At 42.3% G+C, this 243793-nt stretch overlaps 1 protein-coding gene across 2 annotated transcripts; it reads right to left on the bottom strand.

Moving 5' to 3' along the window:
* Positions 1 to 326: 326 nt before the first annotated feature.
* Positions 327 to 238359, bottom strand: SAMD12 (sterile alpha motif domain containing 12). 2 transcript variants are annotated; one of them, XM_073330273.2, is made up of 5 exons: positions 238203 to 238359; positions 220001 to 220179; positions 166350 to 166479; positions 101944 to 102084; positions 327 to 1218 (listed from the first exon to the last, which is right to left on the bottom strand). In XM_073330273.2, the coding sequence occupies exons 1-5, from the start codon at positions 238213 to 238215 to the stop codon at positions 1196 to 1198; spliced, it is 486 nt and encodes a 161-aa protein (XP_073186374.1). In that variant the 5' UTR covers positions 238216 to 238359; the 3' UTR covers positions 327 to 1195. The 2 variants fall into 2 exon arrangements, with proteins under 2 accessions (XP_073186374.1, XP_073186375.1); XM_073330274.2 differs by having other exon boundaries at positions 166380 to 166479.
* Between the last annotated feature and the right edge of the window lie 5434 nt (positions 238360 to 243793).

The raw sequence follows: 243793 nt of genomic DNA, 5'->3' as shown, positions 1-243793 counted from the left end.
AGCCTGCTACAAAATGCCCAAAGGGTTATTAGAACAATTTACCTTAACCCCAGTTCAGAGTAAAAAAAAAAAAAAAAGTGTTTTGGGTAGAAAGAGGAGGAAATGTTAATGGAGGTATCTGTCCTCTATGAGGAGTCGTACAGAGTGGGAGCATCTAGTCCACCTCTCACTCTTTATTATCTTCAAGAGGTTTTGTTCGGACTCTGCAAGTTGTGATTCCCTCCCCCGCACCAAACAGTGATTAGCAGAAGTACCAGAATTTCTCCAGTCTCTCTTGTGTTTAATGTAGACCGAAGCCATAGGCACAATGCATCTCAGAGAAGGGATCTTTTCCTTTACAATTTAATGGGAACTTTACATTAGCACAACAGAAATGTGGACTGCTTGGTTTATTGGTGGGGGCGGGGGACAGCAGACAATATCCGATAGTCCATTCAACATCCCCTATTCCTGGCTACCTCCATGAGAACTGTTCAATAAGTCTCAATAAAATATGTCTAGTGCATACTTGCCATGAGCAAATCTATCTATGCAATCTCCCATGAATCTGTGAATATAAGCAAGTACGGGTTCTATTTTAGATACAGTCTCAGTGTAGGTACTGAAACATATTTTAGTATTGAAATAAAGAAAATACCTTTCCTGACATGTATAGAATGTGCTAACTCTTCTGTGTGGAGATCACATATAGTTAAACAGAATACCATTAGACTGCATAACTAACATATACAAGACATTTACATTCCTATCGGGGGTGTAATATTGTGAACATTTTTATGGAGGTTGGAGGACTGCTGTAAGTTTTTCCTAAAACATCATCATGCCATCTGCATACATAATAAAATAATCCAGTAGTTGCCATGCTAAAACAGGACTTCCAGTGAAGGGCACAGATAGTCCCCTAAAGGGAACTCACAGTTATGCACAGTGATGAAAACTGGAAACAGTTTTCCAGCTAATGGTCTGTCAATGACCACTTTGAACAAATTAGCACTGTATTTTATGCACCACATTTTAATTCCACAGCAAACCAGGACTTTCCGGAATGCATCATCTTGACTGAATGGTTGTATTTCAGTTAATCTTTCAATTCTCCATGGTCACCTTCTGGCAGTGTCATTTGTTACGCTTTTCACGAAGTAAAGTTCACTTTCATATCACCTGGCAGGACAGAAGCTTTAGAGGCTGGTAGTGTTTATGGAGAAGCCTCTGTTGGGGCTGTAAAAAAACAAAAACAAACAAACAAACAGTAAATATAAGCTCACCTCACAAAAGGCAATTATAACATATTTTAAGAGAAATAACAAGTCAGCAATGTGCTATGCAAATGTACTCTTATTGTAAAGACAAACTACTCCTTATAGTTCAGCTTGTCAGCCTGGTACTCCAATAAGCTGTCCCCATCACCCACATGCTTATTGCTCAATCAGTTCCCTGGAAAAAGGTCAAGTTAGGACCAACAACAAAGGGAGTGCACTCTTGTACATGATTTAATCAGTTTTACACGGATCTAGCACCATGATATAAACCAGCATGAAAAGTTTCGGCGATCCAAGTCCTGCAAAGCAGGGCCTTCTGCTTGTAACATCACTGGTCAGGACTGCCTGCTTTACTGATCCCATTATATTCAAATCACTGGAAAGATTCCTTCAAATCCAAACACAGGGCCTGGATTCTCCTGTCCCATAGACACTGGCCAAGGGGAGCCAAAGCTGTCAGACACCAGCTGGGAGATATAGAAGTAGCTTTGCTTCATGCTCGTCCCACTCCCTTATGCTCTTTAGACCCTTCCCCCTGTGGTGCCCATGGGGCTTAATGGGTCATGGGCGGGGCAGACGAAAGGTGGAGTGCAGCTCCCCCTCCTCTGCTGAGGACAGGAGTGCTCCCCATGATCTCCCCTCTCCTTTGCTTCAGGGATGTTGATAATCAACTTGTCAATAATCAATAACCAGTTAATCAGCAGTCAGTAACTGACAGGAATTGTAATTGCGTTTATATATTTAATGAATGGCAGGCTCTCAAATTCAGATTTGGTTAATAGTAACAGAACTCAAATAAGTCAGCATTGATTGGATTTATTAATCCAATAGTTAGCAAAGACAGCACATGCGCAATGACACACACAAATACCAACGGCTATGGAAGACCTTTCCTGTAGTTTGACAGTCTGTGTCCAGCCTGCCGATGTTCTGATATTAACCCCAAAGTGGTGTTCCATTTATTTATTCTGTTCTGATATGCACATATGTATCGATATAGAAATGGATCTGAAAGCCTGTGAACAGGGTGTGCTGCGGTGCTATGAACATCCTAGCAAGACTCCAATCCTTGATACTGTTTAGTCCTACTTCTGGCAGGCAGATCATGATTCCACCCTGCCAGACCAATCAATAGCTGCCTATTGGGTTCCTTGTTCATAGTCAATAATCAATTATCCATAATTTGTCAGGAATCAAAAACCAAAAATCAATAACAATTTTAATTGTGATTATAGGTTCAATGAGTAATGTTCCCTTGAGCTGAGATTTATTTAATAATGACAGACTTTAGATAAATCCAATCAAAGATGATTTATTAATTAAATAGTTAGTAAGACAGCCCATACAAAGAGAGAGATATAATTACCCACCGCTGTGAATGACCTTACCTCAAGGCTAATAAACTTGTTATGACAAAAGATAGAAACTTCTTTAAAAAAAAAATTATTTTTAGGTTTAACAATTAGCAGAATAACTAGCCAAGCAAAATACAATATTTGTCTGTAGTACACTCATAGCTATGTTAGAATTTAATAGTTTATACAACTTAAGAAAAGGCTGTGATCTTATTAATATTATTTTACATTAATATTGAAGTTTCTGCCTTATAGTTTTTTCTTCCTTCGGACAAAAAGTTTTGATTCATAGAAAAAAAAACGTTGTAGTTAAATTATTCACTGAGACAGAAATACATGGAGATATATTTATAACTGACATTTGCAAAAAAATTGAATTGATGTTACAATAGTATAATAATGGCTATGACCCCAAAATAGTGTGCACCACAAAAAATGTTTTAAGTTTTATATTATTTTCCTTTAGTTATGTTAAAAATGCATTGGTTATTAGCTAAAATTCTTGCTAAAATAAAGTGCTTGGTGGTGGGGGAAGGAGAAGCAGTGAAGTTTTTCACAGACATTGTGAGTGCCTGTGTTTTAGGAATTAGCATTACACACGTAGAACTGTATAATGCAGTGGTGGACAACCTGTGGCCCGTCAGGGTAATCCACTGGTGGGCCACGAAGACAGTTTGTTTACATGGACTGTCTGCAGGCACTGCCGCCCATAGCTCCCAGTGGCTGCGGTTTGCCGTTCCCGGCCACTGGGAGCTGCGGATGGTTGATGTAAACAAACTGTCTTGTGGCCCGCCAGTAGATTACCCTGACAGGCCACGTGCGGCCCACGGGTTGCCCATGACTGGTATAATGTAACCTTAGCAACTCCTATAGTGGACTATAAAACAATCCATGACACATAGTTAGCATACGAACCAGTCACCTCCCATTCCTGATCAGCCCACACCCACTACAACAGCAGAGAATACCTGTGACCATCCCTGATTCTTTAAGATATCCCAGGGGTTGGAAGGAAATGATAAACTTATGAGTAACAGGCTAGTTACCTTTCTTTCCACCAGATGCATAATTAAGTACACAATCATCTACAAAGATGTTGCAATGCCCTGAGGTGAAACCCAGACCAATTAGTGTTTTAACTGAGAAATTACAATAATATATTCCCACCCTTGATATACATATTAGTCCTTTAACATTAAGCCTAAAAGTTCTTGTAAGAGCGAAAGGTATTCATGTCATACAAATGTGTAATAGCATGAGAAAAGCCAAGGAAACTCTCAATCAGTTGCTGCACGATGGAGATGTAAAAACAAAGAGGAGTCCTTGTGGCACCTTAGACACTAACAAATTTATTTGGGCATAAGCTTTCATGGGCTAGAACCCACTTCATCAGATGCATGGAGTGGAAAATACAGGAGCAGGTATAAATACATGAAAAGATGTGAGTTGCCTTACCAAGTGTGAGGTCAGTCTAACGAGACAATTCAGTTGACAGCAGGATACCAAGGGAGGAAAAATAACTTTTGAAGTGGAAATGAGAGTGGCCCATTTCAGACAGTTGACAAGAAGGTGTGAGTAACACTAGGGGGAAATCAGTATTGGGGAAATTAGGTTTAGGTTTTGTAATGACCCAACCGCTCCCAGTCTTTATTCAGGCCTAATCTGATGGTGTCCAGTTTGCAAATTAATTCTAGTTCTGCAGTTTCACGTTGGAGTCTGTTTTTGAAGTTTGTTTCACACAAAGCTGGACAAAAGTGAGCTTTAAGGCTCTGATTGTGACAGGTGATCCTGGGTGGCATTGTATTGTTTTGTCACTTAAGATGTATGGTTAAGCAGCAAAATGGCCAAAAACAAATGTTGTGTATGCTATTTTTTTCTATGCTTTATACAGATACTTGTATAATAATAAGGATCTGCATACAAAGTGACACAACAGCTGTTTAAAGTAATTATTGTTTACAGTTTTAAGCTGTGTGCATATTAAAGAAGGCTGTTACTATGAAAGAAGGTGGGGCATCCGTTGACACCTAATGGGCCGAGAAAGATGTTTAGGCTTTCCAGGGAGCAATGGTAAACAGCAGCTACTAAAGTTAGACATTGTAAAGTCAGCAGATCCTGATAAATTCCATCCAAGAAGTTTGAAAGAGCTGGGTGAGGATATTGCTGGATCATTAATGCTGATTTTCAATAAGTCTTGGAACGCTGGGGAAGTTCCAGAAGACTGGAAAAAAGCTAATATTGTGCCAATATTTAAAGAGGGTAAATAGGATGACACGGATAATAATAGGCCTGTCAATCTGACACCTATCCCAGGCAAGATAGTGGAACTGCTGATGTGAGACTCAATTAATAAAGAATTAAAGGAGGATAATATATTTAATGCCAGTCAACAAGAGCTTATGAAAAACAGATCCTGTCAAACTAACTTATCTTTTTTGATGAGATTACAGGTTTGGTTACTAAAGGTACTAATGTTGATATAATATATTTAGACTTCTATAAGGCATTTGACTTAGTACTACATGACATTTGGTTAAAAAACTAGAAAGATATAAAAAATTAACATGGCACACATAAATGGACCAAAAGCTGGTTAACTGATAGGTCTCAAAATGTACTATAAATGGGGAATCATCATCAAATTGGTGCGTTTCTAAGGGGGTGCTGCATGGATTCTTTTTTGGTCCTATGCTATTTACAAGTTTTATTGATGATCTAGAAGAAAACATAAAATCACTGATAAAGTTTGCAGATGACGCAAAAATTGGGGGAGTGGTATATAATGAAGAGGACAGATCACTGATGCAGAGCAATCTGGATCACTTAGTAAGCTGGGTGCAAGCAAGCAATATGTGTTTTAATACAACTACATGTAAAGGTATACACCTAGGATAAAAGAATATAGGCCATACTTACATGATGGGGGATACTACCCTGGGAAGGAGTGACTCTGAACTAGATTTGGGGATCATGGTGGCTAATCAAGCAAACATAGCCCTTGTGGCCACAACGTCGCACTGAGAGCTAAGGTGCTTCTTGGATGCATAAACAGTGGAGTCTTGAGTAGAAGTAGAGGGGTTATTTTACCTCTGTATTTGGCAGTGGTGCAACCGCTGCTAGACAATGGGTCCACTATTTAATAGTGGGCTTTTCAATCTAACAGAGGAAAGCATAACACAGTCCAATGGCTGGAAATTGAAGCTAGACAAATTCAGATTGGAAATAAGACATACCTTTTTTAAGGGTGACAGTAATTAACCTTTGGAACAACTTACCAAGGTAGTGGTGGATTCTCCATCACTGACAATTTTAAAAGCAAGATTGGATGTTTTTCTAAAAGATTTGCTCTAGGATTTATTTTGGGGAAGTTCTCTCGTCTATGTTATATAGGGGATCAGGCTCGATGATCACAATGGTCCCTTGTGGCCTTGGAATCTATGAATCAGATGATGCTTTGCAGTTAAGATAAAGACGTCTAACAAAGAATGTTATTTCAGTGTGCAGTATTAACCTATCTTACTTATCCTATTTTGAAAGCTGTTTTTAAGATATATTTTTACAATGTATTAACCACAAAATGTATAAATGATGGAACTTTAAAAAAGGGAATAAACAATGCCTAACCACCAGGTATTGAGACAGTTGGAAAGTTGCAATGGGACAGAGAACCTCACAAATAACTTAAAGTAATGAGAAATATGTACCAGAATGAGGAATAGGGTGACCAGATAGGAACTGTGAAAAAACGGGACGGGGTGGGGAGTAAAGGCGCCTATATAAAAAAAAAAAAATCCCAAAAAATGGGACTGTCCCTTTAAAAACAGGACATCTGGTCACCCTAATGAGGAAATGGATAAGGATCAGAATGATATACAATAAGGATGGTGTAGCAGGGCCCCCTTTGCTCCTGTCTCTGCTGTGTTCATAAACTATTCAGAGATCCTGGGGCTCAGCAAACACTGGTGCAGTTTATTTACAGTGTGCGCTCCCCCCACCTTCTCACCACATACAGCTTGGGTTTTCAGCTGTAAGGACTTCTCAGCTTCTGCACCTAGGAGGGCAGAACTACTGCTCTCCTTCCACACTCTGGCTCCCCACTTCCTTTCTTCCTCTGGGCCTGTATGTAGCTCCAAGCTAATTAGTCTGGGAGCTGTTTCCCATTTGCCAATCAGGTGCAGGTTTCTCTAGGCAGCTCCAACTTACCTCCCTTAATTGGAGCTGGCGTGACAAAGGGCTGGCTCAGGAGTTCCTGCCTAGCACCCTGTCACAGGTGGTGACAGATATGGCAATCTCATGCCATTTCCTTGGGAGACCTTACTAAATAAAGTTTAAATATCTTTGGGGTTCATTGAATTAAAAAAGTAGTTTGCGTATTATTGTGGGTCGGGACTGCACGTAACTTCTGGTGGGGGGGGGAGATGTGAGACCTAGGGAGTATTTAGCAGAAGATGAATGCAAATTCTGTGCCTCCAGTTACACAAAATCCCAGCCGTTGAAGCTATGTCCTGAGGAGTGATCCATTGTCTGCTAATCACCTGTAACATGAATGAGGCCAAGATCAAAGGTCTGAGATGTAGAAAAGGAAAGACTGAACTACTCATGATGGTTCCAGTTCTGAAGCTGAGACAGTTATGACCAGTGTAATGGCATGGCACCCACCTCTCATGAGTGCCCCCTTCTGGCTGGGTGTATCTGCAGTCTTTAAAACCAGTCCTGGCCCTGGTATTGGACCATATTCCCCGGGCTTCCTTCCTGGAGGCAATGGTTTTGTCCTCTTAGTCTGGTCTGGCCTCAGCTCTCCAGCTGGCCTCCTGACAGTTCAGTTCCTTCTGGGGGTTTACTTCTGTCCAATTGTAGGCCCTCCCCCATTACTCCAGGTCCCAGCCCACAGACCCTAAGAATAGCTGCCATGCGCTGCTGTGTCCATTAGCAAAACTGCCTTCATTTCCCTGGACCACTTCCCTGCAGCTCCAGCCTTCACTGACGCCTCACCCTTAGCTCAAGACGGTTCTAAGCTCAGGCCCAGCAGTCAGCCAGCACCTCTTCCTTGCACCCCTGGTCCCTATTAGCACTAAGCTGTTCACTGTCCTGCAGTTCTCTTTGGCCAGCTAGGAGTACCATCTGCATTTCCCTAGCTCAAGCAAGGAACTGCCTGTCTCTGAGCTCTGCAGCTCCTTTTTTATAGGGCCCTCCTGAGCCCTGATTTGCTGCTCTCTGAAGCCTGTCTGATTGGCTGCTTCCCCTGCAGCCTCTCTAGCCTGCTTGGAGGACCGCGTCACTGCTTCTTTCCTGGGACAAGTGTAGCAGGACCCTGAGGCCTCCAGCAAGGGGCCTCTGGAAATAGTCCACCTTGTCATACCATGGGTAAAAATCAGTTGTGGTTTTTCAAGGACTGGCATGTACCAGAGCCAGAAGTTGGAGTGGCCTATGGCAAAGTTTTTAGCATGTGTGTAGGTTCTTTTATTGTTTTTTAATGTCTTCTCTGTAATGCTTTCCACTTAAGAATAAATGTGCTTCTTATACAGAGCTATGTGGTAACTTATAACTGTGGGCCATTATGTTCTTCATAGCCTTCAAAGAAAAAGCAAAGTACAGATGCCGGCCTGTTTAGGCAGACTGCCTTGATGGGAATATTGCCCACTGTAGGCAGGGAACTGAGCCGCCTGGAAAAATCCCAGGCAGGAGGGAGAGAGGTCTCTATCACAGAGAGGTGACATTTAAGGAACCAGGAATTTGCAAATACTTGGAGGATAAAGGGATGGACACTGACAGCCAGCATGGATTTACTAAGAACAAATCATGCCAAACCAGTCTGATTTCCTTCTTTGACAAGATAACTGGTTTGGTGGATAGGGGATTGTGGTGAATATAATACACCTGGAGTTTAGCAAGGCTTCTGATGCAGTCCCGCATGACATTCCAATAAGTAAACTGGAGAAATACGAGCTCGGCAGAGCTACCATTAAGTGGATACGTAATTGGTTAAACAACTGCAAACAAAGAGTTATTATTAATGGAATGATGCTCAATTGGAAAGAGGTCTCAAATAGGGGTTCCACAGGGATCTTTTCTGGGTCTGGTGTTCCTTAACATCTTTATTAATGATCTAGATGTAGAAATAGAGAACATACTGACCATATTTGCAGGTGACACAAAGCTAGAGAGGGTTGCCAACACTTTGGAGGATAGAGCTAAAATTCAAAGGGATTTTGATAAATTGGAGAACTGGGCTATAGACAAGAAAAAGAAAGTGCTACACTTAAGGAAGAAAAACCAAATGTACAAATACAGAATGGGGGATAACCGGCTTGGCAGAAGAACTGATGTAGAGGATAACAGTCTCAACATGTGTCAACAATGCGATGCTGTTGGGGAAAAAAAAAGCAAATCCAATTTTAGGTTGCATTAACAGAAGCATAGCATGCAAGTCACGGGAGGGGATAATACTGCTCTACTGTGTCCAATTTTGGTCACCAATATATAGAAAGGATGTACAGAAACTGGAAAGGATCCAAAGGCAAGCAATAAAGATGATTAAAGGGATGGAATGCTAGCCATATGAGCAAAGGAGGAAGGAACTGGGTATGTTTAGTTTGGAAAAAGAGGAGATTAAGGGTGGGTCATGATAGCGGTCTTCAAATACTTGAAAGGCTGCCATTAAAGAGATGGAGAAAAAGTTATTCTCTCTTGCCACAGAGGGCAGGACAAGAGGCAATGGGTTTAAATTACAGCATAGCAGATTTAGATTAAGCTTCAGGAAAAACTTCCTAACTGTAAGAACAGAAGGAAAATGGAACAAAGTGCTTAGGGAAGTTGTGGAAGCTCCTTCACTGGAGGTTTTCAAAAAGAGGCTGAATAGCCATCTGTCTTGGATGATTTAGACATAACAAATCTTGCATCTTGGCAAAGGTTTAGACTAGACGACCCTTGCAGTCCCTTCTAACCCTATGGTCTTATGATTGATTCTAAGAGAAGTAGTATCATTAATTGCTGCAAGCCATTGCAATAGGATTAGAAGAGTTGTAGCAGGAACGGAGATGGTTCCAAGCTGCAATGATTTGTCCTAAATTAGATTAAGGAGAAAGCTATGCCAGATTCTGTTTTCATTATATAATAAAATCAGGGTATTACCACTCTGAGCTTGGTGCAAAGAAACTACTCCAGGTAACAGTTATTAGTGAACAAAACCTCTACATCTTGTCTCCTCTAGGTAAACATGGATGTTGCCACATATCCTTCTTACCCAACAGTCTACTGATTGGCAGAATCAACACTGGCAGAGATCAAAGGTTGTACCCAACTGCTCACTACTGGGCTGTAGCCAGCACAGACAGAACTGAGAGCAAAAATGCTGTGGTGCATTCTGCCATATCCCAGCAATCCCTTCCTTCTTCCGAATAGCAGAGCCCTGAACACTATGCCTTTCCAGGAAGCTAAAAAACACATAGAAAGTAAAGCCCTGGGGCTGCACAAAGACAACCATCTGCCTCACTGCAAGTGTAACAGTCTAGCAGCCTTTATTAAAATGATGTTAAGCAGTGACACATTAATCAGTGGGCTGAGTAGAACAATTGCAACCATGCGACACAGCAAACAAGCAACATCCAGTAGCTGAGAGAGAAAATGGATACGCAGGCAAGTTTTGATAACGTTGCCATTTTTATTTTGATTCCTACTGGTCACATGTCTTGCTCTGGCTCACTGGATTTTCCCCTGATCACTGGGACACGCGGTCTCATACATTCCAGAAGATTTGGTCTTTTTATACCATTTGCCAAATTCAGTATCGTGGCAAACAACTGAGGATAAAAAGGACAAATAATTTTTAAATACACTTGTTTGCCAGCTGGGAGGCAATATTTTAGTCTTGGTCCAAGACAACAGAAAGGGTTAATCCATCACCAGGACGTATAGTGGTCTCACATGCAGTATTGCCAAACCTGAACGTTCAAAATTCATGAGTCAAGTCCCCCAAAATCATGATACTAAGCTAGAAATCATGACATTAAAAAAATAATTTGTAGTTCTTTTTGCTCTCTGGTTTTATAGTCTTTAGGGTACATGCAGGTCATATGTTCAAGTTTTTCTCTACAACCAAGAAACTAAAACGTACCGTTTAAAATATGAAAGTTGACATTCTCACTGTCACAGAACACCAGAGCTGGGGCTTTAAGAAAAATCGTCATATCTTGTGAGAACTGACAATACTATAAATGTCCAGGGCTGTTTTGTTTTGTTTTGTTTGGGGGGAGGGGGATGTATGTCAGCTTTGGAGCATTTGCTCCTCTTGGAGAGTCCACTTTAAGACACCAGGGAATAATTTTAATGTCTGATGATACATTAATTAGAAATTTGTTAGGAAACAAACTTTCTTGTCTAAGATCCCATGGTAGAGAATGGCTGCACGCATTATCCATAGAATCAACAGAATAAGAGCTTAAGTTTTGTCCCATTTTATCTCATAGTTGGTCAAATATGCAGTCAAAGTCTTGTATGTGTCCATCACAATCACAGAAGTGCAACCACAACATGATAATGCTTTGCAGACACTGAAAGAGGCTCTGCAGTTTGCATGGTATGAGCATATTCTGATTTCAGAGACAATTAAATTTTATCCACTGATGCTTCCCCTGAAGATTTGGGAATGGGTCATCTCATCCATAGGTCCTTGTATGTGAAGACAGAGTAAGCAAACCTCTGAGCCCATGCACAATCTAATTATCCAGTACACAGATAAGCTCCTTCCACTCACATAGGAAATTTGTGATTAATCCAACCATAGCAAATATATACTAGGTAAAATTTTGAAACCTGGATGCTTAAAGTTAAGTTCCAAAATCCATTTTAGGCTGCTAAATGAGAGTGGAAGCAAAAGTTGCTCACCACTTCTGAAAAATCAAATCACTTTAAATTAAAACCCAATTATGGATCTAGGAACCCAACTTGAGGCATCCAGGTTTGAAAATATTGGCCATTGCTTTCAGACAGATGATGAATATCCAACAATTAAGACTCCTCATCTTTTCAGCTACTTTCTGACTAACTCACAACTAGCTTCTTGTTTGTGGCGCTGGACTATGTAACTCGTACCATGTAATTTTGAGATTAAGCATTTCTGGGAGAATGAATGTCATGGCAGATGCTCTCAGTAGGTAGCCTTTTGTAAAGCCAACTACTAGTCAGAGGTTAGTACAGCTGCTGTATGAAACACAGTTGGCTCACGCAGAAGGGATTGAAAATGTAGTAACCCAAAATGGATTCTAGTCAGCTATTCAATGTCCTCAAGTAATTAACACAGCCAGAGCCTGCTGATGAGTGACTCAAAATCCCAGCATCCCAGAGAAACTTTCAGTAATTTTACAAAGTAAATCAGATGAAGACACACCTGGATCCTTTGTACATATGTTTTATTCAGCAATTTTGTCTCCATTCCCTTTCCCCAAAAGCCAGGATTAGCCATGGACAAGTCTCTAAAGGGTCCAAGTTCAGATTCAATCCAAACATTACTCCACACAAAATTAATCTGGAAATTTGACAAGAACAGCCTCTCTCATAAGACTTCTGGCACTGTCATTCCTTCTCCTGACTGTAACTTGGAAATAGCCAAATCTTAAAGGTTTGGTTTAAAAATGGGCAAAGATTTAGGAGGAGATACTTATCTAGAATGACAGGTTTCAGAGGAACAGCCGTGTTAGTCTGTATTCGCAAAAAGAAAAGGAGGACTTGTGGCACCTTAGAGACTAACCAATTTATTTGAGCATGAGCTTTCGTGAGCTACAGCTCACTTCATCAGATGAAGTGAGCTGTAGCTCACGAAAGCTCATGCTCAAATAAATTGGTTAGTCTCTAAGGTGCCACAAGTCCTCCTTTTCTTTTATCTAGAATGGTTTGCCCTGTCCTATTGAGGATGCTTAATACCATCAGCTAAAGTTACAAAAGCACCAAGACTGACACAGTATTGTGTTCAACAGAAAATAATATGTACTGGGGGATTTCTCTGAACTGACAGACATGTAAAACAAGTTAACATAAAACTGTGCATGTGACCACTTCTTTCGCATTTATAGTTTCCTTCAAATAATTCATCTGGAGTAATACAAACTTGTCCAGGAATCTGAATGCTGAACTGGCTGCTGTCCATCAATCTCACCACACAGCGTACCAGACAATGGGGAACGGAAAGGTTTAATTGGATTTGAGGATCATGAGCCTGGTTGGTTCAGATGATGTTGTCTGAAACTGAAAGTGCCTGTGAGATTGCAGCATTTACACCTTATCTTGCGTTTACTCAGTGTTTGCGTGTAAAAGTCTGCCTTGATCTCACAAGACCTTGTGGGGAGCTCAGTGGAAAGCGAAAGGTCCTTACCCTCTGTGCTCAGGGTATATCTGTATCGCAGTCATGGGTTGTGATTGCAGCTTGAGTAGATACACTTGCGGGAGCTTTGATCTCGCTAGCTTGGGTCCCAGAGCAGTGAAGCTGTTGCAGTGAATGCTTCAGCATGAGCTGTACAAACCCACCCGGACTCCTGAGTTATTACTTGACTTGCAGGGCTAGGCAGTGCGAAAACACTCGCTGCCGCAGCTTCACTGCTCCAGGACCTGAGCTATCTAGATTAAAGCCAGGTGGAGCATGTCGGCTCCAGCTGCAATCATATGCCATGATTGCAGTATAGATAAACCCGGCAGAATTGGATTTTTATTGTTTTATAATTCTGAGACGGTTACAGGGATGGCTGGCCCAGGTGCTTCCCATTTGGCTAATTAAGAGGGTGGGGTAGCACGTGGGGGGCTATAAAGGATCACTTCATCACAAACTCATAAGGGATGTGTGCAATCCTTAAATGGGCTATGGGTTTTCTTTCCCCTGCTGGGCCAGACAAAGACGTTCCCACCTCTGAGAGTTGCGGGAGCCAGAGCAGGGGACCACTGACATCAGCTGCAGCTGGGGGGGCTCAGCACGTCTGCGAATCAGACTCCAGGGTCTCAAGTCAGGCACCCAGAAAATGAGACACACACAATTTCCCAAGTATGAAAAGTTTGGTTTAAGTGACTTGCCCAGCATCACCTAGCAACTCTGTGACGGAGGCAGGGATAGAACCAGAGGTGCTGGAACAATTTTTATAGTGAGGGTGCTGACAGCCATTGAACCAACCTGTAAACCCTATATATGATGGAGACCCCTTCCAGCCAGGACGTGTCGCAGCACCCCCAGTTCCAGACCCTATGGATAGAATCCAATTCTCCAAGGCAGCATTCTACAGCCTTAACCATGAGACTGTCCTTTCTCTTCCTGCAGTCCCCTGTTTCATTTACAAGAAATGAGGCAGAGGTCCTACTGACAACAGCTTCCTTTGCTACACAACCCTGCTCCACACCCAGAGCAGGTCCAGCCTATTCACTGAATGAGGCAAGAGTGCTGTGGGGGGGTGGACAATAGTTTGTGATCATGTACTTGATGACAGTATCAGAATGAATATGCAGAAGGGGGGTGGATTAAGGTTGCACGGGCAGCGGTGGTGAATGCTTCTGGAAGAACTGCCAGTTAAATGTGGGAAAGGCTGATTGACATTTTTACAACAAGCATGATTTCAGAATGTCCTTAAACCCTTATGGCTCAGAGCATCTTCGTTAACAATGGCCGACCAAGGAAGTCATTCATGAGAACATAGCAGGTGTTAAAAAGCAAAAGGAATATCTGGGGGAATTCTGATGGTGCTTGGAAGGCTCTAGAGATTCTCTTATTTTTAATTGTTCTTATTCTTTAGGAATAATTGCTGGTTCCACCACTGAAGCACACAGGTATGAGCCCTGACCAGCTGGGAACTCTACTTGACTTCTGGCACTTATTACTTTAATCTGCATATTTCTTATTATGTTAGTCTGTAAGGCTGCAAAGGTGTTAAGCCCTTGTATTTTGGTTTGTTTCCTGTTTTAATGAATGTCTTGTTGCACATGTTCCTGTAAATACAGTAGTGTATAGCTGTAATAATAACTATTTGAGACCATAATGGCTAGTCTGTACACAGCAGGAGGGATTGCGGTGATTAGCTGCAGTTGTCCAAACCAAATGCTACTCCGACCTGCTAACCTCCATAGAACTGGAGCACCACTGAAGGGCAGGATAGGACCAAATGGTACCTGGTGGCAGAAAAATAATTTAACATTCAGGCTAGAAATAGGCTTGTAAGAGCTAAACAGATGGTCATCTGAACACTCATCCAGAATTCTGACCATACAAATAGGCCCTTAGGGGAAAATGATGTCCCAGGAAGAAGAATCTTATCAATCAGTAGGATTTTTACCCTCTGAAAGGATCTGCATGGTACTGGAAGTTTGAGTATGTGACTATTGTGAACAGTTTTCCATCAATGTTTCAGAGTAACAGCCGTGTTAGTCTGTATTCGCAAAAAAAAAAAAAAAAGGAGTACTTGTGGCACCTTAGAGACTAACCAATTTGGTTGAGCATAAGCTTTCGTGAGCTACAGCTCACTTCATCGGATGCATACTGTGGAAAGTATACAAGATCTTTTTATATACACAAAGCATGAAAAAATGGGTGTTTACCACTACAAAAGGTTTTCTGTCCCCCACCCCACTCTCCTGCTTGTAATAGCTTATCTAAAGTGATCACTCTCCTTACAATGTGTATGATAATCAAGGTGGGCCATTTCCAGCACAAATCCAGGGTTTAACAAGAACATCTGAGGAAGGGGGGGGGGTAGGAAAAAACAAGGGGAAATAGGTTACCTTGCATAATGACTTAGCCACTCCCAGTCTCTATTCAAGCCTAAGTTAATTGTATCCAATTTGCAAATGAATTCCAATTCAACAGTCTCTCGCTGGAGTCTGGTTTTGAAGTTTTTTTGTTGTAATATAGCAACTTTCATGTCTGTAATCGCGTGACCAGAGAGATTGAAGTGTTCTCCGACTGGTTTATGAATGTTATAATTCTTGACATCTGATTTGTGTCCATTTATTCTTTTACGTAGAGACTGTCCAGTTTGACCAATGTACATGGCAGAGGGGCATTGCTGGCACATGATGGCATATATCACATTGGTGGATGTGCCGGTGAACGAGCCTCTGACAGTGTGGCTGATGTTATTAGGCCCTGTCCCCTGAATAGATAAGCTACTACCAGCAGGAGAGTTGGGTGGGGGGAGAGAAAACCTTTTGTAGTGGTAAACATCCATTTTTTCATGCTTTGTGTGTATAAAAAGATCTTGTATACTTTCCACAGTATGCATCCGATGAAGTGAGCTGTAGCTCACGAAAGCTCATGCTCAAATAAATTGATTAGTCTCTAAGGTGCCACAAGTACTCCTTTTCTTAATATAATAATACACAAATTGTAAACAGTGCTTGTAATCAGTAGATTTCAAAGCACTTCACAAAAGGAGGTCAGTATCATTATCCTCATTGTATAGATGGAGAAACTGAGATACAAAGAGGTGAAATGACTTGCCTAATGTCCCTTCAACAAGCCAGTGGCTGAGTCATGCATAGAACCTACATCCCCTAAGTCCCATTCCAGTGCTTTATCCACTAGGCAACACTGCCTCCCAATCAGGGAACAGCAATAATACTACGTCACCTAAGTGTCCAGGCAGAAGTAGCTAACCGAGCTCAAATTTTGAACATGTACCACCTGCAGCAATCTGCCCTGAACAAGATACAGGTGAGGTTTTTTTAATACAGAAATTATTCACTAACTGAATTCAAAAGCTGAAATAATCAGGCAATTCCTACACACAAAATAAGTAGTGAAACCTGTCAAATAAATTATTCACTCAGCACTATTGGTAGAACTGTGCATTTGGATCACTTATTGTGTCCAGGCTGCTTAATGTTTTGACTGGCTATGGATTTGGTATTTTGTTTTTAATTTATACTTGCAGTATACAAACAAATCAACACCACAGCCAATCAATTGACATAGGCATATAAAATGCAAGTCAGTAATCAAAAATAACATATTTTGTTTGCTTTTAGAGACTGTTCACAGTTTACTCAATGATACACAAAAAGGTTGGAGGTAAATTTCAGTGTTCCACCTCAAGGCAAGCCAGGCCAGTTTATCTGAATGGATCCATATACACACTTCAGCTGTTTTCAAAAATCTGCGGAGAAACTACAATGCCTTTTGTTTTTATTTCAGAGCCAGGGAAGCATTAGACCCATTAAATCATTGTTCCAAGAAAAGTATCAGGAGAAAGGACAAGATTTTGAAACGTTTTAAGTGAGTAAGGAACGTAAGTCCCACTGAAAGTCAATGGGACTTAGGTGCTTTTGAAAATTTTATCTGGTGAGATTTAAGAATCTTTTCTAACATTTATCCCATACAAATGAGGACAGATTATTCAAAAGATAAATCTGTGGCTGCAGCAAATTGAAATAACCTCTCCAGACACTTCTAAATCACACCTACAAAAGATTTGAAGTATCTGGCAGCTCCACATTCCCTATGTCCTGTGTTTCCATCTAACATTTTGTCTATGCAACATAATTAGCATTCATTTTAGGTAGAATAAAACAGAACCAGACAGGTCTTTTGTTAATTAATAGTCATTCAATGAATATTCACACTACACCCATCGTGACCATATTTTCCCAAAGGGCCTCCGCCCCCTCCTCCACCCACACCGTGTCGCCCCCCCACCCCACCCGGGCCGCGGGGCCACCTGAGGCTCCCTTATCCTCACTGTCCACAGGGACGGCCTGAGCCTCCCCGCCCCCACTGCCTGCCTGCGCAGCTGGCCCCAGGGCTCGTTGCCACCTGCTTGTGCGCAGGGCTGGCTCAGCCCAAGCCGCTCTTCTGAGCCCTCCCTCCCACATGGGGCTGGCATTGCCGCTCACCCTCCCTCCCGGCACGTTCCTCTGCACCCCGCTAGGGGCCTTCAGTTTGCTCTTGCCAACTGATGATCAGTTGGCAAGAGCAAACTGGACAAATGCCCAGTTTTGCCAAAAAAAGTCAGGACGGCTGAGACAGGGCTTAAAAAGGGGACTGTCCCAGCCAAAATGGGATGTATGGTCACCCGGATTCTGAATTTAGGTCTCATTCCCCACCTGACTTTTAACATTACTTCCCAAATGACAATGCATTTGTCAGTGAGCTAGTCACTGCCCATGTTCCTCCTCATGGCCTGGGGTCTCACATCAGGCAGCTGCCTCAGTTTCCCATCTTGGACTATTCAAATAAAACTTCACCCAGGCTTTTTGTGATCAAGAATACCCCTCCTTGGGGACTGGGTTTATTAATATAAACAAACTTCAAATAAAACTCAAAGTTCCAAAATAAAGCCTATCCAAATGTGCACACAAAGCAAAGGGTTTTCTTCATCCTCCCAGGCCTTCGTGCCTGGGGCCGTTCCTGCTTTGGCAGGCCACTCCCAGGCCCTCTCTGGCTGAACATTCAGTTCTAACTCCCAGGGCTGTCTGATAGCACCAGCTCACCCCAAACAGTCTCTGATTTCTGAGCACCACCCACTCCTTCCCATTGTAGCTTCCTGCAGATCTTCATATGGGAAATCATATGATCGCTCCTGGTTCTTTAGTAATCAGGGTTGGCTGGGTCTAGGCTTAGGGGCAAGCCACCCAGTTACAGTCCAATAGAAAGGGGTATAGATTAGACTTTCATTAATAGACTCCCTATATCCATTGACTGATACTTTAATGGACTGAATTCAGGCTCTTTGAGGGAGTTGAGATCAGTCATTATGCTGATAAAATGTCTAAATTGAAAATTATCTATATAAGTGAGAACAGTAAATGTAAGTAGTACTGGTCCTATCAGAAAACCAAAGAGCTTAATTGTAATATAAGACTTTAAGGGACATAACACTCAGCTAATCCCACAGTTAAAGAAGGTTATCTCTAAGACCATCCAGCACATGGGGCTTGTGGGCGAGAGGGAGACTTCCTTGAGTGAACTTCCAAAACTTAAAGTACTAGGTGCTAAATATCAAAGTAGGAATTGCATTGTCCTTCCTTAGCCTTCTTATCTCATTTTAGTGATCACAGAGAGAATGCTCTCGATGTAATATGGTATAAGCTATTACAGTATATGCCTCTCATTCCACTTCCAACGTCCTTCACTTAATGGATCATTTCTGATTAACTGGGCCCAAGATTGTATTGAAATACTAAACAGAAGGGGCAATAATTGGCAGCCCTGAGGAGTTCCTCTGAAGAGTGGAACAGCTCCAGACACTAAGAAGTTACTTTAACTTTTGTCCTTGTCTCCGTAACCAGAGTGGTACCCAGTATTGGACGTTAACCCCAAAATCTCAACTGGATCAGTGTTCCTAAAAGTTACCCCATTTGATGCAGTTGAAGGCCTCTTCACTGAGCAAGCTCATCATTCATAGTTCCGACTCACATCTAGCCCTTCCAGTGAGATGGAACAGCATTTTAAAATTCACTGTCGTACAGCAGCCATGAACAAAATCCGATTTCAGCTTTGGTTTCCTAGCTAGCACTTTGAGTATAAATTTAAAAATAATTCTTTAGGATGAAATCAGTTGGGTGTTGTTGAAACTTCTTCCCTTCAGATTTCTGCCAACTGTGTGGACTCTGTCTGGGAAGAGATCATTAGTAAAAGCTTCTTGGTACATTTTGACCATACAGGCATTATTTTGGATTAAAAACTTCTAAAGAATTCTAGCAGGAAGTGATCAAACCACAGACCTTTCCATCCCTCTAGTAAAAAGATAGCAATGCTGGTGTCATTATTTAAAAGCAGCACTCCCATGGCTTATGGGACATTGATCTGCTGTTGAGCGAGGTAGTCTTAACATAGAATACTATGATCTTATGGAATCCCACATTTGTGGCTATATTGATTTATACAGTTAATTGTGATAGTTTGAGACTATTTCACTGATATCTGACTTAGGAGTATGTGCACACTATGACTTTCCTAATGCAAGGCTAGCAATGATCCAGCTTTGTCGCCATGCTCGAACACTTGTTTGCTTCATATACGAGAGCAGGACTAACCTCTGTCATGGAGTTAAGATTTAAGATGTATTTTATATCCTAACCTCAGAATCAGATCAAAAAGGTTTCCTTCCTAAGAGGCCTGCTGTGCTCTTTGTGGTGGTGTGAAATGTGTGTGCCTGGACGAACATTCATGGCCTGATTTTCAAAAAGTGCTGAGCATCCACTGCTCCTGCTAAACAGAATGGGATGTTCTCAGTACCTTTGAAAATAAGGTCAGTCCATACTTCGACAGCACACGGAACATTGCTACGTTCCGCTATGTTATAACGGTGTTGCTCCTGGGAAAGCTGGGTTTTGAAGTTAGTTTAGAGGAATGAGAAAAGAGAGTCAGTAATGTATGTAAACTGAGCGGTGCACAACAGCTCTATTTAAATAACAATAAGGATGGCAGGCACACTGATAACAGCCACAGCATTGGGACAAATTCTGAATTTTCTGGCTTTTCTACTTTAGAACCCAACCATGCAAACCCTTATTCACATGAGTTGTCCCTATCATGGTAGGCCCTGTACAAACACAGAACACAGTCTCTGCTCAAAGAGTTTACAATCTAAGGGCCTGTCTACACCTAAAATGCTGCAGCTATGCTGCTTAAGTGAAGAGGCTACCAACACTGATGGGAGGGCTTCATAGAATCATAGAATACCAGGGTTGGAAGGGACCTCTGGAGGTCATCTAGTCCAACCGCCTGCTCAAAGCAGGATCAATCCCCAATTTTTGCCCCAGATCCCAAATAGTCCCCTCAGGGATTGAACTCACAACCCTGGGTTTAGCAGACCAATGCTCAAACAACTGAGCTATCCACCAGCAACCACACAACAAGAACACTAACCCAGGAACCTATCCTTGCAACAAAGCCCGTTGCCAACTCTCTCCACAAATCTATTCAGGGGACACCATCATAGGGCCTAATCACATCAGTCACACTATCAGAGGCTCGTTCACCTCCACATCTATCAATGTGACATATGCCATCATGCGCCAACAATGCCCCTCTGCCATGTATATTGGCCAAACTGGACAGTCTCTATGTAAAAGAATAAATGGACACAAATCAGACGTCAAGAATTATAACATTCAAAAACCAGTCAGAGAACACTTCAATCTCTTTGGTGACTCGATTACAGACCTAAAAGTGGCAATTCTTCAACAAAAACACTTCAAAAACAGACTCCAAGGAGAGACTACTGAATTGGAATTCATTTGCAAATTGGATACAATTAACTTAGGCTTGAATAAAGACTGGGAGTGGATGTGTCATTACACAAAGTAAAACTATTTCCCCATGTTTATTTCCCCACCCCCCCACTGTTCCTCACATGTTCTTGTCAACTGCTGGAAATGGCCCACTTTGATTAATCCTACAAAAGATTCTCCCTCCCCCCCGCTCTCCTGCTGGTAATAACTCACCTTACCTGATCAGTCTTGTTACAGTCTGTATGGTAACACCCATTGTTTCATGTTCTCTGTGTGTACATACAATCTCCCAACTGTATTTTCCACTGAATGCATCCAATGAAGTGAGCTGTAGCTCACGAAAGCTTATGCTCAAATAAATTTGTTAGTCTCTAAGGTGCCACAAGTACTCCTTTTCTTTTTGCGGATACAGACTAACACGGCGGCTACTCTGAAACCTGGGGTTTAACTGTGTCGCACAGAGGTGTGGACTTTTTATACCCTTTAGCAACATAGTTATACTGACCTAATTTCCTAATGTTGACCAGGCCTAAATAAGAGTTTATAATCTGAGCAAGAAAAACCCCATTGGCAGTATGGATTATTGATGTATATTAAGTTTTTGTATTAACTTATTTTTTTTTCATGGCAGATAGAAAAACAAGTGTTATCTAGCTACTCTAAAATGATGGCGGGGGGAAACAAATTTTGTTTTTAACTAAGAGATTGGAACAGCTCTGCAGTGTCCCTGGTAAAACAAAAAACAAGTCATTTAAATCATATCCCTATTAAGAACTGACAAGACTGAAATGGCTTCCATAGTACCATGCTAGTATCTTACGCAAATATATAATTTAGTGGTTTTTATATAACAAGGCTATTTTGTGTTCATATAACAAGGGAGTAGACAAATGGGACATATGCCATTTGTAATGAAATTCTGGGGGAAATAATGCACTGTAATTGTAGTTATTTTAAAATTAAGATACTCTATATACACAATGTCAGCTAAGAGAAAACAATTCAACCTCATTAACAATAGAGTTTTTGAGCTTAAGGAAAAGAGAATGTAATTAAAGCCTATATGTGCACTATCCCTTTAAAGCTATTTTGGATTAATGATGACAATATTGCATTTACACAGCACCATTCTTCCAAATGGGTCCCAAAGAATAGAAACCAACTGCACAATTGTATAGAAATATAGGAATTGCTTTGCCCACCACTGAATTGCAGCCATCTCTGGCATGACATGCATTTCTTGTAAGAATACTAGGCAATCATAGAAATGTCTGGCTGTAAGGGACCTCCAGAGGTCATCTCTCTGCATTGAGGCAGGACCAAATCAGTGGTATCATATAGCTGTTTAACATAAGAGAAGACTACAGTATCCAATCAAAATAAAAAGGGGGAATTTTGGGTAGATAGTTAACAAGTTTGAATTTGTACAGGACACTAGGCTAATTCTAGGATAAAAAGTGCCATGGGATTTTTTATAACCACAGGTAGCCAGGAGTATTTTTTTTCCCCATCTGATAGTACCCTTCAGGAGCACCTCATCCATAACATCATACTGAGGCATCAATTGGCACAAACTGAGAAATAAATGACCAATGACAATCAACAGCACTTCTCCTTGCAACACTTCCATTTTTTGTAGAGATTCCTAACTAAAAATTGACCCAGTTAGTGTCTGAACACACACAAAGAACACATCTGTTTGAATAAGGGGGTACCATTTTTACATAGTCACTTAAGGTAAAAACACAATTTAAAAATGTTTTATATGATTCAGATTCCAACACTAGATGGGACCACTGTGATCACCTGGTCTGACCTCCTGTATAACACAGGCCATAGCATTCCCCAAAATAATTCCTTTTGAACTAGTGCATATCTTTAAAGAAAGACACAAAAACAAAAACCAACCTTGATTTTAAAATTGCCAGTGTTGGAGAATTCATCACCACCTTTGGTAAACTGTTCCAATGATTAAGTACCCTCAGCATTAAAAATGTACTCCTTATTTCCAGTCTGAATTTGTCTAGCTTCAACTTCCAGCCATTGGATCATGTTATACCTTTCTCTACTAGACTGAAGAGCCCATTATCAAATATTTGTCCCTTATGTTGGTTCTTATAAACTAATCAAATCACCCTTTAACCTTCTCTTTGTTAAGCTAAAATAGATTGAGCTCCTTGAGTCTAATCACTATAAGGTATGTTCTCTGATCCTTTATTCATGCTCATGGCTCTTCTCTGAGACCAGTTTATTAACATCCTTCTTCAACTGTGGACACCAGAACTGGATACAGTATTCCAGTAGTGGTCACATCAGTGCTCAGTACATAGGTAGGAGCCTCTCTACTTGAAATTCCCCTGTTTATGTACCCAAGGATTCCATTAGCCCTTTTGGCCACAACATTGCACTGGGAACTCATGTTCAGCTGCTTATCCTCCATAACACTCAACTCTTTTTTAGCATCACTGCTTTCCAGAATAGTCTCCTTTTCTATAAATATGACCGCAGTGTGGGTGGGGCAACGCCAAGCTGTTTGGGGAGGCACAGCCTCCCCTAGCCTATGATACCCACCGCCCATGCTTCCCTATAATACATTTTGTTAATCAGTCTATAAATTGACCCTTTTCATAACAAATGTCATTTACTAAAATCAATTGATATAACCTAGCAGGATTAGATTTGCATTATTTTAGTTAAGGGAGGTTTATTTATAATGACTTAGGCCTTGTCTGCATTGGCAATTTGTCCTGATTCCAGCCATCCCTGGCTAGCCACAAGTGTTAGGGAACCAAAATACAAACCTCTTGTGTAGACATCTTCTGCACCAGTGAAACTAACCCAGGTTTTGAGCAGCTTGAACCAGTGTAGATACAGTAATGGCTGGCAATCACTGGTTGGAATTAGGGCAAATGCCCAGTGCAGACAAGGTCTTAATTTAAAATTTTTATCAATATAAATAATTTCCTCTCACCTCCACATATCTTGCTGACTGAACAAACCAGACACCTTCTTCTGTGTACTGCCAAGCTACCAGTGACTCCATCAGAGGACATTTTTATATATTCCTCCATTCCATCTCTGATGTTTGATTATGCATAATAGGCGTACCCCAGAAGGTTTTTATTTTAATGTTTCAAATTCACAAACAGTTTTATCACTTCACATTTCAACTAACATTCATGGGAAGTTTGCTGGTAGCTTTTTGGGATGAGGGTAAAATTGACATAAACTGATGCAAACTGACTGAAATCAAATCTTCCTAAGTCTTTATTAATTTAAAATGTGTGCTGTCAACTTGAAATCTAGTCCAGTCACAACAAATGAGTTAAAAAAAGTGGCTTCAGGTATTTCATCTGCCCCTGAATCTTCCGGCTGATTTTTGTGGGTTTTCAGTTACATTTTCCTATTTAAAAAAATATTTCTCTCCCCCTTTCTTCCATGGGAAAGACTCATACAACTGAAAGGGGAAACTGACTAATTGCCTGATTTTCAGAGGTACTGAGCACTCAGCTTCCTTTAACTTCACTGGGAACTACAAGCACTTAGCACTGACAAAAAAAATTTGGCTGTAAATGACTATATGGGGGAAAGTTCATTATACTCAAACTTTGGACATAAAAACCTGACAATAGAAAGAAAAATCTCTTTTTCTCATTCTTTCTGTTACAATATCTTAAGGTGTTACCTGTAAAAACAGCAGTTACAAAAATCAGACAGATGTAAAATTTTGTGTGTGTGTTAATGTTAATGGTGGCTCTTTAAGAAATAAAGTCCTATTTTGTTCTCCTTAAGCATGTAGAAATCCTACTGACAGCATCAAGAGTTCTGTATTCCAGAGGAGAGGATGAGGCAGCCTGTATTTATTCCAACTTCTCTCTAAAACAACAACATTTTAATGTAAGTCCCCCCATATTTAACTCTTAATAAATCAGTTTTCAATGCAAAATTTACTATTCCTTTGAATGAGAAGGGTGAACACACAAGCTGTATTATAGGACCATGACTCTCAAATATTACTGAAGAATCTCTGCCAAAATACTGCTAAATAATTCCTTTTTGTTAAGATCAAATTTATGGCTAATAGAGTAGAAGCTTGCTAATTCACACTAATGACTGCGAGATCCATTGCAAATTATTGAATTTTGCAAATAAGTAAATGGGAAACACAATGAAAAAAGCAAGGGTAATGTATCACAAAATGCACTTTGCTCATTTATCTTGACAACTGTGGTTTCAATTATTTATAATACTTCATCATGTACTAGTAAATGTACTGTAGTCTCTTTTGTAAAAATAGACATTAGTAAGATTAGAGTAATACGACGTCTGCTATTACCTCTTTGCTCAGAATTGGCTACAAATCACTACAGAGACCAAGATTTTCAAAAGTGGGAGCCTAAAGTTTGACTCCTTTGTCTATAATTGGGTATGTAAATAAGTAGGCTGATTTTCAAAACTTCTGAGCACCCAGCAGCTCCCATTAACTTCAAACACCTAGATGAAAACCTCAGTGGGAACATCAGGCCACTTATTTAGGTACCTAAATATGGTCTTGGGTAGCCTAATTTAAGGGCCCCATTTTGAAAGTCTTGGCCAACTTGCATCAGCAAGATTCGATTTACTTCAAAGGGCCAAATCTTGAAGTCAGTGGGAATTTTGCCTGCATAGACCTACAGTTATGAATCAAATATGTAAAGATTTAAAACAAACACACCTCCTTTTAAAAAACAAAAACTTTATTTCTCCTTACTGTATTGCAGGTACATCTACAGAAGCAGAAGAGGGAAGCAAGCCTTCACTTCTCTAAGCGTAGTTAAACATAGTTCTGCTTTTCATACTTGAATCACAAGTGCAATTTATGTGAGCAAAACTCACTGTACTATGGGAGAGGGGGAAAAGAGAAAGACAAAGCAAATTTGAATTTAGTCATTCCGGTAACAGAGTCATTTCCAGGCTAAGGGTGTTGGCCCAAGTTGCATCACACACAACCTACGCTGGATGAACACCATGTACTCAGCAAATGAGACAGTTGGGCATCCCAGGAGGATTAGTGTAACAGACTTGCCAGTGCATGCAGTTCTATCTGTTTTATCAAGTATATCACAATTCTGAAAGAAAAAACCCCCCAACATTTCCCCGCTTAATATATTAGCACTCATAGAGGTGCCAGATTGACAGCCTGGTAGCATAACATTTTAATATGATCTGCAGAACAGCTTCAGCACAGACAGCAGCTGTACAAGCTTCCCTCTCAAACTGAGCTGAAACTTGAAAGGCAATGTGAGGGAACCACTTCCAACAGTGATTGTTCAGCTCCGTCTCTATGATTATTCAATTCTTGACTGCTGCCTACACTGCTAAGAATGCTAGATATGGTGGTGTTTTGCGATATGGAAACTTGTTGAATCGGATCTGGAATGAGACCATCATTTCATTTCAGATAGCCTTCTGAACAGTCCATCTGTGACCTTAAGTCACTACCAGGGCTGGTTTTTGCGGGGGCTAGGATTGCTGGCAGCTGTGCCTGTGCAAGGCATGTTGTAACTGGTCCTTGTGCTGGGAGAAAGGAGCTGGAAGGCTCATTGTCACCTCTGCCCTCCATTGCACAGCCATACAGGGTCACTCACAATCTGGTCTTCACTCTCTTATGTTTTCACTTTAACACTGGTGACCAAAAGGGATAAAAATCCCTTCCGGACTCTACTATAAAAAAGCTCTTTGAAATTGTGTCCAAGAAATCAAAGTGATTCTCCCTTCAATATAATGTTTAGAAAAGCAAGAACTGAATCTTCTCAAGCACACTCCTGGAGCCATTCCACCTACCCTGCAGGGTGAATTGCATTGAGCAACCCTGAGTTTCTGTAGAAGAGATACTCCCTTCCTGCAGGGTAGCTGGAATTTTTAGGCTCCAGGAAACTATAGAAGAGTGTCATACTTAACAGACAACTCAGTTTTCCAGCAGAGTGTCATTCAACCACAATTTATGGGGAAAGAAAAGATTTCCTGTAATCTGACAGTACTCACCCATCGTGGGAATTCAATTCCTGTATGCTGACTCATTTTTTGCTGTGTTCCTGTTTCACAGAATCATAGGACTGGAAGTGGCCTTGAGAGGTCATCTAGTCCAGTCCCCTGCACTCGTGGCAGGACCAAGTATTGTCTTGACCATCCCCAACAGGTGTTTATCTAACCCGCTCTTAGAAATCTCCTGTGATGGAGATTCCACAACCTCCCTGGGCAATTTATTCCAGTGCTTAACTACCCTCATGTCCAACCTAAACCGCCCATGCTGCAATTTAAGCCCATTGCTTATTGTCCTACCTCAGAGGTTAACAAGAACAATTTTTCTCCCTCCTCCTTGTAACAACCTTTTATGTACTTCAAAACTGTTATCGTGTCCTGTCTCAGTCTTCCCCACTCCAAACTAAACAAACCCAATTTTTTCAATCTTCTGTCAAAGGTCATGTTTTCCGGACCTTTAATCATCTTTGTTGATCTTCTCTGGACTTTCTCCAATTTGTCCACATCTTTCCTGAAACGTGGTGCCCAGAACTGAGGTGTGGAGTAGAGCGGAAGAATGACTTCTTGAGTCTTGCTTACACCACTCCTGCTAACACTTCCCAGAATGAGGTTTCCTCACAGTTTTTCCTCCTCTTTCCAAAATAGCATCAACTTTCCTCCACTTATTTGTGACAGGATGTACTCAAAGATGGGTCTGAATTTGGGGTATATAAACACTGAGGACTTCCTCCCGGTAATTTCTCCTCCCACTTACTTATGCCCTCATTTGGATTTTATAACATGTAACCAGAAAGTCCCCTTTGAGATGTAACAACTCATTTGCACGGCAGCCCTCTGGCAGAGACGCAGTCAGATCATTACAGCATGGATAAACAGGGCTTCGGGTAATGAAGGAGGGGAGCTGGAGGAAAAGCATTGAACAGTTTGGGTTGCCAGTCATGGGCGGCGGGTATAGGAGGCCAGAGGAAGCTAAGCCTTCCTGGTGCAGCCCCTGGCACCCTATGCCTGGGCCATGGGGGTCACACCTGCTCCGTCCCTGCCTGGTGAGTCCCTCCTCTTCTCCACTCCACCCCCTCTCTGGAAGTCCCCGCTGGCCACCGTCTCCCTCCTCGCTTCCCCTCACTCGCAAGACCCCTCCCACCCACTGCGTGCCACGTCCCTCCTCTCCTCCATCCACTCCCCTGCAATACCCTCCCTGTCCACTGCTGCCACATCCCTCCTCACATGCCCACCCCCACAGGTGAGGGGGGTGGAGGAGAGGAGGGATGTGGAGAGGGCAAGCAGTGGGAGCCTTGCAGGGGAGGAGAGGAGGGATGTGGCGAGGGGACTGAGTGGGGAGGGGGGAGTCTGGGGCAGAGCAGGGGTGGGGCCTAGGGCGGAGTGTGGGCAGAAAGGATGGGACAGGGAGCTAGCCTCCTCGGGGGAAGCTTCACCTGCCGCCCATGTTCCCAACACTGGAGTACAGACAAGAGAATGTTGACAACTAGTTGGCTTTAAAGAGTTTCTATTAGGTGGAGTTCAGCTTCATTCAAGTGTTGCTCACACTTGACACACACCTTTAGCAACTTTAAAAGCCATTAAAGGGTTAACTCCCAATGTGTCTGTGTTTCAATAGCTACAATTCAACAGTTAATTTTTAGATGCCTTGGGTTTCAATGGGACCCTGTTTTTACACCCTGATGAAGCTCAGGGTCGAGGAGGGAGTTGGATTGCAGTTGGATTCTTGGAGCAGGAAGATGGTTCGGACTGGAGGATTTGCTTTACACCACAGGCTCCTCCTGCATACTGGGAGCTGCCCTGATAAAAACACTACAACATGCTAAAGAAATAAGCTGCAGCTCTGAAACACTGCTATTGTAAGCTGGTGGTTTGGAATCATAGAATATCATAGAATATCAGGGTTGGAAGGGACCCCAGAAGGTCATCTAGTCCAACCCCCTGCTCGAAGCAGGACCAATTCCCAGTTAAATCATCCCAGCCAGGGATTTGTCAAGCCTGACCTTAAAAACCTCTAAGGAAGGAGATTCTACCACCTCCCTAGGTAACGCATTCCAGTGTTTCACCACCCTCTTAGTGAAAAAGTTTTTCCTAATATCCAATCTAAACCTCCCCCACTGCAACTTGAGACCATTACTCCTCGTTCTGTCATCTGCTACCATTGAGAACAGTCTAGAGCCATCCTCTTTGGAACCCCCTTTCAGGTAGTTGAAAGCAGCTATCAAATCCCCCCTCATTCTTCTCTTCTGCAGGCTAAACAATCCCAGCTCCCTCAGCCTCTCCTCATAAGTCATGTGTTCCAGACCCCTAATCATTTTTGTTGCCCTTCGCTGGACTCTCTCCAATTTTTCCACATCCTTCTTGTAGTGTGGGGCCCAAAACTGGACACAGTACTCCAGATGAGGCCTCACCAATGTCGAATAGAGGGGAACGATCACGTCCCTCGATCTGCTCGCTATGCCCCTACTTATACATCCCAAAATGCCATTGGCCTTCTTGGCAACAAGGGCACACTGCTGACTCATATCCAGCTTCTCGTCCACTGTCACCCCTAGGTCCTTTTCCGCAGAACTGCTGCCTAGCCATTTGGTCCCTAGTCTGTAGCTGTGCATTGGGTTCTTCCGTCCTAAGTGCAGCACCCTGCACTTATCCTTATTGAACTTCATCAGATTTCTTTTGGCCCAATCCTCCAATTTGTCTAGGTCCTTCTGTATCCTATCCCTACCCTCCAGCGTATCTACCACTCCTCCCAGTTTAGTATCATCCGCAAATTTGCTGAGAGTGCAATCCACACCATCCTCCAGATCATTTATGAAGATATTGAACAAAACCGGCCCCAGGACCGACCCTTGGGGCACTCCACTTGATACCGGCTGCCAACTAGACATGGAGCCATTGATCACTACCCGTTGAGCCCGACAATCTAGCCAGCTTTCTACCCACCTTATAGTGCATTCATCCAGCCCATACTTCCTTAACTTGCTGACAAGAATACTGTGGGAGACCGTGTCAAAAGCTTTGCTAAAGTCAAGAAACAATACATCCACTGCTTTCCCTTCATCCACAGAACCAGTAATCTCATCATAAAAGGCGATTAGATTAGTCAGGCATGACCTTCCCTTGGTGAATCCATGCTGGCTGTTCCTGATCACTTTCCTCTCATGCAAGTGCTTCAGGATTGATTCTTTGAGGACCTGCTCCATGATTTTTCCAGGGACTGAGGTGAGGCTGACTGGCCTGTAGTTCCCAGGATCCTCCTTCTTCCCTTTTTTAGAGATTGGCACTATTATTGGGACTATTATTGCAGAATACTGCGGTACGTTTTTTAGGATTATTCGCACCACAAGCAGTTTCTGTTTCCTTGTTCCTTGCAGTGGCCCAAACCCTCCCTTTAAGAAAGAAGTGAAAGTAGACTCCCATTTAAAACCTAAAATACACCTACTACATTGACATTTTTGAGGGGATATTCTTCCACACCCCACAGAACAGGTCTTATTACGGTTAACATGAGATCACAGTACAGTGTCTGTGCAACCCAGGAGATCAAAACAAAACTGCTGTCAACTAGCATTCGCTAAACTGGGATTGCACTGAAGGGTTTGTGCACACAGAAAATTATTAAACACTCTTCAACTATAAAGAGTAATGAACTGAAAGTCGTAGCTCTTCTTAAGGTCAGCAAAAGTAAATCCTAAACTGGTGCAGTTTTCTAGTTAAATTACAAAGCACTCATCCTAAAATTAACTTCCTCTGGGCAATCTTAAAATAGTAGATTGCTGGATCTGAGTTGACGGGTGTTCTCTGTTAGTTGCTCCTGATGAAATATAAAAGTGGCTTACTGCATCTATAATTATATAAAAACTTTGTCCAGTACTTTTCTCTGCTGACTGGAGGAGTCAAGTTTAGATGTATCATATAAAATACAGTGATGAATATGAAAAAGGCATAAATTAATGTATACAGTACCAAACTTTCTGAAACGAGTCTGCTACCCAGATTTACAGTTCACACAATGCAGGTGTGTGTGTATATGTTAATATACATATATATTTATAGGAACCACCAAGGCACATAACTTTAAGTGATCCTGTTTTTGTAACTCTCGTGCTCTCCTTCCTCCCCTTTCCCGCTGTTTGTCACGATCACTCAAAAAATCAAAAGTCAGGCCCTGAAAAAATAATTAGGTTGACTTAAAATCATGATTATAAAAAATAATAAACTTGAGGGGTTTAATTTGCCTTCTGGTTCTTGAGCCTTTAAGAATCATGGTTTCACGTTGTTTTCTACCACAATGAGGGCTAGAAAGTTCCTGAGATTCTCATGTAATCACCTGACTTCAAAAGCTGGAGCCTGTACAAAATACCAAATATTATAAGAGTCATGATAAAACCATAAGAGCTGGCAATACTGTTTTAAGGGTTTGAGAGCTGATACCACGGCTTTGGTTGCAGATTGTGTTGCTATACTTTTAAGCAAGGTGCATATATAACTAGGGCCCCACCAAATTCATGGTCCATTTTGGTCAATTTCATGGTCATAGAATTTAAAAAATAATAAATTTCATGATTTCAGATATTTAAATATGAAATTTCATGGTGTTGTAATTGCAGGGGTCTTGACCCAAAATGGAGTTGGGGGGGGGGTTGCAAGGTTATTGTAGGGGGGGTTGCAGTACTGCTATCCTTACTTCTGCGCTGCTGCTGATGGCAGCGCTGCCTTCAGAGCTGGGCGGCTGGAGAGCAGTGGCTACTGGCCAGGAACCCAGCTCTGAAGGCAGAGCCGCCGCCAGCAGCAGCGCACAGGTAAGGATGGCATGGTGTGGTATTGCCATCCTGGCTTCTGCGCTGCTGCCTGCAGAGCTGGACCCTCAGTCAGCAGCCGCCGCTCTCTGGCCGCCTAGCTCTGAAGGCAGCAAAAAAAGTAAGGGTGGCAATACCGTGACCCCCTTACAATAACCTTGCAACCCTCCTGCAACTCCCTTTTGGGTGAGAACCCCCAGTTTGGGAAATGCTGGTCTCCCCCATGAAATGTGTATAGTATAGAGCAAAAGGCCAGGTTTCACGGGGGGAGACCAGATTTCACAGTCCGTGATGCGTTTTCATGGCGGTGAATTTGGTAGGGCCGTATATAGAACATTTAAAACCGGGAAACCACTTTTTAGAAGACAAAAAAGAACCAAACGTGGCTATTTTAGTAAACCTCTCCAGTATAGCATGGATATTTTGTAAACTTTTCTAAATGCATTGCAGAAGTTAGAATTTACCTGTGAATTTACATGCTTCAACCAAAATTCGAGGCAAGTAAAAAGATATTCCAGTAAATGATTTATCTAATTGCATCTACTGAGGCATGATTTTGAAATGGAAACCATTGACTTCAACGGGAGAAGAGCTAAATCAACAGTAAACATTTCTGAAATACCACCCTCGGAGTAACACCTGAGCTATATCCTGTGTTCTCCAGACCATTTAAGTTCCCTGAATTTTTCACGTTTTCCTAAGTTTCTGTGGTGTATATATATATGCCCTTCCTTCAGTATTGGATGGCTAAGTTTCTTAGACTAACACACTTGACTTGAATCATCTATGAGATGCAATCGTATACACACACACACACACGTGTGTGTGCGTATATGCATTATACAAGTCCATGAGGGAATGAGACAGCCCTTGCTGATGGGTGCAGCCTGCAAATATGTGGCCTACATCTTCTAACTTGCTACACTAGCAATGGGAGGAGTCACAAAAGCCTCATTTACAGTCATTAGCACACATCTGACATGACTAAGGTTTACCCAAAGATAGCATGAAAGGTAAAAACTGAGGGGCTGGATGGGTGGATCTGGCTCAAGATAGGCACTGGCTGTGTTTGAAACTTTTTCTTGCCACCTAATATATCACCTCAAAGTGATATTGATGTTCCTTAGGGGAAACATGCAAATGAAGCACTTTGAACTGAGATGGTTGCTCGGCGGATTAAACATCTTCAGATAGGAGTAGATGTCTTTCACCTTAAGGAGCAGATTCTTCAAGGTGACTTGTCTCCTGAGGAAAAGTAGTAGGGACACGACTGTTGGTAGTTAACCTGTCCAAAGTGCAGCAATTGTGAGAATAAAGAGTGCACAAAATGCTACTGCTGTTTCTCTCTGTTAATGAGATAGAAATTTGCCATGAATAAAAATAATAATGGAACATATTCGTCAGTAAATTACAAACAATCCAGGATCATTTTGCTAATCCTATTATTTTGCAAGGTATTCCAGTATACCAAAAATTCCAGTACTTTCCTAAGACCAGTGAACATCCTCTTAACGTTACCCGGTATTGCCGATTTTGGTGTAGAACCACACAACTATGAGAGACAGGGTTATCACATTCTGGTGTAGATTCTTTTTGTTGAAACTTTCAAAAGTGACATCTTATACAAAGCAAATGATGAAAAATTAAAATACAAATAAAACAATAAGAAATAAGGCATGTATAAGTTTGAGAGAGACAAGGTAGGTGAGGTGATATCTTTTATTGGGCCAACTTCTCTTGATGGAAGGGACAAGTTTCCTAGCTTCACAGAACTCCATTAGGTTTGAGAGTAACCAGAGTGTCAGAAGAAGAACTCTGTGAAGTTCGAAAACTTCCACCATCAGAAGTTGGTCCAATAAAAGAGATTATGTCACCTAACTTGTCTCACTCATATTCTGGGACCAACACAAATATACATTGTAGAGTTGTTGTAAGATTCACATTTTTAAATCTCATTTGGGGAAGGAGTCACATTTTAGTTTATAACCTTAACAAGGATTAAATTGCTAACCACAAATCTGAAAAGAGGAAATTTAAAATTAAAATGGAAGCATTGTCCAAATCATTTATCCAATGTTAGAAAAGAGAAAAACATCCTAATATGTGTTTCCCAAAGTTTGTCCTGGTAGACAAATTCAATTAAGGGAAGAAAACAGTGAAATTGTTGCAAATATCAAAAGTCTGATTATTAAAAATTCTTTGTTAAATCCATTTCCCAAGGACACAAAGTCACTCTTTTTCCAGGCAATAGGCTACTTTTAGATGCCTATACGACAAGCTGCATCTTAGTGGAAATAAAAGACTGCAATGTGCACTTCAACATGTACCTAAACCTAAATTTGTACATTCATTTTTCTGCAGTCTGTGTCTGGGTTTGCCCTGAAAAGTGAGGAAATACATGGATGTACCATATATATTTTTCATTTTCATTTTGAAAAGAACTCAGTCTAAGATCTTCAGAAGTGGTAGCCTAAAGTTAGGCTCCTAAATCTATATTATGGCACCTACATAAGTGGACCACTCACCCACTTCCATCAAGGTCGATGGGAAGAGTAGGGTTTGCAGCACTTTTGAAACTTAGGCTACTTATTCAAGTGCCAAAATTTGAATTTAGGAGCCTTATTCTAGGCTCCTATTTTTGCAAATCTTGGCCCCCAACCTCTATTGAATGGAAAGGTCTAGCCATCTTGTAATGAATTGGTGGGATTTATACCTCACAACGGGCTCCCCCAGTCTTACTGAACATGGTGCATGCTCTGCCCACTTTGAAGTGGGAAACAAACTTTAGTTCTAGCAAGTCTTATTATTAGTTGTTTCAATGTCGTTGTTTCTTTCAGCAATGACAATTAATTTAAGATTTCTACTCTTGTACTTGTTCTCTGTGGCCTCAATTTCCTATGTAAAGCAATGTTACCCTTTACTGCTAAAGCAGAAACATACTTAATGCTGTCTAATTTAACTCTTAAAGTGGGAACATATGGTTGGAGAGTTTCCTTCAAATTTTTCCATTTTGTCCTTCAATTTCACTATCTATAGTGCACAGGCAATTAGCATCAAGTCTTTGCTCCATAGATTTGATAGTGTTTAATATTGTTTTCAAAGAGACCTCAGATATGAACAATACTCTATAAGTCCCCAGAACTGCAGGCACATAGTAGATGAGTTCACAGGAAATGCTTTTCCCTTCTGTGTTTAACTTGACGTTAAAACTTGCTTTAGTTTGCTCTGCTGGTCTGGCCTAGCCTAATGGTCTGAAAAGAAGGTTAGGATACTAGTCTGGGTCATGGAAGATGCTGCTTCAATTCCCATCTCTACCACAGACTTCCTGGGCCTAACCCCTTCCTGGGTGCTGGGGTGGGGCCAGAAATGAGGGGTTTGGGGTGTAGGAGGGTGCTCCAGGCTGGGACCAAGGGGTTTGGAGGGTGGGAGGGGGATCAGGGCTGGGGCAGGGGGTTGGGGCATGGGAGGGAGCCAGCCATGGCCTGGAGTTTAGAGCAGCCAGGGGCAGCTTGGGCTGGTGCTCAGGCTTTCAGGAAGGCTAGCGTGCCGATCCCATCCCTTCCACCCAAGGCCCCGCCCCGCCGAGTCATCCCGGCCAGTCTGAGCCGCCCTGGCCAGCCTGACTCACACCGGCCTCCCCGGCTGGCCTGACCCCATCCGGACAACCCCTGAGCCACCCCAGGCCACAATGGCAGGCCCAACCCCAGCCAGCCGCCCCAAGCCACTCCATCTAGCCTGAGCACCAGCCCAAACTGCCCCTGACTGCTCTAAACTTTAAAGCTCTTGCTTTAAGAGCAAGTTAGACAAACACCTGTCAGGGATGGTGTATAATACTTAGTCCTGCCTTGAGTGCAGGGGACAGGACAAGATGACCTCTTGGGGTCCCTTCCAGTCCTAGGATTCTACGATTGGCCTAAATCCTGATTGAAAGTGCAACATATGGCATAACTTTATGAACCCTACACTTTTAATATTCAGGAGAGAACATTTTCCCATTTATAAATGGCTCTTTGAAAATCTTCTGGTTTGCTAATTTGCTTGTTTTCATCTTCTGGATATCCAATTTGTTGTCTTGAATGTGAACGCTCAGAAATGCACCCTTTTACTAATGGTACAGAGCAGCAACACAAACTATTCTTCAGATATTCTTCATAATATTCTAATCATAAACTCGACTTGTATCTCTGAATATTGTCTTTCTTTATAGGAAGGGAAATTCAAAACATCAAAATCATTAAGCACTTGGTGGTTCCAGAATAAAAGGAAGTTCTACTGAGAATTTAACTTTTTAAAAATTAACCTATTGCTCACTTGATACTAGAGTGTATGGTGAAGATCAAAGTTCTTTTCTGTAACAAGTTCCTGAATATAGCAGAGCAGCTGCTATAGTCAGCACTGCAGGAAAAGCAGCAATTTAATAAAGAATAAAGTGATAATTATCTGGTATCCTGATTCATTTTAAGATATGGGATCTTCAATGAATTGAATGAACACACAGACGCTCACGCTCTTTAACTGATAACTGAAACTCTTTCCTGGGCTAACTAAATATTCAGATGACTGAATTTTCATTAAAAAAAGAAAAAAAATCAAGTTATGATATAATCCCCCAAGGAAAATAACCTTCACTTTTAAGCAGCCATATAGCTCAGCGGTTTGAGCATTGGCCTGCTAAACCCAGGGTTGTGAGTTCAATCCTTGAGGGGGCCATTTATGGATCTGGGGCAAAAAAAAAAAAAAAAAAATTGGGAATTGTGCCTGTTTTGAGCAGGGGATTGGACTAGATGATCTCCTAAGGTCCCTTCCAGCTCTGAGATTCTATGATTTTTATATTCTCCTCTCCTATCTTCTCAAGAAGCCTACATTATATATTTGATCCATGCTTGTGCCAGAACTCTCTTCCAAAATGGGTAACATTAACATTTTTCTTTAAGAAAAGAAAAAATAGAGAGACATTTGTGCGGGATCACACGCTAAAACATTTTCTGAAATACTGTAAAACAAACCTACCTTAAAATGGGTATTTTCGTCAACAAATGGTATTACTCATATTTCAAAGTCTTCATTTTAATTTCAAAGCATTAAACACTCATGAAATGATGTGCTCCAGCTGTGTTTGCTGACTGCTTTTACCAGGTAAGGTGCCTAGAGCTGCATTTTGGTATCAGTTACACCAGCCCGTCTGAAACAGCTGTGGACCAACTCAGGTGTAACAGAGTAGAATGTGGTCTTTGGTGTCCTTGTTACTCCAAGTTTCAGAGTCTAAATAACTCGGATACTTCTCTGAGCTCTAACCTCTCAACAGCAGAGATGTTATCTGAATACCATTTAACAGTGGACTAGCTTGTCCCTTTCCTTGTAAAAAGTTGCTGTGGGGAGGGGGGGAAATCCTCACCGAGATTTCCTCATAGAGATTATCTCACACTATGTCACTGGGGTGGGATTAGGTTCCCATTATGAACCGCGTGGGGAACAAACCAGATAGACATTGCGTGATATGGAAGTCCATTGCTATCTGCACTGAAGCCCTGTGTCCCTACTCTGGCTCTAACTCCTGGATTCCCTACAAAGGAAGTGGGGAATCTGCAGTAGTAGTAATATGGCTATGTTTCCTGGTCTGGGTATGTGTGTTAATCCACTCTGCTCCTGTCTCTTCTGATCATCTTGTGTCTTGTCTACTATCACTTCCTCCTTCCCAACCTTGACTGCTGCCATCTTACCCCTTCCACTCCATTCAAAGTGCTGCAAAGTCATCCTCCGGTTCCACTACTTTGACTATTCTCCCCATCACCTTGAAATCCCTCCACAGGCCCCTCCTTCTCAACCTCATGAAACTCAGAGATTTCATCTCACTTTCCACGTCCTGCAGAATCATGCCCTTCCCTACCAATGTCCCCTCTTATCTTATTGTGGTCAACTCCATCAACAATACCAGCCTCAACAGTCTCACATGCTGCCACAGGGCTGGCTGGGGATCCCTTCTAGCCACCCACCACACTGCTGAGAAGGGAATCTGAACCTCTCTGTCTCTGGATCCCCAAGGTATTTTCATGCCCCTGGAGCGTGAACAGAGTCCAGTTACTGCCCCAATCTCAGGGTCTGTGAGTATGCTCTCAGGATGTAGGCCTTCTGTCTGGCAACCCCTTCTGAGAGCTATCTAACCCCTCTGAGCACAGCAATGACCCTTCAGATATCTCCATACTTAAACACACCCTGCCCCAGAACTCTACTGGGAAGGTGTGAAGCTTCTGGTTTACCTCTCTCAGGGCAGGTAGTAACTGTGAAGCAGTTAACATACGGAGAGAGACACTTTTCACAGAGTCTAAACACATTTATGCTCCTTTATACTTAACCATACAGACAAAGCAATAAGCAGTACATGCACAGCCCTGCATCCGTTTCCTCACTTTCTAGCTCACTCTTCTCTTGGGAGTTCTTAGGGACTATCAGTGTCCAGATAGGGAGTCTCCTGTCTCATGAGGCATTATATGCTGGATCAATTCTCCCTCATGGACTGGAGAAAATGGCCTCTGAGCAGCATAGCTTCTGTCCTTTTAAAACTCTTTAGCCCCTTCTGTCATGTGACATCTTGCCAGCTTTTCCGCATGCGTACAAACCCCTGCCAGGTGACTTTGTTGCCAAGGTTTTCTCTCCTCTGACAAACCAGTTCCTCTGGGTAGGGGCTAGTCTGTTGTCTAGAGTGACTAAGTATTCAATCGTTGGAATTCTAAAGTCAACTAGCCTTTATTGTCAGTCCTGTATCTCTATGTGGCGGGATGTCAATCCAAATAGAGGCAAAAGTGGGGGTACCACAGGTGCCCAAACTGTGGCCCTGCCCCGTGCCACCCCTTCCCCCCAAACTTCCAGGCCACCCCTTTCTCCAAGCCCCCGGCCCCTGTCTCCCCTTCTACTTGAGTCCCCACCCTCTCCCTGCCTTTTCTCCCAAGGCTCTGATCCCGCACCACCTCTTCCTCCCAAGATCCTGCCCTGTTTGCTCCTCTCTACCCCCTGCTCACCCTTTACAGCTGATAAAAAGTGGGAGGGCCATGGCCCCCTGGCGCCCCCTGTTCCAGCACCCCGATACAGAAAGCAAAAGACTACACCTTCAAAATGGAGTTGGCAGCTTGGTAAAGATACCTAAAGTTCATAATCTCACATGCAATTCATAGTTTTTACAGACAGATTCCCAAATCGTCACCCAAGCATCTCCATGCTTTATCCCAATCTGCTCTAAATACAGGAGGCAAAAACAAAAAGAATTCTGTGCCAAAATCTGGAAAGCCACCATATTATCCACCTTCAAATGCTTTCTTAAAATCAGCTCTGCCAGAGTGCCGACAGAAATCTGCCATCTGACAACGGCTAGGTAGCTGGTGAGCTGTGATTTCGATTGCTGCTACCGAATGGCTTACTGTACATAAGAATTATGTACACAGCTCATCTGTATTAAAACACCCCCTATCACTTGTTTGTCTCCTTCACCTGTCAGACTGTAAACTCTTTGGAACAGGGACTGTCCTTTAGCTTATGTTTGTATAGTGCCTAGCACAATGGGGCCTGACATGGTCAAGACCTGGTCATGGGAGAGCTGGGACTGCTGCTGATTGAACTGGGAAGGGAAAGGAGTGGGTTGGCAGTCTGCAGATGTGTGGCACTTGCACATTGTCAAGGGAATTGGAGGGACCAGAGGAAAAGGAGGGGGAAAACGAATAGGTTCAGAGGAGGCTAGGAAGGACATGATGGAGAAAGGAAAGCAGCAGAAAAAAATCCAATCACCTTCCAGCACTGTCCAAATCTCCCAGAAGGCTCCGCCTGGAACTTGGAAGCTCAAAAAATGTGGTGACCTAGAATCCTATTTTCGACGTCTCCGACTCAAGGAATATTTTCAACACACCTCTGAACAACATATTAACCCACAGAGACCTTCCTACCAAGGCTACAAAAAGAAGGATTCCGGGTGGACTCCTCCTGAAGGTCGAAACAACAGATTGGACTTCTACATAGAATCATAGAATATCAGGGTTGGAAGGGACCCCTGAAGGTCATCTAGTCCAACCCCCTGCTCGAAGCAGGACCAATTCCCAGTTAAATCATCCCAGCCAGGGCTTTGTCAAGCCTGACCTTAAAAACCTCTAAGGACGGAGATTCCACCACCTCCCTAGGTAACGCATTCCAGTGTTTCACCACCCTCTTAGTGAAAAAGTTTTTCCTAATATCCAATCTAAACCTCCCCCACTGCAACTTGAGACCATTACTCCTCGTTCTGTCATCTGCTACCACTGAGAACAGTCTAGAGCCATCCTCTTTGGAACCCCCTTTCAGGTAGTTGAAAGCAGCTATCAAATCCCCCCTCATTCTTCTCTTCTGCAGGCTAAACAATCCCAGCTCCCTCAGCCTCTCCTCATAAGTCATGTGTTCTAGACCCCTAATCATTTTTGTTGCCCTTTGCTGGACTCTCTCCAATTTATCCACATCCTTCTTGTAGTGTGGGGCCCAAAACTGGACACAGTACTCCAGATGAGGCCTCACCAATGTCGAATAGAGGGGAATGATCACGTCCCTCGATCTGCTCGCTATGCCCCTACTTATACATCCCAAAATGCCATTGGCCTTCTTGGCAACAAGGGCACACTGCTGACTCATATCCAGCTTCTCGTCCACTGTCACCCCTAGGTCCTTTTCCGCAGAACAGCTGCCAAGCCATTCGGTCCATAGAGTGCTTCCGTCGACGTGCACGGGCTAAAATTGTGGAAAAGCAGCATCACTTGCCCCATAACCTCAGCCGTGCAGAACACAATGCCATCCACAGCCTCAGAAACAACTCTGACATCATAATCAAAAAGGCTGACAAAGGAGGTGCTGTCGTCATCATGAATAGGTCAGAATATGAACAAGAGGCTGCTAGGCAGCTCTACAACACCACTTTCTACAAGCCATTACCCTCTGATCCCACTGAGGGTTACCAAAAGAAACTACACCATCTGCTCAAGAAACTCCCTGAAAAAGCACAAGAACAAATCCGCACAGACACACCCCTAGAACCCCGACCAGGGGTACTCTATCTGCTACCCAAGATCCATAAACCTGGAAATCCTGGACACCCCATCATCTCAGGCATTGGCACCCTGACAGCAGGACTGTCTGGCTATGTAAACTCCCTCCTCAGGCCCTATGCTACCAGCACTCCCAGCTATCTTCGAGACACCACTGACTTTCTAAGGAAACTACAATCCATCGGTGATCTTCCTGAAAACACCATCCTGGCCACTATGGATGCAGAAGCCCTCTACACCAACATTCCACACAAAGATGGACTACAAGCCGTCAGGAACACTATCCCCAATAATGTCACGGCAAACCTGGTGGCTGAACTTTGTGACTTTGTCCTCACCCATAACTATTTCACATTTGGGGACACTGTATACCTTCAAATCAGTGGCACTGCTATGGGTACCTGCATAGCCCCACAGTATGCCAATGTTTTTATGGCTGACTTAGAACAATGCTTCCTCAGCTCTCATCCCCTAATGCCTCTACTCTACTTGCGCTACATTGATGACATCTTCATCATCTGGACCCATGGAAAAGAAGCCCTTGAGGAATTCCACCAGGATTTCAACAATTTCCATCCCACCATCAACCTCAGCCTGGACCAGTCCACACAAGAGATCCACTTTCTGGATACTACGGTGCTAATAAGAGATGGTCACATAAACACCACCCTATACCGGAAACCTACTGAGCACTATACTTACCTACATGCCTCCAGCTTTCATCCACACCACACCACACAATCCATTATCTACAGCCAAGCTCTACGATACAATCGCATTTGTTCAGACAGAGACAAACACCTACAAGATCTCTATCAAGCGTTCTTACAACTACAATACCCACCTGATGAAGTGAGGAAACAGACTGACAGAGCCAGCAGAGTACCCAGAAGTTACCTACTACAGGACAGGCCCAACAAAGAAAATTACAGAACGCCACTAGCCATCACCTTCAGCCCCCAACTAAAACCTCTCCAACGCATCATCAAAGATCTACAACCTATCCTGAAGGACAACCCATCACTCTCACAGATCTTGGGAGACAGGCCAGCCCTTGCTTACAGACAGACCCACAACCTGAAGCAAATACTCACCAGCAACCACACATCACACAACAAAAACACTAACCCAGGAACATATCCTTGCAACAAAGCCCGTTGCCAAATGTGTCCACATATCTATTCAGGGGACACCATCATAGGACCTGATCACATCAGCCACACTATCAGAGGCTCGTTCACCTGCACATCTACCAATGTGATACATGCCATCGTGTGCCAGCAATGCCCCTCTGCCATGTACATTGGCCAAACTGGACAGTCTCTACGTAAAAGAATAAATGGAAACAAATCAAACGTCAAGGATTAGAACATTCAAAAACCAGTCGGAGAACACTTCAATCTCTTCGGTCACTCGATTACAGACCTAAAAGTGGCAATTCTTCAACAAAAAAACTTCAAAAACAGACTCCAAGGAGAGACTGCTGAATTGGAATTAATTTGCAAACTGGATACGATTAACTTAGGCTTGAATAAAGACTGGGCGTGGATGTGTCATTGCACAAAGTAAAACTATTTCCCCATGTTTATTCCCCCCCCCCCACTGTTCCTCAGACATTCTTGTCAACTGTTGGAAATGGCCCACTTTGATTATCACTACAAAAAATCCCCCCCGCCCCCCCACTCTCCTGCTGGTAATAGCTCAACTTACCTGATCACTCTCCTTACAGTGTGCATGGTAACACCCATTCTTTCATGTTCTCTGTGTATATAAAATCTCCCCACTGTATTTTCCACTGAATGCATCCGATGAAGTGAGCTGTAGCTCACGAAAGCTTATGCTCAAATAAATTGGTTAGTCTCTAAGGTGCCACAAGTACTCCTTTTCTTTTTGCGAATACAGACTAACACGGCTGCCACTCTGAAACCTGTCAAAAAATACTAAAAGTGATGCTTGCTATATTTTGTTATTTGGCTATGGAAGAAAAAGTGGAAAAGGCAAAGTTGCTGGTGGGGGAGACTTTTCTGGATAGTCTCTCTCTCTGTTTCAAGTGTCAGAGGGGTAGCCGTGTTAGTCTGGATCTGTAAAAGCGGCAGAGTCCTGTGGCACCTTATTAGTCTATAAGGTGCCACAGGACTCTTTGCCGCTCTCTCTATGTGGAGTTTCAACCATATTTTGATGGCAGTGTTTTGTAAGTTCCTGAATAATGGACTCTCTGCAGTATAGCCTGAAAGACCATTATGTGCATAATGGTGCAAATGTAACCAATCTTCCTTATGCAGGCAGCAGGGATCAAATCAATGAATCACATGCTAGCAAAAGAAGAAGATACTTGTACCCCCATGTGTACCCCAGGCTGTCTGTATGATATTGAGACACACTCTTTGGGTAGGACAAAAAAACCACTAAAAAAGCCTTGCTAATATTTTAAAGTCATACATTCAAATTAAATAGTTTAATACCTAATGCTGGTCTCCATCCTTCTTGCACACTGACAGTTTCTTATTCATACTCCCTAACCTCTGCCATGGAGCCTTCTGAAACACAGTTATTTACCACTTGAAGTAAAACGGTAAGTCTATTTCTTGGTAGCAGGAATAGATTTTTATTCTCCAAGATGATCAACCTCTAGAGGGGGACATATCACATTTAGCCAGTTACATAAACTGCACTGATGTAATATTTTCTTCTCAAGACATTCTCTATAAAAAATGGAGCTTCTTTGTTGCAAATCTGTTTGTCACAGATTCTTGTAATAGTAAAAAGGCATCTTTAAAAGCTCAAGATCCTACCTACCATTTTGTCATCCATTTTCTCTTAAGTAACTGCAGACACACACCATTTAGCACACAGGTCTAAATTTACTTCTGCAGGCGAGAGAGACTTGAAAGGATTCCTTAAGATATACATTTAAAATGTCCTTCCTTCACAGACAGCTATTGCTCCACCACACATCTATTTATTCATATAATTGGCCTCCAAGTTTTTCAGTGAGTTCTGCACAAAGCAAAATGGAGTGTTACAGCTAGCAAATCATCAACACCACAATACTGGAGCCGATTTCCCCCACCCTTCTTGGTCTGCCAGATTTGGTGACCTTCACTTTATGTCTCAAGGCTCCTCTCTGTTTTCCCAAGCTTTTTCTGAAGTGATGAGGGGGAGTTAGTGGACACAAGTTTGTGGTGAGAAATCCGAGTTTGAAGGAGGATGGCATTTTGAAAGGGCTTTTTAGTTTTGGACCTTGCTTTCAACTTGTATGCTGTATGTAACTTCTTTGTATTAATTTTCTGCACCTGTGTCCAGAGTTTTGGCCGAGTGAATTTTAAATAAATTAAATATTGCACACTTTCCTCTTTGTGATTTTATTATGCAAAAAATACTTCTCTCTTCACTTTGAAACCACACACAAACCATAGCTCCAAAGTCAGCTCGATTTATAAAACGCTGATCGAACTGGACCTTTCAAGGACTCAATACTAGTGTAAAGCACAGGACTGAAAACAGGAAGAACTAAATTTGATCTCTTGGGTCCTGAAAGGTGAGTAAGAGAAACCAAACTTTTCACATGCTTTGTTTGAACATGTAAATATTTTTGTACTTTTTAGATCTACACTTATATTCTGTTCTGTCTCCAGAGCTTTACAGGTCACTTGGAAGGCCTGCTTGTTTCTAATTGCTGCAATTATTTCAACCTTATCTGTGACATACAATCTATGTTTCAACATCTGAAAGAGATGACGATCATTTGGGGGAGAAACGGGGCAGGGGGGAAGGAGAGGGGGAGGGCCATATCCCCAGGGCTTCCTCCCTGAAGACACTATATTCCTGTGGCCCTCCCCAGGCTCAGCCCCTTACTCAGTCCCCCAAGCCAGCCAGGAGCCTCTTGCTCCCTGGGTCCCTGCCAGCAGACTGTCTTTGTTCCTGTTGCTCTTCCAGCCAGACATGCAGTCCTTTCTTCTTCAGCGCCAAGCAGCAACTAACTGTCTCTGTAGCTCCTTTGTATAGGGCCCCCCGGCCCTGATTGGCTGCATTTCCTGCACTCTAGACTGCTTGGAGGACCTCTCCACTGCTCCTTTCCTGGGATGGGTGTGGCAGGACCCTGAGGCCTCCAGCAAGGGGGCCTCTGGCCCTAGTCCACCCCATCACAGGCAGCATGAGAATAAGAGGGACTGCTGGCATTTATGTGAATGTTCAGATTGTTCTCAGTGGCCTTCCCTGAAAGCCAGCCGAGTTCTCAGCAGGATGCATTGAAAAAGGCATCAAACACAGAATCTTCATTCCCTCCATACAGTAGCTGCCACTGGTGTGCATCTGGGTCACAGCAACTACTGCAGGGTATGGAAGAAGTAGCAGATGCTTCCCCCTCGTGAGGGATTTCGGCGTTGTACATCCATGCTCTGCCCAGACCAACAGGCTACACCCTCACATTCGCTCTCCTTCTCTCCTTGTGCAGCCCCATGCAGAGACCCAGAGTTCATCTCAGCAGAATGGGTGTAGGATCATGTGCTCTCTGCTGACTCCCCATTTCCACTGTCAGCTCAAAACCCTATAGAAAATCCAGTTTTGATTGCATTTGGGGCCTGACCTGAACACTTAGGATTTGGTCCAACTCCTTAATGAGTATCAATTCCACAGTCTCCTGAAGATTTTTTCTGCATGTCATTAGTTCCAGGTATCTTTCCCTTTCACTAGCAAATTGAGCAGTCAATGTTTTTGGATATGTTTTTCTTCTTTTTCATTGTCACCAGTAAATACCATAACTTCTTATTTTCTTTAATGAGTGCCCCATCACCGTCTTATTATGCAAGACTAACTCAGTGTGTCCAACTCAACCAGGAAGCACCAAACACAGAAGACAAGCAGTTTAATGATGAAATCCAACAGATCAGATAGAAAAATAATTCAAAGGGACCATTAGTAATTATCATCTTGTAGAGAGAAAACAAACCTAACACACATTAGAAAGTGTACTTATTTGATCTGCTCACATTTAGCATCAATTAAAGAGATACTGCCAAGTAGGCAGGCCTCAAATTTTAATTATCTTGAAATTTGCATACTGTTTTAGTAAATTCCTTGTTTAAGCCTGTGTAATATTCCTCTTAATTATCTATAAGCCTAGGTCTAACTAATTATATTTTTAAAAAAAAAACCTTATTTCATGTAGGTCCTACCCAAAAGAGGAGAGGACACCTTATGCTCTCTGACTGTGGACCCACGTATTAAATTGCTCCCATGTTTAGAGCCATGGTGTTGCCTAACAACCTCTACCATGGAAAGTCAATAAATGTTGAGATTGTCCATTAGATTTGTAAATTTTGACACAAGATGAGGTTGTTAGGCAGGAAAATGGATCTGTTCAATCTGTGCCTGGTTGCGCATGTTTGTGATTGTAGAGCACAAGCCATGCACAGCTTTGTGTGGATGGGATTAAAGTAAATGGGGGGACTAAATTATTTTAATTTAATGCTAAAGTGATTATTACTATAAAAAAAAGCAAACAAGTACTTGACAGTCAGGCTGATAACTGGTAATAGAACATTCATCTTCATAGATGAAAACCAAGATCCCTTAAACCTTGTACAATACACACAACACAAGACGGTGGTTTTAAGCCATCTGGACACTCCCTGATCCAGGGATAAGCCAGTTCTAGGTAAATTAGAGATCTAATTTATATTTGGCCCTAAGGGGCTGTTCCAGCCACTGTGGATCACTGGGGTATACAATCACCAGGCCACGCTCCCCCTCCCCCCTTTTCTTTTTCTTTAGATGCCCCCTGCACAAGAGGGGACCTCCAGGTCAGTGCTGGCACATAAGTCATTACAGAGACTCTGTAGCACTGAAGGATTCAACTAGGCATGGGGAATTCAGAGCTATCTGGATCTGCTGGCATTACTGATGCTTGACTGGAATGAGGGAGCCAAAAATCTAGAGCAGAGTATATAAAATCTGAGGCCTAACAACCCAATCCCTTTAAAATCTAACCACGTAAATGGAGCACCACCAAGGCCATGGGAAATCCAACATGGATTTACAAAATTTCTACATCTTGCTGATTCCTTTTGCAAACGATATTGGTTCAGCATTTCCACTCCATCCACAGACTTAAAACACTCGTCCAGGCACACAACTCATGTCTCATTTACTGCAACATCCCCTTCGCTGGCCTTTGAGAAATCCCACCTTGCCCCTCTCATATCTCTTCAAAATGCTACTGCAAAGATCATTTTCCTACCTCAACACTCTGACTTTGTTATTCCTCTCTTTGCATCCCTCCACCGGCTCCCGTTCTCAATTAAACATAAGCTATTTGTCTTCCCTTTCAAGGCACTCTCCACCCTACTCATCATCTCTCATTCACTATCAAATGCCAGTTCCTGCCTCTGCTCTGCCAATGATGCCAGCCTTCACCAGACACTTGCTAAATTTTCAAACACCTTTGTACTTTCTTCTTTGCCCTTTATCCTTGGGAGAAGCTCCCCATAATCATCTCCAAATTGTCCTCCCTCAAATCCCTCCTTAAAACTCTCCTTTGCTGTTATTAGAATTAAGCACGTTTTTTCAGAAAAATAGTTTATTTGCTGAAAAATGCAGCTTGGGGTTGACCAAAACGACTCATGAATTTGGGTCAAAACTTGACAAGGGCTAGGTAGCCAGCATGCTGAGACCACTGCCTATCATGCTGACCATTAATGTCTCATGTACTCCTGTTTGTTGTATTCACTTGTTGCCTCTTCTCTTACACTTAGATTGTATACTGTCTGGGGCAGGGAGTGTCTTTTTGTTCTGTGTTTGTACAGAACCTAGCACAGTGGGATCCTGGTTTATGACTAGGCCTCTGAGGCATGGTAATACAGATAAATAATAAATACTAATAGCATACAGAAAATGCAGATTTTAGCTCAAAACAGAAAAATGAGTTTACTCTCCATCAGTAAGAAATGGGGAAACTAGTGTAACACACAGAAAAGGGATCAGGTACATTGTAGACAGATTGCACAAACATATTTCCACAAAATTAATATGCAAAAATAATAATATTTTGCTTCATTTGGAACCACAGATGAATTAAGTTGTATGCTGCTATATCTTAGCTACTTTGTACTTGCTGATGAGACAGGGGTGCTGGAACAATTTTTATAGTGGGGGTACTAATGATGGAAACCATGGGTGCCATGTATTTGGTGTTTGTTATTACTATTTCAAGCCAGAGGGTGTGGCAGCAGCCCAGCCTCCCAGTTCCAGCACCACTGTGATGAGAGAGTCTATAGATTTCAAATACTTTAATGGCAATGATGGATGGACAACACATTCCTTTGGGATCTACTCAATGTATTCTGCCCTCACTCGATGCAGTGCAGTGCCAATGTTTTTTTTCTTGGGTGCTAAATTTAGGAACCTAAAAATCTATATTTAGGCAGTTGAGTAAGGGGCCTGATCTTCAGAGGTGCTGATGCCCTCTTGCTCCCATTTAGACTATGTGTGCACAGTGTTGGGAAACCAAGTCACAGCACCACTATGTTGGGACTCCTCCGAGACCCTCGGTTCCTCAAGAATTCAGTCCGACTCCAGTCTTGTCATTCAGGTTCCTTTATTTGCCACACACCAAATTCTATGCTGAGGTGATCAGACTGAAGTGTAAGGGATGGGAGTAAGGCATACCACTCATCCAAAATTACATAGAAATTTTCTTCCTCTATATGCATTTACACATCACATTCCAGTAACACGTTTTGGGATTGACTCGATTACTTTGTAGGAGCCAATCCCTGGACAGCATGCTCTGCATGCATGACTTACTCTTTACCTTATCATACATTCCAGCCTTATTTTATCCATTGCTACTTTGTCCATTGTAAATGGTTCTCTGAGTGTCCCCCCGCCCCGCCTTATCATAGCTAGTACAGACATTCTGTTTCCAGCCTGTTGAGCCATTTACCTCCCGAATCCTGTTTTCCAAGAAATGAGGCCTCACCCATGTCTAATTACTCATGTTAAGACAGACCTACACACAGCAGCCGAGAGTGCGCTTCCCAGTGCGGGAAGGCAGACGTGTGCTAGCACACTAAAAATAGCAGGGTAGCTATGGTGGCAGGGGCGGCGGCTTGGACTAGCCATTTGAATACATACCCAGAGGGTTGGGCAGGCTAGTACTCAGGCAGCTAGCCTGAGCCACAACCCTGGTTGCTGCAACCATCTTGCTATTTTTAGCACACTAGTTCAAGAAGAGTTAGCATGCGTCTGTCTGCCTTCCCAGGTGCCATGTGGACATACCCTTAGACATAGTATGTTGACAATCAGAGTTGTAGGGACTCCGTACCCCTGAAAATGAGGTCACTCACTTATATGTCTAAATATGGATTTAGGTTCCTAGTTTCAAAAATATATTTCTGAAAAACATTGGCCAGAGTCTCTCCAAAGACTAAACTGGTGAATAAACTGGCCAACCATCTCCGTTTACTCCATGCACCCAGATTATTTAAAAACTGTTCAAGAATGAGGAAGCATGCAATTATTGGGGTAGAATATGAAGGTCTGAAGAGGTGCAGTTTCGAAACTAACAGCTTGATTTATAGAGGCGCTGAGCACCAGAAACGCTCACTGAAGTCAAAGAGAGTTTACTCTCCAAGTGAAGTCCTAAGGACTTAATCCTTCTCTGATACACAGGCATGCAGTCTTGTAAATAAAATCAGCCTGTCTCTTGGAATGTGCACACAAGAGCTGTAGCTATTTTTACAAGATATGCAGCGATGTACAGCCTGGTTATTTAAGATCAAAATTTGAACCTAAATTAGAAGCACTGATAGTAAATCCAGCAATAATGTGTGATATTTACATAATTTACCACAAGTAAGGCACCTTCATACTGCGACCTTGTTAGTATTCTCTCATCTAAACGCAAATAAGAGCCCATTTTAACTAAATAAACATAATTATTTTCACATTATTTCGGTGACGAACTTGAGGACACATCCCACCACTCCTGATCTCTTTTGTAGTTCTAAAGGAACACAGAATTGTTCTCTCGTCTTATGTCACAGGCCTCTTCAAATGTCAAGCCCTGCCACCCACAAACTCAGACTGTTCTTCTACCTGCAAAAACTTAACACTCAACTAGTCCAAATCACTTTCCAGTTCACAAGGCTATCGGTTACTAGGTAACAACCCCACATATTCCTTGGTGCACTTGCTGAATTTGAGGCTCTGTGCGAAAAGTAACAATGGCAAAGAGAAAAGGCACTCTCGAATGGCGACTAGTTCTTACCAAACCTTTTCACAAGAGAGCACTGAATTGTGGTACAGACACAAATCAGTGTCAGTACATCACAGTACATTTAAACCTAGTTTTCCAGAGGGGCCCCAACCCAGCTTCCACTTAAGCACACTGTTACACTGAAGCACCCACCTGGGCATGCAGATTCTAGATTCTAATAGCTGCAGCACAGAAAACAAAATTTCTCCACAAAGTCCAGGCAACCCGAGCATAAGAGATTGACATTGGAAACTGGCCACTCGGGTGTTTTTTGTATGCAACGTTACATAGGCCCAAGTACATGACAGGATCTGAAAAAACATCAGGCCCTAGAAATAAGTTTTAAATTTTAGACCACAAAATGGAAAGTGAGCGAGCGAGTGCGTAGGTTGGCGGGGGGAGGGGATTCACATTTCCAGAATCAAGATGCTTAAACTTGAATGATGGATGTCTCCATGCAGAACATCCACAATATTTCTGCCTTTATAGCAGAAGATCAAAGACTGCAGTCCACCAGTGGTCATGTGCTTCATGGAAGGCTGGGAAGGGACTTTAACTGCCTTAAAATGTGCAAATGCATGCTTGGATTCTTGTACCGTGATCTGTAGCATATACTGACTTCACAGGAGAATTTAAGGTGAGCAGAAATGTGAAGTTTCAGAGTAGCAGCCGTGTTAGTCTGTATCCGCAAAAAGAAAAGGAGGACTTGTGGCAGCTTAGAGACTAACACATTTGAGCATAAGCTTTCTTGAGCTACTGCTCATTTCGATGAAGTGAGCTGTAGCTCACGAAAGCTCATGCTCAAATAAATGTGTTAGTCTCTAAGGTGCCACAAGTCCTCCTTTTCTTTTTGCAGAAATGTGAAGGAATCTATGATCCTCTTCCGCAAGCTAGTGGAGAATGAAGGAAAGGCACGCATGTCAGAAGAAGGGTTGAACTGGAAATCCAGTTGCCCCGAATCTTGGGGAAGGTAATGGATGTATCATCCTATTAGCAAAGTGAGACCTGGAATGATGGGGTTCCTTTGATTAGTGCCTCACAATAATTTCTTAGTCACTGAAAGCCAAATCCTCGTCTGATTAAAGTCTATGGGGGATTTGCCGTTGGGTTCAACAGGAGCAAGATTTAGATACGGTCACCATATGTCCCGTTTTGGCCGGGACAGTCACCTTTTTTTTTTTTTTTTGGCAAAAGTGGGCATTTCTCCCGTTTGATCTTGTCAGCTTGATCAGTTGGCAGGAGCAAATAAGACTAATGCCTACTTTTGTCAAAAAGTGGGATGTGGATGAATGTGCAGGGGGTGAGTGGCGAAGCCAGCCCCGCACGCAGGGGGAGAAGGCAGGGCTTGGTCGGGGGACAGGCAGGCCTCAAGTGAGCAGCAACGCCAGCCCTAGCCTCATGCAGGGGGCAGGCAGGGCTTAGGCGAGCAACAGTGCCAGCCCCATGTGGGGAAGCGGGCTTGGGCAAGTGGCTCAGGCCATCCCCATCGGGGGGGGGAGGGTTTGGCTAGTCCCCCGCAGTGGGTAGGGCTCAGGCTAGCCTCAGATGGTGACCAGTTTTGCCTTTGGGAAATATGGTCACCCTCTTTAGATCTGACGTTTCCACTATCATCAACCCCACCAGAGAGAGAAGGAAGATTTCTGTGTTGCTAACATTCCCCATTGTGCTGGCAGTGATTTAGAATCATAGAATATCAGAGTTGGAAGGGACCTCAGGAGGTCATCTAGTCCAACCCCCTGCTCAAAGCAGGACCAATCCCCAACTAAATCATCCCAGCCAGGGCTTTGTCAAGCCTGAGCTTAAAAAATCCTAAGGAAGGAGATTCCACCACCTCCCTAGGTAACGCATTCCAGTGTTTCACCACCCTTCTAGTGAAAAAGTTTTTCCTAATATCCAACCTAAATCTCCCCGACTGCAACTTGAGACCATTACTCTTTGTTCTGTCATCTTCTACCACAGAGAACAGTCTAGAGACATCCTCTTTGGAACCCCCTTTCAGGTAGTTGAAAGCAGCTATCAAATCCCCCCTCATTCTTCTCTTCTGCAGGCTAAACATCCCCAGTTCCCTCAGCCTCTCCTCATAACTCATGTGTTCCAGTACCCTAATCATTTTTGTTGCCCTCCGCTAGACTCTTTCCAATTTTTCCACATCCTTCTTGTAGTGTGGGGCCCAAAACTGGACACAGTACTCCAGATGAGGCCTCACCAATGTCGAATAGAGGGGAACGATCACGTCCCTCAATCTGCTGGCAATGCCCCTACTTATACATCCCAAAATGCCATTGGCCTTCTTGGCAACAAGGGCACACTGTTGACTTATATCCAGCTTCTCGTCCACTGTAACCCCTAGGTTCTTTTCTGCAGAACTGCTGCCGAGCCATTCGGTCCCTAGTCTGTAGTGGTACACAGGATTCTTCCGTGCTAAGTGCAGGACTCTGCACTTGTCCTTGTTGAACCTCATCAGATTTCTTTTGGCCCAATCCTCCAGTTTGTGTAGGTCCCTCTGTATTCTATCCCTACTCTTCAGCGTATCTACCTCTCTTCCCAGTTTAGTGTCATCTGCAAACTTGCTGAAGGTGCAATCCACACCATCCTCCAGATCATTTATGAAGATATTGAACAAAACCGGCCCCAGAACCGACCCTTGGGGCACTCCACTTGATACCGGCTGCCAACTAGACATGGAACCATTGATCACTACCCGTTGAGCCCAACAATCTAGCCAGCTTTCTATCCACCTTATAGTCCATTCATCCAGCCCATATTTCTTTAACTTACTGGCAAGAATACTGTGGGAGACAGTGTCAAAAGCTTTGCTAAAGTCAAGGAACAACACATCCACTGCTTTCCCTGCATCCACAGAACCAGTTATCTCGTCATAGAAGGCAATTAGATTAGTCAGGCATGACTTGCCCTTGGTGAATCCATGCTGACTGTTCCTGATCACTTTCCTCTCATCTAAGTGCTTCAGAATTGATTCCTTGAGGACCTGCTCCATGATTTTTCCAGGGACTGAGGTGAGACTGACTGGCCTGTAGTTCCCAGGATCCTCCTTCTTCCCTTTTTTAAAGATGGGCACTACATTAGCCTTTTTCCAGTCATCTGGGACTTCCCCCAATCGCCATGAGTTTTCAAAGATAATGGCCAATGGCTTCGCAATCACATCCGCCAACTCCTTTAGCACTCTCGGATGCAACGCATCCTGCCCCATGGACTTGTGCACGTCCAGCTTTTCTAAATAGTCCCGAACCACTTCTTTCTCCAAAGAGGGCTGGTCACCTCCTCTCCATGCTGTGCTGCCCAGTGCAGTTGTCTGGGAGCTGACCTTGTTCGTGAAGACAGAGGCAAAAAAAGCATTGAGTACATTAGCTTTTTCCACATCCTCTGTCACTAGGTTTCCTCCCTCATTCAGTAAGGGGCCCACACTTTCCTTGACTTTCTTCTTGTTGCTAACATACCTGAAGAAACCCTTGTTACTTTTAACATCTCTTGCTAGCTGCAACTCCAGGTGTGATTTGGCCTTCCTGATTTCACTCCTGCATGCCCGAGCAATACTTTTATACTCATCCCTGGTCATTTGTCCAATCTTCCACTTCTTGTAAGCTTCTTTTTTGTATTTAAGATCAGCAAGGATTTCACTGTGAAGCCAAGCTGGTCGCCTGCCATATTTACTCTTCTTTCTACACACCGGGATGGTTTGTCCTTGTAACCTCAATAAGGATTCTTTAAAATACAGCCAGCTCTCCTGGACTCCTTTCCCCCTCATGTTATTCTCCCAGGGGATCTTGCCCATCAGTTCCCTGAGGGAGTCGAAGTCTGCTTTTCTATAGTCCAGGGTCCGTATTCTGCTGCTTTCCTTTCTTCCTTGTGTCAGGATCCTGAACTCGACCATCTCATGGTCACTGCCTCCCAGGTTCCCATCCACTTTAGCTTCCCCTACTAATTCTTCCCGGTTTGTGAGCAGCAGGTCAAGAAGAGCTCTGCCCCTAGTTGGTTCCTCCAGCACTTGCACCAGGAAATTGTCCCCTACATTTTCCAAAAACTTCCTGGATGGTCTGTGCACTGCTGTACTGCTCTCCCAGCAGATATCAGGGTGATTGAAGTCTCCCATGAGAACCAGGGCCTGCGATCTAGTAACTTCTGTGAGTTGCCGGAAGAAAGCCTCGTTCACCTCATCCCCCTGGTCCGGTGGTCTATAGTAGACTCCCACCACGACATCACCCTTGTTGCTCACACTTCTAAACTTAATCCAGAGACTCTCAGGTTTTTCTGCAGTTTCATACTTGAGCTCTGAGCAGTCATACTGCTCCCTTACATACAGTGCAATTCCCCCACCTTTTCTGCCCTGCCTGTCCTTCCTGAACAGCTTATATCCATCCATGACAGTACTCCAGTCATGTGAGTTATCCCACCAAGTCTCTGTTATTCCAATCACATCAAAATTCCTTGACTGTGCCAGTACTTCCAGTTCTCCCTGCTTGTTTCCCAGGCTTCGTGCATTTGTGTATAGGCACTTGAAATAACTTGCTGATCGCCCCTCTTTCTCAGTATGAGGCAGGAGCCCTCCCCTCTCATGTGCTCCTGCTCGTGCTTCCTCCCGATATCCCACTTCCCCACTTACCTCAGGGCTTTGGTCTCCTTCCCCCGATGAACCTAGTTTAAAGCCCTCCTCACTAGGTTAGCCAGCCTGCTTGCAAAGATGGTCTTCCCTCTCTTCGTGAGGTGGAACCCGTCTCTGCCTAGCACTCCTCATTCTTTGAACACCATCCCATGGTCAAAGAATCCAAAGCCTTCTCTCCGACACCACCTGCGTAGCCATTTGTTGACTTCCACGATTTGACGGTCTCTACCCAGGGCTTTTCCTTCCACGGGGAGGATGGACGAGAAGACCACTTGCGCCTCAAACTCCTTTATCCTTCTTCCCAGAGCCACTTAGTCTGCCGTGCTCCGCTCAAGGTCATTCTTGGCAGTATCATTGGTGCCCACATGGAGAAGCAGGAAGGGGTAGCAACCCGAGGGCTTGATGAGTCTCGGCAGACTCTCCGTCACATCGCGAATCTTAGCTCCTGGCAAGCAGCAGACTTCTCAAGGACACAGAATTAGATAGATAGCTTTTCCACAATAAGAACATATAGGTTCTGTGATCCTGTCTCTGTGATACTTGAAATATCACCACCAGTATATTTGCTCTATATCCCAGCTTGACTCATGATGCATACATCTTCAAGATGTCCTCCATCAGCGAACTGATTAAGATTTGGCCAGGAAACTCCAGGTGGTTAACTGGTAAGAATATATCTCAAAAAGAATTCCTTTAATTATGTGCATTTGACATCTTTATATATATTTTATGAGATAATAAATACATTTTCACTAGGTATCCATTGATGCCATATGGCAGCTCACACAAAGCTGAACAAATTAGGTATAATGAGGCTCATTAAAAAAGGCAAGATCTATAACTAAAAGGACTTTTGGACTTGAAAGATGGGGTTCAGATGTCTGCATAATAGAGGAGATGCCCTCCAACTCCTTCCTTTGAAAACTCTGGCAGAAGTCCAGAGTATCAAAGATGCTAGTGGCCTTGAGAAGACAAAAAGAGTTATCTGTGTGACTGATCAACTCAAGCAACCGATAAAAGACTGAGCAGAAGAGGACATGGAATCAAGGAGTTAGTGGAACGTGCTCTTATGATCTTAAACTACTTTACCAAAGTATTACCTTTCTGCAATTACATAACTTTTATACCTTGCAGCCCTTCCATTAGAGATTTCAGAGTACCTTAATAACATAAACAAAACGCTTGTCTTCACTGCAAAGTTGACTCAAATGCTAACTCAAGTATTACCCTTTACCTTGACTTCTGTCCACACACAAAACCCCTTACCTCAAGCGTGGTAATGCTTTTAACTAGAGTTGGCTGGTGTCAGAAAGGTAAAGGCTAAAGAGTGAGTGAGCACAACTTGTCACCTGCTAACATGACCCCTTTGCAGGTTAGATACAGGCCAGCACCATTTGCCGGTTGCAAGTCCTCCAATGTCTTCCCACAACTGCCTCATGTGCCCAGAAAGGTTAGGCAAGTTCTCCCACAATGCACTATGAAACAGTGAGTGGAGCTCAGCATAATGCAATGCTAAGAATCATGGGATATGCCCTCAGAAGTCTTTGTGCCACACAAGTGAGTACGGTGCTAATGTTGACACAATAACTTTAGTATTATTTTGCAGTGTGGCTGCTCTCCCTTGAGGTAGGCTAACTCAAAAGGAGTAACTTGAGCATACATAGCTCAAGTAATAGGCCCGGACTCCATGAGTGTGCTGGGGGGGAAAAAATAGTGGGTGCTCAGTACCCACCAGCCACCCACTGATCAGCTGTTCGACAGCAGGTGCTGGGGGAAGGAGGTGGGAAGAGGCAGGGCGAAGGGTGTGATCTTGGGGGAAGAGATGAAGTAGGGCGGGGACTTGGGGCGGAGCAGGGTGGAGCACCCACACAGAAAAATGAAAGTTCGTGCCTTTGACTCAAGTTAATTCTTCAGTGAAGACATACCCAAAGCCTCAAAACACCCTGTGAGGCAGGTAGGTAGATATCACTAACAGTGCGACAACTAAATAACATGATCATTTGTCAAAACTCGGCTCAAAAAGATTAAATGATTTACTTAAGAAATCTGTGCAGAGACGACAGTGCTGGTTCAGTTTTGCTATGCTGAAGTGTGTTCTTTTTGGAAGGTTTGCCCTCAGTTGACACCTATCATGCCATGTGTATTTTCTGGTTGGATATACTGTTGTATTATTGGTCAGGTGCAACATGAATTTCTCTGGCTTCACTAATTGTAGACCCACTTCAGGGTCATTTAGCTGAGCAGCCAGTCTATTTAACAGGATGCACCACGCCATCATTAAAGAAAATGCTTGCAACACATTATACAGAAGATCCTAAAAAAACAAGGCACAAAAAGCCAATTAAATTATATTGGTTCTATTTCTTTTCCACGCTATCCTACCTTTCCTATGGGAGTAAGATAAACTAATACTGTATGATACTCTGTGTTGAACTTATTATTTATGCACAATAAAGGGTTTCTTCACTCTTTTCCATAAAGCACACTTCCTGACTACTGCAGAGAATGTAGATAGATCCATGGGAAAACAGGAAGGGCCCTGCTGTCCACCCTGTGAAGTGAGCAGTCAGGCATGGCACACCAGAAATAATGCCTATTAAGTCCAAATCCTGCAAGGTGCAGAGCACGGCATGCACAATTAGGTGCTTCATATGGAATTAATGTGTCAAAATGATCAGGATATTCAAGAAAAAAAGGCAAAGTTTATACTTGTTTAGGGCTCATTCAGTAACAGGTTAGAGGGAGCTTTGCGGGAATTCCTGTTAAAGTTCTGCCACCCAACTGAAGAAACTTTTCAGGTGATTTCACTGTCTCACCTCTATTTTATGTCCTCTTGGGAAACTGCTAGGCCACCCCAGAGAGGACTTAACCCAGGACTGATAAGCATACTTCTGAAGAGCACATCCTTTGGAATGCATGAGACCTCATAAGAATGGCAGGTACTTTTCATAATTTCCCCTAAGATATCATCTCTGGTCTTCAAACCCCACCACCCCTGCCCTTCCAAGCACACATCCTAAATATACTGCTCAAACTATCCAACTGAAAGTACTGTTCAGGAAAAAATTGTAAACATCTCCAGCAAACTGCATGTTCATATAATTTGTTTACTCTCCTGGCTTGTGGTTATAAGAAAGTGTATTATGTTCCTCACACTTCTTGCCTATGGCACATTTCTTTGTGGGAGCCCTTAAGTAAAATGTAGGCAGCATCTCACTGTCTGATTTTCTTTTATGATAGAGATTGCAGGAAATTACCCCCTCTCCCCAAAACCATATTGGGTTAAGGGTACTCTTCAGAGTCTGGATGATCACTGAAATTCATCCCTGTTTAAATGGTGTATATCCCATGTACTGCCCTTCTGCAAAGGGTGAATTTCTTCCTATGAGAGAAAAAATGTTAAATATTTATAAACATCTAACTTTTTAATTATTATTCTTCCATTGATTTGCAGACGATAACAGATGTCTTTGCTGAATCTATGTTCTGACATTGTTGGAACCTCTGATTAATAATCCAGTGATGTTAGCTTTAAAACTTCTGCAACAATATAAATAATTGTGTTCTGTTAGTCTAAGCCCTGCCTAGAACTGGGTGGCACACTGGTATATTCCCATCACTGGACAAAAATTCAAATTAGAATTTCTCATCAATACGGACAATTGACATTCTTAAGAAATAAATCCAAGGGACACAATGAAACACAAATCTGTAGTTTTTTTCATTCCCCTTGTTGTTAATCACATCTGAGTTGTTCAAATTTTAATATGTTATTGAGAGCAAATAAAGTTAACAAGAACAGAGCAATTCACATTTTCCCCTTTTTTTTTTGATGGAGAAAATGTCCTCGTCAGCTTTCCTTTGGACTATTTATTCTCTGCACGCCAGCCATGAATCTGAGTGATTTGTTTTGCCCACTCTCTACAGGTATGTATGTGCGCATTTCTGAGGCAGTTAGCTGATAGCCCCAATATTTATTTTAAAAAAAAAAAGGTCTGGAGAATCTCACTACTTCTGCTTTACTTCATCTCTCCTACATGTAGCTAAGTGAGGTAACAACAACCGGGATCCCATTCCAACCATATATGTGGGATTTGCTTCATGAAGGACCAATGCACTATTTTACACCTTCACACCAGCTGTTCCATTCCTTTGGGAAGCCAAATTTTCTCCTCCAAATCCATTTCCCCTTTCTTTTCGGTACACAGGTACCAATATATGTCCTCGAAGCATGTCTTTTTCTAAGGGCTTATCTACACTTACCGGGGGATCGACAAGCAGTGATCGATGCATCAGCGGTCAATTTAGCGGGTCTTCTCCTGTACTCCACCAGATTGAGAAGCGTATGGGGAGTCGATGGGAGAGTGTCTCCCATCGACATTGCGTAGCGTGGACCCCGCATTAGGTACATCTAAATTACGTCGATTTGAGTTATGCTATTCATGTAACTGAAATTGCGTAGCTTAGATTGAATTTTCCCTGTAGTGTAAACAAGGCCCCATGCTCAGAAACTCTCAGTTCAGCAAAAATGAAAAAAAGCGGATGTCAAGTTTTCTGCAGCAGCAAGAGGAGTTTTAGAGAGAAATTCCTGACCTAGCCCCTCAAGAAACTTTTTTTTAAATTATTTTCACTCTTACCCAGCACAAATTTATCAATAAAGGACTCAGCATTAAGCACAAATTACTCAATAAGCTATTACCGAATACCTTCTACTCTATTTCATGATACATACCCAAACCTTTCCTATAGCAGATGCCATTTTGAATCTGAGAAGTAAGAAAGACAAAATAGAATACAGAGTTTATGCTGAAGGTGACACACAGAATACACACTGTAATCCATGAATACGAGTGCAAATCTAAAAGATTTGATTAAAGCCCTTAACGTTGCAAAAAATATATATCTAAGATGCAAACGGTCTCATGGATTATCTAAAGACTTGTCGACACATAGAAGTTAATCTGCAATTAGGTAGAATGTGAATTTAAAGCGGATACACTATTCCTGATTTACTCCATGAGTGGATGCTCTTATTCTGGAATAAGAGCATCTTATTCTGAATTAACTTAATCTGCTTTGGAAGTGGATTCAGACTTCTGGAATAAGAGCGCCCGCACACAGAGAGAATACCTTGTCACAGGTCAGGGCACTTTACCTATGTTTCCTCTCAGTGGTCTGGCAAGGGCACCCACCCTCAGGCTTCTGGCTCTCCAGCCAGTGCCTTTCTGGGAGGATACTCACATCTCTCCCCCTTCTGACTGGGGTATTTCCAGGTAGCACAGCTCCCTGCCTTCACGTTGAAGCACACACAGCTTGCCCAAGGGCACCTGCTTGCTTTCTCTTCAGAGATGGTTAACAGGCGTAATTGCTATAGTTACAAGGCACCACACAGCACTTCCTATACAAGCCTACTTTATTCTTAAGATAAAAAGCATTATAGAGAAAACATATTGAAAACAATAAAAGAATCATAGAATCATAGAATATCAGGGTTGGAAGGGACCTCAGAAGGTCATCTAGTCCAACCCCCTGCTCAAAGCAGGACCAATCCCCAATTTTTGCCCCGATCCCAAATGGCCCCCTCAAGGATTGAACTCACAATCCTGGGTTTAGCAGGCCAATGCTCAAACCACTGAGCTATCCCTCCCCCCGAACCTACACACATGCTAATAAGTGTACTAGACATTACCCCAACTCTAACATGGGCTCTGGTAGGAGCAGTCTTTGAACACCCCACCACAGGGTTTCCTTTGTAGTCATAAGTTCATCCAGACTTAGCTCAGAATTAGCACTTTCATAACATGTGTAGCCTGCCCTTTATACAGTTCAGGGGTCTTGGATCTGGAGTTTCCAGGAGCAGGTAATTAATAGACATTGGCTTTCCTCCCCTGGGTGTAGTTTCAAAAGAGCGGATTTGAAGTAGGTCATCCCCTCACCCACCAGACATTTTCTAGAAAAGCCACTTTACATGCATTGTCCCAAAAAGTCCTCTGAAGTTCCTAACATTTATATTAGTCACGTCCCTAGTAAAGTTACATACAATCCTACAATCACACATAAACAATTGCATTTTCAGTACCATGGACCTCTTAGGCACCAAACCCAATTCAATAAGGTTTAACTTAATTCAATAAAGTTTATCTCTATTCAATAAGGTGTGTCTAGGACAGCGGTTCTCAAACTGTAGGTTGGGACCCCAAAGTGGGTAACAACCCCATTTTAATGGGGTTGCCAGGGCTGTTGTTAAACTTGCTGGGCCCCGGGCCTGAAGCCAAAGTCCAAGCCCCACCACCAGGACTGAAGCCCTCAAGCTTCGGTGTCTCCCAGGGTGGGGAAGAGGGTGGGGGAGGCGCCTCAGGCTTTGGTACGCCTTCCTGGGGTCTTGTAGTAATTTTTGTTGTCAAAAGGGGGTCGCGGTGCAATGAAGTTTGAGAAACCCTGGTCTAGGATATCGGAGGATATTCTCAGTCTGTCACATAGCTATTCTGGAATAACTCCCTGGGTAGAGAAGCACTAAGTTGCATTTACGAACCTGAGTCAGAGAAACATACTCTAGGATAGAACACGATGAGCCTAATATATTCAAAGTCATTTCTAGGATCACTATGTGGCAACTGGTTGGGAAGCAGTAAATGATGTTCCAGAAAATTGCCTTGCTAGATCTAAGTCTCTCTCTTTAAAAAAATACAAAAAAATTCTCACCACAGGCAACACTATAAAAATATATATTGAAAAGGTTTTGAATTTTATTTTACAAATATTAGAAGCACATAAGGTTACAGTGTATCTATAAAAATCTGCCTGTACCATTTGGTGAAAATATCAGGTTAGTCCCACGGTGCTTGTCAGCTACATATAGCTCTTGGTAGGAGGGAATTTGGCACGAAGATGACATAGGTGCAGGAGTTTGAAGGCTAAAGATTTACACGTATTCTATTCTGAAAATAAGTGTCACTGCAGGTTTCCATGTTTATTTTATCTCAGGTACTCCTGATTGTATGTGTTCAGTTTATAAGTAAAACGATGGGTTTTTCTAACTGCCATCCTTGAAAACGAAAGCTGGGATCTGAGAGGCAAGCTGGTTTTTTTCATTCCTATACCTAATTTGTTCCTAATTTGTATTTGCTTGCACAGGTGTAACTGATACGTATTTAATTCTGCTAACATTATTAATGGGAGTGAAAGGATTGACTTCTTCAGCAGTGTTCATAGTGAAGAGTAATTACCTCCCTACGTTATCAGGTGATGTCTCTGTCACTGTCCTCCTTTAGGGTTCACAGATATGTGATAATGCAGCACATTATGTAACTTGTTGCCCACTCATTAAATGAACATGAGTTAAACCAAAGTGTCTGTTAACTCTTTGTAACTAAGGGTGTAGTACAAGCCACTAGAATACCCATTAGCCATTTTCGAGTCAGCCTAGATTGATAAAACTTTGAACTGCTTCTTTTCCTGCAGACTCAAGGCTGAAGCAGTCAGAGCCAATGGCTATTATAATGAGATGAAATTTTTAGAAAGCCACCCTAAACTATAATTAGTTCATAATTAGCAAGGAACAAAAACAAAAAAAAATAGCATTCATTCACTTAAAACGATTTTTAATGTTATAATGACTGGTACATAATTATAGCAGAGCAGGGCTATTAAAAAAGAAAAAACCTGACTTCAAAAGAAGAGGGTTCATTTGGTGTTTATTTGCTCCAAGGTTCTAATTACTTTGGAAACCGCCAACCCTCCTTATAGGATTACTAACAAAAAACACCACTGCAGCTTTGAGGAATGCTGAGCAAATCAGTTTTTAGCACCATTAAAAAAGTCTTCTATAAATACCAGATGCATATGCGCGCACACACATTACTATCCTTCCTGAGAACTCACGAGATAACTAGTGGCATGGCATGTCAGAAAAACGAAATGGATCTCTCGTTGTTATAGCGCAATACAATATGGCAATGCTGGTGACCAAAAGCAATTATTTTAGATTGGACTATATCATAGTTTAAGTTTTATATTGTTCTATTTCACAAATACAGTAGCATTGATTCATTCCCCCAGCCCTGCAACCTTTATACTTCAGATTTACAGACTTTGTTAATCACTCCATGACTGTCACTTCAGCAATTTCATTTAGTAAAATTAACCAGAAATATTGAGTCAGATTTATGTGGATTTCATGTGGCAAACGACAAAGCCCTGGCAACTGCTGGAGCCTGGATGAGATTTGTGATGATATCTGTTTTGGAGCTAGCTAATAAATCACATCTACTCCACGTCTTCACCTAACGGATAGACTGAAAAAGAAACACCTAACAGGCCTTTTTAGTGCTCTTGAAAAGAGCACCCATCTGGGGTCCTGAGAGGTACTGACTTCAAAGGAGGATGTGGTTATTCAATACTTCTTTGAATTTTGCCCACAGAGATGCTCAGAGAACATCTCAACAATGCAGAGCAATTAAGCTATTACCAAGTCCAATCTGAAAAATATTAATGAAAGGAATTTTCCTCAGAGAGGAAGGATGGTCTTATGGCTAAGGCACTGGATTGAGGATTCAACTCATGGATCTGTCACAGACTTCCTATGTCACTTCATTCCTCAGCTGATAACATGGAGATACAGTAGAACCTCAGAGTTACGAACACCTCCAGAATGGAGGTTGTTTGTAACTCTGAACAAAACATTATGGCTGTTCTTTCAAAAGTTTACAACTGAATATTGACTTCATACAGCTTTGAAACTTTACTATGAAGAAAAAAATGCTGCTTTCCCTTTCTTTTATTTTTTAGTAGTTCATATTTAACACATTACTGTATTTGCTTTCTTTCTCTCTCTTTTTTTTGGTCTCTGCTGCGTCTTGATTGTGTATTTCCGGTTCCAAATGAGGTGTGTGGTTGACTAGTCAGTTTATAACTCTGATGTTCGTAACTCTGAGGTTCTACAGTCATACTTCCTTCCTTTCACCTGTTTGTCTTTAGACTATTAGCTCTTTGGCATGGCAATTACCTTTTACTATGTGCATGTATTTCCCCTGTGCTCAGATGAGCCATTAAGTGCTGCAGTAATACATATTAATGATTAATAAAGCTGGTCACCATCTTCAGAATGTCTCCCACTTCCTTCCTCCAAATTTATTTCCCCCCCCAAACTAATAGTTAATAAACTTATCAAAATTGCCGGAGAGTTAAGCATTTTCCAGGTACAATCTGAACAGTATCACGAAGATTAAATTGTATTTTTAAGGTAGAAATGCTCTCTAAAGTGGTAGACCTATCAATAAAAACCTTTCCATATACTTAGACATTAAAATGCTATACTGTAAGTTTAATTATGAGATCAACCTAAAATGTTGTCTGTTTAGTTAAGATATTGAAAAACTAAAATGCTTACAGGGCACTTACAGTAGGCATTGCCATTGAATCTGTTGTTGGTAACATACTTTAACATGTTGATGTTATTATAGATCATGTGCGCAGATGCCACAGAGATGGGCACACAAAAAGATAAATTACATAACACAGGAATCTTCTTGCTTAAAATAAAAATTTACCATTATGGAAGACTTACATATTTTTCTCTCCTAGCAGACTGCCAATTTATTTATTTCTTCCTCAGCGGGTAGCTGTCTTCAGATATGCCAGAAAAAATTATTTATTATTCCTAAAATTTGTAAGCAGTTCAATATAGTTTTAGTTAATCAGGAGTTGGCAAAGTATAATCCAGTGTCCAAACACGGAGTTCCATAATACAGCCTGTACTGCCAGGACTTAGCATGTAGTGTTCCATCTTGATCTGAGTAGACCCATAGACTCTGTATAGGAGGGTGTATCTCATATTAAAGATGAGGCACTTAAGCACGATGTATTTTATGCAATTAAACATAGCCCTCTGGCTCTTGGAAAATGGCCAGCACAACTCTTGTTTGGATGCCCCATAGTACAGCTATTACAGTAGAAAAACTGTACTGCATTTTCATTCATAACCATCCATGGAAGTCAATCCTGCAAGCATTTACTACTAGGTGTAGTGCTTACTATGGCGACAGAGCCTATGCCTTTAATGGAGCCACTCACCACAGTAAGTACTGCACACATTAATTAGTGTTTGCAGGATGGGGCCCTATGTCTGTGATCATTTACTAGTGTATTTAGAGCAGGGGAGGGGGAATTGCTACATTCAGTCTTGTAACAGTTTCTGTTGTGAAAAGCCCAACAGCTCTGTGATTCCTTAAGTTGCTATTTTTGAAAATACGTAGAGACAGAACATTTTAATAAAACGTCACTATCAGGCTATGCTCACAAAATGCACAGCATATACTTACAAGTTCTTTACTAGACTAATTCTGTTTTTAAAAGCAGCTTAGCAGAGATATCTGCTCAGATTTCTATTTTCATTCAATTGTGTGAAATTCTTCAATAGAAAAGAAATATCACTTCGGAGGTAAAAACAACCACATTGTTTCATTAGCCTGAAATATCTCAGGTGGGGACAGCAATCAAGAGAGATAGCTTTTAGAAACAAGCCAGCAGAGAAAATTAAGTTACATAGGGAAAGTTCAGGAGGACACTGTGACAAATAATTTACTTTTTCAACATAGGAAAGGGGAGATTGTTATAAGGTAAATATTAGGGGGATGGGCACAAGCAGCTGGAGAAACTCTTACTATTTGTCACCCTTGTCTTGTGCACTTATATACCATATTAGCAGTGCTAATTCCAACCTTTCACAAGCAGTTGCTGTATCACCTAGGGGAAAAAAAAACAGGAAGTAGAAAATGAGGAACATGGAATTGACTTACTTATTGTTTCCCAATAGAATAGTTTCCCTTGAGGACAAAAGAGCAAATTCCCATTATGGTCTAAATATATTATTTTCCCTGAACGCAAGTCAGGCAAGATTCCACACACATGCAGATGTCTCAGAACATTTTGCCTCCGACTAACTTGTGATGGGATCTTACTCGTGATGGGAAAGATTTAGGACTATTCCCTTCCTCCACCTTACCAGAGGGTCCAATTAAGTACCCATAGAAGTCCATGGGAGTCCAAATATTGACTTCAATGGGTGCCTGATTGAGCTGCTAGAACATTCAGTTATTTCTAGAAAAGCTCCCAAAGCTCTTTTAAATCAAGAGAGGTTCACTTTGGTATTAAACCACCACCAGGACAAAAATAGAATCCTAACTCCTTTCCTTCCTGAAACCGAAACGATTAAGGCTATGTCTCCATTAGGGACACTCTACCGGCATAGCCATCCTGGCATAATTCCATAGGGTAGACACAGCCTACACCAAAGGAAGGGGTTTCTCTGTTGATGTAGGAACGCCACCTCCTTGAACAAAGTGAGCTCTGTTGATGGAAACATTCTTCTCTTGACATAGCTTTGTCTACACTGGGGGTTAGGTTGGCATAACTATGCTGGGTAGTGGGATGGCTTTTTTTCACACCCCTGACATACAGAGCTGAGTTGACCTAACTGTTAATTGTAAGCCAAGCCTCAGACTTCTCTGGATGGGGACATCTGAACAGTAAAGACTCATAGTGATAATTATTATATAATAAAGCATTTTGGTATTATTATTATTATTAATACAATGGTATTAATCGTTCTGTTGCATTTCATAGCCACCAATGTTGGTGCTAACATTTAACGAACAGGAGATAATTAGAAACCAAAAGACTGCAGTACAACTAAGAGTATAACAGAATTTCATCAGGTTTTTCAGATGGGGATGTGCATTCAGCGTATGTGGCTGAGTTTTAATTTTTAAAACTTATGTACATCAGAAGTTATTTTGGGAAGAATTCAACTTCAGCTGTGAGGTGTGAGCTGACATTTGGAGGTATCATCAGAGAGATTACAATGAAATGTTAAAGAGAAAAGCCATTCCCTCTAGGCTGACTGAACCAGGGATGTCACTTCCTCAGTCCTGTGTGGGAGAGTCTCCAAGTTCCACCAAAAGCCTTCAGCTGTACAAGAGTACGCTTCAATTCTCCCCCCACCTCCAGCATGCTAAAAATAGGGGTGACATCATAAACTCATTCTACCTAATATTATAAACCCAAGTGCATTCCAGTGTCAGTAAACGAAATGTAAAATTAATTGTGCTGCAAAAGAGTAAAAGCTTTGTGAAAGAATTTACTATATTAGAACGCAGTGAGAGCACTATATGCCCTCAAGCTTCACTGAAAACATTACTACTTACATGTCATGAATGCTGGTTTTAGAAGGCAGACTTTTGCAATAGGACATTCATAATTTATTAGCAGGCAAACACAAAAATCAGCAGGCCAAATGCTGAGTCACACTGAAGTTAATTGATCATGATTAAGATAAACAGGATTTGACCTCCGATTTGTAGAACTGATTGAAAGGGAGGGTGCAATCAGAACTTTGACAAAGCAAATAAATACCTACAACAGGGGGACAGAAAGCACTAAATACAAATGTCACAGTCTCAGCATTGCCAATTATGAAGGCAAAGAGACAAACTTTAACATGCAATAAGAGAGATCATAGTAATTTTGTAAAAAATAGAATTCAATATATCAGCTTTCTACGTGTCTTTGAATAATAGCTGCATATTGTACTGACCAAAACAAGATTTTAGTACTGTTGGTAATACACAGCCAGTGCAAATATGGAAGAGTGATCGGATGTCTATATTCGACCTTACACATCAGTTACGATATTGTCAGCTACAGTAAGTCCTGATTACAGAATCAATACGACCGGTGAATATGCTAGAGTGAGAAAGCAGAATCAGATAGATTTTGCAGGGGATTTTTAGGAAAAAAAAGTCATCTTGTAACTTGAAAATTGAGCAGACTAGATAAAGGAATCATTATGAAAGGATACTATGGACCCCTACCTTTTCAGAATTAACTTTCTCTGCATATAAAATGCAACTTAAAATGATCAATAAAAGAAAGAGATGAGGAACGAACAACTGCGATATTTGGAAGTTTAGGACAAGAACCGGAGGACAGACAAATTACATGGGCGGAAGGGCACAGGTGTTCTGGGGTTCACAGGCAAATTAAACAAAAATGTTAATGTCCATTGAAAATAATGACAAAAAGTGCAAGCTACATCTCAAAGAAGTGACAGTGAGATGCAGCTGTTTTGGAAGAAGGCGTAAAGCTGAGTAGTGCTCTGAAGCACCTTTTACAATTACCTACGCTGTCCACACTCCCAAATTCTGTTCTTGCACAGATCTTGACCATGATTTTGTTGGAGCTGATTTTTAGCCAGTCTCAACATCATATACACAGTTGTAAAGGCACTATCACCTATGAAAATGTGACTCTTTCCTCTCTCTGTGCCTTAGTTTCCTAATCTGTAAAACAGGACTAATACCCACCCTCACAGGGGTGCTGTGAGGCTTAATTCATTAATGTTTTTTAAAGTGCTTTGAGATCACTGGCTGGAAGGTGTTATAGAAGTGAGATGTTTTATTATCAGCAGCATTTAAGATACTACTCTATGCTGGAAGGATTTACAGTGAGTACAGACATATCTTTAACCATAGCAGTGGCTGTGATGTTGCACCCCATAATGCTTTATAGCAATATGCTTATGAATGTAAATATGACATAATTGGAATATGTTTTATGCTAGATATGCCATGTAACACATCTTTACAAAAGGTTATGTTTTACTGAATGTATTCATCCTATTCATATGCATATATCATTTTTATATCTGAAGTTATGAGCGTTGGCTCTATGCTTGTATTTAAATGTTCGCTGTAGAAAGCACCTAAGGCCAGATTCAGTTAACATAGCGTGAAGGTGTTATTCAAATAATTGGGAGTACTTGTCTAACAATGGACCTTGATAGACGCCAATCCACATCTGCGCTTTCCTGGGAACGTTCAGGCTAACATGTGGGCAATGGTGTTGGCTGTAAAGAACTGAGTCATGCATAGACATGTGACTTGCCCATGTGACTCCAAAACTCCATCTTGTAGCTGTGATTCTACACAGAGGGAGAGAGGGGTTTCCACCCACAAGAGAGAGAGAGAGCCTATATAAGCCCCTGGAAACCCCCCCATTTGGTCTTCAGCTGGCTCTACCGAAAGAGATGCCTGAAAGAAACTGGAACAAAGGACAGTAACTACAGGGGTGTGAGTGATTGCTGGACCCAGACTAGGATGAAGTCTAGTCTGTAAAAGAAGCTTATTGGAACATCTCTGAGGGTGAGATTTACCTGCATTTAGTTTCTTACTGTATTAGCCTTAGACTGGGGTGTGTTATTTTATTTTGCTTGGTAACTTACTTTATTCTGTCCGTCATTACTTGGAACTACTTAAATCCTACTTTTTATATTTAATAAAATCACTTTTACTTATTAATTAACCCAGAGCAAATATTAATTCCTGGGGGAGCAAACAGCTGTGCATATCTCTCTATCAGTGTTACAGAGAGTGAACAATTTATGAGTTTACCCTTTATAAGCTTTATATAAAGTAAAACAGATTTATTTGGGGTTTGGATCCCCTTGGGAACTGGGTATCTGGGTGTTGGAGACAGGAGTATTTCTTAAGCTGTTTTCAGTTAAACCTGCAGCTCTTGGGGGATGTGGTTCAGACCTGGGTCTGTGTTTGTAGCAGGCTAGTGTGTCTGGCACAACCAGGCAAGGTACTGAAGTCCCAAGCTGCTGAGGAAAACGGGCTCAGAGGTAGGCCCAGCACAACAGGTGGCAGTCCCAAGGGGGTTTCTGTGACCCAACTGGTCACAGTGGTATCATGGCACAGTAATACAGGCATAAGTTTTCAGTACATCCATTGGCACACAATGTAAGGTACTGATCCTATAAACATGTAAGCACATGAATAACTTTACTTCAATAAGGAGCTCCATTTACTTCAATGGGACTGTTCACATTAATAAAATTAGGTAAGTGTTAATATTTGAAGAATTTGGCACTCACACTAATTCAGAATTGTATTGTAATATATAACTCGAAGAGGCCATGTGGAATTTGGTTTAGGATGCTAACTAAATCTCAAATTTACAGATGAACATGTATTCTTGTCAGAGATGAAGAATGCATGTTACTGTAAAATGAAAATGTATTAAAAAAACAGTATTATATTATATTGGACCAACTTCTGGGTAAGCTTGAAAGCTTGTCTCTTCCACCAACAGAAGTTGGTCCAAAAAAAGATATTACCTCACCTACCATGACTCTGTAATATCCTGGGACCAACATAGCTACAACAACACTACATAAAATCATATTTGTTTTTCTGGTCATCTTCTGCTGCGTATCTGGCTAACAAAATGACACACATGAATTCTCTAGACTTAATCCTGTATGTACAACAAAGTTTAAAACTCGATTAAAAGGCCCCCAAGGACTCTTATACAAGACTACACCAATAGAATGTCAGAGTGAAATCTTATGATTATGCTCTTTAAAAGAATGATCCTTCATATGTGTCAGGCCAAGACTATAGATGTTACTGAATGTCCATAAAATCCTACAGGAAAGATTTAAAATAGAAAGGCAGCCTTTAAATGCAAAAATTTAATCACTATCAGACACTTGCAGTGTATTTCTCTTCAAAAATGATTATTGATAATTGTTTATTTTTCATATATTCTTCATTACACTGTCTAGCAGGTTTTTCTTGCTTGCCAATTAAAAAGAAGGGGAGAGAGTCTATTGTATGCAGTCCTTTCTTAGCTACCTTGAAAACCAAAGTTTCTTTGCCTACCAATTTTGACCTTTTGTGTTTGGGAGACATTGATTGTTTTCTGCCTGTGTTTCTAATGGAGCTTGAAATGAACATGGCTTTTTGTTTACCTCCTAATTTGTGCACCACCATCATCAGTATTGTCAGCAGAGCACTGGGAATAGGGTTTGTTTACTGTCTCTGTAAAACCAGCAGACAAAGCTTAAGAGCATAAAATATAGTTGTTGGGTTTTTTACCCAGGTCCTAGAAAGGATATATATAAATGACTTGGGCAATTTTTCGTCATTTTTAAAAACTGACCACGAAGAACTTGCTCTAGCACAGGGATAGGTTGAATTCCTTTGGCTAATATATCCCAGGAAGCAGAAAGGGTGGTTATGTCAACCCAAAGTGCCTGAAGCTTCCACTAAGAGCCAGCACTGTCCCAAAGGCAAGTATTGTTGGCTAGAGAGAGAAACACTGAACCAATTCATCCTCCAGATAGTTCTCTGGTAAGGTTCTTATGGATCCCTGATTGCAACTTAAAGACAGTTTCCAACATCAGAATACCTGGTTAGCAGTGGTACAAACACCACCCCACCTCCTGTTCCAGAGGTGAATCATATCCTAAGTATCAAAAAACCAACCTTTACTTCAGTACCTTTTAGAACTAACATCATACCAAAATACCATAAACATATGCTACTTTCTCCTCACAATGACCCAAGAAATTGGGAATAAGGTACATCCTTTTGGCAGAAGCCAATACATTTGAATTCTTATTCCCATTATAATGTGCTCCAATAACTGGGTCACTACCATGCACTATGCTTTATTAAGTATTATAATAAAGCCATTAAAAGGTCAGCATTTGCCAAATGCTATCACACAGTTAACAAGGTATCACTAGTGTTAAGACTAGGGGAGGGAAAAAAAACCCCACAATGGATTTCCCAGATAGCTGTATATTATTTAGCAAATGTTGACTTTTTAGTGCCAACCACTGCAAAGACCTCAAAATACCAATCCCTTGGGTGAGACAGTCATTACATAAATTCCAAACAACATTTTTTTATATTTTAGATTGCCCATTGCTTAAGCACAGAAACTTGGTTAGATGTAGAGTTTTAGACCAAAGGATGGTTACGGTGAGTGGTATGAAGCAATGTCCAAATGACAACAGAATCCTGGTACTTGTCTTTCACTGATAGGGGTTAGCATCCACAAAATGCCAAATGTACTGAACACACTTCAACTCAGAAGAGGCAAGTGAGACTGTTCTCCAACACAGAGTATTTTTTCCTAGGAAACTCTCTTTGTTCAGGGCAAGAGCAAGACTATTAGAGACTGGCTCTGCCATCACTGGTCCACTGCTGGGAAATGGAGCCTCATTCCTGATAATTCGTTTTGTGTGCATTCCACGTTAAAAAATGTACATTAAAACACATTTTTCAAAAGAAGCCTCCTCCTTATTCCCAGACTTAAAATACTAGGGCCAGAACAAACATTCAGGTCCAATCAATCATCTCAATCACAAGAGAGTCACTCACTCCTCCAGTCCTTAAGAATAATGCAGCCCCTTCCTCCTGATGTAATATAGCCATATTTATCTTTTCCTCAGTATCCCAGATGTTCCACAATTTCCTCCCGCTTACAAAGAGGGTTGATGGATGTATAAAATTTCTGCCGGAAATGTACAAATTTCTTTATTATTAGTTGAGGGGTCAGAAACAGTGAGATCCCGGTCTGTTTTAATACCAGTGATTATGTCACATTAACTGCTCTATCAAATGTGTTACTTTTTAATTAACAATATCATATATTCCATGTAGGTTTCCCCCTCGTGTTCACTCCTCAGCTCACAGTCTTCTTGTGTTCTGCTAGCACCTGTCATCTTTTATGTTTTCCCTCTGAAATTTTTGTTTTCCTGTAAAGGTCATTAAGCTCCAAGTTTATTTCCTTTTTTTCTTCTGTCACCATACCAAAATCAACCTGCCTCTGAGCACAGCCTCATAAGCATTCCAGAGACTAAACAACGCTGTTTCCTTCTTGAACTTTGTGAGCTCTTGTTTTGTTCTACCTAGAATACATATTATGTGTGCACTTTTTATCCCATTGGTTGTCTAGGGACTCAGTTTATTACCAAGAACTAGGAAGGAAGAAAGTTGGTCTTTTATTTGCTTCAGTTAATTAAGTGCTTATGAAACATGTCAGAAAATCTGCGGATTTAAGTTCACTGTTCAGCTGGACAAGAAAAAGATAGGCTACAGGAATAAAGCCTCACAACTGCACCAATGTGACCACTCCACCAATGTGATCCTAGTCTAGAAATGAGATGGTGGTTCAGTCTTTGGGCCATTCTGTCCTTAGCTATGGCTTTGCAATGTGGATACTTGCCTACTCATGAGAGAACTAGTGAGAACGCTAATTAGTTTCAAATGCGTCACCAAACAACTTTTGGTCACTCCTGGCCTGGGCTACATTTGAGCTAGTTATCTAGATCAGTGGTTTTCAACGTGTGGACTGTGGACCCCTGGGCGTCCGCAGACTATATCTAAGATTTCCAAAGGGGTCTGTACCTCTATGCAAAATTTTTTAGGGATCCCCAAGTTTGAAAAAAGGTTGAAAGTTGCTGATCTAGACTATATATACCATTAACAGCCTCCTAAGGAATCCAGTCCCTCTTTAAAAAGTTTAAATAGGAGATACTTAGACTCCAGAGGATTAGTTCCACTAGATTTACGGGTGCAGGAGGACAGATTTGGGGTATAAACTACTTAACGGTGTTTCAGAGTGGAGGTTCTCCTAAAGAGAATGGGAAGAAATTCTCTCTTCTTCTTCCCCCCAGTTGTACAGTGGGCACTATAAAAACTCTATGGGTATAACTACACTGCAGTAAAATGCCCACGGCTGACCTGTGTCAACTGATTCACACTCACAGGGCTTGGGTTGTGGGGCTATAAAATTGCAGTGTAGACGTTTAGGCTTGAGCTGGAGCTCATGCTCTGGGACACTATCAGGAGAGGGTCCTAGAGCCCAGGATCCAGCCCAAATCTAGACCTCTACACTATTTTATAGCCCACAACCTGAGCCCTATGAGCCCGAGTCTGCTGATATGGCCCAGTCATGGGTGTTTTATTGCCATGTAGGCAAACTCTGCATTTGCCATCTATTTGCAAATGTATCATGGTACCACCAATTCTAAGGATTTTGTGATTAAAACAAGAGCCAGGAGTGGTGGACATGGAGCATTGTTGCATTAAATAAACATTTGGTTAAATGGATTAATGTGAATTCTAATGCCGGTCACTGCCAAATGCACAATACTGGTCCAGATGGACCAATGATTTGGTTGGGAATAACCAATCCTATGTGCATCCTTGCAATCTCCCATGTGTTCACAAACATTGCAACACCATGTGTATGTGTGTAAGCAGCTCTAGGGCTTATATGCATATCCTAGTTTAGATGAGCTAGTATGTAGTGTGTCGGTTGTTGGCCTTCACCAAATTGGTTTGCAACAGTAAGTGAATATTTACCAGGGCACAGAATCAAAGGATCCTAAGGGCACAGTCTTAAAATAATGAGAATGGTTAGGGTTTACACTCTTACCCATTTCTATTACAATAATTGTCTCATAAATAGATTCATGCATTTGTCTGTTTTCATTTCATATTTTGTGAAAGACTGAGGCACTGGAATTTTAATGCTATATAATTATATATTCTGTAATTTAAAGCAGCATGGTGTACTGGTTGGGAATAGCACATTTCACACTTCATTACTTCTACTGAAACTCAACCAATGTTAAGCTCTGATTTTTCCTCTCTTCAGTATTCAGTTATTTAAGTGTTTTTCTTGAAGAGCTCTTTCCTGCTTATGCAGTAGTTTCACTGGCCCCAGTGGTGCTAGGAGTCTGGTTCTTTGGTACAGTAAACCACTCACATAAGAGTGTGAACAGTTAGCACTGGGAAATGTACATAAACCCTGAGCCCCATTTCTGACTGTGTGAGGAATAGTCACTGGTGCAAGAACCTGAGCTTGGCTCTCGCACATTCTAGGTGAGTGCCTTTACCACTAACTATAGAGTTATTCTCTCTCTCTCTCTCTGATCCAATGACTATTACTGTCATTATGAATGTCTATGAATCGCCACTATCACAAAACTACCATCATAACTGAGCACGAAGACTGAAAAGAGTGGGGAAACTTGCACTGCTGTTACAGACAAATAAAGTCCAGTCTCCAGGACTGACAGTCTAGTAGAGTGGTTCTCAACCTATTTATCATCGTGGGCCGCATATGCAGCTCTCTATGTTAGGTGAGCTGCATTCACACAATATATATACTACCTGTATGGCCCTGAGGATGTCACATGGGCCGCAACAGTGTGCTGATTGGGATGCAAGTGGCTCGCAGGTTGGAAACCACTGATCTAGCAACTTTCGCAAGCATTAATGCCACTTTTTAAAAAAAGCAATGTGCAACAATGGGCACTAATGCCACCAATAGCCAGGCTAAGAGGGGATCTCAACCCATTTAGTTCCCCTCTGAAGCAGCTCCTGCTTTTATGAGATGCCATAGGATGCATTATACTGACAACAAATAGACATATGGTTTATATATGTGGTATATATATATATTGAATAGGTTCACAAAGTTTTTAATATTTTATCTCAAAGATATAAATCTTAATACAGTAAATTCTGAAAAGCCATGTAATACATTAACAAGATTTCAATACTGTAGCAATTTCTATCAAAAGAACTTCCACCTCACTGCACTTACAAATACTAAGGAACATTAAACCTCTTAGCACCGCTCTGAGCTAGGGGTCATCTGTCCTTGCTTTACAGATAGGGCGAATGAGGCAAAGAAAGGTTAAGATATTCGTCCAGTGTCCCACACAAAGTCAGTGGCAGTGCCAGGAATAGAACCCAGATGTCCTGAATCACAGTTTTCGGCTTTAGCCACAAGCACATCTTCCCGAAAGGTACTTCATTGAAAAGCACACATTTTTCTTTCATTCAATCTGTTGTTGTTGTTGTTTTTAAAAAAAGGTCTTTAATTATAGCTCCAATTACATTGGATTTATTTTTCCATGGTTGTTTTTTTCCTGTCTGAGACTCCAACCTTTTTCCTCCCTCCAAAACACTGAATCTCTTTAAAAATCTGTTTTGTTTTTGTTAACAAAACAGGAAAGGAGAACTCCTTTGGAATGCGGCTGTCTCTCAGTTCAGGAAGTAAAGCAGATATTCAAGTGAAGCATCTTATCCCAGGGCAGGTGTGAGTGAAGGGCATAGCATAGAAGTAGTTAGCCGAAGACGGGCATTTTCATGAGAGCAAGAGTGGTGAAAGCAGCTGGCAGGTGAGTGAGAGAGAAAGGGCAGCATTATGCCACATGTTGGAAGGAAGGAATAACAGGGAAGCAGGTAAAAGAGGAACCAATATGCTCTGCCAGGGCAGTAAAACTGCTGCTTTGGTAGGGCACCCAGTGTTGCCAACTTTAATGATATTATTATGAGTAACATGATATTTAGTGTTTTTCTTAAAACAACAGCCGCTGGAATCTGTGATGATGTCATAATCTCTACTTTCATTAAAACAAAAACAAACAAACAAGTTTTTAGCTCTCATGGTTGGGGAGAAAAGCTTAAAACCAAGCCTCAAGCACATCCAAGAGGCTCAAAAAACCACAAGACAAATAAAAAATAATAAAATTTGGGTTTCTTTTTAAATCTTAAAATTTTAAGACAGATTCATAATTTTGGGAGGTCTGACTCATGATTTTTGAACAATTGAATGCCTTGCATGGGGACAGGAAAGTGAAGCAGCACAAAAGAAAAATCTCCCTTCTTAACACCTCACTCACCATAAACCACACATTTTTTTCATTTTATATAAGGGAATGCCTGAGAAAAATAAAGCAAGCACATACAAGTAATAGTCCTGTCTATATCAGCAATAACATCTCTCAGCTGACAGTGTCACCATGTCAGAATTTACTGGACATGAGTCCCATTGCATATGGTAATTATTATGTAGAAAGTCACACAAAGTTACAGCCAGTTCCAATCACTGATTTGATTATTGGCTTCACTCCTGATGAATCTGTAGTGCTTAATCTGTATCACACAGGGAAAGAAAGGTCAGAACTGTTTCCTCCATTCCCCAAGAAAATCGTTTCACTAATTTTCTTTTCATGTAAAGGAAAACTTTCTGTGATGAAGCAGAGAAACTGCCTGCCAGCACAGCAGGGGTTAAAGAGAGCCTTCGGGCCAGACAGCCCCGCCCTGTTATATCTGCAGCCAATGCCTGGCCTGCAGGGGGAGAAAAGGAGACAACCGGGCTGAGTTGTGGGCTGACTGGTGGGTGAGCTGCCTCCCTACCTGAGGGGAAGGGTCACTAGCCTGCCAGCCTAGGCAGCCACCAGGGAGGAAGGACTGTCTCTCCAGACAAGGGAGACTGCGGAGGAGCCCTAGGAGCCTCTGGCAACTGAAATAACTGGGTGACTGAAGCCCAGAGACACAGTGGGGATTGGCCTCACCAAACTTATGGCTGGAGCCCGGCGCTGCAGCAGGGTGCCGCCCAAGACCTACGAGGGGCCTTACTGGAGGCCCAGCCACTCCAGCGAATTGGACTATAAGGGTCATGCCCTAAACTGAAGGGACAGCAGTAGGAAGTAGCTCAGGCCAGTGGGTTTAGACTCCCTGCTGGGAGGGTCCCCTGTTCAGGGGTCGACTCATACAAGAGCCTGGGATGGGAATCAGTGGAGAGGGAGGGCCCAAGTCTCCCTACCCCACTGCCTCAAAAACTGAGGCACCTCAACCAGGGAAACAAGGGCCCAGAGGATCAGGCTGCCAACCACTACTAGCCCTCCAGCCCTTCAAGCACCTGGTTACACTTTCCTTTAGAATGCAGTGTTTTTCCTCTCTCAGACCAAAGAGTATGTCTTCATGCATGAAGTAAGACAGGTAGGTGTAAGTGTCGGGGGCGGGGGGAGGAAGTCTTGCACTCTATGCAAGTCACTTTGATGTGACTGGGGTTAGACCTGGGGAGCCCGGTCTACTCTGGGAGAAGTGAGAAGCTGATCTTCATCCTGCTCCCTGAATCCAATTTAAGAGGAGTCAGACATCCCACGAGCACTTATGCTCAATGGCAGGTCCCTCTTTAAGATCGGACACATGACATCTCTTAGACCCCTCAAACCTGTTCCATGGACCAAACTGGGTCCCCCGCTTCTCTTGCTTGGGGATTGAGCTCCCCAGGTGGAATGGCTTTTTTCCTCCTCTCAGCTCTAAAAGCATGTCTACACAAGGACACTCAGGAAAGTTAAGATGAGTTAACTACAGTTGTGAAGTAAACGCACATTAGTTGAAGAGCATTAAACCTCTGGGGACGCTCTCATTCAGAAGTAAAAAGTGGCATTCATTCAGTTTAGCTTACTCTTTTGGAGGATATGTGATATAATCATTGGGTGTAACGGCAGCCCCGTAGATAGCGTATAGTCAGGGTGAAACAAGGGAAAGGCTTACAACAGCCCTTTTCTGTCATGCATATTCCAGGGATGAGTCACCAAGAATTGGGCTCTTCTGTGCTGACATGACAGTGTGATAATGTACAACGCAAACCATGTCACAACGCTGGCAACTTGAACACAGACGCTCATTGTTCGGGTTCAGTTTGGCACAGCTGTACCAGATCAGCTCAGACCCTGTCAGTGCCACCAGCACACTCACTTCTTATCAATACGCAGGAGGGAACAACTTTAGTACACTGCTGAGAACCCACTCTCCTCTGGTGATTTTAACCATCTTGTTGTTCATTTGGTGCTTTTGGCTATAGTGGAGTAAGGCCAGCCGGGGTTTTGGAAACGTAGCAGGTCTCTGGGGATAACTACCAGAGGTTTACTTAGAATCCAATTAGTCTTCTAATAAATATCACTCATCATTCTTTTTAGTACCTGCCATCATGTTATAACTAAATATATGGTAAATGTGGGCCAAATACCACCTCTGCCCCCACTCAGGCAGAGGAGCAAGGGTTAAAGGGAGAATCCCTTCCACCACAGCAGTTCGTAACAGTTAGGGCAGCCCTGAGCCTACTACAGCTCCTGCTGTTCTTGTGCCTGTGGAGAGCAATGGAATCCCAGTGAAGAGAGTGTATGTGAGAGCCCCCTGCAGAGAAGCATTTCACAGTGCATATAAGGGGATCCAAACTCTTTTGCAGGCTTCAGAATTCTTCTTCCCGATGCAGTGGAATGGCACCTATAATCTGCTGTATGCATGATCTTCCACAGCTGCTGAGAGATAGGCCAGGTTTGTCCATATTACAATAAAGCATTTCATTCTTTAGAAAAACCACCAGATTAATAAACCCGGTCCATCAAACAATAAATAATTTGTGTGCACAAACAGATTCAATTCGCAACAGCCTGACGGCGCATGCTACCACCGCGGTGAGATGCCTACTATGAATGCAATGCATTCTCCAACTATAAGGAAGCAGAAAGATACAGCTGCGGAAGAGTGATGTGAAATTAAAGAGGGAATGAAATGTATGATCTTATTTAATCACACCTGGTGCTTCAATTTTTCAATAACAGCACCCTGCTAGACTGTGTCAAATTGGTTTTACAAAGTAAAAATTATGGATGGAAAATGAATTAACTACTTCACCACCATCACTGATATGCTATATGAGTCAGAGTTCGATACAGAAACGACAGCTCAGACTTGTTTTCCTCAGAGGGTATGTACTGGACATCAATACATGATTAAGAGGTTACCAGTGAATTACAATACTAAAGGTACCAACTGTACAGCATCGGATCTCAGAAGTGACATACATTCTGCAGCAAAAGTTGAGTGGGTGTGTAATCTATTTTTATACAAAAGACATCTTCCTGGTCAGAATCCACTTCAGGGATCGAAGTGTGGCCCTGGGATCAGCTTTGTTCACTTGCCTCTGCAGGCGGGTGGCACATATGTGCAGAGAGACAGGAAGAGCAAGCAGGATATCTGGAGACAGTGCAATATGTAGGACATCTCAGAAAAGCAATGAGAACTCTGATCCATAAGGATCAGTCATTTTGCACAGTGTAGATTTATGATAAGGAGAAAATTCATCCTAGAAATCATGTGCTTTTTTTTTATTGAGGTCATATTTTGCATTTAGGTGTTTGGGTTTATATTAAATGTCAAATATAATTTGATTCTGCAGGCATCACAATTTGTGATTACCCATGTCTCATTGGCTAGTCAGACACTGTATCTCAAAGAGTGTACACCATGTACTAATAAATCACTTTTTGTAATAGACAGCAAGGTTCTTTATCTAAAGTAAAAAATGGTAATTGTGGTCAAATGTTCCATTCTTCGGAGAAAGAAAAAAAAAAGACCTTCTACATGATTCCATTCAGCAGCAGAATATAAAAAAGCCGAAGTACAATTAGCTTAACATAACCACCTTTACATTAAATTCACAGAGAAGCAAATCAAACATGAAAAATAACTAAAGAGTGCCCATTTTGGTCACCTTGCTGAATTGTGTACACTACTGCATTGTGATATTAATAAGACTGTCAAGGGTCCTGCACAGATGCAGGATTTATTTTAGGAGTGGTTCGTTTTAAGACATGAGACATTTCTTAATGCATGTGTTACACATTAAAAACAATTTACATTCATTCCAAAGTTATTGATTCCAGAGGAGCGAAGCTCTTGGGCTTTAATCAAGTAACTGAAAAAATTAAATGTTAAATATTATAGCAAAAACCCCAAAATAATTTTCAGAACATCCCAGCATCATCATCATTAGTCATGAAACTCCTATTCCAAGACATGGAGCAACCACTGATTCCTTATAAACAAGGTTTCAGAGTGGTAGCCACGTTAGTCTGTATCAGCAAAAACAATGAGGAGTCCGAAAGGTGCCACAAGGACTCCTTGTTGTTTTTGCTTATGAAAAAGGAAACACTACAGGAGAACACCACGGCTTACAGATAGTAACACTACAGTCTTTTAGGCTGTTAAAAACGCAACAGTCTACATTATGTCTTGTTTAAATAGATCAGGTGGCAGAAATATCAGAAGAAAACATGAGTGGAACCTTGCCAACAAAAAACAACAAAAAAGCAAAAACCAAAAAACTACCCACCAGGAAAATCCAGGAAAAACCAGCCTTACATGCTCAGAAGTACCATGAGATTACTTTGAAACAAATATTTTATTCATTTTACAAAGCTTCTATTTCATGCTTTTGCAATCTTAAAGTAGTCTTTAAAAAGTTTATTCCCACTAACCTTTTATCAGCTGCAGCATGTACATCGCTCGCTACACTGCTACTGCTATGAATTCAACCTTACTTCTTGGCACTAAATTTGACATTATTTCTGCTTCAGCCATATCTCCAGTCAAAAGGTTGAGGCTCTGCTCAAGCTCTGCTTTTGAAGCTTACCAGATCAGTTTTCAATTGCGACAGTATATTCGTGTGTGTGTGTGTGTCTTTTCTTCAACTTAAGAACCCAAAACATCTCATCATTTTTATGCCAGGTAAATGTGGGCCATTTATAATAAACAGAACGGTTCTAGAAAGGAACTAGAGACAATACAACTGGGCACAACAAGAGGTTTGTTTTGTTTTTCGGCAAATCTTTCAAGCATCAGGAAGTTGTGATATGACTACAGAAAAAACTTCACTGAGCATAAGGCAATAGATATTTAAGATCCAGTCTGCTCTTTAGGAAATAGAAGAGAAAGGGACCTGCTTCTCTTGGCCCTATCTACAGGGAGGATATTTCCCACGGTTGCTAACATCAGTTCCATCAGTCTCAGCAAAGTTGGAAATCCTAGTGTAGACAGCCTTATGGCAGAGGACACTGTTTTAAGCGTCATACTACTTAACCCTGCTAAGGCGGGGGTCTAGCAAACACTGTGCTTAAAATGCTGGCAGAAGGTGTACACTCCAGGGCTACCTATACGTCCCTAGTGGAGAGAGGGCTTCGGTATTTCCGCAGGGGCATTGTCTCCCAGCCATATGTTTGAGCGAAGATGCCTGGCGAACTCCTCCAGATATGCTCAAGGAGATTGACATCCTGTCAAGGGTCTGGGTTAAATAGTCTGGATTTGGTGACAATTGTTTGCAGTTCCTGTCTCTGCTGATTCATCTTTCCAATTTAGGACGCTGCAATGTGGAACTTCTATCAGCCTATGAAGACTGAATCTGGCTCATTTCACAGCCAGCCAACAGCAGTCAATCATGTCAAGGAGATGCTTTCAAACAGCCTGATGAACTCCCTCTTAACACCTATGAAGAACTTGAGCCCAGGTTTCTCACATGGCACAACAGAACACTAATGTTAAGCCCTCAATTCAGTAAAACAATACTCCTTCTCCTCCTCTAGCTCCTAACTGATAGGAGAGAAATAAAAAGGGGGTGGGGAGCTAGTTGCTAGCCTGACATAGGCACTGGGAACCCAGATAACAAGCAGGACGTTCAACAGCTACCAAGGAACTTATTTCTTGGCTGAGCAGTAGTTGGTTTTGGTATTGAAGGTGATTGTGGGGTGGGGAAATGAGCAGGGTGAAAACACCTTTCCACTGTTCCATGGTCAGTGAATGAGGGACTCCCACAATTCACCCAAAAAGGTATTTGCAATCCAAACAGACAGTAGAACAACATTGAAAAAAAACCTCACCGGATAGTAAACATCACCTTTTTTGAGGCCCGTTAGGCTTGTCTGTGGTCTACTGAGCTGCTTTTTTCCTTTAACGTCCTGCCAATATCAAACTTAAAATATTAGTCATTTTATCTACTCAGTGACACAAATGGAATTCTAGAACTTGGGAGTCAGGTGTTATATTGGATTCTGACTGGGGCCTGCTGCCATTTGGGAATTGCACCATTGACTTCCTGTACCGTTGGGCACCAGTGGTGAAGAAGTTAGCCCACTTCACCCACTACCATTAAGGAAGTCAAGCGTGTTGCTTCAAAAACTGGTAAAAATTTAAAGGCACCAAAATGGCAATTAAAGCTGAGGGTACAATTACTGAAACCCACATATTATCCCTTTGGAAAACTTGCCTTGTTCATGGCACATCAGTTTCAGCAGCCAATTTGATGCTATCGTGCCAGCACAGTTTATATAAGCTAATAAGCACTTATTATTGATGGCTTCAGCAGAAGCGGTTTAATTTTTATATTTACTGTTTACAATTTTATCCAATTAGAGAGAGAGAGAGAGAGAGAGAAATGGAGAGATTGGGTTTACTATGGAGTACAATGACTGGATGATGCAGTCCTGGCAAAAACTGATCTGACCCCTTAACAATCCTGGGGAGACTGACATATCATCAAATTGTTAGAGACTTACAAAACTTCGTCTCTAGTTAGGGAGGAGCTTGTCACCTTTTCACTTGGAATTCTCATTCAGTCTTCTTATTTTTAAAGAGAAAGCCATCTCCACCTACCGTGTTATGTGCCACCATTATATTGTCAAAATGAGCACCACCCACATCGCTGTCCCAGTCCAATGTTTTACCAATAGTTGAGAGATGTGCATTTATTTGTGTCATTATATTATCAACATATTCCTGTTGACATAAAAACTAGCAGATGAAATTAAAAGGTGGATCATTTATGGTTAGGCATCAAATCTTTTTCACAGGGCCTGCCAATAAAGTTATCAATTACGGAGAGTGCAAACAACCTAGAAAAAGATAGACCTTGACACACACAGCAGGGTGGTGACACAGAGAGAAAGAGCAATGGAAATAAAAACAGAAGATCTCAGAGCGCAAGAGGTCCGTTTATCAAAAACTAAGAAATCACGACATTGGCACTCTTACACTACCCACCACTTGCTGCAATATGCAGTGATAAAAACCTCCCTGCGAAAAAGAACCCCTCATAGGTAACACCCTGAGAGCTAGCACCTTAATTATTTTACCTTCACAAAGATCATAGGATTCAGTGATGCTAAAAATGTAAGACTTTTTTTTTTCTCCAGAGCACATTATAACACAAAAGTTAAAGTTAAAAAATACATATGTGAGGTGAGACTTCCTAAAAATGGCCATTGCAGGAGATTTTTTTTTTTTTAAACAACACCGTCTGGATGGACTGGATTAATGAAACTCACACCAATGTAGAGGGACAGATTAACGCCCACAATCTCTTGCTCTTAAAATACTAAGCCTCATCAGTTAACAATCTCTTCCTTTTTCAGTAGCTAAGCTTGTCAAATCCTTGACAACCAAATAGTTGCAGGAGCATGTATGTCACTTCTGAAAATGATCAGATAACAGAATTTTCTACTGAGCATGCTCAGTCCTGCATTTTAAATATTTGTACTTTGATATTTAAAACAAGAGCCTCCTGGATCAACCAGGCAGTAGAAAGTATAGTGCAACTCTCATTCTGTGTGTTGCTCCTGGGGCCAGAAACTTGTAGCAAGGAAGGATGAGGGTATGTAATAAAAAGGAGACAGGAAAGTCTACAGTAGGCTCTGCTGTTCCTAAAGATAGAGATGGAACCAGCTCTAAGGGAAGGAGGAAGCCACCCGCCCACAGAAAAGGAAACCCCAAAATAAAATCTTTTGGCAGATGATAAAGCCTCAGATAAAACTAACAGACTACAGGGGAGGAAACGGGACCTAAAGAACTACACTGGGGAACACTTTTTCTCTTTTGATAATTAGTTTGTTCTATTATTTTCACTCATTTCTTGATGAGCTCTACCAGCTTCTACAATTCATTGAAGCTATACAACTTCTTTCAGAGACACCTTTTTTGTCTTAGTCTATACCAACCATTTGAAAGGAAAATCATTGTACTGAACTGCCTAACTATTAGTGAGTCCAGTAACCAACCAGCATTCAGAACAATCCTGTAGGCCTTACAACACCATAGGCCTCACTTACAACAGAGTAAAATCAGGAGTAACTCCACTAAAGTCAATGAAATTACAATCAATGTGAAATTGGTATCCTCACTACTCTCAGACTGAAGGGAGCAAACTCTCAGGACTGGGACCTTTATAGCTACAGTTAAAATAAAGCAGTTGTATTTAAGAAACATCCACCTAAACACGGTAAATGCTATAACCATATACAGAGATAATGTGCATAAAATGAGTACCTCTTTGTTTGAGACCAAAAGAGCACCTAGTATACAAGTGGGTGTGATTGGCGGGTGACCGTAAAAAAAAAAAAAGAATTTATAACATAGCTGCATTTTCCCTTTGATATAGTTTCCAGATGAGTGGTGTTTGGCACACAGGAACACTTCAACGCAGAAGCAGCTTGAAGAGGGGAATTCAACAGATGCAACTAGAACTTGTAGCAAAATACAGTATGTAATTTTTCTAGGGAATTGTTAAGCCAAATTTTGCATGTTCACAAGTGCATACATATACAAATGGAAGAAACAATATAGTAAGGGAAATACATATAAGGAATAGGGAAGGGGAAGACAACATATTTTGGTCTTGATTTGGCCACTAATCTCAGAGGACACAAATAATTATGCACTCAGTTATTTTCATATGCAAAATCAGAAGACAGTATATGCTGAGACCCAGTGAAAATCAGGCTCTGTCTGTTTAAATCAACTGTTCTAAAGAATATAAATAGTCAGAAATGTAAATGCCTGCTGCAGGACGACTGTACTTTTCTACTTATAAAAGTGCTGGATTAAAGGACAGAATGAGTATGTTTTTATACTTGTGGTTTTAGAGAAGTTACTAAGGTTCCTGGGTTTTATCCAAAGCCCACTGAAGTCAATAGGAGTTTTTCCATTGACTTAATGGAGCATTACTCTTGATTTACCCAAGTATATGTGCAAACAAAATCAGGCCGAAAATCTTCCAAGGCAGATTGACAGGAGTACACAGATCCCTTAAGTGGCTGCATGGGTGAGCTGACAAGCTTCTTGAGCAGAGTAACTGCCATTGCTGTTTGCCCCCCGTGCTCGGAATTGCCATAGAACTCAGCCATGAGTAGAGTGGATCTGTGCTTGGCTCAGCTGGAGTCTTACCTAGAGCCTCTCTCCAGAGGCAATGCAAAAGGAGCATTTCTAAGAAGCAGACAGGGACTCTAGCTATGGTGCTCTGAATTTTCTTAATCAGCACTGGCTGCAAGAACCCCATCTCCATTATGTCCGCTCCAAACATAGGTGCTGGGACTAGAGCTGAAAGGGTGCTGCCACATCCCTTGGTTTGAAGTGGTTTCCATCAGATACAGGGTTGACAGTTTGGTTCAATGGCTCTCAGCACCCCCACTATACACATTGTTCCAGCACCCGTGGCTCCAAACCCTCAGTAATTTGTCCCTCATTTGGACGCTACTCACTCGACCTCTCACAGAGAGAAAGAGAAAATACTGGAGAATGAAATGAATGTAAGAGATTGCAATTCTGCGCATATATTTTACACTGAAAACACCATGTGGTCAGTGAAAGTCAGGTAATTAGAGTCATATTTAACAAAGGTGCAATATAATGGATGGCAGAACAGGAAGCGTGTTGCTAAAATAGATTATCTAAAGAGACATGAAGTAATTGAGCTAGAGAAAGACACATTTAGGCAAGTCCTTGTGCCAACTGGTGTGTCAGTGGAGTTTTTAAGGCAGGACTACGGCATCCTTTCTCTGCCTTATCTTTTTCCTCTGGAAAATAAATGTGGTTAGTTTAAAATATTCTTTAAAATTAGGTAAAAGGGGGTTTGCTTTCCCTTTCAGGGAGAGGTTGGAAAGACAGAATGTTGAAACACTTTAGAGACAAGAGGAGTAAAAGACAATAGTTCCAATCACCCTCCATTTGTACCACATGCAGGCATACGTTAGAAAGGTTTCTCAAGCCCAGGGAGAGAAAGACTATAAAATTCAGTTACTTCTGAAGGATGTTTTAGAGGGGAGAGAAAAAGGTCTCCTATCAGGAGACCTCATTCAATCCTTCCTACACAAAGAAATAAGTAATAGCAAGGACCTTCATTTTTTGCTATGCAAATTCCCTCCCAGGGAAGGTGTCTTGAGTTCTTCCCAAGAGTCTAGGGGACTAAAAAGGAAGAAGGAAGCTCTACATTATTAATGAAAACTCATCCTGTCACAACAGAATGAGCACAAAACTATGTTTGCTGTCAATGTACTCTTATTGATATAAAGCTGGGTAACAAGTCTCAGTAATGAATGCAAAGAGTATTGAAAAGAATCTGGTTTCAAGGCTAATGTATTGGAGTTGCTTCAAATCTACCTCAGGTTGCCAGCAGCTGTAAGATGATCTGATCTGATCTGATCGCTCTTTGGTGGCCTAGATGAAATGTTTAGGAAGGTCTCCATCCAGCTCTTAGTGGACCAGTCTCCACAACCCTAACACATGAACATTTGCATTTTTATTGGTAAAGAAGGACTGAGAATTGAATGAATACAGTGGAGTACCTAATATTTCTAGAGGTGATCATTCCAAAAGGGGACTGGAAGGCAGCACAGCCACAACGCACATTACATCCTTTCTGTGAACAAATGACTTCTGATAGCCCGAGAGACTAAACAGGTACTTTTCACCAACGCTAAATTCCCTTTTATAAAGTACTTGTGTAATTTGAAATACAACAGTTTGTTCCTGAACATATCTAAATATTATATAACATGAAGCCATAGTTGAACACCAAACAAAAATATAATAATCAGGAATGAACATGATGACACATTTACGTGCGTGAATCACGGCGCTGTGATATCTATCTATTATCGTTCACTGGCATTAGTGCTTAGATCCCAGTGTAACAGGCTCTTTATTAATAGCATACTTTAGTTAGACAGAAGAATTTAGACATAATTACAGAATAATGTCTAACTGTTTAGAGGTCTCTGTATAATCCTAAACCATCTAACCTGAAACTCTACAATCATCCCTTACCCTGGAGGTAATTTAAATATATTAATTTATAGTGAAACAATTTAAATTAAAAGCAATTCAAATGGTGACTGGAAAAATTCCATGTTATTGTTCTTAAGGGGGATCCAATCTGGTTAAAATGATTAATTTTACTTGGACATACCATAAAACACTAGGCTGCTTTATAATTATGTCAAATTAAGGGATTACAAAACCCCCAACTCTTTTTTGTGTACGACACCCTAGATCTGCATACTGCTAAGCAATAAAAAAATAATTTCATAACTCTGCTGACTTTCAGTGTATAAGTGAGCAAATGAAAGCTGCTCTATCATATGATGCATAAAAACTAAACACCATTAGGAATAAACTTTTATTTGACTACAGCAACATTAATTTTTAAAATTACATTATGGAAAGACTTCTACTGAACGTGAAGGAAAAAAGGAAAGAAGCTTTTAAATAAAAATGGTTCTTTTTAGAGAATTTTGTACAGTATCTTTACAAAGGCCAACCCTCCCTTCCCCCCCAACAAAACAAAACCCAAGGGATTTCTGTATCTGTTAAGCAATTGTAATACTTTATTGCACAGGCTTTACAATAGGAACAAAACATCTTTATACCCGATAGCAGCATTCACAGATGATTTGAAGAAATGATATTCAAAAAGATTTTTAAAGTATGTTAAGTAAATTAAGTGAACGTTGTATTTGTTAAAGATGCCAGACTAGCAACGATGGAAATTGAATTCCTCTGCTGACAGTACATGCTTATCACAGGAAGTGACAGTACAAGCCACTCAAAGTCAACCTGCAAGCTTTGCCATAGTTCTAATCTGGAGGGACCACCTCTCGGGCAGAGAGGGTAATTAATTCTCCCTGCCACCAAGGCCAAAACTTTGAAACTTTGGGTCTACATTTAGGCACCAAACTCCATAATGAGGCACCTGGATAAGTGACGTGATTTTCAGAAGTGCTGAGTGCTCCCAGCTCTTACTGAAGTCACTAGGAGTTGGGATTGCTCGGCATCTCTGAAAAATCAACCATACATGCCTGGCCTTAAACACACAAATCTGAAAGTTTTGGTGTTAGCATTTTGTGCTCCCCTGAGGCTGCCAGCAAGGGTGCCAGTTAGTGTTTAGGGTTGGTTTTTTTTTGTTTTTTTTTTAAATTATGTGACCATTTGTTTATTTGAAACTAGAGTGAGCCTTCCAACTCATTTCACACAGGCTACTAATAGTTATGACTGTTAATCACTACTGCTATGATAAGGATTTGAACCAGAATCCCAGAAGTTTCAGATAGAAGTAGAAAAACTCTCTATATATTTCCTAAGGATAAGGAGAATTTCATGACAAGGAATTATGGATTTTATTAGCTTCTCCCCACGCTTTTTTTAAATTGAGCAGAGCAGCCCAACCCAAATTGACTCCATCTCTGATTTAAAAAAATCCAATCAGAGCATGACATATCATGTCCCTACCCTTATCCCACAATATAGGCATAAGATTTATTTAAATTCCCTGTGAATAAATGCTGTACCACTTACCAAAAGCCCATGCACCATGCAGTTCTTTTTACTCAGGTAAAAAATATGTTATTGCTCTGGCACTGATCACCACAACTGACAAGAAGGGGAAAAAGGCAGAACAATTGTACCAGGGGCCCTGAGCTCACACATCTGTGCGAATAAAATGAAATGAAAGGGAGTGGGGCTCCATCGAACATGATGGACTGGGCCCCCACATTTCTGTGGAGGGGTCTGATGATCACAAATAGGCATAGTTAAGACTGCCATACGCTCCACTTTCTGATCAATCATAAAGGAAGGGTGGTTTGAAGCTGTCTCATGCTTGGTCTCAGCATAAAAGTGAATCTTTTTGGAAAGTTTGAGCAAGTAATTTCTTCCCTTTCAAAGTTACACATGGATGAAAGAAGAAATATATATTTTTCTGCCATAAAAAGTTTAAACTTACTCAGAGTGCCACAGCTAAATACAAGATCTTTAAACAAGATGTATTTAGTTATGACATTCTGAGCAAGTTTCCCAGACCTGAAGAAGAATTCTGTGTAAGCTTGAAAACTTCTCTCTCTCACTAACAGAAGTTGGTCCAATAAAAAAATCTCACTCACCTTGTGTCTCTAATCTCCTGGGACCAGCATGGCTGCAACAACACTGCATATAAAAAGTTTAAGACCGTTTTGGGAAGGTACAACTCAGGAGGGCCAAACTTTCCAGATGGCTAGTCCACAGGTAGGACTAATCTCCTGGGCAATTTGGAAAACAAAATAAAAAGATGATGAAAATCTGTTTTGTACATGCACGCTACTAAGTTTCCACTACATTTCGAACTTCCACCACTGATGGAATCCTATAAAAAATGTGAATACAGAACATGAATAACGTTAATTGTACACATATGGTTTTCACCACAGTTGCATAGTCTGACTCTACACATATTTTAAATATTAAAAGACTCAATGGCATAACTATGGGAAGCACAATAAATTAATTCAACAATTTAACAGAGATTGGACAGATCTGTTGCATTGCAAAGTACATGCTTCTCCCAGCTAGAAATCTGAAAGTTGGATGCTCTAAGTCATCCATAGTTGAATGGTTCAGTTGGAAAACTTTACATTTTATCCCCACTGGTGCACGTTGTGTATATAATATGCACATGCGTGCGCACACATAAGCAATGAAATGATCTGGGAAAACTGATTCTCAGTGAAATCAGGTCATAAGTGGCCTGAAGTTTCAGAGGCTTTGCAAGAGTGATCAATGCCTCTGGCTCCCTGCCCTAGCTCATCTAAGAGTGCTTCATATGGTCTCAACCAGTGAGTGGAGAGGGTGTAATGTGGACTGCAGTTTTGTACTCTGATGTAGGATTATTAAGTGACATCACAGACAAAGGAGATGGCCGTACAGGATGAGTTGTTAGGCTCCTGCTTTGATACAGGAAAAGGCCAATTGATAGGGACATGTAGTGGAAGGGACATATAGGGATACAGATATATGGTGAAAAACACCTACATGAAGAGGAGGGTAAAAGTCCTGGTACTAATATACAGGCAGGCTTAGGGCTTGTCTACACAGCACATTAGCCCACACTAGAGGGGTGAAAATTTCCAGTGACTGCTAGTGTGTCACATGCTAACTGGGCCTGTTTGGACCCTGTTGGCGTACACTAAAAGTTCCCTAGTGGGTGTTAATGCAGTCCTGCTTCAAATCAGCCTTATGGTAACATGCATTACAAAACTTTAAGTGCGTGCCATCAGGGTCTGCATGAGCCAAATGGTGCCCAACATACTAGTGCGCAATAGACTTTATACTCCCTGTGGTATGGACTAATGCACCATGTAGACAAGCCCTAATATCCTGAGCACTACCTCAAAATAAAAACCACTATGGAATACACTTCTGATCCTGTGGCACGGGACGTAGCCATTCCATTCCTCAGGGTCCATTCTACGAGATCTCTCAGAGATTGCCGACAAGAAAGAGGCATAGGGAAAAGGAAATCTCTAGGGAATTAGGTTTGTGTCAGCTTTTCTGAAACATCAAGGTTTTTTGTTTTGGATAGATGCCATGCATGCAGCATACACAGGAAACATTTGCATAGTTATTTTGCTATAAGGAACAGAAAGAAGGCCCTTCCTGATTGTGGTAGAAACTGTTTGTTTCGGGTGGTGGAAAAGAATACGGTCAGGACAGGATAATGATAACAAAAGAGGGAGACACACAGTAACTGAGTAAAAAGGGATTGTCATGCAATTCAAATAATGCAATGCCAGGGACAACGAAACACAGACATGAAAACAAGATTCCAAAAGTGTTATGTGCTTTCTTTTTACGGGTCACAGTCCAGAAAGGCTAGTAAATTCCCAACTCAAAGTTGTGACAATAGCAACATCCGCTGTACCCTAAGAGGAAGAAAAACAAGTATCTCAGGTGAAAGGAATCCAGGATTCCCCAGGTGCTAAAATCTAGTGCCCAGACTCCTGCTGGGGAAGAAAATAATAGACTGGCCTTTTGGAGAAATAATATGAGAGACCTTTCAAGTGTAACACTGGGGATCTTTAATCCCTAGTCTCAGTGACTTGCCTTCTGGTCATGGAAGACAGCATAATGCTCCCACCTCTGGCAGTACAAGTTGATCAAGGCAGTCAAGGAACTAATTGTCCTACACCTACATTGTCTACATGGCACAGAGAAAGAAAGAAATATTTGAATGAACTGCCACATATACAGTCTTCCTCTTTTCATCAAGGTGTTCTTTCTCATCTATCTCCCCTTAGTCTCAGACTCCTTTTGTAGGATTTTTCCCCCACCCCAGAGTCCCTTTCCAAGTAAGCACTGGGGATGCAATGGGGTGGGCTAAATCAGTTAACTTTTCTCCATTGTCCTCTAACCTTCTGATGGCAAGACATGGCCTGCTTCCGTTACACTTTGAATCTTCCATGAGAGTGATACCCTAGGGTGAGCAGCTCCAAGCATGCTGTGCACGCTGAGGCATCACAAGCAGGGAAGCCTTCATGTATGTAATTCAGAAAGGGACAACAGTGAGTCTAGTACCAATGCCTCCTGCTCCTGGAGAAAGAGGATAAAGACTGTGGAACTTCCCACAGTAGGGTGATGCAAGTAAATTGGGGAGTAAGAGGGAGAAGAGTCCTGAATTCATGTAAGTGCCTAAACTGTGCTGGAGGTTCAGAGGAAGAGGAGGAGAAAGGAAAGGAAGTTGAGTGGGGTTTCATCAAAGAGGAGACTGGTAATTACGGATCAGTGTTCAGAGTCTCCACATCCTAGGAGGCTTTCCCCACCAGCAAGGAAGGTAGCAAAGAGTAGGGGAAAGCAGTAAAAGAGCTCCTCAAATATTTTGGCATTCAAACGAAAACAAACTGCTGAACTTTCTGAGGTTTCATCATTGCTCCCTTTACCCTGCTATCCAAAGGCTCACAATGTTGCAAAGCTCTTAAAACAGGGATTTTTGTCTAATACAGAAGGAAAAATTCTGATAGGGTTTCTTAAAAGTTATTTGGTGAAGATAAACCCATCTGTGATGGGTTGGGTCACAGAGATCCCCTTGGGACTGCCACCTGATGTACTGGAACTACCTCTGAGCCCGTTTTCCCTGGCAGCTTGGGACTTCAGTGCCCTGTCTTGCTGAGCCAGACATGCTAGCCTGCTACAAACACAGACCCAGGGCTGAACCACATCCCCCAGAAGCTGCAGGCTTAACTGAAAACAGCTTAAGAAGTGCTCCAGTCTCCAACCCCCAGATACCCAGTTCCCAATGGGGTCCAAACCCCAAATAAATTCATTTTACTCTGTACAAAGCTTACAAAGGGTAAACTCATAAATTGTCCACCCTCTCTAACACTAATAGAGATATGCACAGCTGTTTGCTCCCCCAGGTATTAATTACTTGCTCTGGGTTCATTAATAAGTAAAAAGTGATTTTATTAAATATAAAAAGTAGGATTTAAATGGTTCCAAGTAATAAGAGACAGAACAAAGTAAGTTACCAAGCGAAATAAAATAAAACATGCAAGTCTAAGCCTAATACAGTAGGAAACTAAATGCAGGTAAATCTCACCCTCAGAGATGTTCCAATAAACTTCTTTGACAGACTAGACTCCTTCCTAGTCTGGGTCCAGCAATCACTCACACCTCCATAGTTACTGTCCTTTGTTCCAGTTTCTTTCAGGCATCTCTTTGAGGTGGAGAGGCTATCTTTTGAGCCAGATGAAGACAAAATGGAGGGGTGTGCAGAGCCTTATATAATCTTTCTCTTGTGCAACATCAGAGCCACAAGATGGGGTCTCTAGCCACCTGGGAAAGTCACATGTCTATGAATGATTCAGTTTTTTGGAGGCTGACGCCATTCACATACCACACAACAGAACCACTAACCCAGGAACTTATCCTTGCAACAAAGCCCGTTGCCAATTGTGCCCACATATCTATTCAGGGGACACCATCACAGGGCCTAATAACATCAGCCACACTATCAGAGGCTCGTTCACCTGCACATCCACCAATGTGATCTATGCCATCATGTGCCAGCAATGCCCCTCTGCCATGTACATTGGTCAAACTGGACAGTCTCTACGTAAAAGAATAAATGGACACAAATCAGATGTCAAGAATTATAACATTCATAAACCAGTCGGAGAACACTTCAATCTCTCTGGTCACGCAATCACAGACATGAAGGTCGCTATCTTAAAACAAAAAAACTTCAAATCCAGACTCCAGCGAGAAACTGCTGAATTGGAATTCATTTGCAAATTGGATACTATTAATTTAGGCTTAAATAGAGACTGGGAGTGGCTAAGTCATTATGCAAGGTAGCCTGTTTCCTCTTGCTTTTTCCTACCCCCCCCCCCCCCAGATGTTCTGGTTTAACTTGGATTTAAACCTGGAGAATGGTCAGTTTAGATGAGCTATTACCAGCAGGAGAGTGAGTTTGTGTGTGTATGGGGGTGGGGGGGATGTGAGAAAACCTTGATCTATGCAGGAAATAGCCCGACTTGATTATGTAAAGAGTTGTCACTTTGGATGGGCTAGCACCAGCAGGAGAGTGAATTTGTGTGGGGGGGTGGAGGGTGAGAAAACCTGGATTTGTGCTGGAAATGGCCCACCTGTTGATCACTTTAGATAAGCTATTACCAGCAGGACAGTGGGGTGGGAGGAGGTATTGTTTCATGATTTCTGTGTGTATATAAAGTCTGCTGCAGTTTCCACGGTAAACATCTGATGAAGTGAGCTGTAGCTCACGAAAGCTCATGCTCAAATAAATTGGTTAGTCTCTAAGGTGCCACAAGTACTCCTTTTCTTTTTGCGAATACAGACTAACACGGCTGTTCCTCTGAAACATGTTAGTTTGAATGTTCCCAGGAAAGCTCAGATGTGGATTGACGTCTCACAAAGTCTGCTGTTAGTTAAGCACTCCCAATTACTTGAATTATCCCTTCACACTATGTTGACCAAATCTGCCTTATGTGCTATCGACAGCAAACACTTTAAATACAAGCATAGAGCCAACGCTCATACCTTCAGATATAAAAATGATACATGCATACAAATAGGATGAATATATTCAGTCAATCATAACCTTTGCAAAGATATGTTACATGGCATATCTAGCATAAAACCTATTCCAGTTACATCAGATTTACACTCATAAGCATATTTCTATAAAGCATTGTGGGGTGCAACGTCACACCATCATTGGGCAGCAGTTTTCCTACATCCCTCAAAAAGATAAGATGGACCTTTAGGGTCACTTAAATTAATCTAAGGCAGACACATTACTAGGATACCTCAGTAGATTTGGAACTGGACTACTCCTTAGCAAGGGCGGGGGATAATGTTTATTTGTAGCTGTGAGTAATTTACCATGGTTAACAATGTGCACATACCCTCTTCAGAAGCTGAGCACCAGCACAGGATGAGGCATTCACTGGTGGTATAATGCCAACAAGCATCAACAGTAGCAATCCCTTATAATGAGGCATATGGCCTTAATCTAATGTATTTTGTTACCAGGGGAAATCTTCCTACAGAATTAGCATCAATTTCTGTGATCAGCTGGTTAACTTCAAGTAGCACTTAGCCCAGTTTGAAACTCTCAGAGCAACTTATAAATGGGCATAATGTCACCTTAAAAATATGCAGAGTGCAGGTATGACACAGAACCTAAATCCAAGCACCATTAGCAGATCCCTGTCTAAAAACATTTTGTTCAAAATCACAGTATTCCACATAGGTCTGATATGCCAATGCTAATGGGACATCTTCTCTCTATGCTAGCTAGGAGCTGGACTAGCATTGAAAATCCAAAATTAGCTTCACACCATCACTGTGTAGTTATGTAAGACATGGTTTTTTGGCTCTTATGAATCAGGATTAGGAAGAAACAATACAATAATGATGATTCCAGCCTCTCCCCATGAGACATCTGCAGATATTTTGCCAAATGAGTTCCGTGACCTTGCTGGGTTTCTTGCAGAAAAGCTCGGTCAGGTGAGGAAGCCCTTCTAGCTCAGTGGAGGCCGGGATAATATTTCTGCTGATAATTGGCCCAATCAGGCAGCCCATACTCACAAGAATAGTCCCACTGAAATTCAAGATACAGCCTTTGTCATAGATATAAAGGGAAGGGTAACCACCTTTCTGTATAAAGTGCTATAAAATCCCTCCTGGCCAGATGCAAAATCCTTTTACCTGTAAAGGGTTAAGAAGCTTTGGTAACCTGGCTGGCACCTGACCCAAAATGTCCAATGAAGGGACAAGATACTTTCAAATCTGGAGGAGGGGGAAAAAGGCTTTTGTCTGTCTGTGTGATACCTTTGCCGGGAACAGATCAAGGATGCAAGCCCTCCAACTCCTGTAAAGTTAGTAAGTAATCTAGCTAGAAAATGCATTAGGTTTCCTTTGTTTTGGCTTGTGAAATTCGCTGTGCTAGAGGAAATGTGTATTCCTGTTTTTGTGTCTTTTTGTAATTTAAGATTTTGCCTAGAGGGATTCTCTATGTTTTAAATCTGACTGCCTGTAAGATTATCTTACATTCTGATCTTACAGAGTTGTTCTCTTGTCTTTGTTTGTTCTTCTAATAAAGTTCTGTTTTTTAAAAATCTGATTGGGTTTTTTTGGGTGTTAAAAATCCAAGGCTGGTCTGTGCTCATCTTGTTTTTTCTCAAGCCTCCCCAGGAAAGGGGGTGTAAGGGCTTGGAGAGATATTTTGGGGAAATAGGAACTCCAAGTGGTCCTTTCCCTGTTCTTTGTCTAAATCTCTTGGTGGTGGCAGCATACCGTTCAAGGACAAGGCGAAGTTTGTGCCTTGGGAAAGTTTTTAAACTAAGCTGGTAAAAATAAGTTTAGGGGGTCTTTCATGCAGGTCCCCACATCTGTACCCTAGAGTTCAGAGTGGGGAAGGAACCCTGATAGCATTCAATTACACAATCACATAATACTGCTGCTGTCAGATCTCCAGCACAGCCTGGACAGTGTGCATTGAATGACGGAGTGTGAAATGGGTTTGTAAGTAAGTTACTACAACAGAAGTGTGGAGGAAGGCCGTACACAGTGCAATTGCTATCTGTCAAGCAAAATTTACATATGAACTTTCTGTATGGAAGGTAGATGAAAAACACTTATTAAAATAAATGACATTATATATAAATATTATGTAATGCATCTTTTTAATCTTCGCTGTTCTTTGACTGGATCCTAACCTCAATCAGGATCTGATCGAAAGTCCACTGAAGTAAATGGGAGCGTTTCCACTGATTTCACTGAACTGTTTTGGATTAGGATCAGACTACTTAGAGGCCAGCCTATGCACTGAATAACTTCAGGCAGGGGTTTGTTGACTATATGTCCTGCTTCCTTCCTTTAAGTAGCATCAAAATTGTGCAATGAGGGAAACCTTTTTCTCTCATACCAATTACCTAGAATAACTTCAAACTTTAGAGGCCACCACAGGGTAATCATGGTCACCTTCTGACCTAAGGTATGGAGGTGAAATCCCTAAAAGGCAGAAGATGTCTGAGCATAGATGCAATACTCATCAGGATGAAGGTGTGCCCTGAATTCCCGAACAGCTACAAACAAGAATCTCTGGTAGACGAGTACTAAGAGGACATTACTTTAATAGGGCTTGTGGTTATGAAGGTATCTACTGCTGTTGCTAAGCTATTGCAGGATAAATTTAGACACAGCCTGAGAAAACTGGGCAGCTGGGGGAGGGAGAGTGAACCAATTTCGCTGAATATCCAACAGACACATGGCTTTCTATGGAAAATGTGTACTAAAAAATCACATCACGATTCTTAATCTGACCACTTCCAAACACGTTCCTTTCACAAAACAAATGGGGGGAACCTCTTCATAATGATTATTCTTATCCACCTGTAAGACTCTCTTCTAGGTTGAGAATAAGGGGGCATCCAGAGGGATACTTTGTCTACCTAAGCTCCCAAGGCAGAGACCAGATTACTCAGATGTCTGTCCAGGACAAGAGACTTGCACTATCTATCTATCAGCAGCAGATTCATGATATTCTATCTGTGTTTATATGTGATTTTACCAAAGGCCACATGTGTTTCCGCAACAACATGGGCAACAGGCTAAAACCTTGGAGGATGCCACATGAAATCACTTGAAATGTCAATCATTACTGATTGATCCTTGATGACTGATACCACCAGTTGACCTGTCAAGCTCCCAGTGGAACTACTAGAGAGTAGTCTCAGACAAGACTGCAACACCCATTAGTCACTATGGGTATGGCTATACTCTGAGCTGGGAGCGCGATTCCCAGCTTGAGGAGACAAACCCACGCGAACTCTCATCCAGTTAGCATGCTGAAAATGAGGGTAGCCATGGCAGTGTGAGCAACGGGATGGGCTAGTCTGGGGTCTTGGATGGGCATGTACTTGGGGAAGCTAGCCTGCCCCTGCCCCTGATACTGCCACGGCTACGCTCTTTCAGTGCATGAGCTGGATGAGAGCTAGCACAAGTATGTCTCCTCAAGCTGGGAATTGCACCCCCAAGTTGAAGTGTAGCTATACCCAAAAGCTATGCCCCTTGGCCAATCAAGAGTTACTGAGAGGTCAGCAGGATTATAATAACTAACTGAGTCAAAACTGAAAGCCAGTGGATCATTAATGGTCCTTACAAGCATAGTCTCATCTTCCATCAATGGGCCTAAACATGTGGGGGAAACTTCCAGCGTGTTTGGTATTGAGTTAAAACTGGAACTTAAAATCCAACCACCTCTCAAATCACATTCCCTCTAATGGGACAGGTTGAGATGGGGTGGAAATTGGCAAGCAATGGTGTGAAGAGATGACTTTTTGAGGAAGAGATGGACCACTAAACATTTGAGGACCTTGGGCACCATCTCCTTAGGGTATGTCTACACTACGAAATTAGATCGAATTTATAGAAGTTGGTTTTGTAGAAAGCGTATTTATACAGTCGATTGTGTGTCCCCACACAAATGCTCTAAGTGCATGTAGTCAGCGGAGTGTGTCCACAGTACCAAGGCAACCATCGACTTCCGGAGCGGTGCACTGTGGGTAGCTATCCCACACTTCCCGCAGTCTCCGCCGACCATTTGAATTCTGGGTAGAAATCCCAATGCCTGATGGGGCTAAAACACTGTCGCAGGTGGCTCTGGGTACATATCGTCAGGCCCCCCTTCCCTCCCTCCTTCCACGAAAGCAAGGGCAGACAATCATTTTGCGCCTTTTTTCTTGAGAGTTACCTGTGCAGACACCATACCACGGCAAGCATGGAGCCCGCTCAGCTAACCGTCACCGTATGTCTCCTGGGTGCTGGCAGACGCGGTACTGCATTGCTACACAGCAGCAGTTTATTGCCTTTTGGTAGCAGACAGAGCAGTATAACTGGTAGCTGTCATCGACGTAGTCCTGGGTGCTCTTTTAACCGACCTCGATGAGGTCAGGGGCACCTCGGCAAACATGGGAATGACTCAGCCAGGTCATTTCCCTTTTAAGTTTTGTCTCATGGTGATTCAGTCCTACCAGCAGTGCACTGTCTTTTAAATTGCAGCCAGCAGAAGATGATGGCCAGCAGTCATACTGCACCGTCTTCTGCTGAGCACCCAGGAGATGACGATGGCTAGCGGTCGTACTGCAGTCTGCTGCCAGCAAGATGTATAAAGATAGATGAAGTGGCTCAAAACAAGAAATAGACCAGATTTGTTTTGTATTCATTTTCTCCTCCCTCCCTCTGTGAAATCAACGGCCTGCTAAACCCAGTTTTGAGTTCTATCCTTGAGGTTTTGAGTTCTATCCTTGAGGGGGCCATTCTGTTTCTCGCAAAGCCACCCCCTTTGTTGATTTTAATTCCCTGTAAGCCAACCCTGTAAGCCATGTCGTCAGTTGCCCCTCCCTCCGTCAGAGCAACGGCAGACAATCGTTCTGTGCCTTTTTTCTGTGCAGACGCCATACCACGGAGCCCGCTCAGATCACTTTGGCAATTAGGAGCACATTAAACACCACATGCATTATCCAGCAGTATATGCAGCACCAGAACCTGGCAAAGCAATACCGGGCGAGTAGACGGCGTCAGCGCGGTGGCGAGAGTGATGAGGACATGGACACAGACTTCTCTCAAAGCACGGGCCCTGGCAATGTGGGCATCATGGTGCTAATGGGGCAGGTTCATGAGGTGGAACGCAGATTCTGGGCTCGGGAAACAAGCACAGACTGGTGGGACTGCATAGTGTTGCAGGTCTGGGATGATTCCCAGTGGCTGCGAAACTTTCGCATGCGTAAGGGCACTTTCATGGAACTTTGTGACTTGCTTTCCCCTGGCCTGAGGCGCAAAAATACCAAGATGAGAGCAGCCCTCACATTTGAGAAGCGAGTGGCAATAGCCCTGTGGAAGCTTGCAACGCCAAACAGCTACTGGTCAGTTCGGTCCATGCTGGAGCTCCTTTGCGATTCTGGGACTCCATCATGATCACCTCTGCTGAGGAGCTCTGCATGGTCACCTCTGCTGAGGAGTTCTGCATGGTCACCTGCAGCCTGTCACACTGGTCAAACAGGAAATTGAAATTCAAAAGTTCGCGGGCCTTTTCCTATCTATCTGGCCAGTGCATCTGAGTTGAGAGTGCTGTCCAGAGCGGTCACAATGGAGCACTCTGGGATAGCTCACGGAGGCCAATACCATCTAATTGTGTCCACAGTACCCCAAATTTGACCCGGCAAGGCCGATTTCAGCGCTAATCCCCTTGTCGGGGGTGGAGTAAGGAAACTGATTTTAAGAACCCTTTAAGTAAAAAAAAAAAGGGCTTCGTCGTGTGGATGGGTGCAGGGTTAAATCAATTTAACGCTGCTAAATTTGACCTCAACTCCTAGTGTAGACCAAGGCTTAGTAAGGCATTTTGAAGACCAGTTTATTGTTCATATCACAGCTACACACACTAGCTTTAAGCAGCTCGGACAAAGTAAGGTGATATTTGCAGGTGGTAGAGTGACAGGGTAGTCTGTTCCTTAAGGTCAGTATTGCGTACTGCACAGTTCTCCCTGTCATACAGCATGGCCCTTTAAGAGGTGAGGAAATATGGAGACAGAGGAAAGGGGTCCTGGAAAGAAGCAACATTTAGAAGGAATCCTTTTGCTATGTCTTTAAGGGTCTAGGACCTGGAGCCTTACAGAGAAGATGGGGCAAGGCTCTCCTCTCACCCAGGCAATAAAGAATGAGCTGGAAGAAGGGATCAACATAAATTCTGCCTCCTTCCTTCGTAGCAGGGCAGATGCCTGTAGAAAGGCTCCTGCAGGGCCATGAATTAACAAGAGGAGGACAGCACAGGGGAAGTTCTGCCTGCTGAACTCTCCCAGGCTGAGGGTGGAAGGATTGATCAGTAAATGGGCCAGCAGGAGGAGAAGCTGCCTGAGGCTCTACAGCTGGCCTAAAGCACACCAGCTCCAAGGGGGAGAGCTAGGAGGCTCCTGTCTTAAGGAGAGGAATTGCCCAAAGTACAGACCTCTGGAACAGGAGAGGAAACTAACCAGGACACTTACATGGACCCAGGGTGAGCAGCGAAACAAGTGAGTTACCCTCTGTAGAATAAGTGAATAAACAAGATATTGCAGAGAGGGGTTGAACTAATCTGGTGCGGGTAATTGTTTGGGGTGCCAAGTGCAACACACCAGCAGTGCCACAACACGTCCGTGGGGGTGCTGGAGAGGCATGCATATGACAGGAAGAACCTTAGAACTATGGACCATCAGCATTAGAAACCACATCAAAACCTGCCAGAGGAACAGTTCATTTGGAGCCAGAGGCTCTTCCTGTTGAAGGGCAGTTACTGGACTAACCAATGAGTTTCTTCCCAGTACAGTGTAAACAGTTTAGTCAGCTACATAATGCTGCATACGGAATACATAGTGCTCCTCAGTGCACACAGTATATTTTAACATATTTCTTTTCATATACATTGACACAAAATGGGCATTAAACCAAAACATCATGGAAATTATCTGGCTGGATTATCAAACCTCATTATACAAGGATGGATAACTACAGAGCTATATTAAAAGATGCCAAACCATTGCTTTACATTGTGAGTACAATGTCTTCTCTGTTCCATATTATTACAGCAGCTACAAATGCCTCAATAGAACTAATAATGCAAGCTATTATGAAATGTTTTAGCCTTATTTGGAAAAGATGTACAGGCTTTTGTTGTTGTTAAATGACCCCCCCACCCCAGATACACATACACACACACAAGATCATCAGACTAAATCTGATTCTGCTTTGACTTCCACTGGTATAAATTAGGAACGATTCTAGTAAAATCAGTGGAGTTACCCCAATGGGAAAGTAGAATCAAGATCTTTACATTTTTCAGATGCCTCTCAGGTAATTCTCATTGACAGCTCTTAACCATAAGAGATTACTGAGATTACTCTTTTATCCAATGGTGAGAGTAAACAATTAATGTAAATGTTCAATGTCTGCAAAGACAGTTTTATATTATTGCTCTTTTTATACAGTCAAGTTATTTTTGTCTTAGTAAGTAGGCATTTAAGTGAGAATGCCATCAAGCTGTAGATCAAACTACTCTCTTCATGCCAACAGTCAGCTTAACATACCTTTTTTATTTATGCATTGTTTTCCCTTTTGTTCACCACTAGGAAAGTATTTGGAGTGGATAAGATCTTCATGCATCATATCTTACAGGGGAAAGTCAAATCACCTTTTATGTCTTTGTTTGACCTTTACCTTCACTTTTTATAGGCCCACACTGAAATTATTTCCTACCTTGTGTAAGTAATTGTAGATTTCGGACTTCTTCTCTCACTTTCAGCTGAAGCACCTGCTGCAAAATGTGCTGTCGTAGGCTCTCCTGGGCAATCCCCATTCGTTCAAGCTTCTTGTCAGTAAGCCTCAGCAATGCACGGCCTGGATCCAAAAGTAAAAAGGAGAAAGTAACCCAAGGATTTCCATTGATGTAATAACCTCATTCTAGCAAATAAACCTCATTCTGCTGCATTAAAATCCTCAGCTGTAAAACAATCTGATTCATAATATAAAAAGAAAAGAGGTACTTGTGGCACCTTAGAGACTAACCAATTTATTAGAGCATAAACTTTCGTGAGCTACAGCTCACTTCATCAGATGCATATCGTGGAAACTGCAGCAGACTTTATATATACACAGAGAATATGAAACAATACCTCCTCCCACCCCACTGTCCTGCTGGTAATAGCTTATCTGAAGTGATCATCAGGTGGGCCATTTCCAGCACAAATCCAGGTTTTCTCACCCTCCACCCCCCCACACAAATTCACTCTCCTGCTGGTGATAGCCCATCCAAAGTGACAACTCTTTACACAATGTGCATGACAATCAAGTTGGGCTATTTCCTGCACAAATCCAGGTTTTCTCACATCCCCCCCACCCCCATACACACACAAACTCACTCTCCTGCTGGTAATAGCTCATCCAAACTGACCACTCTTCAAGTTTAAATCCAAGTTAAACCAGAAGATCGGGGGGGGGGGGGGGAGGAAAAAATAGAGGAAACAGGCTACCTTGCATAATGACTTAGCCACTCCCAGTCTCTATTTAAGCCTAAATTAATAGTATCCAATTTGCAAATGAATTCCAATTCAGCAGTTTCTCGCTGGAGTCTGGATTTGAAGTTTTTTTGTTTTGAGATAGCGACCTTCATGTCTGTGATTGCGTGACCAGAGAGATTGAAGTGTTCTCTGATTGGTTTATGAATGTTATAATTCTTGACATCTGATTTGTGTCCATTTATTCTTTTACGTAGAGACTGTCCAGTTTGACCAATGTACATGGCAGAGGGGCATTGCTGGCACATGATGGCATATATCACATTGGTGGATGTGCAGGTGAACGAGCCTCTGATAGTGTGGCTGATGTTATTAGGCCCTGTGATGGTGTCCCCTGAATAGATATGTGGGCACAATTGGCAACGGGCTTTGTTGCAAGGATAAGTTCCTGGGTTAGTGGTTCTGTTGTGTGGTATGTGGTTGTTGGTGAGTATTTGCTTCAGGTTGCGGGGCTGTCTGTAGGCAAGGACTGGCCTGTCTCCCAAGATTTGTGAGAGTGTTGGGTCATCCTTTAGGATAGGTTGTAGATCCTTAATAATGCGTTGGAGGGGTTTTAGTTGGGGGCTGAAGGTGACGGCTAGTGGCGTTCTGTTATTTTCTTTGTTAGGCCTGTCCTGTAGTAGGTAACTTCTGGGAACTCTTCTGGCTCTATCAATCTGTTTCTTTACTTCTGCAGGTGGGTATTGTAGTTGTAAGAAAGCTTGACAGAGATCTTGTAGGTGTTTGTCTCTGTCTGAGGGGTTGGAGCAAATGCGGTTGTATCGCAGAGCTTGGCTGTAGACGATGGATCGTGTGGTGTGGTCAGGGTGAAAGCTGGAGGCATGCAGGTAGGAATAGCGGTCAGTAGGTTTCCGGTATAGGGTGGTGTTTATGTGACCATTGTTTATTAGCACTGTAGTGTCCAGGAAGTGGATCTCTTGTGTGGACTGGACCAGGCTGAGGTTGGTGGTGGGATGGAAATTGTTGAAATCCTGGTGGAATTCCTCAAGGGCTTCTTTTCCATGGGTCCAGATGATGAAGATGTCATCAATATAGCGCAAGTAGAGTAGGGGCTTTAGGGGACGAGAGCTGAGGAAGCGTTGTTCTAAATCAGCCATAAAAATGTTGGCATACTGTGGGGCCATGCGGGTACCCATAGCGGTGCCGCTGATCGGAAGGTATACATTGTCCCCAAATGTGAAGTAGTTATGGGTAAGGACAAAGTCACAAAGTTCAGCCACCAGGTTAGCCGTGACATTATCGGGGATAGTGTTCTTGACGGCTTGTAGTCCATCTTTGTGTGGAATGTTGGTGTAGAGGGCTTCTACATCCATAGTGGCCAGGATGGTGTTATTATTACCTGGATTTGTGCTGGAAATGGCCCACCTGATGATCACTTTAGATAAGCTATTACCAGCAGGACAGTGGGGTGGGAGGAGGTATTGTTTCATATTCTCTGTGTATATATAAAGTCTGCTGCAGTTTCCACGATATGCATCTGATGAAGTGAGCTGTAGCTCACGAAAGCTTATGCTCTAATAAATTGGTTAGTCTCTAAGGTGCCACAAGTACTCCTTTTCTTTTTGCGAATACAGACTAACACGGCTGTTACTCTGAAACCATTCATAATATAGTAGACCTAAAATGCAAAAGGGATACCTGACTTGGTGAGTTAATTACTTTCCACTCCAGAGATCCAGGTTCAGAATCTTAGCTTTACATCAGTGACAATGAGTTTGGCAAGTTCTATCCGTCTTATACATGTTGAGGTAACATAGTTTGTAGCAGGCTCAGACTGGCCTATAGGATGACAGCAAAATTTCCCTGGATACTTCTGAACAGCCTCACCATCCCCTGCTCTCCCAAGATCCCTTTGAACTGCAACAGACTGAATACAGATGTAACTGAATTATGGATCTGAATCCTGGGCTGGCAGGATGCTTCACATTGGCATTTAGCATGCCAGTGTATTATGACATCATGGTCTGAGATAGCCCATAATGCAGAGCATGCTAAATTCATACACATAAGACTGTTAGCACTTCCAGACAGGGACTGAATCGTCTGGTACAATTACAGTGCCTAGCACAATGGGATTCTGATCTGGTCTTTTGGACTCCACTGTAATATAAATGTTAAATTAAGAGACAGCAAATAGCAGGACGGCAGAACATGGTGGTAGGACAAGCACTAAGGCACCCAGGTCCACCAGAGAATCACAGCATGAAGCAACGACAGCGGTGCTTCCAACCCCTTTATCTAAGGGGAGGAAAAACTTTCCCGATTCTTTTAGCCCCTGAAGTATTAGTGCTGGTGGTTAGGCCCAGCCATGAGCCCCACAGTCCACTGAAGCCCATCTTCTCTCCTTTCCAAAGGGGTCCTTGCCTCTCCAGTCCAATGCTAGTAGTCACGCTGGGGCTAGACTGATTTACATTGCCTGAAAATCTGGCACATGATTTTTGTTCAAAGCAAACTCAGCCCTTTGCTTCGCTCTACGTTCAGCTTCATTTGCTTACTAGTTTGTCTTTTAATTATTAAATCTGCATCTTTGGGTTCCACTTGTCATATATCAGTATAAGCATAATCGACAGAGGAATATATATATCTTTCTCAGGTAAAGAATGAAAATAATTCATGCATTTTGTCCCAGTTTTGTGGTGGCACTCCTTAGCACTAAGGATGATAACCCCTTGTCCAGCAAGCCTTTCTGTGAAATCATAAACCAGAGGAAGTCTATTGGTTAATGTAATACCAAAATATGGAAATTAGTGTCTTATAGATCAATGCCAGCCTTCAGATTCCCCTAGTGAAAGAGACAGTAATAAGGACTTCAATTGTTATAGCACATTATCATACCAAGACATCTCAAAGCAATTTACAAAGGATGTACAACAGTCTAAGAATGCAGTCTGCAATGCCAATCTAGCAATTGAAAGCAAGCAAAAATTAAAGTCCTCAATGAAAAAGGTGCAAGCATCCCTGTCTCCTTTGGGCAGAGAGTTACAGTACATAATAATGTGTCAGGACATAAGGAGGCCATGTGGCTCCTCCAGCTCTGTCTACCTACCTGGCTAACAGTTATAGCTTTTAATATCTTTCTTCTGGACATTTATTTATTTCTCATTTGATAGGGTGGATACAAATCAATGATTTTTTTAAAAAAATAAAGTCAGATTTTTAAAATTTAAATCTGATTTTTTTTGATAAAATGCTTTTTGAAGAAAAAACCTATTAAAAGATAGTTTTAATTAAGATACATTATAGCTCAAAGATATCTCTTCATGGAATAGGGATTATAAATTCTAATTCTATAGTATGAAGAAAAATTCTCTCTTTAATGTTTAAGAAAAGTTTTGTAAATGAGCTCCAATAGTTCGTGGATTAGGAACCAATTTTATGGGGTTCCAGGGGCTTCTGTGTAGATTATTTAGGTTAATCTTTCTATCTACACAATCGGACTCAGTGCTCAGTCTAGAAGACACCATCAGAGATGCTTAGTTTTGCAGTTCTCAAACTGTGGATTTGTGTCTCCAGAGATAAATTGCTTGCTAACAGCAAAAATGTTTTTAAATAAATAAAATAAAATGAATAGAGGTGAGAAACAACAGATCTGAACCCTATTGTCCCTCTGCAAATTTGTGTACACAGAGTCAACCTCTTACCTCTCTCTAAAAGTGCAAAGTTTCAAAAAGCTCAATGAATAGAAGATTGTTGGGGGCAGAATAGATCTGGACAAGGAGAAGAAGTCTGGAGATAAATGTAAGAAGGGAGGGATGGGCAGTAGAAACAAAAGTGAAAGTGTTTGAGCAGCATATTCCAGAAGTCTTGAGGTCTTTCTGAGTGCAGCCTTCACTGATTTGAGATCTACCAGACCATTCTCTCAGTAGAAGGGAAAACCTATAATGGCAGCAGGCCATAAATGAGACTCAGTTTGGGAATATTTTAATGATGTTCTTCTACCTGTGGGTAAGACAGGCATGCATGCAAAATGCAAACAGTGCAACAAAGAAATGCAAGGCCTGGTTGCCCGAATGAAACAACATCATGAGAAGTGTTCCTTCTCAGGAGGAAGCTGCGCTGAAGATGATGAAAGGAACATGTCTGAACATGCAGGATCTTCAGGTTAGTAAACATTTTTATTTCATACTTCTTTCTTAAGGACTGCCTGTCTTCCTTCTGGACTGTTTTTGAATTCTCATGTTGGAGCAAAAAATATAGTTGTTACTCAATGGTACTATCATTTTAGATGCAGTTCTGATAAAAAATAAATAGCTGAAATAGGCAGATCTTCCCTTTACAATTTCACCTTTAAAGTAGTACCGGGTGTCAGTGAATGCAGTGAGTAATACTAAATGAGCAGTATGGTAATAATAATTAAATAACTGCATTGACTTATTTTGTTTAGGAGAATCCATCCTCAACATACAGGACTTTGAATACTATCCACCTTCAAGATCACCATCATTTTCTATAGTTTAAGAGTTATACGGACCCTGGACTTCAGGAAAGCAGACTTTGACTCCCTCCGGGAACGGATGGCCAGGATCCCCTGGGGGACTAACTTGAAGGGGAAAGGAGTCCAGGAGAGCTGGCTGTATTTCAAGGAATCCCTGTTGAGGTTACAGGGACAAACCATCCCGATGAGTCGAAAGAATAGTAAATATGGCAGGCGACCAGCTTGGCTTAATGGTGAAATCCTAGTGGATCTTAAACATAAAAAAGAAGCTTACAAGAAGTGGAAGGTTGGACATATGACCAGGGAAGAGTATAAAAATATTGCTCGGGCATGTAGGAATGATATCAGGAGGGCCAAATCGCACCTGGAGCTGCAGCTAGCCAGAGATGTCAAGAGTAACAAGAAGGGTTTCTTCAGGTATGTTGGCAACAAGAAGAAAGCCAAGGAAAGTGTGGGCCCCTTACTGAATGAGGGAGGCAACCTAGTGACAGAGGATGTGGAAAAAGCTAATGTACTCAATGCTTTTTTTGCCTTTGTTTTCACGAACAAGGTCAGCTCCCAGACTGCTGCGCTGGGCATCACAAAATGGGGAAGAGATGGCCAGCCCTCTGTGGAGATAGAGGTGGTTAGGGACTATTTAGAAAAGCTGGACGTGCACAAGTCCATGGGGCCGGACGAGTTGCATCCGAGAGTGCTGAAGGAATTGGCGGCTGTGATTGCAGAGCCATTGGCCATTATCTTTGAAAACTCGTGGCGAACCAGGGAAGTCCTGGATGACTGGAAAAAGGCTAATGTAGTGCCAATCTTTAAAAAAGGGAAGAAGGAGGATCCAGGGAACTACAGGCCAGTCAGCCTCACCTCAGTCCCTGGAAAAATCATGGAGCAGGTCCTCAAAGAATCAATCCTGAAGCACTTGCATGAGAGGAAAGTGATCAGGAACAGCCAGCATGGATTCACCAAGGGAAGGTCATGCCTGACTAATCTAATCGCCTTTTATGATGAGATTACTGGTTCTGTGGATGAAGGGAAAGCAGTGGATGTATTGTTTCTTGACTTTAGCAAAGCTTTTGACACGGTCTCCCACAGTATTCTTGTCAGCAAGTTAAGGAAGTATGGGCTGGATGAATGCACTACAAGGTGGGTAGAAAGCTGGCTAGATTGTCGGGCTCAACGGGTAGTGATCAATGGCTCCATGTCTAGTTGGCAGCCGGTATCAAGTGGAGTGCCCCTAGGGTCGGTCCTGGGGCCGGTTTTGTTCAATATCTTCATAAATGATCTGGAGGATGGTGTGGATTGCACTCTCAGCAAATTTGCGGATGATACTAAACTGGGAGGAGTGGTAGATACGCTGGAGGGGAGGGATAGGATACAGAAGGACCTAGACAAATTGGAGGATTGGACCAAAAGAAATCTGATGAGGTTCAATAAGGATAAGTGCAGGGTCCTGCACTTAGGACGGAAGAACCCAATGCACAGCTACAGACTAGGGACCGAATGGCTAGGCAGCAGTTCTGTGGAAAAGGACCTAGGGGTGACAGTGGACGAGAAGCTGGATAGGAGTCAGCAGTGTGCCCTTGTTGCCAAGAAGGCCAATGGCATTTTGGGATGTATAAGTAGGGGCATAGCGAGCAGATCGAGGGACGTGATCATTCCCCTCTATTCGACATTGGTGAGGCCTCATCTGGAGTACTGTGTCCAGTTTTGGGCCCCACACTTCAAGAAGGATGTGGATAAATTGGAGAGAGTCCAGCGAAGGGCAACAAAAATGATTAGGGGTCTGGAACACATGAGTTATGAAGAGAGGCTGAGGGAGCTGGGATTGTTTAGCCTGCAGAAGAGAAGAATGAGGGGGGATTTGATAGCTGCTTTCAACTACCTGAAAGGGGGTTCCAAAGAGGATGGCTCTAGACTGTTCTCAATGGTAGCAGATGACAGAACGAGGAGTAATGGTCTCAAGTTGCAGTGGGGGAGGTTTAGATTGGATATTAGGAAAATCTTTTTCACTAAGAGGGTGGTGAAACACTGGAATGCGTTACCTAGGGAGGTGGTAGAATCTCCTTCCTTAGAGGTTTTTAAGGTCAGGCTTGACAAAGCCCTGGCTGGGATGATTTAACTGGGAATTGGTCCTGCTTCGAGCAGGGGGTTGGACTAGATGACCTTCTGGGGTCCCTTCCAACCCTGATATTCTATGATTCTATGATCTGCCAATGATCATGTTTCAGTCACATAGCCACAGAATATCACCTACAGTAAAAGAAAAAAAACCAACTCCATCATCCAGGAAAAAAACGAAGATAAATTTGTGATAAGAACCAGCAGATTACAAAAAGAGGTAATTGATTAAAAAGTTGCCCGGCTTGTTTATGTAACAAACTCTCCTTTCTGTATGATTGAGAACCCACGCTTCATTAACATGGTTCAGTCATTAAGACCAGGATACAGTCCACTCAACAGAGCAGATGTCACAGGCAAATTGCTGGATAAAGTGTATGAAAGAGAAATTGAGCAGTGTGCAAAAGGTCTAGAGGGTGAGATTGTTAACCTGAGCCTTGATGGGTGGAGCAATGTCCACAATGATCCTGTTGTATGTGTTTGTGTGACAACAGAAGAAGGGAATATCTTCCTTACAGAAACAATTGATACATCAGGAAATGCACACACAGCAGAATACTTACAAGAAGTAGCAGTAAAAGCTATAACAAACTGTGAAAAAAAAATTCAAATGTCTAGTTCTCAGCTTGGCCACAGACAATGCTGCAAATGTATCCAAGATGAGAAGAAGTTACATATTTAGAAGAGCGAGAAGAAAGTCCCAAGCTAACAACATACGGTTGCAGTGCTCATTTGATGCACCTCCTAGCCAAAGACTTCAGTGTTCCAGAAATAAAGGCTAATGTTGTTGAAATTGCAAAATACTTCTGTAACAACCACTTTGCAGGAGCTGCTCTGAAAAAAGTGGGAGGAACCAAGCTAACTCTCCCACAAGTCGTGCGATGGAACTCAGTAGTGGACTGTTTTGAGCACTGTATCAAGAACTGGCCTAATCTGATGACAGTTTGTGAACAAAATCGTGAAAAAATAGATGGCACTGTCACAGCCAAAGTTCTCAACATTGGGCTTAAGAGAAATGCTGAACACATGCTGAGTACCCTGAAGCCTATTTCCATAGCCTTGAACAAAATGCAGGGAAATAGCCGTTTATTGCTGATGCTGTTGAAATTTGGAAGGAACTGAGTAAGATCTTAAAAAGAGAAATATGCAATGACAGAGTTAAATTACAAGCATTAAAAAAAAATGAATGGGACAAGCACTTTTTCCAGATCATTTTCTTGCAAATATTCTCAATACTCAGTACCAGGGTCAAACCTTAACTGCTGAAGAAGAGGAGTTGGCTATGACATGGACAACCAGCAATCATCCCTCCATAATGCCAACTATAATAAACTTCAGAGCTAAGGTGAACCATTTGAGAAATATATGTTTGCTGATGATGTTTTAAAGAAAGTCACACCAGTGAACTGGTGGAAGTCACTTAAGTACTTGGATTCAGAGACTGTTGAAGTGATAATCTCACTTTTAACAGCAGTAGCTTCTTCTGCCGGTGTAGAAAGAATATTTTCTTCCTGTGGACTACTTCATTCCAAATTGAGAAATCGTTTGGGACCTGAAAAAGCAGGAAAGCTTCTTTTTCTTTTCCAGATTATGAACAAACAGGAAAATGAAGGTGAAGATGACTGAGTTAGCTGCAGAAGCCAATATTTTAAGTTTTTCATGTTGACCTGGCTGACATAGTCGATTTAATTTTTTTTTTTCAAAAAAGTTCATTTAAGTATTTTAGTTAAAAACAATTTTAACAAAAACAAACCTGATTTTTAAAAACTTGAATGTTTAATTAAATTCAAAAATTCATATGTTTGTTTTGTTAAAATACTATATGTTTGCTGTTGAAGAAAAAAATCCAGAATACAGAACGTTGTTGTTTTAGTTAAATAAAACAGTTTATTGGTGATGTTCTCCTCCTAATACAGCATGGCAAGAAAATCCTCCAAATATTAATGATTAACCTGTTGAACTGGAGATAGTTCACCTCCCACTGACTTCATAAATATTTGCTTCAATTACCTTTGGTAAATGAAATAACCACACAATCATTCATTTTCTGATCTAGCTGTAAAACTAATCTGAAAAGTTTTCAAAATAAATCACTTTAAAAATGGATAGTGTGTACCTTCTAAAAATGAAACCTACATCGATCTCTGAGTTGCAAAGAATATGTATTAAGGCAGTGGTTTCCCAACTTGTTCCACTGCTTGTGCAGGGAAAGCCCCTGGTGGGCTGCACTGGTTTATTTACCTGCTGCATCCGCAGGTTCGGCCAATCGTGGCTCCCAGTGGCCGCGGTTCGCTGCTCCAGGCCAATGGGAGCTGCTGGAAGAGGCGGCCAGTACATCCCTCGGCCCGGAGCCGCGATCGGCTGAACCTCCGTATGCGGCAGGTAAACAAACCGGCCCGGCCCGCCAGGGACTTTCCCTGCACAAGCGGCGGAACAAGTTTGGGAACCACTGTATTAAGGTTATAACAACCGACAAGAATGCACTTTTATGTAGAAATGCATGATTAAATTGAGTCTTCCTGACTAGTGATTTAAATCATGATTTAAAATCAATTTGATTTAAATCAAATCCACCCTGTCATTTGAGTATGTTTCCTACCTCAGCCAACAGTGTACTTGGACTGGTATGATGAACAAAACAAAGGGAATGATCTCTTCCCTAAGTAGCTTACATCCTTCACAAAGAGCAGACCTAGAGACTAGAGGGTAGAATTAATTTAGATCACCTCCTTTTACTTTATTTTCTATTTCAATAATGGATTAGTGACAGCATTTTTTCCTAAAATGATTTAGGAGAATGAGCCAGATGAGGAGCTGTTGTTCGCGAGTGCAAAGGAGTGCAGTTGTCACAGCACTGAAGCAAAGGAACATCACAAGCCGGAAGAGGCAAAGGTAGGAAACCAGGAGTGAAGCTGGATTTTGCAACCGGGGGAGGAGCAGCTAATTCCCATTTTGGGTGACAGCATGTTATTAAAAACTTCTTTTTATTGTGGTGGTAATTTACAGTTATTTTTCTAAGCAAGTATTTGATGCTACTTTGTATTATTAGTCTATTATTTATATTATTGCTCCTGCCAATTTTCTGGGTTTTTACCTATATGAAGTTTGAAATTTGGCAAAGGGAGATTATTCTAGGTGCATATACAAGGTAGCATGGAAGAAGGCCTGAAGGTGAATTAGAAAAGGAAATAAAGAGAGAAATAAGGAGTGATTTATCAGCTGAGTGGAGAGAATTGAGAGGGAAGCGGTAAGAAATGAGAGCAGACATGAATGGCAGGGCACATTTGTGTAAGGCCTTCATAAAGACTACGAAAAGCTCAGATTTTATGAATAAGGTAAGACGAAGCCGGTGGAAGGGAGTGACATGATTTGAATTCTGGGCAGGGAAGATTATTTTATCTCCTGCATTCAATACACAATGTACATATGTAGATCAGTACCTAATATTCAGTACACGGATTGAGGGGGCACAGCAGCTAACTCATAAGAAGGAAAAGACCTAAGTAGGCTGTCTGGACATACTCAGTTGCAACTCCTTGTAGAATTCTGCAGTCCTAATACAGGCAGAATTCCCACTGACTGAGATGTGTGAACGATCTACTGCCTCCAGCTCAGTAACTCTGTGGCACAGGATACACTAAGCTGCCTAAATTATCCAGGTGACAAATTAGTTTAAATTCACAAACTGTACCACATAATTTGAAAAGTGATTGTTGACATGATATGATGAATATTCCTGCTTAATTGATAGTAATGTGCTTCCTAGTTTTTGTGCAGAGCAAATGTTACACAAACTGTGCCCAGACTTACCTCATTAGTTTCAAAAACATGTTTGCAAATCTGGTTCTACTTAAAGAATCCAATCATAGCCTTTCACTCTGCCCGTGTGGGCTAGCGTTAGCTCTTTCTCAACTCAGCAGATAAGAACAAGCCTCTTGTGCCAGCATGGATTACTTGGAGGTGGCTCACATCATAGAGCAGCCTTTGGGCTGCATGAGCTTTCATTTAAGGTAAGTTCCTAGTTTTCCTTGCCAAGATAGCCTTAAAAACAGCCCTCCAACCTGATGTAAAGACTGGTAAACAAATTGTAAGGAATAAGCCTCCGAATCCACTTCTGCAGCAGGAAGCTGAGAAAGGAGAATTAAAAAAAGCCAACATGCTTTTTATGTAAAGTGAGTCGGTTAACTTAGGGGCACAATCAAAAGAACCATTTTATTAATCCTTCTCCCCAGTTCTTGGGTCCTGGCCTGGACTCAGTGGTATGACGACAATGGACAGGAAATGGTCACCTATGGGGAAAGAAGGAGGAAATTGTTTCATAGGCCTACCTCAAACACTAATGCTGCCTGTACTGTTGATAGCTTCAGCCCTATCTGAGGCTGGGAGTGAACTGCTGCTGCTTGTGCAGGCAGCTAGCAAGCTGCAAGTTGCACTTGCTTTAGTATTGACCATGGCAACTGCACTTGAGCTATGGAATATCACCAGTGAATCAGTGGAGACCTGCTTCACCAAACCACCCCAATGCCCTATAGATAATCAAGCTACCGTCACTCTTTCCAGCAGAAGCTGCAAGATACCACCTGTCGCTACCGGCTGATGTGAGGAGCAGTTTCCAGATAGGAAACCACCTAAATGAGACTCCATGAAGTGCTGGGGATGGGAAAGCAAAGGGTTCTAATGGATCAGTGGTTGAAGTTGATGGATAAATGAATTGGGGGGAAGGGCAAAGAAGGGGGGATAGAGTAAAGAATTAATAGATTTTGGGGATGAGACTAGTACACCCAGGGAATGTTCCATGTGTCTGATTGAGAGAAAATTGTTTTGATAGAGCTGTGCAACAAGATGCTTCTACTGTCCCCGTCATAGTACCCCTGCAAGGAGTTGTATAAGGTAGTTACTGATGGGGTCATAATGACAGGTGTGGCTCATTGGACTCCTCAAGCAATTGGGAGTAGCTCTTTGGAGAAAAGTGTAGGATCAGGCAAGCTTGAGGAGAAGGAATGGCTTGTATATCATGTTATTCAAGAAATAACATAGCTACATAAAATCTCATCAGGGAGGGAATGACGTTTTGACTTTTAACAGTATGTGCGTTGGACTTGGCTGAGGGTTCAAGCACCTTGTTAAACTTTTCACAGCACTACACTGACTCCTACTTGCTGGTTAACTTGCAATTATAATCAATAAATTATATGTAAAGAAGGGAATTTGCTTACTTAATCTGGATCTTGTGTCTTCAAGTCATGTCTACTTAATGTCCTGACAAGACTAAGTTTTAGGTTTTGTTAGTACTGCCAATATGGCTATGGAAGAATGACCTAGTTTCTCCAAAATCCTTTTCTTAAAATCACAAGTTTTTCTATTAGACCTTCTAATACCACCTCCAGCACCCAAAGAGAATATAAACATGAATTAAAAGAAAACTAAGTCATAGAGCAAGTTGATTTTTTAATTTTTGCCAAAGTTTTTCAAAATTAAAAACCCAGAAAGAAAATGAAAATTTTGTGAATTTGTTTTTCTAGGTTTTTGACCAGCTCTACTAAGTAACCAATAATGAACCTGTCAAATTCATTAACAAAAATTATCAAGTCCACAGTCCTTTCCTCTCTTGTGTTAGTGTTGTCTCTCTCATAATCCTCATATGTTCCAGATATAATGATCCATCATTTTTCTCTATTCTTGTTCTTATTTAGGGTCTAATCCTGCAAGGTTTAGCATGTCCTTGACTCACATTCAGTCTGTAGGAATTCAGGATGCTACCTGTCTCAAAAATTGGACCCTTTGGTCACATTGGGATAAAGTGCTACTCTGTGTGAGTAAGATTATCCCAGAAATGATTCCACTGACTACTTGTGGAGTAAGGTACTCCACAGTGCAAATTATATCAGAATCTGGCCCTTAAATTATAAGTGGCCAGGGTCCTTGTCTTGTCTCTCTGTTTGCTCATGAAGTGTCACACACACCCTATTGAGCTAAATTCCATTCTACCCAAATATCAACAAAACAGCCCTCTAAATTCTGAAAGCAAAATAATTTCAAATTAGTTATAACTGAAGAGGCAGAAAGAACACAGCTTGACTTACAGATCCTAAAAAGAATTCGCAAAAGTACCAGTGGAAAAAAAAAATTTTAAAAACTGGATCAATTTTATCCAAAGTTACTGAACACAGAATCGGACCTCATAATGTTTCTTTTACAGAATCACTAAAAAAAATATTTTATAATCAGGATTCAAAAGCAGGAATGTATTATTATTTTTTCCCTAATAAGAAATTATCTCCTTGCCAGGTAGCTCACAAATGGAGAAGATACCTACTTATCTTTCAAAATTGACATTAGTGGCAAAGACTCTTCTCCAGAAGTAGGCAGTCCTGCTTTTCGGCCGCTACCCTCAATCTGGAGAGTCAGTGATTCCTCTTCCAGGAGCTGACCTAAGAGACTGCTTTCCAAAAAGGCACCTGTAAACCTGTACTGTATCTTATTTTAATCACATTTTGAATTAATTGCTCTTTGACTTAAGAGCCATAGATGATTCCAAGAGAACATCATTCTAAGTCAATAACACAATTCTGTGCAACGAAGGACGGGGTTAATGAGAAATTGTACATCATGATTACTGGAAGTGGTTCAGTAAGTAATTTACTGTACTGATGGGAACTATATTGATTCCTTACAAGTCTTGGGTAAAGACTATCAGCCAGTCCTGTTTTTTAGTTGAACATATTCAGGACCTGATGTTTTTAATAGGAGGAAATAGTAATAACTTGAATTCCCATCTGAAATATAAATTCAGGTGCAAATCATATTACACTGCTTTTCAAATGTGCTGTAAAATGTGAGACAACCATTTTAGTGCTCTCAGGAAGGACCGAGCAGGACCCACAAAGCAAATTAAGGATAAATTTATACCTTTAGCAGACAGTCTATAAATCTACATTATCTGGTGTATATATATTTGCCAAGCTACTTCCTGGCTATACAAAATTAAATATATTTAAGCACCAAAGACATGTAATAATGGACTTCTATTACACTGCATATCATATTTTTCAAGCAATGAAATCCAGCACTACTGCTTGATTGTATGTATCCGGTAGATTTATGGTACCCATATCAAATAAACAACCTTCAAGGTCTTTTCTATTTGTGACAGGTAAAGTGAATCTGTCAACACCTTTGATTTTATCTGGCATCAGCCAGACACATTGTTCCTCAATTCCTTGTTAATCTAATGTTGCTCAGTAGGCAGCCACTAATTATGCATTACATCTCCCATTTCTTTATTAATTGTAAAGAATCACATTAGAGCGTACCTACTGGCAAAAAGAGTAAACACACATCCATATATAAAAGTATACAGTGAATATGTAGAAAAGAATAGGAATGGGCAAGACAATTTGGATAGTATTAGAACTGATTCAACCCTTTGAACAAAACTCAAAACAAAACCTTTTCTGGAGTTTCTAAAAGAGTCTTTTAAAAAAAAAAAAAAAGCCCTATTTTCTGCCAGAAGGAGAAATATTTAAATACTACAAAAAAACCTCACAGCTTTCTTGGAATATCCAATCCAGCCAGCATTGGGAAGTACTGGAAACCACAACAGAAAACCTGTTCTTTTGAGAATTCTAGCCAGATTTCTAAACCAAAAGAGGTTATGAGGTTTCGTCTGGAAATAGATTTAGGTAAGTATCCAAAAAAAGAGAGGGAAAACCTCTGCAACAGATGTGAATTTAAACTAGATCCCCATTTAATTAAGTGGGAGACGTACACCTGCTCCCACTGTGAGTGCATATGTAGTTATTCATTAATCCCCTTCGATTGCAAAACACAATCAAAGAGTCACAAGACTAAGGGTCAAATTCTGCTCTGGGAACCCTGTACCCAGATCCAAGGTCAGAAGTCAGAACTAAATATTTTTTCACTTGCTGTAATTTGGCATTAGTCATTCTGGCCATTTGTTCAAAACATTCTTCTAGGTCATTAACCTCCTCCCTCCGATTTTTGCTAACTGGTAATTAAAAAAAAAAAAAAAAAGCCAAATCTTTTAGAGCTGTTCCCCCCACCCAAGTTTTCATAGTGTGGACCACATCTTAAGAGAAATGTTATCTTAGAGACTCTTTTTTCACTCATGTGGGATTGTACAGACCACCTACTCCTCCCCTTTCATCATTGTCCAATACACATGTGGCAATTACAGCAAAGGCTTACACAGAAAAGTAATATTAGGAACATGTTCGATTTTTTTTTAGTTCCTTTTACTGTTGAATGGCTGGAAATCAAGAAGACTCACACCATGTGACCACACAGCTTTCTGCAGACCATTATCAAAATCTCTGTGGGCCATCCTTAGTCCCCATGGAGCACAGTTTGAGAACCTCCATTTTAAAGCACTAGATTTTCCCATCATTAGCACTTTAAAAGGAAAGCAAAACTGAACCCTATTAGAAACATGCTTTCATGCACCAACACTGGATAAATCCAGGTTGTATTATTGTTTCCTGAAACTCCACTCTTCTGTTCCAGACCCTTATCTCCGCAGTTTTCAATAGTGCTTTTTCCCCATGCCCCTGCATTAGTTTTACCTTCCTTTTTTATTAAAAATGAAACAGAGGTTTCATGTTAATATTCATGATGTTATTAATTAACATTAATAAAATGGTAAATTAAAAGCAGCATGGTCATAGTTTAAGCACTACAGAAAACTTCAGACTTCAGAATCAGCCCTTCTCCCCTCCCCCCACAATGGCATCAGTTAGATCTAGCACTGCCATTTCTCTTTTAGGGCTTGTAAGCTGCAGCCTCCCACCTGTCAAGCTGAAAATGTGACCTTTGATGGGACCTCAGCCTATAGTACATGCTGATCATTTTTAAACCTAAGGGGAAAATAATTTTCCACTGTAAGAGCCAACTCAAGTCAATTTTGTGCACACTCTTATAGCTATGGATATTGATTTTGTTTATCTATACTCTGTGGGTCTGACTCATATCTCATTTGCATCATGTTATTCCAGACTTCAGTGGAGTTACTTCCAGTTTTCACCACCCTAACTGAGAGGGGAATCAAGCAATAACAATCTTATTCTGCCACTCAGATTCCCATTGAGCAGCACTTTATTCAAAGTTGTCCAGTTGAAATCCATAGGACTATAGCACTTTCAGGGGTGAAGCACTAATCAAAGGATGAAGAGTTGGCAGATTTTAGATCTGAGTGATCCAGAGCCCGTTTAAGCCAGTGAAAATGCTTCTGCTGGATTTGGCCAGCTTTGGATCAGCCTTTGCAGAGAAGAATCACAAAAATGATTCAGGGCTAAGGAAAAAAAGGCCTTACACTGAGAGACTTACGGATTTCTATATATTTAGGGTTATCAAAAAGGAGATTGAGTTATGACTTGATTACACTGTATAAGTACCCTCTTGGGGAGAAAAATACCAGGAACTAAAGGGCTCTTTAATCTAGCAAAGAAAGGCAGAACAAGAACTAATGACTGGCAGTTGAAGCCCGACAAGTTCAAATGAGAAATTAGACACAATGTTTAACAGTGAGGGTAGTTAACTATTAGAACAAACTACCAAGAGAAGAGGTGGATTCTCCATAGTTTGACACCTTCAAATCAAGACTGCCTTTCTGAAGATACGTTTTTGTTGAATACAAGTTATTGGAATCAGTTCAGGTGTAATTTGGAGAAATTCTATGGCCTGTGTTATTCAGGAGGTCACACAAGATGATCTAATGCTCCCTTCTAATCTTAAAAATCCCCAACATTTATGAATTTGCAAAAGAAGGAAAATGAGGCAGGGGAGAATTTGTGTATATAAAAAAACCAAACACACGAGGCCCTAGAGTGCAACAAAGATGTGCCCATTTGCAATTTGACATCTTAAATGAGTTTTCTTTCCAGCTTTAGAAATCTAATGCAACAGTCAGTTTGCAGTCTTCAAACTACGTAAGATTAGTAAACACCTAGGCTGTGCAAGAGGAGCTCTTAAAGTACATAGCTTTCAGTACAGCACACAGACAGAAATGCACTTACGTACATCATACAGTCTACATTTGAAAAGCAACCACACACTAAGGGTATGTCTACACTGCAATTAAACACCTGTGGCTGGCCCATGCCAGCTGACTCAGGCTCATGGGGCTTGGGCTAAGAGGCTGTTTAATTGTGGTGTAGATGTTTGGGCTCAGCCTGCAGCCCTACTCTGGGACCCTGCAAGCTGGGAGGATCCAAGAGTTTGGGCTGCAGCCAGCCTACCTCGTAATTAAATGGCCTGTTAGCCTAAGCCTTGTGAGCTGGAGCCAGCTGGCATGGGCCAGCCAGCAGCCGCAGGTTTTTAACTGCAGTGTAGACATCCCTGTTGACAAAGGACTCATAGGGTGAGTTGATTGCAGTGAATACTTATCAGCCACTAATTAGATTGGGAGAAAAATAACTTGTAACTGATAGTTTGTTACATAGAGAAATACATTTATGTAGATAGGTAAAATTAGAAATGATCTGCATAAAGATTTCATAGATCACACTTTCGTACTATCACTAAGAATTGTAATCTAAAATGTGCCAAAAGAACGAGGCAACACATTGCTAAAAACAATTAGCATTAGAGACTAAAGATCTGTTAATGAGATACTGGGCCAAATTCAGTCCTGGTGTAAATAGAAGCGTATCTGATTTCCACTGCACTGCACCCACTTACATCAGAGCTGAAATAGGCCCGTAGAGATGCAAATAATTTTTCTGTATTTTAAGGAAACAGCACAAACACATGTATTTAATGTTTTCAGGGTCCTGACTATCTTAATAAAGGTTTTTCCAGACCGTATGTTCAGTGGAAAAATCTCTCTACTCAGATTGGGCCACATTCAACCTTGACGCAGTAACAAAATTGCTCATTTTTCTCCAGTACATTAGTTTACACTCACCACCTCAGTGCAGAAGTTAAAACATTTTATACTTGCTTTTTAAAGTAAGATTCTTTTTATATATGAGTTACATTTTCTTGATTCTACATAATAAATGAACATTTAAATGAATATTCAAATGGTGTGCAGCAGTCTTACATCAGCAGTATTCAAATGCTTCTTAATATCAATTGGAAAAAGGCAAATGTAGTGCCCATCTTTAAAATAAAAAAGGGAACAAGGAGAACCCGGGGAACTACAGACCGGTCAGCCTCACCTCAGTCCCTGGAAAAATTATGGAGTCAGTCCTCAAGGAAACCATTTTGATACACTTGGAGGAGAGGAAGGTGATCAGGAACAGTCAACATGGATTCACCAAGGGCAAGTCTAGGGTGACCAGACAGCAAGTGTGAAAAATCGGGACAGAGGGTGGCGGGGTAATAGGCATCTATATAAAAAAAAGCCCTAAATATTGGGACTGTCCCTACAAAATCGGGATTTCTGGTCACCCTAGGCAAGTCATGCCTGACCAACTTGATTGCCTTCTATGATGGATAAGGGGAAAGCAGTGGATGTGATATATCTTGACTTTAGCAAGGCTTTTGATACAGTCTCCCACATTATTCTTGCCAGCAAGTTAAAAAAGTATGGATTGGATGAATGGACTATAAGGTGGATAGAAAGCTGGCTAGGTTGTCAGGCTCAACGGGTAGTGATCAACGGTCTAGTTGGCAGCCAGTATCAAGCAGAGTGCCCCGGGGTCGGTCCTAGGGCCGGTTTTGTTCAACATCTTTATTAATGAGTTGGATGATGGGATAGATTGCACCCTCAACAAGTTCGCAGATGACACTAACCTGGGGTGAGAGGTAGATATGCTGGAAGGTAGGAATAGGGTCCAGAGTGACCTAGACAAATTGGAGGATTGGTCCAAAAGAAATCTGATGTGGTTCAACAAGGACAAATGCAGAGTCCTGCACTTAGGAAGGAAGAATCCCATGCACCGCTACAGGCTGGGGACCAACTGGCTAAGCAGTAGTTCTGCAGAAAAGGACCTGGGGATTACAGTGGATGAAAAGCTGGATATGAGTCAGCAGTGTGCCCTTGTTGCCAAGAAGGCTAACGGCATATTGGGATACATTAGTAGGAGCATTGCCAGCAGATCAAGGGAAGTGATTATTCCCCTCTATTTGGCACTGGTGAGGCTACATCTGGAGTATTGAGTACAGTTTTGGGCCCCCCACTACAGAAAAGATGTGGACAAACTGGAGAGAGTCCAGCAGAGGGCAATGAAAATGATCAGGGGACTGGGGCACATGACTTATGAGGATAGGCGGAGGGAACTGGGCTTGTTTAGTCTGCAGAAGAGAAGAGTGAGGGGGGATTTGACAGCAGCCTTCAATTACCTGAAGGGGGTTCCAAAGAGGATGGAGCTCAGCTGTTTTCAGTGGTGGCAGATGACAGAACAAGGAGAAATGGTCTCAAGTTGCAGTGGGGGAGGTCTCGGTTGGATATTAGGAAACACTGTTTCACTAAGAGGGTGGTGAAGCACTGGAATGGGTTACCTAGGGTGGTGGTGGAATCTCCGTCCTTAGAGGTTTTTAAGGTCTGGATTGACAAAGCCCTGGCTGGGATGATTTAGTTGGTGTTGGTCCTGCTTTAAGCAGGGGGTTGGACTAGAAGACCTCCTGAGGTCTCTTCCAATCCTAATCTTCTATGATTCTATGGAACCTGAACTACTAAACATATTCAAAGAGAAAGGTCTGTATAAGAGCAACAGAAAAGAATAGAAAAAAAATATTATAATCATTATAGTTGAAGCTGGAAGAGTCCTTCTCAAACATGTAGGCCATCCTGTAAGATATATGATCCACACAATACTATAGGCATTCCATGATAAATACACTTTCTTAAAGTCCTGTTCACTGAATCCTTTTTATCCTGTTCTCCTCACCAGTAATTTCTCCAACTCCTTCCTTCCCGGAACAGTTGCTTTGTGTATTCTTTGTCCTGTCTATCTTGGCCTATTATGCTCTTTGAGGATGGGTTGTACACTATATGTTGTACACCATCGATAGGTACCAGTGTTGAGGGTGATATCCAGTCCATGCCCAAAAAGCCAGAGTAATTGGTCTCTGTGCGGGTGACACAGTGAAGGATTACAGAGATGAAGATCTTCCCCCACTCATGTATCAGGGTCCACTGGCTACTTTTCTAGCCCATAGGTGGAATATCAAGCTACAGTCCCTTCACCCCAATCGCATGAGGTGTTGGGGCTAGTTATCCGTTGTCTGGTCTGCCCTATCCTGTCCCCTTGTGAACCTTCCATGCCAGGGATGGCTCGAGACTGCTTCTGCTGTACGCACAAATGTGTAGTCACCCTGCACACACATACACACTGCCCTCATGCCCCCTTCACAGCTACTATGTGGTTTTCAAATGGTGTGGAGGACATTGCATAGGGTCCATTTCTAATGCTATAGGAAACTTTCTAATTAAAAATAATAATAATATAAACTATCACAATCACTGGAAACCTCTGCTGTCTGGGTTACAATAAAGTTAGCAAGGTCACAATTAGCCGTTAGTTAGCAGTACAGTCTTACATTATTTGTATATCAATATAATCAATTGAAATGTACAAGCTGTGGGAAAATGGGAAGTGAAAGAACATTGACTAGGTGAAACTTTGTTTGAAATTGTGAATATACCAATGCAAGTCATGTACGGCATCACTCAGACAAAGTGTCCAGAGATTGGATTTTTATAAAAGGAAATGTTACAGCTAGCAAGGCCAGAGGGGGAGAGGGATGAAAGATGTTAGGCGTGTAAAACCCTGGGCTTTCATCTCTGGAATTTAAGTTAACCCTTAGGAACTTATCATAGCATTGCTCTCTTTGAAAATAGACCTGGATTGCTCGGAGAATTCTATGAAAAGGTTGCCAGAAGATGCAGACTCTCCTTCACTGCCATCAGCACAGCTTATACAAGTCACCACAACAGCACTAAATGGATTTTGTCTCCCCACAAGATCAGTTTTGTCAAGAATAAAATAGGATCATATCGAGACGCAAAGAAATGGGGAAGTAGATTTCTCCTAATAATAGGGAGGTATTTATTCAGTGGCTCTACCAGTCCTATTTAGACTTTGCTCATACAGTTTGTGAATGAACATTTGACAGATATTATTGGTTTCCAGCCAGATTCTCCTCTTAGTTACCCAGGGTAAATATGGAGTAACTCCATTGATTTCAGTATATTTAAATAAGAACCTGGGATTCTGAGTCTGAGTGTAGATTCTGTGTTGTGCCTTTTTTGGAATAATTTTTTTGAATAACTTTTTAGACCCGTCACACAAGTCGCCGGCCAGGCAGATGGGGCAAAGGGAGCTTTAAGCAGCTTTAACTTTGCATGTCCCTAATTCTGGACTACTTGCTGGGGCTGGAGTGGTTCCTAACTTTAGTTAAAGGCTGAGCAACCCCAGGGCCTTGAACAACTGCCTACAAGCTGTTCCACAGCTCAAAATAGCCCTATTGCAATCCACTCCAGCCACCATAGATGCATTCAATTCACAAGCTTTTGAATAACCTCCTGCAGATTAAACTTATCCGATTGGTGTCTATGGTTTACTGTCAGTAAACTAAACTCAACATTCCAGCAATGATTCTAGTCCAAGTAATAAAAAAAACAAAAAACAACCCCCCACCAGTGTGATACGTGTGTGTGTGGTGGGGGGGAGTAGCTCCCTTTGATGGACACCCAGACAGCCATTTAGCTGTGAAATCCCTCTTGGTCTGTTCTCTGCTTGCTTTACTGGTAAAGGGTTAAGAAGCCCACAGGCAAAAGAAAAGGAGTGGGCACTTGACCAAAAACTTTTAACAACCCAAAGGTGTAAGTAGATCAGAATGTTTAGCTAGACGTGATCAGATTTATTTCTGTTTATTTTTTAAGGGTTGTGGATCTCCTCTGTGCTAACTCCAGATGCTTTTGTTTGCTTGTAACCTTTAAGCTGAACCCCCAAGAAAGCTATTTTGGGTGCTTGATTTTTGGAATTGTTCTTCTAAAATCTAGCAAAAGCCTAAGTTCCAGATGTATTTTCTTTTTGTTTTTAATAATATTTACGTTTTTTAAGAACAGGATTGGATTTTTGGTGTCCTAAGAGGTTTGTGTATATGTCGTTTGATTAGCTGGTAGCCACAGCTAATTTCCTTTCTCAGCTCTTCCCGGGGGGGCGGGGGGCGGGGAAGAGCATGAGGGTACCCCACAGGGAGGAATTCCCAAGTGCTTCTTCCTGGGTTCAAAGGGGTTTTTTTCCATTTGGGTGGTGGCCGCGTTTACCAAGCCAAGGTCAGAGAGAAGCTGTAACCTTGGGAGTTTAATACAAGCCTGGAGTGGCAAGTATTAATTTTTAAAATCCTTACGGGCCCCCACTTCCTGCACTCAGAGTGACAGACCGGGGATTCAGCCTTGACACCCAGAAATTTCCCCTTTTCTATAATCAGAGAAAGTCAATTATTATATGAAAGCAAACAAAGAGATTACCCCCCCTCACCCTTCCAAAAAAACAATCAAGTGGTAGCCTAGAATTAGCAGGCCCTCAAAATGCTTTGTAGAAAGTGATCGTATCCCTTGAAAAGAAATGAAGGAAAGATACTGCTTCCTCTAAAATCTGTCATAGTGGATGTAACAAGTAACTCCATCACCGATTGGGATGGTTTATACAATTCTTTTAATGCAGGAAGTTCACTGAGGTATAAAATGTATCCAGCGCATCAGAGTTTCTGTACCAATAAGTGTTAATGAAGTACAGGTTACTACATCTACTAAATCTTGCACAGGCTACTCCTGATTTCTTTTCCTTCCAGATGGGTGATCATAGTGGTGTAACAACTCCTAACAATTTTTCCAAGTCTGGAATAGCCTGGGCATGATTTAGTAGGTGTCGTTTACTAAGAGTTTGCTTACGTAAAGAATATGTAAATAATGGTTCTCTACCGAAAAATTCACTCTGGTGTTAAAGATGGGATGAAAAGAACCATCTCTTCCCTCCTCCTCCGCCCCTTTTTTTTAAAAGAAGTTTGTTTCTTGTGAGAGTTCTGAGGAAAAGAAGGAATCTAGTTTACATCTCCTCTGATCATAAATTACCCTTTCTGACATCTGGAATTCGAGAACAAGTAGCAAATGCTCAGATACTGTAACTGATGGTTTACGGACAACTAACTATATCTCTGATATGGGAATCAGAAACAAAAAGGCAGTCCTCAAACATATCTGGTGAAGAGTCAAAGCATTCTTTGTCTCACAGTGAAAAGCAAGCCAGGCATCCATCAACTTCAGCACAATAAAGAGCCGTCAAGATAGTTTATTTCAGATGCACTGTGAAGGTCAGAATTTAAACTAATTTCTAGTAATCTACTAATAAACATAGCCCATCGTGATCATTAAGTTAATTTATGTAACCTTTGATTGATGTGCCCCAATTAGTATTTTAAAAATAAGGACTAAAACCAAACCAAATTCTTTACGATTCAAGCCTCCAAGCTGGTTACCAATCATTTAATTCAATGGAGGACTGTAAATGACCCAATGAGTGATAAAATTAAGGATTTTATTGAATATAAATTAGTTAGTTAAGCGAACAGGCATTCAATATAACCATTCACTGCATTTATATTCACATACTCAGATGAAATGATGTATTGATCCATCCCTGAATGAGGAGAACGAATATATAATCCTTTCTCTAACAATACCTCGATGGTGGATGGGTGCGCCTATCTAAAATCAGCATACTATCCTTTTTATAATCAACTATAATAACTTCTATTAATTACCATTAAATCTACCTTTTTACCACAATTAAATATTTTCTACTTTCTCATTGGCCATTTAACATTAAGTATAATCTTAGTTAACATTTGTGTAAATGCCACATCAATAACTATCAATATATTAACATTTTATCTAAAACACTTGTAAAAACCAGTTACAACCAAAACATGTTTACAACATGACTCGGGATTATGTCCTAATTTATCTCCAATTTTTGCTCCCGCTAATAAACTCAGTTTTACCAGTCCTCACTTGACTATTGTCAAGCATTTGTGTAGGACATAGATTTTTGGGCCTACTTACATTTCAACACATTTCTATACAACATAAACAAGTACCATCACTATAGGCTACAATTAGGACAAAATGTGAGATGAACCTCCTAAACCACACAAAGAAAATGTGCATGTACACTCATTGACATGAGCAAAGCCACATACTCGAAAACTCAAATGAGCACTTGTTGAAATGCCGGCATTGGTGCCAGTTGATGGATGTACAAATATTTATGACATTAACTGACCTAAAAAGTCTATTTTTAATTACATTTTTAACTGAGTAGTTTTATAACCCACATACATTCCTTACCAAGCAGACAGACATTTTGAGGTGGTAGTGTTTTAAAAAGAAAACCCCAGTACAAAAACTATCTTCACCAGCTTGTGACTGAATAACCATTACACAACATGTGCAAAGGAAGTCATAAGTTGCACTATTAAGCTCTTAGAAGTCAGGAATGCCAATGTTAAGGTTTCATGAACAACTTCAGCTCTATAATACAGGTTTTAGTGACATGACCACATAATATTTCTCAAATGATAACCTACAATTATCCTACATTTTTCTACCACTTCAGAGACACATAGATAGTGTATATCTTTTTGGTCTTTTTATGTGCAAGAGTCTACTAACACTATTTACAGTACATAAAAATGTACCTACTATAGATTGAGCAGTAAAAAATGAATTTTCAGGTGTTACATTTTCCATACATCGAGCGGATAGTTTAATTCCAGTCTGAATGACTTCTTTTTTAAAAAAAATAGATTAAGGGAAACAAAACAAGGGAGAACATAATTAATGTTTTGATGAGAGCCCAGTAAGAGTCTTTCTGTAACATTCTGCCTCAAGATTTCAGAGTAGCAGCCGTGTTAGTCTGTATTCGCAAAAAGAAAAGGAGGACTTGTGGCACCTTAGAGACTAACCAATTTATTAGAGCATAAGCTTTCGTGAGCTACAGCTCACTTCCTCAGATGCATATCATGGAAACTGCAGCAGGCTTTATATATACACAGAGAATATGAAACAATACCTATTCCCACCCCACTGTCCTGCAGTAATTGCAGCTGCCCTGCAGACAGGTATTCTCCTTAGATATAGAAAGGTGCACTACAGAGAAAATAAAGTCATAACAATCACATATACACACACATATATACATACATATATACAGTATATTATTATAGGCAGTACAGTTAGTAGCACGTATAATTAGGGTTGCCTGACATTTTCCATTAGCAGTCTGTTTTCAGTTGCTTATGATTTCACCAAACTTGCATTTAAGCTGATTTTTTATTGATCAGATGTCTACTTTAAGTTTTAGCAGAAATGGTTTCTCAGAATGAGGTTAGGGAAAAATATGTTGTTTTGCCCATGTTAAAAAAAATTCTTACAGACATTTTGTTGAGAAGCTCCATGCTTGGGATCAGAGGTTTGAATTGGGCAAGCACGTCACCTTTCTTTCATGGGTGTGCCTTTTCCCATCCCAGTGACAAGCTGCTCAAATCTGGCCAAGTTACAAGCCTTTGAAAATTCTCAGTTTGCACATACTCAGTGGATTCTTGTTAGAATTTAGCAATTAAATTCTCCAAAGATTCCATCTATTCTGTACATGCTCCAGTGCAAGACTGCAGAGGATTTTCCCTGCTATTTCTCCTCCAGGTCAGCCAGGGGCCTCTGTGACATAAGAACAATGGACTCAGGGAAATGCAGTCCTCTGTGGTCTCAGTGCTCCCACTGCTGGAACCCAGGCAGCAAGGATGGCAGGATGAGCATTTCTACTGGAATGCAGAGGGCTGAGGAACCAGGCCCGGGGCAGTGGCAAGAGGAAGACTGGGACATGGAATGTGGAACTGCCAGGGGCGGCAGGGGGGAGGAGAAGGGGACAAACACGGGATGAAGAGGCTGGGGCAGAAGGGGCAAAGTTGGAGTGGCAGGGAGCAGAGGAGAACAAAAGCAGATGCATTTTCAACCGTTTGAGTGTACTCCTCTCAGAACCTGGAACAGAACCCAGGATTCCTCAATTTCAACATTCCTCTGTTCTCAGCCAATAGCTGTGAAATCCACTGGCAAAAATGTATCCCTTATCTCCCTCTACTGACAGGCCCACACAGAAGATGACAACCCACTCCTGTTATCTGTTACTTGGTCAGCTCAAGTGGAAGAGGTTTGTTTGGTGAAGTAAAGGTTCTAACCCTGCTGATGAATGAAGTGGGCATTAATATGGTTCCAAGTGATGGAATTTTTGCTTTTTAAAAAAAAAAAACATGGACACTTCCATACACACAAATTTTAGAAGAATGTTAAAGTTTCAGTCAAGCACGCAAAAGTTAGGAAATAGCAGAATTAAGGCTGGCTGTACAACCTTAATTCAGCCTCTTTGTGTGTATGCATTATGATTAGTCTTTAATTACCTGATCACATACTATTTTTTCTGTAGGACCCCACCTCACAGAGTACACAGGAGAAAGAGCTCTCAAGTATGCTCAGCATAGTCCTTAACTAAAGCCTGAGCCTGGGAGCTGTAGTAAAATTAAGCCATGTTGTGCTACGGTTGCACAAATCTGCAATTTATGGCAGTAGCATTAAAGTGGCAGGAAATTTGACTCAGGCACTTGAATATTAGTATTTTTCCAGCTGTTTATGACAAGATAAATATTAAACTAGTGTGTAAACTCCATCCCTCACAGCTCAGCTGTCCTGCTGATATGCCCTTGACAGCGCATGCAGGGCTGTGACCAGACTCTGATTTGCAAAGAAAATAAAGGGAGTAAACCAGTATACCTTTTTGAGTACTCTGCACAGTGGGATTGCAGAGAAACCCATGTTACAGCTAAGAGACCTAAACTTTAGAAGCCCCCAATGGCAAACAAACAAATCTCTGTAAACGTTCCTCCTTGTCAATGGGGCTTTAGCACCACTGCAGCTATTCTAGTTACTGGCCACAGATTGTTGTATTTGAGCTAATCCCAGGTATAGAAAAGGCCTTAGATACTTTTTGCAACAGTGGAATTCGGTTTTATGATGGTCTCAGAACACTTCTTCACCATTGCCTTTGTAACAATGGAATGGTCACTTCCACTGTTGCAAAAGTGCAAACAATTCATAACATGGATACTCTTTTTTTCTAAACAGAAGGATTTTTATTGTGCCACACCGTACTCCTTACAGATGTACCTTGGCAGTAGCTCTAAAAATTATAGGAGCCTAGAAGTCTTTAGGATTCAGTACCTGGCTCATTATAAGTACATCACATACAGTGTTTACAGTAAACTGGTCTACTAAGCATGTGTAAGTAGACATGGATAATGGACAGATTTTTAAAATGCTGCTCTGATTGTATGGGGGAATTGTATTATATAGAAATGATATGTATATTAGAACTGTTTAAGGGTGATTGGTTTATTAATATACATCAGCATTGCACATCATTGAACGGCCATGTTTCAGAAGCCAGGATTAATGTGTAATAGATTTACTTTTACAGACACCATCTCAGCATATATCACATTCAGGTGTTGTAAATAAAAGTATAATAAAGTCCCAAGGAGAGTCTAACAGGAGGTTGAGAGGTATTTTTTGGTTTTGTTTAATTTTGGAGTTTGCTCATTTATAAATGAGCAAATATGTTAATTAAAATAATAAACATGTTATGTTTACATGTTAATTAAAAAATAAATCTGAGCCCTCTGAGAGCTATTGTGAAATTTCCCCTTACATGTACAATTATTACACAGGCAAATTAGCGGTATGTTTAAGAGATGTTGTTTCCTATATGTACTCTTCCATAGGTTTGATTGTATTAGCATGGGATGCATCAGACAAAGTGGATGGACTTTTCCCATCCAACACTGGCAGGGAGTGCAAAGCTACCTGTGTTATAAGTACTAGTTTCCATACCTGGGGCTGTTTGCTCAGTCTGTGTGTGTATATATTAAGAAAACTACTCATCTGCAGCAAGAATGAGGTTTGGGTAGCTAGTAAATCATGTACAGCAGTTAGCCTCAGCTTTGCTAATGGATCCTTCCTCCTATATGCAATGCCTGTTTAGTTGCTAATTTGAGCAGCTTGCAAGCTTTCATTTTGGGAGGCAGTCTATTGAAAACAAACAAATACTACAGGGTTCTCTCTCTTTTTGAGTTGCAATTTTTTAGGGCATACATCTGAGTTGAGTGTAATTTAGAAGTTTGTATCAAACACTACAAGTTCGCAGGTAGAGTAGTTTAAGATAAAAGTTGCAGGTGCTATTCATCTTTATACCTGGGGGTTGCTTCCAAAATTAGATATTTTAGTAGAAAAGCCATTTGGAGAAATGTCGAGAGTGTGTTGTGAACATCTTAACTATATAAAGAAAATTAATGCATTATCAAGCTTTTAACCTGCACTAATTTAATTGCACTATTAAAAGTGTTTGTTAAGCTATCCATCAGTGTGCAAGACTATGTAATTTTGCAGATAAAATTTGTCACATGACTGCTTATAAAAAATTAGCAAAAATTATCAACACTTCTTCAGAAGCTATTTGAGTAAAGAGTTTAAAATGTATTTTATATCATTCTAACACACACGCGCTGTCAAGGTTCCTCCCCCACTCTGAACTCTAGGGTACAGATGTGGGGACCTGCATGAAAAACCTCCTAAGCTTATCTTTACCAGCTTAGGTCAAAACTTCCCCAAGGTACAAAATATTCCACCCTTTGTCCTTGGATTGGCTGCTACCACCACCAAACTAATACTGGTTACTGGGGAAGAGCTGTTTGGATGCGTCCTTCCCCCCAAAATATTTCTCAAAACCTTGCACCCCACTTCCTGGACAAGGTTTGGTAAAAAGCCTCACCAATTTGCCTAGGTGACTATAGACCCAGACCCTTGGATCTTAAGAACAATGAACAATCCTCCCAACACTTGCACCCCCCCTTTCCTGGGAAATGTTGGATAAAAAGCCTCACCAATTTGCATAGGTGACCACAGACCCAAACCCTTGGATCTGAGAACAATGAAAAAGCATTCAGTTTCTTACAAGAAGACTTTTAATAAAAATAGAAGTAAATAGAAATGAAGAAATCCCCCCTGTAAAATCAGGATGGTAGATATCTTACAGGGTAATTAGATTCAAAAACATAGAGAACCCCTCTAGGCAAAACCTTAAGTTACAAAAAAGATACACAGACAGAAATAGTTATTCTATTCAGCACAATTCTTTTCTCAGCCATTTAAAGAAATCATAATCTAACGCATGCCTAGCTAGATCACTTACTAAAAGTTCTAAGACTCCATTCCTGGTCTATCCCCGGCAAAGACAGAATATAGACAGACACACAGACCCTTTGTTTCTCTCCCTCCTCCCAGCTTTTGAAAGTATCTTGTCTCCTCATTGGTCATTTTGGTCAGGTGCCAGCGAGGTTCCCTTTAGCTTCTTAACCCTTTACAGGTGAGAGGAGCTTTCCCCTGGCCAGGAGGGATTTCAAAAGGGTTTACCCTTCCCTTTATATTTATGACACGCGCACACACACACACGCACACAGACCAGAGAGAACGTAAGCGTACTGGTGGATTTTGAGTAACTACTTTAGCCAGTCTTAAGGTCACATAGCTACTCCTTTTGGATCAAGAACAGTTGCTACAACATAATGCGTAGAGTACAATATGTAACATAGATAGGGCTTCTGATTTTAACTGTTAAACACTGATAAAACACCTGTGCTGTATGTTAATCGGTCCGTATAGATCCTGCTGGAGCACACTAAAGGTTCCTAGTGCACTTTATCATCGTGCTGTTTGAAAAAGTACTATGTGATTATACCAAGAAGAAGTCCTAACCCCCAATTTTTGGGCATCTACTTCGAAATAAAAAATTGCTAAAAATAAACCCCCAAAATTAAATTAATAAACCCTGAAAAAAGAAGCCCTAAACATAAGCAATTGCTGAAAAAGGGCAAATTCACAAGTAGAAAGTAATGGAGATGAAAACACAGCTTTGATAAGTTAACTCACTTTGATAATGCTATTGATAAAACAGCCCGAAAGACCTGAGAATGAATAGATCTTCATGAAAATCCCTTAAGTGGTGCTTTAGCCCCCAGCCCTGCAATTCACTGTATCCATAAGGAGCCCCACTGAAGTAAACAGAGTTCCACTTACATAGACCTATTTTCAGGATCTAGCCCTAAATAGTTATGTGTAAATTGGTTCCTACCACCAGCGTGGAGCACAGTCTAGTTTCAATAGATCCCAAAGACGGCAGGGTTCCTTTCATGATCAGTACGGAAAAGCATATAGATATTACACTGATGTTGCTTTTTTTTTTTTAAGTATGTGGAACCCTTGACTAAGGTATTTTGATGACATGAATTACTATTCTGTATTTTCTAAAGTGGAGTGAGATCAGATGTCCTTTTGTCAGTGATTTATCCACTCCTGACTTTTTTTTAAAAAAAATAGTATTTAAGAAGCAAAATTTGAGTTTGTGGAGATTTTATGTTTCTGCTGGCTACCGGGTGGCTGTTCTTTCAACATAGGAGTTCTTTCCTGTCTCAGAGAGTAAGGAAGGGCGTGTGGCTGACATAGTGTAGCGGGCATTGCAGGCTGTTCTGTTAGTCAGGACTTTGGGCCATGGATTTGTGTGCTGACAGGTTTTTATATCCCTAACTCTGTTTCTGTTGCGTAATATGCGTAGCAGTAGCCAGGGACTTCAGAATGGAATAACATAAGAATGGCCATACTGGGTCAGACCAAAGGTCCATCTAGCTCAGTATCCTGTCTCTGACAGTGGCCAATGCCAGGTGCCCCAGAAGGAATGAACAGAACAGGTAATCATCAAGTGATCCATCCCCTGTCTCCCATTCCCAACTTCTGGCAAACAGAGGCTAGGGACACCATCCCTAGCTAATAGCCATTGGTGGACCTATCCTCTATGAATTTATCTAGTTCTTTTTTGAACTCTGTTATAGTCTTGGCCTTCACAACATCCTCTGGCAAAGAGTTCCACAGGTTGACTGTGTGTTGTGTGAAGAAATACTCCCTTTTGTTTGTTTTAAACCTGCTGCGTATTAATTTCATTTGGTGACCCCTAGTTCTTGAGTTATGAGTAAATAACACTTCCTTATTTACTTTCTCTACACCAGTCATGATTTTATAGACATCTATCATATTTCCCCTTAGTCGTCTCTTTTCCAAACTGAAAAGTCCCAGTCTTTTTAATCTCTTCTCATATGGAAGCTGTTCCATACCCCCAAATCATTTTTGTTCAGGAAGGGGCAACCTTTTCCAATTCCAATATATCTTTTTTGAGATGGGGCAATCACATCTGCACACAGTATTCAAGATGCGGGCAAACCATGGATTTTTTGGAGGCAATAGGATATTTTCTGTCTTATCTGTCCCTTGAGGATTCCCAACATTCTGTTAGCTTCTTTGACTGCTGCTGCACATTGAGTGGATGTTTACAGAAAACTATCCACAATGACTTCAAGATCTCTTTCTTGAGTGGTAACAGCTAATTTAGACCCCATCATTTTATATGTATAGTTAGGATTATGTTTTCTAATGTGCATTACTTTGCATTTATCAACATTCAATTTAATCTGCCATTTTGTTGCCCAGTCATCCAGTTTTGTGACTCCCCTTGTAACACTTCACAGTTTGCTTTGGACTTAACTACCTTGAGTAGTGTTGTATCATCTGCAAATTTTGCCACCTCAACTGTTTGCCTCTTTTTCCACATCATTTATGAATATGTTGAATAGTACTGGAGCCCTGGGGGACACCACTATTTACCTCTCTCCAATCTGAAAACTGACCATTATTTCTACCCTTTGTTTCCTTTCTTTTAACCAGTTACTAATCCACGATAGAACTTTCCCTCTTATCCCATGACAGCTTCCTTTGCTTAAGAGCCTTTGGTAAGGGACCTTGTCAAAGGCTTTCTGAACATCTAAGTACACTATATCCACTGGATACCCCCATGTTCACATGCTTGTTGACAACCTCAAAAAATTCTAGTAGATTGGTGAGGCATGATTTCCCTTTACAAAAATATGTTGACTCTTCCCCAACAAATCATGTTAATCTAGGTGTCTGATAATTCTATTCTTTATTATAGTTTCAACCAGTTTGCCAGGTACTGAAGTTAGGCTTACAGGCCTGTAATTGCCAGGATCACCTCTAGAGCCTTTTAAAAAAATTGGCATCACATTAGCTATCATCCAGCCATCTGGTACAGAAGCTGATTTAAATGATAGGTTACAAACTACAGTTAGTAGTTCTGCAATTTCACATGTGAGTTCTTTCAGAACTCTTGAGTGAATACCATGTGGTCCTGGTGACTTTATTACTGTTTAATTTATCAATTTGTTCCAAAACCTCCTCTAATGACACCTCAATCTAGGACAGTTCCTCAGATTTGTCATCTAAAAAGAATGGCTCAGGTTTGGGAATCTCCCTCACATCCTCAGCCGTGGAGACTGATGCAAAGAATTCATTTAATTTCTCTGAAATGGCCTTATCATCCTTTACTGCTGCTTTAGCATCTTGATCATCTAGTGGCCCCACTGGTTGTTTAGCAGGCTTCCTGCTTCAATGTACTTAAAAAAATTGTGCTATTACTTATTGAGTCTTTGGCTAGCTGTTCTTCAAATTCTTTTTTGGCCTTCCTAATTATATTTTTACACTTCACTTGCCAGATTTTATGCTCCTTTCTATGTTCCTCAATAGGATTTAACTTCCTCTTTTTAAAGAATGCCTTTTTGCCTCTCACTGCTTCTTTTACTTTGTTGTTTAGCCAGGGTGGCACTTTTTTGGTTCCCTTACTGTATTTTTTAATTCAGGGTATGCATTTAAGTTGAGCCTCTATTATGTTGTCTTTAAAAAGTTTCCATGCAGCTTGCAGGGATCTCACTTTTGGCACTCTACATTTTAATTTCTGTTTAACTAAGTTCCTCATTTTTGTGTAGTCTCCCTTTCTGAAATTAAATGGTACTGTGGTTAGCTGCTGTGGGGTTTTCCCCACCACTGGGATGTTAAATTTAATTATGGTCACTATTACCGAGCGGTCCAGCTAGATTTACCTCTTCGACCAGATCCTGTGCTCCACTTAGGACTAAATCAAGGATTTCCTCTCCTCTTGTGGGTTCCAGAACTAATTGCTCCAAGAAGCAGTCATTTAAGGTGTCAAGAAACTTTATCTCTGCATCCCATCATGAGGTGACATGAACCCATTGAGTTTTTTTGTTTTTATAACATGTCTAATCTCCCTGAGCATTTCAGTCACTATCACACCCCTGGTCAGGTGGTCGGTAATATATCTCTACTGCTATATTCTGATTATTAGAGCATGGAATTACTATCTATTGAAATTCTATGGTACAGTTTGGTTCATTTACGATTTTTACTTCATTTGATTCTACGCTTTTTTCCCCACATATAATGCCACTCCCCCACCAGCACGACCTGTGCTGACCTTCTGGTATATTTTGTACCCTGGTATTACTGTGTCCCATTGATTATCCTCATTCTACCAAATTTTTGTGATGCTTGTTATATCAATATCTTCATTTAATACGAGGCACTCTAGTTCACCCATCTTATTATTTAGACTTCTAGCTTTTGTATATAAGCACTTTAAAAAATTGTCACTTTTTAAGCTGTCTGCCATTATGGGATATAATTGAATGGAACTCTTTCATTTAACTGTTTCTCATCAGATCCTACCCATATTTTATCTTCCATCCCATCCTCCTTACAAGGATATAGAGAATCTCGATGAATAGATACTCCTCTGTCAAGGTTCCTTCCCACTCTGAACGCTAGGGTACAGATGTGGGGACCTGCATGAAAAACCTCCTAAGCTTATCTTTACCAGCTTAGGTCAAAACTTCCCCAAGGTACAAAATATTCCACCCTTTGTCCTTGGATTGGCCGCTACCACCACCAAACAAATACTGGTTACTGGGGAAGAGCTGTTTGGACACGTCTTTCCCCCCAAAATACTTCCCAAAACCTTGCACCCCACTTCCTGGACAAGGTTTGGTAAAAAGCCTCACCAATTTGCCTAGGTGACTATAGACCCAGACCCTTGGATCTTAAGAACAATGAACAATCCTCCCAACACTTGCACCCCCCCTTTCCTGGGAAATGTTGGATAAAAAGCCTCACCAATTTGCATAGGTGACCTCAGACCCAAACCCTTGGATCTGAGAACAATGAAAAAGCATTCAGTTTTCTTACAAGAAGACTTTTAATAGAAATAGAAGTAAATAGAAATCAGCTCTATAAAATCAGGATGGTAGATACCTTACAGGGTAATTAGATTCAAAAACATAGAGAACCCCTCTAGGCAAAACCTTAAGTTACAAAAAAGATACACAGACAGAAATAGTTATTCTATTCAGCACAATTCTTTTCTCAGCCATTTAAAGAAATCATAATCTAACGCATACCTAGCTAGATCACTTACTAAAAGTTCTAAGACTCCATTCCTGGTCTATCCCTGGCAGAAACGGCATATAGACAGACACACAGACCCTTTGTTTCTCTCCCTCCTCCCAGCTTTTGAAAGTATCTTGTCTCCTCATTGGTCATTTTGGTCAGGTGCCAGCGAGGTTCCCTTTAGCTTCTTAACCTTTTACAGGTGAGAGGAGTTTTTCCTCTGGCCAGGAGGGATTTCAAAGGGGTTTACCCTTCCCTTTATATTTATGACATCCTCTAAGGGCTGTCTCTGTCCAAACCACGTGCTCCTCCACACCTGTCAGCTTTCCCCCAGCCCTTAGTTTAAAGACTGCTCTACAACCTAGTTAATTTTAAGTGCCAGCAATCTGGTTCCATTTTGGTTTAGGCGGAGCCCATCCTTCCTGTATGGGCTCCCTCTTTTCCAAAAGGTTCCCCTTATTGTGAAAGAGTATGGAATTCCCTGTGCTACCATACTGCCCTTCATACCATGTTTGTAGGTTTGTGACTCAGAGCAGGTTTGCAGAAGCTGTAGGCCACAAAATTCATAATTGCAATCAGGTCTACAATGTTCAAGTGAGAGTTCTCTACAGTCTCCTTATTTCTAATATGCACAGAAAATTCCCTGGGTTTGGGTTGTGTGTCTCAGGTCTGGGTGAAGGGGGTAGTCTTGGCATCTTGTAACTTTCTTAACATAAAGGTTATATACAATGTATAACAGAGGTCCAACATGCAACTAGTTATGTTTGTGTATGATCTGGAGGTCACTAGAATTGGAAAGAGCCCTGTACTGTACTCTCATATAGGAGGTTACTGCTGCCCTTGAACTCCACAATGTTACACTCATCAGCAGGATTTGATCAGTGAATCTCCCTCCAAGGTCATCAGCAAGAACAGAACTGGTGACTTTCAGCCTCAAAGCTCAGACCAATACCACTTAAGCTAAGTAATAAAGTCCTTCATCTGGTAGCAATACTTTACTAGTCACTGGAGAAACACATCAAAGCCCAGCCACCATATTGTCTGCATACTTTTGGCCTAAGGGGGTACTACTGGTTAGAACATGGTTTAGCTGTTTTTGATCAAGCTAAGGACCCGCATTAGTTGCTTAAGATCACACTTAAATAGCTGGCATTTGGTACAAAGCCACTATAGTCACTGGAAAAGTTCCCACTGATTTCAATTGGCTTTGGATCAGGCCCTGGATTTGTAAAACATACTAAAACTCTACCTCCTGGACTGCCCCTTTTGAGTGCTGGGTAACCCTGCTTGGGTGGATGCACTTAGAAGGAACAACTAGCCTTTCTCAGCAACCTGCTGAGTGCTAGCATCTCCAAGATCAGAGCAGCTAGATAAGCATATCACAGGAGGTACTTAGACCCTTGCAGGGTTGAGCTCTGAATGAGGCAGGGGCTTAGGAAGAGAGTCCTGTCTTGTTTACTCTGGGCCCTATCCTATTGAAGTCGAAAGGAAATCTTTTCACTGAATTCAATGGAAGGTGCTGGATGCTTCACCGTGTGGGTAAGTGATCCTAGCACTCGTGGGCAGCATGGCTTTTGTTAAATGTGCACTCCATGAGCACAGGGAGAAAGTTCAGTGCCAAATGAACCACATGTACATATTGCAGGACTTTCAGCCAGTCCTCATAACTATGCCAAATCACAAATCATTTTCACCAGAACACTCAAATGCACTTCTCTTTAGTGAGGTCTATTGCCCTGCCAATTCAACTTTCTAAATCCAGCTATTTCAGTGCTAGAGCTGGGTTTTATTTATTATTATTTTTTTATTATAATGGGGGGGGGCGGGAGTGTTTTTCCTCAATTCTTCTCTCTCTATACTCAAGAAAAGGCTCAACTGTTTTAGTTTCAAACTTCCACAAACAGATTTGCTTTCAAACAGAGACATGGAACATTTCAGCCCACCAGGTGATGGTTTCCAGGAGCTATAAAGAACTGAAAGCAGGGAGTAAGAATGGCAATCCTTATACAACCTTAACTGGTCTGTATAACGTGACCAGACCCAGGACTGCAAGAATTTTCATATTCTGTCAGGATAAAGTGAGTCTATTGTAATAAATTATAGCTCTCGTAGAATTGCACTGCATAGTGGAAAGCAGAATCCCAATACTTTATTATAAAACTGACAGCATTCCTGAAAATACAGCCTATTGAAAGCCCAAACCAGCACCTTGAAGTCAGCTAGTTAGCTTGTGTATAAGCTCCCCCTTGAGGAATTGAGAATTATTGCACTACAAATCTCAAAAGCATCATTATCCAAAATCCTTGTTGAGCTGCAGAAATGATAAAATTTCCTTCACAATTACTAGGGGGAGTGTGGGGGGGAAAAAAAAAATCAGACGTTTTCCATACTGGTCTTGAAACTTTCTGTCAGACTTTGCAAAACAAGTTCGTCCACAATATTTGTTTTTTCCATGTAAAGAATCATTTCTGAGTTAAAGTCCATTCTGAAAAATGATCCTATTTTCATGTAAAACACATTTTTTTCAGATCAAAATAAATTCACATTGAAAATACTGAAAGTTACAAATGGTTATTTCATTGCACTCACTGACACTCTCTGAACCTCAGGAGGAGTTTGCCTAGCATAGAATGGTTCCTCTCCTTATTGGGCAACCCAATGCAACCACGGGAATCTTGCCCCACAAGAAAGGGGTGGAGCAGCGGGGGTGGGAATTGCTGAAATGTTAGGGATCTGGGTTAAGATCAAACTGGGGATAATAGGATCTGTTTTGGGGCAGTTGGGGGCAAAAAGTTGAGAGGGAATGGGGAAGGAGAATCAATAGAGGGGGAGTCAGGGTGGAGGAGCTGGGGGGACAGAGGGATAATTGAGTGGGAGTCTTCATGTGTAGGGGTGGTCAGAGAGGATGGTATCAACGCTGAGCGTGGTCTGGGATGAAAGAGAAAAAACAAAAGGAACTAGAGAAAGACTAGATGGATGAGATAAAATACAAACTCACATGCCTCAAGACACAAATTCTAAAGCGAACCTTCCAGCAGGTTTTGCATGTTCAGAAAACCTACACAGTATTTTATTCATGCATTTCACCGTACTGCCCTTAAAGCTGCTGTCTATATTTTTATCATTAGGTAAGTTATGTTATTAGAATAAGGAATATTGCCAGTAGTGTTGACACTTGCCCTAACAAGTAAAAAGTTAAATAGGAAACTAAGGGCACACCTGTTGCTAAGGTGACATATCGATAAGTATATAATAGAAGAAACTCAGCTGGCAATATTAGAGGTCTTCAATACACCTTGGAAGAAAGAAAAAATTACAAGATTACATTAAGTCTAGATCCTCATATGATGATAACACATCCTGGCAAATAATGAGCTAAGTAAAAAGGATCAGCACCAACTGCTCATTGATGTTGCAAAAATTCCCCTCTTTTTTTGGAAATTAGTTCACCACTTGCTCAAAATCAGGAACTACAAGATTTCCTACAACTCATTCACTGAATCCCTAATGTTCTCCCCACCTAAGACTTCCTTATCCTATGACTGAGCTAATAAAAGTGATTTAGAGTCCACATAGTATGAAAATAATATTTCTTCCCGTCCAATAGCGAAAGTAATTTGGAAGGAAATCCCCTGGTATTTTTCATTGTTGTGTAATTATATCCTGGTTCCAGAGAGAACTGGAATCAGAAGTGCCAACATATCAAAAGAAAGATTGATCTTGTGGTAAACCAGAAACAGCAGTACAATTCAACAGTTTAGGGCAGAAAGAGATAAATGCCATATCCTACAGAAACTGTAATGGGAATTTTAGGAAGTGTAATTACCTTACTGAAAATTTGATCAGTGTACCACACTTTGTACCTTACAAAAAGGGCATGAATATTTAATACAAGTAGTCAGAACCCCCTTTTACATCTCACTGGAAAGACTCTGCTCTTCCAGATTGTGGGGCGCCCCAAAACCTTGTTGGAATATTGGTTCAGTACTAAGGGTGTGTCTACACAGCAGCTGGGAGGGTGTTTCCCAGTGTGCTAGCTCTGCTTCAACTACTGCGCTAAAAATAGCTGAGTCACCATGGCAGCCGAACCAGCAGCTTGGGCTAACTGCCCAAGTACAACCCCCGAGCTCTCTTGTACATGCTCTGGTGGCTAGCTCAAGCTACAGCCTATGTTGCTATTTTTAGCACACTAACTTGAGCCAAGCTAGTGTGTCTTCTACCCATCCTGGGAGGCACCCTTCCAGCTACTGTGTAGACAGACCCTAAGAAGAATGAAAAGGAGTACTTGTGGCACCTTAGAGACCTTCCACACAAACTTCCTCATGGCTAGACTTTACTAAAACTAGGCAAGCCATTTACAACACACACTTTGCTTCTCTACAAAAGAAAAAGGACACTAAACTTTCTAAACTACTACATGCCACAAGGGGCCACAGCAATGGTTCCCTCAACCCACCCAGCAATATTGTTAACCTATCCAGCTATACTCTTAGCCCAGCAGATGCAGCTGTCCTATCTCGGGGCTCCTCCTTCTGCCCCTCCACCCCCACGAACATGATACAGTTCTGTGGTGACCTAGAATCCTATTTTCAACGTCTCCAACTCAAGGAATATTTCCAACACACCTCTGACCAACATACTAATCCACAGAGACCTCCCTACCAACACTGCAAAAAGAAGGATTCTAGGTGGACTCCTCCTAAAGGTTGAGACAGCAGACTGGAATTCTACATAGAGTGCTTCCGCCGACGTGCACAGGCTGAAATTGTGGAAAAGCAGCATCACTTGCCCCACAACCTCAGCCGTGCAGAACACAATGCCGTCCACAGCCTCAGAAACAACTCTGACATCATAATCAAAAAGGATGACAAAGGAGGTGCTGTTGTCATCATGAATAGGTCGGAATATGAACAAGAGACTGCTCGGCAGCTCTCCAACACCACTTTCTACAAGCCATTACCCTCTGATCCCACAGAATTACCAAAAGAAACTACAGCATTTGCTCAAGAAACTCCCTGAAAAAGCACAAGATCAAATCCGCACAGACACACCCCTGGAACCCTGACCTGGGATATTCTATCTACTACCCAAGATCCATAAACCTGGAAATCCTGGGCGCTCCATCATCTCAGGCATTGGCACCCTGACAGCAGGATTGTCTGGCTATGTAGACTCCCTCCTCAGGCCCTACACTACCAGCACTCCCAGCTACCTTCGAGACAGCTCTGACTTCCTGAGGAAACTACAATCCATTGGTGATCTTCCTGATAACACCATCCTGGCCACTATGGATGTAGAAGCCCTCTACACCAACATTCCACACAAAGGTGGACTACAAGCCATCAAGAACACTATCCCCGATAATGTCACAGCTAACCTGGTGGCTGAACTTTGTGACTTTGTCCTTACCCATAACTATTTTACATTTGGGGACAATGTATACCTTCAAATCAGCGGCACTGCTATGCGTATCTGCATGGCCCCACAGTATGCCAACATTTTTATGGCTGACTTAGAACAACGCTTCCTCAGCTCTCGTCCGCTAATGCCCCTACTCTACTTGCGCTATATTGATGACATCTTCATCATCTGGACCCAGGGAAAAGAAGCCCTTGAGGAATTCCACCAGGATTTCAACAATTTCCATCCCACCATCAACCTCAGCCTGGTCCAGTCCACACAAGAGATCCACTTCCTGGACACTACAGTGCTCATAAACAATGGTCACATAAACACCACCCTATACCGGAAACCTACTGACCGCTATTCCTACCTACATGCCTCCAGCTTTCACCCTGACCACACCACACGATCCATTGTCTACAGCCAAGCTCTGCGATACAACCTCATTTGCTCCAACCCCTCAGACAGAGACAAACACCTACAAGATCTCTATCAAGCATTCTTACAACTACAATACCCACCTGCGGAAGTGAAGAAAGACTGATAGAGCCAGAAGAGTTCCCAGAAGTCACCTACTACAGGACAGGCCTAACAAAGAAAATAACAGAACGCCACTAGCCGTCACCTTCAGCCCCCAACTAAAACCCCTCCAACGCATTATCAAGGATCTACAACCTATCCTGAAGGATGACCCAACACTCTCACAAATCTTGGGAGACAGGCCAGTCCTTGCCTACAGACAGCCCCCCAACCTGAAGCGAATACTCGCCAGCAACCACATACCACACAACAGAACCATTAACCCAGGAACCTATCCTTGCAACAAAGCCCGTTGCCAACTGTGCCCACATATCTATTCAGGGGACACCATCACAGGGCCTAATAACATCAGCCACGCTATCAGAGGCTCGTTCACCTGCACATCTACCAATGTGATATATGCCATCATGTGCCAGCAATGCCCCTCTGCCATGTACATTGGTCAAACTGGACAGTCTCTACGTAAAAGAATAAATGGACGCAAATCAGATGTCAAGAATTATAACATTCATAAACCAGTCGGAGAACACTTCAATCTCTCTGGTCACGCGATTACAGATATGAAAGTTGCGATATTACAAAAGAAAAACTTCAAATCCAGACTCCAGCAAGAGACTGCTGAATTGGAATTCATTTGCAAATTGGATACAATTAACTTAGGCTTGAATAGAGACTGGGAGTGGCTAAGTCATTATGCAAGGTAACCTATTTCCCTTGTTTTTTCCTACCCCCCCCTCCTCAGATGTTCTTGTTAAACCCTGGATTTGTGCTGGAAATGGCCCACCTTGATTGTCACACACATTGTAAGGAGAGTGATCGCTTTACATAAGCTATTACCAGCAGGAGAGTGGGGTGGGGGGAGAGAAAACCTTTTGTAGTGATAATCACCCATTTTTTCATGGTTTGTGTGTATAAAAACGTCTTCTGTATTTTCCACAGTATGCATCCAATGAAGTGAGCTGTAGCTCACGAAAGCTTATGCTCAAATAAATTGGTTAGTCTCTAAGGTGCCACAAGTACTCCTTTTCTTTTTGCAAATACAGACTAACACGGCTGTTACTCTGAAACCTAAGAAGAATGAATACCAAGCACAGAATTAATGATGATACTTCCTACAGTACCCAGGGTTCTTCAGAGATCTCCAATTCGAGTACTAACTTTGATCCTGCTTAGCACCTGGAAGACTGATTCACACAACCCATTGTTCAAGGAACAAGGAGGAATAATACTGTAAGCACTGGGTATTAGTTCTGAGATTTTGTTGAAGACAGGTGAAGTTCCTGAGAATTAAAAGGGAGACTACAGACCTTCAATACCTGGAAAATTGGTGGAAGAATTAATAAAGGAATCAGCGCTAAGCTCCTTGAGAAATATAAATTGATAAAAAGTAGAGTTCATCAAAAACAGATCACACTTGTCTTAAAGTATTTGATAGGATAAAAAGATTAGAGGGTAAAGGAAACAGCGCACACCGTAGCTCTAGAGTTTACTAAGACATTTGATATGGTTCTCCATGGCATACTCATAGGAGAACTGAAGACACGTGGATTAAGTTAAGGAATATGAATAAAACAACATTGAGTGTCAAGGTAGAAGAAAGTGTTGGGTGAGGTCTTAAGTGAGGCTGATATAAATTGGTATTGTCATTCAACACAAGGAGGATACAGTTGATCAGATTTATGAAGAACTTTAACCTGAAAGGATCACAGATCTTTGCAGATTAGATTACGAGACAACAGGGTCTCTAACTCAAAGAAACTAACTGAAATAAATAAAATGGAATTCAACTAAAAATGCAGAAATGGTTAGTGTGGCTTGGAAGGGGCTACACAACTTGATAGGAAAGCACTGATTGAGAATGGGGCCTCACTGGACAGGAGCAGGCAGGGCTGGTAAAAAGTCAAAGTTTGCAACAGGAAGGGGCTGCAAAGGGGAGAGCAGGACTATCAAATAACACGACTATGATTTATGAGTTTATACATGGCAAATGGGGTCAGCATTGCCAAATCTAAACTGAGGGCCAGAGGTGCTGACTATGATTTCCCTGGGGGTGCTGGACCCCCACTTGACTCCAGGTCCTGCCCCCACACCCCCAGTACCTCCTGCACACCACTGAACAGCTGATCGTGGCAGGCGGAAGGCGCTGGGAGGGAGGGGGAGGAGCTGATCGGCCGGGCTGCCAGTGGGTGCTGAGCACCCACTTTTTTTTTTTCCTATGGGTGCTCCAGCCTCAGAGCACCCATGGAGTCAGCACCTATGCTGATGGCTCTAGAGATGACAGCACAGGTAGAGTGGGACTGGCTTTTTGTATCCTTGAATTTGGAATTAAAAGATCTGAAACTAAACAATTTTGTGGCCATTACAATGGCTGAAATGATGGGCCATTTTCATTTGGGCCAGGTTCTGGAACGGACCTGGTTAAGGGATGTACATCCAACTATGACAGTTATGCTAACAGAATCTTTGTTTAGTATAAAGGTAATTAGAAAGGAAGCCTCAAAAAGCAAGAATGATTTAGGCTGTCTACACTGCAGCTTATGTCGGCAAAACTCATGTCACTCAACGGGGGATGAATAAACTGCCCCCCTGAGCAACATAAGATACACCAACATAAATCACTGGTGTGGACACCGCTACGTTGCTCGCGGGGGCTGGAGTAGTTTAAGCAGATAGGAGAGAGCTCTCTCCTATCCGCTTAGAGTGGCTACATTCGGGAGCTTACAGGGGCGTAGCTGCATCGGTGCAGCTGCACTGTTGTAAACTCTAGTGTAGCTGTGCCCTCTGTCGATGAAATATTATTCTTAACTACGGAGAGAGTACAATTTGGTATACATATAGCAATAGTGTGGATTCCAGCACAGTCAGGATGCCAAGCAACGAAATGGAAGATAAAACAGGGGGAAAAAAGCCTTAAAAATGAGGAGGTTGGAATACAGATCCCTCTAAGTAAACAGGACTTCAAATGTTTGGTTAAGAAAGAACTTAAGAAGGAATGGCAAGAACTATGGACCAAAGAGAAAAAAGGATGAAGGTTCTCTGAAATTCGTCCTGAACTTTAGGATAATGGGATACTTAATAGCTATGTCATAAGAAGAGAAATAAGTGTATTTAGAGTGCTAACAGGTCACTGTCACCTGAACTGTAATTTATACTTACTAAACAGACGCAAAGACGGGTTGTGCAACACCTGCAAAGCCCAAGAAAAAGTTAAGCATCTGCTGTGGCAATGCAGGGAGAATTACACAGATAGAAAGATTCTTTATGAAGGACTGAGATACCTCAAGATGAAAGCCTATAGTCTGAAAGATTTGTGGATAGTACTGGGAATGTGACGTAGCATTAAAAAACGTTACTTTGCCTTTTTAAGGATATAGGACTGGGTGAGAGGATGTAGATTTTTGCTTATGCAAAAATTGTGGCAGGTGGCAGTCATAGCCTCATATGCTGAGGCTGCTGCTCCAGAAAATGGACAGGAAAAGGAAAAAAGAAAACCAAGGGGCTGCCATGTTGAAGCCTGCAGTCGCTCGCTGGGCTTAGAGAGGGAAAGGCAGCGGGAGAGGAGAAGCCCTGGGATACCGGCCCTGAAGGGAGGGATACCAGAGGAGTGGGGAGCGGAACCCTGATAGAGGTAAAGTAAGAAAAGGCCAAGGGAAATAGCAGCAGACATTGGGATGGTACAGACTTTGGCTGCGGATTAAAGGGCCCCTGAGCCGGAACCCGGAGTCGTGACTGGGCTTGGTTCCCTTACCTGCCACTGGGGAAGTGGCATTGCCTTGAAATGGAGGACTGCTGGGAACGACACCTAGTCAGCCAGTCCAGTGAGACTTTGATACCCCAGAAGGAGAAAACTATTGTGACCTGGACGGAAGGCCGAGCCACGAAGGCGGAGAGAAAGTCCAGAGAAAGAGAGACGGAGAGAGACAGGGCAAGCAACTGAAGGAAGGGGCATCAGGCTCGTCAAGAGCTAATCCCCAGATGCAGACACAAGGAGGCGCCCAGCAGTGAGTAGAAAACCCCAGGAAAATGCATGTATAAAGAATTAATTCCCCCTTGCCTCATGGTATTACACATGGAGGAATAAGTCCACATAACTGCTTCCACAAATTGAGAGGGCCTTCTACTTTTCTCCTGCAGAAACACACATTTTAAAATAAAGAATTAGGAAAATTTAGCAATGGGCTAAATGACAAGGTATTCCAGACCTGCAGGTAGCAGATAAAGAAATGCGTCATACATTCCAGTCTAAATAGTAGGACTCAATGCTACAGGCAACACCTGGTACTCAGAATAACCTTCCTACCTTAGCTTATCTTGCTAATCATACACATAGTGATGAAGTAGAAAAGAGTTAACCTCTGAGGTAACTGGGATCTAGACCATTTAAGACTTTGTAGAGAGTAACCAACACCTTGCATGCACCTTACTCATAAGTGAATTGGCCATTAGTCCAAGTGGCCACTACTGTAATGTGGAATCAGAGTAATGGTGAGTCTAGTCAGACACGAATTGTGAATCAATTCCAAAGTAGGCCGTCAGACTTCCTCAGCTGAGGGTGCTATTACAGATTCCATTTCTTCCACACAATGTATCCCCCTTTCAACCAGTATTATTTCCATCATACCCCGCCTCAGCCATTTGGTTTCATTTCCCTGACAATGGAGAAGCAAAGAAACCATTCACTCTGAGCCTGGTGAGGAGACATACAGAGAAGTAGCAACATATGAGAGATAGTGAAGCCGAAAACTTCCAGAATCACTCTCATTGGCTCCCCTTTAACTGAACAAGAGGAGTGAAAAAAATGGAATCTTGAAGGATTGAACAGCAGAGGGGGAAACAGCAGCTTCAAAATGCCACCCTCTAGGATCTCTGAAAGGAAAGGGTAAAATCACTTTATAATCATCTGTTCCTTCCTGCCATGTCCCAAGTTGTTTCAAGTAATGTTGCGTGATTAATGATTATAAAGGCAGCTCAAAGATCAGGAAGGACATCTGACCTCTGCCCAATGGCCAGAGATGATTAAACATCACTGTGACCAATAATGTTCCTATGCTGACTCTAGGTCTAAAGCCCAACAGGTTGGGGTCCAAAGAGTTGATAGGTATCAAATGGAGGTGTATTTGGCCTGCCACCACTGTCTTACTCTATACCTACATTGCAAGTAGATACCTGTGGCTGGCCCATGCCAGCTTACTTGGGCTTGGGCTAAGGGGCTCTTCAATTGTGGTATAGATGTTTGGGCTCAGGCTACAGCCCAAGCTCAGGGACCCTCCCCCACCTCATAGGGTCCTAGAGCCTGGGCTCCAGACCGAGTCCTAATGTCTACACAACAATTAAGCAACCCCTTTAGCTTGAGCCCCACAAGCCTGAGTCAGCTGGCGCGGGCCTGCTGCAGGTTTTTAAATGGCAGTGTAGACATACCCTCATGGACATTTCTCAAAAAAGGTTAGGTTAGAGGCAGGGCAATAATCAACATTAGAATACTAACGACTGACATTCGAACATTCATTGCAAGAGATGATTTTTTGTGCAAGAGCTGAACATAACACATTTGAGGGTTGATAACACCTCCTACGTAAAGTAAATCTTTTAACAAATGAAAGGCTCAGGCATTTCCCACTGGCTTACTTGTGGACTGGACCCATTCCCCCTCCCATCTGGTGAGACTGAATAGATCTCTCAGTTGCACCTACGGCATCATTCCCCCACTCATGATCCGCTTACTGATGATCCACTAGTAGTGATAGCTGGAAAATGGAAGGAAGGGGGTTCTGCGGGAAATTCAAGTAAATAAATAAATAAAAAATTTAGCTGAAAAATTAAAAGTTGCAAATCTTTTTTTATTTGAAAATGCCACTGCAGTGCTGAACGGAGTTGTAGTTTGGTTGTCTCATGCTCCCATTCTTCTCTTTAGGCTGGACTTCCTGATCAGACTACATCTCCCATGAGACACCATGGTCTCCTCCCCTCTTCATGAGGGGAAGTGGTATGTAATAGGAGTCCCAGGCCACAGCGCATCACAGCAGATGTAGACCACGTGGGGAGCCCAGTCTATGAAAGCGAATGGGGGCACGAGGCACAAACTTTTTGTGAAAAATTCCATTTAGTCAAGAACAGTTTCAACAGAAAATTTTCAGCCAGACTTCCTGGCTAGTCACAAGGTATTGCAATGCTCTCCTCCCAGTTTCCAGCGTCTAAATTACCCTAAAATAACGTTACATTACATACTTTTGCTAATATTCCTCTTCCATGTAAAAAAAAACAAAAAACAAAATAATTTTAAAAAAAGCAATAGTTGCCACAGATTATGCAAGTAGGCAGGTTGATGACCCAAGAGACAATCACTCTCGGACGTGTTCCGTTATGAAAAACTTTGAGCAGCCTCCAACTGGGAAACTCTTTGGTCCCTCATGTTCCAACACTAGCATCATAGTCCCAGAGGGAATGTTGCAAATAAGACTTCCTTGAGGGGGCCATTTAGGGATCTGGGGCAAAAATTGGGGATCGGTCCTGCTTCGAGCAGGGGGTTGGACTAGATGACCTCCTGAGGTCCCTTCCAACCCTAACCTTCTATGATTCTATGACTGATCTTATCCAGGCAGTAAACTGAAAGCTCCTTTCAGAAAGAAACAGCGACTTTACCACCAGATGGAAGCAGTCTGCATTGAATCAACAGCCCACCATACAGAACAGTTGCTCTGGCCAAGACTTCATGAATACAGCAGAGCAAATGCACAAAGGACGGGGGAAGTTAGGGTTTGACTTTTCACTATAGAGAAGGAGATGGATGTGTGGGGGGAGGGCGGGGGGGAGGGGATTATACAGATATTGCTAAACTGAAGACACGTCTATGTAATCTCCACCAAACCAGAGTTGTTGACAGGGAGGGAAATGCTGTATTTGGGTGTATTAAGAGGCCTACCGTGTGCAAAATGAGCCAGATAAATTATTCAATGGAACTTGGCACTGGTGGGGTTTTTTTATCTGGAACACTGTCAGGTCTGAGTACAATGTGGGTTGGTTGGTTTGTTATTAAAACCACTCTCTGCTTCTCTTTTTCTCCTGTGCATACCCAGAAAATTTTGTATTCCAAGACACATAAGAGAGCTACAACAGAGGAATGCAACAACAGCCACAGGTTTGGAAAAATGAGAAATCCACGAGAAAAGATCAAAGGGACATGTCCAGCATAGAAATTGTTTTTTAAGTTGTATTTTCTACAAAGAGAAACAAGTTTTAGCGTGGACTGTGGCAGCATAAGATTTCACACACTCCTCCACTAATGCACCTAAACTCCAACCTGGAATCTAGGTTTACATAGGGGTAGCGGAGGTTTTGATGGGCACATCCCACTTGAAACTGGACTCAGACCACTAAAATATCATAGAATCATTTGGTATTAACAATGCGGTCATAACCAATCTGGGCCAGATTTGAACTGGCAACCCTACAGGGGAGATTTTATAGCTGCTCTCCTTCAGTTTTGTAATAGTCTAAAAATGATAGAAACCCAAGCTGGCCCTCTCTCCTGACCTGTAGTTTCATGGAACTTACCCTCTCTCTGGGGACACAAGTAGCCCTTGTGGCCCTCCCTTCCCAGCCAGGTCAATTAGAAGAGGAAGTCTCAAGCTTTGGAGGGGAAAGACAGATGGTAGCAATAGGAGTTGCACTGGTGGGGCCTCGAGATCCCTAAAGCCCTTTGTTGTCTGGGCCTACACTGCACAACTTGGCCTTGTTTTCACATGATTGACCCCACAAATTGAACTTTGTCCCTACTTCTTCTCTCACAGTCCCTCTGCTGTTGGCCTCTCTCTCTCTCTACCCTCCATGTTTCTCTCTACCCTCCTATTAATCCTTTCTTTCCTCCTCACTGCTTTTCTCAACATGTTCCTTATGCTTTTCCTTATATTAACTCATCTCTTCCCTACCATTCCCTTCAATCCCTCCCTCTACCCCATTCAAAACACCTAATTGCATTCACTTTGGATGCATATTAAAAACACTCTCAGGACACATGAACATTCAACTCATTCTCCTGTATCTGTGACCACTGTAGCTTTTCCCCTATAATGCTCTCTTCCCCCCTTCTCCCCCCCCATTCTCTTAGGTCATGTCTGCATGTAGAAGAACAGAGTCTCTGGGGTCCCTGATACTTCTAGCTCCTGCTACCTTCATGGTCCCTAGGGCAGGAACCATTTCTATTTTTAACGCATAGAAAGAACTTAGCACATTTTGGGTGCTTAATAAATAATCTTGTTAAAAAAGACAGAATCCAATCATCAGTCTCAAGGTCAAAAGAAGAAGTAAAGGATTTGATTTGCAGCAAAAACACAGGAGGTTAAATGAGAGAAAATGTGTAAGACCAGTTTGGCTACGTAACAAGCTAGCAAGGGATTTTGTAGAATTGATGTTACTAAAGCTACTCAGCCTGCATATAACACTCATCTATTAGAAAAGATACATGGATAATGGAAGTCAATCCTTGCCAGACTGAAGGTGATAGAAGTAGGGGGGGAAGTTTACAGATGACCCAGTAATGGTCAAATAGTATGGAAAAGCTCAGACAGCAGGATACAGAGTGTGGTTTGAATACGCAGGTAGATCAGTCCCTTCCAAACCAAACAAATATGAGAACTAGGACTGTCAAGCAATTAAAAACATTAATCACAATTAATCGCACTGTTAAATAATAGAATACCATTTATTTAAATATATTTTGGATGTTTTCTATACTTTCAAATATGTTTATTTCAATTCGAACACAGAATACAAAGTGTACAGTGCTTATTTTATTTTTGATTACAAGTATTTGAACTGTAAAAAATCTGAGATAGTATTTTTCAATTCACCTAATACAAGTACTGCAGTGCAATCTCTTTATCATGAAAGTTGAACTTACAAATGTAGAATTATATACAACAAAACTGCATTAAAAAATAAAACAATATAGAAGTTTAGAGCCTGTAAATCCACCCAGCCCTACTTCTTGTTCAGCCAATTGCTCAAACAAGTTTGTTTACATTTGCAGGAGATAATGCTGCCTGCTTCTTCTTTACAATGTCACCTGAAAGTTTGAACAGCCATAGCACTGTTGTAGCTGGCATTGCAAGATATTTATGTGCCAGATGCGCTAAAGATGTATGGTTTCAGAGTAACAGCCGTGTTAGTCTGTATTCACAAAAAGAAAAGGCACCTTAGAGACTAACCAATTTATTTGAGCATGAGCTTTCGTGAGCTACAGCTCACTTCATCGGATGCATACCATGGAAACTGCAGCAGACTTTATATACACACAGAGAATATGAAACAATACCTCCTCCCACCCCACTGTCCTGCTGGTAATAGTTTATCTAAAGTGATCAAGTTGGGCCATTTCCAGCACAAATCCAGGTTTTCTCACCCCCCCACCCCCATACACACACAAACTCACTCTCCTGCTGGTGATAGCTCATCCAAACTGACCACTCTCCAAGTTTAAATCCAAGTTAAACCAGAACATCTGGAGGGGGGCGGGGTAGGAAAAAACAAGGGGAAATAGGCTACCTTGCATAATGACTTAGCCACTCTCAGTCTCTATTTAAGCCTAAATTAATAGTATCCAATTTGCAAATGAATTCCAATTCAGCAGTTTCTCGCTGGAGTCTGGATTTGAAGTTTTTTGTTTTAAGATAGCGACCTTCATGTCTGTGATTGCGTGACCAGAGAGATTGAAGTGTTCTCCGACTGGTTTATGAATGTTATAATTCTTGACATCTGATTTGTGTCCATTTATTCTTTTACGTAGAGACTGTCCAGTTTGACCAATGTAAATGGCAGAGGGGCATTGCTGGCACATGATGGCATATATCACATTGGTGGATGTGCAGGTGAACGAGCCTCTGATAGTGTGGCTGATGTTATTAGGCCCTGTGATGGTGTCCCCTGAATAGATATGTGGGCACAGTTGGCAACGGGCTTTGTTGCAAGGATAAGTTCCTGGGTTAGTGGTTCTGTTGTGTGGTATGTGGTTGTTGGTGAGTATTTGCTTCAGGTTGGGGGGCTGTCTGTAGGCAAGGACTGGCCTGTCTCCCAAGATTTGTGAGAGTGTTGGGTCATCCTTTAGGATAGGTTGTAGATCCTTAATAATGCGTTGGAGGGGTTTTAGTTGGGGGCTGAAGGTGACGGCTAGTGGCGTTCTGTTATTTTCTTTGTTAGGCCTGTCCTGTAGTAGGTAACTTCTGGGAACTCTTCTGGCTCTATCAATCTGTTTCTTTACTTCCGCAGGTGGGTATTGTAGTTGTAAGAAAGCTTGACAGAGATCTTGTAGGTGTTTGTCTCTGTCTGAGGGGTTGGAGCAAATGCGGTTGTATCGCAGAGCTTGGCTGTAGATGATGGATCGTGTGGTGTGGTCAGGGTGAAAGCTGGAGGCATACAGGTAGGAATAGCGGTCAGTAGGTTTCCGGTATAGGGTGCTGTTTATGTGACCATTGTTTATGAGCACTGTAGTGTCCAGGAAGTGGATCTCTTGTGTGGACTGGACCAGGCTGAGGTTGATGGTGGGATGGAAATTGTTGAAATCATGGTGGAATTCCTCAAGGGCTTCTTTTCCATGGGTCCAGATGATGAAGATGTCATCAATATAGCGCAAGTAGAGTAGGGGCTTTAGGGGACGAGAGCTGAGGAAGCGTTGTTCTAAATCAGCCATAAAAATGTTGGCATACTGTGGGGCCATGCGGGTACCCATAGCAGTGCCGCTGATCTGAAGGTATACATTGTCCCCAAATGTAAAATAGTTATGGGTAAGGACAAAGTCACAAAGTTCTGTGTGGGGGGTTGGAGGGTGAGAAAACCTGGATTTGTGCTGGAAATGGCCCAACCTGATGATCACTTTAGATAAGCTATTACCAGCAGGACAGTGGGGTGGGAGGAGGTATGATTTCATATTCTCTGTGTGTATATAAAGTCTGCTGCAGTTTCCACGGTATGCATCCAATGAAGTGAGCTGTAGCTCACGAAAGCTCATGCTCAAATAAATTGGTTAGTCTCTAAGGTGCCACAAGTACTCCTTTTCTTTTTGCTAAAGATGTATATGTCCCGTCATGCTTCAACCACCATTCCAGGGGACATGCCGTCTGTGCTGACGATGGGTTCTGCTTGATAACGATTGATTGAAGACGATGCGGACTGATGCATGTTCATTTTCATTATCTGAGTCAGATGCCACCAGCAGAAGGTTGATTTTCTTTTTTGGTGGTTTGGGTTCTGTAGTTTCATCATCGGAGTGTTGCTCTTTTAAGACTTCTGAAAGCATGTTCCATACCTCTTCCCTCTCAGGTTTTGGAAGGCACTTCAGGTTCTAAAACTTGGCTCGAGTGCTGTAGCTGTCTTTAGAAATCTCACATTGGTATCTTCTTTGCATTTTGTGAAATCTGCAGTGAAGTGTTCTTAAAATGAACAAGATGCTGGGTCATCATCCGAGACTTCCATAACATGAAATATATGGCAGAATGCAGGTAAAACACAGAGCACGGGACATACAATTCTCTCCCAAGAAGCTCAGTCATAAATTTAATTAACACATTTTTTTAACGAGCATCATCAGCATGGAAGCATGTCCTCTGGAACAATGGTCGAAGCATGAAGAAGCATATGAACCTTTAGCGCATCTGGCTTGTAAATATCTTGCAATGCTGGCTATAAAAGTGCCATGCGAACGCCTGTTCTCACTTTCAGGTGACATTGTAAATAAGAAGCTGGCAGCAAAAATGTTTGTCTTCATGACTGGCTGAACAAGAAGTGGGACTGAGTGGACTTGTAGACTCTGAAGTTTTACATTGTTTTAATGTTGAGTGCAGTTATGTAACAAAAAAACCCTACATTTGTAAGTTGCGCTTTCACGATAAAGAGATTGCACTACAGTACCTGTATGAGGTGAACTGAAAGAGACTTTCTTTTATCATTTTTACAGTGCAAATATTTCTAATAAAATAGCTCACCAAATAAATGGGTTAGTCTCTAAGGTGCCACAAGTACTCCTTTTCTTTTTGCGAATACAGACTAACACGGCTGCTGCTCTGAAAACCATACAGTTTGTATTCTGTGTTGTAATTGAAATGGATATATTTGAAAATGTAGAAAAACATCCAAAAATATTTAACACATTTAAATTGGTATTCTACTGTTTAACAGTGTGGTTAAAATGGAGATTAATCACGATTAATTTTTTTTGAGGTAATCGCATGAGTTAACTGCTATTAATCAACAGCACTAATATGAACAGGAATCTCTTTGATCCTATATGGGTCTTAATGATACCTGGCTCTTACACACCTCTTTCATCTATGTGACACTTTCTCAGATGTCCAGAACTGTAAGTCACCTTCTTAACCCTCTGCCTCAGTGAGAGAAACTTGCTGCGGCTAAACTGCATGTCTGCTCCCTGACACTGCAGTCTGTTAGTCAGCCCAATCAACCCTCGGAGACCCTTCCAGTCCCTTCCTTGCCTTGCAGGTAACTCTTGGTGCCCCCAGTTTGCAGACCCCCTGGAAGAGCGTGCCTCTGCAGCATCCAGTCCCTGTGAACTCTGCTGACTCCAGAGAGACAGAATATACATCAAATCATTGGCTTCACTGAGAATGCACCCCTCACTGTAGTAGAGCATCACTGAGATGAAATTAAAATAAAACAAGAATAAGTTTATTAATAAAAGAACAGAGACTTAAGTGATACTGAGCAGAGATAATAGAAACAGAAAATGGTTACAAGTAAAATAAGAGAACAACATGCTTCTAAGAGTCTACATGTAACCTTAGCAGGCTCCAAGTCTTCTGTAACTGTTGTTGTTTGAGATGTGTTGCTCACGTCCATTTCATGTTAGGTGTGTGTGCACCACATGCAAGTTTCTGGAGATTTTTCCCTCAGTGGTATCCTAGTGGGCTCATGTACCGGTATAAGGGGCACTGCCAGCCACACACCCTCTCAGTTCTTTCTTGCCAGATAACTCCGACAGAGGGGCAGGAGGGTGGGTCATGGAATGGACATGAACACCACATCTCAAAGAACAGCAGCTACAGAAGGTCAGTAACAGTTTTTTCTTCATGTGTTTGCTCATGTCCATTCCATGTTAGATAACTCACAAGCAATACCTTAGGAGGTGGGCTCGGAGTTCATGGACATGGAAAGATAAGGGAGCAAATAATTAAGCAATCAATTTGTGAATACCTACAAGATAAGTAACACTCAGCATGGATTTGTAAAGGACAAATTGTGTCAAACCAACTGAATAGCTTTCTTTGACAGGATAACAAGTCTTGTGGATGGGGAAAAAGCGGTGGATGTGGTATATCTTGACTTTCGTAAAGTTTTTGATATGGTCTAACATAACCTTCTCAAACAAACTAAGGGAAAACAACCTAGATGGAGCTACTATAAGGAGGGTGCATAACTGGTTGGAAAACTGTTCTCAGAAAGTAGTTAGTGGTTCACAAGCAAACTGGAAGGGCATATTAAGTGGGGTCCCGCGGGAGATCAGTTCTGGGTCCAGTTCTGTTACCTAAATCAATTATTTAGATAGGGCATAGAGAGTATACTTATAAAGTGTGCAGACGATACCAAGATGGGAGGGGTTGCAAGTGCTTTGGAGGATAGGATTAAAATTTTATCAGATTTAAATGATCTGGACAAAACTGTAGAAATGATCTGAAGTAAGCAGAATAAAATTCAATAAGGACAAATGCAAAATACTCCACTTAGGAAGGAACAGTCAGTTGCACACATACAAAATGGGAAATGACTGCCAAGAAAGGAGTACTGCGGAAAGGGATCTAGGGCCATAGTGGATCACAAGCTAAATATGAGTCAACAGTGTAACACTCGCAAAAAAAGCAAATGTCATTTTGGGATGTATGACCAGGAGTGTTGTAAGCAAGACACAAGAAGTAATTCTTCTGCTCTACTCTGTGCTGATTAGGCCTCAACTGGAGCATTTTGTCCAGTTCTGGGCATCACATTTCAGGAAAGATGTGGACAAATTGGAGAAAGTCCAGAGAAGAGCAACAAAAGGGTCTAGAAAACATGACCTATGAGGGAAGATTGAAAAAATTGGGTTTGTTTAGTCTGGAGAAGAGAAGACTGGGAGGGGACATAACAGTTTTCAAGCACATAAAAGGTTGTTACAAAGAAGAGGGAAAAAACCTGATGGTCTTAACTTCTGAGGATAGGAAAAGAAGCAATGGGCTTAAATTACAGCAAAAGCAATTTCAATTGGACATTAGGAAAAACTTAAGTGTCAGGGTGGTTAAGCACTGGAACAAGTTGCTTAGGGAGGTTGTAGAATCTCCATCAGAGATTTTTAAGAGTAGGTTAGGCAAACACCTGTCAGGCATGGTCTAGATAATACTTAGTCCTGCCACGAGCACAGGGGACTGAACTAGATGACCTCTTGAGGTCCCTTCCAGTCCTACAATTATATGATTCTATGCTGACTGCAACACTACTCTTCAGAACCTGGCATTGTCTTGAGCCTGTTGGGTGATGGTATAGTGGGATGCGAAGGTATGCACTGATGACCAAGTTGCAGCCCTGCAGATGTCTTGGATTGGCACTTGCATGAGGAATGCTGCTGAAGAGGCCTGAGCTCTCATGGAGTGAGCAGTTAGGATGGGCGATAGCTGGACATTTGCCTGCTCATAGCAAGCTCAAATATACGTGGTTATCCAGGATGAGATCCTCTGGGTTGATGCTGGATGCCCTTTCATCTTTTCTGCTATTGCTACAAAAAGAGAGTTGCATGGATTTTTGAAATGGTTTAGTCTTTTTAATATAGAAAGCGAGGGCACACCTAACATCCAATGAGTGAAACTGCCACTCCTCAAGTTCTTCTGAGGCTTCGGGAAGATTGGGAAGGAAAATAGCCTGTTAGGGAATTGCGAAGCCACCTTTGGCAGGAAGGCCAGGTGGGGGTGCAGTTGGACCTTGACCTTGAAGAATAGTATGTATAGTAGTTCTGATGTAAAGACCCTGATTTCAAAGACACCTCTGGCTGAGGTGATCGCCACCAGACAGATGACCTTCCAAGAGAGAAGTAGAGGGCATGACATTAGCGGTTAGAGCAGAGGGCCCATGAGCTTTGACAGGACTAGGTTTAAGTTCTGTGGAGGGACTGGCTCATGGACCTGAGGGTAGAGTCTCTCTAGACACTTGAGTAATCAGACCATCATCTCATGGGAGAACACTGAGCTGCTGTTCACTGGCAGGTGGAAGCCCAAGATTGCTGCTAAGTGCACCTTGATAGATACAAGGGCCAGACCTTGCTACTTTAGATAAAACAAGTAGTCCAAGATAGCCTGCAGGGAAGAATGAACCAGAGAGAGACCTCACTGAGATGCCCATATCCAGAAGTGTTTCCATTTGGCCAGGTAGGTAGCCCTAGTGGACGGTTTCCTACTACCTAGCAAGACCTGTTGAACTTGCTCTGAAGATGCCTGCTCCTCTGGGTTCAGCCACGTAACATTCATGCCGTCAGGTGAAGGGAGGTAAGGTTTGGGTGGAGCAACTGGCCATGACCTTGTGAGATCAGGTCTGGACGGAGCAGAAGAGGGGATGTTATTGAGATTCAGTAGTGTGCCAAACCAGTGTAGGTGTGGCAATGCCAGGGCTATAAGAATAACTCTTGCCTTGTCCCACTTGATTTTCAGGATGACCTTGTGAACCAGAGGGACTGAAGGAAAAACATAAAGCAGGGGCGCTGACTATGGGAGCAGGAAGGAGATAGAGAGGGAGCCCGAACGGTGCCTGTGCAGTGAGCAAAACTGACAGCACTTCCTGAGCTGCTCGGTGGTGAACAGGTCTACCCGAGGAGACCCCCCACCTTTGGAAGATGAACCTGATGATTTCCGGGTGAAGGGACAACTCGTGGTGAGAGGAAAAGGACCTACTGAGGTGATCTGTCAGCGCATTCCAGGCTCCTGGAAGATGTGATGCCTCCAGGTGGATGGAGTGCTTCATGCTGAAGTCCCATAGATGGATGGCTTCCTGAAATAGGGCAGAGGATCATCAAGCACCTCCTTGTTTGTCGATATGGAACATGGCCATGGTATTGTCTATGAGAAGTTGCACCACCTTGCCTGAGATCTGAGGGAGGAATACTTGGTAGGCTAAGCCAACAACCATGAGTTCCCTAACATTTATGTGCAGGGATAGTTTTTCTTGGGACCATAGGCCCAGAGTCCTGAGGCAGTCAAGGTGAGCTCCCCAAGCAAAGTCTGATACATCCAAGACTAGGGACACTGATGGCCGTGGGGCGACAATGGGTAACCCCATCATTACTGACCTTGAGTACTTCCAACAGTCCAGGGATGTGAGGACCAAGGAAGAAACAGTGAGCACCAAGTCCAAGTGGTGTCTGTTTGGGGAGTAAACCGGTGCTAACCACAGCTGGAGAGGCCTGAGACACAGCTTTGCATGCTGAACCATGTAAGTACATACGGCCATGTGCCTCAGAAATTTGAGGCAAACTCGGGCAGTTGTAATTGGGTGTACCTTGATCTTGGGTATCAGGTCTGACATGGTCTGAATTCTGGAAAGAAGGCTCTGGCCTGGGTCAAGTCGAGCATTGCCCTAATACATTCTATTCTCTGAACTGGAATAAGAATCGACTTTTCTCGTTTATCAACAAGTCCAGCGCCCAGGAGGTGGCTTGGACCATGCTGATGCTGTTCTGCACATGAGTTTCTTACTGACCTTTGATCAGCCAGCCAGTCATTGAGGTACGGGTAGACCTGGACTCCTCGCCATCTGAGGAAGGCCATTACTACCACCATTTGCAGCCATACACTTTGTGAAAACCTGAGGGGCTGCAGACAGGCTGAAGGGACAAGGGGTGAACTGGTGGTGCCACTGAGTCACAATAAATCTGAGAAATCTTCTGTGCCCACGGAAGACAGAAATGTGAAAGTATGCGTCCTTTAAGTCAAGGGCAGCATACCAGTCCCCTGGAGCCAGGGAGGGAATGAAGAAGGCCAGGGAGACCATGTGGAACCTCAGTTTCTGGAGATATCTGTTGAGTTGACACAGGTCAAGAATGGGCCGGAGGCCACTACTGGCTTTCAAGATTAAGAAATATTGGGAGTAGATCCCCTTCTCCTCTCAAGTCTTCAGGAACCTCTTTCATAGTCCCCATGGGCAAGGAGTTGCTCATGAGAAGAGTCCCTGAAGAGACACAGGGATGATGGGTGAGAGGGAGGGGTGAATAAAGACTGAAAGGTATAACCCATTTTCACTGTACTTAGCACCCAGCGGTCCGATGTTATGTGGGACGGTCCAAAAATAAAAGAGAGGGAGGATCTGAAGCAGGAATTGGTACAGCATCCTCAGGTTCCTCTACAAAGGTCTGCTTGGGCCCACCGGACTACCTATGAGGCCACAGCTGGAAGGTTGAGGTGGATGGGAGTGGCCGGCACCATTTGTAACCTCTTCCTTTCCTTTTGTAGAGCTCCTGTATCGGAGGCAGCATCGAGAAATTAGGTAGTTACAGGGGCTTGAAGTGCTTCCTGGAAGCAGATGAAGCCGAGAGGCCCAATGTCCTGAGGGTGGGCTCTAGAATTCTTCAGGCCATGAAACTTTGTTTCTGTCTACTCTGAAAACAGTGAGAAGCTTTCAATGGGAAGTTCCTGGATGGATTGTTGGACCTTGTGAGGAAGTCCTGAGGACTGGAGCAAGAAAAACACCTCATGGTGACAGCAGAGGCCATTGTCCTCGCTGCTGCATTGGCTGCATCCAGAGCTGCCTGGAGAGGTGTCCTGGCCATATCCTTACCCTCCTCCAAAAGGGCAGCAAATTCTTGACTGAAATCTTGCAGCAGAGTGTCTTTGAACTTGTCCAAGGAGTTCCACAGATTGTAAACCTAACCCACCACCAAAGTTTGCTGGTTGGTGATACGCAGTTAAAGGTTACCCGTTGAATCTAGGGGTTTTTGCGTCTTTTTGTTTGGGGGTAGCGCTTACATGGTCCTGCCTGTTCCTCTTGTTGGCTGCCGACATAATAAGGGACCCTGGAGGGAAGGGTGCGAGTACAGGTACTTGAACCCACTTGCTGGCACATATTTTTTTCTGCCCTCTTTGAGGTGTGGGGCAGAGAAGAAGGAGTTTGCCAGAGGGCCTTGACCAGACCCATTACAGCCTCATTAATGGGTAAGGCCACTTTGGAGGGAGCTGTGCAGCCAGAATGTCAATTAGGCTGTGGGAGGTTTCCTTAAGTGTCTCAATCTCCAGCCTCAGGTTAGCTGCTATCCGCTTCAGAAGGTCTTGATGGGCCCTGAAGTAGTCTGGCGGAAGCGAGCTACTGGGCCCCAAATGGCCTCATTTAGGGAGAAGGGACAGCTGCTGATGGGCCTGGTGCCCGCCCCAGTGAGCAGAGCTGAGGTGTACAGCCATGCGGGAGGAGCTGCCGGTGTGGGGTGCTGGCTCCTTGGAGTGGCGGCCCCACGTTCTGCTCCTTTCATCACTGCAGTTCCCAGGAGAGCCCTGCAGTTCCACGGATACCAATTTATATCCGCGGATATCCGCATCCATGGATATAAATTTGTATCCACACAAGGCTCTACCAAACATCTACACCACAAAAAGAAAAGGAGTACTTGTGGCACCTTAGAGACTAACCAATTTATTTGAGCATGAGCTTTCGTGAGCTACAGCTCACTTCATCGGATGCATACCGTGGAAACTGCAGAAGACATTATATACACACAGAGACCATGAAACAATACCTCCTCCCACGCCACTGTCCTGCTGGTAATAGCTTATCTAAAGTGATCATCAAGGAGGTATTGTTTCATGGTCTCTGTGTGTATATAATGTCTTCTGGAGTTTCCACGGTATGCATCCGATGAAGTGAGCTGTAGCTCACGAAAGCTCATGCTCAAATAAATTGGTTAGTCTCTAAGGTGCCACAAGTACTCCTTTTCTTTTTGCGAATACAGACTAACACGGCTGTTACTCTGAAATCTACACCACAATTAAACAGCTTCTTAGCCCAAGCCCCACAAGCCCAAGTCAGCTGGTACAAGTCAGCTGCAGGTGTCTAACTTCAGTGTAGACATATCTTAAGTGTCGTGCCCAAGCTCATAAGTGAAGTCTAAAGCAGAGCTGGGCATTCTTTGAATTCCAGTCCAGTACCTTAACCAGAAGACCATCCTTCCAGAAATGTGTTACTTAATCTTGGGATCACATGGATATGATAAACCCCTCACATTTGGCAGTCAAGTGGACAAGTTAAATCTGCTCATATTCAAGAACCAGATTTGTATGTGTATTTTACGATAGCGGAAGGCAGCATCTAGGCAGCACCAGCCTCTATTTAATATTATAGAATTAGACAGAGTTTAAGAGGTGATTTGCAGCAGCTACATTTTCGCACATATGAATATGTTCTAGTCTCTAAAAATATTATTATATTGACTCCTGTTCATTTCTTCTTTAAAACCTTAAATAAAATAAATAAATAAATAAAAGGCTTGTGTCCTTTCAAGTGCCTCCTTATCAAATTATTTCACTTGGGCTTACGTGCCTCTTGTGTATTACTTTGACAGAATGAGGTTTGTTTAATGATCATAGCATTAAAGATTCTTGCTCCGAAGAGAGACATTAGCACACTTCAGGGGCTCTGTGTAAAAAAACAAGAGATGATGGAAGGTTTCTTAAAAATATAAAGCACATTAACAAGCAGTTATTTAGGCATATTCCTTGTTATGCTGCCACCACGCTGATAGGTTTTCCCAAAGATAGTTGTTCTTTATTCACCCTGGACCCAGTCCTGCTCCCTTCAAAGTCAATGCAAGCCAAAACTCCTACTGTCTTTAGTCGTGTAGGTTCAGGCTCTGTAACAGAAGGGTAACAAGAAGAAAAGCCCCTCCCCACAGTATTTAAATGTATGCTGTCAGGCCATTTTATAAAAACAATGGCCTGCTCCTCCATTGCCCCTGCACCTTGTGTTGTGATTTACATCAATGTGAAGTGGGCGTAAAAGGCTACCCAATCAGAACAGCAGCATTTTACATTCCCTGTACCCTGGTGTAAATGACAACACAGGTGCTGGACAATGGAGAGTCAGGCCCAAGGTTTTATAAAATCTGCAATTAATGTGTTCCCATGTAAATGTGTAAGGACAATAAAGATAGTTTTTTGTTTGCATTTCAACATCCTCAGGGACTGCTTGCACCCAAAAAAAGGCAGCAATAGGTAGAGAAAATAGAACATAAAAGTAAAGTGGTCAAAGTGTAACTGACCACATCTTTATAACAGTGTTTTATTTTTTTAAACTATAGCTATATACAAATATACATTGATGGACATGCCCATATTATGGGGGACTGGTAGCAACTCCATAGCGAAGGCTCAGTTGGGATTTGCATTTGGAGGTCCCCAATCTGGCATTATAACACTCCAGAGAACAACTGAATTTTCCATGTAACATTTTAGAAAATAATTACCGACTTTTGCAGAAAAAAACTCTCAAATGCCCCCTCAGTGAAATTTTGCTTCGACAGTCATTACTCACCCCTCTTTTTCGGGGGTTAGGGGGCAGCATACTGGGGGCAGGGAGAACATAACATAAGAATGGCCATACTGGGTCAGAGCAGTATCCTCCCTTCCGACAGTGGCCAATGCCAGGTGCCCCAGAGGAAATGAACAGAGCAGGTAATCATCAAGTGATCCTCGCTCATTCCCAGCTTCTGGCAAGCAGAAGCTAGGAACACCATCCCTCCCCATTCTGGCTAATAGCCATTGATGGACCTATCTTCTATGAATTTATCTAGTTCTTTTTTGAACTCTGTTATAGTCTTGGCTTTCAAAACATCCTCTGGAAAAGAGAGTTCCACAGGTTGACTGTGCCTTGTGTGAAGAAATACTTAATTTTGTTTGTTTTAAACTTATTGCCTATTAATTTGGTGACCCCTAGTTCTTGTGTTATGAGAAGGAGTAAATACCACTTTCTTATTTACTTTCTCTACACCAGTCGTGATTTTATAGACATCTATCATATCCCCCCCCTTAGTCTTCTCTTTTCCAATCTGAAAAATCTCAGTCTTTCTAATCTCTCCTCATATGGAACCTGTTCCATACCCCTAATCATTTTTGTTCAGGAAAGTGGAACCTTTTCCAATTCCAATACAACTTTTTTGAGATGGGGCGACCACATCTGCATGCAGTACTCAAGGATGTGGGCATACCATGGATTTAAATAGGGGCAATATGATATTTTCAGTCTTATCTTATTTTCTTATCTTATCTGTCCTAGGGAGGTAGGTGTTCCCCTAGCTAATCAACCACAGTCCCCACAAAGTCCATATTTCACATACACATTTTTATAACTTCTCTCATACAAGCAAATTTTGAAATGTTACAATTAAACACATCATTATTTCCTTTATTCTTCATAGTCAAATAGTTGTCTATTGAATACAATGAAGGGAACTGCTCAGAGACACCAGCTACTTCCGTTTACTGAAGTTACAGGAGGCATCTGCCTCTAGTGGAGTTGCAAGCTCCCAATCTCTAACAACTTGACTGCAACCATCTTGTCCTAATACATTTAAGTAACAAGGAGATCAGAAGAGGTAAAAATTGAAGCCCAAATTGTCAAAACTTGCAGTTCTGCTAAGGAGGCAGCTGCTTTCTGTCAAACTGCTCTGGTTCATTAGAGAGCAGTCACTCTCAGATGGACTTCAGAGAATCTGTGGGACTCTGACTTAAAATTGGTTGGATGGACAAAGCAGGAGACAAAGAGGTCGCCAGCGGGGCTGAGTAGTAAAGCTCCTGCTATCTCCCTGGCTGCCCACCCTTAGTCCCCACCCTTGCTGCAAAGCCCAGCCCTTGGTTCCAGGGACCCATTCAAGCCACATGCCCTAACCCCATTCAAATTGAATAATTTTTATTAACATTCATTTTAATGATCATTTATTACTTTTAATTGATCAAATATCATAAAAATAAACAAACAATCTTTGGGGGGGGGGACATAAAAGCAGCCAGTTTCAGTTTAAAATTGCGGTGGTTTTGGTGCTTAGGAACTTGCTCATCTCAGAAAACTATTTATTTGGAGAATTGTCCCTGAAAACTTCTAAAATGTGGACAACAGAGCTGGCTGAAAATTTTCTGATGGAACAGTTTTCAGTGGGAAAATGCTGATTCAACCAAATTGAAATGTTCCACAGGAAGCAGGCAGCTCCCCAGCTAAATTCCTGGCTGCTCAGGTTTTTTCAGTTTAATATTTGATATTTCACCAATTATAATAGGAAATTACCAGTTACCAAACCAATGACTACACCAAATATCAATTATCCATTTGAACAACAATTACAATTGAGGAAACCAAGTACCAGTTACCAAACTAATTAGAAAACCAATTACCAAGCCAACAATTACCAATTAAAATACCTGTCACAGGGTGTACAGATCCCATGCTGTATCAGTCTAAAGGGTTCCTGGGGAAACTGACTGCCTGCTCAGCTGCGGCTGATTGGGAGACTCACAATAGTTGCAGAGATAAAACAAGGGCAGAGCAGAAGAATGGGGTGGGTGTCAATGAGGCTGAGGACCCACAGAGAGCAGGTGCCTTTGGCAACAGGAAAGCTGCCCAGGAAACTGAGTGACCACAGGGTGCAACTCAGAGGCATGATAGAAAGTAGGCCAGGGAAACTATAAGAGGTTGGGAAAGCTTGGAGCCAGCCATTTTGTACAGGGTCGTTGGCCTAAAACCCAGGTGGGCAGGCCTGGATTCCCCTACCAAACCCAGCAAAGGGGCTTATTAAGGCCTTGAACAATTGAGCATACCCAAAGGGCCCAGGGAGTGTGTACCCCTCATCTAGGGCCACAGAGTCCAATACTTTAGGAGTCCAAACATGCAAGAGGGTCAAAAGATAATCAATCAGTGACTTGGTCAATGGGCTGCGGCCATATCAAGGAATTGACAAGCAGGCTAGAAGGTGGGCAACCAATCAAAGAGGGAGGGAAATTAAGGCAGAGTTGCCCTGTCACCCAACCTCGCCACAAGGTGGTGCCAAAGATGGAACATGATCTCCATATAGCAATTCCAAAGCCAGTTTATAAAATTTTTGAAAAGCTGTGATTTAGAACATAAAACTCAAACATTTCAACTATTATATCACAGCATGACGTAACATAATATAATAGTCCAAATGTTTTGACTTTGCTGCATTATAATATATATAATAAGTTGAGTATATAAGAAACATTTCAGCCACATTGAAATAACTTTTCAATAAGGTTGAAAAGAAGTTACACAATTTTGCTCATGAAATATTTTGAAATTTATAGTCTTCATTCTGATTTGCAAACTTTTTTCAAAATGTCCTGCAGAATTAGAATTTCAGATTTCGATCAGCTCCAGTTGACAAGCGTGTGGATTGACAATCTAGCAAGATCCAGTTCTTAGAGTATACATACACTCATCCCCATCTTCCCTTTTCCCCATTGAATTATCCCTTCCAAATCTATTTTTCTGAGTTATGGAGAACAGTCAGCTCACTAAGGTTGAAGCAAGTTCGTGTATTCTGCTGCAAATTTACAATTAACTACCAAAGGCCCTTACTGTATACTTGTACCTATTTAAGTGCAGCGTTAAAAGCAATTTAACAAAAAAAGTGAAATATTTCTGATACTGCATACTTTACCCGTTATGTCATGCTGTTTGAATGACTCACTGTAGATTTGATACTGATTAGGGCAGTGTTTCTTCAACCACTTGCAGACATCCTGCTGTGTCCACAGAGCTACTGGTTTTGTCAGTTTCACAGTACCAGACTGGAAAGACAGAACAGGAAAAGAAATGGTATTTAGCCCTACGTATCACATTTGTTTCTAATGTAATTCATATAATGTAGCAAAATAATTCTATTTGGGAGCCTTCCTTAGTGGCAAAAGTACAAGGGATATGAGGATCAATTATTCAAGTTTACATGGAGGGATAATATCTAGTGCAAGATTTTCTGCATGTTCCTTGCATCACACAAGTCTACCACTTTCTCTTACCTGTTCAGAATCTAACCTGTATAAATAATTAAGTCATAAAGGACCCGATTCTGCCACTTTTCCATAATGCTTACCATAAAAGGTCAGCACTTACCCACAGAGATACCTCAATAGTTACAGCTATAGTCAAATGTTAACTTTTTAATGGTGACTAGTGTATACACTTTGATACTAAATATTACTTAGTGCAGATTTCATTATTTTGTATTCAATATGATAAGTCACTGAATGAGCAATTTTCACAGACTCAGGCCAATGTTCTTAATTTTCACATGATCCTACTCTTGACAGAAGACAACTTATTAAAGAAGATGTCAAGATGTTACAGGTCCTGGCTCTCTTTCTCCCAGGCCAACTCCGCATAGAGTATGCCTCTTTGCTTAGCTAGTGCTCTACATTACAAAATACACCTCTTCCTCTGAAGCAGGGAGTGAACTCTGAACCAACAAACCATTCATTTCCCTTTCTCCAGATAGATGGATCAGAGTCAAAGTGATATTTTATTCATAAAAGTGATTGTTCAACTGGCTCAATGGGGCTTCAGATTTATTGGGTCCATACCAAGTTTGTTATATTTATAAGTAAAAAGTGGTATAGCTTATTAGTTAAATCCATCAGTCCATTAAACTCAACCTGGGCTTCTTTTCTTTTAGCTTGACATTAGGAGTACTTGTGGCACCTTAGAGACTAACAAATTTATTTGAGCAATTGGTTAGTCTCTAAGGTGCCACAAGTACTCCTTTTCTTTTTGCGGATACAGACTAACACAGCTGCTACTCTGAAACCTGTCATAACGTCAAGCTGGTTTTTTTAATCTTCATGACCCCCTGTACAACTTCCTGTGCCAATGAGGGCAGAGTTTGGGGATAATTGGGATGCACTGGTTTAACAGAGAACAGAATTTGGCTTGCAGAATATCTGCTACTACTGGTGAGAAGCCAGGTTGAATTTCAGGTCCCACGCTGAGTTCACCCAGCTGAAAGCTAGGAAAAATAATAATTTTACTTGTAAATTAAACAAATTTGATATGTAGTTAGTGAAACACAATAAACCCCACAATGAGTTTTACAGAGCAGAACCACACATTAATATGGATCAATTTCACCGACTATTTTTGGAATATTATGTACAGATATTCCTACATAAAGGCAGGAAGAAACATGAAAAGAAACACAAAGAAAATAAAATGATTCATGTATCTAGTACATGAACTTAAAAAGATGTATAACAAAATTGCAGGATTATGATCAGACCTATGAACCAGAATAAGATGTACTGGCGTAACAGCATCCACACGAGGTGGGTTTGTATCACACACATTGTAAGGAGAGTTTCAGAGTCACAGCCGTGTTAGTCTGTATTCACAAAAAGAAAAGGAGTACTTGTGGCACCTTAGAGACTAACCAATTTATTTGAGCATAAGCTTTCGAGCATCCGATGAAGTGAGCTGTAGCTCACGAAAGCTTATGCTCAAATAAATTGGTTAGTCTCTAAGGTGCCACAAGTACTCCTTTTCTTTTTACTTTACTCTTTTTGTAAGGAGAGTGGTTACTTTAGATAAGCTATTACCAACAGGAGAGTGGGTTTGGGGGGGGGGGGAGAGAAAACCTGGATTTGTGCTGGAAATGGCCCAACTTGATTATCATACACATTGTAAGGAGAGTGATCACTTTAGATAAGCTATTACCAGCAGGAGAGTGGGGTGGGGGGAGGTATTTTTTCATGCTTTGTGTGTATAAAAAGATCTGTGTATAAGTAGGGGCATAGCGAGCAGATCGAGGGACGTGATCGTCCCCCTCTATTCGACATTGGTGAGGCCTCATCTGGAGTACTGTGTCCAGTTTTGGGCCCCACACTTCAAGAAGGATGTGGATAAATTGGAGAGAGTCCAGCGAAGGGCAACAAAAATGATTAGGGGTCTGACTTATGAGGAGAGGCTGAGGGAACTGGGATTGTTTAGTCTGCAGAAGAGAAGAAGGAGTGGGGATTTGATAGCTGCTTTCAACTACCTGAGAGGTGGTTCCAGAGAGGATGGTTCTAGACTATTCTCAGTGGTAGAAGAGGACAGGACAAGGAGTAATGGTCTCAAGTTGCAGTGGGGGAGGTTTAGGTTGGATATTAGGAAAACCTTTTCACTAGGAGGGTGGTGAAACACTGGAATGCGTTACCTAGGGAGGTGGTAGAATCTCCTTCCTTAGAAGTTTTTAAGGTCAGGCTTGACAAAGCCCTGGCTGGGATGATTTAATTGGGGATTGGTCCTGCTTTGAGCAGGGGGTTGGACTAGATGACCTCCTGAGGTCCCTTCCAACCCTGATAGTCTATGATTCTATGATTCTACACTTTCCACAGTATGCATCCGATGAAGTGAGCTGTAGCTCATGGAAGCTTATGCTCAAATAAATTGGTTAGTCTCTAAGGTGCCGCAAGTACTCCTTTTCTTTTTACTTTAACTATATGAGTATGATTAAACCAGCAGTGCTTTCTAGTGTGAACAAAGACAAAACCAATCATACATCACGCTAGCTGTTAACACTGATTCTCACCGGCTGTTTCAATTTAGTTCGGAGCTCATACAAACATGCATTCCTTGCTTTGTGTATATTATTTAGCTCTGTCAGCACAATCTGCTGCTTCACCCCCCTGACAATATTTCTGTCCCTTTCAAGATTTTCTCTCCTCCACCCTTCTCTCCGACAGCATATCTATGCTACATTGGGCTGGAGTTTAACTAAGTATCGCTATCAGTTAAAATTGTCACGTACTTGTAAAAAAGAGTTAATGTTCTGGATATATTTCTGCAAAACTGGTCTCTCTACAGCTAAAATGAATTACTGAGTTCACATTTTATACATTGGTAAACCCAAACCTTCTGGGTTATGTCCTCTGCAGTGTAACAATATGGTTGAAACATATTTAATTCAATCACAATATACACTGGATATATGATTCCCAGGCCAAACTATTTCTTTTTTATATAGAATAATTTGGGTTCAAGAAGGGAAGATTCAGCACTACAATGATTTAAAATGTCCTGCAAAAGGGAGTCTAGAGAATTATTAAAGTGTTCTCTTAAAGATTTCATATTTTCTACAACCCATGGTAACAGTGGCCTGCATTCACTATGTCAAGGAGAGTGAACATGTACAAAATTTGCAGCTACTTAGCAGTAAATATTTCACACTGGCTAATGTCAAAGTGATTTTGAACTAACATGGGACAAAAGTCTCTGCTAGTGCCAATGCAGCTGCACCCATTCACACCTGCAAAGAACAGAATCTACAGAACGAAGACCACTTTGCAATATATCCTCATTTGCGCTGCACCTCTTTTCACTTACATATTTTCCATCTCCTTTTGGTTTTACACTAGTAGGCTGAATACATTTTTCCCCTGTAAAACGGATATAAAGTCATATCTGTTTTTATCTGTTGTGACTATGGGTGGAGTCTCTTGGTATTATCATGCAGTTTGTTCTAGCACTTTCACAAATGTGTGTTGTCAGATACAACTTGTAAAAGTTGTTTTGAAATTTCCATTACTGTCAGCCCAAAAGAGTGAGCAATTTCAGGTTATCATTTTGCCTCTCCTATTAGGTCCATAAAGGAGATCATGAAAATCTACTAACCTAAATCCAGAGGTTATGATATAGCAAAATCTCTGGCTGGTGAATAAGTCTTCAATCTCTTCTATCATAGCTCTCTCACTCTTTCCAGGGAAGAGGTTAAATACATCTTCTAAAACTTAAAGCAGGAAGTACATTGTAGTCCATCTCTCAACTTAGGTATGTTATATTTCTTTATAAATACACCAACAGGAATAAATAGATTCTAGATTCCAAGGCCAGAAGGGACCATTGTGATCATGTAGTCTAGGGGTCTCAAACTCAAATGACCACGAGGGCCACATGAGGACTAGTGCATTGGCCCGAGGGCTGCATCACTGACACCCCCCTCCTTGCTCCCCTGCCCCCCGGCCCCGCCCCACTCCACCCCTTCAATGAGGCCCCACCCCTGCCCCGCCTCTTCCCACCCCTTCCCTGCCGCCATTCCAACCTCTTCCCCGAAGTCCCCACCCCAACTCCGCCCCCTCCCTGCCCCCAGGGGTGGATGGACCCTCATTCTCTCATGTGCGGCTGCCCAGGAACATACCTTAGAGGGAATTATCCACGGACCACCTGAATGGAGCTCGCAGAACACTGGTGGTCCATGGACCACAGTTTGAGAACCTCTGTTTGAGACTATAATCAAGTCACTCCTTAACATTCTCTTTGTTAAGTTAATTAGATTGAGCTCTTTGCATCTACTACTGTATGGTAGGTTTCAGAGTAGCAGCCGTGTTAGTCTGTATTCACAAAAAGAAAAGGAGTACTTGTGGCACCTTCGAAACTAACAAGTTTATTTGAGCATAAACACAAATCAGACGTCAAGAATTATAGCATTCAAAAACTAGTTGGAGAACACTTCAATATCTTTGGTCACTCGATTACAGACCTAAAAGTGGCAATTCTTCAACAAAAAAACTTCAAAAACAGACTCCAGCGAGAGACTGCTGAATTTGAATTAATTTGTAAACTGGATACAATTAACTTAGGCTTGAATAGAGACTGGGAGTGGATGGGTCATTACACAAAGTAAAACTATTTCCCCTTGTTTATTCCACCCCTGCCATTCCTCAGACGTTCTTGTCAACTGCTGGAAATGGCCCACTTTGATTATCACTACAAAAGGTCCCCCCCCCCCCTCCTGCTGGTAATAGCTCACCTTAAGTGATCACTCTCTTGTTACAGTGTGTATGGTAACACCAATTGTTTCATGTTCTCTATGTATATAAATCTCCACACTGTATTTTCCACTGAATGCATCCGATGAAGTGAGCTGTAGCTCACGAAAGCTTATGCTCAAATAAATTTGTTAGTCTCTAAGGTGCCACAAGTCCTCCTTTTCTTTTTACTGTATGGTAGGTTTTCTAATCCTTTAATCATTTCTGTGGCTCTTCTCTGAACCCTTTCAAATGTAGCAATATCCTTCTTGAATTCTGGATGTGAGAACTGAATAGCAGTATTCCAACAACTCCAGAGGTAAAATAACCATTCTACTTCTACTTGAGATTCCCCTGTTTATGCACCTGAAGAGTGCCTTTGCCCTTTTGGCTATAGGGGAGCTCATGTTCAGCTGATTATCCTCCACAACCCCCACGTTTTTTTTTCCCAGAATCACTGCTTCCCAGGATAGAGTCCCCAGCCTATAAGTATCACATACATTCATTGTTCCTGGAGGTCTGCATTGGCATTAGCCATATTAAAATAAATGTCATTTGCTTGCACCCATTTTACCAAGCAATCCAAATCACTCTGAATCAGCGATCTGTCCTTTTCATTATTTAGCACTTCTCTAATTTTGTGTGTGTGTGTGTGTCTGCTGCAAAATTTATCAGTGATTATTTTATGTTTTCTTCCAAGTCATTGATAAAAATATTAAATAGCTTAGGACTAAGACCCAATCCCTATGGGATCCCACTAGAAACACACTACACCAGCGTTTCTCAAACTGGGGCCCAGGGTACTCCAGGGGGTCCGCCAACCCTGCTGATCAACTCCTCCCCTTCCCTCCTCGGGCCTCCTGCACATCACAAAATAGCTGGTCAGCAGCATGCAGGAGGCACTGTGAGGGAGGGGGAGGAGCGGGGATGGGGGCAGAAAGAGGCTGGAAGAGGTGGATTGGGCGCGGGGCCTGGGGCTGAGTGGGGCACTTGGGGGTCTGCGAAAAATTTTAAATCACAATAGGGGTCCTCAGGCTGTTAAAGTTTGAGAACCACTGCACCACATCATCATTCAATAATGATTCCTGATTTAAAATTGTGTTTTGAGATCTGTCAGTTTTTAATCCATTTAATGTGTGTTAAGTTACCTTTATATCTTTCTACTTTTTTTTTTTTTTTTTTTTTTTTTTTTAACCAAAATGTTATTTGGTACCCAGTCAAATGCTTTACAGTGGTCTAACAACATAAACACTATAACCTTTATAAACTAAACTTGTAATCTCATCAAAAGAGATACCAAATTAGTTTGACAGGATCTATTTTCCATAAACCCATGTTGATTGGCATTAATTATATTACTCTTTTTTAATTCTCTCTTAATTAAATCCCATATCAGCTGCTCCATTATCTTGCCGAGGATCAATGTCAGACTGACAGGCCTATAATTACCTACATCACCCTGTTTACCCTTTTTAATTTTTGGCACAACATTAGCTTGCTTTCAGGTCTTCTGGCACTTCCCCAGTATTCCAAGAATTACTGAAAATCAACATTAATGGTTGTGTGAGTTGTTCACACAGCTCTTTAGAAACTCTTGAATGCAAGTTCTCCAGAGAGTTGATCTAAAATATCTAAATTTAGTAGCTGCTATTTAACATCCTCGAGATACTAGCAGAGTAGAAAGAATATAATCATGAAACACCACCTAAATGTACAGCTATCACAAACGAACAAAATCTCAGAACATATCCTCAAAAAAGAGTCAACATAAAACTCTTGCCCACCAACCTACACCAGGCAAAAGTCTAAATAAATAAATAAATAAATAATAATTGCTCCTATACAGTGCTTTTCCTCAGAAAACTCTCCAGAAGGGCTTTGGCTTGAAGGTTAAATTTAGGCTTGACTGGATTAGCAGGGTAAGTGAATTCTGGAATTGCTCATCTGTAACCCTGGATTTGGTGGATATGTGTATCCCAGAATGTGATCAAGCCAGTTGCAACCATATTATGTGCATTCAGCCACCATGAATTAATAAAATAGAACACCACATAGTTAAGGGCTAATTTGAAAAACAGGCTTTCAAAAGCAAGGTCAAAACTATCTACAGTTTCTGCTAAGCAGAACGGGAGGAGGGGAAAGAAAAGTAAACAAGTGAGACTGAAAATCTTGGTAGTTGGAAAACCTTGAGTCTGAGCTCGTCTGATATTAGAAGTTTATTGAAAGTTAGGGAAAATGATGATTTAGTAGGGATCATTATGACCTATATGTTTTGTAGAAGTTAGTTATAAAAGACTAGCTAATAGAGTATACTTTGGAGCAGTCCTCTGAAGCCATCTTGAGAGACTTTTTCCTGACATCTTTTCTCCCTGGTGGGTGAGCAACTGCCCACTGGGAACCTGCTGTTAATTACTCAACACCGTTCCAGATGTTAGGTAAATATCTGGGATGTTCTAAACCTATTGCTTGTGTCTGTGTGTGCTTAAATCTAATGCACTGCAGTTTTAGATAGAGCATGCTTACTTCCATAAATCTTTTATCATGATGGAATTGCTTGTGTTCCCACCGATTTATTCCTGATACCGCCTGGAGTGAAATAGTTAAGTTACCAAGGGTTTTCAGAACCACAGCAGGGGTAACACATGCTCCACTGAAAAGCTCGATCGCATGGCCTCAGATATTTAAATCTCAGGATAGTTAACGTGAGAACCTTTGGTGACCAACCTGCCACAACGGCGTGTGGTAAGATAGTCGTTCTAGAAATCAACTGTTTAAACTGTATGAGGAGGCCAGTGCTAGCACTGCAGAACTGGTATCCTGTGCTCTCTCTCTCCAATCCTGCTGAAAGAATGTGTCACTGCCTTCTGCACTAGCTGAAGCTTCTCAACGGTATTTATGGGTAGCCCTATGTAGAGTATGTCATATTCAGCTACTCTAGGGACCACAGAGGCCCAGATAACAGTAGCCAAGGTGCATATCGGAGAAAGAGTTGTAAATCATTGCACCATGTAAGGAAGAAAAAAAAAAAAAAGGCAGCTCTTCTGGCCACCACAGCCACTCAGACTGTAGAAGCAATTGAGGGTCCAGAACTAACTATATGTGCTACAACTAACTGACACTCTTCAACAACAACAAAAACGAGGAGTCTGGTGGCACCTTAAAAACACATTTATTTGGGCATAAGCTTTCATGGGTAAGAAACCCACTTCTTCAGATGCATGGGTTCCACAATGGGGACAAGCACAATTCTCACCAAGCTTTCCAAATCCTTTCCTCCAGTCGAACAACACTGCCTTCAGTTTACCTGGACCAAACTTCGAGCTTATCCTCAATGATGGCCCCAATTTGGCCAAACATAGGGGAAGAAGACATCACACCAAGCCTCAATTCAAGACCTAGAGCTATTTGTCACCAGCATGTTGAAAGCATCACGGCCCAAACCCTTCACCATCTCTCCCAGCACTATCATACATAGCCAAAGGAAGGGCTTATAGAACCCTACAAAATCCCACAAGATTCCCATATGATCTCCAATATAGTCCTCCTCCTCATTAATACTTTCACTAAAGAATAACTATTACTGGTCTTCCTTCTCTTTGAACCCAGTTGTCATCATCACTAGATAAAGATCAGTAAGAGAACCTAGATATCATTAGACGTAGATCTGTGAGAGAACCAATGAAGGAATGCAGGATAGAACTTCACAGACGAGTCAAATAGTAGCAATATCAAATGACCAGTCTCGGTTACATGTACATAGGAACCCTTCATATACAAAAACATCAAACAACTACATCAAATAAGAAAGTCATGCAGTAATGATACCTGTGTCGGAATATAAAATTCCACCAGGAACCCGTTCAGAAAGGGTCAGGAGCCTCATACCTAAAATATAAACATCTTCTTTATGCTGAATTTTAAGATATATCTATTGAAACACTTGTGGAATTTTTGAAGAATGGAAGAAACATATGTATGTCCTCATGATGAAAGGCTAAATAGTTAAACTCTTTTATTGCACTAGAATTCAAAGGCAAAGACTGACTTTTCCCTAGAAGAATGCTGTTTCCACAGTTCAAAACAGCTGTCATTTAAAAAAAAAAAAAAAGTGTATACCAGGTTGCATTCAAATACCTGGGAAGTAAGGGGTCCTAAAAGAAATGCTTGTTAATCTACAAGATATTCTTAGATGGACACTAGGAATTAGAACATTTGTTCTCAATGCTGCAGTGGATGCATTTTTCAGTTCAATAGATATTTTTTTCTATAGGATTTAAATATACCGTGTTAAGTATTCGAATAGCAGTTTATTAACAATCACAAAAGCAAATTTTTCCTTTTTTCCTCTGGAAGTGAAATCTGACCATAGATGTATGTTGTGCAGCATTATAGCTGCAAGCCAGTGCATAGTAAACCCATTGCCAGCGAAGACGCACTGCAAATCTTTTTATCGTCTCTTAGGAATTTTCAGAATGTACAGTTGAAATGTGTCTGGCATTAACTTATGTCCACTGCAAAAAGAGGCTGCATTTTTCACAATGCTGTGCCCTCATATTGAAACCAAGCATCACATTTAATTCTCTAATTTGCAAGGTCCTGAAGAGCAGAAGAAGAGGGATTTTAGAGTAACAACAACATATAACACAGTCACATTCAATTTTTGTACATCATCCCAACATGATTTTCAACCAGGTGCTTTGAATGTCTAGGTACCAAAAAAATTAAAAAAGCATTCTTGAGTTAAATGCTACTCTGTTATAAAGCTAGATCTTATTAAATATTTCTAATGCAGTAGTGCCCAGAGGCCCAACCCAGGAACAAGGCTTCTTATGCTAGGTGTTGTACAAACATAAAAACAGCACTATACAATTGATGAAGACAAGTGAAACATGAAGGGTGGTTGGGGGAAGAGAATACAAAGAAATATATACAACTTTCATGCGCATTTTCTATATGTGCATTATGTATCAACTATCATATCACAAGGAAAGGTGGCCCTTTAAGTGGGATTGAAGATCCAGCTTTGTCAAGGTTCCTGATTCTGCCCAGAACCAAGGCATTCCGGGACTTGCGGTCCACGAAGATAATCAATGTAGATTGGGCAACGTTATACGTAGGGCAAGGACTGTGAGTGAGAGATGAGGGAAGCATATGAGAACTGTTGTGGGTATTTAACTGAAAGGAACAGGACCTGCTGTGGAGCCACTCCTGACAAAGAGCCTGGGTTATGGAAGACACTGGGAAGAGACCTAATGGAACAGGAAAAGGGCTTGGTGAAGAACCCAGAGGAAGAGAGGCTTGATTTGGTTTAGAAAGCTAGAGACTGGTGAGAGACCAAGAGAGCACAGCAGCTGCTCACAGGCCTGTGGAAGAAGTCCAGGGGTAAACGACTACTCATGAGCTTCTGCACCTATAGGTGAAGCAGTTTGGCCTGTTTACCCTGAAAAGGGAGTAGTAGTCTTGGGGCTTAGCCAAAGGGCTACCCTAGCCAATTAGCAAGGGGAAACAGAGACAGCATCTGTATCTGGAAGTAAGGGAGGCAGGACACCCTCTCACATCCCCTCATCTGCACACCTCCAACCCCACCTGGAAATCATGACGTAATGGTAGGCTCTGTGGAAGAGGTGGGTCTTGAAGAAAGTATATAGCCATTGCGGATCAATTCAGGGTTCCATTTGTAAAAGGCATAAAGACATTTCAGAGAGAATTGGCAACAAGTATAGAAGTCTAGCAGGCAATGCAAGGCAATTAGTGAGTAGGGTTGCCAACCCTCCACGATTGTCCTGGAGGCTCCAGCAATTAATCTTTAATTAAAGACTATATCATGTGATGAAACCTCCAGGAATACATCGAATCAAAATTGGCAGCCCTATTAGTAAGGGGACAGAGTTGGGAAGGGCTTTGAAGACAAAGGAGAAGGAGCTAGAATTTGATGTGGTGCAACAGAGGGAGCCAGTGGTAGAATTCAAAGAAAGAAATGATGCAGTCAGAGTGATGCACAAAAAAAAGACGACCTTAGTGCATTCTGGATGGACTGAAGGGGATGAAATGAGTGTCAGGAAATTTAGAGAGGATGAGGTTACAGTAATCAAGATGGGAGAGGAGCAGGCACTAGGTGAGAGTTTTGGCTGTCCATACTGAAATAAAAGGGTAGATTTTAGAAATGTTATGAAGGAACCAGAGGCAGCCGCAAGATTTGGCCACATGTGACAAACTTTTCTATTCAAGCTCTTGTACAGCTCTCATCATCATAGCATCTAATCGCCTTCCAGTAGGGCATTAAACTGGAGTAGCATTTGTCACATCTGTTTTTTTCCTCTCTCTCTCTCCCTCCCTCCAAGGGGACGACTTTGTGGAATAAAAACCCCAAGTTACAGGCTTAGGTGGCATGGAGAATGGTGGAGTTTTAAGCCATGACAGATAATGGCAGGGGATGAGTAAGAGGGAAGAAGTAGAGAGTGTTTCAGGGGAGGGGTAGAGGAGTTTAGTTTTGAGAATAGCAAAATGATGCCAAGACATCTAGGAGGAGATGCTGGAGAGACAAGCTCAGACACAGGTCAGAATGGTGAGGGACTGGTCAGGGGTGAAAAGGTAGATCTCTGAGTCAGAGAAGAAGAACTGCACTTACCCTCCCTGCTAGGAGGAGTTTACATTCTTAAAAAATGGACACACAGAAGAAAGTGAGGAGTGGGGTTTCAGATCACATATATTTGATATCTAGTTGCGGTCTTTGTTTATATTGTACATGATTAAATTTTAACAAGCTTATAAAATATGATGGCTACTCACATCATGCTATATTTAGGTTTAGTGACTTAAAAGCAGTACAAGCCTTGAGTCTGCCAACCTTTCCAGATATAATTGTTCTACAGTATTTCAACTTACAACTACGTTTGTTAGGAGTTTTGTATTCAAATTCTTTTTCAGCATTGCCTAAACATAACCAAGGCTATGGGTACCCCTAACCATAGAAGGGTCTGTACAAAAAAAGTTAAAAATCAGTAGATTTAATATGTGACCTTTAATTTCATGCTCTGTTTGTTCCATTGTGCAAAGTACACAGTAGTTAAAATTGCCAGCTCAAAATAATACAAAAATCAAAATGATAGCTTGTGCATGATTAGATAGCATTTTTCAGAGTTCAGAACAACATTAGCACTCAAGTCCTGTTCTGGCCCTTAACAGCTCGGCAAAGTTCTAAACAATGACTTTCAAAGGATCTCATCAGGTGCTGTTTACAAAGCTGCCAATTTCTAGGGTCAATGTATTCACTGGCATTTCTACGGTCTTTATTGACTGTACCGTCCTCCTTAAACAAGTCTGTTGTACTTTTGAATGACAAAGCATTGAAGTGGAGGACAGCAATATTGAGTAAATAATTTGAATCACAGTATGAGAAGTGTCTTAAATAAGAGATTCTCAAAAACCAAGTGTTAATAAATGTTGATGCCTGTTTGTGCTTGGGAGCATGAATAGATTACAAATCTGGAGAACATGTTAGAATGGGGCCCAAGATCCCTTAAAGAATACAGCCCCAAACTTTGAGCAGGTCTGCAAGTAAGTATTTGTAGTTTCTAGACCCCTCAAGTTTGTAACATCCAATGTGTGTATGCACATCCAGCCAAAAAGTGAATGTACACATCTGCATACTGACCAATTTACCAAATGCCATGGCCTAACCTTTCAGAGTATTAATATGTAAACTAGTGTACAAAAGAAGAATGACAAGGAAAGAAAGGCATATGCTGGGATGGATGTGGTATTACCTGCAGCAAGAGAGAGACTTTGCCTCACATTTACAATGTGAGCAGATAAGACAGACAACGGGTGAGAGAAAGGAGTGGAACTACCCATGTGTTTAAAGTTAGGAATGAGGTTAAGTGGTTGCAAAACTGGGGCCTATAGGTCTTGAACAAATATAAAAAGAAATAATAGTATTTATGAAGCAGATAATTGAAAATGACATCATTGAACAAGTTTTTTAAGTTCTTGTCAGATCTTGTTTATAGACTGTTCAAAAGGTCATAATTTAGCAACGTCATTTTTGTAATTTAGCACAAAAAGCAGCAAAGAAGCACATTTGGATCCCCAAAATCAATTTCTTTTTAGATATGCTTGGGGTACCCTAAGTTGGGAAAATAGGAATCTTTTTGTTATATCCCAAATTACCTTTCTGCTGCTACACTGCCTGTAAAACTCTTTGTGAATGACTAACATAAAAGTTCTGGAAAGAAAAGATGGACTGCGAAAGAGTTGAGGATGTATTTTTAAGTGATCCCTTAAAATATTCAAGAATTTGGACAGGACCACATTTTTAATTAACAAACAGATTCTGAAAACATCAGTTAAACAGAGAAATCAATTTTCGATTTTCTGGAGGAAAAAAACCCAAACAACTAAAATATGATTAAAAGCGGCAAAGAGTCCCGTGGCACCTTATAGACTAACAGACGTATTGGAGCATGAGCTTTCGTGGGTGAATACCCACTTCATCGGATGCATGTAGTAGAAATTTCCAGAGGCAGGTATAAATATGCAAGCAAGAATCAGGCTAGGGATAACTAGGTTAGTTCAATCAGGGAGGATGAGGCCCTCTTCTAGCAGTTGAGGTGTGAATAGCAAGGGAGGAGAAACTGCTTTTGTAGTTGGCTAGCCATTCACAGTCTTTGTTTAATCCTGAGCTGATGGTGTCAAATTTGCAAATGAACTGAAGCTCAGCAGTTTCTCTTTGAAGTCTGGTCCTGAAGTTTTTTTTGCTGCAGGATGGCTTCCTTTAAATCTGCTATTGTGTGTCCAGCGAGATGGACGTGTTCTCCTAGAGGTTTTTGTATATTGCCATTCCTAATATCTGATTTGTGTCCATTTACCCTTTTACATAGGGACAGTCCAGTTTGGCCGATGCACATAGCAGAGGGGCATTGCTGGCACATGATGGCGTATATTACATTGGTGGATGTGCAGGTGAATGAACCGGTGATGGTGTGGCCGATCTGGTTAGGTCCTGTAATGGTGTCACTGGTGTAGATATGTGGGCAGAGTTGGCATCGAGGTTTGTTGCATGGATTGGTTCATCAAGCATTCTCAAAGCTACAATACCCACATGAGGGAATAAGGAAACAGATCAACAGAGCTAGACATATACCCAGAAGCCTCCTGCTGCAAGACAAGCCCAAGAAAAAAACCAATAGAACTCCACTGGCCATCACATACAGTCCTCAGCTAATACCTCTCCAACACATCATCACTGATCTACAACCCATCCTGGACAACAATCCCTCACTTTCACAGACCTTGGGAGGCAGGCCAGTTCTCGCCCACAGACAACCTGCCAACCTGAAGCATATTCTCACCAGCAACTACACACCGCACCAAAGTAACTCTAACTCAGGAACCAATCCATGCAATAAACCTCAATGCCAACTCTGACTATACAGACTAACATGGCTGTTACTCTGAAACCTATAAAAAAGGTTTGTACCAAAGTGATGATCCCCTTTAAATGGAAATGTGGCCACCAACATCTGTGCCATCATTAATTAGGTGCTTCCCTGAAGGGGTGGGTCTTAGGAGGGTCAGTTGATAGTTTAATGGTCACCTAAGCCTTATAAGGAGACTCAGAGATTAGTCTGGCAGTTGGGACCACAAGGAGCTCCTGTGGAAAGTCCTGAGCCAGGGTCTGCAGGGGAAAGATTACTCCAGGGGAACCAGCCTGGGGCCAGGGTTCTAGCCAAGAGTGGAGAAAGACTCACAAACAGAGCCCAAAAAGGGGCCGAGAACCATGTCCAGAGGGTGGGCTGACGAGCAGCCCCAAAGGGAAAAAACATTTTTGGGGGGAGGACTTTGTCGTTTGGAATTCTTGTTTTGGGACATGACCAGAAGGTTAAGAAATCTCCAGAACTGACTGGTGTGTGGAAAGCCATGGACATTCACCTCAGGGAGAGAAACTGAGGCAAGGAGTGCCTGCAATGCAACAGTTGGCCAGCAGGAGGTATTACAAAACAGCTGGGCCTGCTTACAATCTTTTTTTTTTTTTTTTGGGTGATGCAAGGAACCACCACCTTTTATAATGATATCCAGTTTTTAAACATACTCAATTTGTATTTGTAATTCAGAACTCTTATGTTTAATTTATTCGTAAAGTGATCTTGGAAAATAAGAATGATCTGTAGATGAAAAATTTTCAAATAATGCAATTCCAATTTTGCATTAGCAAAGTTGAACCATAACTAATGGGCCTGTGTGGTGAAAGCTTCAGTTTTGACCAGAAGGAGTAAGCAGTTCTTATTATGGTGGCATGGAGAATGGTGGTGTTTATCTATTTACAAAGTTTTCAGTAACTGTAGTAAAAGGCAAATAAATCTAGGACTGAAAAATCAGCCCATATCCAGTTTCAATGAAAACCATGTCCATATAAAATTATTTTATTCATACGCGGGAGTAGAGGTGGATTCTCATGACTGGTCAGTACAACTTCATGCCACTAGAGTCAGTCATGCCTCTTGTGACTTCTAGGCCCAGGTTCTCAAATGGTCCAGTATATTTTTAAAGGAAGAAAAGATAGAACCATTCTCTTGGGTTTCACCAGAAGCATAACGAAATGTCACGAGCGGCTCACATCTGACCACAGAAATCTGACACTACCAGCCAATAGAACTCAAATGCACCTGGTGTGCAGGTCAACAGGGGTACCTTTCAAGGAGAAGAACAAGTATGGTTCAGTGGGAGGTTACTCACCCATTATTTCAGCCAGCGAAAAGAAGGATGTCTGTCTTACATAGGAAGGAGAATTAAAAAGGAAAATGGTGATGCAGAATAAGGACATATAGGAAAATTTCTGCACCAGGGCTAGTTTAACAAAGCACTTAGGCATGTGCTTATGTGCTTTGATGAATCAGAACCACAGTCTGGACAGTCTTTCAGGCAATGCCTGGACTAGTCAGGTCATACCTAGGCATGCTACATAATCCCCCACCCATTCCTCGTCTTAAATTAAATTCAATATCAAGCTGTAAAAAAGGAAGAAGGAAAAAAAGTCCAGTAAAGTGACAGCTACTTGGTGGGAGTTAGCCAGTTAAAAGGCTGTCATAAGCATAACCAGCTGAAGGGAAGGATATACTGCGTTGTCAAATGAAATATATCACGAGGTGTTATGATGGAGATCAAAAACAATATCCAGACAACAAGCAGAAAACAGATACGGTGTTACATTTTTTGTGAAAGCACCTCCATGCAACGAGACCTCACACTTTGAACACAAGAATCATGAGTGACAGATGCTCCTGTCAATATAATGCAAGTACAATTTACCAGCAAACTGTAAAGAAGTGAAGTGGCAGAGTAAGTGAGGTGAAGCTAGGGTATTTTTCAGCATTGTCAAGGAACTCACCTCACATCATTCCTGATGCCATCATTGTATTGCAAAGCACTATTGGAACAAGCAGGTTGATAGCCACTTAAATAAAGTCACAAGCATTGAAGTATATTGCAGAATTGACTGTGAGGCAATCAAAGGAGCCTCCATATTGTCAGGCAGAACTCCAGGACAATTTTAGAATGTTCACAGTTGGAGGCAAGTGATCTTAGCAATGCTAACATGGATATATAACATAGATAGGGACAGAGGCCTCAGTTCAGCAAGGTATTTAAACAGGTGCTCCAACCTTGAGCATACAAGTAGTCCCATTGATTTCCATAGAACTTCTCACGTGCTTAAAGTAAGGCACATACACAAGTACTTTGCTGAACCAGGGCCCATATGAGTTATCGTTCTTCATAAAAATCTGCTGACCAACTTATAATAGGAAGCATGAGATTTATAGATATAGAAGAACATTATGAAGGTAATTTGAGTGACATTGTTCCTGCTGTTACATAGTTAAACAATATGGAGCTGGAAAGAACAGAGGAACATGCAAAAATCTGAAAGATAAATTCAAGATTAGATTTTACTACTTAATAAGACTAATTAAAAGAAAATTTGATCAACCACTCCGCACTTGCGTTGCTGATTAGTAAAAGATCTTTGACTGTTTGACATAAGCAAATATAGATGGCTATGCTTGACACATAATTCTTGACTAATTTAATTGGATTCCTTCTGACTCAGTTCAGCAATCAATGATCAGCAATAAGAATTGCAAACAGAAGAGCAGACTCCTTAGAAATGGCTATGTTTTCTTACTACACCTCTTTAATATGCATTAGACTTACTCTAAGAAACGAACTAATGTTTGGTTTCAGAGTAGCAGCCGTGTTAGTCTGTATTCGCAAAAAGAAACGGAGTACTTGTGGCACCTTAGAGACTAACAAATTGATTCCTCAAATTATCAAGTGTAGATAATTTAGCTATTAATCTAAGGTTTGCAGAAATGTTTTTGTCTGTATTTGGAAGAATATTGCAACACAAATGTAAATTCATGAAGAATAAAAGGAAAAAAGAAAAGGAGTCATCTCTTGCAAAGTATGCAAAATATGGGTAAATAAATCCTAAATTACTCAAAATACATGATAAATTCAAAAAGCAATTGCTTTCACAGAAAACGTTATATATATGTACATAAGTTTGGGAGAGCAGGCCCATTTTTTATATGGTGGGAAGTGGCCAGTTTTTGCGGAAAAAGAAACTCATTTCCAAGCAACATGAAAGTCAATTTTTACTCCTGGGGAAATTCTGCACAACGGCAGTGCAGCAGAAAAATCCCGCCCCCAGCAGAATCCCTTTGCTTCCTTGCAGAAAATGATTATGTGGGGAAGCAAAGAGAAGCTGCATCAGTACTCACTCACCCCTCCTGGCAGCTTGGCAGCTCAGACACATCTGTTCAGGCAGCCGGGTAAATCACTCAGGAGAAGGGGGTCAGAGGATGCCCTGGCCACCCAGGGACGTTAGTCCCAGCTGGGGAGGGGTGGAGGACGACCCCTCCTTCTTCCCTGCTCAGAGCAGGATCAGACCAAGCCCTAGAAACTTACCCTGGCTGCAAGAAGCCCTGCACCGTGTGGGGGAGGGGTGTCTGTGTCTCTGTGTGGGTGGGTGGGGGGTGTTCCAGGTGGCGGGGGGAGAGGCTCAGCAGAGGTGGTTGGTGGGGGAGGTCCAGAGGCAGGGGGTTGGGCAGACATGGGGAGCAACTCCCCACACCCAGAACCCCCCCACCTAGTCCCCACCTAGTCCCCTCCGTATCAGGAGCCCCCTGCACCCAGAACCCCCGCAACTGAGCCCCCCCAAGCCTCTACCCCACCAAGCCTTACCCCCTGCATCAGGAGCCCCTCAGACCCCCACCTCACTGAGCCCCAACCAGCTGCACCCTGACCCCCACCAAGCCCCACTCCCTACCCCCACTGAGCCCAAACCACCTTCACTTCACCCCCCTTGCAAAGTCCCATTCCCCCTGCAACCAGAACCCCGCACCAAACCCCTGTGCACCCAGATTCCCCCTGCCCCCGGACCTCCACCGACCTGTCCACACCCAGATTAAGCCACACAAAACCCTGGTAACTCTTGAGGGAATTCTGCACTGAAAAATTTAAAATTCTATAAAGTTCTGCATATTTTAATTTTCAAAATAACACAAAATAATCACACCATTTTCAATTATTTTGGTAATTTATTTCAAAATGCTTGTCAGCAAATAATTAAAAATGATGTGATTACATTGTGTTATTTTGACAAATAAATATGTAGAATTGTAAAATATTGTGTGCAGCATATTTAATTTTTTGGGGCAGAATTCCCTCAGGAGTAAATTTTTAAGCAAAGGGAACTTTCACATCAAAAATTGGAACATTTTGCTATTTCATCAAAACTGTGAATAAATCTAAGACAGAGCAGAATAGCACACAAGTCTGTATGTGTGTAACTGCAGGGGGAAAAAAAATGGTAAATTTGACAACATCCCTCTATGTAAATAATGACTACAGCCATCCCAATCCTAATAACTCACATTTAAAAATGTATCACAGCCAAAGTGTTACAAATAAAGAAAGATCATGGCAAGCATGCAATTGGAAATGAATCAAAGTCCATTAGAGCCATACAAATGAAAAAAGAAAAGGAGTATTTGTGGCACCTTAGAGACTAATTTGTTAGTCTCTAAGGTGCCACAAGTACTCCTTTTCTTTTTGCGGATACAGACTACCACGGCTGCTACTCTGAAACCTATTATACAAAATGAAGTATTTTACATCAATTACATTTAATGTAATATAAAACTTGCCTATCTACTCAGGCATAAGGAGCCAGATCATCATGTGGCGGTATAGTTATTTTGTCCTGCACCAGCAGCAGAAAGTGTGAACTCAGTGTAAGTGATCAAGAGAGTAGCAAAAGTGTGTCAGGATGATTATTCCATGGTCTAGAACTGGCTGCTTTTCATAGATTCCAAGGATAGAAGGGATCATTGTGATCAGCTAGTCGAACCTCCTGTATAACTGTGGTGTTTAGATGCTGCTTGTAATTATTAGAACTGGGAGCACTGGCTGTTGGGAGTCTGAAAGGACAGGAAACAGGAAGGAGGACGGGAAGTTGAGGAGGCGGAGTGAGAGCTACTGAGGGTGCAGCAGCAGCTTGATAAAGAGGTTTCCACTTTATTTTTAAAGTCCTGTTGAAGTTGTTAGTACCTTGCCTGGTTGCTACAACATTCTGGCAACGAGGATGGATATTCTGCCTCTGAACCCACCTGCACCCTCTCTGCAAAGCCCAGGTGAGCCTCCAATTGCTTTTACTGCCTGGATCCATATGTTTGAGACTTATCTGCTTGCAATCACTGCTACAGAGATTTCTGAAGTAAGAAAACGTGCTCTGCTAATCCACTGCCTTGGAGCAGAAGGGCAGCGTATATTTTATATTTCCCCTTGCAGATGATAAATATGAGACTGCATTTATACTGCATTAAAGAACTTTTTTATGCCAAAAGTGAATGTAGCAGCTAATCGCTACAGATTTCACCAGCATGAGTAGAAAACAGGGGAAACTATAGTGCAGTATATTGCTTCCCTGAAAAGTCTGATTGTAACTTGTGACTTTGGGAATATGACACATGAGATGATTAGAGACCAGCTCATTGAGAAAACCACCATGCTTCATGTAAGAGAACGTTTACTTCTAGAACCACAACTTGCACTAGAAAAAGCAATAACCATTGCTGCTCAGATTGAGTCAGCTACAGCTGAAGCCAAAATAATGAGCATGGATATAGGAGACACTGTCCAGGCTGTGACTCCTTTGCAGAAAAGTTCACTATCGCTGCAGACAAACGATTACAAGAGGAAAACTAATGGAACACCACCAAATCAGCAAATTCAACATACAGTAAAAGCATGCTTTCGCTGTGGATCCCCACAACACCTTGCAAGTTACACAGGATGTCCAGCAAAAGTAGCTCAGTGCAATCATTGCAAAAAGATTGGGCATTTTGCTAAAGTATGTCGCAGCAGCCAGTTCAGTCAACAGGTGCATGCAGTACAATATCAGATGTTACTGTGTTGAGCGTGGACAAAATCACTACTGCACATATTCCAGAACAAATAAAGTGCACTGTAAACGTTTCCGCCATACCCTCAGGCAAATGACACTCTATTCAGCTAATATTGGACACTGGCTCAGCAGTATCTATACTACCTGATTTCATCTATTTGCATTACTTTTAAAAAGTGCCTCTTACTGAGCCCAAACTTGGTGTGCTATTTGAAAAACCATACTCCAGTACATGGCTGCCTGCCAGCAATAGTTACTTTTGGGATTGCTGTGTAACTGCAGAGTTCTACATTGTCCACAAAGGCACTCCTATCCTTGGAAGAGATTTATTGGCTGCTTTAAATCTCAGGGTCGTTAATGGACGAATTGATCTTCCTCAGCAAAGCACTCTTGCGGTACACACACCAGTTTCAACTGCAACCCAACACCAGGTTGAGGAGAAACTCGGCTGTGCTAATGGGTTTCTGCGTAAAGTTAAAATGCAGAATAATGTGACGCCTGTACGACAGAAGTTATGGCGTGTACCATTTTCAGTCAGGGAAGCTGTTTCAGAGGAACTTAGAAAACTTGTTCAAAAGGACATTATTGAAGAGATCAACTCCTCAGAATGGGTTTCACCTATAGTAGTGATGCAGAAGAAGGGTGAAGGCATTCACCTTTGTGTGGACTTCAGGGAGCCAAATAAAGCTATTGTGATTGACAGCCATCCTCTTCCTCACATACAAGAAGTATTTGCAGAACTCCGTGGAGCAAAGATGTTTTCTACTCTTAATTTGCAGAACGCATCCTACCAGCTTATGTTGCATGAAGATAGCAGACACCTCACTGCATTTATTACATGAGGGACTATTTAGTTTTAAATGTGTTCCATACGGTCGCGCATCTGCCCCAAGTGCCTTCCAAAAAATGATGTCATTGATTCTCAAGAATCAACATGGAGTTCAGTGCTATCTGGATAATATTCTTGTGTTCGGAAATACTTCTGAGAAGCATGACAATAACCTGCAGTCTGTACTAAACTGCATCAGCAAAGCAGGCCTCAAGCCCAATAGGTCCAAATGCAAGTTTAGACAAACTGAACTCTCCTTTCTGGGGCATACAATTTCACAGGCTGGACTAAAACCTGATCCAGATCATATCCTGGCAATTTCAAATGCTCCTCCTCCAACAGATTTGGAAACCTTACGTTCCTTCTTGGGTCTTACCTCCTGGTATGCAAAATTCATTCCCAATTATGCTTCTGTCATTGAACCGTTACGAGAATTACTACAGAGAAGTTCAACCTTAGTGTGGACAACAGATGCACAAGCTAGTTGCAAAACGGTGAAAGACTTGATTGTACATAGTTCAGTACTTGCACTATTCACTCCTGCATTGCCCACAATTGTAACTACTGATGCTTCTGATTATGGACTTGGGGCTGTCCTCACACAACTTCATGAGGACAACACAGAGAGGACTGTTGCATTTGCTTCAAGGACACTAAGTAATGCTGAGAGGAAATATTCTACAGTTGAAAGAGAAGCACTTGCTTGTGTCTGAGCTACTGAAAAATGGAGAACTTACCTGTGGGGCCGCACGTTCAAGTTGCGAACAGACCACAGCCCTTTGACAACGTTGCTCACCATGAAAGGACTGGGAAGAGCAGGATAACGTATTGCTTGATGGTCTCCAAGACTATTCTCTTTCAATTATGAACTGGAACATAAGCCTGGAAACCAAAATGTGGTAGCTGATTGCCTCTCTCGCCTGCCTTTGCCTTCACCAGATGGTCCACCAAAGGATGAGGATGTAGTAGTTGCACTTATTACAAGCGCTCTTACTGCTGTTACAAGAGAACTATTTCAAGTTGCTTGTTCAGCATGTCCAATTCAACAAAAAGTATGAGAATTTCTGACAAAGAGATGGCCCAGTAACCCTAAAAACCTTGACCCAGTTTTTCTGCCTTATTTTAGAGGTCAGGATGAACTTTCTTTGCTTGATGGCTGTGTGCTATGAGGTACACACCAGCTACTTGTGCCAGAAGAATTACTGTCAAAACGCATACACCTGGCACAAGATACTCATCAAGGAATTGTCCGAACCAAACAACAACTACGGGATCTGTATTGGTGGCCAGGGATGGACTCTCAAACTGAAGTACTCATAAAATCCTGTGTCACTTGCCAAATGCATGATAAGACAGCAGTGACATGTACCCCTTCATTACAGCCTGTTCCTCTTCCTGAATCTGCATGGGGAAAAGTGGCGATTGACATTGTAGGACCCTTTGATACTGCTCCAAGTGGCTGCCGTTATGCCATCACTTTATTAGACTATTTCAGTAAGTGGCCTGAGGTAGCGTTTACATCGCAAATCTCTTCTGCTACAGTAATTAAGTTCCTCGCTTCAGTTTTTAGCAGGGAAGGTAACCCCAAAGAACTGGTTTCAGATAATGATAGTCAATTTACTTCCCTGGAGTTTGAAACTTTTCTAGCAGAGAGGAACATTTTACCCAGAAGGTCATCCCTATATTACCCTCAAGCCAATGGGGAAATTGAATGGTTTAACAGAAGTTTGAAAGAGAGTTTGCAAACGTCGAAACTGGAAGGGCGATTGTGCATAACCTTCGCTATTGATTTCTTGCAAGCATACCGGGCTACATGACATGTCACAATGCAAAGATCACCCGCAGAGTTACTGCGTGGGAAACAGATGAATACTAAACTGAACATTGCTGGATTGTTAAAGGCATGACCTGATGCCCCAACTGAGGATGATGTGATAAAAGCAGTTGAACAGAACCAAGCAAAGTATAAGCGGTGTGATGCTAAGGAACCAAAGTTCGAGTGTGGTTCCTTTGTTAGAATACGAAAACCTGGAATTTTACATAAAGGGGACCATAAATTCACCAAATTGATCTGATGAAGTGAGCTGTAGCTCACAAAAGCTTATGCTCAAATAAATTTGTTAGTCTCTAAGGTGCCACAAGTACTCTTGTTCTTTTTGTGAATACAGACTAACACGGCTGCTACTCTGAAACCATAAATTCACAGCTCCTCTTAAAATCATAGAGAAGAAGGGATCTTACACCTATCGACTTTCTGATGGGCGGGTATGGAATGCTTCTTATCTTGCACCTACCTATGCACCAAGAGGAGATTATGCCAACACCCAGTCTGCATTGGATGACTTCACCGTTGTGTCAACTCAACAAGACATTGCACTGGAACTGGGGCTTGAGAGACGGCCTGTCAGACCCAGACGACCACCTGTCTGGACTAGAGACTATGTTATGTAGTATCTACAGTGTTTTCAGTGTAATATTTCTGCCAACAGTATAGTGTCTTGTTTCATATTTGTTTCTGTGGTTAGAACAACAATGTTTATTTTAATTGGGAGAGTTTCTTAAGAGAGGAGGGAATGTGGTGTTTAGATGCTGCTTGTAATTATTAGAACTGGGAGCACTGGCTGTTGGGAGTCTGAAAGGACAGGAAACCTTGCCTGGTTGCTACAACAGTAGCATGGGCCATTAGCAGTTCCCCAAAACAATTCCTTTGGAAATAGAATATATCTTTTAAAAAACGAGATTCAGTCTTGAATATTTTAGCTCCATGGGGCAGTTTATAGCAGTATAAATTAAAGCAGCTCTCAGGATCCTCAAGCTTAGCATAGGGTGATCAGCATGGCACAGACTGCTGCAGGACTGGGAAGAGAGGACAGGTAAGCTTTACCTCTCCAACCTCATCCTGTAGCCCAAGTAAAGCAGCTGCACCTCATGATCTGAACCAAGGTGCTGAGCACCACCAGCCGCCTCCTATCCCTCTGACAAAGGTACGGAGATGTCATATCTGGGGCATTGAGGATGGGACATGGATGGATAGGGCCGCATGGGAGTGGAGCTACACCTTGTCCTCCAATGACGTAAGTTAGTGCTGCAAGGGACCTACTCTAACTTCTGTCAGGGCTAGGAGGCTGAGGATCAGAGAGCTGCAGCCGGTAGCTCAGACACAGTGGAGAATCGGGGCCTAAGAATTTAATGAATGTTTTGGATTTTGCATCTACTAAAAAACAAACAGTCAACACCTTTTGACATATTTAGACACTCCAAATTATCTTCCAATCACCACATTCAAGTTTAGGTCATAAGTTCAAACTACTCCAGGGGTCTCACACGTTTGCAAGTTGCCATTTTCTGAACAAAAAAAGACCAGCTCTGCACTAGAAACTTTTGCTTGCAAAAATCCTAGAGTAGACAGACACAGCTCTACCAGCATAAAAGTTCTTGTGGCAGCATAGCTTATTTCGCTCAGGAAACTGGTATAACTAAACCATTTTTATGCCAGGATAAGCTGTATTTACACTAGTAGAATTTGTCACTAACAATATACTGGAAGAGCTATACTGGCAAAGCTTTTCTAGTGTAAATGGCTTGATTTAGGTGAGATCTACAACAGCAATTTCCTTTGGAGAAGGTATTTTGTGTTTCCTGACTTGAACTGTTGGGCAGTTGCTGTGCACTGTTTAAACAGCTGCCTCATGTCAGAGGTCAGGGGACCTAATTCATAATTAACATAGTAAGTGTTTCAGGATGAAAGGTGCTGTGCATGATATCGCTGTTTCAATCTTACCAGGTACCATAGTTAATTCTGTCATTAGCTTCACAACGTATTTGAACAAATGAGGATATTAACATCCTGAGAGGATCTTAATCCCCACTAAGGAGAGACAGGTTTCTTTCTTTCCATTCAAGTGAATCACGTTTTTTGGCACTTTTGTTTCCAGCAAAGGTACCAATTAAGAGGATTCTACTGTATCAGACAGTATAATGTTTTTATGCTAAATATTAGTCTTTATGGATAGGTTCACTCACATGCAGAAGGCAAGTACAGCAGCCAAGGCACCCGAGACACTAAGGGTACATCTACATAGCAAAAAAAATGCCCGCAACAGTGAGTCTCAGAGCCCAGGTCAACTGATTCAGGCTCACGCTACAGGGGTAAAAATAGCTGGGCAGATGTTCAGGCTTGGGCTAGAGCCTTGGCTCTGAAATCTGGCAAGGCAGGGCAGGTCTCAGAGCCCAGGCTCCAGCCTGACTATCTACACAGCTATTTTTAACACTGTAGCATGAGTCACACAAGTTCAAGTCAGTTGACCTGGATTCTGAGACTTGCTGCCATGGGACTGTTTCTGCTGTGTAGAAGTACTCCCAACAGCAATCCAAGTCTTTTCTTGGTAGCTCTGCCAGACACCTCTAACTATATTTTCTCAAATATATTTGAAGCAGAACTTTACAGTCCATGTACATGCATACAAGTAAAAATAGATGTTGGAGTCTTGGCTGACAAGTCAACTTCTTCTTTCCTCATATGACATACCATTTCCAGTGAAAGAGCAAGAGAAAGGGAGATGTTGTATCAACAGATAGATTAAATACACCACTTATATGCATTCAATTAGCATTACAGAAAATGTGAAGAAGGTCACAATAGTTTTACTAACTAAAATAAGTATCTAGCAGGGTGGTGTAACTTGGTATTTTTCAAAACATTCAGTTTGCTTTAGACTTGGATTTAGTTTCAAGTTTTCTAACTGTAGTTAGCAAGAGTGTCCTTAAAGACAAAATGGTTGAGCAAATTTCTCCTAGAAGACAACCATGTAAGTGATCCCATTTGGGATGAGGGAGTGAGGAGATAAGGAGAGTTTTGACAGAATTTGATGCCATATTATAGATATGTAGCCCACATGCTATAGCAGTGAGCATGTTAGACACATAGATGTTAGATGGATTAGATACTATGGGTCAGATTCTCATCTGGTGGAAATTATGGACTTCATGAACGTTATACATTGCGTACACTCACTGAAGAGAGATCAACCAGTGTGCACTTCAACAAATGGGCTAGGAAAACAAACATACAAAGAACAAGCTGTTGAGACTAGAAAAAGTAAAAAGTAAGAATTCCAAAAATGTACCTACAAATCAGGGAAGATATTGGCATGTCACCTACAAAGTAATAGAACAACAAGGCAAAAGCCTTTTAACTTGTGCTACAAGGCATTTTAAACCATCTGTTTAAATTCACCACACATTACTTTTAACAGAGAAACACAATAGCTTAGTCAGTCATCATACTGTAGCGATTGATGAGTTAGAATCACTCTTCTCATTTTTAGTTGTTTTACTTTGCATTACATCACTGCTCATTTCTTTTTCTTCGAGAATGGTCATTTACTGTTTGTTTAAACATCAGAGAAACTTCTGTCAATCATTCAGTCTCTACCCATAGTAAGAACAAGAATGTCATCGAGTGAATGTTATTTATGCAAATTATCTAAAGATCATTCACAGTAGGTAAACTCAATTTATCACTTTTTCAGACAGACATCGAATTTGACCCCTGATTCAGGAAAGCACTCAAACACATGCTTAACTCCATCAGTATTCAGGACAGCACTTAAGCACATAACTTCAAGCTTCTTCAGTCTCACTGCATGTGCTTAACTGCTGTGCTGAATAAAGACATCTGCCTGTAGCCTATAGGGCTAGCTTGCCTTTATTATATTCAGCAATAATGCAAGGAACCTACAGGCTTATATCCCTGTAAGACATTGGCTTCAGCAGTTAGCATAAGGCTTGAGGCCTATAACTCTGACAGATAAATGGCTCAATGGTAACCCCTAAGTTTTGGGGAACTGGAAATAGAGTGTAAAGAGAAATTTTGTCCATAATGATATTAGCCAACCACAGAAATGTCAGCTAACACCATCTTTTGGAAAGAACATCCAACCGCAAGAGTGCCATGGCAACAAATGGATGTATATAATAAGAAGTTGAGATCATTAATATATTAACCTATAGAAGGAGGACACCCCATGTTAGTAAGGTGGGGAAATACAAATAAGGAAGAGGAGAATCCCCTAGTGAGCATGCATTAGGTACGGTAAGCTGTATCCCAGCCTGTGTGCAGCAGGAGAGAGAGATGTAGCCCTTAGGAAGTGCCAGAATAATGGCCCCTGGTGATGAGGAGGAAGGTGATGGTGATGAGGAAAATAATGGCTAACATTTCAGGTTGTTCTGTAAGAGTGGTGCGAGTATGGATCTTCAGATGTACTTTCTGCATCATCTCTCTCTACTTTACTGAGTTGGGGTATTTGTGACTTTGTAAATGTAGATGAGTACCTATAATGTGAGTGTTGCAACTGTGCACATTGGGGCTCCCAACTATATAATAATTTTAATAATACCGGACCTGATCTTGGGACAAGAACTGTCAAACCTCAAAGTGATACCTTGAAATTCTTAAGTAATCAATATAATTAATCCATAATATATAAATCAGGATACATCCTGAGTCAGGAACTTAATATGTCAGTTAGTATTTTCATACATGAGTGAATTTTTGCTTTAAAAAAAAAACTGCAGATTTGACAGATTTTCTGAAGAATACGGCAACCGAGCGGAGAGGAAATCAGTCAAATTTGGCAACATTTTCCACAGAATTTCAGTTACTCTGTTATGGTGGTTCCGAAACCTGTAAAACTACTTGTCTTGAACAGCTCTCTTGAATTTTGGGTGAAACTCAAAGTTGCAGGGATTAAATTTAAATTAAGATCTGGCCTGGAAGATTAAAAAAGTTGTCCATTATTATTTAGAGCCACTGACCGAAGTTAAAATTGAATTGCTGATATGTAAGAGAAAAGCATTAAAATCCACAGGTGACTTTACAATTCTACTTTGCCATATTGTTTTAGGCAACATACAACATCCAGCTGGTAAACTGACAAATTTAGAAAGATTTCAGCATCAAAAATGTGTTTTTGAATAGACATTTTGTAGACTGGAGAATATATTGTAAGTGAATCCAGTTAGGTAAAGTTTAGAGCAATGCATATTCATAAACAAAAAGTATTTGTTAGGGAACAATGGTGAAAGTGTGTTTCAATGGAGTCTAGCCAATATCTAAAAACACCACAATTTCATTCCAAAAATTCAATTTGTCTTCAAAAATCCCAGACATTAGAATGCACAGAAATTAACGTTTAAGGCAGTGGTCTCCAAACTGTGGGGCACAGCCCATTAGGAGGGCATGAAGGAATATTCGGGGGGAGGGCAGGGCCCCATGGGGGAGGGGGGAGGCAGAGAGGAAGAACCACCCAGCCCCACTCTGCCCCCAGCTCCACTCCATTTGGCCCTGCCCCCTACCCCAACCCCGGGCTCCCGGCCGTGGCCCCAGCTGGAGCTCCGACCCCGGCCCTGGCCCCAACTGCATCTTCTGAGGGAGTGCAGATAGCTTCTGTTATGGGTCAGGGGTGGGTCCAACAGAAAAAGTTTGGGGACCATTGATTTAAGGACTGTCACAAGAGCTTCACATAAAAGAGAGATAGCTGAATACAGGATATAAAGAGCACCATCTACCGACAAATAAGAACATATAGCATTTTTTCAGACCAAGAAAATTACAGTTAGGTATTACAAAAGGGCTTCTGGATTACAGATCTTTTAAGGAATCCACCCCGTTCCCCATGCCATATAATCCTTCACTCACTTTCACTTTACCCACTTATTCCATGACCTGCCAGTCTTCTCCCCCATATATCTCTTTGCTTTCAGACACCTTGAATCACCCCACTGCAAGCCCAGATAGCAAGGCTCTACCATTCAGTCCCCTACTCCTAGTCCATGTCCAGTTCTCTGCCCTTCTCACTAAACCTCCTCTCAGACCCTGCCCTTCCATGTTTAACCCAATCTCTTACTCCTAACTCTTGTTCATCATCACATAATATATAGTAGGAACTCTAAAATAATTTTACAATAAAAACTTAATCAATGGCTAATGAGTTATGTTCACATCTGAGGAGTCAAACCAAAACCCACTGAAGCAGACTGGGGTTTTCCCATTAACTTCACTAAGTTTTTGCTCAGTCCCTAGAGGAGTTATAATTGCCACTTTTATGATGACTGGTAAGCAATAATCAGAGATATGAAATATCTTTATACATCCCGCAAGGGATATTTATCTTGGGTACAGGTTTCTTCCATACTTTTCTGTTCCTTCTCAGTTTTACTTCTTTGAATATATGCACTATTGTAAATTTATTCGTAATTTTATGACATAAGATGACAGCTAGGCACGCAGGAGAAAAGGAAAAGAAAATATTACCGATCTACAGGATGGTCTTGAGGCCACCATGCTCTTGGTTAATGTAATCAGAGATAATCTTTAAGAATGTTACTTAGCACCTTGATCATTTCTAAACTCGGCAACACTACTGTGGTAGGGCAGTGAGCTTTAATACTACATCACTAGCAAATAAAATATTGCCATTGTTAGCAACAGTGTGAGAATAAGCACCTAACACAAGAGCTGGAATTTCCACACCCTGGCAAGTATGGATGTGCAATATGAAAAAATATTTTATTTATAAATGTATAGAAGAATGTATCAGTCTCAGGGTCTCTAGTAGCTGGCATATTTTGATATCATCAATTTCTCCTCCTAATGGAAATGACCTGGCAAGGCCCCATATATTGACCTTCCCCTTGGTTTGAGTGGTTACTGTACCTTAAATATTCAGAATTGAGCTCCAACATTTCCAATATGTGAGTGCCTCAATCTCAGTATGGATGTCACCTGATGTGCTGGGGTCTCACTGAGCGTGCCCATTCCACCAGCCTGGGCTTCCTCACCCCGTTTATGCTGTGCCAGGCCCTCAAGCCTTTGCTAGCACACACACACAGGTAAAGCCACATCCCACTGCAGACACAGACTGAAGTCAGTTCTGTGAGAGAGGGTTCAGCTCAGAGATTCACCCAGCACTCACCTGCACAACCCCTTTGGGGAGTAAACCCAAAGTAACAGTGTCTTGCACTGTGTAGAAAGATCTACACATTGCAAGCACATAAAAATTTGCCCCTTCCCTCAATGCAGAGAAAGATATGCACAGCTTCTTGCCCCCAGATATGGATTGCACAGACTGGGTTATGTTATAAACAAGAAATAAGTTTAACAACTATAAAAGACAGATTTTAAGTGATAGCAAACAGATCAAATTAGTAAATAAACAAAACCCACAAAAACTGAGCTTAACACACCAGATAGGTAGGATATGAATTAGCAAATTCTCACTGAGTGATAAACAGGCTGGCAGATTCTTAAGGCACAAGTTGCCTTGGCTTTCCCAGGTTTTCACACAGGCTAAAAATCCTTCCAGCCTGGGACTATCACTTCCCACAGTTCAGTCTTTTTTCCTCAGGTGTTTCCAGGTGTGTTGTTGTAGGGAGAGTGAGGTCACCCCATAATGTCATTTTCCCCCTTTTATATCTTCTTCACACTTGCTGGAAAGCTCTTTTGCTGTGATCTGGGTTAAACAGTTCCCATTGTATAGTGCTATCTCTGACAGGTTCCTATTGTATACAGTTCCTGGGATAATCCTTGCATTTGTGTGCATTTCCTCAAAAAGCTATTAACATTGTTTGGTCTTTTTATTGTCATAACTGAAAGGCTGCTTGTGAGTGTTTTCAACCTCAGGCCTTGTTTCAGTAACACATACATAGTCAAACTTCATATACAACGATAGCACATACAATCCAATGAGATATTAATGTCTAGCAGATCAAGACTTTTAGAATGACGCCTCACAAGGCATACTTTATATAAGACATATCCTAATTATATGACAGTGGCGAACACTGGGGTGTCAGGGTGTATCACTAGGGTTTAGTCATTGTTACCTGCAAGGCAAGGGTTAGTCTGGCAGAATCTTGAAGAGTTTGCTGGCAAGACAGACAGGCTGGTGTGTCAGGGGACTGCCACACAGCTTAGCAGCAGCAAAGATCTCACTCTTGATAAGGTAGTGGCAAATACAGTGGCTTACAGGTCTGGATGTCCTGAGCAAGATGTCATAGGTGCGTTTTTTGGTCTGTCTTGATTTTTGAACCACCCTCTTTCCACCTCGTCTATGAGGGGTTATGTTGCCAACTCTCCTAAATGTATTGGGAAAGGTGATTTAGGCTCCTCCATGACAGGAGGTCTTAGGTGCTGCCCAGTGATGCAGAACTTCCAGCTTCTTCCCATTGTCCAAAATGTGAATTATTTCTTAGTGTCCTGCAGCATGACACCTGGCCTTCTACCAGCCCAGTGATTAACTATGTACTGTTTCAGGCACCACATCACTTCTTTCCCACAATCCCTGCTCCTCCAGGAGTTTTTCAAACCCCCCAAGCCTGGTGTTGCAGGGAAGGATGGGAGAGGAACAGAGAGCAGACTGAGCTATGGAGCTCTTTCTGCTCTCTCCTTCCCCCCCCCCGTGAGAATAGCATCAAAAGCTCCTTCCTCTACCCAAAAAAATACTCTAGGATCCCAAGGGGGTGCTGGAGGAGGGAGGAGAGTGTGGCCACCTACTTACTGCAGCAGCCCTGATTGGCTGCCCTTCCCCAGGAGGTAGGAAAAGCAACCAATCAGAGGGGTTTCAATCCTCAGGTAGGGCTGAAATTCTCAGGAATGCTGTAGCTTCCCACCTCATAGCAAGACTGGTTCCAGACCCCGCCAAAAATTACATGGCTTGTCAGAGTTGGCAATACTGTGCCCAGGGATATGTAATCTGCTGGACAGTGTCACTAGCTATGCAAATAAAGCTCCAAGGGTCTTTTTAAGGCCCTTTCCTCAGGTCTTGCTCTATTGTCCACAAAACAAAAGCAAATCAACTACAAACACCAGGCCATAAGCCCCAAGCACTTTCCTTGCTTCAGCTGGACAGGAGGACTCAACCTTTCCCCTTAGCTCTACTTTGACTCAGCTCGCCCTTCTTTTTATACTCTTCCATAAGCAGTCATGTGGCCAGCCAGGATCTGTTAACCCTTTTAAGCTTACGGTTCCCTTTATCTTGTCACAGAATAGCTACAGATATTGTTTGCTGGCAGGATACCAAGAGAAAACAGCAGTAGAGAGGAGCAAGCAGACTCAGCCAGACTCCCAGGGTTTTATAGAAGGGGAAGGCGGGGGGGAATGACAGAACTTTTACACCAGAAAAGTTCAGACCTGTTTGAGGGCACCAATGTCACCCTATTTAACAGTACTGACTCAGGTGAGTTGACCTGAACTAGGAAAGCAGCATTACACATATGGCCAAGAAATAGGCTGAAAACAGAAATATTTTGATTCGGGTATGCTACTGCCATGTCTAAAGGGAGCTGCACTTTAGTTACCTCATGTCCCTCTTCTTCCCTCCGTTAGTACTGGGGGAATTCTGCACCACTGCAGGTGCACAGAATTCATGTCCCCTACAGATTTCTTTGGTTCACCGCAGAAAAATGACTGACAGCGAAGCAAAGGGAAGCTGCAAGAACAGTCATGCATCACTCCCTAGCAGTGCAGGTCCATCATTTCAGGCACCTGGAACAGCCAGCGGAGAGATAAATCACCACGGGACGGGTACATCCCAGCCAGTGGCTCCTAACCTGAGCTGGGATCAGCTGCTAGTCCCATCTGGGCTGGCAGCAGGAGAAGACGAGACTTCCTCTTCTCCTGGAAGCAGTGGCTGGGGCTCTGTCAGACCCACCCCCCAGAAACCTCCCCCAGCTGCAGGAAGCTCCATATCCTCCCCTGCTTCCTGCCCCCATCGCTCCTCAGCTGTGGGGGGACGGGTCACTGTATGGGGAGCTGCTCCCCCATCCACCCAACCCCCATGCATCTGGACCACCCACACACTCCTGCCAAGCCTCACCTGGTACATCCTAGCCCTCCATATCTAAACCCCACCCCACTGAATCTCAACCCCTGCATCTGGAGACCCCTGGCACCCAGATCCCCTGCCTTCAGACCCCCACCCTGCTCCCAGATAACCCCCAACCCTGATGCTTCACTCCCTGCACCACCCCGAATTCCAACATCCAGACTCCCACGTCACTGACCCGCAACTAGCTGCACCAGACCCCAGCCCACCAAGCCCCACTTCCCCAGCATCGAGACACGGCCAGACCCCTCCACTGAGTCCCAACTACCTTCACCTGGAAGCCCCTTTAGAATTCCATTGCCCCTGCACCTGGAACTCCAATGAGCTTCTGTGCATCGAGATCCCCACCACCACTAGACCCCCCCACTGAGCTGCCTGCACCCAGATTGTCCCAGACAGAATCCTCTTGCCACACTGAGCCTCCCCACACTCAGCCCTTCTACACTTGGATCCTGCCTGGTTGAGCCTGCCTACCCCACACCTGGTGCACCTGGCACAGAGAAGCAAGGCCCCAGGGCATTTCTGGGGCAGGCCCAGGCCTTGTGCTGTGTCAGTCACATGCAGCCTCACTGCTGAGTGAGTGGGGAAGTTGCAGGGTGATCTCTTACCTTCGTGCAGCCTGTGACCTGTGCTCCCCATTGCCATGCTGGAGCCTCTGGATTTATTTATTGACAAATGAAACGTGCAGAATTTTAAAATAGTGTGCAGAATTTTTATTTTTTTGGTACGGAATTCTCTCAGGAGTACTTCTTTCCCCCAGCTGCACTACATCTACTGTGATGCACCTTGCCATTGCTAGGTCCAAAAGACAAAAGGAATGGTCTTGCATGAAATTAGATACGCTCCCTCGTTGAACTACTTTGCCCGAGATGCACCAGAGTCTCCCTTCTTGCAGAGAGAAGGTGGTGCATCACAGAGGTCATGGACCATCATGCATCAAAACAGATGTAGTACAGCCAAGGAGCTCAACCATAGAAAATGGGGTCAGGAGGCAACAGAACTTCAGCTCCCATTATGCACGGCTGTGGCATATTTTGGTTTTCAGCTGAAAACTGAAAGGTTTTTCTGTTGGGGGTCATTTGCTTTTTCAACAAAATTTCAAAACTTTCCATGGAAAGCACACACTTGCCTTGAACATTGGAATGTAGTAAAAAACTCCTGATTCTCCACTGAAAACCAGTTTTCACAGAAATTAAGGTTAGAAGGGACATCAAGAGGTTATCTTGTCCAGTCCCCTGCTATGAGGCAGGACCATATAAATCTACACCATCCCCAAGAGTTGTTTGTCTAACTTGTTCTTAAAAACCTCCAGTGACAGGCATTCCAAAAATCCTCTTGGTAACCTATTCCAGTACTTAAATTTATCCTTATAATTAGGAAGTTTTTCCTAATATCTAACCTAAAATCTCCCTTATTGCAGATTAAGCCCATTACTTGTCATTTTACTATCAGTGGACATGGAGAACAATTGATCTCTTTAGAACAGCCCTTAACATATTTGAAGACTTACCAAGTCACCCCTAAGCCCTGGTCTACACTAGGACTTTAGGTCGAATTTAGCAGCGTTAAATCGATTTAAACCTGCACCCGTCCACACAGTGAAGCCCTTTATTTCGACTTAAAGGGCTCTTAAAATCGATTTCCTTACTCCACCCCTGACAAGTGGATTAGCCCTTAAATCGACGTTCCCGGCTCGAATTTGGGGTACTGTGGACACAATTCGATGGTATTGGCCTCCTGGAGCTATCCCAGAGTGCTCCATTCTGACCGCTCTGGACAGCACTCTCAACTCAGATGCACTGGCCAGGTAGACAGGAAAAGAACCGCAAACTCTTGAATCTCATTTCCTGTTTGGCCAGCATGGCAAGCTGCAGGTGACCATGCAGAGCTCATCAGCAGAGGTGACCATGATGGAGTCCCAGAATCGCAAAAGAGCTCCAGCATGGACCGAACGGGAGGTACGGGATCTGATCACTGTTTGGGGAGAGGAATCCGTGCTATCAGAACTCCGTTCCAGTTTTCGAAATGCCAAAACCTTTGTGAAAATCTCCCAGGGCATGAAGGACAGAGGCCATAACAGGGACCCAAAGCAGTGCCGCGTGAAACTGAAGGAGCTGAGGCAAGCCTACCAGAAAACCAGAGAGGCGAACAGCCGCTCTGGGTCAGAGCCCCAAACATGCCACTTCTATGATGAGCTGCATGCCATTTTAGGGGGTTTGTTGGATCATATTAAAGAAGTTCTGTATTAAAATCACAAATGAGTTTGATTCCCCAGAGTTTAAATTCCAGGGTATTACTAATTAAGAGGTCTCTTGGTTTTTGGTACTGTTTCTCTCCCTCTATGTGTGAAACTTGCAAGCTGCTAATTGTGTTAGTACATTCTAAGACAGAGTCTGTTCTCAAAGCAATTCACAGAGAGAGAGAGACTCAAAGCAATACTCTGTAACAACAGAAACAGCACCCAGAGACTCCCCGCCCTTTTGTTGTATTAACAATTGTGATTAAAATAGAGATAGAGGATGTATGTGGATGGATGCTTGGTGTGGATAATAACTGAATGATCAGGGAGGTGCCAGCCTAAGAATCCAGTGTCCCTCGGCTGAAGAAGGCATCAAGTGGAAATAATCAGAGGATCCCCCCGGTGGGCAGACTGGAATCCACCCAACAGCCTCAAGAATGGGAGAACCAAAGAACAAGATAACATCTTGGAGCCGTCAGGAATGTGCTATCTGCTGATTGATTCAGCAACAGCATGATGAAGCAATTCCCATAGACTGGCATAGGAAGAAATTCCTATAAAAATAGACTCTAAAAAGTGAGAACTTCGGGGTCTGATTCTGCAAACCAACTTCCAGGAGCATCAGATGAGCATCTGACAAGGCCCTGCTCCCTCCTCATGTCCAGGCCACCTGGCCAGTGGCTTGGCATGAGCAACTCTAAGGCTGGTAACTCTGATAACAACCTTGCAGAACCTGTGTGTGTGTTTGTATGAATGAATGTGTGACTAAATACGAGATTGAATGGAATGTTATAACTATAACTAACTGCTTACTATGATTCTTTCTGTATTCACAATAAATGTGGTATTTTGCCTTTTTCCCTTTAATAAGATCCTGCTGGTTTTTATTTTATTGGTACAACAGGTTCAGCCACCACTACCCCAGCTGTGTTGTTTGACTCATTCAATGGAGATGGAGGCAATACGGAAGCAGGTTTTGGGGACGAAGAAGATGATGATGAGGAGGAGGTTGTAGATAGCTCACAGCAAGCAAGCGGATAAACCGGTTTTCCCGACAGCCAGGAACTGTTTCCCACCCTAGACCTGGAGCCAGTACCCCCCGAACCCACCCAAGGCTGCCTCCTGGACCCAGCAGGCGGAGAAGGGACCTCTGGCGAGTGTACCTTTTAAAATGCTATACATGATTTAAAAGCAAGCAAGTGAAAGGATTACTTTGCCCTGGCATTTGCGGTTCTCCTAGATGTAGTCCTAAAGCCTTTGCAAAAGGTTTCTGGGGAGGGCAGCCTTATTGCGTCCTTCATGATAGGACACTTTACCACTCCAGGCCAGTAACACGTACTCGGGAATCACTGTAGAACAAAGCATTGCAGTGTATGTTTGCTGGCATTCAACCAAAATCCATTCTTTATCTCTCTGTGTTATCCTCAGGAGAGTGAGATATAATTCATGGTCACCTGGTTGAAATAGAGTGCTTTTCTTCAGGGGACACTCAGAGGAGCCCATTCCTGCTGGGCTGTTTGCCTGTGGCTAAACAGAAATGTTCCCCGCTGTTAGCCACAGGGAGGGGGGAAGGTTGAGGAGGTAGTCACGCAGTGGGAAGAGGCAAAATGCAACCTTGTAACGAAAGCACATGTGCTATGTATGTAATGTTAACAGCAAGGTTTACCCTGAAAGAGTGTAGCCACTGTTTTATAAAATGTGTCTTTTTAAATATCGCTGTCCCTTTTTTTTTCTCCACCAGCTGCATGTGTTTCAATGATCACAGGATCTTCTCCTTCCCAGAGGCTAGTGAAGCTTAGAAAGAAAAAAACACGCACTCGCGATGAAATGTTCTCCAAGCTCATGCTGTCCTCCCACACTGACAGAGCACAGACGAATGTGTGGAGGCAAATAATGTCAGAGTGCAGGAAAGCACTAAATGACCGGGAGGAGAGGTGGAGGGCTGAAGAGAGTAAGTGGCGGGCTGAAGACAGGGCAGAAGCTCAAATGTGGCGGCAGCGTGATGAGAGGAGGCAGGATTCAATGCTGAGGCTGCTGCAGGACCAAACCAGTATGCTCCAGTGTATGGTTGAGCTGTAGCAAAGGCAGCTGGAGCACAGACTGCCACTGCTGCCCCTCTGTAACCAACCGCCCTCCTCCCCAAGTTCCATAGCCTCCACACCCAGACGCCCAAGAACGCGGTGGGGGGGCCTCCGGCCAACCAGCCACTCCACCACAGAGGATTGTCCAAAAAAAAGAAGGCTGTCATTCAATAAATTTTAAAGTTGTAAACTTTTAAAGTGCTGTGCTTAAAGTGCTGTGTGGCATTTTCCTTCCCTCCTCCACCACCCCTCCTGGGATACCTTGGTAGTCATCTCCCTATTTGTGTGATGAATGAATAACGAATGCATGACTGTGAAGCAGCAATGACTTTATTGCCTCTGCAAGCGGTGATTAAAGGGAGGAGGGGAGGGTGGTTAGCTTACAGGGAAGTAGAGTGAACCAAGGGGCGGGGGGTTTCATCAAGGAGAAACAAACAGAACTTTCACACCATAGCCTGGCCAGTCATGAAACTGGTTTTCAAAGCTTCTCTGATGCGTACCGCGCCCTCCTGTGCTCTTCTAATCGCCCTAGTGTCTGGCTGCGCGTAACCAGCAGCTAGGCGATTTGCCTCAGCCTCCCACCCCGCCATAAACGTCTCCCCCTTACTCTCACAGATATTGTGGAGCACACAGCAAGCAGTAATAACAGTGGGAATATTGGTTTCGCTGAGGTCTAAGCGAGTCAGTAAACTGCGCCAGCGCACCTTTAAACGTCCAAATGCACATTCTACCACCATTCTGCACTTGCTCAGCCTGTAGTTGAACAGCTCCTGACTACTGTCCAGGCTGCCTATGTACGGCTTCATGAGCCATGGCATTAAGGGGTAGGCTGGGTCCCCAAGGATACATATAGGCATTTCAACATCCCCAACAGTTATTTTCTGGTCTGGGAATAAAGTCCCTTCCTGCAGCTTTTGAAACAGACCAGAGTTCCTGAAGATGCGAGCATCATGAACCTTTCCCGGCCATCCCACGTTGATGTTGGTGAAACGTCCCTTGTGATCCACCAGAGCTTGCAGCACTATCGAAAAGTACCCCTTGCGGTTTATGTACTCGGTGGCTTGGTGCTCCGGTGCCAAGATAGGGATATGGGTTCCGTCTATAGCCCCACCACAGTTAGGGAATCCCATTGCAGCAAAGCCATCCACTATGACCTGCACATTTCCCAGGGTCACTACCCTTGATATCAGCAGATCTTTGATTGCGTGAGCTACTTGCATAACAGCAGCCCCCACAGTAGATTTGCCCACTCCAAATTGATTCCCAACTGACCGGTAGCTGTCTGGCGTTGCAAGCTTCCACAGGGTTATCGCCACTCGCTTCTCAACTGTGAGGGCTGCTCTCATCCTGGTATTCATGCGCTTCAGGGCAGGGGAAAGCAAGTCACAAAGTTCCATGAAAGTGCCCTTACGCATGCGAAAGTTTCGCAGCCACTGGGAATCGTCTCAGACCTGCAACACTATGCGGTCCCACCAGTCTGTGCTTGTTTCCCGAGCCCAGAATCGGCGTTCCACAGCATGAACCTGCCCCATTAGCACCATGATGCATGCATTGTCAGGGCCCATGCTTTCAGAGAAATCTGTGTCCATGTCCTGATCACTCACGGGACCGCGCTGACGTCGCCTCCTCGCCCGGTATCGCGTTGCCATGTTCTGGTGCTGCATATACTGCTGGATAATGCATGTGGTGTTTAATGTGCTCCTAATTGCCAAAATGAGCTCAGCGGCCTCCATGCTTGCCTTGGTATGGCGTCCGCACAGAAAAAAGGCGCGGAACGATTGTCTGCCGTTGCTCTGACGGAGGGAGGGGCGACTGATGACACGGCTTACAGGGTTGGCTTCAGGGAGCTAAAATCAACAAAGGGTGTGCCTGTACATCAAGGAGTATTTCAGGCAGGACTGCACGGAGGGTTCCAATAAGAAATGGTGCACCTAAGTTATCGTTGTTATTGGAACAAGGAGGTTAGCCTGGCCTCTGATTGATACATGGCTAGATTTACCTCGCTGCACCTTCTCTGTGAGTGACTGCAGTGTGATCTAGACAGGGGAGGAGGCAAATGAGTACAAAACAAATCTGGTCTATTTCTTGTTCTGACCCACTCCATCTATCTTTTACATCTTTGGCTGGCATCAGATGGTGCAGAAGGACTGCATGCCATCCACATCTCATGGCTGCTTGGCAGAAGATGGTACAGTACGACTGCTAGCCATCTTCATCTCTTGCCTGCCTGGCATAAGATGGTACAATACGACTGCTAGCAATCCTCATCTCTTGCCTGCCTGGCAGAAGATGGTACAGTACGACTGCTAGCAGTCCGTATCGCCTGCCCGCTCACCATAAGACGGTTCAATAGGACTGACTGCAGGACTAAAGAGAATGACCTGGTCAAGTCACTCCAAATTTAGTCCCTGCGCCCATGTCTGCCCAGGCGCTCCCAGCCTACGTGGCCAGGAGCACCTCGGACACGACGAGGACGACTACCAGTCGTATTGCACCGTCTGCTGCCAGAAAGCAATGGGTTGCTGCTACTGTGCAGCAAAGCCATACCGCGTCTGCCAGCACCCAGGAGACATAGGGTGACGGTTACCTGAGCGGGCTCCATGCTTGCCGTGGTATGGCGTCTGCACAGGTAACTCAGGAAAAAAGGCGCGAAATGATTGTCTGCCCTTGCTTTCACGGGGGGAGGGAGGGAACGGGGGCCTGACGATATGTACCCAGAACCACCCGCGACAATGTTTTAGCCCCATCAGGCATTGGGATCTCAACCCAGAATTCCAATGGGCAGCGGAGACTGCGGGAACTGTGGGATAGCTACCCACAGTGCAACGCTCCGGAAGTCGACGCTTGCCTCGGTACTGTAGAAGCGCTCCGCCGAGTTAATGCACTTAGAGCATTTTCTGTGGGGACACACACACTCGAATATATAAAACCGATTTCTAAAAAACCGACTTCTATAAATTCGACCTAATTTCGTAGTGTAGACATACCCTAAGTCTTCTATTCTCAAGAAGAAACATGCCCTCCCCCCAACACACACACACACGGTATTTTATACACACACACACACTACACACACAAAAACAAAAACAAAAAAAAACCAACTTTTCCTCCTTGGTCAGGTTTTCTGAACCTTTCACCATTTTTGTTGCCACTTTCCTAAAGTGTGGCACCCAGAACTGGACACAGCACTCCAGCTGAGGCCTCATTAGTGCCGAGGAGAGTGGGACAGTTACCTCCAATGTCTTACATATGACACTCCTGCTAATACACCCCAGAATTAGATTAGCCTTTTTTTCCCCACAACTGATTCACTTGTTCGTTCATATTCAGTTCATGATCCTATAACCCCAAGATCTTTTTCAGTAGTACTACTGCCTAGCTAGTTAGTCCCCATTTTGTTGTTGTGCATTTGATTTTTCCTTCCTTTCCTTCCTTGCACTTTATTGAATTTCATCTTGTTGATTTCAGACCAATCTGCCAAAGTCGCTTTGAATTCTAATCCTGCCCTCCAAAGTGCTTGCAACCCCTTCCAGCTTGATGTCATCTGCAAATTTTATAAGCATACTCCAAATCAGATGTATCTAAGTCATTACTGAAAATGCAGAATAGTACTGGATCAGGACTGATCCATGTGGGACCCCACTAGATATGCCCTCCCAATTTGACAGTGAACCATTGATAACTTTGAGTACAGTCTTTCAACCAGTTGTGTACCCACCTTATAGTAACTTCACCTAGACATTTCCCTAGTTTACTTATGAGAATATCATGTGGAGCTGTTTCAAAAAACAAATCAAGATATATCAGGTCTAGTGCTCCCCCCCCGCTCTGCACCCCCATCCACAAGGCCAGTAACCCTATCAAAGAAGGAAATTAAATTGGTGTGGCATGATTTGTTCTTCATAAATCCATGCAGACTATTACTTATTACCTATTATCCTCTAGGTGCTTACAAACTGTTTAAGTAGCCTTAATTTACAGATTGGAAACTGAGCCACAGGAAGATTAGGCACATGTCCACACTGCAATTAGAAACCCACAGCTAGGCAGTGCCAGCTGACTCAGACTCGTGGGTCTCACGACAGCTAAGGGGCTGTTTAACCATGGTGTCGATATTCGGGGCACCCTCCCACCTCACAGGGTCCGAGAACCCGGGCTCCAGCCCGAGCTGAACGTCTACACCACAATTAAACAGCTCCTTACCCCAAGCGCAAGTCAGCTGCCACGAGCCAGTTGTGGATTTTTAATTGCAGTGTAGACATACCCGAAGTGACTTGCCCTGGGTCACACAGGAAATCTGTAGGTGAGAGAGAAATAGATCACCCAAGGCCCAGCTGAGTGTCATCACCTCTCTCTTTATCTAAAAGCAGGCATTTCCCCAATTCCTGGAAGTCAAAAAAGTGCTTACTAGGACATGTTGTATATAGAAATCCACAGATTTGGGATAAATTAGTCCAGCGTACAAGGACTGCACCTGTATTTCTAAAATTAACATTCAGACTGAACACGACTTTATTGCACAAATCAACTCACTTAACACAGTGTTACTAATACTGACAAAGAAGGTGGGCCATATAGGGCATGTCTGCACTGCACACTAAGTCCAGATCTGTGGGACCTGGTCTTGTGAACTCTGTTTCCAAGCCCATACTTGTGCTTCCACACTGCACCATAAACCTGGGTTTACAGTTGCTGGACCTGGGTCTCACAGCCATGTTAATGCCTCCATAATGCACTACACAGACATTCTGACTTGGGTCTGTGGCTTGACCTGTGTTCACACAGCAAAATGATAGAGCTTGGACCCCCCTGCATTGTTCTAGGAACCAGTTCCTGAATGCTTGCTGATCTGAGTCAGCCTGATTTGTGTGTGGATAGAAGGGGGGATTGGGCTCAAGCTGGAGCAAAAGCTCAGGTTTAAATGTGCAGTGCAGATACATACCTCGGATTGAGGGTACATTGTCACTACGGAGCTAAAATCGGCACTGCTGCAATTGATACAGCGGCATCGATTTAGCGAGTCTGGTGAAGACATAATCGATGGGAGAGCAGTCTCCTATCTATTTCTGTACTCCACATTCCCAAGAAGTGCACGGTAAATCAACAGGAGATAGCATGGTGTAGACACTGTGGTAAGCAGATCTAGCTACGTGGACTTCAGTTAAGTTATTCATGTAACTGGAGTAGCGTAGCTTAGATCGATTTACCACAGTACTGTAGACCAGGCCTCAGTAATAACACCAGTCTAAGAAAGTGAAACCCTTATTTGTTTCTTTTTTAAAAAAGAAGTGTAATCTATATTTTGGCTATCCGGTTCAGCCATGGAACACTGCACCTACATTGCATGACCTATTCCAGGACATTTTAAAATGAGATTACTTCATGCGTTAGACCTTCACATTACTAAAAATGGAAATTAACAAGCTGGTCAAATCCAGGCCAAAAAGTTACGGTAGCTACCTGGAAATGCCCTTTATATATCTATCACTGCTACTGAATCTAGGCATTCCCCGCTCCCCTTTTTTACCTCTGGGAGGGATTTCACAAATAAGCAACTAAAACCATTTTCAAAAGAGAAATAAAAAAAGTTTTGCATTTAAAAAGGTGAGCTATTGAAACTGTTAATCAGTTTTGTAGGAGGTGCCTAGTGAAATAACTTTGCAGATTAGTGTAGTTATTGTTATTATACAGATGAAGTGATCTGCTGGGAGAGGGTGGAGTGCCAGCAGTGAAGCATTAAACTGCTTTCCTATTTTAAGCATTAAATTGGTTCTTTACATAATCCCTTTTAATCAAGATTTTATATTTTAAGGGCATTTTTATAGTTTTCTTCCCCATCCAGGCAATTGTAGCATTAAAATACTGGTTTCAGAGTAGCAGCCGTGTTAGTCTGTATCCGCAAAAAGAACAGGAGTACTTTTGGCACCTTAGAGACTAACAAATTTATTTAAGCATAAGCTTTTGTGATTTATTAATACTGATTTATTCTCAAAGTCATATCTGTAAACCCATTTAGAGCAGCTTCAAAGCAGAAAACAGTTTTTGGAAGGCTTTGTTGGGCAGCTTCATGGTAAGGTGAAAAACATCAGCAGCAGAATAACTACAGTATTCATGTGCATACTTTATGGACCCAATTCCCCCCTCCCCCCGCACCACACACAAAATCACTTTTAAACTATGTACTCTTTTTCCCAGAGAGGAAATTCAGCTTTAAAAAGTGAGTTTATGTCTTCATTTGTCTACAGTGGGCATATTACAAAGAGAATAAAGCTTGAAGCTTATTTCCATAGTATTGTCACCTTTGCTGTTTACTGCTTATATGCTTACTAATCACTGCTGCAGCGTATACAGTAATAGCTCTTCCTCTCCCAGCACAAACCCACATTAGCATTATGGGAAGAATAAAAATACCAAGCTTTCCTTTTGATTGCCTTAGCAGGAGAATAGAAACCACACAGATATAGACTGGCTCATTGTTTCCTTATGCTCCCCAATCTGTTTGTCTCCACGTATTGTCTCTTGTCTTATACTTTGATTGTGAACTCTTCGGTGCAAGCACCATCTTTTTGTTCTGTGCCTGTCCAGCACTTGGCACGCTGGGGTCCTGATCCATGACAAAGGCTCCTAGGCATTACTCCAAATACAGCTAACAACAACAGATATACAGACCAACCAACCAGGGCTAGTTTGTGTCTCTTAGTCCTGGTCTACACTGGGGGTGGGGTGGGGTAGGTGGGAAATCAATCTAAAATACGCAACTTCAGCTACGAGAATAGCGCAGCTGAAGTCGACGTATCTTAGATCGACTTAGAATCACTTACTTCACATCCTCGCAGCGCGGGATCAATGGCCACCACTCCCCCGTTGACTCCGCTTCCGCCTCTCGCCGTGGTGGAGTTCCGGAGTCAACGAGAGCTATCGGCGATTTATCGCATCTACATTAGACGCAATAAATTGATCTGCAATAGATCGATCACTACCCGCCGATCCAGCGGGTAGTGTAGACGTGGCCTTAGGCACAGTCCTGAGCTGGGGGTTGTGAAGACCCCCACCAGGCCCAGGCTATTCTCATCTACCCTGGGAATCATATTGACACAGATCCACCCAGAGAATCAGAGCTGGACATAGCCTCTCCAGTCTAGATGTCCCAAGACAGAGCTCAGCAAGCAGAGTCTTTGGATGTGTGTGTGTGTATATATACACACACACACACATACATACACACAGAGAGAGAGAGAGAGAGTAAAATAATTACTTTAAAGAAAAATATTGCTCAAAAATAAGGGGCCTCAGTGTCATCGTAGTTTCAGAAGACACCAACAACTTGTCAGCTCAGCAGTGTGTTCACTGCTAGGATTTCTCTGGGATTTCTCTGTGCCATGTGGTTTCTTCATATTATGTTAGTTGTGTAAACAGCAAAAGACAACCATAGTGTAAAATAAACCCATGTCACCAAGAATATACCTAGACTCCATGTCACATCATTGGATTTCTACTACAATAAGAACCTACCTGCAAGGCCCGGATATCTGCTCCCACTCAACAGAAGGGAGACAACACTTTCTTTCTTCTTCTGCTAGCTATTTCTCATTGAAATACTGAACTAAGAGGAGATTTTGTATATGGCAGTCGGAAGTCCCATAAAGATATTCTCGTCAGTTGGACCAACCACCAAATTATGAAAAGACCCCATTCATTTCATGTGGGCAGAGGTCATTGTATGTTTCTATTTCACTGTTCAAAACAGAGCAACACGAGTCCATGCTATATTTTCATACTAATGTAGCCACACACACAGGCCATAGTCATGAACATCTCAATTATACTTCTCTTTAGCTTGATATTATAATGTGAATAGTCATTTGTTGAATTGCAGATGCAAGTGTGTGTGTAAAGAAACCTGTAGTTTGAAAAGCTGAAAGCTTTTTCCATTTTTTTTTTTGGTTGACATTTGCTGCATTTCTGTGTATAAGTCTGACAGTTATTTTGCACACAAGTTGTGTTACTTATTTGCGGACAGTTTGGAGGGCTCATCTTACCTAAAAAATTGCCTGGGCAAGCCAAACAAATTCTCTGCCTTGATCCATATTTAATCAAAAATGTTACATCACTGCTCCAGCAGATGCAAGCAAATGCTGAGAGAGAAAAGAGGATGTTCGTATCAAGCATTTCACCCCTCCAGTTTAGACACACTGAAAGGTAGAAGACATGCAAGCGTCTAACTAGGAGTTAAAAGAAAAGCACAGCATCAAAAATGAAGACAGAGGCAAGAACAGCTAAGTGCTGTAGATTACAAAACAACCACAAAATGAGACACCAGGGAGCCACATTACCCTAAAATGTAACTATATCAATTGAAACTGAATGTAACAAACTGAAAAAGCCAAACTGAAAAAAATTTTGGAACCATTTCTGTACTCAGAGCAATAGGTCCTGTAGACTGTGATTCTGTAACTATACTTACTAATTCTATCAAAGACTAGGGCAGGAAGAGCTGTTGTGTGTCACTATAACTATCATTAATAAAGGAAGAAAAATCTACACTAAATTTACTTCCTCTCGAGTTTTATCTTAAGAAATGAGCTATTTGAAACAGAGCTATTTGGATTCTGGTGAAACACCCCTTCCCCGTCTCCTCCCCCCCATCATGAAATGTTTGTTAACCTCAGCCAACTGGCCTGGGTTTCAGCCTCAGGCTTGCAGGGATATCCTGGTGCCACCCCTCTAGCCTTTTTTCTCCCTGTTGCTTTTCAAAGGAAAAAGCTTAAAACAAGAACGTCCTGTTCAATAAATAAAAATAACTCTTTTGGAGTTTTTTTTGGAATAGTGACATTGGCCACCAGTCTAGAGCCATGTGAGGTCTTGCCAATTCACCCTTAAATGGGGCCGATAACAGGATTTAAAGAAAAAAAAAACAAAAAAAAACCCTAAAAATTCCCCATTTTTAAACATTTAAAAATCAGACTTCATTATTGGAATTAAACACAGGTTTATGTTTAAAACGAAATATATTTAAAATTAAATTTGACATTATGACAACCTATGTTAAAGCCTTTGCTCACTATAATCTATTATAATCAGTTAAATTAAATGTTGGAAAAATATTAAGTGATAAATATTTGCTGCTGAATTTTTAAAGACAGTCAAACCACTGAATTGATGGAAGTCACTGGCTAAGCACCTGCAACCAGAGTTTGTTGAAATGCTAAACCAGTTTTTGACAGCAGTACCTTCTTCTGAGAGAGACTATTTTCTCCATTTCAGTTTACTCAACCGGTTCAGTTCAATGACTTTCATTCAAAGTTAAGAAATTAATTTTGAGTTGAAAAAGCAGGAAAGCCTGTTTTCCTCTTCCAATCTATGACAAGAAATTAAGTAGATCTCCTCCTCACACCTATTCTAAAATTGTGAAGGACATGGTGACTAGAAATAATCTGTTAACTACAGATATTACTTCTTTGGTGTAATAAATCAGCCAGTTTTAGATGCAAAACATGTTTTGATAAAACAGAGTTTTTTCCTTATCCAGCACAGAAGATAGTTTTATTTAACAATTAAAAAAAAATACTGCTTTCATGCATTTAACTGAATTTCCATCTAAATAGAGTTTGACACAAAATGACCAGTACAAGATTAATCATCTAGTAAATAAGAAATGCATCACTCATCTTAATACAAATGCAAAAATTAAGAATTTGACTAGATGTAAAATAAGCTATATAATTGCTCAAATAAATGGGTGATATATATAGGGTATCCTCCTGGCTAGTTAAAGAGGGGGAAAAAAAAAAAAGGACCAAATTTAGCATAAGGGCTGTATTTAGTTGCAAATCAACTTTTCAGTGGTTACCAACCAATGAGAATCAATGCATCTTTAGGAAAATAAAGTACACATGCAAAACAAGATTAAAATCAACTATTTAAATTACAGCTTTAAATCAGCAAGCAAGAAACCTTGATTTAAATCAACCCACGCCATCATTAAACGTCTTCATTTACCTAACTCTGTGTGTGTGTGAGAGAGTGAGTGTGTATGTGTGTGGGGGGGAACTGGGTGGTAACGAGCAATTGTTGACTTTTTAACAGCCCCATTGTATCAGGATCTGTTTAAACGTGACAATTATAAAAAGAAGTTACTAATGCAAAATTTGTGCTTTTGGGGGAATTGTCTGTTCTGGATGCTCATTTCCTTTATTCTGACATTAAAAATGGAAACTAAGGGCTAAAATTCTATACACACTGTCAAGATAAAATATCCTTACACATCACTGAAGCTGGATAAATATCAGCCTAACAAGTGCCGCTTAGAACCTGCCTTGTCTCTCTGTGCTCAGAGACATGCTTCAAGGCATGCCGTTAAAGTGTGTATTGCAGCATGGGGCCATTAACTACTGCCATAAGCAAGCAGAATTCCATGAGGTCAATGGAATTGACTACTCTCTAGTCCAGTGGTGATATTTGGCCTGATGAGCTGAGATAAGGGAACAGTAGTTGGTTTAGAATTCTCAACCTCCGACCTTTAATGTTTTTGAGTTCTTTTTTCATAACTGAATTATGGAAAAATATAAAGAGCCCCAAAGTGTTAATAAGCTACATTACAAACAAAAGGGGAAAAAGTGTTCAGCATACTGATATCTATAAAGCGCTTGTCAACAAAAGGCAACGTCACTTCATCTACCATTTTATTTTCTTACAGTTTTTGTGCAGATTTGAAATGCCTGTAAGTTGTCTCCGAGTCAGATATAAAACTGCAATTACTAACTAAACAAAAAAAGTGTAATTGTAGCTTTACTGGTCACCATTAGGCAGCCTGCAATTTTTGCCAACAATTATGACATAATAAGAACCATGTGTGACATGACGTATATATTCTGTATATGAGAATCAAACTTTTCTGAATAACTTTTTTCTTAATAAATGAAGGGCCAGTTTCTAGCACCCTTGCTCACAAAGAATAGTGCCGCTTTCAAAATCATGAATTAAAGTTGTGAATGAGAACAAGAAATCAGAAAATGTGGGACTAGAGAGGAAGGAAATGGGAAAAAAATCAAGATGGACATAGGAGCCAGCAGAAATGACATTAAGGATAATGGAAAAAATTGAGGAAACACTATATAAGATCATACAGTGGGACCAGTGATGAGATGCCAAAATCTTAACAGGTTCCCTCCTCACTCCATGAGGGGGTCATTGCCCACCCCTGCCCCCCAGGACTCCTGCCCCATCCAACCCCCCGGTGTTCCTTGATGCCCCCCCTCAGCCCCATCCACCCCCCCTCCCCTGTCCCCTGACTGCCCCCAGAACCGGGCAGGAGGGTCTCGTGGGTCACCGTAGTGGGTGCCCACCCCACCCCTAAGAGCCAGAGGCACCTGCCAGGGGGAGAGGTGTGGAGTACTGGCGGTGCTTACCTGGGGCAGCTCCCAGGAAGCATCCCGCAGGACCCTCTGGCTCCTAGGGGCAGGGGAGCGTAGCTGGGGAGGGGCAGGGGGAGCGGCCGCTCCCCCACTGATCACATCAAAAGTGGCGCCTAAGGCTGGAGCAACCAGGGGGGAAATTCGGTGGGTGCAGAGCACCCACCAGCAGCTCCCCGCCCCACGCCTGGCCAGAGCTCACCTCCGCTCCTCCTCCTCCCCTGAACACGCTGCCCCACTCCACTTCTCTGCCCCGAGACTTCCCGTGAATCAGCTATTCGTGCAGGAAGATGGGACAGGCTGAGAAGCAGGCAGTGGCTTCCCGCTCAGGCCAAGGGTGGCAGAGGTGAGCTGGGACAGGGAGCGGTTCCCCTGTGCACCACACCGCCCCCTCCCCGGGTAACCTGCTGCGGCACGGACGGCCCTCCTCATGCCCCCCCCACCCCTCTCCCTAGCTCACCTCCACCTCCCTGGGCCTGAGCAGGAAGTTGCGGCCCGCTTCTCAGCCTGCTCCAGCTTCCTGCATGAACAGCTGATTCGCGGGAAGCCGGGGGGGGGGGGTGGGGGGCAGAGAAGCAGAGCAGGGCGGCACGTTCAGGGGAGGAGGTGGAGCGGAGATGAGCTGGGGCCGGGAGCTGCCGGTGGGTGCTCTGCACCCACCAAATTTTCCCCTTGGGTGCTCCAGCCCTGGAGCACCCGTGGAGTCAGGCACCTAAGGCGCCACTTTTGGCCGGTTAAATTTAGAAGCCCTTTTAGAAGGTTCTAAAAGGGCTTCTAAATTTAATAACAGGTTCTAGTGAACCGGTGAGAACTGGCTCCAGCTCGCCACTGAGTGGGACTAACAGTGAAGCTATTGGAGGAAAAATGTCTTTCTAAAACCATCCTTGGCTATTAGTGGAAAAACAAAAGGAAGAGAGACTTCAGCTCTGTATAGGTCCATTCGGCAGCGTAGATTTTAAAGTTTGCCTTTTGACATACTTCTAAGATTAAAAGCATCACACACCAGGAAAAGAGCACACACACGTGTGTATGCACAAACACACCCTGATCCTGCATCTATTTGTGTGGTCTCTGTACTTGGGTAGAGTCTCATTGACCTATCCATATCAACCCAAACATATGCCATTAAAGGCTTTATACCACGTTTGTGTATTTGGGGTTTGCTTCATGTCCTGCAGGAAAAGAGGGATAGAAGGTTTCTTCTGTTTTTCCATATCAATTCATCTTTAAAATTAGATGCCTTAGTTACTGTGAAAACAAACAGCATTTTAGAAACTTACATAAGTTTTGTAACACCCCGGCCCTTTCTGCCCCCTTCAAAAATCTGCTCTCATAGGACATTCCAGACCTAGGAGTGTTGTATATTTCATTCTTTGCCAGTAGTATAAGGTTCCCCTTCACAGCCCTGATGAGTTGCAAAAATTGGCCCTTAAATCTCTCAGTGGTCCATGATGAAATATTACCCATGCTTCATATCTCAAACCATTGTAAGAAAGAAGAAGAAGAAGAAGATATTACTCTGGCAGGTGGAATATTCTCTTTGTTTGAATCAGGGTGGGGGAAGTGGGAGGAAGGGTAGTGCGCCATTCAAAGTATGTGCATGGCGGGGCAGGGAAGGAAGAGAAACAGATTCTTCCCCCACCTGACCCTCTTTCTTCCCCTCTCAGGCATGCTTCCCACCCTTGTCTCCAGCAGCTTGACTCCCCTGGCCCATGAGCCCCTACACCACACCCTCCAAATTTGAGTGAGTGGGGTTGCAGTGCTACTCAGCTTTGGCCCAGCCAAAAAGTGGTTGGGCCTCAACCTTGGTGGCCCCCTCGCCTGCCCGACCTATCATTTTAATGGCAATAGCTTGAGGCTACCAGGGGTTTCAAATGTGGGAAATGTTTCCAATGGAGATGAATTACTGGGCAAAAGCCATGCAAGGTGGTCAAAAGTACATCATAAATTGCATTTATCACATTGCACTGCTATGTATTATATAAATGTCAAAACTACATATGTGTGCATTAGTATTATTTAAACACTAAAGGGACTAAAAGCAATGACAGACCCAGAAAAGAAGAGATAAGGACAAAAGAAAGGCTAAATAAATGGGAAATCTATGTGTTGGAAAATGTAAATTAAGTGTATAACCCAACAGTGTTTCATGCGGTATTTTTTCCTCTACTCTTTCTCATCCTTTCATTGTACAGAAGGAAACAAATTACATAGTTACTTTCTTCAGTTTGTACACACACACACACCCATAAAAATTGCATTTTATGTTTCCAATTCAAGATGCAGACAATTAGAAAAGATTCATCTATATAGATTTCTCCTGAATAGAAAACCTGAATCCAGATCTGATGAGAAACAATACTACGTGGATACAACAGAACGAGAGAGAGAGAGAGAGAGGAAGGAAGAATAGAATCACCCAATACTGCAGAACCATGTTCACCAATAATAGCCGATCCACTTTATTAGTTTGATACTCAACAATTATCACACGCTTAATCCAAAAGAGAAAGTGCAAACATTTTCATCAGGCACAAACAAATGCTTCTTTAACAAGATTACTTTGATCAGCACAGCTGTGTGCATATGACTCTGATGGCTGACTTTGCAATACTAATGAAGCAGTTTTTCCCCTCCAGGTTTCCTGATGGACATCCCTGGAAATTAAATTTTCAACTTATCAACAGAACAAATACAGCACAGACAGCAGCAATGGAAGTTTCATCATATTGTGCTGCCGGAGCATCTCAATTTTGACTTGAGGAAAGTGCTTTTATGTAGTAGTGTAGCTTAGTTTCAGCATCCACTTCATATTTGGCCTCTTTGGGTGTGTCTGCAATAAAAGACTCATGGCACAAGCGTGACTGGCCTGGGTTAACTGACTTGGTCTCTCAGATCTCAGGCTGCAGGGCTAAAAATTGGACTCAGGCTCGAGCCAGAACTCTGAGACTCATCCTCCTCACAAGGTTTCAGAGCCCAGGCTCCAGCCCAAGTCCAAATGTCTACACTGCAATTTTTAGCCCTCTAGCCCGAGCCCCATGAGCCAAAAAGTCAACTGATCTAGGCTCTAAGACTCAGTGCCACAAGTTTTTTATTGCAGTGTAGACATACCCTTTGTTGAGACTGCAAATAAAAGATTCAGACTGATGTGGAAACCTGTTCAGCAAGGATTTAAGTGAAGCCAATAATTCACTTGACCTGGGCCACTGAACAGACTGCAAATTGCAACTGCTTTTTGTTGCTGTCAGCCTGGGTTGGATTCAGTTAATTGACTTACTGAAGAAAGGATGACGTGAGTTTTAATTGCACCGGTTATAAGCAGGTATCTTAGATAAACACTATTATAGTGAATTCACAGTAAGCATCTATTGTTAGCAAACCAGGATATTGTGCAAAATATCAAATGTTAATTGATTCTAAAAGTAAAATTCATAATGGTTGTGTATACATTATTAAATTTACTGTTATCAACTGCAGGAAATATACTTATTTGTTCAAAGTTATTCAAAAATACTGTTGTTGACCTTTTATTTTTTACTCATTTTATCTGCTCTAATAACCCCTGAAGTACCAGATTTGGTAAAAATAATCAGTCTTCCACTCTGCAGAAGTTCCTCTCCACCCTTCTCTCTTCCCCGCTCCCCCACCGCTCTCCCCCCACTCTAGTTTTTCAGGGCTTACAAGGTCCAAAAGATTGACAGGGCTTTTACAGAATCTGCCCCAAAATATTTTACAATTCTTCTATTTTTCATTCCACTTAAAAACATATCTGCCGTGATCATACATAGAGACAGGTTATTGTCCAATATCAAAAATGACTGGAGCATTCACCTATATTTGATGAGTATCTCTACTGCACATGAATAAGAAACTAAAAATTCAGGTCAATTTATAAATCAGAGCAGACAATTTATTTGTCTTTAAAATTCACACCTGAAGTATAGCTATTCACAGTGATGTCAGATGTGAAGAAGTTGACTGGGTACATTCTACTTCAAATTAGTTTATGCATCATACTAAACTCAGGGTACAGTATGTCTACACTAGAAACACTGCAGCGCTATAGCTGTAGACACTTATTACAGTGATGAGAGGGGTTCTCCAATCGCTGTTGGTAATCCACCTCCCTGAGAGGCAGCAGCTAGGTGAGTGGAAGGACGCTTGCCTCGACCTAGCACGGCCTTCACCGGAGATTAGGTTGGCTTAACTACGTCTCTGAGACGTGTGGATTTTTCACACCCCGAATTGATGTTGCTATGCCAATTGAACTTCTCAGGTTTAGACTAGCCTCAGTCTCCACAAACTCATGTTGAAGCACAAATCCACGCCGGTCCACTCAGTCACCGTTCTATCCTGTTTTAAAATCAGTCTGCAAACTTACCTCTTTTGCAATGCCTGCAATAGAGCAATTCAACTATTTTTTATTCTTTTCATATAGGCAGATATAAAACAGTGGAAGCACCAAGTTATGCATGTGCCTAGTGTAGCTATACTTTTCTATTGCTGCAACGCTTCCCCCCCCTCTGCGGCTGCTTTTTCTCATTGTCCATGACTTTGCGTCTTCTGTGACATATTGGCACACTTCAAGGTTCTGTAAAAGAAGCAGTGGCCTGAGTTTACCTACCTTAGATGTTTCTGGTTCCACGTGCTGTCTCTTGGGTGTCCCTTTCAACTCAAGCACCTTTTGAGTATTATCATTCTTACGTGAGGGCAACTCAACTCCTTCACCTTCAAGTGGCAGGTTAATATCTTCTGTGTGGACAGGACGATCAATGCCATTGGGATTCAGATTGCAATGGATAGCTAGGGAAAATTCAACACATATGGCTTAGAGAGAACACCGCACTGGAAGGAATAAAAAATAGTCTAATATGGGAAACATTTGTTATGGAGTACAGATAGTCACACAGGTATCTAGGGTTACTTCTGATCACGTCAAAGATATCGTAGCTTGATATTGAGACAGGATAGGACAGGAGGAAACAGAAGGAAAACAACACTGCATAATACTATTCTATTCAGGTTATTGTAGCATACCTACTGAGGTACCTGAGCATCGCTGTGGTCCAAGTGCCCTCATATAGGTCTTATCAGCATGAACTAAATGAATCTCGTACATTTATTGCTGGGATGGAACGGAAAGTTTTTTGTATTTTTTAAAATGTAAAACCTTACATTACTTGTTCCATTAAGTTCTCTGCTTAATAAAGTACTTCAGTTCCTAAAGAGTATGGGACGCATGCATGGGGCATGTACAGCAAATCAGAAAGGCTACTTCAATAAATGAGAATAATGACTTACACAGCTAATTGTCTCCCCTTCAGCCCTTCACACCACTGAAAATTAACATTTCCACCATATGAACAAATGAAAGGAACTTAACACCTCTCTGAACACACACACTCCCATGCATACTAAAGACACACAGCCAGAAATAGGAAAACCCAGAGAAACATGCAATGGAATTTAAAATTGTGTTGATATTTTAACTGGGTTTTTTTGTTCTGCAATTGCACATTCCCATATTCATGAATTAACAACCTTTTATACAAACAGACTTTCAAATAAACTGATCCTGAGGCTGCTTCCTGTTCATGTAAACAAGTACTCAGATTTTTACCTTTTACTTTCTGATTACTGTGCTGTTTTCAGACGTATTTATAATTAATAGTCCAGTCTTCCTCTATTTGCAAAAGGGATTAGCGCAGGCAATTTTGTTCAATATTTCTTCCTAGGGGGAATGAAACTGAAGAGCCACTAAAGAAAACAATATAGAATTAAAATGTTTTTGCTTTGCCTGCACACTGGTGGTTCTGCTTCCTTCTCTCACTCTAACCCACTGGTCTCATTTCTACTCGCCATTAGATCAGCCTTGAAAAACTGTCATGGACAGCCAAGCTAAAGCAGCATGAGCCCAGAGCCCGTGAGCAGGTACTCTCTCACTAGAAAGCCCTTTCATTAAATCCCAGATGCCCTTTTAAAATCTGTACACTGAGATTCCAAAGTCTTAGTCCAGCAGAAGACTTCAATTAGGAAACAAAGTTAAAGCACAAGCCTGGGAGCCAAGAGATCTGGGTTTTCCTCCTGGACCTTCCATATACACCTTACATGATGTAGGACAAGCTACTTCATCCAGAAGTGTGCCGCAGTTTCTTCCATCTGCCCGTTAGCTCTCGGATGATTATGGAGTGATTGGAAGTCATGGAGGTTTGGTTAGGGGAAATTCATTAACAATGGCAGTGTATGAGACTGAAGGCACTACAGAAGTGCCAAGTATTGTAAGTCGCAACCTGGTTCTCTTACAGTACATTATAGTCTTTCCTTTACCCCTTTACAAAGGAAAGGGACCTGTTGTGGTGCTGCATAGAAACCATCAGGATTAAATGTTTTCTTGAAATGGAAAAAATAAGGAACTAAATGTAGCAGTGGTAATAAAGAGTAGGCGTGATACTCAAAGGTCCCATTAGGATTATTTCCCATTGTGCGAGGCACTGTAAAAACTTATAGGAAAGCACAGTGTCTTCCCTGAAGAGCTTACACCCTAACCAAAGATAAGATGCAACAAAGCCATGAAATTGACATGGCTGCCTGGCTCCCAGCCATGAACTGGGGGTCCAGCTGCCTGGGGCTTCTCACCCCGGCTCCCAGGTGGGAGCGGGATCCATTCTTGCCCCAGCTCCCAGCTAGGAGCAATGTCCACCCACCCAGCTCTCCAGGGGAGTGGGGGAGGCTGGGCTTTAGCTGCCTCACTTTCTTGTCAATTTCATGGCTCCTGCCCTGAAACTGGAAAGACAGCTAACAGCTGATGTAAGTAAGGCAGCGTCTTCACAGACACTTCGTGACCCTAACTACACCGACATAAGCTCTATACCTCTCAAGTAGGTGAAGTTATTATGTCGGTATAATAGCGCACTTACAGTCGGCAGGAGGAAGGCTGTAGTATAGACACCGATATAATTAGGTCGGCTTAACTGTGTAGTGTAGACCAGTGTAAAAACAAACAAGAGAAAGGATGAAAATGCCAGTGTTTGGAGGAAGAGGAACAGGTGGTTACCGTGATTAAGCCACCTGAAAAAACTGAGGGTTTGGAGTCACCGAAAGATTATTTTGTTTGCCTCAATGCAGAGACTTGAAATCTGCCAGAGAGTGAGAGAGTGGGGTGGTGTTACACTGGTGTCAGGAACGGACCTTTTGCTATTCCTGTTGAAAGACACCCAGATTATGAGCCTTGGGGGGACAGAGGTATGAACCAGGGGCAGCAGCAGTGGAGGGACTAGATTGGAATAAGAATCCTGGGGTGGGAGAGACTAGGATTAGCTGGCCAAGGAGAATGGAAGCTATGGGGGATGGAGATTGAGAGCCAGTAGGCCAAGGAGACTAGCACTGGCTAGTCAAGGAGACTGGAACAGAAGATGAGAGCTGAGGGTACAAGTCTAGTGTAAGGAGGCCAGGAGGGAAAGCAGACTGGGACTTGGCCAGGGAGCCCAGAGGGGAAGAGTAAGTGTGGCCAAGAAGAAGAGTAGCACTGCATAGGATGGACTTAATGAGCAACCATTCAATATTTGGTTTAATCCTCATTGTTCAATGTGCAGCTTGAGGCCTTATTCAAATCCTGCTCTCAATACAGAATTATTAAACTTCTTCATGGGCACTTTTATGGTGCACTTCACTATAATATCCGAGTGCTTCACAAAAATAAATTAATCTATCTTCACAACAACCCTGTGAGATGAGGGAGTATTGTACCCCATTTTAGAGAAGGGGAAATAATGCACGGAGATATTAAGGTCAAAACTGTCCATTAATTTTGGGTGTGCAATTTAACACACCCAAAGCCTGTTTCCCCCTTCTCCTCCCCCGCATATTGAGCATTACCTGCACATTATATTTTCAAAGTACAACTCTCATTGATCTCAGTTGCAGACGTGAGTGCTCACAGCTGAAGATTAGACTCTAGGAACACAAGTCAAACACTCAGAAAATGAGGAACCTACAGCATCTTGCTATGATAAGCGACTTGCCCTGCACCACAGGGGAACCCTGGCAGAGACAAGGATAGAATCCAGTTCTCCAGGGCAACATTCAACCACCTTAACCAGGAGTCCATCCTCCGTCTTCCTTCACCCCCTTGACTCATTCACCTCATAGCTTCCAACTTCTGCAACCAATGAGGCCAGGATCATAGGGACAAGAGACTTATTCACTACACAACCCTGATTCTTCCCTAGAGTAGGGCCAGCCTATACACTCAATGAGTAGGAGTCCTGGGATAAAAAAAAAAATCTTTTTAATTATATTATCACAGACTATCTCATAACGATAAGCACAATGGAGCCGAATTAAGATTGCATGGGTAACTTTAAGGTTTCAAAGTCAAGCACTCAAAAGTAAGGAAATGCCAGAATTAATGTTCTGGATCTGGTCCAACTTTACCCCTTCTTGGATTTTGCCTTTGTTACCTTACATGACTATAATTTAAATAAACCTCACCATAAGCACCACTCTTGATCTTAGCTATTCCTAAAACTTTTCCTTGCAGGACTCTTCTAGTTCTCTGCATGTCAGGGAGACACTGAAATTCTGATGTGCTCCAGAGTTGGAGGTAATAAGACTCACCTGATCTGGCTGCCTAGCATCTCTGTGCATGGTCCTAGAACCTGCCAATCTGTTACAGTGCACAATCCAAGGGAATCTTTTGGTCTCCTAAACTCGAGTGTTGTGATCATAGGTTTCAGGGGTGTTACAGAAACGTATTGGTTTATGGATAAATTCACTATTAGGTGATAAGACACTGGAAAAGGGTCTGATCTTTCCTGCATCAGGTGGTCTACCTACTTGAAACAAAGGAGTATGTGGAAAAACCTGCACTGTCTACCTCAGACCATAGAAAGATAAGAGAAAATATACTGGGTCAGGACTTTCCATCCTCAAGGCAGAGGCAGATTGTCCTGCTCGCTATGCCTATATGCTCCCCTCTTGCACACAGGGGAGGACAAATTATTGCAACAGCGCTAACACTAGTATACAAATAGTCTCTCATGACAAACCCTAGTCCAGGCAAGCAGTGGGGCAGAGAATGGGTAGGAAATGATCATTCATAAGGAAGCACTAACCCTGGAATCTACAGAAAGCTGAGCACTTCACCCCTGTAGATCTTGCATGGAGGTACTCTTATTCATCCTTGTTTAAATGCCCTGGCCTCTGCTACAGAAGCTCAATAGGACCAAGAGTCTTCTCATAGCCTTTGGCTGCCAACCCTCATCTGTGCTCTACCTTTCCCAAGGGGAGAGACACAAAGCGTACAGTGGAAGTTAATGCTGCCTCAGGTAACATTCCGATTCTCCTGTGGATTGCAGCTCCTCTGCTCTATCCCTGCTCTTGCCCATTTCTTTCACACTGCCCAAAGACAATGCAGATTTTTAATTTATTTTTCATTTTGGCGGGGGGGGGGGAGAGAAGACATCTTGTGAGGCCACTTTGATTTGCCCCTCACTGTGCCATGTCTGGGGGGAATAAATGTGCCAATATTTCATGATTCCATGCAAGCATAAACATCACTTGAAAGGGTTAAAATTAAATGTAATTAAATAAAAAAAAATCGCATTGCCCACTCTCAGCCCATCATCCTTTCGAGGTAAATAACATTAGTACTGTTTCAGTTATGTTGTATAGTGGGATCCTTCAGGACACAAAAGTAAAAGAATTACTGCTAGCAAAAGGATATGACGGGTGGATTCAGATTCCAATGGCTTTTTACTGGAGAGAGAGGAGGCTTATTCCAAACAAACACAAGCGGTTTAAGAAAAGCCCATTGCAAAATTGTTGATATTATGAGGAAGGAAGGAAAAAGACATTTCAAGTTTGCCATCCTGTTTTTTTGTGTTTGTTTGTTTTACCATCGATTTAAATGACTAAACAGTTGGGATAGACTAAACACAGAGTAAGCAAATGTTGTACTGAATTTGTTCCTTCAAAACACCATGAAAAGGGTCACCATGATGGGGGGGTGGGGTCACTGCACTCATTTAGCTGAATTCATTTTGCTCCCGGAGCACTCCTCTACTTCCCAGTGCTTTTATATTTATCCAACCCTACGCCCGCCCGTCCCTCTCACACATACAAAGAACGTTTGCTTGCACTGACTGTTTTTTTCTGCCCCACTCTCAGTAAGCTTAGAATATATAAGTCAATTCCATCTACAGTATTTACTCAGACAAGTTTAGGGGTTTTTTTCTCCCCTTTTAATTTTAGTGTCCATCTCTCTCAATATTTGTCTAGGATAGGAAAAGAGGTTAAGGTCAGGTTGGTGGTAGCTAACTCAACCTTTTCCCTACAATCAGCACAGGGGAATAGCTTTCACTTTGGTTTAGCTGGTCAAGGCCAAGGCTAAGGCCAAGGCTAGGCTTCTCACAGGAGCCTATTACACAAGGGGGAAAATAGTGTATAGCTAACACATGTAAAAGGGCTTCAGCATAACTGAGAATTTGTCTCCAGGAACTGCAAAGTTAACTGAGTAGAACTCAACAGGGAAGAAAATTATCAAGGTGTTTTATTTCAGAGGAACAGCCGTGTTAGTCTGTATCCGCAAAAAGAAAAGGAGGACTTGTGGCACCTTAGAGACTAACCAATTTATTTGAGCATGAGCTTTCGTGAGCTACAGCTACCTAGAACTCAACTCATGACGTGGGTCACTGCTTCTCCACCATTTGCCTCTCCCCTCAGCTTGCTGCGAAAGAGATGTGTCTCTATTCTATCCCACCCCTTCCCTATGTTTTTGAGTCTTCCCTTCCCAATGAGTAATTCCTGCCCATGTCCCTGTTTCTCCGCAGAGCTGTTCCAGTAAGAGTGAGATTTAGCTGGTTCTTCTCAATTAAAAAGCTTGGTTTCTTCAGCAGCTGATGGCACTTATCAGGGAAAGCTGCCTTCTAACCATGGGCAAGTGAACTTTTCAAGCCCCGAACTCACATGATTGAGAAGGAAGAGGAGAACCACAGGAGCAGTACCGTCAGCCTTAAGCATTCAGAAATCATGAGTCAAGTCCCCCCAAAATATTAAAATCATGATTTTTAGAAATAATAAGGGAGTTCTTTTTATTTGCCTGTAAGGATTGGTCAGCATTTTTCAAGCTTTCTTTCACAACCATATGAGCCAGAAACCATTTCTTTTCGATTCATTGCTCAATTTGTATAAGCTAGATGTCCTGCAATCTGATCCATATGGGCAGGCTTCTGTGCTCACAGAAATCTCCACTAAGTCTAAAGGGGTTCCATGGGGGTGTAGGATCTTGACCACACAGCTTGCAAGGTCAGGGCCTAAATCTGAATTCAAATCTACATTCGCTTTCTACTACAATGCATTATGCATTCTTGCATAGTTGGCAAGAAATATTTCATAATTTTACTAATTGTAGTGGAAATACTGCCTGATGCTTAAAAAGGTAAATAGATCAGTTAAACAACATTAAAGCTTATTCGGTGAGTGCTTTAGCAATAAAAATAGCTCTACTCAAAGCTATTGAGTAAAAATAGCACCTTCTTACTCATCTGTTCTGCTCTGTGTGTATTGCAGTCTAATCTGCTTGCTTTTGTTATTTAGATTTGAAAAATGAATACCAGGAGAGCCTGTCCTAACCTCTAAGTGTCCATCAGAAAACAAAATTCCCCATGAATTAAAAAAAAAAATTAAATTATTTAAATCCCTTGCAAGATCTTCCATACTCATAAATTGGAGTATTTATGCCCCAAAAATGTAGCTGACTCATGCCAGGAAATAACCCCATACGACCTACATGCTGTCCCCTCCACAAAAGCTTTGCTGAGTGTCGAAAAGGTTAACAAACCAAAGCCACAGTGGGTGGAGAGCCAGAAAGGTTCCACAATCTTATTAGTCACCCGCAACCCACATGTACATCAACTGAAAATTCAGCAGGTATTCAACATTTCCCCAAGGCAATAAAGATCTTGCCAAAATCTTATCAACCTTTTAAAGCCTCATCTAGGCTCTTCTATAGATCTCTGCCTATCCGGCTCTTTGTTTATGGATGGCTCAAAACTCCTTATTAACTCTTTCCATGAAGCATTTGTAACTTTACAGGTGCTTGGTTTCAACCTATTTCTTCATAGCTAATATAAAGTAGCCAGACAGCATTCCCTCAAGGGATGTCTGCCTGACAAGAACTCTCAGTCAGTTTTAGCAGCCCTAGAATTCACTAAGACACTGGCAGACAGTGTTTCACTTTCCTTGCTCATTCCAACCCTAGCGACTGAAAAAAGCAGTCTCATATCATCTGATTTAGATGGGTGTCCAGACAGATCAACCAAACTAGGGGGGAAGATACCTGTGAAAGGCCACACACAATAGTAGATTCCCACATTTCCAGAAGCCACTACCTGAGAAATTCTGGATTTCCTCCAAGAATCTGGATTATTCTACAGATTGAGTCTGACCTGAGTATCTGCCACTTCCCTACCAATGCAACAAGATTTAAAGCAGGGGTGGCCAACCTGTGGCTCCGGAGCCACATGCGGCTCTTCAGAAGTTAATATGCCGCTCCTTGTATAGGAACGGACTCTGGGGCTAGAGCTACAGGCGCCAACTTTCCGGGCAGAAGACCAGTCAAGGTAACCAATGTGTGTACTTGTCAAGCGGTCACACCTGGTCTACACTAATGAGGTAAGTTGATCTAAGGTAGGCTAGTTAAGTTACATAACTTAAGTTAACTTAAGTACTAGGTTATGTAACTACCTAGCTTAGCTCAATTTACATACACTCTCCCGCCGACATACCTTCCTCCTCTGGGGGAGATGGAGTACTGATGTCGACGGAAGAGCCCTCTGCCATCAACTTACCACGTCTTCACCAGACCCACTAAATTGATGCTGCTGATTTGGTCAGCAGTGAAGACAAGCCCTCAGACTCGAATGAGTCAGTCTGTTTTTAGTTTTCATTGGGCTGTTTGGCCTCTAATTGTTATGACTACATGAATAAATCAGCTTCTGGAGCCTGAGCCCCAACTGCTGTAGATCAGCACAGCTCCACAAACCTGGCCAATTTACACCAGCTCAGGGTGTAGCCCATGGCATAGACAGATCAGCCTGAATCGAAATACTGCCTATGCTGACAAGTAACAAGTATGACTGGAATACTAGTAATATGCAAAGGTAGCAGCATCAAACTTTGTCTAATCCTGTTTCCATGAATCTACAAATCCAGTGGCCAATAATGTCAGTAGAATCCACGCAGTTGGTCAATCAGGCTCCATATCAATCATCTTTTTTCTTGTACCTCAATGCAGATTATATGTAGGTTTATAATAACAGAAAGTTTCTAAGGCTAAAGTTTGGTATTACTTTATTAAATAACATCTGTATCTAGACATTTGTTACTATTAATCACTGTAAACTAGACCATCGATACAATAGTGTCAAACAATTACACATGAGTTCGTAGTGGAAAATATAGCAGCACAGATATTGCTGAAACTATTACTAATAATGATAAATTGGCAATTTCATCCTTTAGCAGTCAAACCAATCCAATCATCTGTCCTCTTTCTAATACCACTGATGGCCATACAAAAGGTCTACTTTGCCATGGAAAAAATCCCTTACTTTCCTATAGAACAGAAACCTATCTAATATACACCTGCTCAGTTTGAAATCAGATATATGAAGGACAGAGGCAGAATTAACGTTTTAGGCCCTCATCTTGCAGTCATTTATGCACAAGCTTAATTTTACTCATTCAAGAATTTTACTAATGCAACATAGATACCTGGAAACTAGTTGGAGGCCACTAGCTCATTTTACATAGGTCACTAAGTAGTCACTTTCCTACCACACCTGAGATGAATTTAACTAACGATCTAGAATAAAAGATGATAATCCATTACCATTCCTTGTGCCATCCAGATTCCATGCCCCTCCTCCCGCAACATGCTGTATTTTATTACTATATTCTATAACCTTGTGACCTTAGAAATGCAATCTCCTTCTTGCGTAAAGAGAGAAGCATTTAACCATGAAAGTTAAGACCACTAGCATGCAAGTCAAATTATTTTGAAGAGTTATTTGCCAATTCCATCTAGGATTCATAATTATATTTTAATATTTGTCAGTATTAGTAGCTCTCTAATGTCATGCTAATGACTAGGAGACTCATTGCTGGGAGACTCAAATAACTGAATCTTGTGAATTTGTAAGTAAGGCTCTGATCCTGCCATGAGCTGTGCACAGAGGCAGGTCTACCTGCAGTTAGCTCATTGCACAATCAAGCAAGGTGAACATACATTAAAAAGGAGCAGGGGTTGTGCATCACAAAACGTACTTTGCTAATTAATTTTAGCAACTGCAGTATAATTTGAACTATAGATCACATTCTGCAATGTGCCAGTAAATGTTTGGTAGTTTATTTTGTAAAAATAATTCACCCTTTGTTAGCAAGAAGCCTTATGATACCATTCTATTAAGTATTTGCTGAGAAGTGGGCAGATACTCCCCTTTTCTGGTGTGAATTATGAAAGGTGTAGTTTAGCGAAGTGCAGATTAAAGAGGGTTCTACTGCATTTTGTTATCTCAGTTTACAAAACAAAAATCTTTCTAGAAAAGCCTGCTTTAAGAGATTAGCAATTCACATTCCACCACAAATTATATTTCTAAGGATCCCTAATAAGGCCATCATTCAATTCTGTAAATAGCAACTGTAACATCAGAAATATTTTCTGAAGATAAGAAAGACTATCTAGCGCACAAAGCCTGAAGACTGACAGACATTTGGAAAAGTCTTTTTTTATTACAGTTATAAATGTCACAGTAAGGAATTCAATACACTGAACACAAATTTGCATTTTCCTTATATGGTTTCTAAAAGTATATATCCAGTAAGTGTATGGAATACATTGGACTTTGATTCAGCTGTGAATCCATGCTTTATCCCCATTTAAATTTGCTATGAACACAAAGGAAGATGGAAAATATTTATAAACTCTCATTAGCCTATTTAACTTATTTTGTAATCTCGTAATTGACTTTGTTTTTCAGCCTTGCTTTTCGTCATTTTATTACAACATGCTTCTTCCTACCAGACCTCTCACTCTTTGAGCCCATCCGTTCCCTATGGAGACGGAAAATTCCTTTTTTCCTTCCTACAATATAATTCCTCACCTCCTACTGCTTACTCATACCACTGAATTCTACTGTCTCAGATACCCAGCCCACTCTTGTAGAAATACACTGCTCGTTGAAAGTGTATCATTACTTTCCTAGAGAAAAATACAGAAGAAAGCTGTCATTTACACAAATTCCAAAAAAATGAAGAATGAGGAATTGTAAAGAGCACTAATTAGTAAAAGGGTCTATTTCTTGCTTTTGCAGTAACTTGACTATTAATACACACAGAGTAATTTTATGGCCTCTATCTTCCCTCCCAGCATTCACACACACACAAATTAGTAGCAGAACCTCATGGGATTAAAAAGGCAGTTACTAAACTGCAGGGCCAGCAAGGATACCAAGCTGGCACGAGCCAAAACTCTATAAACAAACATTCAGAAGGCCCGAGATCCACCCAAAATACTGTCCCCAGCCCCTGTTCTTGACCAGATGCATGATGGGTATCTCCTCGTGCATACGTTTTGGTTCTCATGGGTAGGACTAACACAGCTTGCTCCTGCCCATGTTAAATCCCAGCACCTACTAACTGCTCTATCTGACTCCTTCTAGGGGAGTCACAGAGCATGTAGGAGTAATGCTGTTTAGAGCAGCATTAATTAATTCTTCTATGCTACGCCAGTATTAGTTCATGCTGCATGGAGAATACGCTGCTTATTGAAGTTACTCTTCTACTCCCAACCCTACTTTCTGGCCTCACCATAGCTGTGCTTCAGGGTTTACTGCACTAAGTTTCAGTGCTATCTACAATATCCTTTCACCTCTGGTAGTTCAGCTCTAATGGAATGAGCACAGGAACTGGTGAGAACTGATCTTGGCTCCAGATGTGCTCTGGGATCTTGGACAAATCACAGCTTTTCTCTCTCTCAGTATCCCCATTTGTAAAATGGAGACAACGATTTATTTACATAACCTGACAGGGATGTTACTGTTTGTACAGCACTTTGAAAACGTAAAGTTCCATGTAAATAAATTATAAGTACGACAGTTACTACCACCTCCGGAAATCTAGCCAAAGCAGCAGATGGTTATATAGCATCTGCCAACCCCAAAGCACCATTACAGTAGCCTACAAAATTCAGCGTTCAGCTCTCTGAAATACTTTGTCTTTCCTACTTGGTGGTCCTTGGCCAAATTCTGCTCCCAGTTGCTCTCACACAAATCCAGAATAATTCTGGTTAAATAAATGAATGGAGTTATTCTGGAAATGAACAATAGTAACCAAGACCATAGTTTGGTCACCTTCCCCTATCTGCTACTTTTGGCACCTTTAATAACTATGCCTCTTCTCTGCATACCTTTAGCAAATAACCGAGGGCTAGGCTGTAGAACCCTGAAGTCTCGTGGATAAGTACTTACTCACACAAGTATCCAGCTGAAGTCAATTCTACTGTTTGCATGAATATGTGCCCACTAATGTAAGTAAGAGATGCTTTGTACTAGCCCTCAACTCATGGCTCTTGTTCACAGGAGATGGACGGACTCAGAATCCCTGCCTCAAAAAGCCCACAATCTAAACACCTCCGAGACACATGGACAAGGGGTTGGGAACAGGTATAACAGGTTAGTGGCAGAGTCAGCTGCGGGGCGGCGAGTTATATGGGCCTGTGGTGCCTGGGCTCCAGCAATATTCAGGGCCCAGCTCCACGAATGTTTGGGGCCGGGTCTCTGCCCCAGCCCCGCCTGCCGCTGCCACCACATGCCTCCCCCGGAGCATCCCCTTGCCCCGCCTGCTGCCCTCGCATGCCTCCCCCAAGCATCCCTGCCTGCCCTGGGCAGCAGGCGGCTGCCCTGCCACTCCGGGTTGCACTCCCTTGCTGGCTGCTGCCAGCTACAACAACAGTCCCTCCACCCCCTCTGGCACCCACCAGGAGACATCTCTGAGGGGGCTTCCTGGAGTCTGAACCTGAGCAGCTGGGGCTTGGGTGAGTGTCGGACTCGTGACACCCTGTTCCCCCCACCCCCTACACAATCACCAGCCCACAGTCACCACTCCCGCCCCACGTTTGGCAAGGGGCAGCCCCATTCCCCACCCCCTGTGAGGCTACGGTGAGGGGGAGCAGCAGGGGAGGAAGTGCACGTGTAATAGCAGCCCCCCCCCCTCGGCGCTCACCACAGGGGAGGCGAGGCGGCTTCCTGGACCTGAGCAGCTGAGGCTTGGGTGAATATCGTGACACCCTCCCCCACTCCGCCCCCGCCCGCAGTCACCGCTCCTGCCACACACTGGGCAAGGGGCAGCTCCATCCCCCACCAAACAACGACGAAGAGGGTTTGCTGCCTCCTCAAGAGCATCGCAAAAGAAGGGGCTATATTTTGTTTTAATTTGAGAAAGTATTTGCTTTTGAGGGTTATTGACCCAAGAGTGCTTGGTTGTTTCTATATTCAAAAGAGTATTAATAAAGTTGATATTCTTAGTTAAATATTTTTTTCTTACGATAGTGATATTGTGTAATATAGGGAAACTGTTAAATGCTTACTGTTTCCAGTCCATTTTTACATTATTTTTAAAAATATATATCGGCTTACATGGCGGGGGTGGGGGGGAGGGCGGGGCAGGGGGGAGATGGCAGGATTTGGACCCATTATGGGCACCACCAAAAACTACACAAACTGGCTGCCCCCAGCCAGGAATATAACCCCAGTGTTCTAACTCATAGTTTAAGGTCCTATCCACTAGACTATGCCACCTATATTTCCTCAATAACTCTCCAAGGCCTTATATACACTAGCATTTTTCTCAGTTTCCCACCATAGCTACTGTCTGCGGCACACAATGGTGGGAATCTTAAAGGCTTCATACACAAGTTAAACAGGAGGGGTGAAAGAATGGAGCCCTATGGAAAACTGCATAAGTGTGCCTGGGGCAGAAAAGCAACTGCCCAATACTCTGGGATCTCTCAGAGGAAAGGAGTAAGACTCTCAAGAAAAAATTCGATTTACCTGTTTTACACCTCATGGTCAAGAGCAGATGGCTGATCTGAAAGAATCAGCAATGAGACCTAGGGCCTGATTGCCTATCATGGCCAAGGTGTACTCAGTGAGTGCAGGAGCAGGGGAGTGTCAGGGAGGAGGAGAGGAAAGGAAAGTGTTTTGGCCCCTGGATAAGTTAGAATAGCCTAAGGACTGCTCTAACTTACACTTGAACCACCTGTGCTCCCTAGAGGCTGTGGGCTGATCACAACTAGAATGTAGCAGTGTTCCAACCCAAGCCCTGCTCACAGAACACCCCAAAACGCCTTCTACCTTGGGTTTACAAGGGTGAGCCTACCAGGTCTATGCAAGTCCTTTTAGTGACAGTATTCCCCAGGGTGCAGATCCACTGCCTTTAAAGTTATCTTACGCTGCCACAGCATTTTAGGAGGACCCTAGGGCAACAAAGAACTGGGCTCCTAGTCTTAGTCAACTGTCAGGAGTTCAGCAGCCAATGCATTATTCATACTATACCCAGGCCTAAAACCATACTGACAGAAGTCAGACCATAGCATGTGTCATAAAACTACCATACAATATAATTAGCAGCATTTTTGCTCAGGAATAGGTAGGGTAGGGTGCTGCAGGTCAGAGCCATAGGGGCTGCTAGTGTGCAGTATACCGGTGTTATCTAGCCAGTTCTGTCAGTCACTCATTTTCACGAGCAATAAATATGTACTGGAGTCCCCCTCCCCCTGCCTTCCCCACTGCACAAGAGCTAAAAGAAAAATATTTTTTGAACCATTGTAACAAAGATCCAAAGGCTTTTTCTATGAGCTCTGACCTACTTCTTTCATTCTTACTGTGGGGAAGCAAACACTGAAAGGAGCATTGTCAAAACTGTTAGATCTAAAAATAGACCTACCTTGGCAGTGCTCCCATCTACATGGGCTCACTTTAAGGCCTGCAAATGGATTTTCCCCACCCCAAGCAATTCTCTGGTGAAGCAGGAAATACAGACACCATGCAACTCGCTAATCCAGCCATTCCACATATTACCTCTTGGGATAACTATACTGATCTAAAACTAAGCCCTATGTTGTGCCAGTTGTCTCCCTCCCCCTACCCATTCAGGTGTTTATTTTCTAACACAAAAAGGATATTGAGCTACACCAAGTCTCACCTTTTGTGATTGCAATGCCACCCCCGCCCAACTACCCCAACACGGAGGAAAAAGTCCCAGGTTTTTTAATCCAGTGCTGGGTATTTGCTGTACCAGCTAAATTCCTGGACACTTGACTGAGCAAGGCCCTGATCCTGCAAGGAGAGCTATGCAGGTGGACCTCTGGCCTTAAGGTATGAAAGAAAGAAGAATGGCTTCCCTCCAGTAGTGGATACTAGATAAACCAGGCAGGAGGTCTGCGGCTGACTAATTTCCTATTTCTTTCCGGGGTAGGGATGCACAGGCTAGGAGTGGAGCAGTGAGGGACGAGTATTCTCTTGCCTTCCTGCAGGAAGTAGGAATGACACATGGCTCCAAAACCTCCTTCCAGCTATAGAGCACCTGCCCTGTAGTTGCAAGGGACATTGCTTATTTGGTGCCTATGACACATACCCTATATGCAGGGACTAAAACATTTGATTAGACAATAAGTATGATTTCAAGCACTGATCACACAAAGAATATATGCCTCGGTGTAAAAGTATGATTTTATCCCATGAAGAAAACATAAGCCTTGTCATCCGTTCATCATTCCCCCCCCCCCCCGGCCCCCCTCCAGCAAGAGAGAGAGACACACACACACACACACCTTGAAAAACAGGTAGCCATCCTACCTGGCTAGTATGTGGGAACAGCAATCCTTCCTCTCTCTCACACACACAGTCACAGAGAGAGAAAGGGAGAGTGTCTCACAGGAGAAGGGAACACAAACGGAGGGAAAGACAAAAAGAGGATACATACAGAAGAGCAGGGACGCAACTGGAGAGAGATACAGCAAGAAGGAAACAGGACAATTTCAGGAACTGGAGAAATCAACAGAGCCTACATGGGAGGAGAACAACATAGGGATGCCCAATGGGAAAAGCTATTTGCTCCTGCCAGGGGGAAAATAAAGAGGAGAGATGCCCCAGATCCCCTCAGGAACAAGAGAAACACTCTATGCCATTTCTCTCTCCCCTCCCAGGAAGAAAGAGAGAGGGACATGACCCCAGAAGATGCTGGAGGAAAGGAAACAGGATTATCATCCTCCCCTAAGAATAGGAGAGGGCTTCTGCATACTGATGGGGCTTCCGTCCACTCCACTCTCACCTCAGTTACCCTGCAAATGCAAATAGCTCCAGTGAGATAGAACCTGTTGAGGAAGAGACGCTTGGTGGGTAAGATACCCAGGTTCAATTTCCACTTCTGTCACAGACTACCCATGTGACCGGGGGGAAGACCTCTTAACCTTTTTGCTTTAGTTTCCCCATATATAAAATGAAGATAATATTCCCCTACCTCACAGGGGTTTAGCAACGCTTTAACTCATTAATATTTGTAAAGCTTTTTGAGCTCCTCAGATGGAAGGCACTGCAGAAATGACAAGAATTATTAAAGACATGAGTGGATTTAGGAGACAGAATAAGAAGAGTCTAATCAAGTGAATAAAGAAGGTTTACAGAATGCCCATAATGGGGTTTCTGCTCGTGTGTGAACCGGCACACTCCCAAATAGCAGTCTGTTTCATCTATTTACCCACCAAGCACACACACCCAGTTTGCACTGCTAACCCTTTTTGCCACAGAAACAGCAGTAATTAAACCAAGACTCTTCATTTATCATGGCTTACAAATAAAAAAATAATGGAGTTGCATCTGCTTAGACAAGCAATTAATTTGGCCTATAACGAGTTTTAAGGACAAATTCTCAAAATGACTAATTTCGGGAGGCCAGCTTTAGATACGTATAACCATGTTTTCAGAAATAGCCACTAGCACTGGGTGCCTGCCTAGAGAAAACCAGGGCCTGATTTTCAGAGGTGCCGAGCCACCATAGCTTCAAGCAGCAGCTGAAAATTAGGACCTGGATCCACATTTTTCAAAGTTGATTTTGGGTGTCCAGTTTGAGACAGCTTGGGCTTGATTTTCAGGGATGTAGAGCACCAGCAGCTCCCTTTGACTGTCAATGGAGTGGCGAATACTTAGCACCTTTTGAGAAAAAAAAAATCAAGCTCAGCATTGTCTTGGGAACCCAATAAATGAGACATCCACAATTAAAGGATGCTTTTCAAAACATGGGGCTTCATGACTGACCCAAGGCCACAGAGAAAGGCAGTGGCCAGGATGAGATTAGACTTTAGGAATTCCCGATACCTAGACCCATACTTTGTCTACTAGAATATACTGTGTCTCAAACCAGCATGAATTTCTGAGAGGAACAGTGCAGAAAAAGAGAGTTTATTTTTCCTAGTGTACCTAACCACAAATTCTCTCTCACCTAAACCTCCTTGAAGTACTCAGTGGAAGTAAAACAAAAGTGCTGCCAAGTACACTTAATCAGTCTTTCAGAGGAGTCTGGGTTCTATTTAACCACCTAAAGTGGCCAGATTTTCAGAAGTGCTCAAGTACACAGTAGCTGCCACTTCATTTAGGTGTTTCTATGGGAGCTGGGCTTTTTTTTTTTTTTTTCCTTTTGGTAAAAACCTGGCCTATGGTGTTTGAATTTTTTTCTTCTCCACTTGCCAGAGTGGGATACAACAGCATACTCTGGCACCCATATCTTAGAAACTCACGCTAATACAACCCAGATTTACATTCACTTTCTAAATTGTGATTGGAAAGCATAATACAGTGTCACCATATTACACTTCAGAAATTTAGAAGCTATTTAAGGTAACAGGAGATAACTACAGCATCTGCTTTTGCATTTAAAAAATATGGGCAGGCAAGATAGGAATGGTGATATGGAATACTCAATTCATGCTAAAATACAAACTCAGATATTTTGTGCGATATGAATGTGCTGCTCAACTGCCTTTCCTGTGTGTAACATCAGAACCTTGGGAACCAGTTCTGAACTTATTTAACTGAAAAAAATACCAGTTGCAATAGAGAGAGCCCAGGTAGCCTCAAGGAAGCCCAGGTAATAATGGCCAAAGAGGAATAGGCAGCCCCCTACTAATCCGGAAACAAAACAAACCCACACACAATTCAGAGCCATTCTTTGTTCCCATGGCCACCTGATTATACGCTCAAAGTCAGCCATAATGTAATTAAACACAAACAGCGACTTATGTCAGAAGTCAAAACACTGGCACTTCTTGGGGTGAACTTCAGGGGCTAGGATTCCCATCCCTGGCCTAGCCAAGCACTAATAGAAGAGGAGGGCATGAATCAAATATATAATCGACCAGCTCCTCTAGAATAAAGGGGGTGGGCGGTTGACAGCAAAGAGACGCGGTGGAGCTCTAGGGGAGGGACCCCCTCCAGCCCAGCCAGGATAAGGAGGGCAGGTTGAGCTGGCAGAGCTGGGTCGTGGGCTGTACGAGAGAGGCGAGTGGGCGCTTCTCAGGCACCTGGATCTGCTGCCCGCAGCGGGTGCACTCGCCAGCCCGAGGCATGTGGCCCAAGCCCCGCTTGCCGTTCCCCTTTGGAAGCCTGGGCCAGCCCCTCGGCTGCTCAGGTGAGTGCCCGGGGGAGGGGTCCCCCGCAGAAGCAGCGGGCGCCGCAGCGTGCACAAGGACTAGGCAGGGGAAGAGGAGCCCTTACCTTCCACAGCCATTCTCTCAGCGCTCGCCTAATGCATGCATAATTCGCCTGCCCAAGGCACTTCTCCTAGCCCCCCTTCTCTCTCTCTCTCCCCCTCCAATGTTTTCTCTCTGCTCATCTGCAACCAAGACGATCAACCTGCAGCTCTCACGCTAACAAGGGGGAAGCCCGCGCCCGAGGCAGCCTGGGAAATGTAGTCCCCTACCACCACCTGTGCCCAGGCGGGGGTCCATACAGCCCCAGGTGGAAGAGCCTAGCTTCAGGGTCGCACATAGTGCCCGGCCCAGAGATCAATATCGCAGGGAGGTGGGAAAGCGCGCTGCAGGTTTTGCTTAGATCAGAGCGGACACGGGGGAGGGGAGAGAACTGCAAATCCCGAAATGCAGCAGTTCGGGTTTACGGGAGAGCTGAAGTGGGGCTGTTTGATTGAGAACTTCCTTGTCAAATTAGGGAAGGAGACAGGTACGGGCAGAAGGTGGGGGAAGGAAGATTTGGATTTGTGAAAAATGCCTTGGCTTGATTTGGGGGAGCCACAGCAGATTGTGACCAGAGATCTTGCAAAGCGAAGAGCATCTGTTCCCTAGGCAGTTGTTCTACAGCTGTCAAAATGCAAAATGGTTGCATTAAATCTGACTTCAGCACTCATTTTAGCAATTGCATGCTAATGGACAAAATAAAGTGTGAATTTATATTTTCTCATCTGGACTGCCTTCCTAAGCTCCGTCTATCCTAAGTCCATCACCATAGTATCTAAGCTCCTTGGGGATGGGGCCTCTTTTCATATAACATTGAGAACACTGACAATGTTAAATAAGTAATAATGCTTTCATGCAATCTAGAAACTCTTTCCTTTCCAGTGCTGTCATATACCAAGTCAATAGATGCTAGCATGGAAAAAATATAAATGAACATCCTCTAATCTGCTTTATTTTGTAAAATCTGTGGGGCAAGGCCGTCTTGGTACAACACCAGAACAGTGTTGTTGCTTAATATAAAACTGGACTTTATTTGATTTTAAAAATTCAGTTTTCCCCACAGGTTTGTTACTGTATACATTAATAAAGGTACCTATTCCCAGGGCCCACAGCGGTGCCCTCTACAGGCTCACGTACTTCTTTCTATTGTTTATTGCAAAATGTTTCAGACAATTTCAAATGAAGGGTGGGACTTTTAAAAGTGCTCAGCATTGGCCTAACTCTGTTCCAAATGCAATCAATGATAAAACTCCCATTGCTCCCACTGAAGTCAGAGTTAGACCAATCCCGAACACCCACCGCCCATTCTCAGATGAATAATTAAACATTCTGGAGGGGAGGAGAAAGCCTCCTTGACTCCTCACAAGAAGTGTTGTCAAGGTTCCTTCCCCACTCTGAACTCTAGGGTACAGATGTGGGGACCTGCATGAAAACCCCCTAAGCTTATTTTTACCAGCTTAGATTAAAACTTCCCCAAGGTACAAACTATTTTACCTTTCTCCCTGGGACTTTATTGCTGCCACCACCAAGCATCTAACAGGGAAAGAGCCTGCTTGAAAACGTCTTCCCCCCCACCCCGCCGCAAAATCCTCCCAAACCCTACACCCCCTTTCCTGGGGAAGGCTTGATAAAAATCCTCACCAATTTGCATAGGTGAACACAGACCCAAACCCTTGGATCTTAAGAACAATGAAAAAAGCAATCAGGTTCTTAAAAAAGAATTTTAATTGAAGAAAAAGTAAAAGAATCACCTCTGTAAAATCAGGATGGTAAATACCTTACAGAGTAATCAGATTCAAAACATAGAGAATCCCTCTAGGCAAAACCTTAAGTTACAAAAAGACACAAAAACAGGAATATACATTCCATTCAGCACAACTCACTTTATCAGCCATTTAAACAAAACAGAATCTAACGCATATCTAACTAGATTCTTACTAAGTTTTAAGACTCCATTCCTTTTCTGTTCCCGGCAAAAGCATCACACAGACAGAGAGAACCTTTGTTTCTCCCCACTCCAGCTTTGAAAGTATATTGTCTCCTCATTGGTCATTTTGGTCAAGTGCCAGCAAGGTTATCCTAGCCTCTTAACCCTTTACAGGTGAAAAGGTTTCTCCTCTGGCCAGGAGGGATTTTAAAGGTGTTTACCCTTCCCTTTATGTTTATGACAGGTTTGTAACTGTGCCTCAGTGGGTCACAACTGAGGATGCCAAAGTCAGGATGAACTGCTGAGAAATACGGCAGAAAAACCCCAAGCCTGGTGGCTAATCCCCCATAGGATATACCAAACCAGCAACAAGAGTAAACTTCCGTTTCACCACACTGGCTAACAAGAAGTCATAAAAGCAGTTTCCTTGGGCATCCCAGTCCTTGTATTACCACCGAAAATATGGGGTTTAAAGGTGAATGGTTCTTTACAACCAGTCTCATCAAGTAAAAGGTTCTTCTGATCCCAAAGGACCAGCCACACACCCAAGTCAATATATAACTTAGATCTTACCCAAAAATCATACTGATGCCAATCCTTTAGTATCTAAAATCTAAAGTTTTATTCATAAAAAGAAAGAAAGAAAGAAAGAAAGAAAGAAAGAAAGAAAGAAAGAAAGAAAGAAAGAAAGAAAGAAAGAAAGAAAGAAAGAAAGAAAGAAAGAAAGAAAGGTGAGAGTTAAAATTGGTTAAAGGAATCAAATACATACAGTAATTGCAAAGTTCTTGGTTCAGGCATGTAGCAGTGATGGAATAAACTTCTGGCTTACGTCAACTCTCTGGCTGCTTCCAAATCATTGGAAGGTCTTCAGTCCATTGGTTAGAATGTTCCCATTAGTATAAGTTCATATTCCAGAGGTTTAAGAAGGAAAGAGAAAAAATGGAGGTGTTTCCAGGGCCCTTTATAGCTTCTGCCATGTGGCAGGAATCCCATTGTTCTTACTGTGGAAAATTACAGTAACAAGTTGGAGTTTGCAGTCACATGGGCAAGTCATATGTCCATGCATTTCGCCTAGTCACAGCAAGAAATCCCATTAAGTGTAGACAGGCTTCTCCCATGGTCCATTGTCAGTTAAATGTTCTTTTGATGGGCCACTCAGTTTGAATAGTCCCTCCAAGATGTGCTGGCTAACTACTTTGTGAGCGTTACCCCAGGAGCAAACGTTTGAAATCTAGGTATAGATCTAATACTCATAACTTCAAATACAAAAATGATACATGCATATAGATAGCATAATCATAACCAGCAAATCATAACCTTTTCATAGACACCTTACATGCCACATTTTGTATAAGATTTGTTGCAAATATATAACAGTGGTTGCAACAATGATCTATATCATCATATTTTAATCAGATAACGTCAAAAGGTGTGAGCTCCATTAACAACTTGGGCCCTGATCCTGCAAGGAGCTGTTTATGGGCAGATCCCTGCTTTTGCACAAAACCTTGTTGGAGTCAATGTAGGTTCATGAAGGGGTCTGCCTGCACAGGCCTCAGCGCAGGAACTGGGCCTTAAAATGTATTTTAAAATTTGGAGGATATGGTGTAATGGTTCTCATGGTATTCAGGGCTGTGAGTCACCTTGTTACCCTCTACCTCTAGAGAGATGTAGTCTTGCCCATGGTAGCTGGGTGTTAGCTCCTAACACCACCCGTCTGTCAGCCACTCAGGCACTCTCCTTGAGCTATGCCTTTCCTGTCTTCACTTCAAAGATTAACAATAGGTGCACCTCAGTCCCTTTTAATTGTTCCCCTATGGTATTCAGCCATTGACACTGGCCTCTCACAGAAGCCCAAGATCCTCTGCCCCCAAAAGGACCTGTGTACCTCAGTTTACCAGTTTTACCTTAAACCACCACTGCTAGGTAACACACAGCACTTATAATAAAACAGGAGAAGGTTTATTTAAGATATAATAGATATTCTACTAGAAACAGGAGAGAGTGATGGAAACAAATGTTTACAATACAAAACAAAATCATAAAACATAAACTAGTGCCTATACTTATTAATTGTTACCTTTCCTATCTAACAAACTAGGTTTTCATCCCAAACTTCAGTCTGTTGCAGAGCTGGCTGGCTTCACAGGGACCAAGATCCAAACTTTCATGAAAGACACCCGTGAGCCACAAAGTGGTTCCTCAGTGAATGGATACAGAGTACATCTCCTCACTCTGTGTTATACTGAAACAGTCTTTCACCTCTTTCATAGACAAAGTAAACCCCTGACTGTTGTAATGTTCCTTTTTTACCTCCAAGTGATTTCACTTGTTTGCAGTTGTCTCTGATGGTTTTCCTCTGATAGTTTTGGGATGGCGCAAAGTTAGGCAATTGAGATTTGCATTACATCATCAGCTAACCAGGGAGGAGTGCCAGCTCCCTCCTGCTTGACTGAGTCATTACCGAGACTTATTATTTCCTGGTGAAGAACTTTTACAGCCAAGACCATAAAGCATACTTTCAACATAGTTGAAACATAGTTACCTTATTCCTTAAATATTAGCTGTATGTATATCTCATGATAATGACACTTGATAAGTGAAGAACTTTCTGTAGATACCTTATATGTTAGATAAATATAGATAAATACCTTCCAAGTTATATGTTTGGTGGGTTCAAAAAAGAACTAGATAAATTCATGGAGGATAGGTCCATCAATGGCTATTAGCCAGGATGGGCAGGGAAGGTTTCCCTAACCTCTGTTTGCCAGAGGCTGGAAATGGGTGACAGGGGATGGATCACTTGATGATTATCTGTTCTATTCATTCCCTCTGGGGCATTTGCACTGGCCACTGTCAGAAGACAGGATACTAGGCTAGATGGACCTTTGGTCTGACCCAGTATGGCTGTTCTTCTGTGTAGTGAGTTTGTCAGGTCTGAGATGAGAATGGTTTGCAAAGAACAGGGGACCCTTTGACAAGGGGTCTCTGTGTTACATATGGGAATAAACAGTTGAAGAGAAGCAGCATCCACAGAGTTATTTTGTCAAAACAAAAGCATCTCTTGGTAGTTCGTCCCTTAGGCCACCACAGATTTGGAATCTTATTGCTTAGTGCACTGCTGGAAGACACTTAGTCTCTATGGTGATGAGCATGGTCTAAGAACCAGAATAGAATAGACTCTTTCTGACATAAATAGTATCATCGTGTAGTCCTATGAAGTCAGTGAGATTAGCCATGTGAGCAAGGGCTATAGGATTGAAGCCCTTTATATTGAGGTGAACCTTTGCAATCAAAGCTTTCATGATAGTAACTCCTCTTCTAGTGCTGGGAGGCAAGGGGCACACAGTCCTAGACTATGCCTATGCTGGAATATAGACCCATGGCACTGATGAAGCTGGCTTGAGTCAGCTGACTCAGGCCAGGCAGGCACAAGCTGTGGGGGCTAAAAATTTCTGTGTAGATGCCAAGGCTCGGGCTGGAGGCTGGGCTCTGAGACCCACCCCCCTTACAGGATCCCAGAACTTAGGCTCCATCCTAAGTCCAAACTTCCACACAACAATTTTATAGCCCCACAGCCTGAGCCCCATGAGCCTGAGTCACCTGACCTGGGCCAGCCACAAGTGTTTAACTACTTTGTAGACATAACCATAGAGCACTGCTTCAACCTCCCACAACTCTTGTTCGAA

This window comes from Lepidochelys kempii, chromosome 2, assembly GCF_965140285.1.
Source record: "Lepidochelys kempii isolate rLepKem1 chromosome 2, rLepKem1.hap1, whole genome shotgun sequence".
Lineage (NCBI taxonomy): Eukaryota > Metazoa > Chordata > Testudines > Cheloniidae > Lepidochelys > Lepidochelys kempii.
This window is presented reverse-complemented; position numbering and strand designations above follow the sequence as displayed.

Excerpts from the sequence above, each read along its gene's own strand:
- SAMD12 (XM_073330273.2), bottom strand. Across the intron at positions 166,480-220,000 it reads TGGAACCAGAAACATCTAAG|TCTGGTACTGTGAAACTGAC; the intron begins GTAGGTAAACTC and ends CTGTCTTTCCAG. Across the intron at positions 1,219-101,943 it reads TCTACAATTACTTACACAAG|CCCCAACAGAGGCTTCTCCA; the intron begins GTAGGAAATAAT and ends GTTTTTTTACAG.